Genomic DNA, 269,944 nt, shown 5'->3' on the forward strand with positions numbered 1-269,944 from the left:
ATGCAACAGGCTCAGTTAAAAGGAGCTGCAGGGCATGAGCAGTTCAGTTGCTGGCTGGGACCGGAAGAGTGACGAAGGAATAAGGGGCTGTGAAACTCCACAGGTAAAGAGATTGGGAGAAACCCTGCTCAAGCAGGGACAGGACTGTTACAAGCTCTGCAGGCAAAGAGGCCTGAGAGAAGACGCTGAGAAATCAGGACAGAGGCTAAGTAACTCTCCAGGCAAGGAGACCTGGAAGAGACCCTGACCAAACAGGGAACAGACAGAGAACCCAAGAAGAGGAAGGGGCTACGTGGGAAGTGGCCCAGGGAGTAGCTGCAGCACCTATTCCAGGAAGCAGCACGTGATGGTTTTTTATAGGTCCCTGGGTCAGGACCCAGAGTAGTGGGCAGGCCCAGGTCCCCCCACTGGCAGGGTGGCCAAAGCCCCAAGAAGGGGATAAGGCTTGTTTAGAGGCCCAAGTGGAGGCCAGGTCTTAAAGGGACACCAGAGAATGGCTAAAGGACTTAGAGTCTCCAGGGAAAAAGCCCTGGGGGCACTGCTCTATACCAGGGCAGACACGGACTTAGAGCTAGCCCAGAAGGGGCTGAGAACTGAGCCCAGAGACAGGGCTGCAGATGGTACCAAGGGCACAGGGACAGGCCCTGTTGGACTTTTTACCCAGGAAAGGGTTTGTTCGTTCATGCGTTTGGGTGTGTGACTTAGACAGAGGGCTGAAGACCGGCCTAACTAGGGTGACAGCTGACACCACAAGGAGAGAGAAAGAGAGTGCAGGTTCACACCCAACCAACAGGAGGTGCTCATGAGGGCTGTCCGTCACCGCAGGCAAGAACATTCTGTGAACTCCATTTTCACCCTTTTATCACGAGTCTTGTGATATTTGATGTTTTCTGAAAGCCCCGGATGCTGGAGTCAAGTGATTTCAATGAGAATCTCCACTTTCAGTTTCTAGCCCCAAGGGATCCAAAGAAAACCTTGAAAACCTGACCTCCAGTGCATCCTAAATGCTTCCAAGCCAGAAGGCAAATTAAAAGAACCCCCGGTTTATTTTTATTTTTGCAACTCACTGTTCTTGAATACTTCGGGTGGGCAATACTGAAACTGCAATACAAAATTACAAGGCTACCAGTCACAGCAGACGGCCCTGCAAGGATCAGAATGGGAACTCCTTCCAAAGCCCAGGCTTTTGCAGCAGGCCGGTGAGGACAGAGAAATCTGCACTGCCCACAGGCAGCAGCATCCTCTAATAACAGAGCCACTGCCTGTTAGAGAAAAAGACAGAAGGCCTGGGACAATCTGCTTTCACTTGCACTGCTGTTATGCCAGCGAAATTCCATTTAATCTCAGTGGAAATGCTCCTGATTTATACCCTTGTGGGATCAGAATCAGGCCTTGCTGCATTTGCCTCTTCTGCTTGGGGTTATGGTTCTGCACCCGTCAGCACAGCGGCAATGAGAGAATGCTGACAAGAGCAGACTCTCCCCAGGAGAAAGCAGGATTCCGTGTGCTATTGACTGCAGTTTCCTTAAGACTATGAATCCTCAATGGAGAGTCAAAGTCTGACATCCTGCTCGCACATCACAGCCACATAGCAGAAGGGCATAAACTCTTGGTTTTGATGAGGATAACAAGGGGGCGTGGAGCTTGGGATGGAGGCGATTTTCTTACACGTCACAAATTACTAACAGCCCCAATCAGGGGCCAGGAGGGAAACAGCTGTTTATTTTCAAAATGTGTGTGGGGGGGGGAGGTCTATTATTTGTCATCCAGATGCGCTTAGCGGCCCCAAACCAAGGTCAGGACCCCATTGTGCTCAGTGGTGTCCAAATGTGCTGGAAGAGGCAGACCCTAATTGCTCAAAGTCTAAATACCTTACCCTGATGAATTTTGTGATTTCAACAATATGAATTAAAGGTGTGGGGCGGGGGTCATACAGCGTCTGATACAAAGCCTGCTGAAGTCAATGGGAGTCACTTCATTGGTTTCAGTGCCTTTGGATCAGGCCCCTGGTGCATTTGAATCAGGGCCGGCTCCAGGGGTTTTGCCGCCCCAAGCTGCCCAAAAAAAAAAAAAAAGCGGCCATCGCGATCTGCGGCAATTCAGCGGGAGGTCCTTCGCTCCGAGCGGGAGTGAGGGACCCTCCGCCGAATTGCCGCCGAATCCCTTAAAGTGCCGCCCCACTCCCGAGTTGCCACCCCAAGCACCTGCTTGATAAGCTGGTGCCTGGAGCCGGCCCTGATTTGAATAGGTGAAGGCAATGGGTGGTGGTGGGGGGGGGTTTACTGGTGAAATTGACATGATAGTGACAGAAGTGTATCTGGAAAGGCCTGAAATGTGTTTGCATCCAGATCCCTGGGTGCCTTCATCTACCCTAGCAGTGACTAGAGCCAAAAGTACCCTCCGGGAAATGTGATAGCAAATTGCGATCCTAATAGTCAGCCTAAAAACAGTGTTTGCAAAGCAATATCATATCTTCTCAGAGGACACTGCTGCAAAGTGATCCCTGTGTGACAGCCCCTCGGCCCCAGATTTCATTATCTCCAGCGTTAGGAAATACCGTCTCTTAATTTCCTCTCTGATACATGTGTCGTCCCCCACAACACACAGACCATTAGAAACTAAAGGTGAAAAGTGCATCTCTCCAACCCTGCAGTGTTTTACTGAGCAACAGAGAAACAAGACCGATAATGATTATTTGTTGCCAGGCTTGTCAAGTCAATGTGATGTCAATTTAGAGGAAGTTCAACTAAAAATAGCCGCCATGACAAATTATACCAGTTCCAAACAGCAAATGAATATTTATAAATGCTTAGGCATCCCTGATTTTCACTGTGCACACTGGATAGTTTTGCCAGCCCAGATTAACATGTAAATATGCATATAATCAGGCAATTATATGCAAAAATGACTCTCATCATCGGGGAACAAGTAGTGTTTTTTCTTACTGCTACGCTTTGCTACTATATAGCTACTTTGCTATATAAGGGCTGATATATCGTACTAAGTTCCCTTTACACTGTTCTAGTAAAGGCCCCCTGCTAGGGTGGTGTAAAGGGACTTTAGCATAAACAAGACTCAGCCACAATAGCTGATTGCTAACATGGAATTAGCATTTCGTCTTCATTTTGGATGATTGTTACAAGGCACAGACAGAAGAAAGCAACTCAGAATGCCCTTGGTATTGATTTGTTGTAAGCGCAAGATATTAAAACCTTATGTTTTGATTATGGAAATAGACCAAATTTGTGTTGCAAAAAAAACCACCCTCTGAAGACACATGGATTAATATCTGAAATATAAATATCTTAAATACAGCTCTTACAGTCTCCAGTAACACTATTTTTTTTTCTAAAAAGAGCACATCTCTTGGATAAAGTGGTTTGTTTGTTTGTTTGTTTTGCATTCCACAATGTTTTTCTTTTTTAATCAGTTAATACAATTATGGTCCTCTTCGACATTGGTTTAGCTGATCTGGGAGAATTAGATCCACAAGGTATTCAAACAAGAAAAAAAAATCCATAATATGTTTCTATTGATACCACAAACAGGATTTTCATCTTAGTCTGAGTAGAATGTTCTGAAAATGCTCCTTAAATGTCTTGATTTTTCTCTCACTGCATGCATGTAATTCCCATTATTGTTAACGAGTTTAACCAAAGAAACAATATACCTTTTAGAAATATTGAAGAAAAATAAAATCTCCTCCTCTCTTAATAGCTTATTAAAGTGCATGATAATTCTTAAAGACAGAGAGTTTATTAAAACAAAGCAAGCTGTCCTCTGTTATTTCAGATAAAGGAAAATTAAGATGTTTTGAAATAATTTTTAAAAGTGCTTTTAATTGCCTTAGCAATATCTTTCTAAATGAATCCAATTGTTTAAATCAATAGAACATTTTAATACAGCTACTATACAGGACTCTCCTCTGTTCTCGGATAAGCAGCACATATTGCTATGCATTTAAACCAATAAATCATACCAAAAGTGCACTTGTGTCAACTTTTTCATGTCAGTTACCATGATCTCTAAGCTCTGGAGCTGAAATAAATCCTGTGGTCCAAGAGTCTATATGTGCGGAAGTTTAAAAGCCCTGAGAATGAAAAGTAACATGGAGTGGGAGATGAAAACTCATTTGTACAAGTCCTTTCTCTGCTCTGTGGCTATGGCAGAGGTCAGTATTTATTTATCTTTCCTTATGGACTTAAAGTAACATTTTACTTGTCATTGTTCCATCTATTATGTACATATATGCATCCATTTCCTTACTTTTGTTGCTGTTAATACCTTAGTTTGTTAAAACAAAGAATTTTAAAAATCTAATTTACGCTCATTTAACTTTTTCCATTTTGTTCAGTTACACAATGCAGATAGATTAGTCTGTTTGCAGTGGTCCTTTCTGACTCTAAAATCTCTGACCATATGAATCTTTTGCACAACCGGAGTGCTACAAAGGGGGTGGAATGAGAATCCTAGACCTGGCCCTATATATTTTCCCATACATAATTTTGGATTCAGAAGTACAAAGTTGTTGTATCAACCAGACAAGGTACTATCAAACTTCAACAGGATTTTATTTTTAAAGTGGAAACCTCTTTACCAAGCTGCTGCTGCACCCTCTGTAACTCTGACTCAGCCTCCTCAACTCCTCCCCCCTCCTTCCTGTTTCCTGTCCTTTCAGACTCCCAACAGCCAGTGCTCCCAGTTCTAATAATTTCAAGCAACATCTAAACACCATAAAAGTGCTTTGTGCTAAAGTCAGGGCCATATTAAGGGAATATAGAGCCATCAGGTCAGGAAATATAGGACCCTCTAACATGATGATATAGTGTCCAATGTTTGTGACACTGTTATATTAATAATACTCAGGATTGCCAGTGGTAGCCAGAATTTGACACACACACCCTTGTAGATTGTACATACAGAGTTTCTGTTCATGAAAGATGCTTTGGGTTTAAACACTAATAACTCAGTAAAACACAGTCTAAACCTCCTTGTGGTGAAATCATGAAACATTCTACATTTCATCATATAATTTCAACTTGATGAAACTATAAATTGTCCTGAGGTCACGCATCTCACTTCAATTTCCTTTAACCTGGACTGAGCTTCAAGTTTGTAACAAAACCTCAAATCAGGCAAGTTTTCATTCAAGTGTGACTATTTTGCATGACTAGCTCACAATAACTATAGCAGGCTGCTGGACAGAGAGGAGAAGATTCATATAAAAATCCATGTTGGAAAAAAGAAAAAACTCTACATATTGAAAGAGTCCCAAATCCAGATTCTTTCTAGAAGACTTTACCATGATACTAACACACTGTTCTAAAGATAGAATATACTGGGGAAGTGGAGAAGCTCCATTTGTCTACAAGTGGAAAGAAAGCAGAACAAAGCTAACATTTCTACATCTTGAAACAAAGCCCCAGACCTTTCCTGCGAAATGTAGCCATGAGTCTAGCAGTCTGCTTAAAAGACACAATTTCAAAATGAACTTCACTCTTTGAAACATGAAAAGGAAACAGCCTTTGTAGGAGAATCCTCAAGTGTCTCAGATTCCTGTAGCTGCCAATAGTAGATTGTCTTTTGTTAAAGGACTGAGATTCCCTTTCTTAGCAAGTAGAAAAAAAGGTTCAAACCCATAAAAAGTCTGACATTTACACCAATTTGTAGCTGAATTCATAGAATCATATAATATCAAGGTTGGAAGGGACCTCAGGAGGTCATCTAGTCCAACCCCCTGCTCAAAGCAGGACCAACACCAACTAAATCATCCCAGCCAGGGCTTTGTCAAGCCTGACCTTAAAAACCTCTAAGAAAGAAGATTCCACCACCTCCCTAGGTAACCCATTCCAGTGCTTCACTACTCTCCTAGTGAAATAGTGTTTCCTAATATCCAACCTAAACCTCCCCCACTGCAACTTGAGACCATTACTCCTTGCTCTGTCATCTGCTACCACTGAGAACAGTGGTCTCATATGGACAAATTGTTTCTTTCAATGGCTTGTCACCAGCAGCAGGTCTTGGTAGCACTGCATCTTTTTGCTCTAGCCTTTCCTCTTGGGAGATATTGGTTCAGGACTTAGGCTGTTCATACAGGTGAGTGTGGTGGTCTTATTTTAATCCTCCACACTGTGCAGCTGGAGGCCTCAACTAAAGAGAAAAGCAGGAGTGTGGAAATCCCGGGAGCAGAATGTAGCCAGAAGTTCTGTGTCAAAATGTGGCATTCCCTTTGTAACTCTTGATATCAGCATCAACTACAGGGCTGTCCTACAACTGTATACCTGCTCTGAGGCTCCTGCATATGAACTAGCCGAAATGACCTCTTATCCATAAAGAGCAGGCTGCCCTAGAAGGTTCTACCTCCTGCAAGGATTTGGAGTGTTGTGTTGCATCTTGCTGACAAGGGTCAAAGGAAGGGAATTCTTCTCTCCCTGACCTTCCTTTCTCTTGTCCCCTCAGGCCCACTAAATGCTGGTGTCTAAGCTAGATCCTCCCCACCTCCTGACTGAGATACTGTGATAACAGCATTAGCCACCAGCCTGAAAATCCTGAGGTGTTTTTGCAAGATTTCATGGGCTTTTAGAATCGGAATTCCCTTCCGCCAGACTCCATCCAGATGTAGAGAAGGTGAGGCGTTTTTCATTCCTTCCAACAAAGCGAGGCCCGGACATGGGAGGCAATGGGTGACACAAACTCAGAATAAGACCAAAAAAAAAAATTCATGCAAAAATGCTGTGGGGTTCCCTCTAATAGTATAAGTTAACTCTTTCTAGAGCCTCAGTTTTGTGATTCTTTATTTCTGAGGTAAATGATTTCTAGTGATACCAAATTTGTGAGAAATGGGTGTCACTGGGACTAAAATGAGAGACACTTGAGAGGTCCAGATGTATTTTGATTTGGTCCATTGTGTCTTCACCTCTTTGACCTGCAGCCTATAGGTATAAGTATTTGCTAGGTGAGGCCTGGGGGTAAGTTAAGGCGGGAATATAATGAGCCTACAAGGCCTGTAAGACAATAGTTTAGCTAAACTAGGCATAAGGCCCAAAACCATTAGCATAAGCAGCTAACCAGAGGTAAGCCTAAATCATAAGATATCACATCACAAGATATAATGCTGTAATAACTGCAGCTGACAGGTAACTACAGGATGCTAGTTTATATTAGCTTGAGATATTTTAAGTTAGGAAGATCAGCAGATACCTGGCCACAAGAGTACCATGGTAACTAATTGACATATAGGCTAATAAGGTAAGATAAAAGGCCTAGTAACCTTATATCCAAACCAGTGTTCCTTGGGAAGATACCTGAATGGTGACCACTGGTGATAATGGTGTGGATGACTAACAGTTCCAGTTCTTTTGGAAGGTATGATGTGAGTATATGGATCCTCAGACACACATTCCATACTGTCTCTTAACGTTGCTGGGTTGGAATGTTCTTAACTTTATTGTGTCAATAAAACTATTGCAAAGGCAGAAGGCTTTTCCTGAGTGTGAGTGTTTCAGTTATGCATATTGGGGTTCCCAACTGAACAGAAATTCTAATAAGACTGGGCATGATCTTGGAAAAAGAACCTATTAAACCTGAGAGTGTTGAATGGGAAGTCCTAAGTAATCAATACACAACCAACAGACCATGAAACAGCCCTCTCCAAAATGACAGCTATGTGGATTCAGGGTACTTGTTCTGAAAACTAGCTTATCCAAGCCCACCCAGTAATTCCCCATTCTCCCCCATGCCATGCCAAACCAAAGGCTGCCCTCCCCAGAGATCTATATATAGAGTCCCTAACTCAGCCCCTAATTGGCATGACCCTGCCTGTGGGTGGAGCTTCCTTTATAAAACTCCATCCTCCATTTTGAAGCTCTTCTGTATCTTTTAGTGGTGGCTGTATCTACAATCCCTAGGCTGGGCCTTCCTCCTGATTCTAGTCTCCCCTCCCTCTACTGATACCTTCCTCGTCTCTGATCCGTTTGCCTCCTTGTTTTCACTTCACTTGTCTCTCCTCTCACCTTTAGACCTTATCTCTTGCTTCATTTAACTTCATTTAATCAGGGGCACAGAACGGAGGGGGGAGCGTTCTCTTGCTGCAACTGGCGGTAAGGAGGGAAGAGTGAACTCCTGCTGGGACTGGAGTGGGAGGCACAGAACACTCCCTCCCCTCCCACATCACCCAAAAGGTATCAAAGTTAAATTTCTGCACACGCCCCAGCCTCTACTCTAAACAACCACCCTGGCTCCCCTCCAGCAGCTGTTTCAGAGAGGAAAGACAGCTTTGTGGGGGCCAGGAGTTGGCTTGGGACATGAGAGAGCTGGGTTCATTTCCTGCCTGTGACCTTGGGCTCCCCTGTGTGAAATAGGAGTGATAATGATTCCATTTCCCCACTTTTTGTATTGTCTATTTCACTTATGAACTCTGAAGGGGAGGGGTTGTCTTGCTGTGAATGTACAACACCTAGCACCTCTAGTTGCCACCTGTAGCAGGGTGCTTACCCTGCTCCTGCCCTGAAGGGCTTAAAACAGGCCTGGGGGAAGGTTGTGGCTGGGAGCTACTAAGCTGGGCTGATTGGGAAGTGGCTGCAGCTGGACCATGGCCCTGTCAGGCCACAGCTGGCCTGTATAAAGAGGCTGGGAGCCAGGAGCTCAGAGTCTCCCTCTGCCTGTAGAGGGAGAAGGGCCTGGCTGCAGGGAGCTAGACATAGGGTACCTGAGTGGAGCAGGGCTGGGGACAGGCTCAGGAGCTGGGGAGCTCCAGCCTGGAAAGCTCCAGGCTGCGGCCTAGCATTGGGCTAACAGGTACTGGGGGTTGCAGAGGGCAGCCCGGGGTAGGCCAAGGCAGCAGGTTCAAACCCTCCTTGCCAGTGATGAGTAGCTGACACTGCAGTCTGCCCCAGGGGACTAGACAATGACTGGCAGTAGCCATATACTGAGGCAAGGTGAGAATAGTGGGTGGGGGTTCTCGGGGAGGGGAGACCCTAAGACTGAGGGGTTACTGCCAGGGGGCAGCACCCCAGGTAACAGGGCACTGGGGTCCAGGGAGGGACACGGGGGCCAGAGGACAGGCGGATCACCAGCCTGCAGAGGGCGCTCCGGAGCTGAATCGAGCTAATTCCCAGAAGTCACCAGCAGGAGGCGCCACAGGGGGAGTCCGCACGTCTACACCACCATAACAGAAATAATAATGCTGACAGGGGCAGGTTTGGTGGAAGATGATGGGCTCTCAGCTGCTTTCCCCTCCCCCCCACACACATGCTGGAGCCCCACTGCTGGCACAAAGAACTTCCAGCAAGTTGAAAGAAGTGATGGTGGCTCAAATTTCCTCCCTTTGATAAAGCTTGGGTGAAAGGTACAGAGGTTTCCCTCTTCTTTTGGCCCCTTTGTAAGTAGATACATTGGAGGGGACTGTTTGGCCCTTTCTCTTTCAAGGCTTGCTGAGCCAGTGTGCCCCGAATCCCCTTCGTAGAGTAATTCAGGCGTTGCCTCTCACTCTTTCACACCTCAATGTTTTCCCAACTTACATTCCATTCTCGTTTCCTTAGTTACGACAGTGGCACCATGTGGAACAACGACTGGGCATGCTGAGTTTGGGAAGGATTTGTGAACCCGTGCACCAGTTGCAAGGCTTTAATGTTGCTGTGGCAAAGCACAAATACTGGTTCAGGGCAGTGTTGGATCACAATATCGCAAACACATCTTACTGCAGGCAGTCCTCAAGCATCTAGCTTAGGCTGAGTTTAGATCATTTAGTAGGTGTGAGGCAAAGTTTGACCCATCCTCTCCCTCCATCAGCCCTCTGACGTTTGTGCTAAGAGCACTAACTAGATCTATATTAGACCAATCTTCCTTTGTTTACATCTTTTTTATATCTTAAGAGCCTCACCTTCATTTAAAACCACTAACATAGCAAATCATGCTAGCTTTCTACCCCTTTTTCCAGAGTTTTCAAAAATGTTTTGTCAGGCAGTTGAGGATTCCCTGTTCACCCTCATGCTCTTAAAATGATGTGCACAGATAATGCAAGCTGTCTCTCTTCCCTGCTGCCATGGACTAGTTTTCATGTGTGCTACCTCTTGCCATATCTTGCTACTGCTTTTCTACAGAAATTCTCAGGGCTGATGGTTCTTTCCTTCCGAAAAATATTGCTACCCATTATACAAATGACAATCCCATGTGCATGCCTTTCAAAGGTATTATTTATCTGAATTCCAGTAGCACCTACAGTAGCTGTGGTGAGGCCCCTGTGTGCTAAGCTCTGTGCAAATATTATAAGAGACAGTGTCTGCCCCAGAGAGTCTACAAGCTAAAGCAAGACAGATTATGTGATGAGACAAAGTAGTGTTATCGCTATTTTTACCAATGGTGAAAGGCAGGGACAGGCAAAGTGATTATCAATGGTCACAGAGTCAGTAGCAAATCCAGGACCCTGAACGCAGAGTGCCATTCCAGTGCCTTATCCACAAGACCATCCTTCCTCTGTTATTTTTTTTGCCAAACTCCAGTTTAAAAAAAGCACAATGTAAATAAATGAAGTGTGTTCCTGTCTCCTGTAGCTGAGTGGATTATAGCGTTAGCCACAGTGAAGGGATGAGCAGTTCAGAGAGAATGAAATATCACGTTAATTCATATGAAAAGGGATGTCTCTTGTGTTATTTTTTTAGCAGCCGTCCATTGGTTAAGTAATTTCCCCCATGATAGATAATAAGTCTTCAATTCTGAGGCACTGCTGATCATCTGACCTCTAGATGAATTGGCAAATAGTTCAGCTTGTGAGCAGAATCTGAAGTTAAATCAAGCAGAGCTACTTACCAATACCTGAAGACATACAGCAGCTAGTTGCACCATGAAACCAAAGGCTTAGTTGTGAATGCAGCGGGGAAACTGTAGCTGATGTATGAGAAATAGAAGCATTGTCTCATAACAAAGTAATTGCGTACAGTTAAGGCAGCAGTGGCGGGGTGCCTACCATGCCTGTCAAGTTTTTTGAAACCTTACTTCTCCAAATCCATGATTTTTCCCTTTTGCAGTCCATTTTCTGTGCTGCCCTGTGCCACTTGAAAAGAAGCTAATTGCTGTATTTGAGAATTACTGAGGACAACAGAACTCAGCAACAACAGCCAAATTCTTTCTACCTGCCTATCTTAAATACTGCTCTGGCCTTCATTACTTATCCAAGTTATCTTCACAACAGGTAGGGAAATACCCACATTTTGCAGATGTGGAACTGAGGCATGAAGGCCCAAATCCTGAAAGCACTTAGGCTCCTAACTCCAGGAATAATGGATGTTAGGAGCCTAAACACCTTTGATGATCTGAGCCTTAGTAACTTGCTCAAGGTAATGCAGGAAATCTGTTGAGGAGCAAGGAATGAAATCGGGTTTCCCAAGTGCCAGGACTCAGGGTTGCATGAGTGTAACAGAGAGCTGAATGTTGACCACAGGTGTCTGCCCGTGTGAAGAGTGTAGATCAGCTTCCTATGCAATAACTCCTTGCTAGGTTCCGTGTGCTCTCCATGCTGCACTCCATAGAATAAGCAGCGGTTTGGAAAATAGTTTAACAAAAAGGCCTCCAAGCGATTTGTGACTCTTCTCACTCTGTTGCTACAACTGGAAGGTTTAAAAGTACCCTAGTCTGGATCTTGGCTTTGGATCTTGGATAGATCTTGGCTTTGAACCACAGACGGGAGGGGTGGCAGAGGCGGATTACCCTGGTCACAGCTTGGGACACCAGACATATCCTCTTGAGGTGCTATGGGGAGGGTGTGCAGTTTTATCTGCGTCTGATTCTTTGAACAAGTCCACAGCAGTGGCTGTTGCTCTGCCCTTTGATAGAGCTGGGAGCAAAGGGTGAGGCTATGGCGCTGCTCCAGTGTTAGTCAGTCCTACTCCCGAGGTTAAATTCAGCCCTGTGCAAAGGACCACCACCACCTAAACCCAAATCCCGTGAAGAGATCTGTTGATGACATATGAGTGCAGCTCGCACCATGCAGAACTCTCTGCAGGATCACAGCTTCAGTGCTAAAGTAATGCAAAGGCCTTATGCTGGCTTCCTGCTCAAGGCTGCGTTTTGTTTTCAGTGAGCAAGGACTGAGGGGAAATGCTTGGCCTCTGCATGACTGCAAGGGAAGCAAAGTTCTTTGCACTCTCCATCCTCTTGTTCATTTGCACAGGGCTAGGCACAATTCTTTGCTCCCTTGCATGCACAAGCAGATCTGCTGCTAGTCTGCTGCAACTCGTTTTCTTTCTTTAAAGAAAACATAGCATTTAAACTTTTGCTTTCACTAAGAGATTAAACAAAAAAAGTAGGTCACATTTGAGGCTACCAACCTTGACTGAGTCGCTTTGAGAATTCAGAGAAACATTCTGGAATGAAAGAGAATATGACTGTCTGTGTTACTGGAGTTTACGTTCATGGGTTGCTTGGCCAAACACACTGCTCTTGTTTTTTTGTATTCTGATATGAAAAACCTAACACAACTTAAATATGGCTGGTGGTCAATTATATTCTAGTGCCTTTAATGAAGGCATTTGATTAACAGTAATACATTGTGTTTGCGGCATCTGGCTTTACTAATTATACAGTGGTATTGATAATTATACAGTGGTATTGTGATTGCGTATTTTGAAATTTAGCCCAAAAAGAATTAATTTTTGCTCTGCAGTAGCAGAGGAATATTTCTTCAGCTAAATTAGCTGAAATTTACTAATTACAGAATGCTCTTGTTTAAAATACTGGAATAATATAATCTGGAAGCTAATATCTAAAAAGATGTGATTGATCTAGACAAGGGATTGGATTTTTAATAGGGAAGAGGAAATAGATTGAATTAAAAAAATAAAATTGACCTCAATCTTTGTCCAAAACTGAACTTCAAGGAAGCCTTCTTTGGATTTTGAAAAATGATTTATTGGGTCACTTTCCATTTAATTTCACCTGAACTGTATATTGAGTTACCAAAGAAAAAACGATATGGCTATTCTAGGTTTTCTTACGCAGCTGGAAGAAGAAAAAATCTTGAGATTTGTGACACTGGCAGGCCAAAGGCCAGCTCTTGCCCAGGCTGCAGGCATTAGCTAAGAACAGACACACTTCTAGTTGGAGACCAGACCAGTTCACCTGTATGTTAGTGTTGCTCAAAATAGGTATTAGTCTTATAAGAGTAAATTTAGGGTTTACACTCTATGAAATGCTGGTAAATTGCTGCATGCATTAATCTCACTTGCAATGTCTGTTTTCCATGCTATAAGGAAATATGTATGTTTTGTTTAACTTTTTTGAAAATGTTTGCTCTGAACTTGTGCACTCGGGTATGGTTCAAATGCTGATTTTTCTATTTATAATATTGTGGTGCCTAGAGCCCCAGTCATGGAGCAGCGCTGCTAGGTGCTGTATAAACACAGAACAAAAAGACAGTCCCTGCCCCAAAGAGCTTACAGTCAACTCCTTGTTAACCCAAATACCTTGGTGTCCCTAAGGCTAATAGCAAACAATGGCATCTGACTCCAATTTTACAAATGCTTTGGGTATCCTCTGAGACTCTTGTTACAAATGATGTTTGCCGGTAAACACATCATGAAACGGAATAAAGAGACATCATGTGAAATCTGCCTGCCTTGTAGTGTTACTTAAAAGAAGCTATACTGATTATAGTGATGAAAATTAAATGCTTTCGTTTCTGCCAGAGGTGCCAGAATGGCAAATGCCATACGCTAAAGATGACTTTTCCTTGTCTGCTGCAAAACAATTATCATTTAACCCATTTGAATTCTAACCACTGATTCATTAAATAACTGTTTGTCCTTTTTTCAAGATGTTTTACTCCAAAGCCAACATTTATCTCTGTATTCCAACTGTTTTTAGTTCTAAGTTGTAGCTGTTATGTTGCAATCCTTTGGGGTTTCTTACTTCACTGGACACCTTTCCACTTGAAGGCAGTTAGTGTCTCCACTTGACCCCATTTTATATGCATAAAGCATTTTATTGGAAAACAACACTTTACTGAGAATTATTTAAATTCAGAGATACGTGACTATGTCTGAGGAATGAACAATGGTTTGCCACCAGATCTGTATTGCTGGTGGTCTTTTGGCTTTGTTTTTTGGTTTGTTTTTGTTTTTGGTAGAGGTATGTTGGCAAATCTGCATCTTCCTAGTTCAGTATTTGCAGGATGTCTGTAGGTATTAGTAAATTTTGTATTGCAGATTGTCTCTGTGATAGTTAGACACCTTCTATTTTACACAGGTATTTGCTGTGTTACACATATTGAATAAAAATGAATAACTATTGACAGCTCCTCACATAATTTTCCAAAAAGTTACTTAGAATGACCAGGAGTTGTTGCCAAAAGCACATCCAATTTTGTAAAGGAGGGTCTTGTATTTGGCCTTAGCAATCATGGCATCAAGAGAAAACTCTCTGAAGCTGTTCTGGAGTCATTGTATTTCTACTGGAAGACGCTTTAAACAAATACTGGAGCAGCTATTCCTACTTCGTATGGTCATAGGTGTTAAGCCCAGGAGAGACATTATGGTCATTAAATCTGACCTGCCTAACACAGGTTAAAGACTCAGCCGGCAAGCCCAATAACTTCTGGTTGAGCTAGAGCGTATATTCATACTATGGGCAACTGTACCCTGTTACCTTTCCTCGCACAGCATTAAGAGGGTCATTCATGAAGAAAGGCTGCAGAGTAGAACCTCCACCCGCTATGAGTGCCACTTCCATGATATAACCAGCTCCCACCAGGACAAAGTCTCTTCAATGACTTTTTCTTGGATTGCAGTGAGAGGGCTAGAATCACCCAGGGTGGTGTGGAGGTGGCAGGAGACCACCAGAGCAGAGGCTACCGAAGTTTCTACTCAACCTCTTGTGCAGCATGCCAAGTGCTCTGTTTGGCTCCTGGAGATGGAATTCCTTTTGCCCCAAAAGCGAATGTTTGTGTGGGGCTGCAGGTAGCTTTGGGACTGGACTTGTCATTCAGACAAAACAAAGCCATAGAAACAATCCACAAAGACAGTGAGATGGGTGAGTGAGCTAACAGGCCTTTTCCTGGGAATTAGTTGGGGAAAGTTTTATGCCCTGTATCATACAGGGGGTCAGACTAGATCAGGGGTTCTCCAACTGGGGGTCAGGACCCCTCAGGGGGCTGCAAGGTTATTACATGGAGGGTTGTGAGCTGTCAGCCTCCACCCCAAATCCTGCTTTGCCTCCAGCATTTATAATGGTGTTAAATACATAAAAAAGTGTTTTTTAATGTATATGGGGGTCGTACACAGAGGCTTGCTATGTGAAAGGGGTCACCAGTACGAAAGTTTAAGAACCACTGGACTAGACAATTACAACGTTCCCTGCTGGCTTTGCAATCTATGAATCAGTCTCTAACTCCGGTGGCTCAAACAGGGTCCAAATGTATGTTTGTTGCTGGGGCATGAGATGAAAGATCGGACCCAGCTCTGAAAGACTTTAGCAGGCTTCTAATCAAGCTCCCACTAAATGCCGGCCAATTGGTTAACCCTCTCAGTGAAGGACCATTCTGTCTCAAGCCCCAACTAATCCTTGCAATACCATCACACACTGATAACTGCTTAGGTGGCCTGTCTGAGCTGCTTTCTGCTCTTCATTGCACCGGGGTCAAGAATTGGATGACCAGATCCCAAGAGTAAAATATTGGGACACATGGGGGGAGGGGGCCAGTCACAGGCTCACAGCCGCCACTGGAGCCGTGGATCGGGGATGCACGGCCTCAGCTCTGGCCCCACGCCATGGGTCGGGGGTGCAAGGCCCTGGCTCTGGCCCCTGCTGCAAGGGGGATGTCTCAGGGCTGCAGCAGGGGTTGGGGTGCAGGAGGCAGGTTGGGGTGCTGACTCTGGGAGGGAGTTTGTGTGGGAGGGGGATCAGGGTTGGGGTGGGAGGTTGGGGATGTGGGAGGGGGTGCGGGCTCTGGCAGCTCCCCAGAAGTGGCAACATCTCCCTCTGGGTCCGAGGCAGAGGCATGGCCAGGCAGCTCTGTGTGCGCTGCCTTGCCCACAGGCGCCACCCTACAGCTCCCATTGGCTATGGTTCCCGGCCAATGGGAGCTGCAGAGCCGGCACTCATGGCAGGGGCAGCACGCAGAGCTTCCTTGGCCTTCCCTGTGCCTAGGACCCAGAGGGAGATGTTGCCACTTCTGGGGAGTTGTGTGGAGCCAGATAGGGAGCCTGCCGGCCCCACGCCAACCGAATACCTAGCAACCCTACAATATCGAGACAAATGGCGTCTCGTGGTTCTTAAGTTGGTATGTTTAACTCTCAAACCTCTAATATTAGCAATTCTGACATTTTAATTTAGCCTTGATTTCTTAGTCAAAGAAAGAACAGAGATAAGAAAACAATAATGACCCGATTGTGATTTTTCACACCTAGGATAACTGCGAGCTGGCATTGACACTTTTCTTACTACCCTGTCCTGTGAAGGAGCAAACAAGTGTATTGGTTGGATGAGAAAGGTGGAGCAGGAGAATTTTTGTCCCTGTATTGTGAATGTAATCTCAGAGAAATGTGCTCCGTGGTGTTGATGACCCGGTGAAAGAGGTTTCAACCCTCTGAAACATTATTTTAACCTTTTTAGTCTCTCTAGCATTCATCACAAAGATTTATAATTGCACCTTTTCTGCATTTCTTTTGGGCAATGCTTACCAAGCACAGTCATACAGGTGTGAAGACACAGTGGAATATAATTTAGCACAAACCTAATTTTAGTCTCTAGATTCTTACTCTCCCCTTCAGAGTTTCCAATTGCAGACCTAGCACATTTGCTTGTTTGAACACAGGTTTGAGAATTTTTTTTATGTAGTATCAAAAGACTTGGGTCTTTGTTTCTTGAATTTCAGATGTCATTAGTAGAGTAAGATTTAGATTGGGAGCTTCAAAACCAGTGAGACATTTCTACTGCTAAGATTTTGTCTAAGGTTTTGTGTGCAAAGAGAGCAGCTGTGAAAGCCAAAAAAAGCATTTGTGTTTCAATATGACAGAACATGCCAACATCCGTCTGGAAGACTCAGTAAAGGAGAGAGCAGATACTGATCCAAAACCAAACTGGTCCATTGGTGCCATGTTCATCTGAGGATTTCCATTCAAAGAGAGATCTGACCATGAACAGGCTCCGTGTTGAAATAGCATCAAATGATCACGAACCACAAATGCCATTAGGTCATAAGGGAAGAAAATTAAAAAAAGAAAAAGACAAAGGCACTTGCATATGTAAATCAAAACGCAAGCATAAAAACTTAAAAAGCAGGAAGCAAAATAATCCTTTGTTTCTTCAAGATGGCCCAGCTTTTTTTTCAATGTGCCTTGTACAATCTCTGAAAACTGTAGCCAAGTGTACTGCTAATAATTTACAGGAGTGTCTGTTAAGGGTGGGATCTGCAAGAGGCTAAGGAAGGTAGGTGTCTGAATCCCATTGATGGTCAATTGGAGTTGGCCACTTAACTCCCTCCTTTGAAAATCCCAGCTTAAATAACCTAGGTCAAATTGTGATTGTGAGAAATCTTTCTGTATCCATCACAGGTTTATCCTGATTTTCAACCGTCTCTCTGTTAAACATTTCAGTATTATTTTTATCCTTCATTTTTGGAATTACATAAACCTATATCGATTCAACAAATCTCCAATTTAAAAACTACTCTCTATTAAAACTACTCTATTAAAGGAAAGGTACCATGAAAGCTACTCTAAAGACTAAGTAATTAGAATGGAAATCTAAGAACTAGCAGTCTGGCAGTCATTTATATTAGTGCAAACTAAGTACAAATCTTCAGATGACATCTGAGGTATTATCTAGGCTACGGTCCCGGGATGGAATTGGAAACCTCTGAAGGAAGAAGGACAACATGCTAGCTCTTTACATACAGTGGCCCGGCCCCTATTTCTTTGTAAGGTCTGTGGCAAGGCTCCTCATGTTAATCTGCCAAAGCACCTCCACACTGGCCTGGAGAGACAATGGCTAGGAGTCAGAGGATAACTTGCATCTCTTTGTGCATTCATTCCTTTGCAGCTATACTGAGACTACCAACAATGAATAATAAGGTAATAATTGGAGATATACCAATCTCCTAGAACTGGAAGGGACATTGAAAGGTCATTGAGTCCAGCCCCCCGCCTTCACTAGCAGGACCAATTTTTGCCCCAGATCCCTAAGTAGCCTCCTCAAAGATTGAACTCACAACCCTGGGTTTAGCAGGCCAATGCTCAAACCACTGAGCTATCCCTCCCCCCATAATATCATGTGGTGATGGTGTGTTTTGGCTTAAGACCACTAATTCATTTCACCTATGCCACCAAACAGCCCTCATATGATGTCTGATCACTAGAGCCAGTCAAAAATGCTATATATTTTTCATTAAAATTTTTGAATGGAAAAAAAATTCAGTGGATTTTTCAGTTTTGTTATTAAAAGAAAACTAAAATCTTTTTCAGTTTTTAACCTCTCACACTCATGCGCTCTATCCCCCTTTGTGTGTGTGTGTTTCTTTAAAAGTTTTATTTGGATAAAAGTTATTTTGCATTTGAAAAAAAAAGTTTTGGTGAATTAATTTTTCCACCTCTGTTGATCTGGATCAGATATAAATTGAAGACCTTTGGATGAAAGACTGTGTGTAAAATTACCATTAAGCTCTGACCAATTCAGTTCCCCCTAAACTGTTCTTGATTCGTAGACTTTCCAAAATCATATTTTAAATGCAGTTTCTGTATTTTCTTTTTACAGCTCTAGGCTGAAAAAGGCTAACCAAATTACTGATTTAAACTTTTGTATATGATTCGTTCCTTATGTGGAGTAACAGCTTCAGGTATTTAAAAAAATGAAAATGTTTGGAAATGTACTTAAGGCCCAGATGGAGCAAACACTGAATGTGCTTAACTCTACTATCATTTGTACTGGGACAATTTGTGGTAGTAAAATAAAGCATGTGCATAAATGTTCGCTGGATTGGGGCCTAAACCTGGAAATTCTAGCTGCAGAGCATGTGCAGTTGTTATGTAACAGGATGCTTCGCCCCCACCCCTGCCCCATCTTCTCTTTATCCTTCACTTCAGCAGGACATAATTCCATCACAAAGTTCCCATTGTGATGTTTTCATGTCAAAAGAAAATGAAACTCTGTCAGTGTGAGAGGATGATGTAAATGAGGAAAGACAAACGGGAAATGCTCTCAAGGCGAGGCTATGGCAATGATATAGTATTAAGAATATGTCAGGAAATGATGCCAAACCCATTGTTCTGCTGCCAAGGAAATGTTACAAAAATGCCAATATGGGGTCTCTGAAACTGGTAGGATGGCATAACAATTCTGTTGCCACCTACATTTATGTTTCATAGGGTCTAATGCAGAATGTGTTAAGGGGTGGGGAATTATCTTGTCTTACTTTTTAAATGTCAGATTGTGCGTTACGGGAGCGGGTTGGTTGCAGATTTTTAACACCGATGGATAGAAATAGTGGAACGATGCTAAGACCTGGAAACATTTTTTCTTGAAATTTTTCCACGCAAGGAAATAATTTTCAGACTTTCTGGCTAAACTCACGGAGAGTGGTTGTTTTCACTTTGCTTTTCCTCTCCTTTTCCCCTACCTCCCCCTCCTCCTTTTACTTTCCCCTTCCTTCACCTTTTCTCCTTTTGCAAGTAAAAATGCATGTCCAGTGATGGGGGGGGGGGGGGACTGAAGGAGGAGAAAAACAATTGAAGAAGCCCCCTCCTGCACCCAAACTCCCTCCCAGAGCCCACACCCCAACAACCTGCCCCAGCCCAAAGCCTGCACCCAAACTCCCTCCCAGAGCCTGCACTCCTTCTGCACCCAAACTTCCTCCTAGAGCCTTAGGCAGGTGTGTGTGTGTGGGGGGGGAGCATTGACCTGTTCTGGGCACCACCAAAAATTATACAAACCTGTCACCTGTGAATGGCAGCTGGTCCCCTGCACCCCATCCCTGTATGCCCCCATCGCTCATGCACCCCTTAGCCACTCTCAGCCCTGCGGGGGCCTTTCCCTCCACCCTGCAGCAGGCTATATAACCCAACACCTTCCCATCCCAAACTCTCATCCCCACCCTGGCTTCCTTGCTCCTCAGCTCATCTCCTTCACCCTCTGAGCCCCATGTCCACTGACACCCCACATCTCACGTCCTAGCTGCCCCTGCTCCTCCCAAGCTTCTTCACTCCTTGACCTCCTCATCTCAGCTCCCGGGTCCCCCTGCTCCCCCAATCTCTGCTCCTCACTCCCTGACCCCCCAATTCACCTCCTGGGTCCCCCTGCTTCTTACCCCCCCATCTCAGCTCCCGGGTCCCCCTGCTCCCCCAATCTCTGCTCCTCACTCCCTGACCCCCCAATTCACCTCCTGGGTCCCCCTGCTTCTTACCCCCCCATCTCAGCTCCCGGGTCCCCCTGCTTCCCCAATCTCTGCTCCTCACTCCCTGACCCCCCCATTTCACCTCCCGGGTCCCCCTGCTTCTTACCCCCCATCTCAGCTCCCGGGTCCCCCTGCTCCCCCAATCTCTGCTCCTCACTCCCTGACCCCCCCATCTCAGCTCCCGGGTCCCCCTGCTGCTCTCTGCTCCTCACCCCCCCACCGCAGCTCCTAGGTCCCCTCCCGTTCAGCGCCCCCCACCCCCCCAGCTGCTCGCCTCCCCCCCAGCTCCCCGCGCTGGCCCCGGGGCGCGCCAGGGCCTCTCCGGCGCTGTGCGCCCAGGGGCGCGGGCAGCGCGCACATGCCCGGGAAGGCGGGGCAGAGGCGCCCGGCCAGCCCCTCCCTTGCCTCCGCCCAGCGCTCTCGGCTGGCGTGTGCCACAGCCCGGCGTGTCTGTGCGGAGGGAGCGCAGCGCCCAGCTCCAGCCCCGGCTCCTGGGTGGCTTCTCCGGGCGCGCAGCGGCGCAGGCACCGCGTCTCCAAGCGGCCTCTGCGCGCAGCAGCGCCTGGGCGCTTTGACGCGCTAGCCGGGCAGGGCAGTGAACTTCGGGGGTCGGGGGCGGCGGCGGCGGAGCAGCGATGGAGGCGGTGAACCAGGTAGGGGGAGAGGGGGCTTGGGGCAGGGGCCCGGGCCGGGGCGGGTCTCGCTCTGCTCCATGACCCCGTCTCGTGTTTGCTTTCCCCCTAGCTCGCCTCCACGGGCACTTTCCGGGCGGTGAAGGAGCCGCTGGCTTTCCTGCGGGCGCTGGAATGGGTAAGTTGGAGGAGCCGGCCGGGGCTGGCTGCGCGGGGCTGGGGGCTGCCGCTGGCTCCCAAGTGCCCCGAGAGGTCTGGAGCGGGCCAGGCGTTTGCTGGAGAAGCCCCTGCCGCGGGCGCAGTCCCCGCGTTTCCCCGGGGCTTGGGGAGGGAGAGACGTGCCCTGCTGGTGGGCTGGGTGCTCATCAGCTCGCTGCGCTCCTGGCGCGCCGAGTGCTGCTGTGTTCTTCCAGTTCCCGGCGGGCTCCGGGCCATGTTGAAGGCGCCGTGGTCTGGCTGTGTGCGCCGAAGCCCTTCTGTCTCTGGGGGGCACAGCCTGGATCGCCTCCCCCCGCCACGCCGGAGTGGGAGGGTGGCGGCAGAGACTTCCCCAAAGTGTAAACACAGAACAGGCGGCTGCGGGCACATGGTCCCGCTCGCAGCAAGCTAAAGAAATGGGTAGCGATGGACCAGGGAAGATGGGAAGGAGACCTGGAAATGGGGGAGACAGCAAGGCGGGGGGAAGGAAATAGGGGCTGGGCTGGGGTAGCGCCCACCATCCCAGCCAACTTCCCCCTGCCACCCTAGCTGCAAAGTTCTTTGGATTTCTAGCTCCCTCCCGTTTGGTGGGCTCCCCTCTTTGGCTGGTTTCCCCCTCCCCCCAGATCCTTGCGCGCAGATAGGAGGGGAGGGAGAATTGTGTTGTTTTTTTCCATTCTCCGTTAAAAAAAATCCTTATTATGCATTTAGCAAATTTGTCTCTGGGCTGAGCTGCAGTGCAAAGGAGGCAAATCATGGGTTAGCGGCCACGGTTTCTCTGATCCTTATTCAGAGTGAAATCTGCAGGTCGAATGACACCCATTGCCAGTAGGTCTGAAGGAGGAGGAGAGACTGTCTGAAGGGAAAGTTCAGAGCATGTCATGTAGGATTAATCACATTCTCCTACAGCTGAGTGGCTGGTAAATGATGTCAGATACATATATGTTTGTGTGTTTATACGTGTGTGTGTAGATTAACACGTAGTGGGACATATTGATCTCATTTGATGAGGTATATTTTGCTGTTTCGTGCATTTTTATATTCAAATTGAAAATTCGATGTAGTGTTTCTGAGCCCAGCATTTGAATGTGCTGTAAGAATATGTATTCAGATTGCTCTGTGCTGCTTGGAGGCATTCTCTGCGACGATTCTCCAGAGGCACTGTGCTCTTGTATGTTTGTGTCTGTAACAGCCATGCTGGGCATTAGTGCTCCTGCAATTCTGGAGCACTTTGAACATCAGATTTTGTATGGCAGGGTCAGGGTCAGTTTGTTAGCAGGGTCTGGGCACCTGTGAAATTTTTAAGGCCAGGGTGTTTTCTCTTGCCGAATGGATATTAAATGTAATGGGTGGTTGTGTGTCCCTGTTATAATGTCACTCCTGGCCCCGTTTTTTATATGGATAATTTAGGCCAGCCAGGGGATAAACAATGGGAAGCTTTTGGTGCTTTCAACTATTACGGCCTATTTTAAAAGCTTATTGTAGTTGTGAACTGGAAACATTAGTAGCTAAGCTATTTGTCAAACTTATAGATTCCCTAGTGATATTGACCAAAATGTCCCTCCTCTGATGGCTCTAGGATGACCAGATAGCAACTGTGAAAAAACGGGATGGGGGTGGGGGGTAATGGGCGCCTAAAATGTCAGTCCCCAACAATGGGTCTGTCCCTTTAAAAATGGGACATCTGGTCACCCTACATGACTGTCTAGGGCCTGTGGGAAATGAGTTGGGGCTCTTAGTCCAGTTCCTTCTGGACAAGTGTCCACATCAGAAAACCTGCCCCCCTTTCTTGGCTGTCTCAGTAAAGATCCCAAGCAAGGACCAACGCGGCCTAGAAAATGGGCCTCCCAGCATGGCGAGGTGGTTCCTCAGTCCATGAGGTTCTTTGGACAGTGAGCGGTAGCCTGCCCTGCTGCTTTCAGTGCTGTACTTGTGCCGTGACTAAATAGTGGACTTCATTCTGTAGCGCAAACCAGCCAGCACTAACATATCACAGCAAGCTCCTGTGGTTGTGGGTGACATGCAGAACAAGGGTGTGGAGCTCTTTACCTCGTACCCTGTATACTTGCCAGCCTCTGAGTGTTCTAGAGAGACCTCTCTTGACCCCATTGAAGTACATTGGATTACAGGAGCTTTATGCTTTGAGAGAGAGTGGGCAAACTAACTATTTTGCTAGCATGTTAGAGGGGCTGGGAAATAACCGTTCCTTCTAAATAGATGTTTGTGAAACTAAAAGTGCTGTTCAGTACCTGATGTCTAAAAGAGTGTGGAAGATTTAAAAAACCTTTCAGATGACCCATTTTTCTGCTTTTCCCAGTTTGCCTTTTTTCTCCCCCAATCTTTTCCCTCCTCTCTTCATCTCCCCTTGCAGTCCTTTCTCCCTGCTCTCCTAGTACATCTGCATTCTCTTTTTTTCTCCCTCTTTTCTGAATGTTCATTTGTTCAGCACTTAAATTTTTAAAAAAACCAAGCACTCCTGCAGATTCTGTGGCAGCTCTCAAATTCCACAGCGGCTAAGCAGCCTTTGGTGCACTTGATCAGAACAGTCAAATTACAGCGCTAATTGCTGGATTTACAGCTGTTTCATTTTGGGTGTTAAATGGCGTGTGAGTGATTTTTGTTTTATGCAAAAAGTGCTGACCACAGAGGAATTCATCAAAGCGGCTCACGTTGGTAGTGATGAGTTTTTCCGATCTTTATAGTCAGAACCTGTAAGGAGGCCTATCCAGTGTTGTGTGTTGGAGATTTGATAGTAGGATTGTAAGGCAATAAATTGAACTTGAAAGTTTTTTTTTTTAAAGATTTCAAAAGAAAATTTAAAGAATTTTCTGGTGCCTTCTTTCTGCTCCTTTATGACGTATAAAGTAGGCCTAAACTTTTTCTCAGCAACCACAAAACGCAGTTTTTTCCTGATTGTGTGTTTTTTTTTTTTTTTTAACCTTAGCAATGTTAGGAAATGTTAAGTCTGTTCTTTCCTGGTTTTGCTAAATCAGATGTCTCAAAAGCATGTGCTGCGCTTTCTTACCATTGAACTGAACGGGCACTTGGAATCTTAGCCACAAACATCCTTTTCTCCCAAAATGTTGCTCAGACTAGCCAAGTAGGTGTGTTTTTATTTAAAGAAATATTCTGAAAATAGAATTTTAAGCAGTCTGACTGGCAAATCACTCCCCTTGTTATTTGTTCCTCTTTTGTGATGTCATCATCCCACTAGTTTTCTAGTCACAAGGAGTGTTCCAGGAGAGACAACGTGAAAAAGTAGTAGAAAAATACCGAGATGGGGAAAAGTTCTTTATACATCATAAAGAAGCAAAAAAACCAAACTCCCTTTCTCCCCCATTTCCTCCTAAATATGTCCCACTCGAGTCAGAAATTGCATTTGTGCATATGATTTTTCTTAGCAGAAATGGTGTTCTTCACTTCCTGCTCTGAGTGGTTGTGTGGTGTTACTGTGGAATATTAAGCAGCTGCCATGTTTCATCTCAGAAGCATCTGCATTCTGGGGAAAGGGTTGGATTATTACAGCAAAGATGATAAAGACATGAATAACATACTGAAAGAGGAAGTCAGTCCAGTCTATCTGTTCATAAAGAGCTTTGGGAATCCTTCAGCATGGACAGTGCTATAGGAACACCAGGTGTTATGTTTATTTACTGGGATGACTTTGTCTTGAGCTTACGGCAGGCAGAGGGAATTAAACACACTTGATGTTTAGAAACCAGCCTCTCTGTTTTACCATGTGAGGTATGGCAGTCAAAAGTTCAGATGAGCAAATTTTAAACATAGTGCAGTCTCACAGTTTGCAGTCACACATTTTCATATCTGTCAGTTAAGCCCCTAGATCAGGGATCTCAAACTCAAATCACCAGGAGGGCCACATGAGGACCAGTACATTGGCCCAAGGGCCGCATCACTGACGCCTTTTCATATAAAGGTACAAAAGCCCCCGCCCCTGGCTCCGCCCCCACTCCACCCCTTCCATGAGGACCCGCCCCTACCCCACCTCTTCCCACCTGTTCCCTGCCCCTATTCCAACCCCTTCCCCAAATCCCTGCCCCGCCTCTTCTCCGCCTCCTCCCCTGAGTGCGCGGCTCCCCACTCCTCCCCCTCCCTCCTGGGAAGCGCTAAGTGCTGCCAAACAGCTGTTTGGTGGCGGGAAGCGCCTGGAGGTAGGCAGAGGAGCGGGGATGCAGCACACTGGAGGGGGAGGGGAGCTTGGCGGCCGCAGGAAATAACTCCGGCCGCGTGTTTGATACCCCTGCCCTAGAGAGAATGGCTCATAGGCTAACTCATGATAATCAGTAACTGTGTTTATTATAAATACTGATTGCAACAGAGCTTTTGGAAGGGCTAGCAAGCCGACAGACCCATCGCCACTGGAGAAGTAAGCACAAATATTTGTAAATCTAGGTCATCAGTGGAATGGGTTTAGAGTCACAACCGTGAAACTATGTCCACATCAAAAAAACACCACACAGCTGGGCAAAATTTAGCTTACATGCCAGTCTTTTCTAAGGAGAGGACACAGTTCTTGAAAAGCAGGGCATTAGCAGACGGATGCAGGAGAAACGTACCCAAAGTGTACTGATGCATGGCTTCTCTCTGTTTTCCAGTATCATCTTTTGATCACCACCAAACAGGTAAAGAGATAATGCTGTAAAAGGAAGCATTTTAAAAAGGGCTTATTTCTCTGGGTAACCATGCAGGTCTGTGTGTAATATATTTTTATTTATGTTTCTCATGTGCATCATCAGTGCTGCTTTGTAATCTCATTTCAAGCAAAATTATGGATTCAAGAGATTTAGAGACTAAATTGATTTAAGTCCAATAAAACAAAGATGAGAAAAGAGGTTTGCAAGAGTCTTTAAGCAATGGAGGTGGCTATTACTGCAAATACAGAACACTAACATTATAACAGTTAACATTTACAGATCTATAATTCTTTGTGTAGTAAGATAATTAGAGTTTCACTGTCTGGATTTTATATATTTCTTTTTTTTTTGAGTCAGTGTCAAAATGTTGGAAAGACTTATCTAAAAGGAGTTCTGTCTGCTATTCTTTTTTCCCTTTGTTGTTAGAAACATTTGCATGAAAAGAGGATATTTGTTTCTTAAAGGATTCATCCGTTTCTGCTGCTTATTTCTCTCATTGCAAGCCTCAGCAGCCAGTTGTGATGTCAGAAACAGAGCATTGCAACTTCAGTTGAGAAATTGCTATCATACCTGTGTTTCTGCCAATAACAAACAAGTTAGGAGGCAAGGGAAAGCAGAATTCTCTCTAGATATAGATATAGACACACATTTGCTCACACCCCTATATATGGGGCATGTGTATATACACACAAATATATGGCATTATTGTAGACAGAATTATTTGTAAATACGAGGTTTTTTTTAAAGTGCTTCTTAATGTTAGCCAAGTCTTGATGGATTTCTGCTTTTGCACATGCAAAAGTTCACCCTCAAATGTGACGTAACTTCTTGACATTTTCATAGTTCTATCTATAAAAAAAAGTATGAATCGAAGTATCATTTTTAATATCTACACCCAAACAGTGAAATTGCTGCAGGTTTAGGAGCCCAGGGTGCTATGGTTGCCTTGGTCATCACGTGTATATTGTTTTTGTTGTTTTTAAAGCCTATGTAGTAAACTCAAGTCTGGAGAATCAAGTGTCATGGTGGTCTTGTCTACACTAGGCATATTTCTGAGTTTTCCCACCAGTTCAGTGTCCCCAGCAAGGCCTGGTCTATACCAGGGGGTGGGAGGGGATCAAGCTAAGATACGTCGACTTCAGCTACGCTATTCTCGTAGCTGAAGTTGCGTATCTTAGATCGGAATCACTTATTTTGCATCCTCGCGGCGCTGGATCGACAGCCGCCGCTCCCCCGTCGACTTTGCTTCCGCCTCTCGCACTGCTGGAGTTCAGCAGTCGACGGGAGAGTGATTGGGCATCGATTTATCACGTCCACACTACACGGATAAATTGATCCGTTGCTACCCGCCAATCTGGTGGGTAGTGTAGATGTACCCTAAGAGCCCTAGTGTAGAGAAGGTGCTAAGTACCTTCCTGATGTGAACAGGATATAGACAGCACCTGGCTACTTGGAGCCCATTCTGCACTCATATGGTGACAACGGTGGGGCCATTTTTGCACACACACACAAAAAAAAAGCCTAGTGTAGATACTCCCCTAGTGTAAGCAGCTGCTGTTTTTACCAGGGAGTGACTACGTCATTTACATAAATCATAAGGCCAGATTTTCAAAAGTGCTCAGCATGTAAGTCCACCTCCCAACATTGCCACTGATGGGGTTCCATCGGTGGTGAATTAATCGGTATTTTTACAGCATGTTAATTAGTGACAGAAACCCCTGCAATGTCAATCAGAATGGGTATGTATTTGTGACTTTAATCTGCCCGCACTGTAATGTTCTGAAAAATGATCACTAGGTGTTTTGGACGAGACAATGGGCATTTGGACATTAAAATGCTTAGTGAACCTAAAATAAAGTACAGGATTTATGAGTTCAGATAAACATTATATATGAGCATCTTTATTATATGTGGCTGAGATTTCCAAAGCTGCGAAGGGCAATTGGGCATCCAGTCTGCCCAATTTCTAGTGGGAATTGTGCATTCCACTTCCCAGGTCATCATCAGCACTCCCTAGGTCAGCTGACTGGTCAGCCTGCAGGGCCGGGGCAAGGCCGCTTCTATCAGTCTGTCACGAGTCACATTTGCCTTGACTTTGTAGTCTTTTGACTATGCCTTGCAAACATTACATAGATCTATGATACGAAGTCAAAGCTCTTGACGGACTGGTAGCAACAGCCTTGCTTTTGCCTCAGTGACAGGGCATAAATTCAGCTGGAGCTGTCCAGAGCGGAGTGCCAGTAAATATTTTCGACCCCCGTGGAGCTTTTATAGCATGCTGGGGGCAGGGGGATTGCGGGGGCCCCCGGGAAATACTCTGAGAATTTAAGCCCTGCTCAATGCTGTTCGTCAGTTGACCCATAGAGTGCTTTAGTCCAATTGTTTTGCTTGATATATGAAAGGACATCGGAGCTGAATGCTACCCAGTGTGTCCTGAAAAACCATCAGGAGAGATGGGCCTAGAAAAACATGTCAGCCTGGATACTTTGGGTCGTGATGGTGAAGGTTAGCATCTGCTTTAATTAAGATATTTCTGGATAGCAAGTTATTCTACAGACTGTATTACAGACCCATCATTTTTCAAGCAGCCTCAAGCCATCCTTTACATTTCCCTGTGCAAGTTTGATTTCTGCCCTCCAATAAGGCAGATATCCAACCACCTGATCTGTGCAAAAGGGGAACTTACAAATGGAGGGCCTGTAATGGAAACTGTGTCAGACGGCCCACAGCACAGCACTGTTGAGCTCAGCAGGGCTACACATGGATTTGCCAGGGTTGATCCAAGTGCAAGGTTGGGGCCAGGGCCGACCCTAGACCCAATGGCATCCCAAGCAAGGAGCATCGTCAGCACCCCCTGCTCCATATGTTAAACTTCTGAATACCTTATTTTTTTATTGCATTTGTAGCCCATTTCATGACTTTGCATGATTTAAATGCATGATTTATCCCTGTCATATAAGACCATACATTTGCATGCTAGGATCTGTTAATCTGTATTTATTCATGCCAAGAAGTAATGGTATTTCTTTTATAGTGTTCCATAGATAGGGGTTCTATAGATATCTGTGGTGTCTTATTAAATATGTCCTTTATTAGCAGCTACTCACACTCTTCAAGTCTTAAAACACAAGTACACTTTCACAATTACACAATAAAACAAGGTTCATAATATATCAGCTGGGCTCTCACGTCGCTTCGTTCTTGTATCTCACTGACTGTCTGGTGATGCCCTTTGCCTTATATACCCGGGAGGGCTTGGCTGACAACATCCTAGGAGGCTCAAGGAAAATGTAGTTTTCAAAGTCTGGAAGGTTTTACAAGATTCTTCAAAGCTCCAGAACATTCTAGGAGGTTGGTGACAAACGAATCCGCAAGTAACCGGAAACCTGTTACTTCCAACATTCCATTTTTCCTTTTGTCGCCAACAACAAAAATAGCAGTCGGAGCCCAGCACCCCTCAAGTCTGGCACCCAGGCAGTCGTCTGCCCCTAATTCTATCCCAGAAGAGGGATATTTGACCCTCATGCATTTAGAGCAGTGGTTTTAACGTAGCCTTGTTGTCTGCCTGGTGATACTTACGCTACGCTAGCAGCCAGATACTCCATTAGGAATTAGGCCCTGACTAAAGGTTGGGAAGCTGTGGCCCCTGCCCCACAGATCTGACACAGGCAGGATCAGGGAGAGAGATGGAATAAACATGTGTCAAGCTGTCCGTTAGTGGCTCAAAAGCAGGCGTACCAACCTCAGGGTAGACTGTTAAAAAGCAGGGCATAAACATTAAACTGGTGGTGAGTTCTACACTTAGATTTCACCAACCAATTATCAAGTGTAAATCCCTCACACACTATAATACACTATAAAGTGGTCACAGACAGTCGCCTGGGTACTCCGGTCTATTTTGCTACCCAGGTAAGCTTGTCTCTCTGAGAGCTGGTCCCTTTCACCAAAAGTCACAATACTATTCAGGGGCTTTTTATTCCTTCCCCCCTTCAGTTTCATGTTGCAAACTTAGCTGATGGGAAGAATTCACTTGCACCTCTCCTCTTCGTGGGGCTGGGGGCACCCAGCGGGGAGAGCAATCAACAATGCCTTTTGTCCTCTGATGTGCAGCAATGGGTCTTCTGTGTTGGGCAGGACCTAATGCCTTCTGTTGGAAGCCAGCATTTCACACTAATTCATGCCCCTTTCCGGTCTGGTGATTTACACAGCTACAGAGGCTTACAATGCAAATGCTCAGCTATTACCTTGTAACATGGGATACAGATGTCATAAGTGAGATTAATGCAGGCAGCAACTTACAAAGCATTCAATCGAGTCTAAACAATGAGCACGTTTTTATAATTCTAATACCTGTTTTAACAATACTTATATACGCGGGTGAGCCAGACTCTTTCCAGCTATGTGTTTGTCAGTATCCACGTGAGGCATGGGGACCTTGGCATAAGCTGGCACCTCGTTTGCCAGTGTTACAATGTGCAGTGTTAAAAGTGAATATGAAACCATGTACAGTATTTTAATAGACTTATGTAAGTGTCACATGAGTCGCTGTGACCTCTAAGCATCATTAACTGGTTGATTTCTTTTAGGCAGCATGGCATAATGTCATGTTGACTGTAAAGCATTAAGGGTTCTCTCATAGTGTGCTTAAATGACTTGACAAAGGTCACAGGGTGAGTCACAGAGAAATCAGCCCTTTTAAAATTCTAAAGTGAGCATGGACAAAATAGGTTTTATGGATTTCAAAGTAGTTTTTTTTTGATGATGATGATTTGAACATAAATTGGAGGCATGTGATTTCTGGTCTGAATGGTTGTCTTGTGTTTAGTGTTTAATTAAAAAAGTACGGTTGACAAGAGACAGTGGGATCAGTATTGATTTAATTCCTTCAGTAACTTTAAAATTAAAAATGTCTGGGTACAAATGCCTTTTCCCTTTAGTATTTGCTATATTATTTCATCTGTCTTGAGATGAGACCTTAAAGTGCTTTCACCAATAGAGAACATAGTTGTTTACTGTATGTCTCTCTGTCTTGAGATACAAAGTATTTGGAACTGTTTTTGATAGTGTTCATCAGACAGTCAACAGAAAAACGTATAATGAGAGGACCGAGACAAACAGTCTGCTAGATTTAGCTACATTCCTCTTTGCTTTTGTGGCTATAACCTGTAGGCAGCAACCATACCTAAGGAAATATTCAATCGAATAAAGACTAGGGAAGATCATTCTTTCCTGGTGTTATGCTCTGCATTTAAAAAGAAATGCATCGCAGCTGATAATAAGCATTTCTTTGAATAGCTAACTCCCTGCCTTGAATGACGGAACTAGCCAGACCATCTATAATAATGCCTCTTGTGACTCCTAATAACTTTATATAGAGAGCTGGTTGTGAATTTTTTGAGGGGGCATATCAGGTTTGATGACTCTTCCATTAGGAAGGTTTCTCAGGTCCAGGATGAAGTATATTTGGGGGCGAGGGGAAGAGGGTTAGAACGCTCATCTGAGTCTCCCACATCTCAGTAAGTGCCATAACCACAGAGCCAAGAAACATGGCAGCACAAAATAGGAAACTCTTTGGAGTTATGTGGTCCCTGTTTGTTTCAGTAGGAGTTTGTCAATGAAACTGGTGAGATCTGTTTTTGGTGAGGCTTCTTTTTGATGGAAGAAAAGCTGGTATTATCACCGTGTGTGTGAACGTTCTAAGCATTCAGAATAGGGGCTGAGGAGAGAGGCTGATTAATGCTAAATGTTTATTATATATGCAAGTCAAGAGTCTGTGAAGGGAAGAGCAAAAATTATTTGACTTTCAATGAAGAGGCATGGGGACGGAGAACTGTGTCATTAGACACGCAACGGTAATATGTATCAGAAGGATTCTTGCCAATTTGTATCAGGGAGATGCTTCAGCCATTTCTTTCCTATAAATTGACATCTGCATAATTTCAGCCACTGGGTAAAAAGCCTTGCAAATTGACATCTGTGGGTGCAGATCCTGCACAAAGGGCTGAGGACGGCTGGGAAGTAAGAGCAAGCTGCTACTGTTACGATTTGAAACCCGAGTTCTGGATCCCTGACTTGAAGGCCCTGGTAACTCTGGTTACGTTAACATGTTTTGTGCGGCGAGTCGCCTAGCAATCCAAGGAGAAGGCATTCGTTCCCCCAGCCTCCGTATGTACATCTGCCAGAGAGAAAGGAATCCTCCAGTCACTTTTTGCTGAAGCAATCACCTGGTAGTACAGAAAGCATGTGATACTGGCCCAGGTACAGTACTGTGGGAATCCTAACATTCAGTTCCACACACATGCAAATTCAGTCTTTCCCCTTTTGCATTAGAGGCAGTTAAATGTCGTAACAGGACAGTAAAGCAATACATAAAATAGTGCGCAGCCACCTTTCTATTTGGTCAGTCACATGACTTCTAAACAAGGGTGCATATAACTTGTATATTTTAATCTTCCGACAGCGTCTAAAATTACTGTAAAAAGTACCAAAGGTCCCACAACGTGCTGTGTGGATGTGCTGCTTCTAAAGTGTCTTGTTAAGAATGGCATATGTACCGCAAATGTGACATAGTTGCTAAGGTGACGGCATGTTTTTATTTGGCAGAAACAAGAGTACTGAACATAGGCAAACTGCTTCATTTAATCTGCATTATTTACTCTTATGGCCGTTGTGGGCACCATTTCATCAGCAGAAGCTTTTTCACATTCAGAAGATTTTATTTTCTTAATCAGAATGACCGGCACCTTCCCCGCTCACCCTCTTTAAGCAGGTGCTTATAGTGCGCATAATTATGGATTTTTCAGTGGCTCTAATTGTGATGCAAAATGTTGTATTGTAGTAAGTTTGGCAATAGGATACTTTCAACTAAGGAAGTTTTTCCAAAGAAGTATCACACAGTATAAAGAACTATAAGCTGTTTCTTCATTAGCAGACCATGGGTATCTGTGCATATTCAACTGAGCATCTGATTTGTGTGCATGTATAACTTTCCTAATCCTAGCTGGGTGTGTAATCTTTGGGTGGGCTAGAGTTCACTTCATTGCCCCCAAAACCCCAACTCCCATAGAAAAGTAGCTGGAGACTCAGAGTTCAGTCTCTAAGGATTTTCAGCAAGGATTGCATAGGGTCAACCTCCCCACATTCAAGTCCCAAAAGGAACTAAAGAAATGAATTCAATTAAATAACTTTATAAAATCTTATGATAAAGAAACAAATAATCTTATTTTCATAGCATAACATAGCTATTTTATAATCCACACACATTATCTTCACAGTTATACATAAACATAAAGAAAACAAAATTAAAATCTGAACAGTTCAGTACCCACAGAAACACAGTGAGAAGAAACTGAGAGTTCCCCAAAGCTTCGGTTTAGTTCATCTAAGTCTCAGTTAGCGTCTTTGATCACCAAATCTGTACAGTTTGCTGAGTCTAAAACAACATCTTCCCTCCACTTGCTTGTAGGAATCTTCAGCTGGAATCCATGCAGACTCGTCCTCTGCTGAAATCACTGCTAGCCAGTCACCTAACTGATTAACCAACCACTCAGCTAAGTGTATAGATTTAAAGAAAACCCTGCTGCAAAATGCTTCAGAGTTAGGGACACCCGCTGGCTTCCTGCTCCTGGGCTCAGCTTCTCCCAACTCACACAGGACACATGGTCCCCTGCAAAGCAGCTGCCCTGACTGCTCGCCCTCATGGAGTCTGACCCCAGCAGCAGGGAACCTATTGGAGCAGACCCAACACTACCACACCCAAATCCAGAAGCTTCGGGATTTGGAGTGCTTCATCTGCCTAACAACAGTAAAAAAAAAAAAACAAAAAAACCCCAATGACCTAGACACAACTCACTCCTCACAATGGGTCTCTTGAGATATCTCCCTATTAGGCACATGGGTTACAGGTGCCTGTGCAAAGCCCAGTTTGAGCATGCGCTTGGAGGTTCATGCACACTAATGCACATAGATTTCCAAGACAGAGTTAAATAGTTGCATGCTTACATTGCTCAGAGTCCGTGCGGTCCATATTAAACAAATGGAAGTATAGCAAGTCCTCCAGTGAGAAGGTGCTTATGGTATACAGGTGTAATGTCCAGTGTATGTGAAAGGGGAATCAGGCCCCGTATCTCTAGAATGACATGGTGTTTAACCTGGAGCATTAGACCAAGGTGTGGGAGCAGAAATCTGTGGAACACAAAGCTCTCACTAGGTTCACGCACAGTTTCAGAAGACAGGATGTGTACACATCCAGAACCAATGTTCGAAATAAATCGGATATGATTGCCTGGTGAAACCGCTGGCCTGTCAACTTGATCTTTATTCCATGAGAAATACCAGAAAGTGCTGCAGACATTCAAGTAGAATAGTCATTTAGAAATGCATGAAAGCACAGTATTGAGGGAGAAAATTCCCCCAAAATTCCACAAAGAGAGGAATCCTGTCTAAAATCCTTGATCTTTTATACCCAGTAGGAAGATCTACAGTGGCACTTCAGTGGAGTTTTGATTTAAAAAAAAAAAATTGGTTATATTGTACGGGCGTTTTAGCTTCCTTTTCTGCTAATGTTAATGCTTTGCCTTAATGTAAAATTCCTTGGCTGATGCAAATCCACCATTTCTGTGGTTTGAAATTATAAAATGCAGCTCAGAACTTATACTGCTGTGCAGCAGTTGGATATCTGAATGGGACCCAGTATTTGGCTGTATGTATTTGTTACATATTGATTGTTTCCATCATCTTTTTTTATTGCCATAAGGAGTTAAGCAAGCATGTGGTTCCTGAGTCACACCCTGGATGTAGGAGAGTTCATGGGAGCAGCATCTCTGAGCTGGGATGCAGCAGGAATTACCTTGTACTATGGAAAGCTAGTTGGGAAACATGCCATATCAGAAGATTTGCCAGACGTCTTCACCTTGTCTCTTCCTTTCTGGGCTCAGTCAGCTTTGTGCCAGGTATTAACAACTATATGTAAAAAACTGCTCACTGGGTGTTCTTGATGCCTTCTGCTGGCACCTTATCTATTGCCTAACTATTGACATCTATACAGGTATCTCTTTTTGTTGTGCACTCTCGTAATGCCTGGGGGGATAGAAGGGGTGAGTAACCTGGCTTGAGGTGGGCTTTGTGGAGTCTGCATCCTGACAGAATCAAGGCCCATAGAATGTAGCTTGCTGCAACTCAAAATAAATAGCATAGAAGTGTATTAAGCTTCCTTGCCAATCCACTAGTTAATTAGCTTGTGTTATGCCTCCTGAAAAACCAATCAGGCAATCTTCATCGCAGGTATTTTCTTGTGACTGTAGGTGGCTCATGGCTGACAGATGGCACCTATTATTGCCCCGCTAATGATGCTACTGTGCTCAGAGTCCGAGTTGTAATACTCCAGGAAACGTCTTGTGCTTGATGTTCCTATATGGCCAACAAACTTAGTGTTTCCAGGAACGCTGGACTCCAAGCACAGCCCCTCCCGGTCTGACATTTGTCCGTGGTAGTGAAACTGCATGTGGGGTGTGCAATAAGTCGGATGGTAAGAAGCAGCAGTTGTTCTAGCTGCAGGCACTAAATATTGTGCTTTTTTACCCTCCTGCATGAGACAGGTTTACAGCTCCTTGGCTGAAAGGTGAACAGCAAGTGAACATCTTTAGTATGCCCTTCTCTGCTCCTTTACAGTGCAGAAAGTTGGACTCAAAAGTTTTTTTCAAAAGTTTATTTCCCCCTTTTTTTTAACCTTAGAACTATCTGCAATATTAAGTCCCGATTTCCTTGTTTTCACTAAAGAAGAAAAGAAATGGAGTGGGATGGTTTTATCTATCTGGACTGAAACTGGAGGAGCCACTGCGCTCTCCGCCCCCAAAATGAGCCTGGGGGATTCTGAATCTTTCAGAGAGAGTTTTTCTCCCAACTGTTGGGGAATTGGAGGTGATGAGGTTTCTAATTAAAATACACATTCAAAACAATGGGCTCCAAACAGTCTGACTAAACAACTTCTCCATTCTCAGAGGAGGACTGGGATAGTTGGGGCTCAGGCTTCAGTCTGTGGTGTCATATTGTGGTGTTGCACTAACAGAATGTGGGTTTCTTTCTGTCTCCTCTATTGGCTAGTTCACATCAGAGGTCTATGCATGTGCTAGTGCTTCTACTGCAGGGAGTTTGTTCTTTAACTTAAGTGGTGGAGGCTCATACTTCTGGTTCTGAAGGTGCTGGGTTCAACCTCCCCTGTCAGTCTGGAGAAGTTACTTTATGTTGTCCTAGTCCCTCCTACCTGCCAAAGCATCCTCTTGCAAAAATAAAACACGGCAATCAAGCTTTGATGTTTTGAATATTAAAAAAATTGAGAAAGTAAAATTACAAAATAAAAAAGTTGAGGTTTGTATGTGACAGATGCCTTGTTTTCTGTGCCCAGGGATTGACCCAGGGCCCTCTGCAGCAACACACATCAACTTCTATAGCTAGAGTTTAAGAAGCAGCCTCTGTACATGGGAGTTATAACATGCACATCTGTGTGTTGGGCACTGAAAGGGTATGTGACTCACTTTGACTTGTTGGTTACAAGTGCTTTTATATTAGGGTGACCAGATTTTATAGGGACAGTTCCAATTTTTGGGGCTTCTTCTTATATAGGCTCCTATTACCCCCCACCCCATCCCGATTTTTCACACTTGCTGTCTGGTCACCCTATTTTATATGGTGCTTTATTCATCTTTAGGTTTTTAAAATGGTTCACAAAGGGCAGAAGGTATCATTATCCCATTATTGTCTGCAGTGCTGCGGGAGCCGTATTGGTCCCAGGATAATAGAGAGACAAAGGTGGGTGAGGTAATATCTTTTACTAGACCAACTTCTGTTGGTGAGAGGCACAAGCTTTCGAGCTTGTCTGAAGAAGAGCTGTTTGTAAGCTCGAAAACTTGTCTCATCAACAGAAGTTGGTCCAGTAAAAGAGATTACCTCCCCCACCTTATCTCTCTATTGTCCCCATTATACAGCTGGAGAAACTGAATGATAGAGACACAATTGACTAGCCCAAGATCAGACAGTAGGTCAGTGGCAGAGTAGGGAAGTGTCTAGTGGACTCTGCATCATAAATAAACACAAAAAGAGCACAAATCACTTTTTTTTTGCTTTGTAATTCATCTTCAGCCAGTTTTAGCCATTAGATGTAGTTTGCATCTGCCATAAATCCATGACTCTCCACCAACATTTCTCCTCTTCACCAGCAGCACAATGGTTACAGTTGATTCGTGCTGTTTGTTCTTTTGCCTTTGTCTTATTGTTCACTTTAATGAAACTCTGCACTGGACTTAGGGTGGTCTCTCGAACACAGACAACATTTTGGATAAGGCTCCGATGTGACAGTAAAGGCTGTGACGTGCCAGGGCTGTAATGTGTGAAAGTGGTTTTATCACAATTATTCAAACTGAAGAAATGAGTGAAGAAATGCTTCCTCAGGGCATTGCTTCCCTCACCGACAGCTGGCATAACACGCCCGGGGTGCAAGCAAGAGCAACTTGTGCAGGGAACCTTGACACACCATGACCCCTCCCCACGCTCTGTAAGCAAAAGCAACTTCCTTGACCGCACGCACGTCCCCAGTCTGTACTGGGGGCTTGTTCGTGGACGGCTCTGAGCACTTCTTTGAGTGCTGAGTGGGTGCCCACAATGGGGCTCACCCCAAAACCAGTGAGTCCTTTGATTCTTGTAGGATGGGGCCCTCGGTGATGAGGACACATCTTCTGAGTTGGGCAAAAGGTGAGAAATGACCCAGGCTCACTCCTGCCTTGAGGGATAACATTTCCTGCATTTAGCTGCGTGTTTAGGTAGAGATTAAAAGAAAAAAAAATCACTTGTTTACTCTGGCAGCGAACTAGTGTTGAATCTGAACAGGTATTCAACCTCCCCAGAGCAAGAGTGGTATGTGGTTAGAAGTTGGGACTGTACCGAAGCACCAGGGGAGGATGTTCATATCAAGGACAGATGGGGGTGGGGGCAATCCTGAGGGAACTACACCTGAGATTGTGGGGGAGTGTTAGATTCAGTGGGGTCACAGCCACATGTCTGAGACTCCAGATGCTCTGCAGCAGGGACTGCCTCTGTGTTTCTACAGCACCTTTCACAATGGGGCCTTGATCCTCTTTGGAGGCTTTGGCTGCTGCTACCATATAAATGTTTATTAATGAATGAAAAGTGTTGGAAAATTGGGCAGTTTCTACACTCATTATTTGAGGCCTGTAATTTGAATATCTCTCCAAAATCAAAGGCAAATGTGTGGTTTTTTTTAAATCCAGCTTCTGATCAATCCAGCAAAATCCTCATGATTATCATCTACAAGGAGGGCAAGAGCATATGAGTCGAATTTCGATCCCAGTTTCAAATAAGATGCCTGCCAACAGATTAAACAATATGTGCCTTCCTGCTTAATTTTAACATTTTAATTAAATTTTTTGCTGCTGTGTCTCTTTGATCTCAGCGAGTTGATAAATGCAGTGTCGCTTAGTGTGTTAGAACAGTATTTTATGCTAATCTTGCATAAAGAAGCAGGGATGCATTTGAGTGTGAATGGTTCTTAAGGTGTAGAAGATGCACTTTGCCAAGCATTGAATGTAGCACAAAATGACCTTTCAAACTGATGACTAGAGATGGGTGCATAAGGAGAAACTATTCATGAACATTTTGGAGATTTCTAAAGCTACATCTGCACCAGGGGTTGGCAACTTCTGGCACGCGGCTCGCCCGGGTAAGCATCTTGGTGGGCCGGGCCAGTTTGTTTACCTGCTCTGTCAGCAGGTTCGGCCGACCGCGGCTCCCGCTGGCCGCAATTCACCGTCCCAGGCCAATGGGGGCAGCGGGAAGCAGCGCGGACGAGGGATGTGCTGGCCTCCGCTTCCCACCTCAGCAATTGGCTTGGGACAGCGAACCGCGGCCAGTGGGAGCCGTGATCGGCCGAACCTGCTGACGCAGCAGGTAAAGAAACTGGCCCGGCCCACCGGGGTGCTTACACTGGTGAGCTGCATGCCAGAGGTGACCCCTAGTCTACACTATGGTCTTAAATCGACCTATGTTAGGTCGACTTACAGCCACCGCATTAATTACCGCAGTGGCCGATGCCCACACTACTCTCCTGTTGGTGGTGTGCGTCCTCACCAGGAGCGCTTCCACTGAATGAAGAGGGGCAGTGTGGGGGACTGAGAGTCCCCTCAGTTCAACGCAGTTCCCCACCAGGAGCCCAGCTGCCCCCCACCTCGGCTTCTGCCTTCCTGCTCCCAGCTGGCAGTTGTGGGGAGGGTTGTGGGGAAGCCGCCCAGGGCTTCTTGTTTCTGGCAGAGAGATCTGTGCCCAGAGTCTGGTCAGCTGCCATGCTCCCAGCCAGGAGTGGAGAGCCAGGACCCCAGGGGGCTGTATGGGTCCCGGGGGGGGGGCAGGGAGTCTGGGCACCAGCCCAAGCTGGGAACCTGGGTGTCAGCCCAGATTGGAGCGGAGACCCGGCAGCAGCCCAGCTGGGGAGCCGGGAGCCGGCTTTCTTGTCAATTTCATGGCTCCGCGTTTCAGTGTGTACACCTCCGCTGTTCTGTCGATGAAAGCTGACTTGTTGACAAAACTGTAGACAAGGCCTTAGTAGAAATTTGCTTTGACCACATTTGCTGCTCTTTTTATGAGCGTTGCTGAAAGGTAACGTTCTGCTTATACTATTATTTGTGAAAAGATTTCAGGCTCAGAGACGAGATTGGCTTATTTGTGAAACAGAATTCATTTCCTATAAATTCAGGTCCTCCAACTGGGGAACAGAAACAACACCACGTGACTTTGATGACCAGCTTGTCTATTGAATACTCTCAGTGGACAGTTTGAGGGTATTCCACAGTCTGGGATTTGTTCGCACAGAAAAATTAATCTGGCTACTTCAAATTGTGAGCCAATTAGTAAAAACCTCAATCTCTTTGGAGATGAAGTGTACATGGACAAAAAAGGGTTAAATTCACCAAGTGACGAGTTGGTACCCGGTGCTCTCAGCTCCATTGATGAGCAGGCTGTGCAAATAAAGGAAGAGAAATAAGCCATCCAATAATGTGTTAAACTTTAATAGCAAAGAACTGTATTCTAATGGGCTTCCCCGTTTCCATGCAGGTGGCTGGGGTTTGAGAGAGGCAGGGGAGTAGAGAATGTGGAAACTGAAAGAAAGTTCTTGGGAGTGGAGTAGGGTGGGGGGGGGTGATATAGCCCGTAACAAGCTCTTAGGGGAACAGACACAATTGCATGAAGGCTCCAGCTGGATTAAAATGAGATGTTGGTAAATGTTTTCTCTCTCCTGTCCCCCACAGGGAAAATTTTAAACAAACTGAAAAATAATTCATTTTCTGTCTAGATTTTCAATGGAAAACTTCAATTTTTTTGGCGTACCAAAATATTTCCACTGGAATAGAATGTTTCAGCCAAAACTGAAATATTTTACTTTGGGAATGTGGCTGTGGTGGGTCTCATAGTTTGAGTGTCATGCTCCCATTCTCTGTGGGCTGCCTGGTTGGACTACATCTCCCATGATGCACCATGGCTTCCTTCTTTTGGAGAAGGGAGGTGGTATATCAGGGGTAGGCAACCTATGGCACGGGTGCCGAAGGCGGCACGTGAGCTGATTTTCAGTGGCACTCACACTGCCTGGGTCCTGGCCACCAGTCCGGGGGGCTCTGCATTTTAATTTAATTTTAAATGAAACTTCTTAAACATTTTAAAAGCCTTATTTACTTTACATACAACAATAGTTTAGTTATATATTATAGATTTCTAGAAAGAGACCTAAAAACATTAAAATGTATTACTGGCATGTGAAACCTTAAATTAGAGTGAATAAATGAAGATTCGGCACACCACTTCCGAAAGGTTGCCGATCCCTGTGGTATATCCTGGGAATCCCTGGCCACGATGCATCATGGGAGATGTAGTCTGGTTAGGGACAGCTGCCTATAGGGGAGAATGAGGCTCCTGAATTGCATTCAGATGCTTTAGATCTTTGACTGTAATATGTGCCCAACCTTTACATGGTCAGAGCAGGTGTTTTTCAGAGCATTATGGATCCAGCATAATTCAAAGTCAATAGAAGGGAATCGCTTGTGTTATGCACTACTTGGCCTGCTACCTCAGTTCACTGGGTTTTCTACATTCCCACTGCTCCAGTGTTAGGCTCTCATTCACGGCAGTTCGCTCTACAATCAGAGCACCTGATCCAGCGCAGAATCTGTGTTTCCATATTGGTTTAGCCCTGAGAGACAATAGATGCTGGCTTCAGGGCCGGCCAACGTATGCAGGGAAGGCTCAGCTGGCCACATAACAAGAATCCTGCTGCTTCAGAGAGAGTCACAGAGCTTCCTATGGAGAGGAGATGTTATGTAAATGAGCCCCCTGTCTGCAGTCTGCTAGTGTCTGTTCTAAGGACAAGCATACTCCTCACGGGGGGGGGGAACTGCAGGGGATATTTGTTGATTTTTTTTTTAAACCATGCTACACTCAGTGGAGCTACAAAAAACAAGACAGTGGAATCTGGAGAATCCTCATATCCTACTGCTGCTCACACAATAGTCATAGATTACAAGGCCAGAAGACACCGTTGTGATCATGTAGAACATAGATCATAGAACTTCCCCAACATAATTCCTAGGGCAGATATTTTAGAAAAACATCCAGTCTTGATTTAAAAATTGTCAGTGATTGAGAATCCACCAGGGCCCTTGCTAAATTGTTCCGCTGGTTAATTTGTCTCATGTGGGTCTTTCTTGTGCGTGCTGTCTCCTGTGTCCCACAGCCCAGTTGTCACCAGCTTTACAAACGAGGGCACAAAGATGGAGGGGAAGTCCAGTGTGACCAACCCCAGTTGTTAAAAACCATGAGATTGGCTTTAAAATCTTGAGATTGAAAACAAAAAATCCATTTTACATTCTCTTTATTTGCCTTCGAATTTGACTCTTCTGAGTGTGTTTGGGTCCCGTTTCCAAGCTTTCTTTCTCAGCCGGGAGGGCTGGAAGAGCATGCATGTAAAAGAGAGCTAGAATTCTCACCTAATAATATGCCTCCAAGAGCTGGGGCGTTAAGAAACACACCAGCCATTGGGTGACTCATGATAGAATTGTGAGAGGTGGCAGCCTTGGAAGTCTGACGCTTTTGTTCCAAAGCTGCATGCCATAGTCAGTGCTTGTATATGTTAGAATTAAGATAAAAGTCAAATGCGTTTAGGGTGAAATTCACTCCTCTTACAGAGACTCAGGTGTTCTGGCTCTTTGTGGATGGAGAAGGGAGAGGCAGGGGCAGGGGCACTGAGGTTTTCTGCCCCCACAACCCACAGCTGTTGAACAGGATTTACACATTCCCCAGTTCCTACCATTTCTGTCAAACTACCGCCCATCTGCATGGGTGGGATCTGGTGTTGGAGCTATCAGGGATGGTCTAGACAGGCCACAGAATCTCACCCACCCACTCCTGTATCAAACCTGTGTCTGAGTCATTGAAGTCCTCAAATCGTGGTTTAAAGAGTTCAGGGTGCAGATAATCTTCCAGCAAATGACCCGTGCCCCACGCTGCAAAGGAAGGTGAAAATCTATTAATCGGATCTGTGTAGATGTGAATGTTGTGGCCTGTCCCTTGACTTCCTTCCATCTCAGGCTTCTTCCAGGATCTATCAGGGGCTGATAACTTTCTCCAATAAAATTTCCCTTTATTTTTTTAGTAGTTTACATTTAACACAGTACTGTACTGTATTTGCGTATTTATTTATTTATTTTGGTCTCTGCTGCTTCTTGATTGGGTCTTCTGGTTCCAAATGACGTGTGTGGTTGACAGTCAGTTTGTAACTCTGGTGTTCGGAACTCTGAGGCTCTGCCGTATGAGGGATGAAACTAAAGAGACAGCAACATATCCTAGTCCAGCAGGTGTGTAACTTCAATTGTCGTATTCTCCAGTGCGATAGCCCTTGCTAGTTTGTTGTAGGGCAGGAGGACCATATACCTTCACTGCCAACAGGTAGAGCAAAATACACGATATAACTCTGAATTGCATTTAATTTATTTTATGGCCACAGGTCAGTGACTCTATATATGCTCCTTACATGGTTTTAAATGATATTTTCTGTTAGCAGCAATAAAATATTGTATGGTATCCAATAACATGTTCATCTCATTTGGAAGCAGAACTACAGGCTGCAAGAGTCCATTGGTATGTTGCTTGACATAAAAGAATATTCTAATAGTCTCAAGGTAGCAACAAATCACAATGAGGTGTAATAGGATCTGGGAAGGAGTTAGATAAAGGTAAGTAAGTTATAGCTAGATACACAACAGAAGATGGCCTGTGACGGAACCTCCTCATCACTCCTACATCTGGCCATCAGAACTGACATGAAAATGGTCCTTGATGTGCCAGACCAGCTCTGCTTAGCAACATAGGGGTAGCCTGAGGGCTGCTCTAAGTTGCGCAGGCTGCAACAGCCTGCAAAGGGCCGTTCCACTAGCTTGGGATTGCTGGAGTGCAGAGCTCCTTCGGCCAGGCCTTCTAGAGCCAAGCCGGGATTGAGTGGGAGGGGGCACAGAGCCGCTACACTGGGTGTACAGCACCTAACACAGGGGCTCCTGGTCTGTTTCCTAAGATTGCTCATGTGCAAAACAGCTGATTCCATGGCAAGGCTGGAGTTGGACTCTCTTTAGGCACATAAACATAACTATGATCTTATTGTATATGTAGGCTTTGTTAATCAACACTTAGAGTTAAGCATCTAAGTTCAAGTGGTCAGGGAGTTTATGATCTTAAACAAGTTAAGGCTTAGAACATGCAAAAAAACCCTCTTGGTGGTTCCCCCAGTTGCTCTATCAGTTGGCACTGATGCCAAAATTAGATCAGTCACAGAAGGAATACTTCCATTTACACTTGCTTTACTTTTCTGGAAATTGCTGCCTTATAAGCTTAAGTGGGCTCTGTCCTAGAGAGCATTAAAGTCACCGAAAGCCACCACAGGCTTTACCAGCAAAAAGTATGATGAAATTAAAGCCAAGCAAAATAAATGTGGTTGTACCTACACATCATTCTCTAAGTAAACAACTGGAAAAAAACCCCAAACCACCTACTCTAAAGCATTGGTAATGCTTTGGGCATAAGAGCATTCTGCTTAGTTTGAAAGAGATTCTAGCGATTTTCACATCCCACCAAGCACTTTGGGATGTTTTCAACCTTCTCTGCTGAATAGTGCTCCAGATGAAGGAAATAAATTATCATAAATTAGAATAGATTACACTCTTCAGCATCATTACATCTGTCATTGTTTCCCTAACAGTGCCATTTATTTAACATTTATACACACTTTGCCAGCAGTTACTCGTGTGTATGTTATAAATATTGGCTGAATAGCAGATAGCAATCCAGTTCTAGGTAAACGTTAGATTCCATTTACTGTTACAAATTTATACGATGATGTGCGGCGGAGAAGTATTAAAGGCTTCACTTACAGTATTGCTCTGGTACTATATTTGCTAGACACTGGCATGCCGATATGTTACTTGGGAATGGTGTTTCTGAAAAGTACATATGGCCTCAAAGATAAAATGCCTGTTATCTCGTCAGTTCTTTAGTTCCCTTCCATTTTGAGACTGTTCCTGACTCTTTGTTACATTTACATCAACAGCTACCAAATAACTTTTTCTAGAATTTTAGCACAGCATATTCAATTGGTTGCATTTTCCCCCCAGAAAACAAGGTAGTGAAAGTTTGACCACAGCAGCAATGGTTGTGTGCAGGGTACATAACACCAGCAGAGAGTCAAGCAAGGGAGATATTTCCTGCAGCTCCTCCCTTAGAGACTAGACTAGAGTGTTGTCAGAAAGAGACAAGGGAGATTGGAGGATGGCTGTCTAAATTCACCCTACATTGACAGCTATTGCGAACTCCGAAACCAAGGGCTATTGAAACACACTGACAGCCTTTGATAGCTCTGTTTTTAGAGTGGGAGGGTGGATGCAAACCAGCTGCCAGATGTGTCTGTGGTTAACATTACTTGGGAGCGTTGCACAGCAAACTGGCTTAAGCCCACAGTGAAATCTCTGTTGAGCGATCACTTATAGGAATAACATCAAAGGATAACAGAGAGGGGAAATATGCTCTGTCCACGTTGAGATATGTTGGGGTGATGTGAGGGGGGAACATTCTCACAACAGTAGAGAACAGGCCAATGAGTTTTCATGGGTGCAGCCAGCACTAACAAGACATACCTGTAAGGATCACTCTGTCTGGAGAGAGGCGCTTAAAAAGGGAAAGCCTGAGTAGGGGAAGACTACTGGCTCCAGGGACAGCTCAGTGAAGAGAGAGAGACATTTGCAGACTCTGCTGCCCATGAGATTGTACGGACCAGGTATAAAGGAGGGGCTGGAGGCAGACCCTAACTCTGACACTAGAGCCTGCAGATAAGCCAACCCCTGAAGGGGTGACAAAAAGACTGCCCCTTTCTCTTTTTCTTTTACTCTGATTCTCCCTCTCCCAGGTAAGGGGGGGACGGTGGGACGTGTTTGGTTTTGTTTGGACAATCCCTTGTGGGAAGGACTGGGGAAGGACTCTGTAAGCTGCCCAATTTGGGGTTGGGTGGGGTGGGGTGAGGCTCCCTCCCTCCCACCCACCCACCCACTACAAGTGGTCTCAAGACAGAAGCGCTTTGTACAGATTTCACTGCACTTGTGTTTGTCAACTGCAGCCTCTTGGCTACTTGAGTCTGTCCAAGGCAGGACTCTCTCAGGTGCTGGTATTTCTCGGGCTTCCCAGCTGTGGGCTGGTGGTGCAGCACCACCTGCACTTGTCCCAGAGACCAGCCGTTGGGAGGGCAGCTGTTGAAGCAGAGTGCTTAGCCCATCTGAAGCCCCTAATTCAGCACTTTGGTGCCTTCCCTGAAGCAGCTTTTCCTACTGCTACAGCAGCATGCTTTCGGGTCTATGGATGCTTAATTTGCCACTGTATAATGCAACATAAAGTAACCTTAATGCCTGAGTCAAAGCCTGGCATGTGAAGGGGAGGTGCTCTTCAAACTGTAAATTGCTAATGGTCTCTATGATGCCAGTATATTGAAAGCTGGCAGGGCCAGTGCAAGGAAGCTTCGCGCCCTAGGCGAAACTTCCACCTTGCGCCCCCACCCTGCGGCAGCTCCGCCCTGAGGTGACCCCCCCATGGCAGCTTTTTGGTGCCCCCAAATCTTGGCGCCCTAGGCAACCACCTAGTTGGCCTAAATGGTAGCACCGGCCCTGAAAGCTGGGAAGAAATATCCTACAAGTGTAATTTCAAGACAACTCTCTTGAAAGCTGCTGAGGGGAAACAGATAGGAATATCCAAATGGAAACTGACTTACATTTTATATCTTGCATAGCTCTTGGTTATTGCAAGGAAAACAGCGTGCAGTGTGTGTTTTCTTTTTCTTTGGCGCTGGAGAGGTTTTGGTTAGGGCAAATTTGTTCTCATGCTATTTGCTGATGGGCCTCGTGTTGAAGTGCGGTGCTGAAGGAAATAAATACTGGACTATGGAAAGAGGCTTTCAAAGGACCTTTTTATTATGTAACTTGGCTGAATGGGAAGATGAACTAAAATAATCCAATTCAGCGCTGGCTAAGGGTGCTGCTGCAGTGCTCTCTGCCAATTTAGGTCAGCTCAGTCTGGAGGCTTCTGGGACTACAGGTCTGTCCTCTGTGCTTTCAAACCCAAGTCACTTTCATGGGCAATTCTAGGCACTCCATCCATCCAGCCCCCACTGACTTAAAAGGAGCTGGATCAGGACCTTATAATCTAGGGAGCTCATAACTGATCAATCACCCTTAATTTGCCTTTTGAAATCAAAGGCAGAAAATAATCAAAGAAACTCTCCCTTTTGTGTGTACAAGGCGGATCCAGAAGGACAGTAAGCCCATCCGTGCTCCTTCCCAGCACCCATCCCAGCAATGGCAAGACTGCTTCTCGTGCCAGGATGGTACCGGTCCAGTCCCCATCCTTGCCCAGCACTCATGCCCTGTCCATGCGGAGGGAGAGTCTACTACTGCCTAGTTTTTGCAGTATGTCTTAAGATATGGGAAGGGAGCATGCTGCTTAGTGACTGCTATCCCCCCCCTCCAGTGCTCAAGGCATCCCGGGCACCCTTTGTGTTACAGAGTGGCCGTGTTGAGTTCGAGGTATGGAGGGGTAGGAAGCAGGTAAGCTCTGAGGAAGTGTTACGTGCAGTTGTACAGAGGGGGGTAACTGCTGTCCCAATGCAATTTTGTTCCTTATCTACAACCATGGGAGAGTGCTACGGCCCATCAACAATAAATTGCCTGGACGTGTTTGGTAATTGATGAAAGAAGAGTGAATGTGGGTAGGTACCTGACTAACCCACTGGTTAGCAATCCACCGAGAATTACTTTGCCTGATCCACAGAGGATGTTGGAGACCAGCTACAGTGCCTGGCACTCTAGCTCAGGCCGTAGCAACCCGTACTTTTGGCACTGGGGGTCCTTCATTCAGTCCCTTCTGTGTTGGCCAGTTGTTGGCCATAACACATGTGCAGGCTTTTGTTTGTTAAGCTGACACACAGGCTTGCTAATAAACTTTGGAATGGTTTGGTTGCAAGAAGAAACACAAGGTTACAGTCCAGACAGTGGCTGCTGTCAAGATGGATTAAGTCTATGGCCCAACAACCTTGACAGGATCTTTTCGAATTGCTTGTTCTTGTTAAAATGCATAATCCTGTTAGGAGTTTTAAGTTGGTCCTGAATAGAGCTGTGCCAATAACTGACTCTGGTAGCTAGGTCAACTGAAACATTCAAGGAATTGGGGGTTGATCAAGAAGCTTTGTTCAATCCAATATGTTTAGTTTTTGTTTTAACCTTTTAAAAAATTGATCTAGAATTTGACACAAACTTATGAAATGAAATCTCAATTTTTTTTCCTGACCCCCCCCCCCAAGTAACAATTTGGCATATTTGCCACAAATTAGTAAATATTTACATCAACCTGAATTGGTATTTTTCAATGAAAAAAATCTGTCTGAAAATTTTGCCCAGTTCTAGTCCTACATTTCTGAAAAGATAGGATTTTAATTGTGATTACCATTTGTTTTTATAGGACAAATTCTCTAGTGTGTTGTTGCTTGAAACATATAATTTATTTTCCTGGGGAAGGTGTCTATATATTCTATTTGTGTAAACCTGCTAAATTTTCACTTTGCCACACTCCTGTAGCTATGTAATAAGGGGATATGGTAGGTGTTTATAAATCTTATTTCCTTTTATAAGTACCTAGAATTCCCCCTCCCTAACCCTCCACTTCTCTGAGTAAACTTTGAGGAATGGCGTTACCCATCTATCACTCCTTTAAAGTGCAGGGTGTGCTTTCTCTTTTCATATCAAAAGGCCATCGTATACTGTAGTCTTTTAGTAGGATGGGAGGCCCGCATGCTTTCTGGACTTAGATCAATGCTAACTCTCAGGATTTAAAAATATTGCAAGTGAAAAGTGTGTGTGTGACTCATACAAACCAACTCCATATCCCTTTCATTCTAAGGAGAATATGAAGATCACAGACATTCATTCCTCAGATGTCTGTTCCTCCCAAGAGGTAGACACATCTAAGGTTTCAGTTTGAAGTATTTAATCATAAATGTCAGGCCCTATTGTCAGATACACCATGAGATCTAACATATGGACTACTAAATGTCACTAGTTAATAGACTATGTAGAAATAAGTAAATGGTAATGGGCCAATTTTCCTCTGTAAAAGGAAAAAGAAATTCACAGAAGGCTAAAATTTAGTTGTGTGTGTCCAGGTGCTCCACCGATTGCAATCTGTAGCAAATGGTCCTCCTTTTAGAAAGGATATGCCTCATTTTAGACCTAAACACCCATATATTTCATGAATCTGGTGCTGTAAGTTGTTTCTCACAAATGCAGAATCATGGAACAATCGGCTAAAGAAATGGATTATATGTAGTGTTTATATTTTTTGCAATGTTTTCTTGCTCTTTGCTTTGGGTTCTTATCTCCTTTGCCCCTCAGCAGGTAGAAAATTATGCTTTTGGGTCAGTGAGGCTGGATGATGGAAACTTATATTCATCTTCTAATTCTTAAAGCAAGTGCACATGAAAATATCTGAGCATCACAGCTTCCCTGTGTTTATACAAGATTAATATTTTAAAAGGTACTTTTACTACATAAGTGCTAAAAATTATTTAAATCTGGCCTATGCTGCAGAGATTAGAGCCTTGTGATAAACTGGAGAGTTAATAAAATCCCATTAGGGGATGCTCTTCAATTTTAAATGACTAAAAGGTTTTTCTGTGGGATAATTTTGCCCACATTTTTCGTGTCTTCATTCACCCCTTTAAAACAATTAAATATTATACTTTAGCTTCTGAGAGATCTCCATATTGCTCATAATGCAGGGTAACCTATCGATTCTATGCATATGTAACCCCCCGGTGAGTGTGTGTTACAGGTCCTTCTCTGTGCCTGATCTCCAGAGGATATGGCTCTTTTGCTCAAGCTGCAGCAGCTCATGCTTTTAGCACTGGAGATCCCTGGTATGTCAGCCAACATGGCTACATTCAGGCCCTGATTCTGAAATCTGATCCATTTGGGCAGACCCCTGCACCTGTGAGGAGTCTCATTGACTTCAGTGGAACTCTGCTTGGGAGTACAGTCCTGCCTGGGCAGAGCCGGAGACAGGCCTGGGCCCTTCACGTACAATTTTACACTTCTATAGAAACCTTTGGTCGTCTTCCTATCTAAAAGGACACGCATCACGGTTGTCCTTTCACAATGCTCTAGAATAGAATTGAGTATTGTGTTGCTGCAGTATCATCCGTGAATTCTAAATGGGAGGCTCTTAAACAGAAATAACGCCTCATCTAACAAATATTTTTCATGCATGGCCTTTAGGATGCCTAAAAGCCTGTGCAACGTGACGTGAATTACAATTGTGCCTTAGTTGTTCTTAACTTTTAGAAGCATTCATCTCTCTCCACAATCGCCCTTTGAAGCACACCTGACATGAAAGCATAATAAAGGAATTAATATACCAGGCCCAGCAAATATTTCTCATGTATGTTGCTTTTAAAAATTGTGATTGGCAGAGGATGAAGTGGAAACAGTGCCAGCTTCTTACAGCCAGAAGTTCCTGTTTGATGAATTGCTTAGATAAATATGAAAAACGGTGAGAGTGTGTGTATGTGTTCGCAGCTTAAAACTGTATCTGGGTTTCAGCTGGAACATATTTGATGAAACAATGCAAAATTAGCTTTTTAAAAATATTTTGTTGAAGTTTTCTTAATTATTTCATTATAATGGTAAGGAACAAAGTGGAAGAATCGGTCTGCTCAATTATTACATCTAAATGCAGAGAAATTAGCCAGTCTCTCACTTCTCCGAGGAGGATTAATCTTCCTGTGCTCTATTTCCAATGTCTCCTAGAAAAAATGAAAGGCTTATCATCTAGCAAACATATGGTCTTAATCGCACAGGTCTGGCACGTTCATGGATTTATAGGCAGTGAGTGGACTCTTACTTAGCTGGTCTTTTGTCGCACAAAAATAGACTGTTTCATTTATTTTTAACCACTTCATCTTGGTTTTGTAGTTGGAAACCTTGAGCCACAAATGTTGAAGGCTACAGATGGCTCCAAAAACTGGCAATGAGTTTTGCTGACTTCTGGAAGCAGTTCCCTGCATGTAGGCTTGAAGGGCGTGGGTCTAGTGGACGTAGCACTGGACAGACACGCAGAAGATGGGTTCTATTTCTGGCTCTGCCACCAGTCTGTTGGGTGACCTTGGGCAAGTCACTTTGCCTCTTTGTGCCTCAGTTTCCCCTTCCATTGTTTATGTTTAGATTGTAAGCTCTCTGGGGCAGGTCTTTAGCTCAGTGTGACTCTGATAGCACTACTGCAATACCAATCATTCAAAAAGAGCAATAAATAGGCCAATCTGGGGAGACCTGCACTGCCATTGACCCCCACCTTCTGTGGATAACCAGAGGGCATGGCTCCTCCAAGGCTTTCACCTGTATAAGAGAGCTCAGAATCAGTTCTTTGTGGGTCTATTTGTATGGCACATAGAAAAACGTTAAATTATTTTTATATCATGGTAGTGTGATGTCCAGCCCTTCTCACTCGATCACCACTGAGTCCTGAAGGCATCAGTCCAGTGAGACGCTTAAATTGGTGTGCAACTTTAAGCATGTGGTGTGAGTGGAATCGATTTCTTACCGGTACGTCCCCCCCGGAGCCATATGACCTCCTCACTTGACCCTCCACAGGACTCCTCCCCACCCCCAGCCCAGGGCTCCCACCCTCTCCCCATCCCCTCCTATTGATTCCCCCACCCTTACCTGGGGAGGGAGGGGGGCTCTGTTTGTCCTCCTCCTGGCGCAGCTGCCCTTCCACCACCACAGCCCTTCCACGCAGGGTCTGTACTGCAGCCAGCTGCACCGGAGGAGAGGGCTGGGGGTGCTACAGCTGTCGGCATGGGGCCGCCTGGTGGCCCCACGTTCTGCTCCTTTCCCCGCGCAGTTCCCCGGAGAGCCCTGAACCTAAGTACCTTTCGGAAGCAGGGCCTTCTAGCAGCATTGACTTCAGAACCGTGGCTAATTGTTTTGGTGCAGCACCTGGAGGCGTAGGTCCGAGTCCCTTTGTAATATAGGGAGGCTCAGTACATGGGTGCCAGGAGCCCAGTGCCACTCGCACAATATTCTTGTTCATATAGGTTCATATACCTCACTCATCAGTGTAGTCTCTGAGCCCCTTTGTTTAGCACATTAAGCATGGTGACTAGACATCTGCCACGTGTTTGTTCACGCATCCTCTCCTCACAGGAAGAAGAACCAAGGAAACGGGGCGGGGTTTTCACGTCCCATATGACGCAGGTTGAGAATCACCATCTTTCTCTGATTCGGCACAAATCATTGCCCTTCCATTCAAAATTCTCATCCCACAAATAGTCTGTCATTTCTATAAACATTCCAGCTAGCCACACTTTTCTGTTAGAATATTGACAGAAGGGGATTTGTGGAAACACTGGGAAAAACTTGTGGCTTTTTCATTTTCAGGGTTCTCCCAGCCCAGTTAGATTAATTTCTTATATCACCAATTACCCTCTGTAATTCACTTGGGTTAGAGCTCAACTTTTTAAATATTATGCTCATTACTGGCTGATCATTAGTAAATATATTGCTGTATTGTATTGCTCCATATAAATTACATTCAGATATTCAAATTCGAACATCTGATTTAAGGAGCTGATCCAAATCCCACTGAAGTCTTTTTATTGATTTCAACTGGGTTTTGGATCCAGCCTTTAAGCTAACATTTTGGTCTTTCAACTGCCAAAATGTACAATTTAAGGCCAGCCGCTTAGTGACAGAATTCAAGGGAACATTTCAAAATGCCAGAGTTCCTTTGCAAGTCTGGTTTGTGTCTGGAATTTTTTTGTGCTCACAGATCACTGCATGAATACATGTCTACTTGAGCACTGGTGCAAAAATCCGATGCTGTCACCCCTTAACATTTGTATGTGTCATTCCCTAAAAATATCAGCACACTTTTGCAGATGCAGATTGCATCTACGAGCTGCAGAGTGGGGCCATGCCTTCACTGAAAGCGCCCCCCCTCGGTGTATAATAAACACACCAGGTAAAACATGAAGCCCAGATAAGGAAGGGCTCTTCTCTTGGGTAACAATGGGGAAATCAGCCTTGAGTTCTGCAAAACAGAGTGACAGCCAGCTAAGGGGTAGTGCTTGATTCCATCAATTATTTTGCATTATTCGGATTGCATTATTCACGGTAGTTTATTAATTAGTTGTTTTATACTTTATCTCAAAAATAAAACAACCTATAAAACTCATTCTGTATCATTCAGTTCCAAAAAAGCATTCCTCAAATTATGGTCCGTTCATGTCCCCTTTGGCTATCCATCTTCTTAACCATGGCAACCGTAACTGGAGGGCATGGGATGGGCTACTGATGAATCACCTGATTATGTGGCCAAAGAAGACCCTGAGGTAAAACCTCTGTTATCAGAATAAATTGGGATTTTCTGCCAACTAATGGTTGGTGAAGCCTGCAGTAATGTTAGTTTCTGCTAGATGATGCATTATGGAAGCCAATTAGCCTTTGCTGTGATAAAGTAAGCTTTGATTAAGCAGATTCAGGTGCTCTCATTGCCAGTAACATGTATTACTCATTGGATGTGCAAGCATATCTGTTGTGTGTAATTATAAAATATTTTGTAGGAGTGACCAATTTAAAACAGGATTTTTGTTCACCACTATTCCTCAGTTGCTCCAGCAAATGCAGTTGCAACGTCTAATTCAGCAAACGTAATTGACTGGCTTTAGGAGTTAAAATATCTCCTTAAATATTTTATGCTTCAGATGCTAAGTATAATGAAGCCCACTGTGGTGGGTATGGAAGCTATTTGAAAATGCGTTGTACTCTGCAGCAAGTCTTTGGGAGCAGTGGACTGGCAATACCATGATCCAAAGCTTGAATCAATTGGAGGGTGATCCTGATCTGATAACAAACCGTGCCAATGAGTTCTTTCTCTGTTGCCTGGGGCAGAGAACTCCTGTCCTGCTGAATGTGCAACTCATACCACTTGAAAGGAATTCGTTTATTGATCCAATTAGTGCCCATACTGTTTTCAATGTGATTGTGGATGGAACAATGTAATTAAAATTATGACTGTTTGTCAAGGCTTTAATCCCTTGACACTCCTGATTTGGATTTCATGGCATGCCTTGCACAATAATGGGTCATGATGATACCAAGAAGTTTTACCCTCTTTTAAGAAGACATTTTGATTATTGCTAAGTTGTCTTGCTTTCTCCAATATCTAGCTTATTGGAAGTTAGTTCAGATACAGTGTTTCCGAATAGCTAATCTATACTATACTAGTTCTGGTTACTTTACATCAACCTACAATGGGCTCGATGAAAGGACTTTGAAAAATGGTTAAGCAAAGAAAATTTGCTTACAAGTAGCAATTCCTAGATGTAACCAATACGTGGATCTGGCTGTAGGAGAACTTGTGTGATGCTTTTTGCACAGGTCAGCAGCTGAAGATACGGGGCAGACTTCCGGCTTACAGTCCCACGAGCGTGCTCTCCAGGGCCCAAGTTCAACGAAGCACTTAAGCATGTGTGTAACTTTAAGCATGCGATTAGGCAGGAGAGTGGGTCTCGCTGACTTCAGTGGTATTCAAGTGACTCACTTGCTTAAGGGCTGTGCTGATCAGGGCTTGAAGCCCTGAACTGGGCATGCTCTTGGTTAACTAACCTGGCCAAATCCACAGATCAGACTGGGAGGAGGCAGGCAGGTGGGTAGGGATATACCATGTTGTCCTGTTTGTATACCCCATTCCTCACTGCTTAGCTTGCAGGGCTGTGAGGTGAATAGGAGCCTTAACCCTACTTGGAAGCAGAAGAAAGTCTGTTACAGAAACAGATGCTGCAGCCAGGGCTGGGTCCGTTTCCTCCTAGACACACACACTCCTCCCCAAACATGCTCCCTTGTCGTGGTAGCATCTTGGGGATGCGTGGCGGAGAGGTAGCACACGAGGAGGCCATCCCCCTTTAATGACTGGTCCATTGGCAGGTGAATGAGTGTGCTGCAGCTGTGATCCAAGACCCATGGAAGTCAGTGGCAAAACTCCCTTTCCCTTCAATGGGCTTTGCATCAGGCCTGTAGTTCATGACCATAGCAAGAGAGGTCCTGGGTTCGATTTCTGCTGATGACTGCCATGGGGTCACGTGCAGGATGTGCCTGTTTGGGAGTTTTGCAACATCAGGCCCTGAGGTTGGAGTATGTGTGTGGTTTTTACTCCTTCAGTGCTAGGAGCAACTAACCTTTGAATGAGCAATTGGGTAACTCATTAATGAGACTTTAGGAGCCTAAACCTTTTCCTAGTCTAGGTGCCAGCATAGCATGTCTGCAGTGGAATAGTAGCCCCTGTGTAGCTTAATGCTCAGGAAGAGGCAGGTAGAAGCAGGACAGAAACGTCTCCATTGGGTGACAGAGAATTGTTGGTGTTGTATGGAATTGTGCAAGCAGGAGTTTCCTGCCGGTGACATTTTTTTTTAGCATCTGATGGACTGAGTGATTGTAGGGGTTTTCCAGGGCTTTCTTCCCAACCTCAGTCCCATGCAACCTTTCAGGTTAACCAGAAACTGATCCATCTTTCAGTGTCCTGTGCAGGACCCGTTCTAGGGCCAGGTAAGCAGGGCGGTTGCCCTGGCGCCAACTTCCAGGGTCATTGTACTGCTTAGCCAATTATTTTTTTCACCTGCTCTTGGAGGTGCCAAAAACATCTTTCTGCTCTGGCTGGCAAAATGCCTAGGGCTGCTCCTGATTCTGTCTTCTTGAATCTGCAGAGCAAGGGAGAGTTCATATCATGGGTGTGTACAGAGACTACAAGCCAGAACACAAACGTTTGATCAAGATATTTAACTTTGTATTGGGCAAAGAAAAAAGATAGATTAGGTTATAACAAGGCTGATTACCATCTTCTACATTCTATTATAGATCCATATGCAATCCTAAAAAAAATCATATAGGACCAACATTAAGGTACATAAAGAGCACAAATTCTCGCGTAATCATAGCAAATTAGTAGAAAAGGTGTAATTTTAAGCAAATTGTGACTTGTGACTCAAAAACTGATAAAGTATGTATATGAAAGCCAGTCACAAATTGCATTTTGAGTCTTGTAACACATTCACTTTCCTTGGTCAAATAAGGTTGATGCAGTTATTTATTCTGCATGTTTCTTAATGAGCAACTAGGGTACAAAAAACTTCACTATGCATCACATCTGGTATTTTGGCTGACGCTACTGTTCAGTGGGATGTGTATAGAAGTTAAGCTGATACTTATTTATTACGTTTTGAGATAAGTGAACTCCTTATTTTGGGCCAAATTCTGCAAAACTCCCCTTGACTCATTACTATAAATATCTACCATCCTAGCATTTGGGAGGTAAGGTTTTTAGCCAAACGACTAGGTGTTTGGTGACAAAACAAGAGCTGAAATCTTAATTACTTAGGTTTTGTCATGCACGCTTTGGGGCTCATAAGTTTGCATATTGGAAATTTTGCCTTTTATTTGAGACTAGGCTCACATTTTGACAAGTGCATGTGCCGATGTGTGCTCACTTCTGTCCACGTACTGCCTGATATGTGCATCCATCTTAGTCTACACCAGGGGTCGGCAACCTTTCAGAAGCAGTGTGCCGAGTCTTCATTTATTCACTCTAACTTAAGGTTTTGTGTGCCAGTAATACATTTTAACCTTTTTAGAAAGTCTCTTTCTAGAAGTCTATAATATATAACTAAACTATTGTTATTATGTAAAGTAAACAAGGTTTCAAAATGTTTAAGAGGCTTTATTTAAAATTAAATTTAAAATGCAGAGTCCCCCGGACCAGTGGCCAGGACCCAGGCAATGTGAGTGCCACTGAAAATCAAGTTTTGCTAAATATAACAGTGTCTTGTAGGTCACTGTCCATGATTTAAATGTAACACAACTTGAATCTTTGTGTTGGAGCGCAATTAAAGATTCTGGGAAACATTTCCTTATCAGAAGAGAGACTGTCCTTTTGGCTCCGGCCACAAGGCTGTGTGGTGTGCTGTAGTGAAACGGTAGCAGAGAAGTTTGTTCTTTGTAGTCTTTCTTTTACTTCCGCTGTAAATAGTGACCAGTGATTAGAGTAGTACAGTAACTATTTCTCTGGGCAATGTTTGACTGTTTTGGCTCTAAGGCTTAGCTTTTTCACCCACAAGTTTATAGGGGCTGGATGATTGGAAAAAATCTCTTCGCTTCAGTAGAATAAAAATGTTTTCTGCCATTCTTTTGGCTCAGAGTAGCTTGGATCAAAATCATTCATGTGCAGCTTTGGCATATAATGGTGGTGTGATCTATATGATGTTATGCACTGAACCGTGGAACATCCTAGTTCTTAGGCGGTTTGAAGATTTGGAAAAGGGCAGATGTTTTGAGAGCCAAGGGCCATTCATATAATGTAAGGATCAACTGGGTTACTTTTACTTGTAACACAGCATAAAACCTGATTAGCCCCTCGAGCCTTTAAAGTTTTTGTTGTTGTTCAGTGTTGTATATTTTTAATGGGTAGTTTTTGATCCTGAGTGGGTGGACTGCAGGAAAAAACGATGCATATCAAAAGGCATATCAAAGAATGCTTCAACTAGATTTTGCAGAATCTAGTACTGAACTGCAGATAGAATAAGCTCCCTATATAGGGCCTGTTTGTTGAATCATATCCTTAGTCTGCAATTAGTCCCGTGTCCTTCAGTGGGAATGAAGTATTAGTGTGACGGTGGCAGAATCTGTCCTCTCATTACTTTGGGGCAGAATTCTGTTTTTAAAGCATTTTCGGGGCTTACCACCTTTCATCCTCATTTGCCCTCATAGAATCCCAGAACTGGAAGGGACCTCAAGAGGTCATCTAGTCCTGTCCCATGCACTTGTGGCAGGACTAATTATCTCTCGACCATCCCTGACAGGTGTTTGTCCAACCTGCTCTTAAAAATCTCCAATGATGGAGATTCCACCACCTCCCTAGGCAATTTATTCCAGTGCTTAACCACCCTGATTGTTAGGAAGTTTTTCCTAATGTCCAACCTAAACTTTCCTTGCTGCAATTTAAGCCCATTGCTTCTTGTCCTATCCTCAGAAGTTAAGAATTTTTTTTTCTTCTTCCTCTTTGTAACAACCTTTTACATACTTGAAAACTGTTATCCTGTCCCCTCTCTGTCTTCTCTTTTCCAGACTAAACAAACCCAATTTTTTCAATCTTTCCTCATAGGTCATGTTTTCTAGACCTTTAATTATTTTTTTTTGCTCTTCTCTGGACTCTCTCCAGTTTGTCCACATCTTTCCTGAAATGTGGTGGCCAGAACTGGACACAATACTCCAGATGAGGCCTAATCAGCGCAGAGTAGAGCGGAAGAATTGCTTCTCATGTCTTGCTTACAGCACTCCTGCTAATACATCCTAGAATGATATTCGCCCTTTTTTTTTTTTTTCTTTTCTCCAATCGTGTTACACTGTTGACTTTCGGCAGTGCTCCTTCCTAGGCATATCAATTACACTCTCCCTCCTGTTCTCATTTTCAAGATGAGAACAATCTTGGTAAAATTCCTGCCTGGTTGTTGACTTGGGGATGTGTACGTCTGCTCATCTCTCTACATGGGGATTTCAGATGTTGTATTCAAAAGATGGATTCAAGTAGGCACATTTTATTCTCTAATTTGCTAATGAAAAAATAACGTTCTCCAGTCATCATTGGATGTTACAGGGATCAGGGGAAATTGGTATTCATTTAGAGATTGCAATTAAAATTGCATTGCTCCCTCATCTAAAAGGTCTTAAATGCAGCATGTTATACTTCTATGCATGTATATACATAATACAAAGCAGAAAAGAACTATATCATTTTGACGACACTGATTGTCCTAGAGCTGTTTTGTTAGTGGGTCTTTTAACCACATTTCTATACCATTTTGAATCTTTTAAAAAATCCACTCTGACCTATTTTGTGTTTTCTTCTATGCTAGATTAAATGCTGACCTGTCATCTAATTTTTTTGTGGCTCATAGCAAACACTTGGAAGTTAAATGATAAATTCATGGTAGCTTAGAAATGCAGGATTCTTTAAGCCTTTCTTGACGTTGTTGTGTACTGAAAATATTCTCGTCTTTCCATTAGGGAAAAATTACTGATCTGCACAGACAATACTTTACCTCCCTACAACTATATAATTAATAATTATAACATTTTATAATTTTATCATGCTTGATTTGGGGTTTTTTGCTTTCAGGAGTCAAATATGAGTCTTTTATGTTGTCAATGTAATTGGCTGATGTCCGTTTCAGCAGCACCCACTATATATAACACTTCCTGATTATTAGGTTTAAAATGCCAGATTCTTTTACTCAGTATGTGGATAGATGCATTTGGGAATTTTGTTGCATATAGCACTCTGAACAGCCTTAGAAAAGTAGTGCATCGCTTCAGCTGAAGAAGGTTCACGGTTAAATATTGGAAAAGGCCACATACAAAATGTGGATTAATTTAATACTCACTACTAGACATCAGGATCCTAGAGTAGGGCCTGAAGGGGTTGTCATTTTTTAAAAGTTAGCTTTTTATAGTATCTACTCTATAATGGTATCTTAGATTGCCACTGTTTTTTCTTCTTGTCTTAAAGACAGTCCTGTAGTAACGGTGTAGTAATGTTTGGTAAACGTTGACTTTTTAATGGCTGCCAGTGTGCCATAAAGTGAAGTTACATGCTTTAAATATTTGGAGATATACCTATCTCATAGAGCTAGAAGGGACCCTGAAAGGTCATTGAGTCCAGCCCCCTGCCTTCACTAGCAGGACCAAGTACTGATTTTGCCCCAGATCCCTAAGTGGCCCCCTCAAGGATTGAGCTCACAACACTGGGTTTAGTAGGCCAATGCTCAAACCACCGAGCTATCCCTCCACAATCTGTACAATTATAGTCCCTGATACTCGGATACCCCTGAGACTGAGTGGGCATTCTACAGTCCGTACAGGTAAGAAGACAATGCAGTCATATAGGTATGCTTGCTGATATTTGTGTTGCTCCTAGAGGTCCCAGTCAGGGATCGAGGCCCCATTATTCTAGGCACACAATACAGATAGAGATGGACACAGTCCCTGCCCTCAAAGAGGTTGCTCAAAGCAGATACACCCTATAAACATCTGGCAATTGGAAGAAGCATTTCTGGCTTCACTAATTATTCGTCGTTGGGGTTTTTTGGGGGGGAGGATTAAAAGTGACAACGTGAAATCTCATTAACTTGTACAAAAATCTAGAGCTGAAGGGAAAGAGAAGCCAGGAATTCTAAAAAGAGAGAGACCTCACTGAAAAATGCTGCCCAGGCAGCTGTTCCTGCCTCCTATTTAGTGTGAATGGAAAACAGAGCTTTGACTGCAGCTGCTACCTAGCATTTTGTAGCAGACTGCTCTGAGGATTACCAGATGGTTAGCTGTGATTAACTTGTCTCCATGGAGCATGGGGGGAGAGAGATGAAATATATTAAATGTGATGAACATGCTAGGTACACAGTTGTGGTTTTTTTATAATGAATGTGCCAGATTTGTTTACTTGCTTTTCAAATAAAATATGGCTGCTAGTTTGACTTAAAACAGACATCTTTACTAAATACTCTGTTGCAAAACCTTGCTCTTTTGACTGTAGGTGTGACTCATTGTTTCAAATGCTGTGATACATTATAAAATTGGTTGACAGAACGTTGATTCTGCAGTCCCGAAATGAATTGCACAGATGGGAGTCAGTATCGCCTTTCCTTAGGCTAACAGCATTGCCAAGGTTATGTAGAAGTTTATTGAACTTGGAATTCCTGTATTTCTTTAACTGCTATGAAGTAATAAAAATGGACACCTGGGGGAAAAAGAATATAGATTGAAACATGATGGCCATATGCTCCCTGTAGATTTGACAGCAAAAGGTACAGCCGCTTATTACAAATTCAAATGTCTGGGTTTTTTTGCAAAAACTCTCCTCCTTATTCCGCTAGCAAGTGGAGTCATGGTTCCCTGTAGATGTACTCTGAGGAAATGTAGGAAAACTTTGGGCAGAGCCAAAATACTATTGCACTGATGGTTTGGCACTGAGCTGGACTTTTGCCGGGAGGACCCAAGATTGGGGTGAGCAAAGGGAGGTTGAAATAGGGTCACCTGATGTCCGAGGGACGGTCCTGATATATTCAGAGCTTTGTCTTATATAGGCACCTATTACCCCCCAATTTTTCACACTTGTTATCTGGTCACCCTGGGTACAAAGATGTTTTAACCACACAGCTCAGGATCTGGGCCTATGTTTGTAACCCTGGGGAAGAGAACCAAGAACTTCCCTCTTACAGGAAAGAGATGGAGCCATTGAAAGACCCCTCTGAGACATACCAGGGTGCAATCCAGAGCAGTGAGTAGGTGTCACCCGGGCCCTGTAACTGGGGTGCTTTTTACAATGCCTTGCTGCTGTAGCCTCCAGCCGGGACTGCTCACAAACAGCCTCCGGAATGTAAGTCTCTCCCAGCTAGGTGTGTGCGTGCTGCAGCCAGCCAGCCGCACCTTGGCTCTTACCAGCCTGGGTTATGCTGCAGGGTGTCCCCAACACACTCCCAGTCCCAGTTCTTCCCCCAGAACAATGTCCCCTGTACGGCCGAGCCTCTGCTGGACAGTAGAAATGGGATAAGTCCCTTATTCCTTTAAAGGAATAATATGCACACAACTTGTTACCCCAAACGGAAGTACCCAGACACTTCAAACTGAACACACTGCATTAGATCAATCAGTAAAACAAGTATATTAACTACAGAGATTTTAAGCGAGTACAAGCAGTGAGGTATAAAAAGCAGAAATAGTTGCAAGAAAAAGAGAGATGAAAATGCTGATGGTTGCCTAACTTTACAAACTAGATTGGATTCAAAGCAAAGTTTTCTCACCATATGCTGTCAGCAGTCTGACCACTCCTTAGGTTAGGACCCCTTCCCCAGAGTCCAGCGGCTGCTTCAGGTGCAGTGAATGCAGTGGGTGGCAGTGGTGAGGAGTATGAGTGCCTTACGGTGTTTTCCCCTCCTTTTGATAACGTCAGTTCCCCTCTTGAAATACACTTCCAGCTGAGACCCAGGAGAGAGAGTCCATGTGGAAAGATATTCTCTGTTTGTTTTCACCTGTTTTGAACTTCCTTTATTTTCCTTTCCTGCATGATGACTCTGGTTACCATTTAAATGCAAAATAAGCAGAGCACATATTCCTTTGTCAACTTCTGTTTGGACTGGGCTGTAGGGTTTGGAACGTGTGGTGTTAACATCGCATACAAAGTTGCCACACATTTTACCAAGACAATACTGACCAGCAAATTGGGTTCTGAAATGATATCTTACAAGGCATATTCCATACAAAAATTATTACAATAGGGTGAACACACAGGTACATTCTGTCACACCCTCCCTGCAGAAAAGGTATCTCTGTGACTTCTGACCAGGGAGACAGCTGCCAGTTAAGGTACCTCTCAAAACTGGGAGCAATGTGATACCTAGAGTAGTATCTCACGGCTGCCTGTGGTCACCACCTTCCCTGGGGCAGTCTCTACAACTCTGATCAGCCCATCTACCTTGTGTGACAGGAGTAAAGCAAAAATATAAACTCTCCCAATCTGGGGGCAAGTTCTCATCTGGATTTAAAACTGCCTTCAGACCCTGGGTATTTTTATAAGGCTGGGTAGCTCTTCGTCTAACTTTTTCTGTTAGCTGTTTCCATCAGTTATTGGGTTACATTTTAATAAACTCTCAATGCCAGTGGAAGTGCTGAGCTAGTGTTGTGCTGTTCAAAGATTCCGCCAGATCATTCCACAGCATTCAATGAAAATACTTTTATGTTGGAAGAGGAATAAAATTTGAATAGCATCTGAGTCAGTGGGGTTGATGAGTTTTAAGACGTGATGAGGTTGCTACTGTAGCAATTTAACTACCAACCAACTCCTTATTTAACAGCTAAGGAGTTAAGGGGGAGGAACCTGAATGCTGGTAAATAGTTCAGAACTGGATATAATGTCCGGGAGGTTCAACCAGTGGCTAAGGTACAGGCAAATAGTGTGGACCACAAGAAGAATCTGTGGCAACCAGCTAGAGAGATTAAACACAGAGCGCTTCCTAATTAGGACCACGTTTTTTCTCAAAGAAATATAGCAGACCTACATTAATGTGTTGAGATGGCTTAGTGGGCTAATCACAGCATATGGGAAAATTTGACTTCCTAGAAACTGGTTCAGATCTCAGTAGCATCAGTTCATCCATTTCTCTTCCAAGACAGATAAATTGAAGACCATTCAGCTTTCTACGTAGGTGCTTTCAGCTGGAAAAGCAACCAAGGTTCCTGTCTGCTCTCTGGATATTCCCTACTCTGTGCCTTTTCTTAAAGGTAAACGTTTGCCCTCGTATGCTGGCCAGATTTTCAGTCCTGTCTACCTTGGGCCTTTGACCTATTTATAGACAAGCATGTCGGCTCTACTTAAATATGGTTCCAGACAGTTTTCTAACCTGGCTTTGTCAGCCAGTGTGGATGCAGCGAGGGCAGCGGGGAGGAGCCATTGCAATAATGTGTCGTACAAAGATCCCATCCCCACTGAGGGGAAGTAGATTACCTGTTTGTGATGCTTGAGAGAGAGCTCTGTACAAAGCCCTTCGTTTCACTTCTGCCAGCAAGCCTTGGTCAGGAGAATATTCACACACCCCATCAAGCTTTCTTCTGTACATATGGAAGTGAGTTGGTGGCATTGGCTAGGAGATAGGATATGAGACTGGAAACACAATACCCATCTCTGCTGTTGACCAGCTGGACAACCAAGGAAAGGTCACTTCAACTCTCTACCTCTGTTTCCCTTCCCTCCCTCTGTCTTGCCAACGTAGACATTCAGGACAGGGGCTGTCTCTTACCATATGTTTGTATTGTAGGCCTGAGACCTGATGAACTCCTCCCTGTCCCCTCCCCCCTTCCCCTGCATTAATCGGCTTTGGGTGAAACTCCGGGAGTTCACCCCTAAAATTGAAAAAATAATGTTCTGCTGCTGCTCATGCACCCCCACCTCAGGAATGTCCCTAATGAGAGTTGTAACCACCCCGGTGGTAAAGATATGGGGAAATCAGGGGGGATACAGAAAGAGACTCAACAAATGGTAAAATAAGCTTTGTCCAGTGTTTTGATGCTGACCATCTGCACAAATAGAGAAGGTCACAATTAAGTTACAGTTTGGGCATGAAAGATAAAATGTGAAGAACTTGGGCAGGAAGGAAGACACAGAGATGTCAGTGTGTAAGTGGTTCAGATTTTTGTCATTTAGGAGTGTGGGATAATGTGATCGGTTTAGTCAATTTGAAGGAGGGAGCTAGTTTTACCCATCTAATGTAAATGCAAAACAATGCTCGCCGGGAACCATTTCCGGACTGCAGTTCAGCATCAAGCTGCTGGAACTCTGACCCCTTTGAATGACCGTGATGTGCAGAGGCATTGCCGGGAACCTCCTGATGAATGGATCCTGACTGGCCAGTGGGTGAAATTTGTCTGTATATTGGGAGTGGTGAGCATAAGAGATTTGCTTGGTATCCGTATTCCATGTGTGTTGCTAATAAATAGATGTTTAGAGCCCAGCTGTGTAAGGCTCTTTCACTGGGAAAAGCTTCCGCAGACCCGTAGAGCCCTGAGGAAAAGGGCAGGGTACATAAGTTGACCGGGTTTCTTCCTGAGCCTCGTGGGTAAGGATGGGTGCCTCACACCCTGAGCCCTTGGAAGGGAAAGGGTGGGGGTGCCTAAATTGATGGGTCTCGCCTTGAGCCCTTGGTAAGGTATAGGTGGGGGGCCCTAAATTGAGTGGGTAACAGTATAGTGCCCAGCATAACGAGACCCCAGTCTCAGTATGGGCTTCTAGCTGCTCCTTTAATACAAATAATAAATAGTGCCTGTTGTCTACCTTGGCTTCCATTCCTCTCAGTAACGTACAAGAGGATCGGCGCTAGAAGACAACTGCAGGTAACTAAGAAAAGAAACTGCTAATTCTGAAAATAATACTGTGCTGGGGTTTCAGAAAAACTGTAGTAACCTTGAATAATTTAGAAACCTGAAGATAAATATTGTATTTGAGGCAATGTAATGCCTCCGGCTGGGGTTAGTGAGAGCAATTAACTGTGGTCTTTCTCCAAATTGAACATTTATTTTATAATGTCTGCATTTATTTGTGAATTACAAATATGTCAAAATGATTGAATTGTCAATAATGCTAACCCATCTCCATATATTTGATTATGAATCAAATTATATGGTACAGATTTATGGCCATACTTGCAGTTTCCTAGAAAACATTACTGTTGCATTGGAGAAGCTAACCTATGACATTCAGAGCTTTGGTTAATCTTATACAGTCACTATAAGAGTGCTGACGCAGGCTTGCAGCATTTGCAAGGAAATTATTTATTTTGCCTATTTATTTTTATTTTTAGTAGTCATGTACTGGGTACCATAGAACAGCCTGTGCAGTTGTTGTGCAGTTGTTGTACAGTTCTCAACATTCGAAAGGTACAGGTATCAAAACAGGCTGCAAATTCTTCATTTGTAAGTAAGATGCAGATGAGAACTCTGCAGTAAGGGTTAATATTAATATTTTGCAGTTCTTTTAGCACCTTCCATCCAACAGGTTTGAAACACTTTGCAAACGAAATAAGCTTCACAGCCCACCTATGTGATAGGTCCCTATAATTCCTATTTCACAGATGGGGAAATTGAGGCACAGAGATTTTGGCTTACACAGTTAATGTAGGAGAGAGCTGAGAATAAGGCCTGTCTTCTGACTCCAGCTAAGGTTCCTGATGTGAACTATGGTACTGACAAATGTTTGGTTATAGATTTTCTTGTGCTACTGTGATGGCAGTCCCCTAGAATTAAACAGAGGCTAGCAACATGTGTGTAAGTATTTCAGAGTAATTATGAAACCTATGCATCCGACGAAGTGGGTATTCACCCACGAAAGCTCATGCTCCAAAACGTCTGTTAGTCTATAAGGTGCCACAAGACTCTTTGCTGCTTTTACAGATCCAGACTAACACGGCTACCCCTTGTTATATATGAAACCTTAAAGTTCAAATATAAATGTAAGAGGAAGAGTCTGAGTTTGTGCTGCACTGGTGGGAATGCAGGCGGCTGTTTGAATGCTTACTCCGCCTCAGAACTCTGGGGGCTGCGGTGCATTTCAAGTTTGAGCCGGGCTAGTTGGAATAGAGAATGTAAAAGCAAGTTGGATGGTATTTTCCTTGTCCCTGGCTGTCTGAACTTTCTTTCCCCCTATGATCAGGAGGAGCAACTAAGCTTTACCTAGTAGAGTCGAATGAGAGGCATCATTGTAATTGTGCTCCCTGTGGATGGAAAAATCAATGGTGGAAATCTGTTTTCTATTCGCCCATGAGCCTGCCTCGTGGTCGAATAGCAAGGGTTTTTAGAAGAAGAATCCATTGTTCCTTCTTTAAAGGGGAGGGAACCCAGACCACTTTTTCCATCTTCTTTAAACTTTACAATATTTACATAAACTTAACATTCATTTGAAAGTTGATGACATTAGGGCTCTAGTTTCATGTGTCTTGCGCTATCCACGCTGCTTTCAGTACAGCACAGCACAGCACGATCACTGTAAAGAAATCAACAAAACACCCTTTAGCCCTCAACATACTTCTCCAGATAGATTTACACTTGCAGATCCACTACTAGATTGAGTTTGAAGACCAGGTGAAGCAATAGCTGAAAAATTGAAGGAACAACTAAAAGAAGATAAGAAATGACCTGAATGTGGCCAGAGGCATCCATATTACAAAATATGAAGTGTAACTGAATGCTATTGGCGAGGTGTGTGAAAAGAGTCTCAGAATATTGCAGACAACGTGTGGTGATGCTGTCCAAGATTAGAGACTGTAAAGAAAAAAAAATGTCTGCCATGTCCTCAGACAAAAAAATAAACAATGGACGATGAGAACTTCTCAGGTGCAGTAATTCTAAGTGTCCTAGGTATGGCTGTTCAGCACTATTTAAACAATATTGAGAAAGAAATTGCCTAATACAGCCCTACGGCCTATTGTGAAAGTTTAAAAAAAAAATTAAAATTCTTGCAGAGCCAGCCATCAATCAGCCTCTTATTTGGTTGATTGAAGGAGGATTTGAGGGCCTAGCATTGCGGTAACACTTAGTAGAATTCTCAGGAAATTGTCTCTCCACATCTGCATCCAATTAGCATAAGAATGTTTAAATTTGCCCTAAGCATGAGGGGGACTGATCAAAACATAGCATGTGTCTTACACAAAAAGGGACTGCAGAGAGGCACTAAATTTACAGAAGCAACTTGAAGGAATTGACAGATTATGGGCTGATGACACTATTGTCACAATTATATGGCTTGATCTGCTTAACAGCAAAGAACTATGGAACCACGTAAGGACAAAATCAAAAAACGGTTCAGAGAATCTATGTGTGATGGGTTCCCCCCAGGGTGCCACTTGGAACTGGGGTACCACTGAGCTCGCCTGACCCACCAGCCTGGGTTCCTCCCACTCTGTGCTGCTGTGACAGGCTCTCAAGCCCCTTCCAGCACACACGTAGGCAGGGACACACCCAGCTGCAATTTCACACAGATGCTGAGATCAGCTCTGCATGGGAAAGCCCAGCTAAGGAACTGCCCAGCACTCAAATGCCCACCCCCTCTGGAGTGCAAACCCAAAATTGTATCATCTTGCACTGCACAGAGAACTGCAGAAAGTAAGCGCCTAAAATTTGCTCCCTCCCTCAATGTGGAGGAATAGGCAACAAATTTAAAACAAACAAAAGGAAGTATTTTTTTTCACACAATGCACAGTCAGCCTGTAGAACTCCTTGCCAGAGGATGTTGTGAAGGCCAAGACTATAACAGGGTTCAAAAAAGAACTTGATAAGTTCATGGAGGGATGGGTCCATCAATGGCAATTGGCCAGGATGGACAGGGATGGTGTCCCTAGCCTCTGCTTGCCAGAAGCTGGGAATGGGCGACAGGGGATGGATCACTTGATGATTACCTGTTCTGTTCATTCCCTCTGGGGCACTGTCGGTAGACAGGATACTGGGCTAGATGGACCTTTGGTCTGACCCAGTATGGCCGTTCTTATGATGGATATGCACAGGAATTCCACAAACTGGTTTTAGAGAAAACAAAAGCCAGTTTATTAACTACCAAAAATAGATTTTAAGTGATTATAAGGGTTAGCAAACAGATCAAAGCAGATTACTCAGCAAATAAAACAAAAACGCAATATAATCTTAAAATACTACAGAAACTGGTTACAAGTAGTAATTTCTCACCCGAAATGATGCTTTAGGCAGATTGCAGAGGTTCTTGAAGGCAAGCATCTCTTGCTTGCAGCTTAAAACTCCAGGTATTTCTTTCACAGACACCTTCCCAGCCTGGGCTCAGTCCGTTGGTCTTAGGCCTGGTCTACACTACGGGGGGGGGGAGGTCGAACTAATGTACGCGACTTCAGCTACGCAAATAGCGTAGCTGAAGTCGAACTACCTTAGTTCGACTGACTTACCCGTCCTGACGCCGCGGGATCGAAGTCCACGGCTCCAAGGTCGACTCCACCACCGCCGTTCGCGGTGGTAGAGTTCCGGAGTCGACCGGAGCGCGTGGGGAGTTCGAACTATCGCGTCTTGATTAGACGCGATAGTTCGAACTCCGAGAAGTTGAACTCTCCGCGTCGACCCGCGCGGTAAGTATAGACCTACCCTTGGTTTCTTAGATGTTCACAGCAGTCATCCTGGGCAGGGATTCAGTGAACGACCTCTGATTATGTCCCTCCCCTGCCTTAAATAGGTTTTACGGACGTCGGGAACCCTTTGTTTTCCAGGGTGGTTCCCCACGGACCCTCGGTGGAAAAATATGTGGGACTGGACTCCATGATAGAATACCACATGACCCTGCATTGTCAAAGTATCCGTGAGTCAGAGGTTGTTTGAAGCATCCCAGGAATATGGGAGATTAGCACCTTCAAAGACCGATTATTCCCCCTAATGGTCCATTGACTTGTTCCAAGATCGCCAGCCAGACTGGTTGCATTCTGTCTAGTGGGCGTTCCCTGGGTGCAAACACTTTTGTAGTACAGATGTACGGTCAATATTTCTAACTTTAGATAAAAAAATGATAGATGCCTACAAATGGGATAATCCTGTTCAGTAACTCATAACCTTTCCAATGATACCTCACATGACCTATCTTGCATAAAGTATGCTATGATTATGACACAATCATATTATATTTCATGGATTGTACCCTCAGCAAGTTTGCAGATGACACTAACCTGGGAGGAGTGGTAGATACGCTGGAGGGTAGGGATAGGATACAGAGGGACCTAGACAAATTAGAGGATTGGGCCAAAAGAAACCTGATGAGGTTCAACAAGGACAAGTGCAGAGTCCTGCACTTAGGATGGAAGAATCCCATGCACTGCTACAGACTAGGGACCGAGTGGCTAGGCAGCAGTTCTGCAGAAAAGGACCTAGGAGTTACGGTGGACGAGAAGCTGGATATGAGTCGACAGTGTGCCCTTGTTGCCAAGAAGGCTAATGGCATTTTGGGCTGTATAAGTAGGGGCATTGCCAGCAGATTGAGGGATGTGATCATTCCCCTCTTTTTGGCGTCGGTGAGGCCTCATCTGGAGAATTGTGTCCAGTTTTGGCCCCACACTACAAGAAGGATGTGGAAAAATTGGAAAGAGTCCAGCGGAGGGCAACAAAAATGATTAGGGGGCTAGAGCACATGACTTATGAGGAGAGGCTGAGGGAACTGGAATTATTTAGTCTGCAGAAGAGAAGAATGAAGGGGAATTTGATAGCAGCTTTCAACTACCTGAAAGGGGGTTCCAAAGAGGATGGATCTAGACTGTTCTCAGTGGTACCAGATGACAGAACAAGGACTAATGGTCTCAAGTTGCAGTGGAGGTCGTTTAGGTTGGATATTAGGAAAAACTTTTTCACTAGGAGGGTGGTGAAGCACTGGAATGGGTTACCTAGAGAGGTGATGGAATCTCCTTCCTTAAAGGTTTTTAAGGTCAGGCTTGACAAAGCCCTGGCTGGGATGATTTAGTTGGGGATTGGTCCTGCTTTGAGTAGGGGGTTGGACTAGATGACCTTCTGAGGTTCCTTCCAACCCTGATATTCTATTACTCTAATATTACTATGAAAAATATGGGAAGCAGTGTCCCACTATGGAACCTTTCCTTTCCTTAGCCTGCATGACTGTTCCCAAATATAAAGGGTCGAAAGTTGAGCCCAGAATAAGGAGAGGTTGAAACATGTCTGGGCTGATTTTTAATTTCAGTCTCTCATGCTAACACTGCTTTTAATTTAGCACAAAATGAGTGCTGGGGAAATCGGGTTAACTGGATCCTGAATCTTTTGTAACTTCAGGGCCTGACACCACCCTTGTGATCATGTTCTGAACACACATGGATTTGCGAACAGTTCTCGGAAGGGTTGGCAGTGCTTCAGGGTGTGACTTCGCAAAAGCGCTTAGCATTTAGCTTTTCCCTGTTTCAATCAAAGGGAGTTTCGGTATTGGCTTCAGTACTCCTTTGTATAGCATGTAGCACAAAGGAGCCTTATTCTTGGTTGTTCCTTAGATACTAGTGTAATAGACATGATTAATAATAATGGAAGCAGAGTTAGGTCGACACTTTTTAAAATCCCGCTTTAGGTAGTGAATATTCCCAGCTCATAAATAGCACCTCAGGTTTCCCACTGTCTTTCATAGTAAACCACCCATATATAGCACTACTATAGTATTAGTTTTGTAATTGAATTTTCATAAATCAGGTGGTATGAATAGCAATTAGTAGAGCTACAATTTTGTCACAGGTAATTTTCACTCCATGCATCTGAAGAAGTGAGATATTTTTTACCCACGAAAGCTTATGCCCAAATTAATCTGTTAGTCTTTAAGGTGCCACCGGACTCCTTGTTTTTTTTGTGGATACAGACTAACACAGCTACCCCCCGATACTTACCTCTGTCACAGTGGTCACAGAAATCATGAATTAGAATAAAATCAGGGGAATCTTGGAAATGGCTGTAAAAAGCCACATTTGATTAGGCCCCCAAACTGAGGGGCATTGCAACTTGGTGCATGGGTCCACAGCGCCACTCAGGTTTGGTGCGTCTACACCTCTTCTGTGACCCTGTGCTCCAGATTGCTACTCCTGCAGCAGGGAGCCGGGCATGACCCTGTGGGACAGGACCCCTCAGTGCAGGGGAGCGGGGAATGTGTGGCAGGCTCGCTTTTCAACCTCCTCCCTCCCCCAGGTGACTCTTCCATGCCTTTTATTTCCCCACACCCCTGTCAGGAAATGTACTAAAAGTTTCTGTGCCAAAATCATACTTTAGCCCTTAGAGGACACTGTCTTAAGCTGTCAGAATCCATGTAAACATGGATAGGTTGCTGTACTGTATCAGCACAGCTGTTACTTATGTGTCTCAAGTTTGGTTTTAAATCATACAGCAAATCCATGTTAATAAAATGCCACTGAATCTGCTCTTGAAGGTAAGTTTCTGTGAGCATGGTTTTCATGTCATTTGCTATTGACCATTGTAAATACCAGCAGAAATGAAGAGATTTATGGCTTGTTTCTTCTGTGCTTTACTCCATCAGCTCTAATGTTAAGATGGGCTTGTACAGTGCTGGAGATTTAATTTCTCTTTAACATAACATGCTGTATAAATTTCAAATACTGATCTATATATTACTGAAAGCTTCACAAAAAAAATTAGCTTGGTCTACATAGAAAGCAGATAAATGTGACTTTTTATTTACTGAGCTGCATCCTTTGAAAAGACACCAGCATCCAACATTTTTATAATATTTTTTATTTAACTTTGTTACTAGCAGCATTAAACATCCATCAGCTCCATGTCATTTCATCACGGACAGTTCATTGCATGACATTTTGCTTGCAATGTTTCTGAGCAGAGGTTTTGTTCCCCCGGCACCATCAGCAGCGTGGAAATGGATTTTACGCTTTCTTAGCTCAAGGCCCAGTGCAGTATTGAGGATAACAGTTCACCATAAATAGCAGCTGTATGGCAAAATGTCATGTGACTAGGGTGTTCAGAATTCTGAACCCCTACATGGTCTCCAAAAGCATGCGATGAATTAAAATATTCCAGCAAACACTGATAAATGGCTATTTCTTAGTAGCAGGGTGTCTTATCAGTAGCAAAACATGTAACTAGTCAGAAAATGGAAATCCAAACTACCACCGGTTTATTCATCCTGGCTGAATGAAGGTTTGGCTTAAGAACAGGGCCGGCTCCAGACCCCAGCGCGCCAAGCGCGTGCTTGGGGCGGCGTGCCGCGGGAGGGCGTCAGGCGGCTCCGGTGGACCTCCCGCAGGCATGCCTGCGGAGGGTCCGCTGGTCCCGCAGCTTCGGTGGAGCATCCGCAGGCACGTCTGCAGGAGGTCCACCGGAGCCATGGGACCGGCGACCGCCAGAGCGCCCCCCGTGGCGTGCCGCCCTGCTTGGGGCGGTGCAATTCCTAGAGCAGCCCCTGCTTAAGAAAATAACAGCAGGCTTTGTTCATATTCAGAGCTACACCAGTTGAATTCAAAATTTGCTTAAAAGGTTAACGTCGTCTGGTGCAAAAAGTGTGGACATTCTTAGTTTGATTTACCTCATCTCTTTCAACTTGAACGCTCTCAAGTGACTTGGAATCAAAAAGTGCTTTTGACAATTCCGCCCTGTGTTTCTAAGTAGTGAACACTGATCTCATGGTCCTTCCCTGGCATTTTTCGATGTGAAAATTTAAGCAGAACAAATCAGAAGCTTTGCAGAAAGCAATCAGCTTGTGTGGTGGCAGGCTGTTGTCCTAACGTTAGTAATAATGGTGATGGGATCAATTGAAATTCAATTTTCTTGATCTGTACTGTAAAGGTGGGCCAGAATGGGGGTGTCAGTGGGAACACCCCTTGTTGTTGGTTTTTAAACTAGGCAGACGTAGCACAATTCCCGAAGGTCTAGTGTTTCAACAGAAAATCCTGTTGGAGTTGCGGTTGGTAAATAACTTCCAGAGCTGCCTTTTGCAGCAAATTCTTCAGCATTTTGATCTGTAATGCTCAAAAACATTAATATGTTCTGGCATCTCTGCCCTTTATAGTGAAGCTTTGTGAATAGCCCATGCGCTACTAAGATGCATCATTTCAGGCCATAGTTATAATGCTTTTCCCAACCAATACAGTTTAGGTGCTGACTTCGGATGCCTAGACCATTGGAAAACTTAGAGCAGCTTTTTGGCATTGATATGAATTGCTTTGGGGAAGGGATCCAGATCACGTTGCTTAACCAGTTTGCTCAAGCAACGGCATTGACGCCAAAAGGACCTATGAATTCAAACTGTTGCCAAGATATCTAAATTAGCAGCCTAAGTAAGAAGGGAAAGGTGTGTTAGATGGAATATGGCAAACCCCAAGGGAGGGATTTTCAAAAACATCTCTGGGAGTTTGGTGCCCAGCTCTCCCTGAAAGCCTGGGGGAGTTAGGCCCTTAACTCCTTTAGCTGACTTTGAAACTTGCATTGCAGAGTCTCTGCTGTGGGCCATCTGGTATTGGAGACCTCACCCCTAATCGTAGGCCTGTGTTTTTTCCCCAGTTACAGAGGTGTGGGATGGAAGCTGATCCAGCCTGTTCTGAGCTTGGACCACACGTTCTTCTTCCAAGCTCTGGAGTCCTTCCTGCATGCAATATTCCCACTGATGTACAGCTTGGTTTTTTACCTGCCCCAGCCCTTTATGTCAAATATCTTCTGCAGTTTTACAATAATGCTCCTGTTTCACATTGCAAACCATGGTATTGTTCAGTGTAGTTGCAGACCGGGGTGCATACACCGTATTTAAGCACATCCGTAAAAGCGGACTGACTGACTCTGAGAGACGCTGAGTGCCTACTGGCTTTTTACATGGCTTCAGATGCCCAGGCATAGGCACCCACACTTAAACATTTCTGCTTTGAGTTTCAAAGCCTGTATGGAATTGCCCCCTGGAGAGCCATTGCTCCACTGTGTATTTGTTGTAGCGCTGCCAGGCTAACTTTGATAGAGTGTGAACAACTTGGACTTTGCTGACTACTGGCTACATTCAGTCCCAGCTCCGTTCAGTAACAAGATAAAAGATTCTTTGTTTTCCCATGTGTGTTCTATCCTTAAGGGTAAGCCTACAGCTTCCAGCTGGAAGAAACATTGTGGAGACTGGAGATAAAGAGAAACTATAATCACTCAGTTCAAAGACCTCAGTATTAGGACAACCCTGTGTTTTGAGCTGATTTTTAAGCTTTGTTAGGAGATGTGCATGTTTAAGTCGTGCCATACAGCACTCTCTTGATGTGGGGTACACAAGGCCAGATGTTCAAAATCACAGGGCAAGGCAGGCACCGGATAATGGGCAAGAGGTGTTATTCGTCCAGCTGGAAGCATGCACTTTTGCAAACATCCCCAACGGCAGCCTTCTGTGCAGTCTGACATGTATTTTGCAGATGTCATTTGGGTGCATGGTTTAAAAATGTTCCTCACTGTGTTAAACCATTTAAGAATTGCCGGCGTTTTCACACGTGGAAAAGTGCTTCGGGACCCTGCCGCACAGATGCAGCTTCTCTTCTTGTGGCGTCCCCCATATTAATACAGCGTGAAAAATCTCATCATACAGGATTAGAGGGTTTAGTTTGCATTGTATAGTCAGGCTGGGTAAGCTGTGCTCAATTTATCCACAAGCCTGAGTATTTGAAAGGGTTCGTGAGTCCCTAGCCTGGAGTGTGGGATGTTCCACTCACTAGCTATGGATCAAATTAAAAAAAAAATCTGAAGTAATGGAGCTGAGCAATTGATCTGGATTAATCGGAATCAACACTATTAGTCTAATACAACATTAATCTGATTCCAAATTGTTAACATATTAAAGCTGCTTTATTGTCGTACGTTAGATTGACCCAATAACATTGTAATGCTGTTTGATTTAGGGGCATATTATCATGGTGCTTGGCTTGACATGACACAGCACCAATAAAACAACTAAACACAATATGATTTAGGAGTTGATAGGAATGGGTTACCTAGGGAGGTGGTGGAATCTCCATCTTTAGAGGTTTTTAAGGCCCAGCTTGACAAACCCCTGGCTGGGATGATTTAGTTGGGGTTGGTCCTGCGTTGAGCAAGGGGTTGGACTAGATGACCTCCTGAGGTCTCTTACAACCCTAATCTTCTATGATCTATATTTGTATTCCAGTAGGATTGAGAGGCCCCAGTTGAGATGAAACCCCTATTTCCTTGTTTTATGCATGTAGAACACGCTGAGGTGTGAATCTGGAGAAGAAATTTGCTCTGAGCAGATTGTTTAATAATTTATATGCTTGGTGTGTACCAAGGCCCCAATCCTGTAATTGTTTGCACACAGGCCCAGCAGTGCTCCCACACACAAACCGTTCCAGGACTGGGGCAGAATCTGGGAGATTCTCGCATCATCCACACATGTTGACACAGCCAAAGTCAGGTGCTAGCTAGTCCCTGACACCAGGGGAGTGGTGGTTGCTGTGGAATCCTCATCTTGCTGCAGACTTGGTGCAGCAGAGTCTCACGTTTCATTACAATAAATGTTTCTAGCCCTTTGTGGGTTTGAGAGAATCTTCCAAGTGCAAAAGTAGCCGAAGTACATTCCCGAGTCGGCAGGTTGACTGAAACAAGTGTAACTGCACGGTTTTGTCTGACCGCACACTCTAACACTAACGATAGATTAACCGAAACCGTTGATATCTGGATCACTACACTGATATCCATACCACTGCTACCATTCAACTAACACGCTTCTCCTACAATCACACACCACCGTCTATGGCTTTCTGGCTGTCGGAAGCTCTGGCATTCAGGAACCCGAGCCTCCAGTACCCCGCTCCCACCCAACGTTTTCTACAATGCAGCTTCAATGTTTGTATTGCAAATGCTGATAGCATGATTCACGTTTTGAGCCTGCATAACATCTTCACAATGAATACGTCACAAGCTTTTATTGCTTGAAGAGATTGAATTACTCATTTCCATTTTTAATTGAACAAAAATCTCCAGAAGTTTTTATATGTACATGCAGCTATTGCAGAAATTTTCAAGGCACTTGGTGTAGAACAAAGTTTAAGCTTGTCGCAGAGGGCTTGGGAATGCTGGTCAAGTTTCCCTCCCAAAAGGGAAGCATTTCTGTAGGCAGTGACCCATAGTTCGGTCATTTGTGGTTTCGTATCTGGTTCAGTAATTCACCATCTCTGTGTGAGGTCTGCAAAAATGTCCAGTGTCCGTGGGTGTGTCTTCTAAAGCGGTGTGGGCAGAACTGCTCCCGACCTTTGTGCTTTGCGTAAACAATAGCAAAGAATATGGCTTGGCTTGGCAGAGTTTGATTTTTATTTTATAATTTTCATGGATTATGTGCGTGAAGCTGCTTTTTTTTAAAATTTTTATAAATGTAAATGTCACAGTGGTGCAAAATTGATGGTGGGGTTTAAAACGAAGGGGAGGTGAGACAATGATTTAACGACAGCAGATGCTGAGATTCAAAAAGTTAAAGTTCTTATAACTTAATATACAAATTGTCAACATCACATGTCAAAATTATACAAGATCAATATCCATAAATCAAACTCCAGTGAGTTCAAGCAGCATTTTTCTTTTGCCTATCAGTAAATTTCTATGGGTGGAAATATTTTGTCTGTTTGTCTACAGTGAAATTGAGTTTTACTGACCTTTACTGATAAAAATCTAATCCTTCTAAGCCTAAATGTGGCAGTATTCGCCACAGCAAGAAGTTTACTCTCACTCAAGAGATGAGTAACAAGCCTATTTTCTTTGGGGCTGACAGGATTTCTATTCAAAGGAAAAAAACCTGCTTCTGGGAGGAAAACATTAGCATATTCCAGTGTCTCAGGTTTGTCCTAGCACAAACTGTTCTGCAAGATTTCACTCCCTTCAGCAAGGGAACGTAGGGATTATTGACCAGGAAAGAAGTTACGGTCCCAGATAAACTTTTTTTATGCATGGCAGTTCGGATCGGAACTTAACAAACAAATAGTTCTGAGCCCATACAGGGAGCATCTTTCATCTGACAAGACAAGAGTCAGGATACTGCAAAAATGTTTCCTTGCTGATCGTCTTCAAAATAATCTCCGTGTGGCTGTCTCTTTAGGCATCTAGTGCTATGGCAGCATGCCCAGAGTTAGTGCCATGGTGCCTCTTTCATGTACGACACCTTCGTCTTTTCTCCCCGTGCTAGGACAGACTGGAAAATTTTACCGCCTGCCACTGCCTTCTTTGCAGGTTACCCATGAGGCCAATAATCCCTCCTCCTCAGTTGATGTTGTGGCTTGGTTTTTAGCAAGGTCACATGTGGACTGATATAGAAGAATATCCCAAAGATACTTTCTCTTTTCCTGTTGTTGCTTTTCCTGGTATTCAGCGATCCCATCTGTTGCTGTCTTGGCTCTTCGGGTTTGAAGCTTGGTTTGCACTGGAAGGAGCAATGACCGCACACACAGTGTAGATTTGAGGACAGTTGGTCACTTAACACCAATTTTTTTTCTGAAGTGCCCCTTAACTGTGTGGGTGAGGGTGTTATGCCTGGCTTTAGACCCAGCTTTCACAACTGGGGCTGTAGGTGTTCCGCACCTCTGAAAAATCTTCTAAAAGTGGGCACCCAAAATGAGGCCCTTTGGAAATCTGAACCGTAACCTCTCTGCCTCAGTTTCTCCCATAAAGCAGGGTTAATAATTCTTGCCAATCTCACAGGAGGGTTTTGAGGCAAGCCAGATAAAAAGTATGGTTGAATAAAGAGGTTAGAGTGTTCACATCTTGGGGGGGAGGGCATGCCTTGACGACAAGAACAAAAATAGTTTGAAATAGGCAATGAGTGCCTGGGGAAACTTTGGGGACACTGACTCCGGTCAGAACCATGGAACCGGGGCTCTGTTTTCCATTACGCTCACTTAGAACCTGTGACATAGTGCGTTCCAACAGTTAGCTGAGCTTCCTCCGGCCCCGGGAGGTAACTAAAACAAACACATTGGTTCTTTTATTCTTTTTATAAACGGTGAAAAATCAGAGTAATGGGGCATGAACAAAATAAACAGCCAATAAAGTAACTTTCTGGACACTCAAATAATGAAAACTATTTAAAAGAAACCCCAACAATTCTTAAATTAGACAAGGTTTTCTTTTTTTGCTTGCTATTTGTATGTGTGGCAAATAAGAACCTGACATCCTGGCTCCTGTAAAGACACACTAGAAAACTTGATCTATATTATTCAAGAATTTGGTGACACCTGGTGGAAGATTATATAATGCCCTGTAATAGTTATCTTTCAGAAAAACATGCATACTTTTTGGTTGTCCCAGTTTTGCTAATGGATCCCTTTGCATTCACTTCCACAAAATGTATTATTGTTTACTGGTGAGGATCAAATGAAGTAAATGATATTTCTGTCTAGGGTTTTGCAGAAGCAAAACCTGGTGTGTTTTGAGAGCTAGGTAATGGTAGGTAGCAGTAACAGAATATTGACTTCTGCATGATTATTTATAATGTGTGCATAGGAAAGATGATGTATCTGAGATTGCCCATGCATGTTCCTAGTTGTTTGAATTCAGATGAGCACTCCAGTTGCTCATTGAGTGTCTTTCCTGTAAAAGGAAGAATTACACAGAGCTGAGTCTAACCTCAGATATGTTAACACCAGAGGTATACTGGCATAGATAAATCACATTTATAATTATCTCAGTGGTGAATTATGAATTCTACTGGGGGAGATATTGGGGTGTTAGCTATCTTAAAAATAATAGCATGCTCATCCCCTAAGATCGGCTACACTTGTCAGTTCTAACCTCTCAGGGAGCGTCCTTGTGCTGGAATACAAAGGCTCTGTAGCTATGGGCAGGTCTACACTACGGGGGAAAATCGATATAAGATACGCAACTTCAGCTACGTGAATAACGTAGCTGAAGTTGAAGTATCTTATATCGAATTACCTACCGTCCTCACGGCGCGGGATCGATGTCCGAGGCTCTCCATGTCGACTCCGCTACCGCCGTTCGGGTTGGTGGAGTTACGGAGTCGACAGGAGCGCGTTCGGGGATCGATATATCGCGTCTAGATGAGACGCGATATATCGATCCCCGAGAAATCGATTGCTACCCGTCGATACGGCGGGTAGTGAAGACGTACCTTATGTCTCTGCAAACTGATACCAAAAGCAGTGACAGGGCCCTGAAGTCTAATATCTCAGTATGAAGACACTAATGTCAGATCTTGAAAAAAACTATGGCTCGAATATATGGGAGACTCCCCGTCCTCCGCCCGGCTATGCTTATGTACATAGGGTGACCAGATGTCCCGACCTTAGGGGTTTTTTCTTAGAGACACAACTATCTCCCTTCCCCCAAAAAATGTCCTGATTTTTCACACTTGGTCACCCTAAATAGACACAAGAGGGAGGGGTTTAATAACGAGGCTATAAAAACACAACCTATGCAGAGATTAGAGCTGAGTGCATAATCTGAAACAAATTACTTACTGGGAGAATGTTTCCAATGTCTCCCATTTTCCCTCAGACCCTCACATACCCTGTTCATGTGGGGCTGTCACAAACTCATACACACATAATGGACCCACCCACCCACCAATGAATGGAGAATACTGGGTTGAAGTACTTAGTGGCAGAACATTAACATTCTGTATTAATCTGTGTGTGTTTGATTGTGGATGTACAGACGCTCATATTGGTAAAATTCAGTTGCTCGTATTTTTATGGGGAGTACACACAAAGAACTGAAAAAAAAATCTCAATTTGTGCTATTCACACCCTTGTATAAGGCCTGCTGAGGTGTCTAGACACCTCAAAACTATTGACAGACGATTGGATTCCCCCTACAATCAAGTCTGTTTTCAAGGCGCATATAACCATTAGCATTCAGCATGCATGCACTGTGATGAAATTCAGCCCTGTGTAGATGGGGCCCCATCCTGTCCCACTTAGGTCCACAGGTCTTCCAGTAGGACTTAAGTGGGATTTAAATGGTCTATAGGCCTTGTGGTAGTCCACTGCCCAGAGGTGAAATTCACCCTATCAGAATCTTATATGTAAAGTGGATTGATGTGTATTGCATGTGCACAGCAGAGTTGGATTATGCTAATGAGACTAGCACTCAGTCGTTAAGAATATTCAATGTGAAAATCCTGTCTACAAACATTTTGTATTTATGTAAAAAACATGCAAAAGCAAATGTTTCTATAATGAATATTTATTGCCTTATGTAACCTTTTTAAGATGCTTACATTTTTTCCAGCCACAAAAGAAAGAAAATTGGGAAGGGAGTGGGGAGTCTATGGATGTTTGTAGCTGCCTGGAGGTGAAAAGAGACAGTCAAGAAGAGTAGGCCTTGAATTTGACTTGTCTTAGTATTCATACTCCGATAGAGTGTCCTGGGGATTTTTATGCTGTCAGTAATCAAACCCATCCTGCTTGTACAGAATCTTTTTTTTTTAAAGCCAAATATAATTGCCACAATTCTTGCCTATATGTAGAATATTTTTGCTCTCCTAATGCACAGCTAGATGAGGACAGTTTTTTAGGACTTTTGAACAGGCCTGTGGAAAAACAAGTTGCCCGATCAACCATTCACCCCAGTATAAACAATTCCTGTCCATCCACTATCCCAGAGCAGCCCTTAGAGCTTGGGGGAAGGTTAGTGAGATGATTCTTTGGGACAACCCCCAAGTTTAACGGACTCAGTTGATGCTAAAAGTGTTGGTTTGAGGGGAGGACTTATTTTGTTCATGGTTTCTTACGTATGAAGGGTATATTTCCACACTGCATACTTCAAGGGCATTACGGTGCGGAATCCAGGTAGTGCATTTTTTCTTTAAATACACGAGGGTTGTTGTTAAAAATTCTGACCATGTGCCTTGTTTCAATCTGAACTGGTTTTTAATGGAATGCAGCTGGAAATGGCAACAGGACATTTGTTACTTTGGAGATGGGCTGACGTTCCCATTCCCCTTGCTTAAAGTGCCTGTAACTTTATGAGTAAAAGTGGCTCTTTGTTGTCAATGTCCCGCTAATCTCCTATAAGGGTAATGTCCATGAAACGCGTGGTCAATGTAAGTGACAATAGAATGTAGTCTTAATTGGATTAGATTGTAACTTGTCAGCACAAGTCGCTTCCTGCGCTTGTACAGCACCTAGCGTAAGGAGGGCCTGATCCTGATAGGTGCCAGGAAGCCTGGCCACAATTCAAATAATAATAATGACCAATAATGCCCATTTGTAGGGCCCCCTGCTCCCCTCTTGTACATGGTGGGGAGAGACCCAATGTGTGGCAGACACTGCCATGAACAAGTGGAAGGGAGGAAGCAATGTTCTCCTCATGACTCCAAATCCTTTGATTTTTGGGGCTCTGTGGCTCTGGGGAAGCATAGGGCCAGAACTGGGGAGCCACAGTTCTTGGTGGCAGGCTTTTCTTGGTAATGGGTTATTTCTTCTCGGAAATCTGCTGCTTGGGGAGCAAGCTGGGGGCAGGCATACACTAGCAGCTAATCGCTGCTCAACTCCTAAGGGACCAGGCATCTGCTGCACATACTAGCGATCCTGAGTTTAAAACTTGCTATCTACACTATTCACTGAATATTCACTGTTTCCACCATTGCGCCTGCTGGTAAAGTGATTAATTGAGATATGCACCCAAAGTGAATATGCAAAGGGTGTTGGGTATTTTCCTGCCAAGTTCTGGTGGAGGGGAGGACCGCTTGCAGCATGCTTTGAACATGCAGCTTGGCTAGGGTGTGGCTGCTCTCTGACACGGCGAGTGTGTTTTGCGTTTTTTATTCAGTTGCCCCCCTCCGTTCCCCTATAGCCACAGGTTCCGATCCCAGCCCTGCAGAGGGCAGATACATTTACAGTGAATGATGGATTCTGTTTATCCACTCATAAACTGAGTTATTAGCCACATTAAAAAGTATCTGCATTCCCTAGGCTGGGCTACGCAGGCCAACAGATTGCCGTATATTACCTGAAAATACCTGAGCTATCATTATTATCTGTGCAACATTGCTTTAAAGCATCTGCTAACCTGCGATATAAACATCCATCATGCAAAGCCTACTGTTGTCCATAGAAAATATTACAAATCTGAGGCCTGAATCAATCTCCAAGGACCAGAATTTCAAATATTTGGCACCCAGAAAACAGAGCCAGATTTTTAAAGAGTCCAGTTTCCATTGTGACAATGTGCTGGAGGTTTTTTTTTTTTTAAAATCTATCCATTTTTGGGGGGAGGAAGGGCTCAGTGGTAGCTGAGATATTTTAAAAATCTGGTCCCATATATCTCCGCAAACTCACCCATCCAGTTCCCTTAGGACTGCTATCGCTGCTTGGATGCGGAGTTTGGATATGTAATATTTATTCTGTAGTGTTTTTTGAAGTAATAGTGAGATTTGTTTAGACAGAGGACATTATTCTCAGTGCTTGGGGATAACAAATGCACAGTTTAATACGTTACAGATGTCTGTAATGGTGAATCAGGACTTTGGAAAGCTTCCAAAGAAAGAAACCTTTGCTTCTGAAAACCATGTGCTGTAGGCTGGTGCTGAAATCAACTAAGTCATAATTGCATACTTTGTCGTGATGTAAATGGATCCAAACTCAAAGTCTTAATTTGAGGGGTGTTTCACAGATGTCGGCCATTAGGAGGTTTATCTGTTTCTCTGACACTCTGTTTGCTCTTGCTTCATTTGCAATCACTTTAAACAGTGAAGGAACATATGAATAATGTAAGTCTCTCAGTTTGGAATATGTGGTTTGGTTTTTTTTCCTAAATAATTTTGATGTCATCAGTGAGATGAATTGACTGCATTGTGAATGTGAGCCTCTCATCATAAAAGAGCTGACCAAGTATGTAACTAAAGCAGTATTTGTTTGCATTAATCAGTATATAAACACCCACTTACAGTGAACTTGAATATGGGGAAACGCAATGTGGTGTGAAGTGTAATGCCCCCCGTTACAAAATCAGATTGCCGTCCTCTGCGCTTACCACACAGCAGCATCTGAGAAGCTCAGGTTTTCCTTGTACGCAGGCTAAGAGATACTCCTGCAGACTGAAGTAATGTTGATGTTTTAAGGGCTTTTAATACAGTACAAAAAGACCCCACTTTCTTTCAGTGCATTGCAAGATGCATGTTCCAAGTGATGCTTATAGTGAAGATGCAGCAAAGAATCCTGTGGCACCTTATAGACTAACAGACGTTTTGCAGCATGAGCTTTCGTGGGTGAAGATGTCTCTGAAAAATGGGCTTTGCTACTGGACAAATCTCATTCTGTGTAGCAACGCCATAGCCCATTGGGTACATTGAAGGTGTGAAGAAGGGAGGAAACCCCCACATCTGCTGCATTTTCCTATTGCGGCACCCATCAGAGAGCCATCAATTCTTTCCCCCCTCCTCTCACTCATCTATTCCCCAAGCTCCCCACCAAGCTGCATTGAAGGAACAGACCAGGAAGAAAAAAACTAAAACAAAGTGCTTGTAAAGGAACACACATTTCTTTTGAAGAGCAGTGGAGCTAACTTTCCCTGTAACTCTTCCCAAAAGTTTCTCCGTGCTGGTAAATTAGCGTGGCCAAAATGGATAAGCCATTCTGAGCAGTTTCCTGTTGCATCACTAAGTGTTGATAACAAATACATTTCCTACCTGAGATGTAACCCTTTCAGTACTGGGATTTTCTCTGGGCAGCGCCCAGCACAATGGGACTCCAATCTTGTTGGAAGCCAATGGGTGCGAACATAATACTAATACACCATGAGAGATGAGGCCTAACTGCACACCAGGAGGGTATGTGAGACATTTGAGGAACCTCAGCAACTCAGACAGAATGTAATGAGGCTCAACATGAAAGTCTCAAGGAATAAAAGGAAGAGAGCCTGACCTACTCTGTCAGAAGACAATTGGTCCAGGTAACTTTAAAGAACCCCCCCCCCCCCCGCCAAACTGTGCTGAGGTGATAACCTACCGCAATATTCCACAAAGAGGACTGTGTGTCATATGTTTGGAGTGTTACCACAGAAGGTTAAGTCTTAATTTTGTGCTTTTAGAAAACAAATTAGGGAAGAGAAATTGTACTGGAGACCTTGTGTCCAACCAAAGTAGCCCAGATTTGGAATATTATATGTCCTCAACATAATGCTCATGAACAGGTTACAGGCCAAGTATAACTTGCTGGACTCATCATTCTGCCAGTAATTTAGAACAGTCACAATCCTGTTTGTGAACAGAAAGACTTGAAATTTGTTGGTCAAATTGATTGTTTACCCAAATCAGTCACTGGACATATAGAATAATTCATGATAGACAATAAAGGGTTGATCTGTTATGACAATGTGATGAGCGCATTGCCCTGCCACGTAGTGGCATGTGGGAGGGGACATTCTGTGGATGGAGGATTGGTGAATAACCTTGTTTTATATGTCAGAGAAGAACTATATGGAGGTAAGAAACTTCCCAATAGCTTTGCTCTCTATCTTTTTGCTCTGCTTACAGTCAGCTCTGCTGAAGGTGTCTGTCCCTGCCAAAACCCTCCTGGTCCTAAGACATGACTGGATGGAGGTGCTTTAAGCAGGGCTCCTTAAATTCCCTCTCTGATGTTTATAGCCATCGCTGCATCATGCCACACACGCTGCCAGACTGCTCGGAGGTCATCAGATGTCTCTATTTTCTATACTCTGGCAGCAAGGTGCTTATCAGCCGATCCCAGACGCTGAAGTTCGAATTTTCAGAAGGACTCTGTGGCCCCTACTTGCTCTTTCAAAAGAATTCAGCTCTCAGCAGCTTCCGAAATTGGGCTGCCTTTTAGGTGCCTAAATGGCAGCTGAGTTCTTCTGAAAATCAGGCCCTAGTTGGAGGTGAAAATCTAATCCTGAGCATGTGATGTCTGCAATCCCCTCTCCCTCATGTCAACCATATGTATTAGAGCTTGAAGTTCCCTTTCAGGATGGCTATCCCAAACAGCAGGGAACACATGACAACATCAGCTAGGTCACTAAGCCAAGCTGGAGGTTATTATTTCATTATGAAGTGCAAGAATTAAGTGAAGACTAATATATAACATAAAAAGAATATGAAAGCATGGACTGATCTGCGGTTCTCATTGACATTCTAAGTACACTCCAGATTCACTTAGGAGTCTCACTTCTGCTATAGCAGAATATCCTTTCTGTTGGAGGGCAAGTCTCTTTGCTCTCTGACTCCTTAAACCACCCCGTATTCCCAAGGTTGTATTATAACTACATCTCTTAGCTGTAATGCAGAGCCGACTTCCCAAGGTGCTGATGATGAAATCAGGGTGGCACATCTGGCTGGCAAGCCACCTTTGAATTGTTTTCACTGTTTTGGAATATACCAAGTTTTATGTAGGAGTACACACACACACTCACACTCACACTCACACTCTCTCTCTCTCTCTCTCTCTCTCCTGTAAAAACCCTTTGCTCATTAGCCACAGCAGCCAACAATGACCCACCGTTTTTAAGATCTCCCACCAGAGCCTTCCCGTTCCCTCACAGTAAAGACAGCAAATGGGCCTCGTAGGGTGCCATGAAGGGAAATAAATCAAGGCCATTTTGGACTAAGGAGGGAGTGAGCTGAAGGGTGCTGGGATCTTGCAGAACCAGCTGCCCTCGATTTTATAGAAGTGGGGCTCTAGTATACGCAGCTGTGGAGTATGACACAGGGCGTGAGCTGGGCTTTCGGCTAACCACGTACAAGCCATTCGGTCGATTTGTGTTAAATAAACGCAGGCCTCCTCTTAGATCTGCCCCCTCTAGGCAGTGAGAAAGGAGGCTGGTGTCAGGACCCCAGTATTGAGCTCAGGCCTGCTAAATCGGCAGGTGCTGCACCAGATTGCTGCCCTTAACCAACAGCCTTTGTGCTAACGGCCTCTGGGCCCACAGCAGCCACGCCCCAGGCCCCTGACTGGATGGACAGTGCTCTCACTGCGTGCCTCGCCGATATAAAGACTGCAGCAGGAAGAGGAAGCTGTCTGAGCACCATACCAGTGCTTGCTGCCTCGACCGCCTGCTGCATCACCTGACCCTGTCTTGTCACCTCGCCTCCCCAGCCCGCTGAACCTGGCCCCTTGGAATAGATCTTCCAGCTACTGACCCCTGCGCGAAATCCAACCGTTGCCCTGGGCTGCCTCTGGTAAGGGTTAACCAGCTGGCTACCCGACCACCTGCACACAGCTGACCACTGCTCGGGGCTGCCCCCTGGCCTGCCTCGGCCCCTGGGCTCTACAGAAGTACACGGTGTGGAACTGATGGGTGCTGTGTGACCAGGTGTAAAGGTACTGCTTGCGTCCCAGTGTGTAAGGGGTTACCAGGAAAATCCAGGTTCCCTTCTAGCACATGGCTGATCTGGGATGCAGCTACACAAACAAAGGAGAAGCTGCTGCAGTGACGTCCACTTTAGCACTTGGGCTCATCACTCCCACAGTTTGCTGAAAGCCGGAAGGGTCTCTAGCATAGGTGCTGACTCAGTGGGTGCTCCAGGGCTGGAACACCCATGGAAAAAATGGTGGGTGCTCAGCACCCACGGCAGCCCCACAGTTCAGCACCTGCCTCTCCACCCTAGCGCCTCCCACCCACTGGCGGGCCCCGCTGATCAGCTCCTCCCCCTCCCTCCCAGTGTCTCCCACCTGTCATTATCAGCTGTTCCACAATGTGCAGGAGGTGCTGGGGGAGGGGGTGGGAAGATGCAGGGTGGGGGGTTGGGGGAAGGGGTGGAGTGGGGGTGGGAAGAGGCAGGGTGGGGGGTTGGGGGAAGGAGCGGAGTGGGGGTAGGGGTGGGGCCTGGGGCAGAGTTGGGATCGAGCATCCCCTGGGAACAGATGAAGTCAGTGCCTGTGGTCTTTAGTGTTGTCTGTTACCAAGTGCTCTGAGTTACTTTGTTCTTATGCTGGATTCCCAGTGGGTTAAAGCCAGCGCTAAAGAAAGGGTCTCAAACTGAACTGTAGCTTGGGGTACAGCTGTCTTTAAAATGTGGATTTCTTATTCAAATAAGCAATGCTTTTGGCCAAAATCCGAAATATTTTGATTCTGAAGTGCTGCTGCAGTGCATCCTGGGAGTAGTACCTGGGATGTCTCCAGCTGTCATTCTCTATGGACCTCGTAGAGAGAGGGAGTGGCACAATGCAGGAGATATGGTCTAGCCAAGGCGCTCTCTCTCCCCTTGAGGAAAACGGAAGCATGAGGCACCGCAGCCAAACTAGTTTGGGTTTTGCCCAAACCATTTTGTTTTGAGCATTTTCAATTTTTTGTGTTTAAAAAAAATTCTGCAGAAAGTTCATTCCAGCAAAATCTCAAATCGATGCTTCTATAAAAGGACATTTGATGGAAAACTCTCATCCAGCCCTACCTAAATTTATTTTAACTTCTCTGGCTGGAATGTCATTCTTGTCCCTTACACCTAAGCACATCACATGTTGAATGTAATGTGAATTTTGTTTGTTGATGTTTAGTTTGGCTCCTTTGCTGTGAAGCCTACAAAAGAACTCCAGGAGCGTTACATTGCTGGTGTGCAGCGTCCACTGCCTACCATTCTCATTCCTTGTTTCCTTGTACTCCCCCATCTGTCTGTATCCATCTTTTGTCTCATACTTAAATTGTAAGCTCTTCGGGACCTTTTTGTTATTTGTTTGTGCAGTGCCTAGCACAATAGGATCCTGGTCCATGACTGGGCTCCTTCACACTATAATAACACAAATGATAATCTACCTTCACTTCATTGCGCTCTGGCACTGTAACTATTTGAAAAAACCTAGACGGAATGACTTTCAAAAGTAACTGCTGTGTGTTTTAATTGGTTGTGGTGAAATATTTTTTTCATTTTAAAGTTGCAGTTTTCCCACATTCCAGCAGAGGTCATAGATGCCTTTCAGATGCAGTACATGCAGGTGTCTCAACATTTTCTTAATCAAAAATGTTGTGTGCCATATGGGCAGCTATTAACTCCTGACTTAACATAAAATGGTTTTAGAGGCTACGAAAATTGTGTTTTGAGTGTTTTTCTGATAAGAGACACATCAAATGTGTTTTGTTGTACTAACAGCGTTTGACTGGTGGGTTATCAAAGTGGCACCTTGGGGAGTTCTACCCCGAAATCCAGCTGACATTAACAGGACACTTGCAATTTCCCACTTGATGCTTGGAAAATTCACTTATGAATATTCAAGTGACAACTGAGCTTCAGAGAATTATAAACTACAATAATGTTGCCACTTAGTTTCTGGCATTTTACGATGTATGTACACATGTGGTCTTGTTAGCTATTGTAGGTACTCTTGTCAAAAGCGGGTAGTTTTAATTTTGATTTTTTTAAAATCCAATGTACGTGATGTATTTCCTTACAACCTGACTTATAATTAATGAAAGATTTCTGGTTTCTGTGTTATTTTCTTGACCTTCATTTGGAGAAGTATAAGGCCAACCAAGGAGTTGCTTGATTCTGTCCATCAGATCCTCAGTAGCTTTCTCTGCTTTCTTGTGAGTCATGAGGTTTGCTTGTAGGCCAAGACTGAGAACATTTGTTTCCATTTAGTTTATTTTAATATCATTATAAAGCATGTAGGATTTTCACTTAAAATAGAGGTCTGCTTGGCCTATTTATTAGACCTGACCCACCCAGATCCAAGCTTGAGAGGATCCAGTTGTTTTCCAACCCAGCCCCGACCAGAGTCAGCAATGCCACCTCCTGCCCATGTGGTTGGCATTGCAGTGGCTGCATACCCTGTTCCTGTATCAGAGGGGTAGCCGTGTTAGTCTGGATCTGTAAAAGCAACAAAGAATCCTGTGGCACCTTATAGACTAACAGACGTTTTGCAGCATGAGCTTTCGTGGGTGAATACCCACTTCTTCAGATGCAAGTGGTGGAAATTTCCAGGGGCAGGTTTATATATGCAAGCAAGAAGCAAGCTAGAGATAACGAGGTTAGATCAATCAGGGAGGATGGGGCCCTGTTCTAGCAGTTGAGGTGTGAAAACCAAGGGAGGAGAAACTGGTTCTGTAATTGGCAAGCCATTCACAGTCTTTGTTTAATCCTGAGCTGATGGTGTCGAATTTGCAGATGAACTGGAGCTCAGCAGTTTCTCTTTGAAGTCTGGTCCTGAAGTTTTTTTGCTGCAGGATGGCCACCTTAAGATCTGCTATTGTGTGGCCAGGGAGGTTGAAGTGTTCTCCTACAGGTTTTTGTATATTGCCATTCCTAATATCTGATTTGTGTCCATTTATCCTTTTCCTTAGAGACTGTCCAGTTTGGCCGATGTACATAGCAGAGGGGCACTGCTGGCATATGATGGCATATATTACATTGGTGGACGTGCAGGTGAATGAACCAGTGATGGTGTGGCTGATCTGGTTAGGTCCTGTGATGGTGTTGCTGGTGTAGATATGTGGGCAGAGTTGGCATCGAGGTTTGTTGCATGGGTTGGTTCCTGAGCTAGAGTGCGGTGTGCAGTTACTGGTGAGAATATGCTTCAGGTTGGCAGGTTGTCTGTGGGCGAGGACTGGCCTGCCACCCAAGGCCTGTGAAAGTGTGGGATCATTTACCCTGTTCCTGCTATCTGCCGCCCCCTGCTGTGCGGTGTGTGCTACAAAGTACAGGTGCTGCAACTCACCTCAGTGTGTGTGCATGCAGCACAGAGGTGGCAGCAGCTGGCAGGAGCAGGGCATACAGTCTTAGTGCCAGCCCCAAAGACAGGAGGAGAGATGATCCAAACCTGAGTGGATCTGGTTGTTTTCCTATCCTACCATACCCCAGACCTGACACTTCAACACAACCCTGATGGGACCAGATTAGAAGTTCTCGACATATAGAAGGTTTGAAACATTTCTGCATAGTGTGCACAGATGTCATTAGGCTTGGAAAGATTAGATCAGTAAATGTTTGATTTCACTGTACACAAACAAATCAACATAAATATTTCCACTGATAATCAAAATTTACTAGTAGGAAAAGTAAGAAAAATGCTGTTTGAACGTATTGGAGTTTGATGTAAAGACATTTACTTTGTGTATTTTGACATGTGATGCTGACAATTTGTGTTAACGGTTATAAAGTTTTAACTTCTTGAATCTCAGCATCTACTGTCATTACAAGATTGTCTGCCCCCTATTGTCTAAGTGCCCCACCATGACTTTGGTCAGCTGGGAAAATTTAAATTAATAAAAATAGGAAAAAATGCTTAAAAATAAACTGATATCCATTGAAATTATATTTTAAAAAAATGAAATTCTGCCAAGCCTGGACATAATTAACAATACATCATGTGCATGTATAGTACATTTTAACTTTCAGTTAAAACCATAACTACTTAACAACACAACTGCAACAGTTACTATAGTTCTTTGGTATAGGAGTTTGCAGATGATACAGAAAAGGAACGCTCAGCTTTCATAGCACAAATGTGAGACATTGCTGTAACTTGATCTGTAATAGCAGTGCTGCCAATTTTTCTGTAATCCTTGAATGCAAAAAATGTATTTGTTGTTCAAAGGAGTTTGCTGAAAAGTTCCCAAACCGTCATTCTGGTTTTCCATTCAGGGAGACTGTATGAAATTGCCATTTGGTATTGTAGTTTGCACAAAGCTACTGAGAAGTTGAAGTCCATACCACTCTTCACACCTCTGCAGACCTTGAAAGGAGGTGATGTTTGTTTATCTGTATTAAAATGAAATATGCATGGCAACAAATCTGGCAAGATTCACATCAACATGCATTAGTGGATACCACAAATATTTGAAAGCAGTTTTAAAACTTGCTGGGTTTAATTTTCTCCTCAGAATCCCTTTGCTGGAGCTGTTATCGTTCTGTGGCTCCCTGTCTTGAGAGGAAGGATGGTTTTGCAGTGAAGGTACTGAGCTTGCACTCAGGACATCTGGGTACAATTCTTGCACAAGTAACTACTTCTCTCCTTGCCTCAGTTCCCCATCTGTAAAACGGAGGGTGATAAATCCTCCTCCTCTTCTTCTACCCTTTGTCTTGTCTATTTAGATTGTAAGCTCTTTAGGGCAGCGACTTTCTCTACAGTTGTGAGGAAATACACTCCTGTGTTCACATCCTGCAGGCTATTGTAATGATCTTTGAACAATGTACACCTTGAGACTACAGGTAAGTGATAATATCTTTTATTGGTCAGAAGTTGGTCCAATATTTCCTCACTCACCAGGTCTCTGTAATATCCTGGGACCGATATGGCAATGACTACACTGCAGAAGATGCCGTGTATCATTTGAAAACTCATCATTTGCTTTTTTCAGTATTGTCCTGGTAATGTGTGGCAACATTGTATGTGAAGTGATAAGATTTCCCTCTATGACGTGTTTAACACATGTTCCAAACCCCACTGCCCTGCTCAGGCAGAAGTCAGGTGTGTCCTAAATGAAGGACGGAATGTGTGCTTGCCTTAATTTGCATTTAAGCAATAAATAAAGTCATCAAGCAGGGAGGAAAACAAAGTAAGTTCAAACAGGTGAGGAGAAAAAAACCCCAGCAGGGAATATCCTTCTACAGAGACTGTCTCCTGAGTCTCAGACAGAAATGTTTTTCAAAAGAGGGACAAACCAAGCGGTCCCCCCTCCTATAAGGCTGTTTGAGAGCGGCCCAGGTGGGAGCTGCTCCAGCAAGGCAATATGATTGTCACAACAGTACCTAGCACAATGGAGCCCTGATCTTGGTTTAGGACCCCCGGCGTTGCCAGGATATAAATAATTAGCAGTAATGAATATATTTCTATGTATTGAATAAGTCTGATATAGCTCTGAAAAGTTTATCTATGTATTTTTATTGTCAAACATTATCCCCCACCATATCTCAAAATCCTGTGTCGAACCGGGCAAGAAGTAACAAACACACACTGCGACATTTCAGTGAGTCTGCTTCTGTGAGCCTTTCAAATCCGAGTAAGGTGAAGGGAGGCTCTATTGCAAGTGCCACATATTGTACTCGCAATGCCTTTGTTTGTTTGAGTAGCAACCCTGGTCATTTAAAATAATACTGAAGGCTGTGCTGAGTTCATAAATATTTTCATAACATAATTACATCAACAAAAGAGCTGGAAGGCTGAGTCATGACGAATCCATTTGGTTTTCTGTGGAAGCAGAAACCTTTTAATTGGCCTTACCTCTAGTGCTCCTTAACCTGTATACAGTCAATGCTTGCATGTTGAGTTCAAGGAAAAACCAAATCCTGAAAAATATTGAGAAAAAGAGCTTGCAAAAATGCCTACTTCTTGTGACAGATTTTTCTCAAGACAGACTATTTTGGCTTTTTACTGAAAGAGAGCCTTCCTCTTCTTTGATGCATTAACTCGGCTCAGCCAGCATCTTTATAAGAATTGGGTCTTAACATGCAAACTGACATAGGGTACTGAGCTGAGACTCCATTTTGTTTGAAGGATTAGTTAATTGCACACAAAAAAAAGATATAATAATCTTATTTTATTACCTTCTGCATGCTCTGCTGACTGAGTGCACGCTCACTCTCCCATTGAGTCAATGGCAAAGCTCCCATTGGAAATCGGTCCAGACCAGCAGGTGTCCTGCTGCCAGTGTTTCTGGCCCCCCTTCCTGCATTGGCCAGAGCAGAGTGTAACTCCTATTACCGCCCTATTTAACTGGCTTACGACTCCTTTATCTCTGTTCTAGTCACAGGATTTCTTTCACCAAAAACAGCCCAAGGACTAGGCATCACTTGAGGTCTATTTCACCCTTCCAGTAACATTATCAAAAAACACCTACTTCCCATGATTCAAAGTGATGTGGCAGGTAGGAGCCTAACTCCCATTGACTTTCATGAGCTCCTATGCCCTTTGGTCACTTTTGAAAATAAGGCTTAAGTTCCTAGGTCACTTAGGCACTTTGGAAAATTCTAGCTGTAATGTTAATTTTAAAACTGTTTAACCCCTGAAATAGAGCGAGTGAGGTGGTTAAGGATGAGGCTGCAGGGTGGGCCAGGTCTTTGGAGAAGATCCTGCTTTGTTCTGTGTTTATAATACCAAGTGAAGAAATGATGATAAAATACTGTAACAGAAACTGCTGGAGAGGCCTAAATATTAAGCCTAAGGTGAGTGAGGCAGACCTAAAAAAAATCCACTGATCAAAGAACTCGGGCCAGGCTGAAAGCACCATTTTGTTCCTTCTGTGGCCACAGCGTGCCCCATCCCTAACACTAGACCTAGCTGATTATTAGAGAAATGGTTGAAATCCCTCCCTGATAAAATAGGTTGCACGCAATTTAATTGTTCAAGCTCTGAGCTAAAGTTTGCAGTGTTGCCGGGGAGAGCTAACATAATGGCATGTCAAGAAGATGCCCTGAGCAACGTGTGATGCGGCTGGTGAAACAAGTTAGAACTTACAGGTTACAGCATAACAGGGAGTGTGGAAGAGTCGTTAGAGGTAAAAGGTATTCCAGTCTTAAAAGGAGGGTTGAAATGTTTGAAAGCCTCTGAGGGACTGTGCTAGATGACCTGTCGAGGTCCCTTCCAATCCTACATTTCTATGATTTTGTGCTGTTGGAATGTGAGATTCTAGTTGAAGCTCGCTAGATAAAGAGGACTCTGCCATTCTGTTTATGGAAGAAATAGTAGTGCAAGTGTTAGAATTACCTCTTCCTTTGGCTGGGTTTAGAGAGCCTTCCTGGCAGAAGTGAAGATTCCTGACCTATGACCGACAGAAAATGTATCCAAAACAGAATTCTAGAGGGGAACCTCGAATACAAGAGTTTTAAAGCTATTTTCCTTTCTGAGCTTTGAGAGACATACCTGAAAATGAAAGAACAGAATCTTATTTTTTAAAGTCTTTGCTGAACTTGCTGAAGCATCACTACGCTAGTCCGAACTCGGATTGGTTACAACAACTGAACTTTGCCCTTTCAGGATAACAGCTCTCCAAAGAAAATCAAAACAGGAACTGGAAGAAGTGAGTCCGAGAATTCCGAAAGGCTAACTGACTAAAGAATTACAAAGGGTGTTATATTGCCTGTGGATGGAATCTGAATTCTTCATTTAACAGGCTTTTATGTGAACTGGTATTTTGTGCTCCAGTTTTCCCCATCCTGTGCAGTGTTAATGTGTGAACTTGCTGTGCAATATTAAATAGCCTTAAGCTCTTATACATGTGTTGAAAATGTTACTCACTGAATATCCTTTTTGTTTCCATTTTATGTTTAAGTAGAAAAACTTCTGCATCTAATTTTATAGTATCGTGTGTATTGCTAATTGGTCAGTTCTTACCATATGTCTCGTAATTGCTGGTATATTCTCCCTCATTGCCCAAGACTTGCTGTATGTCGTAATGAAGACATAATATGACACTTGGTTTTTATGGTCAGTACTTTTGAATTTCACCCTTTATGTGCAGAAGGCAGAAAAGGCCTTTGCACCCCTTGTTGTTTAGCAAGATTCATTTAAGTCACTAGGGCTTAAGTGGTGTGTAGGCCTTGTTTTAGTTCTCTGCATCTGAGTCAATTTGACCTACTATTTGGAATGCAACTATTAATGCTAGAGATGGCTGAAAACAAACTAGAATCAAACTCCCCTGAACTGGGAAGGGGATGACCTTTGGAATCTGGAACTGTATCAGAATTTCACTACCAGCTGTTAGTTATATAATGGAGTGGGAGGGTGGTGGTGGGAGGGAATCTACTACAGGAGACAAAATATGGATCCAGTTTTTTTTTCCACTTGGGCCCATCTCTTGTGAGCACATCTAGAACTGCTGCTTGATAACTGTGACAGGGAGGGACTCACCACTGCAGCGCCTCCTGCTAGCTGTACTGGGGATTAGCGCTGCTAGCCAGTGCGCCCTCTTCTGGTGGTATCTCACTGCTGTCACTTCTGCATCCCAGGACCGTGGCCTCATCTTCAGGACACAGCCCTCCGTCTGTGTCATGCTCAGTTCTCCCTGCATTTTGGGGGACCCACAGTCCGCTGTCCAGTCACTTCCCTCAGTGGCAACTGCAGCCCATTGTCTGGCCACTTCCTTAGTGGCGGGGACGGGGGTGGGGACCTGGGCCCATCCACTACTCCAAGTCCGAGCATAGGGACCCTGTAGATGGCTGCCATTTGCTGTGTCCCCTCTGACTCCTCAGTTCATTTCCCTGGGCCACTTCCCCATGGCCCTCAGCACCGTCTTCATCCTTACCTCAGGGCTTCAGCCTGCCAGTTTTAGCAGCTAGCCAGGAGCTCTCTCTGCTGGCAGCACTGCTCTGTCCAGGGTGCTGGCACTCCTTCCTACTGCTAGGAGCCTAGGCTTCCCTCCTCCAGCTCCAGGCAGCTACTCCAGCTGCTTTGCTCTGCAGCTATTCTTATATGGGCCTGCTGGGCCCTGACTGGCTGCTCCTCTCAGCCCTTCTCTGATTGGCTGCCTCTTGTGCACACTCACTAGAGGCTTCTCTTAACCCCTTAGAGCCCAGTGTGGGGCAGACGCTCCATCACAATAGCCTCCTACCATTATAATATATTATCAAACTTTGTGGTGTTATAAATTTCTTGTGTAATTGAGTTATGTTCTGAGCCAGTGATTTGAACTTAAAAGCAATAATAAGAGCATTTAAAGAAAAGACCAAATGAATGTGAACTACATGACTCAATGAAATGTTAAGTATTGCCAAGATTTTTCTATTGTCCTTTTTGCTAAGAACTTTTTTGTACAGATATACACAATAGTTCAGAGTAGTTGATACTGAAAGTGTCATCTATTCCAAGTGCAATGGTTGATTCCAAACATACCTCAAAATCCCTTGAATTGTCTGATGCACAACACTAAGATGATGCAACTAAGTTTTATGCTGGAAAGTCATTTCTGGTTCTTACCTGAAAGTCCTTCTTACAACTGTAATTATCAACTGTTAGTGAAACTGACAGCCTAGAAACTTAAAGTTCTTTCCTACAGTAAAATATCTTCAGGCAACGGTAGAACTTTGGAGAGCTATGCAAAACCTATCCTCTCCAATTGAAATCACTTCCTTTGATCTAATGCCTCATTTTAGCTTTCTCTGAAATCAAATAAAAAATGAAAATAGGGAAAAAGATATAAATGAGAACATGACAAGGCAGTTGCAGGGTATTGTGTAACAGCAGAAGCCTAAGAAGTTGGAAATGTTAAAGGTCTTTACTAGACCATGTTTAAAGTCCATTGTCTGGCAAAAACCAACCAACAAGCCTTTCTAGCTGTTATAAAAGATGTTTGAGGTGTGACTTTACCTTTATTTATTAGTTGGAAAACTCAATGTTTGGGGTTACTAAATAACTTCTCATTCTCTATGGAAATGGGACATTTCATTTGCAGAACATAAAGCGATATATATTGGAAGATCAGGAAGTGCAGGAATGAGAACAGGACTCTGAAAATGGCACCTTCTTATGTCCTAGACCTGCACCTTATGCATACTCAGTTATTATTTTTTATTTTTTTACTACTCCACATTCTTTCTAGTCTTAACTTCACCCACCAGCACCCTTGTTATGCCTGGAGACTTCATAGGCATTCAGGTGGTCGGTGATTTTAAAGTTGCATTACATGCCACCTTGCAACATGCTTCAGCACTTGGGCCGACAGGGTAGTTTTAAGAATGAAGTGTCCATCTCAATTTTAAAATGCAAATGTTCAGCTGAAGTTTCTAAACTCTGTGCTCAAAAGTTTCCCCGTACAAATCTTGCATTTGTGATTCCTAATGGGAATTTGCATGTGCAAAGTCAGTATTTAGGCACATGGCTGCCTGATGTGTTCATCCAAGTACGCAAGAGCAGAGTTTGCCTGTTCTTCTGGGTTGTTGTGAATTCAGATATGGAGGGCAGTTTGGGACCAGCTGAAAACTTGGTATTTAATGCTGCTGTTTTCATTGGTTTGTTACATTCTTTGCTGTTTAGGCTTTATTTTTGTTAAATTGTTACACACGGAATACTAGCATTATGATTTCTCCTTTGGTGATAACATATTTGGATAATTTTTTAGGTAATAATTGGAGATATAACAATCTCCTAGAACTGGAAGGGACCTTGAAAGGTCATCAAGTCCAGCCCCCTGCCTTCACTAGCAGGACCAATTTTTGCCCCAGATCCCTAAGTGGCCCCCTCAAGGATTGAACTCACAACCCTGGGTTTAGCAGGCCAATGCTCAAACCACTGAGCTATCCCTCCCCATTTACATTTATTACTTACCCACACACCCCTCCATCATCTGAGACTCATTGTTTTCTTAGAACTGATTTTTTTTTTTGAGAGTGACAGAGATTTACCAGCTCCAGTGATTAAATGAGTTCTCTTCTAAATGATCAGATGACTTTGCTGGCTTCATGTAACTTTTTATGAATTTTCTCCATTGGCCTGTTACCATGGCCCAACCCCAAGTGACATGTAACCTCGACAGCTGCTACAGCAGTCAGAGTAATCTACCAGCTGGTAAAATACATGAATCTAATCTCAGTGCAGTAGCTGATTCTCTCCAAAGAAAATTAGTTTGGAACTAAATGCGACATCAGACTTAAAGTTCCGCCAACCAGCGTGGAAGGGTGGGCCCTTGTGCCACACTTTATAAAAATTTCACTCGTTTATTTACAATTTTAGTTGCAAACCTAAAACTTGCACGAGATTTGTTTGCAAAAAAGTTGACTCAGCTTTTATCCAGCATGGAAAATTCACTGCTCAAACATTCTAGCACAAACCACTAATGTGCTGTGCCCTGAGTTAGGCTTTGGAGTCATCTTCTTTTCTCTTTTCAGAAGGGATCATCTCAAAGAACCATCAGACCAAGCTATGTGGGGCCAAATGTTTATTGCACAGTGCAGTGTGCTGTTTCTGAAAGAGTTTGATAGATTCTGGGACAGTTACTTTTCTACATAAGTTGTCTTTCCTCTACTTCTCATCGTTAGCCAGACTTACACAATAAACTAATGATAAGATAAAGCACACTGTTTGCACTGGGAAGACAATAAGGGAGTTTTGAATGTTAGGAGTAGGATTTGAAACTGGGGAGGAGGCCAGATTAGCACAGCTCTGTTAGCTGCAGATCTGACCCCCAACTGCTGAATGATGCTGAACAAGAAGCACGTTACGAAGTTGCAATAAAAATGTTACACTCCCTCTAGCAGCGGGAGCCCGGCTTTTGTACATGATGACAGATGAGGAACTAAACAGCAGAAGCAGAAACCTGCAAGGTTTGTAAACTGCAGTCAGTCCAAGTCATTTAAGGGTTCCATTATCCCATCAGATCTGCCCATGTGACTTCCATTGTAGCTAATGGGAGTTCCATGGACTCCCCGGGAGGGGAGCCCCCCGTGGTGCTGAGTGTCTGTTTAGAAGTGAAGAAATCTACATGGCACATTTGTCCATTTGGAAATGAACTTTTGCAGCTGGTGAGATGTTTAGCTACAAGAGCAGGCAGTGGAGTGCCAGCTCGGTTAGCCATCTCAAGCCTCCACGTTCAGCACACCCTCCTGCTTCGCCTCTGGCTAGCTGAATTGCACAAATGTGGACAACTTCTTAAAGGGCGTAATGGAAGGTAAAGGGCTTCCTATTGTATGTATGTATGTAGCCGAGCGAGGCAGTTTGTGTTAATTCCTTATATTTCAGTAGTACCTAGAAGCACTAACTGAGATGGGGTCCTGCTCCGTGACTGGAGCTCTTACGTGCTGTGGTGTTACAAATGAATAATAACGGTGGCTCTGTTGTGCTACGTGTATAGACACCAGGAAAAACAGTGTCAGCCCTGAACAGCTTGCAAGTTAGGTAGACAGGACAGACAAAGGGTGACCGAAAGGAAGGGTTCTTAACCACACGAGCCTCCTTTGTAATCTGACCCAGCAAATGTTTTTACTCCTAAAACTAGTGCTATCTTTAGAATACCATCAGGGTTTCTGTCTAGCTATTTCTCTTGCGCCGTAATCCTTTCTGGTAACAGAATCTTTTAAATGCACCCTGGTCCATCCCCAGCACCCTGAGTATTTGGAGTCTTGCGGGTCCAAGCAGCAACTGCTGGCCTTGAGTTCTTTGACTCTCCTGTTTACAAGCTCCCAAACTCGGGCAGCGCCCGGGAAGCACAGGGAGCTTGGGCTCCACTTGAAATTGTGATTTTTACCGTAGATTAATTACAACTAATTCTCTTTAAAGAAAAAAGCACTGCATTGTATTGTTACCTCATGTAAAGCCTGCCACAGTAGTGATAAAACACGGTGCAACCCTGTTAAAACACAGCACAACAAATGTGCATTCCACTCGTCATCGCAACTTGCCTACTCAAAGTGTCTAGTCAAAGAAAGTTGGATTAGTCAGAAGCCTTGGAGCATGACCTGCAGCTTACTGGATTCTGGCTCTAACAGAAGGAGGAAATGCTGGAACCTGCAATTTTTTTAGATGGCCCTTCAGCTGACCCAGAAAAGCTGGGCTCCAACTTCTGATGACCAACATATCCCATCAGGTAATGAGGATGGAGACGGGACAGAAGGGAAAAGAGGCCCTGGACTGTGAAGATTGCTCTTAGCACCTTGAACAGAACGTCAAATCAAGTGTGTAGCCAGAGCCAGCAGGTGGCATGCAACAGAAGGGTCTGGGATTCACGTTGTCCCACCCTGCTCAGGAGGCAAGCCTCTATGTTCTGTCTTACGATGAGGGCTGCCCCGAGCTTTTACGAATAAAGAGAGAGGCTTGATGTTGAAGAAAAGCATCTTCATCTCATATGCTGTCCTAATCGTTCAATCTGCCCCATGTGCAAAGATTGGGCGGAGTTGTCAGCTCGACTTATTGCTTGTATGAGTGATGCTTGTGCAGAGTGAAGCTGCCAGACTATCAAAAACAACCAGGTTTAGTATCCCAGATGCTGTGTAACTGTGTCAATTCCTTCCCCCTTTGTTCTTGTACACTCACAATATTGATAACCAATCGTGTAAAGTATTAACATACTGACAATGTGTGTGGCATCAACCTCTAATGGCTGGTCAGCCCTGTGGTCATTAGTGCCACTAGCTAATGAAGCTAACTCAAAACTCAGGTCTATGCTGAAGGGTCCAGATTCAGCAACTGCTGCGGAGCTGTTCCAGGGGTCTTTACAATTGCTTTTGTCATCCAATTACCTTAAAGCTCATTACCTGTCAACCATTCTGCACCGTGCACCCCTTTTACGTTTGAGGAAACTGAGGCACAGAGGGAGGTTAGATGATTTACTCAAGATCTCGCTGAGAGTTTGAGGCAGGACTGGGACTAGAATCCAAGAGTCCTGATATCCAGTCTCTTGCCCCGATGACTAGAGCAGGGGGCCAGTGTACTGACCTGTTGTAAATGGTCCTGGTCTTTAGTGGAAATATCCCAGTAGAAGCATCCCAATTTCGTACTGGGTAGCCAGAAAAGTCTGGTATATTTGTTGGAATGAACAGACCAGCCAGTGAAAGCTGTTTTAACCTTGGAGATCCCTGAGTACAGTCCTTTCCTTTTACTCCAGTAACCATTCTAGGGGTGTGCACAAGTTCTAGTATTTGTTGGTTTTTCTAAGATTTTTTTAATGCCTCAGGGAGTCATTTATGAGGCGAAAATAATGAGCAATCTACATCAGCCTTTCAGTTACTGTGCTAGTTCATCCCCATAAATAATTCTTCATGGTGTGAATAAGAGCTTGTGGAAGAACATGAACAAACGCCATGAGACTTGTGACCCGAATGCACTGTCCTAAACCAGTGAATAAAATAGTAGCTACCACTGTTTGGAGCTGGAAAGTCAGAGCGGTAAGGTTCCAAGTTAATGGGAGTGAGACAGACTAAGAAGTAGTGAGTTTCCATATCCAACTGAGTGCTAACTGATGTAGGAAGTGGCTTTGCAGTTGTATTGCTACCTGCTTGGCTCTTGGAGAGAGTGACTTCATTATTTGTTGTGTTGTCTGTGAGTCCTGTTGTCCTTAAGCATCAGCCAGAACCATTTAGTTTGGACTCTGCAACAGCTCTCCTCTCCCTGCACCCCCATGACGTGCACTCTGGATCCAGGCAGGGGCTTTGTTGGGAGGATGTTCTGCAGCAGAGCACACAAGGGCATTCCAAGTGCAGACGGCAAGGAGATGTGGTGACGGGTCTTCTGCCTTTTCCATTCAAAGAAGCGCGTCAGCTCGTGGCAATCAGTGGCATTATGGGGGTTGGACCTGGGAGTGGGAAGGAAGACTTGGTTTCTTGTGCTTGATGGCAGTTAAAAATAGGCAAGTGGAGTAGGACAGATCTTTAGTTGGTAGATGTTGGCATAGCCTCGTCAATGTCAATGGAGCCCTGCATCTCGCCCAGCATGAGTAGATCCCACATGCAGAGCTGCCGCATTCTCGCCGGAGGCTGGAAAGGGAATTGAGTTTTGTTTCTCCCACTTTGCTCCTATGTGTCTCCCCAGTTTGTCACCTCTTCCTACCTCCCTTTCCACCAGCTGGATGATCCACATAAGCACAGTAATGCCTGTTCTCTGACCCCAGTTAAAGATTGTGCGACTTATCAGAGTAGTTGGGACCCTTGAAATACTACCAAATCATGTTGCAGGCCTCTAACCTCCAACCGGGTTTATTAATGCAGTCAAAACAGGCAGGACCCAACAGTTCCCTGATGGGGTGGATCCTTTGAGCTATCTTTTCCACTAGTAAAAGGGATATACCTTGTAAGCTGAAAACAAATGAATGTTTGCTGGTCCATTTTACATACGGGTACCAGCCAGGCACAGTCTATGTCCTTGTTCATGTCTCCATCTTTGCAGGTCAGTATGCACCAATGTCCCAAAGACCGAAATCCTCATCCTCTAAACAAAGCCTGTGTTCAAAAGGCCTTGCCCATAAGAGCTACATGTGGTTGGAAGAAAAAGACCTCAGACCCAGGCAGCTCACCAGCCCGTTGCTGCTACAGTCCAGGGGAGGGGTTGTGGACATGCTACTGACCATACAAGTGCTTTGGGCATCGTTATTATTCGGTGAAAGAGAACTTCCAGCTTGCTCTAAAAATGAGGCAGCCATTAGTGGAGTCCCTCTGCCTCCAGGAGCCCATTGATTTAGGGGAGTTCTCAGTATAATGAAAACGAAGGCAGGGGCCAGACCTGGCTCAGTCTGTATCTTTTCTTAGGGTGCGTCTACGCTGCAGTTAAAAAATCCTGCAGCTGGCCTGTGCCAGCTGACCCAGGCTCCCGGGGCTCGGGCTAAGGGGCTGTGTAATTGCGGTGTAGACGTTCAGGCTCAGACTGGAGCCCAGGCTCTAGGACCCTGCGAGATAGGAGGGTCCCAGAGCTCAGGCGAGCATCTACACTGCAATTAAACAGCCCCTGCGAGCCAGACTCAGCTGGCACGAGCCAGCCGTGGGTGTCTAATTGCAGTGTAGCCGTACCCTTAGAGCGACGCGCGGGGGAGTTATTCCAGCATTTGGGCCATAGGAATTCCTGCCCAGCTGCAATCGTGCCGTGCGAACTGAGTGTGTTTAGAATGTGAAGCGGTTATACAAATTTACGTTCTGATCTCCCTCTATGTGCAGCATTGCAACTCCCAGTACAATGCTCTTCTGTTCGCGCCCACCCCGTCCTTCCCCCCCGTTGTCTTCCAGCCTGACTGACCTTTTCTCCTGGACTCAGCACTCTCTGCAGCCCAGAAAGCCGTATTTTGCAGTCTGCTGAATCAAGCCGTGAATATTGAAGAAGGCAGTGGGCAATTCAGTGTAAGCACATCTGTTTACTTTTTCAGAGGCATGGTCAAGGGAACTAATCTAACAAGCAGCTGTATAATTAGTGGAAATTGGAATCAGTGCTCACATTTGTTGTATAATCCGTTTCTTTCGGAAATCTTCTAGCACGTAAGGGGGGGGTCGACTCATTCCGCATCATTGTCTTTAACAATAATAGACCTAAAAGTGGCAATTCTTCAACAAAACAGACTCTAGTGTGAAGCTGCAGAACTGGATACCATCAGATTAGGCCTGAATAAAGATGGGAGTGGTTTTTCCCCAATACTAATTTCTCCCTACTGTTACTCACACCTTCTTGCCAACTGTCTGTAATGGGCCACTCTCTTACCACTTCAGAAGTTATTTTTCCTCCCTTGGTATCCTGCTGTTAATTGATTTATCTCGTTAGACTGACCTCACACTTGGTAAGGCAACCCCCATCCTTTCTTGTATTTCTACCTGCTCCTGTATTTTCACTTCATGCATCTGATGAAGTGGGTTCTAGCCCACAAAAGCTTATGCTCAAATAAATCTGTTAGTCTCTAAGGTGCAACAAGTACTCCTCATTGTTTTTGCTGAGACAGACTAACACGGCTCCCCCTCTGAAACCTATCAGTGTCTTTGTCGCTTGCCAAGTTAAAACTTTTATGCTAAGTTGGACACAGGTGGGCTGCTAAGTGTGGCGAGAAATAATAGAGACTATTAGTTTTAGCCTGAAATAAATGGGTTGTCCAGCTGTAGTTGCTGTAGAGAGGAAGTTGAATTTTAATTAGATGCCAGCAGTAATTGTAGTGATTATGTACTTTTTGAATAGCTGTTGGGAATAGCTCGATTTACATCCAAAGAGTAATGTGAACGACATGCTAAGTGCTTTAAGGGGAAAAGGAAGGTCTCTGGTTTACTAAAGAAATTGTAGTGAAACAAAGCTACAGTGGGCTAAAAAGAGCTGCAAAAGTGGCTCAATGTAATTATTGAGTAGCTGCAAGAATAGCTGCATATTGGAGAAAGTAGGGGAAAATGCTTTGGTGTTGGTGCAATATTTTCTGCTTTACTGTATTCCTTAGTTATCATCCGATGTCTCATGGAAGGGTGTCCATTTCTGCACGGTTTTTCGATAATATGAGATGGGTTCAGCTTTGATAAGCATTGGAGGATCCATTGGAGGATCCATGACCATTGTGTCTTCATGACTTCCAGATCTCACACGCATGGTTAACAAGTGAAAAGCAACCTTCCAATATCCAGCCCTGCGAACTTTCAGCCGGGGATCCGAAAGAGCCCAGCTTCAGTCTTTCTGTCTCATGCACAACATCATTAAAGATTCTGCACTTGGTACTTGATTAACTGTTCTGTGCATAGCACACAAAGCAGAAAAGGATCCAGGCTGGTCTCTCTTCTATAGTCCTGGTGGGAGTAAAACTTTAATTTTAGGGCCTAATTCTGAAAACTTGTACATGACTGACTTTACTCAGGTGACCAGTTGCACTGACTTCAACAGTACTACTTGCCCAAGTAAAGTCATTCACGTACCTAAGTGTTTGTAAGATTGGGCCCTTAGTAAAGTAACTCCACTGACTCTGAAGATGCCTAGGGAACAGTCTACTGAGTAAAAGGATGGCAGTTTACATTGTCAATCTTCAGAGCAGGTCAGTACTTTAAAACCAGACATCGTGTGGAAACGAACACTTCATTTTCCAAGTCTTACAGAATCCAGCAGAGCCCTCCTGGAGCTAACACTCAAGATACACTTCTCCAACTAAATATTCAATTCAAACAAGCATTAACAGACCCAGAATTTTCTTTCTAGTTCTGGATATTTTGTCAATGGCAACTTTATCAGTTGAGTTAATAACATTAATAAGACAGTTCTTTAAAAAATTAAAACCAAACACTTTGTCCATCCTGTTTGCAGTGATAATATGTACCTGAGTAAGATGCAGGAGACTTCATTAGGGGAGTTCTCTGGACCAGTGGATAACAGACATGGAGAGGACGCCTTTGATGACCTCAACAGTCCTCCACTATGAGTAGATGCCTCTAGGTCAAGCCACCCGGCAGTATAAATAGCAGTCTCTGAACAAACCACATATTCTGCTCTAGCCTGAGGAGAAGTACTGGGCTGCTCTTCCGACAGCAGAAGGGAAGAGAGGACAAAGATATGCTCTTTAGTGCTGTATGTACAAACCCTTTTGTTTGGGAGAAAAGCAAACCATAGCCTTTAACGTGAACCACACAAAATCTTGTCAACGTTTATACAGCCTAAAAAATAACCTGTGCGGATTCTGTGTATCTTGAGGAGCTGAGCGAAACTGTTTGCAGACATTCAATTAAAAGAACATTATTGGCCATATTCCAGTAGCACTACGAGACCCCTACCAAAATCAAGGGCCCATCATGCTGGACATTGCACAGACACACAGTAGGAGACAGTCCCAGCCTCAAAATATAGACTGGCAAAAGTTGGTGAGAATAAGGATTGTTATCCCTAGTTTACCAGAGGGAAAGTGAGGCACAGATAGATGTGGTGCATGCAAGCCTGTCCTTCCTTTCAAAACCACTTTGAATTTGCTTTGTTTGTTTTCAGGTGCATTTGGTGTTGCTTTTCACATTCATTGCCAGAAATTTTTATGGAAACAGAATTTTGCGTGAGTCTGAGATAATATGAGCAGAAAGGGAATTTTATATTTCACACCCTAAACCAGACTCCGAGGCCATGCTATGCTGGCACAGTTACAGCACTACCGTTAGATGCTTCCTACGTTGACAGAAGGGGTTTTTCCATTTCTCCGAGAGATGGTAGCTAGCTTAGCAGAAAAATTCTTCCATCGACCTAGCCACGTCTACACTGAGGATTGGGTTGACTTAACTATGACACTCAAGGTGTGAAATCTTTCACAACCCTGAGTGATGTAGCTAGGTCAATCTAATTTTTAAGTGTAGACCAGGACTAACAGTTACGCTTATACAGTCAGTGAATAGAATCAAGACCGTACAACCTGGGTGTCTAATCAAACATAGTTGAAATGTACGAGGTGTTGGTTATCGTATAATCTGAGTAAACAACTCCCAAGTAATCTCTAGGCCAAGAATTATTTGCAATATAGTTTTGCATAAGAAATCACAAAAATCACTGGCAAGTCACATGCAGAAAAGAACAATGTGATTACGTTATTGTACTGTAAATGATTTGCTCAGATCTAATATATTGTATGTCCTTTCACAGTATAAAATCATTCCTCAGGGATTTTTGGAATGTGGTGGTCCCTATAATCCCAGTGCTGTACTGTGAATTTTCTCAGGGTCCCTATCTTCATAAAATAATAGGAAACTCTTGAATATTCTACCTACCAACATCTAACACAAGTCTAACACCAATGAAATGATTTCCATAGAAAATCTACGATGGTTGAACTTGGACAAACTCACTGCTTTGTAGGAAAAAGACGCTCCAGGAAATGTTCTCCCTTAAGAACTTGTACCACCGCTAACTCTCAAACCTAAAAAAAACGTCATTTCCCTTCAGTCACAGGGGACATACAGGTCTCCTGCATCTGATCCTACTGTTAATACTACTTGAGAAGCTTATGCTGTTGGTGACCAGGTATATCCTTTCTTTTCTTTTGACCAGGTCACATTGTTCTGTCTTCAGGAGATCGTTGGGTTTCTCATATGTCAGCACTGTACAGGATTCCGCCCTATGAGATTACCGCACACCCTTGCATTTCATGATAATAAAATATATAGGGCAGTGATGTCATGCATAGCATTGAAATAGACATCTAACTCATTGCTGTGTCCGGGTCCTGCATCCACCTCAGGTCTTTCCTGGCTTTTCAATGCCACTCTCCCATCTTTCTGCTTCCTAGAAAGATCGAGCCTTTTGCTGGATGCCCTAGCCATTACCTCGCTCCTACTTCCCTTCCTCCTTCAGGCAAGAACCCACTTTCTCTAGAGTGCTCAATGGCAAAGGTTTCCTGCCCAGCTTCAAATACAATTCCTAATTCCTTCCATCCAGGAAAGACAGTCTCCTAGATCAGTCAGTGAAAATGCAATCCAAATTGACAGTCTGGTGGAAGTTCATTATGGAATACTAGGGCCACTGCTTGTTCAGGGAAAGCCCCTGGCAGGCCAGGCTGGTTTGTTTACCTGCTGCATCCGCAGGTTCGGCTGATCGCGGCTCCCACTGGCCATGGTTTGCCGCTCCAGGCCAATGGGGGCTGCAGGAAGGGCGGCCAGCACGTCCCTCGGCCCACGCCACTTCCCGCAGCCTCCATTGGCCTGGAGCAGCGAACCGCAGTCAGTGGGAGCCACGATCGGCTGAACCTGCAGACGTGGTAGGTAAACAAACCGGCCTGGCCCACCAGGGGCTTTCCCTGAACAAGCGGCGGACCGGCTTTGAGAACCACTGTCTTAGATGGCTTCTTTTATTGCTTCTGAAAGGTTGAATGAAAAGCATGTGGCAAGATAAATGGTTTGCTTTCATGTTCATACTCCCTGCTCGAACCAGATTTAATCTTAACGTGAACTGCTTTTCGTTTAACATGTCAACTGAAACAGTATCTTACACTGTTGCATGCCGTGTTGTTATAGCCATGTCGGTCCCAGGACATTAGAGAGATGAGGTGGGGGAAGTATTATCTTTTATTGGACTAATTTCTGTTGGGGAGACGAGCTTTTCTGTCTCTCTCACTGACAGAAGCTGGTCCAATAAAAGATATTACCTCCCCCACCTCGTCTCAATAGGCCTCTACATTTTCACCATTTCCTTTGCAAGACTTAATTCTTGACATAGGTAAAGTCAGAGCAACCCAAACTTTCATACAGGCTCAAGCCCTTACAAAGAAGTTTGAAGGATTAAGGATCAGAGGTGCCGACTTTCTAATTTCCCCGGGGGTGCTCACCCCTCCCCCCCGCCCCCGGCCTGCCCCATTCCACCCCTTCCCCCAAGATACCCCCTCGCCTCTTCCCTCCCCCCCCCCAGTGCCTCCTGCACGCCGCTGAACAGCCGATCACTAGCAGGTGGGAGGCGCTGGGGAGGAGCGGGCGGAGCTGATTTCTTTTTCTGTTGGTGCTTCAGCCCCGGAGCACCCACGGAGTTGACGCTTGTGGTTAGAGTGACTCTGATTTATTCTGGTGGTTACAGATACTGTTTTTTCCCTTTTCAGGCTCCTCTGAAAGGATCTGCTGCTGAATGCCAGGGAGTTCCTGAAACACACGATGCCACAACAGGAAGAGCACCAAGGGGTAGCCGGGGACTTTTATTTCTTACCTAGATAGCAGACAAGCACCCTAGGTACTCCACAGAAGAACATGAAGATGAGTTTGCCACCTGCATGGACACAATGGCCTGTGGGAGGTGGGAGGAATCAGGAACTGTCACTTCCAGCCCCAGGGCGTATGCAGTTCATACCTTCAGGCCAGCGTTTTCCAAAGTGGCCACAGACATGGTTGTGTGTCCAGCTTGAGGGTTAGCTTGGGCAAAAACAGAGCATGCAGCATCAGCGACCCCTTTAGAAAAGGCTGGTCCAAATCATCAAGCATTATGTGGGTTTTGTTGCCTAGTGTTTACAGCCCAGCCACTCCCATTCATCCTCTTGTTGCCGTCCAGGTACCCTGGCTGCTCCAGTTTTCCCTTTCCTCCCCAACAATCCTCCTTTTCCCCCCACCCGACACTCTCACCTGGGCGAGAATCAAAGGATCTCAACAAACGTCCAAAGAACGTCCCTATGTCTCACAGCCAGTGATTGCTGCTTGTCTCAGTGGCAACCCTCCTTCCTCCTCCCCCCTCGTGGTGTCAGTGTGCCGAGGGCAGGTGGTATGGCCGTGCCTGCCCCTGACCGCTCAATGGCTGAGTTGTTTGGAAAGGTAAGTGTGAGGCTTGGAACTCCTGGTGAGCAGGATCAATGGGCACATCCGATAATGTTCATTTTGTTAGTTACATGATGAAGCGCTGAAGTTTAAATACCCCCAAACTTACCTTTACAGAAAACCCATACAGGCAGAGAAGCATGCGGTGCTCTTCCTGCAGACTTGCTGGGTGTTTCGGCTCCATCCTGACGCTCAGCAGCCAGTCCTTCCTGAGGGACCTGTAAGTAACCATCTCTGAGGTTGGTGCTTGAAATGCTGCAGGTGTCTGGAAATAGGGAGTGGGGAGGGAACAAGGATCCTGATCCTAACGCAGCCTGCAAGGGTTTTCTTGGGGTGGAGTTTGAAAACGCCTGTCCTGGTAGGGATCTTTGTCAGTTGCGTAAGGACATATTTAGGCCTTAACTTGTGGGTTAGTTAACCTGCACCGTTAGGGTCTGTGATAAAATCCTAGCTGCTGAAAGCTTTGGGCCGGGCCCACGAGTGACGTTCTGTTAGACCAGAGATTGCAGCTTCCTACCCTGCTGTCCTGAGCAGGGGGGAGGCAGGAGGTATCACTCCCTTCCTCAGAGACAGGTGGTGGGCGGGCTCGCTGTCTCTAGGCGAGATATAGCCCCAGCTGAGACAAGACTGCAGGCCCTGTCGGCGCAATCAGAGGGCTCCTCTTGTTTGGTTCAGCTGGTGGAGCATCTGTCCAGGGGCTGCCATGTCACAGGTTAGGGCAACTGCATTGGTATTCCTCCTCTGTGGTCCCTCGAGGGCACCCACGCCAGGCTTCTCAGCTGTCACCTCTGCTGGGCTGAGATCTGTGTCTCTCTCCCTCCACACCGGGGTCTTTCCCGGCTGCGCAGTTCCCTGTCCACACTCTGTTATTCCCCAGCAGGCCGAACTGCCTGTACTTTGCTTTCTCGCTGAAGGCTGTGAACAGCTGTGAGTCCCAGCAGCCACAAGCTACCATGCAGCCCTTCTGAAGCAAGCACATTTATTCTTAAGGTAAAAGCGTTACCGAGAAAACACATAAAATAACACACAAGAAACTACACATGTGCTAATAACCTTGCCAGAGATCACCCCCAGCTTCACCAGGGCTCTGCTAGGAGGCAGTCCTTGAAATCCCACAGAATGTTTTTGCTGTGGTGACCAGTTCACAACAGTCTTAGGTCAGAACTGGCAGCCCATGAATATTCAGTCTTTCCTTTATACAATTCGGTCTTTGATCGTCAGACTCCAGGAATAGGTAATCGATGGCCAGTGACCCTCTCCTCAGAGCGTAGCTTCCAAAGCTGGGTTTTTGCGTAACCAGAGGTGGGTAATTTGCATTCACCTCCCCCTAAAGATTCCCCAAGCAAACTACGTGACACTGTTTGTCCCAAAACTCCATTCTTGTCTGGCCCATTGTTCAGTACAGTCCTTTGATGTGGTTAACGCTTCCCAGGGTTCACATCCCATCCTCCCCCGGAGAAGTGACATGCAATCCAGGCCCCCAGTATACAGAACCTTTGTGTTTAATACAATGGACCCCAAAGAGATTTAAATTTAATTCACTACGTGTTTCAAGGATCTAGCAGGAAATTGCCATACCTGTCACATGCCTCATTTCAGTGACATGCATGTGCACGGGGCGCTTAGCCGCTGGAGGGAAGGCTTTGCTGACTGTACGTGTCCATGGTATTGAGGCTAATTTCACCTGTGCAGTCCCAGTTGTAGCCATTGTGAATTGCCTGGGTGTACCTGAGGGCAGCCCTTTGCCTGTCCCCCTGACGTCGGGTGGACATGGAGAGCGGAATTCTTTTAGCAAAGGATAAAATAAGACGTTGTGGGGACTGGGAAGGGGAAGAAATAACTCAGTGAAAGAAAAAGAGCTGGAAAGAGCGTGTGTGCAATATGGGAGTGAAGCTAAGAGCGAGTAGGGCTCCAAGCCCGCAGAGGCTTGTGCGTGTGCAAACAAGTGCGTGTTTGACTTTATACACCGAGAGTCATCCTGTTGGCTGCACTGAGGCAACTCACAGTGCACACAGTTAAGTGTGTGGAAAACGCTTTGCGTGATGGGAGCCTAACCCAGCGTCCTGTAGAATAGCGCCGTCTCACTCATGAATCAGTTGCTCCTTTAATGCTGCCAAGGCCTGTACCCCGTTGTGGTGCAGCCGTTCAAGAGCTGGTCACTCAGCACAAGGGGCTTTGGCTTAAACTTTTTAACAAGCTGGCTGAAGTTTTTTCTAAATGTTGCCCCTGCAAATTGATGCAAGATGCCTCATTTCTTTGCGGGGATGGGCTCTTGTCACTCCTGCCCCACTCAGAGTAAGCCAAGTCAAAGTGGCTTAACCTCTATTCCGGTTCCATGCGTCATTCAAAGCTGTTCATTTGACAGCATAGCGCTGCCATCTTCCAGATGGAGGATCTCTGCAGGGCAGTTGCTCCAGTGCACCGGCCACTAGGGGGCTCCAAAACAGCAGCAGCCAGGCTCCAGGCCGGGTGACCGTTTTTCATTCAACCATCCATCGCCCACGCAAAGAACAAGGGCTCCTTTTAACGGGGATGGGCCGGGGGGGGGAAGTTCCTGCCCGTGCTCCCAGTTCCTTTTTTCCTGGCCGGCCAGTGGAAGAGTGCAGATCTCCTTTCTTTGAACCTCCGCTGTGGGTCGGGGGATATGCCTCTCCTCTCCCCACGTTGGAGGTCAGGGATGCATGGGGCTCATTATTCGTACTTGCCCCATCTGAGGGGTGTTGGCTCGACACGGTGAACGACTGTTTTCCAGCTCGTCCTGATCTCACGCAAGGGTTGATAAACTGGTCCCCTCACCTGGGACCCTGACTGGATAAATGCCTGGTGGCCCGGGCCAGGTCTGCCCTTTGTCTTTGCCACAGATAAATCAGACACTCATCATGTCCCAGTTCTCCCTCTGTTGCTATGAGCCTTCCAGATTCATGAAGCAATATGTGCACTGGCCACGCCAGTGTCTCTCTCAAGCTCAGGCCTTTGACCTTCTGCCCTGCTCGGTGACTCGATGTGCTTTCATAGCAGGTGACACCGATCTGCCGGAGATTCTGCCTTCTCTTCCTCCTTCGTGATTTGTTAGTAATTTCCTTCTGTGCCACCAGAGAGCAACACCAGTACAGGGTTGTTGTCTTAATCGAAGCAGTGTGCAGGCAGTTGGAACGCTGACTGTCAGGTTACCTGATGGCATAGCTGAGAGGCAGAGCAGATAAAAGCAGCATCGTATGGAAGATGTAGATTTGGTTATAAGACAAGATTCTGACCCTCTGTGTTCTCCTATCACCCCAGCGAAGGGAGAGGATTCTTATTTTCCAATGAGTAATGACTCCAAAAACAGCCTCCTGCACATGGGGGGCACTCAGGTAGAATGCTGTTGTTTCTCTCTGGAGAGCCACAGCCCAGCCCAATATGTCACACCTGTTTTGCAGTGAGTTTTGGGCATGCAAGAAATGAAGGGTCAGGGTCGGGGTGAAGGAGATATAATATTGTCCACTGGGAGGTAAGACTTCCTGGTTTACAGCAGCCAAACCTCCTCCTGCTGGACGAGAGCTGTAGGCCTGAGATTTAGCAGTGGGGGAGAGGCTGGCTTAAAAGGTAAGAAGCAGGCATGACTCTAAACAAGGGCCACAACTTTCAGACTGGGACGTGTAAAGAGCTAATGCACCACAAAGGCACCTAATAAGTGGCCTGTTTTCCAGTGATGCTGAGCGCACACAGTTCCCATTGATTTCAGGCCCGTTATTTGGATTCAGATGCCTAAGCATGGTTTTGTAAGTGAGATACTATTCTAATCGGGGGGGGGGGGGGGGAATAACACCCTCCTTTTTTTTTCCCCCCGTGAGCCCTGATTCAGCAAAGCCCATGCTTAAAATGAAGTCCAGTTGGAGTCCGTAGGACTTCAGCACAGTCGTAAGTACATTGCTGAGCTGGGGTGCTAGTGGCTGTATAAAAGGCAAGACTGAGCCCCAATAGCATGGGGGATCAGAGACACAGAGGGGAGAAGAGACACAGCTTCTAGCTAGTTTTTTTTTTTTTCTGTCATCTGGTGGAATCTGATTGACAGGCCCTGTTATGAAGCCAATACTCTGAGATTTTAGCTGTGAGTAAAATAATGCTGCTCATGTGGGAAGCAGAGTACAAGAGGCAATTATCCAGTAGTTTTAATAACAGCTTTCTGCTGGCTACATCACTGAAAACTTAAAGTACAGTTGACAGTAATTAGATTTTTAACTTTTAAATACCTTCAGGAAAATACAATAGAAATGGATCTGATTAATTTTTATTCCACATGGTTTTCATCCGCCCTCTGCATGTTTGGGCTCCAGGTTGTTTTTTAAAATGCCAAATGTTTAAGACTTAAAGGGACTTAATTATGGGAACGGGCCGGGCAAAATTTTGGAGCAAAACAATAATAATGAGGTGTCAGTGGCACTGCTTTGAACTTCAGAAATACAGTGGATGTTCAGATTGACATGGATAGGTTTTCAAATCTACTGACACTGATTACCTGCTAGGTTTGATGGGTATGTGCCACAAAAATAATTCCAAATCCATTAAAGTAAATGGAGAATTTAGCCATGCTCCTAAATGTTATTTTCTGGAACTCTTTAAAAATCCTCCTAAATACACTTTTTTTTTTTTTTTTGGCCAGGAGTTAGCACACAAGTCCCCCTACAGTCTGTCATAGAATCATAGAATCTCAGGGTTGGAAGGGACCTCAGGAGGTATCTAGTCCAACCCCCTGCTCAAAGCAGGACCAAACCCAACTAAATCATCCCACCCAGGGCTTTGTCAAGCATGACCTTAAAAACCTCTAAGGAAGGAGATTCCACCACTTCCCTACGTAACCTGTTCCAGTGCTTCACCACCCTCCTAGTGAAAAAGTTTTTCCTAATATCCAACCTAAACCTCCCCCTCTGCAACTTGAGACCATTACTCCTTGTTCTGTTATCTGGTACCACTGAGAACAGTCTAGATCCATCCTCTTTGGAACCCCCTTTCAGGTAGTTGAAAGCAGCTATCCAATCCCCCTCACTCTTCTCTTCTGCAGACTAAACAATCCCAGTTCCCCCAGCCTCTCCTCATAAGTCATGTGCTCCAGCCCCCTAATCATTTTTGTTGCCCTCCGCTGGACTCTCTCCCATTTATCCACATCCTTCTTGTAGTGTGGGGCCCAAAACTGGACAGAGTACTCCAGATGAGGCCTCACCAAAGTCAAATAGAGGGGAATGATCACATCCCTCGATCTGCTGGCAATGCCCCTACTTATACAGCCCAAAATGCCGTTAGCCTTCTTGGCAACAAGGGCACACTGTTGACTCATATTCAGCTTCTTGTCCACTGTAACCCCTAGGTCCTTTTCTACAGAACTGCTGCCCAGCCATTCGGTCCCTAGTCTGTAGCAGTGCAGGGGATTCTTCTGTCCTAAGTGCGGGACTCTGCACTTGTCCTTGTTGAACTTCATCATATTTCTTTTGGCCCAATCCTCTAATTTGTCTGGGTCCCTCTGTATCCTATCCCTACCCTCCAGCGTATCTACCACTCCTCCCAGTTTAGTGTCATCTGCAAACTTGCTGAGGGTGCAGTCCACGCCATCCTCCAGGTCATTAATGAACATATTGAACAAAACTGGCCCCAGGACCGACCCTTGGGGCACTCCACTTGATACCGGCTGCCAACTAGACATGGAGCCATTGATCACTACCCGTTGAGCCTGACGATCTAGCCAGCTTTCTATCCACCTTATAGTCCATTCATCCAGCCCATACTTCTTTAACTTGCCAGCAAGAATACTGTATCAAAAGCTTTGCTAAAATCAAGGAATAACACATCCACTGCTTTCCCCATATCTGCAGAGCCAGTTATCTCATTATAGAAGGCAATTAGGTTAGTCAGGCATGACTGTCCTCTGTTCAAGAATTTGTAGGCTGCAAGTTAGCTCCCTTCCTTGCAAATATCCCATGTCAATTAAATTCAGTGCACTAATGGAACTGGATGATTTTTTTCCTGTTTAGAGGGGCAGTGAATTTAGTGCTGTTGAAAGGTACCTGATTGATGGCTCAGGAGACTGCAGTCTACACAGAACAGCATGAGCAGATGCAGGCAGCACAGGTGTCGTTGAACTTGACCATAAATGAGCCTCTCTCTGATCCTGGCGGCGCTCCCTGTAAGCGGAGGTCCAGTCTCCATCTACTTTAACCACAGATGAAGATGTTCTCCGCACACCATCCAAGCAGGTGTGGGAGAAGTTGGGGAATGTACCTCCCCTCAGCAAGGGAAAGGAATGGGAGCTCTTCCTTTGCTTGTAGGAGACAAGAAAAGTGCCACGCTCCACACCATTGCCTCGTACCTTATGTCCAGACAAGTCTCAATGCCAGGTCATTCCTTGACCCTGAAATATCTGCAATAGGTCCAGGGCTGCTGTTTTGCCTTTATAACCCCACCCAAACAACTGCTGCTTTCTTGCAGAGACTGAATTTTGTGGTGTTTGCATTGAAGAGTATGCAGTCTATGTAGGCATCTCCTCTTCCTGTGATTTTTCTGTCCCAAGTGACACCTGTACTTTGGCTGCTCTCCTTGTTACTTAAGGATTCTCTCTTAATATTTTGTGTCTCGACATTAAATTCTCTCTTGTACCAGTAGCAGTATTAAAACTATGAATTATTTTAACAGGTGCGTAGTTTGGAACTTAGAGCAGAACTTGATGAGCCAGCAAATGTGTGCCATTTCAACGGCTTATAACTTGAAAGCACTAAGCAGCATAAAGGGAAGGGACTGGAAGAAGGCTTGCTATCAAGATTTAAAGCTCGTGATAAGATGGCTGGCTTGAGACTGAAAGTATTTTCCCCCTCTTTGCTGAATAACACAAAAGAACCAGGTGTGATGAATGAGTTTTTGGTACTTGACATTGCAATAGGATACTTGCGAGTTCAACAGCCAGGTCTCATTTTGCGTGGTTCCTGACAGGATCTTTGACACATGCAGCCAATATTCTGATCAAGATGCACTCTCCCAATTTCAATGGTATCCATGAGTGTGACAATGTAGCACAAGTTATTTATATTCTTTTCCATTTCCTAAGCTTCAGGTTTCAATTTTAAATCAGTGTTTTAATCCGAAATCTGCAAGTCACTCTGGAGTCGCTTTGAATCAGAGGTATGGGGAAGGGTACATGCAGGTACACATTTCACCTACTTTTTTATATTGGTTGGCAGGAATATACCATTTTTTGGCCACAGTAAATGGTTTGGATGGTGCAAATGAGAGATTTGATTTTAACCCCTTTTGCTTCCATTAAATCCAGTTCAACTCAAGTAGGTCCTTTTCGATGCACTTTGATTTTAATTCACTTTCCTGCCCCTAGCTCTGGATCAAGGGGCAAATCTCAAAATAAATGTCCCCCCACCCGGGTCCTCTTTGTAACCACAATGAACTGCTGCATTCACATTCCCTCAGAGCAATTCATTCTACCACCAAGTCCTTTTGGCAGGATTTTTGGTGGCAGACTCTAAGGGGATGTCTAGGCTGGTTTAAAAAAAAAATCCAACAAAACCAAACCTGTGGCAACAAGTCTCGGCGCTTGAGTCTGCAGACTTGAGCTTGTGGGGGCTCGCGCTACCCTGCTAAAAATAGCCTTGCTGATGTTTCAGCTCGGGCTCTGACACCCACCCCCCTACACTGGGCTTCAGAGCTTGAGCTGGAACATCTGCCTGGCTATCTTTAGCACCATAGCTCAAGCCCAGAGCTGTAGATCCAGGCTCTGTGGCTCGCTGCTGAGGTTTAGTTTGGATTTGGGTTTTTTTGCAGTATTGAAGTACCCTAAAGGGTTCTGTAAAACTGTATGTGATCCACTAGATTGGGGTCGGCAACCTGCGGCACACGTGCCAAAGGCGGCATGCGAGCTGATTTTTAGTGGCACTCTGCTGCCAGCCAGGGTCCCAGCCACCAGCCCCGCTCAGCCCGCTGCCTGCCTGGATGAATGGAACCCCAGGCCGGCAGCGCTGCTGGTCTGGGGTTCCACTGCGAGCCTCTGTAAAATGAATTACTGGCACGCAAAACCTTAAATTAATGAAGACTTGGCACACCACTTCTCAAAGGTTGCCGACTCCTGCTCTAGATTGTCACCAAAAACTTCTCCAAGCACCATCTGTAACGAAAGTATGGCCACTTCTCAGATTGCGCCTGCACTGCTGTTTTGAATCTAGGGCTTGACTCTTCTCTTTCACTTGTATAAATCAGGAGTAACTCCACTCAAGTCAACTGAATCGGTCCCCCTAATGCTCACGCAACATGCTCATTTACAAATGCTTTTAAAGTGGATGTGGGAGGGTGTGTGTGTTTACATCTGGCATGCCAAGAATCTCCACCGCAGACTCCAGCTTACATACTATGTCGAAATTGGTTCTCTCATTAGCACTGCAAACTTCTGAAACAAGCCAGCGATTGATCAACTCTCTGTGATATTTGCATATAGAAATGAATGGGGGAGTGTTCCTTAAGAAAGATCCCATTTCCAACAGAAAGGCAAATGATTTCCAGTTGTATCTCAGACGTGATTAATTTTAACGTCTTTGCAAAATTTAAATAAAAATCAAAATGGAAATATAGAAATGCATCCCACCATGATGAGAATCTGCTTTAATATTCTGTAGGCTCACAAGTTATTTGCACCAGCGAGTCTCAGTAAACTAATTCTTTCATCCCATTATTTTAGTGGCTGAGGCTGAGACATCAGCCCATTCTCTTAGCAGACTGCAACCTCCTTTAACCCTATGAGGAAAATATCTCAGTGTTTGTATATATTTGAGTCATGGTATCTCAGACTTTCACACAGTGGATCCAGAATTCAAGGAGATCGTGTAATATTTTGAAGTAATAGCCGAGCACCTACAGTGTGCTAGGTACTGCACAGGCCAGGAACAAGGCAAGGGGTGTTATCTCCAGTGACAAAGCTCCCAGTGAGTTTAAGAGGAGCATTTTTAGGTTTATGGTAACTGACCCAAGGAACCTACCATCCAAGGCTCCCCATCCTGAAGTGGGAGTTTCAGTGAGACTCTGCTTGGGTGCTGGGGTTCATGCTAGCAGATTCCCTGGAAGGATTGTGGCCTAAATAAGGAGCTTACAGCCCAAATAAACTTTCTGCCCCAAGAATTTCCCTGTGCTAATACTGATCTGTATCTTGTGAAACAACCTAGAGCAGGGGAACCTGTCAGCCCAGGGGAAACTGATGCTGAGTTGGGATCATGTTATAAGAATGGGTTTGAGCTTTTTCAGGCTTGAAGTTTCAAATGTAATGGAGTTTCATGGGTTCCCCCCACCCCCGTCCAGTTTAACTTAAAATTGGGGAAGAGGAAGCCATTGAAAAATGCCTCCTTAACAGTATGTGTGTGTTTGTGTGTGTGTGTTTTCTGGGGCATCTGTCCTGAACATAATGTTATTTGGAGACAGGTTCGTACCGGGGGGGGTGCGGGGCCTGGGGCAAATCAGCCTCTATGGGTCCCCCCCTTAACATTTTTTATACAGGTAAAATCTGGTTACGGTTAACTTCAAGGGCAGCTCCTGGCCGCAGGTGAAATATTGATAGTGCCCAGCTGTATCATTATAATGTTGTATTGTATTGTATTGTAGTTCTTTTTTATAGTTATAATGAAGTTCAGACAATTAAAAAAAAAACTCACCAATCACGATTAGTGTCGCGTCGCTTACATTCTGAAATCCACCTTCCTGGACTTCCTTGCAGCAAACTCACTTCCCAGATGCATATGGTCTTGCTACCCTCAGTGGATTTTTAAAAAATATAATTACACATTTGCAACACCGAGAGCCCATGTCTCAGGAACTGGGTGGCTCTTGGAGGGCTTATATGTGCCCTAGTGCTGGGGGACCCCAGGACCCTCCAGCATGGAGGAGGGGCTCTAAGATCTGTTTTCTCAGGGGGCTGGGGGGGGAGGAGAAGGTGGAAAAGCAGATGATGAAGGACTCCAGTCCTGGTGGGTGGTGGAGAGAGCAGAGTTGTGGTACCCCAGGTCCTGGTACTGCGGGGAGGGGGACCCCAAGGCTAGAGAGCTGCAAGGCAAGGAGGATCCTGAGGCAGGGGGGTGATAAGGGCTGGCTCTGGCCTGGAGGTGGCATTGGAGGACCCCACCCCATGCTGGGAGAGGGGAGAAGGGGCAGGTGTGGGGCACTGAGGGGACACCAGTGATGGGTGAGGGACAATGGAGACTGCTGGCTGGCACTCACCTGTGCTAGGAGCAAGGGGGCCCCCTGTGCTGGTGGAGAGTCCTGCCGGAAAAGGGAAGGGTTCATTTGAGGCGGAAGGGGAGGGGCAGGGTCGGCCTGTCCTGGCACTAGTGAGTGGGGCGGGGGGCGCGCTAAGACCCTGTAACACCAGGAGCCAGCAGAGCAGGAGCGGGCTAGGGCCGGGTCGCTCACTGCTGCTGCCACAGAGACTGAGCCCGAGCCCGGTGGGCTGCAGGCAAGAAAAGAAATAAACGCCCGGGTCAGTGAGTGCGGGGCACAGGCCTGACCCCTGCTGCCGGCACCAGGCCCCCGGCTAGCCCCCTGGGTCACCCTGGCCTCCCCCCGGCATTCCCCCAAAGCACGGGACCCGGGGCAGTTGCCCCGGTCCCTCCCGGCTCTGTCTGGAGAAGTCATGTAAAGAGGAGCATTCTCACACTATTTCCAGCTGAGGTTGTCTTCGGTGGGCTATTGAGAAGGAATACAATGCCAGCCACTAACTGGCAGGGGCTGGAAGGCCTTTCTCTAGAAACAGCTCATTCCATAACTGTCCATTATGAGGTTTCTTACGCCTTTCCATGAAGCAACAGGAGTCAAGCTATAATATGCAGCAAAGCATTTTAAAATGCAACCAGGTTTCACACTAGCGAGAGAACTGAGTTGTTCATGATCTTGGTGGAAAAGAACATGTACACAAGCAAGAGATCTCAGCTGGGAGCTCAATGAACCCAAGAGACTGGGTAGCCTCCAAAAGCCTTGAACAGCTGTGTATGAGGCGGAGTGGTGGAGAGAGCCTGACAAATAGCACTGGAAGGACATGGATTAGTCCCCGTTCAGTTACAGTGGGGATTTTGGATGGTAAGTTCTGTGTGTTCCTGGGTCAACTTTTCACATCGTATTGAATATCCCTGTGTTGTACTTTTGTTACTGTGCTGTTCATATCGCAGGGAAGGTGCTTCATTTTCAGTCCATCTCGAATGCCGTACGATGCCATTTATGTATTGTCCAGTGTGCGTTTGTTAGTTGATACAGTGCATTGGCACTACGCCTCCATGCGGTTACGTTCATATAAAATGGGTCATATATAATTTCTCCTTCCCGCTCTCTTTTCCCCCTTGCCGTCTCTGAAACACAGAGAAGTGATAAAGCCCCAAACTCCTGTGGGTGGAAGGGAAAGGAAAGAACTGTTCCCCAACACCCACTATTCTCATGTCCTAAAATGATCACTTGTCTAGTTAAGTAAGAACGCACTTTCTGTGTTTGCACGTTTAGGTCCTTGTCAGAAACTGTATTCGCTCAGTATGTAATGCGTTGCTCCAGATTAGAAAGCTGTTCAGTGTGCTGATTGAAGATGCAGTGGAATTTGAGTGCTCCAAAGTGCTGCAGATCACAGGAGTTGAGATTGCTGTTTAATCTGGATGCCTGGGACACCAATTGCCACCCTACATTGCATTGGTCAAATACTTCACTTACCTTTTAAATACACCAAGCACTGGAGCTGCATGGTAAAGTCTCTTGCAAGAGAACTCTCTGCACACGATATTTCCCATAAAAATAATGTAATTGGCCAACCTGGAAGCCAATTATGCTATTCCCCCTGGAAGCGCTTCATGGGCCAGGCTTGCCGAAAGGGCAACATCACAGAGTGCAGCATCACTCACATTTACATGGAAGAGTGTGGTAGGCAAAATACCTACCTTACAACAAACGTTTGGGTATCCACTGTGTTTGGAGTTTACTTAAGAGCAGGCCTGTGAGAGAGTGTGTGGCTGGAGCATCTTAAATCTAATCATCCAGCTAGGGCAACCTCCTTCATTTTTGTCCTCTAGAATGTCCCGATAAAGAGAAGGCCCACTTCTCTTCTCATTCCTACCAGTGTAAATCCAAACCCACCCTGAGAAGTTAGTGGGGTTATATTGATGTAAAATCAACGGCCAAAGTACGGTAGCTCAGATTCTGCTCTCAGTGTCTTCAGTAGTCGAGTTGCACTGGTGGAACACAACAGAATCTGGCCCAGTGCCTCCCCTGTGCTGGAACTTTCGCCTGTCCAGCTTTTGAAAGCAAATGGGTTTCAATCTAGCTTTGCAGGCTTGTTGTCACACATTGACATTTCTGTGTGAAATATAACAGCACATCTCTTGTCCTCAGATAAAACTGTCTGTTTTCTTGTATTTCTGTAAAGTCACAGGCGCGTGTGTCAGCATATGTTCATTGCAGTGAAGACTTCAGGTACGAAGTGATAGGCCCATGTGCGAGATGGGAGAGAAGCACACACAAAAAGGGCCGTTCACTATTGGAGTTGGTGCAAAATGCCACTGTTGTGATCTGCGAGCGCTTTATACCCACTATGCACAAGGTGAAGGGTTGAAGAATCACCCCCACAGACTAAGCAATGAGCCAAGACCTTTGCCCAAAAAGACAAGATACAGGGGTGCTTTATACTTAGCCTGTCCAAGGTTAACCAGCAAGGGACAAAATAAAATGCTCAGTGTAGGAAAGTTCAGCTGATATGGGCTGATTTTCTTTTTGCCACTTGTTTAACTGGAGAGGGAACAAATGTGAGGAATTGATGTTTAGGTCAAAGAATGGGAAGCTATGGAGGGACCGAGCCCTGTGCTGCAAGGCATGGGGAACTATGGGTACGTCTACATTGCAATAAAAAACCTGTGGCACCAGGTCTCAGAGCCCGGGTCAGTTGACTCAGGTTCACGGCTCAGGCTGCAGGGCTAAAAATAGCAGTGTAGACGTTCGGGCGTGGCTGGAGCCTGGGCTGTCAGACCTACCCTCATTGCAGGGTTTTGGAGCCTGGGCTTCTGCCCAAGCCCAAATGTCTAGACTGCAATTTTTAGCTCCACAGCCCGAGCTCGAGTCAGCTGACCTGGGCCAGCTGCAGTTCTGTCATAGGTATTTTATTGCAGTGTAGATGTACATCGTGTTCCTCTTTCCAAGAGAATTCCACGGAAGTGCTATAAAAATCCCATGTATCCAACCTGTGAGCTGGTCTCTGTGTTTGTCAGATGTAATTAATATACAATCTTGCTATCTTTCCCCCTTTATCTGGTTGGCGCAGGTACAGGATTGATATTTCAGGTTTGGGATAATGAATTGACTAGAACTTTTTCCTACTTTTCTTATACCAAGGAAAAGCCACCAAGAAAAAATAAGGTCTATCAATCCTATAACGTACTGAACAACCTCAAGGCCCATTAAAGCCCAGGGGGATTGGAGGCGCTCAGCACTTTTACAGCTGGGCTCCTCTATGAATTTAATGTACACGAAAATCCATGCAGATCAACAGAATACAGATCTGTCTCCATACAGTAAATACCCAAAGATGAGTGTTGCCCCATTAACAGCATCTTGACTCCTACCAAGTGCTCTTTTTAAAATGTCATTGATCTGAATCAATCTTTAGGCTTAGCACAAACCCAGTAGAGAGAGAAGAGAGAAGGCTTCTTTCCTATAGCGTGTTCATAAAAAAAAAAAAGCAATCCTGCATTTACTATGTTGAGTAATGAGCTACATTTTATAGCACATCATAGTGGTAACTACACCACAACAAAGCATTCTTCTTCTCACCAAGGGGAAAGTATTCGATTTCTTTACTTAGCCTGTGCGTAGTCATTGTCTAATAATATGACCATTTTGCCATCCCTCTGCAAATAAGGTTGAGGCTGCTGCCTGATTGGTATATCCTCTCACTTTCTCTCAGCATTGATTTTCTTGCTCTCCTTATTTGCTTCATAAAAAGAGAGACAAGGAGCTGGTGCTCTCTCTGCTGAGAAGCTTTTTGGGAGCCTTTATTTTTAGTATGAGACAACCTTTGCTTTATTTCAGGAGAGGGAAGTTGGATTATAAATCCTTTTGTAAATGTGTATGGTGATATTTGCTCCGGTAAGTTATATAAATGTGTGTGTGTAACTGTACTGTTTTGGGGGGTGGTTAGATGATTTTGAAATCTCCAGTTATATCAGGTGTGCTTTCTTTTCATTCACATTCTGACCCCCACTGAGCTGTGTTTCTCTTGAAATTCATGTACATGAAGATATTTCCATTTTATATTTTGCTTCTCATAGTAGGGAAAACTATGTTGGAAAACTTATTCTGCACTTCATTATAATGTGGAGGGAGTGAGGTTGTAATAGGGAAGAGATTGTGATTGATCATTTTACTTTTGGCATTTCAAATCAGAGAGTCTTTAAAAAATAGTGCAGCTGTGGTTGAGGTGTTTTTTTTTTAAACCATTAGAAACTGTTTAATACTGATTGAACTGAAGCATGTGAATACCAGACTGGACTTTTATGAAGATGTAAGAAAAATATTGTTGATTAGCAAGGAGGTGTTGCTGGTTTTACAAAGGTATTAATGAAAACTGAGGTAATCTTTAAAGGAAATAGCCAGACAGCCGCCTTCTTGCAGAGTGTAAGGTCATTACACAAGTTGGTATACTGTTGCTTTCCCTGCTCCAGCTTGCTTGTGTAGAGCAATGATCACCTCATTCCTTGGCTTTCTGTCTTATTCATATACCTCTTTGTTCACCTGTAAATAAGACATTGTCTTTTTATTTGTCTGTAAAGTGCCATGCACTTGGATGGTGCAGTATAAACAGTGATGATACCCATTTACCTAAGCAAGGCAAAAAAATGTTCACCATTATTGGATTGATGAGGTTGCATGGTAAACTTCTGAATTTGTAGCATTAAGTTATTTCATACATTGGTCCCATGACTCTTTCATATTAGAATTAGCTAAATATGAGTCATTCTTCATTTGATGCTTAGTGTCTCAGAAGTCTTAAAAAGTCCTGATAATTGTTATACAGCTACAGACTGATTGCTGTCATAAGAACATGTATGAAGAAATACATGCTTTTAATATCAAAATATTAGTTCTGGTATAAGCTCATTACTATCACGATATCAGTCATGGGTGGGATTCTGGGAATGGAAATGAAAGCACAGTTTGTTGGGATGTCAGAAAAACATAGGTGAGGTTATGTACTTCTAGTGAAAGTTTGATACTGTGTCTATTAGTCTTAGGTGAGCTCTGTTAGAAAGGAAATTCAATTAGGCAATAAATGCTTTGCAGTCTCAAAATCTGTTTTTGAAGCTATTTAAATGTTTTTCAGGATGAATTAGTTACTCATCCCTTCTTCCCCTGAATATGCAGAAATCAATATTCATTTCTTAAGGTTGCCACTGTGCCACTTGTACTCAGAGCTGTAGGGTTTGCTTATTGATTGGTGTAACATTGATTTGGAATAAAGCAGCTGTAAGGACACATTACTTTACATTTAACAAGAGAAATGATGTAGTGTGTAGGACACTGAAAAATACAAGCAAAAGCTGGGCAGATCCAATCAGATTTGATTCCTTTTGAAAATGGTCCAATAAATACCATTCTTAGTAACTTTTGAATATTTAGCCTGTTATAAATCCTGTGTACGTTAATACCTGCTGCCCATTTTCCCATAACTGTACTCGTTCTGTACAAGAAGACTCGTTTCTTAACGTTGTAGAAGATGGTGTATATCAAAATAAATAGCCAGTCACTTTTTTCAGAATCATTGTTTCTTCTGCTAGGGAAGGGTCAGTAGCACAAATCAAGCACAAGCTGCAGAAAGCCAGGTGAACCAAAAAGGCAATAGTCAAAGAGGACATTTGGTGGCAATTGGGGGGGAAAAGTCTTGGTGATGTGAAACATCAGACATGGTCGGCACTTTGAATGCCCTCAGAAGCAAGGCTATCTAGAGCTTAGGATCAAATGTCTAATATCTAGTCACAGGGGGGTTCTCAGCTTATCCTTTACTTTGAACATAAGGCTCATGAAACACACCCGATTGAGAGCCCTGGACTCTGAGGATCTCTGTACATCGAACAGCAGTAGTGGGGGCTGGCTACTAAGCCACCTGGCTTTCCAAGGGCAGGGGTTCAAAAGAAGTGGTCCAACGCAGTGTTTTTGAAGTCTGTGAAGCTGTGCTAAGCGATGTTTCTATAAGATATGTGCCATATCCTGGATAATGGAGTGGAGTCCGATAGAGGTATTATTGGCCCGCTTTCGGACGGCTTGCACAGCTCGTTCATGGCTTGGTCAGTCACCACATTCTTTACCATCCCAAATTCATCCTTTAAAACCTGTACAGCGCTTCACGCCATCATGTACTCGCTCACACACGCTCTGGTGATCTGTAGAATTATAGAGAGCGAGATGGCGATATAGACATACATGTATAATGATGGGTGTGCCTACCTCACCATATGTGTGTGTATCCATTCTTCCAGCACAGTGCCTGATTTTAATGAGATTTGTGTAGTTTTGCTAACGGCTCAGCCGCTTTGCTCTTCCCTTCCTTCAGCGCTCTTGGATACATAATATCCAGTTCTAGTGACCTGTTGCTCAGCCTTTAATTTATCTGTGTGGCCCAGCACATTTCATTCTTGCCACTGTAATCTCTGACAGTGCTTCATCTTTATCTACTGGCAAACAGTTGGGGGGCTGGGTCTGCTTCCCGCTAATCTATCCCCGCTGTGAATGCTTCTCGTTTTTCAAGCTTCTGAGTGGTTTTTAGCAGCTGCCAGGAAAAATATTACTTTCTTTCCCCCAAAATTCCCCTGGGCTGAAGTGCAGATCAGGATTCAGTCCTAGATCAGGGCCAGCTTAACAGCTCAATACTTCAGTCCATCCAGGATAGAAATGTGAATTTTATGCCATTGGGATTGTAAGAGTCACACTTTCTCTCTCGCGCTGATAGGTGAAGAGGTACCATTGCATGGGGGAGGAGGGGAAGTATTTGGGCAATTTGTAGAGGTTTCTAAAGTTTAGTTAGGTTTTTCTGTTCCTCCCATCCCTGTCCAGCCGGCTGTGTGGTAACTAAAGGAGCCTGGAGAGATGCAAACAATACCAATAGCAAAACATTCAAGTCTAAAATGCCTCAGATGATTGTTGCCTAGAGTACGAGGCATACGCAGCAGACAGGGCCTTATCCTGGAAACATTTAGGTAGGTGAGTGATGTGACTCTTGTGCATTAGTCCCATTGAAATTGGTAGTACTGCTGTAGTGGGCAAGTTATTTATGTGCTTAAGTGTTTGGAGGATTGGGCCCAGAAGCCCCGATCCTGCATGGATTCCACATGAAGGGATCCTGCACCCACATGGAGTTCTCATTACAGGATCAAGGCCTTGGTTTGGGACCTCAGGTTGGGAACTGTCTCTCACTGTGTGTTTGTTCGGCACCCAACACAACAGAGCCCTCGATCTCTGGCTGGGCCCTCTAATTGCTTCCACAACACAAATAAGAAACGTTGTGTGCAATTAAGGTTTCATGGGTCCCTATATGGGAGTAGGAACATAATTCACTCCTGGCTCCATTACTCCTGAGTAATGAGGCTGTCACGGATGCATGCAGATAAAACGTTTATTTGGCAACACCCCATCACGTGCATTCTCACCCCGGCCATACACGACACACGCTATAGACAGCCTGGGGAAGACGGTGGCAAATATCTCCTGCCCCATATGTTGGTGTGAGGTGGAGTAGCATTGGCCCTGCAGGAGCTCCCCTGTGTTGTGTGTATGATATACACACACCTACCTAGACTAGTAGAATTGGTCAGTACTTGCTTATTTTTGTGCGGGTTTTTTCATGTTTTGTTTTGATTTTGTTTCTAACACCCACTTGAGCTTCATTTGCAAAGGTGGACAGCGCGCGTCCCATGGGGTGTAATTCAGTCCTTAAGTCCCTCCTGAACTCCTCCTGACATCAATAAGTGGGAGTGTAGGCAGAGACCACCGGGTGCTACAAAAGTCCTCTCCCTTCCGCGTTCCCCTTTCATTGTGTTCAACTTCCCAGTTTTGCAAAAGAGCCATGGGACAAACTGCACTTTGCAAAAACAAGATGGAGGGGAGGGGTGGTTGCGGATTGTGCACATACCCTCCTCCACAGTTTGCTTTCTCTGTGGTGCGTTTTGCCAAGCTCTGTCCTTTCTCCCCAGCCTTTTGACAGCATCGAAGGCCTGAGACATTGTTTAAGGGTTTCTGTTGGAAGCTTGGTATATTTATCAGGTGAGTTAATTTTAAAATGAACACAAATGTCAATAACCTTCCCAAGCACTTTGGCATAAACAAAGCTGATGCGCTGCAATAGACTCAAGCCTTTAACATCTGGGCACCAACAACTCATTAACTGACTGATTTCGTCTGAGGGAGTTGGAAGATTAGGGTAAAATGTATTTTAATTAAAAAGGAGATGACACTTGTGTAGAGTCGGTGCGTAGGAAAGATCCTTGTTGGCATCAGCAGGAGTTTCTCCTGAGTGTTGAATGGTGCTGTTAGTATATACATTTTGTGCACAGATCCTGGGGTTCTGGCTTTTATGTACCCAGTCCAGCTAGGTGGCTTTAACCCTCTCTCTGTGCTTCCTGACTCTGGGACCATCAGGCTAGCTACTCCGCATTAGATAGATAACTCAGCCCTCTGTTGTGGCATTAACAAACCAGGAACTGATGGAGGAAAAACCACGTATTTGCACATTTCACTTAACGGGTCCATTTCATAGTAATATCTTTTAGTACGTACAGTGCCTAGAACAATGGGTCCCTGATCAGGGCCTCTAGATGGTACCATAAGGCAAATAATAAGTGCTAATAAGTGTCTCACTGGCTATCATCATCTCTTCTTGAGAACCACTGTAATTAGCTCTTATCTCTTTCTGAATTTACAGCATGCTCAATTGCAGACAAGCCCACATTGATGCATTATTGGTTTTAAACAAGTTCTTGCTCTTTCCTGTATCTGGCAAGAGTTGAAGCCTATCGGGCAGCAGCAAAGAAAATGCACGACCGTTAACAGTAAGAATAATTTGAGATTGCAAATATTTCAAAACAAAGTAAAAATTATAATAGAATTAGGGAGAATTCAGGTAAGGGTGGGAGGTTTGCCGTATTTCCCATGTTCACAAGCTACAGTAGCTGCAGAATTTTTCTTCCTCCCCCGACTTTAAATATTAAACCTGAATAAAAATCTGTGGAAAGAGAAAGAGACCAAGAAGATGAGTTAGGAGAAAAGTCATGAGGATGAAGCCGTGGAGGATATAGGAGTGATGTAAGCAGGCAGTATATAATCCCTCAAAAGCAGGGGATAAAAGGAACTTTTCCAATTTTTAAGAACCCCATTATTCTTAGTATCATTCTGCTTAAAAATTAGGCCAGTTTTGAGCTTTACAAGGCAATATTAAGAGTGAAAAGAATGAAGATCTCTTTGGGGAGTAGATGAAGGAGGGGCTGAGATATACAAGAGGGAAAAAGTTTTAATTTTGCAAAATGTTCTTTGCTTGAAACATATTCTCTGATTCCCAAAGCTTACAAAGAGCTATTTTTTATTTTGGAAGCCATCATTTTTTGAATGCTTTGTATAAGCCAAGCTATTTCATTTTTTTATTTATACCAGAAAATGTTGTTTTGAATTTGTGCGCCAAGACTAAGCATGAAGTAAATTCTTATAGCCGTGTTATAAATAGAGCTGACTGAATCCTTCCAGGTTCAATTCTAAACAGGGTCTGGAATTGTCCATGACAGTGGGTTTTGGGCAGATTCACAGGCCCTTGCATTGGAGCTTCCCATTCGAAGGGAGAGTCGTCATCTTAGCGTATGCACAATGTGCCTCAGGTGGCTCATGACCAGGATTCATCACCGAATTTGGTCCTCAGGTTGGATCATTAGCTTCCCTGGACCAGGCCAGGTACCGACAAAGAGTGCACTGTGAACGCTGATCCATGCCCCTCGAAGGGGCCGCGATAAAAGTATACAGAATGATGAATGGTTTAAAGGAAGTAGCTCAAGACTCTTTCTCTTCACCCAAGAACAAGGGGACAGTCAATGAAATTGAAAGGTGGCAAAATCAAAACAAAACAGACAAATGTAAATTTGAAATAAGGCACAAATTTTTAACAGTGAGGGTTACTAACCATCATAACAAACTACCAAGGGAATTGGTGGATTCTTTGAATCAAGAGCAGATGCCTTCCTGGAAGATGTGCTTTAGCCAAAACTCAAGTTATTGGGCGCAATATTGGAGTAAATGAGTGAAATTCAATGGCCTGTGATTATATAAACTATACAACAAACTATTGTTGTATGTAAAGTAAATAAGGTTTTTAAAATGTTTAGGAGGCTTCATTTAAAATTAAATTAAAATGAAGAGCCCCCCAGACCGGTGGCCAGGACCCAGGCAGTCCGAGTGCCACTGAAAATCAGCTCACATGCCGTCTTTGGCATGTGTGCCATAGGTTGCCTACTCCTGTGCTAGACACCTCTGCGTCATGACCGATGTGCAGCAGATGGAATACAGGGGTGTTCCAAGCATACTCATCCTGTGCCCTCTACCCACCCCTGAAGACAGCTGTCTTGGGGCTAGTCACTCTCTCTGTGTTGGAGCAGCAGGACTCTCACCAGGACTGTGCCACCTGCTCTTGGTTTTGGTCCTGTGTGCTGCAGAGAGTGGGGGAATTTGATGCCCACTTTGGGCAAACTCTTGAGGAAGGTTTTAAAAGACTTGGTCCCAGATTGTCACTTTGCACGGCTCAGGTCATTGCTGGCCCTCAGGGAGTTCCCGTGGCATAGGAGGTTGTTCTGTGCTAAGCACAGTGTGGATACAGAGGAGAATCATAGAATATCAGGGTTGGAAGGGACCTCAGGAGGTCATCTAGTCCAACCCCCTGCTCAAAGCAGGACCAATTCCCAACTAAATCATCCCAGCCAGGGCTTTGTCAAGCCTGACCTTAAAAACCTCTAAGGAAGGAGATTCCACCACCTCCCTAAGTAGCCCATTCCAGTGCTTCACCACTCTGAGTGAAAAAGTTTTTCCTAATATCCATCCTAAACCTCCCCCACTGCAACTTGAGACCATTACTCGTTGTTCTATCATCGGGTACCACTGAGAACAGTCTAGATCCATCCTCTTTGGAACCCCCTTTCAGGTAGTTGAAAGCAGCTATCAAATCTCCCCTCATTCTTCTCTTCTGCAGACTAAACAATCCCAGTTCCCTCAGCCTCTCCTCATAAGTCATGTGCTCCAGCCCCCTAATAATTTTTGTTGCCCTCTGCTTGACTCTTTCCAATTTTTCCAAATCCTTCTTGTAGTGTGGGGCCCAAAACTGGACAGAGTACTCCAGATGAGGCCTCACCAATGTCGAATAGAGGGGAATGATCACATCCAAGCCTTTCTGGAACAGCCTACCGAGGGAAACAGTGGGGGCGAAGGACCTCCATGACTTTAAGATTAAGCTGGATAAGTTTATGGAGGGGATGGTATGATAGGATAATGGGTTTAGTCAATAGGTCAATAACATGCCACAATGGTAATTAGTACAAAGGGTCAATGATAGGATATTGTTAGCCTTTTTCCAGAGGGTCTGGCTGGAGAGTCTTGCCCGCATGCTCGGGGTTCAGCTGATCGCCATATTTGGGGTCGGGAAGGAATTTTCCTCCAGAGTAGATTGGCAGTGGCCCTGGAGGTTTTTCGCCTTCCTCCGAAGCATGGGGCAGGGGGTCGCTTGCTGGTGGATTATCTGCTACTAGAAGTCTTTAAATCATGATTTGGAGCATTCAACAGCAGAGTCAAGGGAGAGAATTATTTCAGGAGTGGGTGGATCGGCTTATGTGGCCTGCATCTTGCAGGAGGTCAGACTAGATGATCATAATGGTCCCTTCTGATCTTGCCAAGCTCTCTGCTGCTGAGTGTCTATGCATGGCCTGTGCCCTGCAAAATTGTTTCCGTTTTGAGTGAGCTGGTTGTGGAGATTTTGCCAGAGGCAAAAAACAAAAGAGCACTTCACTCTTTGCCCTTTCCCTCTCTCTCTCTCCGTCCTTCACCAGCACACACGGCCATTCTGGTCTGTGTGATGATTTACCCATTCTGTCTTAACCTGTTCACTTCCTTATTTTCGATTGGATCAGAGAGATCAGCTAAACCCAGCCTTTCTGTGACAGAGACTGTCACATGGCTTCCAGTGAGCCCCCAGAGCACCTGGGGCCAGGCTCAGCTCTCCAGAGTTAAGGGAAATGGTCATATCTCAGTCAACTCTCTGGACTCTGCCACGTCGCTGCCCATGAGCAGCCAGCCTCAGAACATTTGCAGACAGAACAAAGACGTATGCAGCTTTGCTGAGACGCTCCCAGGCCTGGCGCACTGCTGAGCTGAGGTCTCACTTGGAATCAAGCTGATCTTGAGTGAATGCAAGGTTCATGTTGGATGTTTTGCACCCCTCTAGATTTAATGGGCATGGTGGCGATAATCTTACAGTGAGCGCCTTTCAAACCAACCACACGGGGAGATCCATTCAGGAGGGTGCTCTGCGCAGTAGGCATGTTTTCAATTTCGGATTCGAGAAGAACACTTTGTCCTGAGAGGTGTTCTTCTGTAGAGAGCTCAAGGAACGTCAGGGAGTGATGAGACCCTTCTCACAAAGATCTAGGGTGCTGGAAAAGGAGTCAGTGAGTTAGACCCATTGTGTTCACTGTGTGGGGGAGCACTTGGGCCTGCCGTTTGAAATCCTTAACCCTTATTTGAAAATAGAAGTCCTCAAAATAATGGTGGCATCTGCTTATTTGGCTTTGTACTTGGGGTTTGCTTCAGGGTGTTTATGCATTTACAATCATATCCTTTTTCCGCACATATAACATCTGTTGACATCAATGGGATATCCATTGATGGCAGCACATTGTCCTTGAGGAGCAATGAACTTGGCTATCAGTTTGAGCAAGAAGAGTATTCTGTTACTCCCTCACTGCCCTTGGACACTTGAAATAACTTCATTGACTGTTTCCAGTCTGGTTTCAGACAGTCAGGGCAGTTTCGTGCATCTCATGTTATTCAGTCTTAGGGTGAAATTCAGCTGATCATAATCATCTGCTAGAGAACTGCTCTAATTATAGTGGTGTGGGAGTGCTTCTATAGTTAAGGTTGCATCACGACATCTGTTTACGGTCAACCTTTATAAGTCCTCTAATAAAATCAACATTCTTAGTTGGAGTTCTTTGAAATTTGATGTTCCTCCGGAGGGCTCAGGGTAGGGCTAGTGACCCAAATTTGGAGTCATTTGACTGAAGGGTTCTGGAAATATAACCATTTTTTAAAAAGTTTCTAGTTGTCTTCCCCTCCCCCATTGAGCTAGAGATCAAACTACTGATGAACTGTGGGACAAGCTGGTCTGAGTTTTACCCAAGGGAGTGCATGGCACTCACTAAATCTTTGGGGGACCCAAACTGAAAACTACATTTAATAAAATGTACCTTTTTACACTGTGTATTCGCCAATACAGAAAAATGGCGAGTTTCCATTCCCGCCATTTTATATGCTTTAAACTAAAGCTTGACTCTTCAAGTGCTCTAAAATCTGAACGGTTAATGAGATTGCTTTGAAATTTGGAGTATGTCATGGAGGTGTGGGGTAGTGTTTGTGATCCAAAGATGGGTCATTTCACTCAGGGTTTTCTGAGTTAGAGTCCCCCACCCCACCAAGTTTACTTTTGCTGCCTGAACCTGTCTACCCTAAAAGGCTGCAACCTGTTCCATTGTAGCATGTCAATGTAGATGCTCACTGCAAGCAATGAGAAGGGTTCTCCCATCGCTGTCGTTAATCCACCTCCCCAAGAGGGTATAGCTAGGTTGACAGAAGAATTATTTTGGTAAACTAGTGCTGTCTCACTGGCAGGAGTTAGATCTGTATTGCTGTGTCTCTCAGGGGTGTGGATTTTTCACACCCCTGAGCAGCATAGCTGGGTTGATCTAATTTTCTAGTGTAGACCAGCTGTTATACTGTTAAAAGAGAGGTACAAATGACTGGATGAATCACAGACTTCTTGATTGTTGTAAACTCACCTTCCCATTAACATCTAAGGGCTGTTCTTTGCTGGAAACATCCATCAGCATAGCTACACCCAAAATCCACACCCTTTAGTGACATAGTTGTGCCAGCCTAATCCCTGGTGTAGACAGCACTAGACTGATGGAAGAATTCTTCTGTTGATCTAGCCGCCGCCTCTTGGGGAGGGGGATTAACTTTGGCAACGGGAGAACCCCTCCTGTCCCTGTAGCGAGGCTACACTCAAGTGCTGTGCTGCTGTAACACCTTAAGTGTAGACCTATGGGCAAATTAGTCATAAATCCCACCTGACAAGACAAAAGGTGTTTTGAACTGAGTTAACTTGAGGTTGCTACAATTCATGAGTTATGGGTGGCAGTTTTAGTTTCTTTGGGTGGGAGAATATAATCAAAGTATTTTTGGGGGGGAGACTAGTCATCTGAATGCTTCCTGGGAAGAGAGGAGTAATACGGGGTGGGGGAACATAGGGAGAGGGATGTGGGCTGTATGAGGGGTGCACAAGGCCCAGAGACCTCCTACTGGAGGCTTCAGGGTCCTGCCAGACCCATGCCAGGAAAGGAGCAGTGAAGCTAAGTCCTCGAAGTGCCCCAGATAGACTGCGCAGGAAGCAGCCAATCTGGGGGTTTGGGGAGGCTGCAAGGGGCTAACCAATCAGAGGGTTGCAGGTTAATATAAAAGGAATCATAGAATATCAGGGTGGGAAGGGACCTCAGGAGGTATCTTGTCCAACCCCCTGCTCAAAGCAGGACCAATCCCCAACTAAATCATCCCAGCCAGGGGCTTGTCAAGCCGGGCCTTAAAAAAGGGAGCTGCAGTGCAGACCAGACTCGGTACCTTGCTGAAGCCAAAGGAGTGCAGTTGGTGCTCCTGGCTGGCCAAAGGGAACTGCAGCACCATGGACAGCTCAGTGCTGGCAAGTTCCAGGGTGTGGGAGAGAGCTCCTGGCGAGCTTCTGGGCCGAAACACAGAAGAGCCCTGCGGTAATGGTGAGGCACTGGTGAAGGCTGGGGCCCAGGGAACCGAAAGCACGTTAGTTAAAGGGACACGGCAGCATGTACTGCTATTGTTAGGGGTCCCTGGGCTGGGACCCAGAGTCGTGGGCAGGCCTGGGTATCCCCATAAGCCACTGGGGAAGTGACCTACAATTGGACAGCGATAAACCTACAGAAGGGAATCTGAAATGTTAAGAGGCCCAGCTGGAGCCAGAAGAGACCAGAGTTGGCAAAGAGTTTCTAGGGAGGAAGCCCTGGGGGCACGGCCCCTTACCACATGGCCACCTACCAGGGCAAGGAGCACTTAGACATTGTTGGACTAATACCCTGAAAGGGATCTGTTTTGAATTACATTCAAATTCAGTACAGACTGTGAGTGACTCGGCGGGAAGGCTGAGTCCCTAGAAACTGCTAGAATGGGTCACAATAAACTGAGAGAAGTGCAGACACACCCGACCAGAAGGGGACACTCACGAGAGGTGGGTGCCACACCATTACAGACTACGGTGAGGTGAGGAAGGTAGTTGGGATGGGTGATAGGGGAGAGATTGAGTGCTCAGATGAGAGAGGTGCAGAGTATCCCACAACCCCAATTCCCCTGCACCCTCCTGAAGTCCTTGGGGGAGGGGGAATTAGACATGTGAATGCTTCCTGGGAGGGGAGGGATAATTAGGGGGTGGCAAGATGGCAAAACACTCCATGAATGCAGGGTTAAGATTGCTTTGGTGGTATGTCATCCTCCTGTAGAATAAAACTCAAACTTCTGAAAACCAGGAAATGAAAGTTAAGATTGCACAGGCAGCCTTAACTCTGCCCTCTTTCAGCAATGTCCCAGCACACCCTGTTAATACACATCCCTTTACTCAGGCATCCCTGCAGCTATCGTAAGACTCATGAAAACATTGCCAGAGTTGGCAACTGAGCTGTCACTAGAGGGTGAGTGTCACTTGGCAAATTCTGACTGGTAACACAGTGTAAATTTCTAACCATGGCAGTCATTAACTGTAGGAACAATTGACCAAAGATCGGGGTGGATTTTCCATCACTGACCATCACTGGTTTTAAATCGAGGCTGGATGCTTTTCTATAAGTTCTAGGAATTTGGGGACGTTTCTGGCCTGTGTGATACAGGGGGTCACACTAGATGGTCACAACAGTTCCTTCTTACCTTGAAATCTATGAATCTTGGCAGGTATGTCAGGGCTGTTTGGAAGCCTAATTGTTGTAAAGATTGTAGAGCATTTTGAGATCCTCAGATGAAAGGGGCTGTACCCACAGTACCATTTTATTAACATAAAGCTATTTACACTGAGGTCATCTACTGCATTTTAATCTAGTTCTAGATTCCTTGACCCCATATGTGTAATTTACATACATTGTCGTAAGCTTCCTTGATAAATGGAAAAAATGTCAAATGATAAATTTCTCGATAAATGGGGAAAAAATGGAAAAAAAGCAAACAACACCAAGCCACTAAGCTGTCTGGCTCAGTAATGCTAACAGCTAAAAGGAAGATATTAGTGGCTTCTCATATGCACTGCCATGGTGGTCTGACAGGACAATATTGAGGTTAATTTCCTCTCTCTCATCCAGAAACATCTTTGCTGAAGTATAATTTAAGGTTGCCAATAAGCAATAATTAGATCATAAATAATGCACTGTGATTGAAGGACAGTGGCCTTTCCTGGAATCATAATTTTTTAGTCCATTGGGACTCTGGGAGTGTTTTTCTTTCTTTCACCCATGCGATGTCTTATAGTCATCAGAGATTAGTAGTGTTGCATTTTCTAGTTAATGTAACACTGCCCATCATTTCTGCTCTGTACATTTGCTGGTATAAAATTTTAACAAAACTACAAGATAATGCTGGGCAAGATGAAAAGAAGCTAATGGAGAGAACAAAGAAAAACAGATAATGAAGTGATTCCAGCACCCATTAGGTTTCATTCCCTGGGGACATTATCTCGCTGGAAATGCCTACCAGACTTTCCAAAAGCGCAGCTGTATAACACTAAAGAAACCTACACCGTTGCTGTATTCCCAAAGCTTGGTAGAGCGGCTGCGCCCTCAACCCCCCATTTCTGCCACACAGATCAGATGCCCAAATTGGGAACTACCTGCATAACTCCCTATCTTCAAGTGCAGATGCCAGTTTGTGCACAAAAATGTAGGGTTTGGTGGATGGAACTGGCATGCACCTGCAGGTGCAACTGCTGCAACCATGTTTTGGAAACATGGCTCTAGATATGGGAAAAAGCTGATAGGGCATGTAGTGAGTCTAACTCCACTCTGCACTATTTAGGACTCTCCTTCCTGGAGATTAACAAGTGCCTTAGTTAGCCTATTTTTGCTGTTCCCAGTAATGGAGCTTCCAGAATTGTTCTTGGTAGATGTCGTCACATTCTTAAGATAATAACAAGAAAATATTTTATTCCATTCTACATTGCCAGATAAGGTTTGTGAGCAATTTGATACCATTACTCCTCATCTTTCTCGTGGCTTCCTGACCAGTGCTTTATGCCTCTCCAGCGTTTACAACTTTCAGATATTTCCAAACTGCTGTCACATCCAGCTGCCATGCAAGGGGTTTGGATTTATGCAAGAAAGGACATGGATATATTTGGTTTTCATTCAGCCCTTAGCATTGTGCTAGCCATCCACAATAATCATCCTTTACCCTTCTATCGTACTTTTCATTCCAAAGCACTCATGGAGTTTCACAATTCTGCCATAATGTGAGATCCCTACGAATACCCCACAAGGAGAAAACACTACGCACTAGAAGTAACTTGGATTACATGCAGCATGGGACTGTATCTCGTTGTACGTTGCGATCTTTAGATAAAAAGCAGTCCTGCAAATGGACAAATATTGCTACTTGGGGGTTGCACTAAAACACCACCCCCAAAATAGCCCCATTGCAGCAGGTTTGATGTGATAGAAGGTGCAATATTTTAGACTTAGCTCTAACACAGATTTTTCTTTTGGGTCACTGGTCTAGAACTAGCGCTTGGAAAAGTTTTCAGTTTACAGAATAATTTTACTGCTCCACCAGAGCATTCCTACTCCTGGTGTGCATCAAGACCTCAGGTATTCAGCAGCTAACTGTGCAAATCGCCAACGTTTAACCCTTGCTTTCATCTTTTTTAAAAGAACAGTACACGAGGATGTGCTTGTAATGATTGCATGGGAAGAGCTGTAACTTCTACCGTGCTTCATGTCCTGGGGGAAAAAAAACTTCATTCTTTGAACACTTCAATTCCAACACATTGTGGAATATCCCAGCATAGTTACCAAATGGAATCACTGTATATATGGTAGTTATCTCATGTACTCATAAATGTATCTACAGTGGGTGTCAATAGATTTGGGTTTTTTGGAAGACTGTGTCTTGGTGTCTGGGTAGAAAGCCACTAATGCAGGAAAGGGAAGGAAATGGAGCACAGAAAATCTTGTAGCTTGTACAAGTCTTCAGGTAACCTGAGCATTTTATGTATGTTATGGAGAGGACTGAAACAGCTTATCGTTTTATACATGTTGTGTAATTTAACTAGGTTTGTTTTATGACAACTTTTAATTTCACTAAGACCAAGAAACTGTTCTTAGGATATCTTCTAAGTGTGCCTTTATTGTCTGCATATTAACTCTTCTGTGTATACTGCCACCTTAGCATTAGCATTCAATTTTATGGCTGGCCCATCAAATACAGAATGATGAAATATATCTCATTAGCTTATATTACATTTTGAACTTAATAGGAAAAGCAGTACAGAGAGTTCTGTCTGGCCATCTGAAGGAACAATATTCTTTACCTCAAAGACTGCGTATCTAATCTTCTAGTGTACAGCTGGGTTTTATTCTATTAAAATGTAATGAGACAGGACTAGTATATCATTCTGTGGGGGAGCTAAATGGTTTTTTTAGAATAATCAATGAAAGATGATTAGGAAAGATGATTTTCTTCAAAGGAAAAGAGAAAATTCTCTCCTTGGGATTAAAGTATAGTAAAGCTAAATTATTGTAACATCTTTCCTCACTTAGACCATCCCCAACTTCAGTCCCATAATCCTTCCATTAAGAACTGAATTAAATATTTTTTTCATTTTAAAATGTGCAGTAAGGGGCAGCACATCGTTAGCTCAGAGATAGTATTGTAGTTCCATGCACTGGGGGTACATTAAGATCACAAAATGGTCCCTCGCCTCAATGGGGATGTAATCTGCACCAGTCCTAAGACATCTGTGCTGACTTAGTAGTGCTGGCCTGTGTGTTGACGGAGGGAGGGGTTAAGGCTTTACTATATGGGAGGGAGAGAAATAGCCCTGCAGAAATTATACTATCCCCTATACTGCCGCCTGCAATATAGGTAGCCTGCATGGATGAATAAGTAGGCACTTTTCTCTCCTTTTTGGGCATGAAAACATGACTCACTGTTTAGACATAAGGGGCCTTTGACAATGACCATCAGCAGGGTTTGCATCTGGCAAGTTCTCCCAGCCTTGTGGGGTACCTAGAAGGAAGGGCCTCTGCCCTGTTGCACAGCTCCACTGCCCCCTAGAGGCCATGGCTTCTTTAGATAGGTCCCCCAGCTAGGGAGAGGACCAAGGACATGGGCTTCATGTTCACTTGAAGCTAGGGTGTGAGTCCCAGCCCATGTAGACATACTTGTGCTAGCTCGCTAAAAATAGTATAGCCACAGTAGTAGAGACAGCAACGAGCCATGGCACGAGCTAGCCACTCCGAGTATGTATCCATGGGATCCAGGCAGGCTTCTACCTGCCATGGCTAGTCTTGGCGAGCTACCGCAGCTGCACTCCTCTATTTAGTGCGAGTATGGCCATGCGAGCAGGGAATCCCACCCCTAGCCCCAAGGGTAGATGTAACCTAGTTAGTACAGCACCAAGCTGTGTTGAATTCAGTAGGCTGGCAGGGTTTTGCTGCCCTGCTCAGATCCTTGTTGTCCACAGAGCTGCCCCCTCACAGGTGGGGAACCTCGGTTGGGCCCCAGGCAGAGAGGGAAGAACGTGCAATGGAGTCGGCTCTTGGAGCACAAAAGGAGTTGAGTTGGGGAGATGTTCCCCTAGAGTAGCGCCCACACCAAGCTAACAGATATAGGAGACAATCCAGCCCAGTATGGAACTTTTTGAAGTTCTTGAGCATCTCCTTTGAGATTCTGAGCGCACTCACTTCCCAATGACCTGGGACTGGGATCTTATGGGAGCTGAGGACACTCAGCACTCAGGATCTGGCCCCATATCCTTATCTTGGAATTATGTACTCGAGTCTCATTTTTCCTAAGGCCACTTTAACATGCCCTGGCAGTGTAGAGGGCCTCAGCATGTGTGAATTGTAACTTGTTAGTGTGAGAATTGGAATCTGTTTAAATGTACCCCGATGAAACATGATCTTGCTTATCCCACCCTGGGTTAGTATGTGAGAACGACTTACTGAGAGTCCTAGGTCTACAGGAGACTGGGTTACTCTATAGAAAGCGCTTCTGTTCTAAAGCTATTGGCCAAGATTCTCAAAAATGACTGATTTCTCGTGCCTCCATTTCTGGATGCTTGGTTTTTTCATGCATGGGTGTCTCACTTTTGGAAAGTCTTAGCCTTTTATTTTAAACCTAACCTAACACATGTTCTAGAGTGGTTTACTATAGTGGTTTTAATGCAGTTCCCGCAATAGAATGATCATAGAAATATAAGAATTGCTAGATGGGATGAGCTAACTGGACAATCTAGTCCAGTATTCTCTCTCTAACAATGGGCAGCGACAGCATTTTCAGAGGAGGGTCCTTGTAACTCTGAAATGGATCATTATGAAATAATGAAATAAAACAATTGTTTTAGATTTGTGAAGCCCCTGAGATTGAAAATTCCCATTAATTGAGAGTTACTCAGACCAATGCTATCACCAAAACAATTTTTGTCCATAATGTTGCTGTTTGTTTAAAGATGGCATGCTAAATCCAGGCGTTTAGTCGACAGTTGCTGTAACTCTTTATTTCCCACTAGGATAAAAATTATCTCAGCAATCTATGTGGATAACGGGGAGGAAGAAAATTCTTACCAATCATCCCCTTTCCAGCACTGAACAAATGTGATCATGTTAGCTAGCTCTAATTTATCAACCAGTCAAGTTTATATAATTAGGAATCCCAAAGTCAATAATCTGATCATCTGCCCTGCTTGTGGGATAAGTGATTCCAGGAAGCGCACATCTCAGATTGGCATGGGAAAAGTGCCAGCGTTTAAAAAAAGGAACAGGCAGAGATTTAGATCAGAAGGCGCTCCTTCATCTATCAACAGGGACGTTTTGGGATGTCAGTTCTGCTTTAAATGTTTCACCATATATTTGTTCAGTGCTTTTGAATCTTCACATTACTATCTTCAGTTGAATTGTCTTTATATTTACTTTAAACAAATCATAACATAATCAAGATACACTGTATTATTCTGTGTCCTCTGAAAGCCGTACGGTAGAGCTAAGTGTTTCCAATGTACAAAGGGCAACTTTTTGAGCCATATACTCTTCTGCCTTATTCTCATGTAGCTCTATTGGAAGGTGTTAGGCAGTATAAAATTTGCCAAACATTTTGCAATCTCTTTATTATAGAGAATTGGGGAAAGGAAATATTTGATCATCATGCTAGAAAGTGTGTTTGTTGTAAAACACTTTAAATCGATAAAAATCGCTAATTAAAAAGTGCAAATATTTAATATGTTGCTATTAAAAATTGCCTGTGGCCCCTCTTGCTTTTCAGTTTTAAGAAAGGGGAATCGCGTTGGAAGGTGTTTCGTTCAATTTTTGCTCCTTTAGCACAAAGTCAAAGTTTTAAAGGCCAGTCTTGTTATGGTGAAAATGGTGCCAAAGCCGTACCAGCGTGATCAGAGCGTGTGTGTGTGGGGGGGGACAGCACTTGATGGTTCTCATGACTGTTACTGTGTTGCTTGTAATCTCTGTTTTTCATTTAATTTCAAACTCTAAAGAAGTAAGTACCTCTTGGCATAGCTGGATGTGGACCTCATCCAGTTCAGATTAGAGTTCTCAGGCAGTGGTCTATGACCCCCTGATGTTAGCATAGTAGGAATCCACAGCCTGAAACATTTTGAGAGGCAGGCTGTGATCGACTGACTCGTTGGGAAAGAAGGGTGGCCTAGGAACATGCTGTCTAATGAAGAAGGCACTGAATGAAGATGCCAGGGAGCCATTCCTCTAGTCTAGATGAAGCTAAACAACCTTAAGGTCAAATATGAGAGTTTTAGCTTTCCTGGAATAGCAGGAAGGCAAGATTAGCAGATAAAGCTGGAATCTTACCTTTCCACTTGGGAGGAATTTGGGTTTATACAGAGGCCTGCTTTCCTCTTCACATTTAATGTGGGCAGGGCTCCATCACTAGATGTTGTACCTCACACAACTGATAAGACCAGTCAAAGTTAGAGCTATCACATGGACTCTTGCATAACATAAACATATGTGTGCAAAAAGCCAGTGGTTTATATAAATGTTTCATCAATTTTTAAATGGCAGTTAGCTTCATAATAGGATGTTTTAGCTGCCACGTGCTCTACATAAGCCTTTTAACTTGAGACACATCAGACATTTTTACATCTTCTAATGGCCAATGGAAAAAAAGCCCATATAATTCAGCAGACCTCAAAGAAAATTGTTTTGAAGCAGGGTAATATATTTCCCCACCCCCTTTTTTTTTTTAAACATGGAATGGCAGAATGAGTGAAGGTTGGGGAGGGGGGGGGCGGTTCATGTGATAGAGAAGTGCTAACTTTCTTACATACTCCTAGGACGTCAGACCTAAATTTTCAATATCTGCCCTCTCTTGCTGTGAACCAAATATTTGAAATTCTGAACTTTCAGAAAGTTTAACTGATTTGCAACTACAAATGTTTGTGTCCCTGAATCAGACTGATCGCCATCTGATATCTGTCATTGCACTGGCAAATAATATTTCTGAGTATTATGTAAACCTGAGTGCAGTGGATTGCAGGAGCAAAATTAGACTGGATTGTCCTCCTATTGAAGATATGGTCTGATCTCAAAATAGAAGAAAACTCTAAGTGCTTCCAGTTGATCCAAGTAAATCAGCTGTTGAACCCCGGCATCTCCTATGCTTGGCCTAATACGACTGTGAGAAGTCAATGGTCTGTTGTGTGGCTTTTCCCCCACAGCAATTAGTAACAAATGGATCTTTAAAAGATGGAGTAAAATGACTTCTGGAAGTGTATTGTGCATTACAGACTATTCACTGGGCACCAGATATTTATTCCTTTTACGTAGTGTCATAACACTTTCCAGGGATAACATAAGATAGTCACTGCCTGGAGATTTTTACAATGAGGTTTACACAGGTGACGGCCTCAGATTGTGGAGGGAGTGAGGGGGTGACAAAACAAAGGAAAGGGGAGGCTCATAAAAGCATGTTCTAACCACCACCTTGCTGAGCGTCAAAGATGTGCTGCCTTTGCAAAGGGAAACTTAAGGCAACGACCTCCCGACCGGTGTGGCCATGGGCCAGGCCCTGTGTGGTGCAGCATTCTAGCGGCTCCTTCACACACAGCAATTGGGGAGGAGGTGGGGAGCTGCCAAAAATGGGTGGAGCCTCATCTCTGCTTCATCTCTCCCATGCATCAACCACTGGACAGAGTGGGCACAAACTGAGCAGTAAGCCACCCCCTTTGTACTCAGCGATTGCCTGGTATGTGACCCTCCGAGTCACAGTTCTTCCTGGAGCAGTACTGCTCTCCCATCGCGTCTTGCTCAGGGCTGGGCCTAAGGACACAGTCTAGTCCATAGTGGCTCAGGGCAGCTATGTGGTCGGAAGAAGATTTATTTAATTTTAAAAGGAAATATGGTGTGGATTGATGGCACAGATGGGGATATCGGTAAGTGTGGATTTATAGGTAGGAAGTAAATAGGAGCATAACGAAACATGACTTTTGCCAATAAACTTTTCAATTTCAGAGGGACCAGGTTCAATCAAATTATTTTCCAGATGGAGTTTTTATTAAATCTGGCCCATCAAGTTCCCATTGCGGGGTTTCCAGCTGCAATTTACACAAATCTACCTACAATAAAATACAGTATCCCTGCAAAATTACAGCACAGGCAAAACCTGATGCGTAAATCTTGGTTTAATACATTATATACTCCACTGACAGCATAAAGCAGTGAAAGCAAAAAGGGCGCCTGGCCAAAGAAGCATTGCTTGAACAAAAAGAAAACAATGCTTACAAGTTTGCCATGAAACCCAGGGGGAAATATCCATTGTTGACAGCCTCTGTTCTTCCCCTCTCCCATGTCACATGTAGAGCTTCTCCCAAAAGGTGCTGTTTGTGTATTTCCTGCTGCGGCCACCAGACCAGCTGTGCTTTTGTTAGCTTCTATCTGTTCAGTGTTAGCTACCGATGACCCTCCCACAGCAAGAGACAAAGCAATAGGCAGAGCCAGGGCAAGCCCCAGCTTTTGCGGAACCTTCTGTAAAGTCAGATGTGCAGAGCCCTTTCCAGCCGTCTTTTCACCTCTAGCCAGGAGCCCACATCCATATCCTTCCCCAGGCTTCTGAGAAAGCCCAGAAGGCTGCTGGGTGTGACAAACAGGCATGGGAACGGGCATGTAGTGTTGTTACGCTGTGGCATTGGACCGTGGCTGGATGAGGAATTTAAAGAGGCTGCACAAATTCAGGGATAGCCTAGACTGACTCGCCCACTGAAGAGAAGATGTCAAAACAGGAGAGGAGAGAGCGTGGAGGAAAAGGAAAGTTACTGCTCCCTCCTGAGTCCTAATAACTGTGGCTGTGGCAAATTCTTTATGAAGAGATGGATAGTTTCATAGATCCCAAGGCCAGAAGGAACCACTGTGATCATCTAGTCTGACCTCCTGTAGAACACAGGCTATAGAACTTCCTCAAAATGATTTCTAGAGCAGATCCTTTAGAAAAATATCCAACTGTGATTTTAAAAGGGTCAGCGACCTTGGTAAAGTGTTCCAATGGTTAATTACTCTCCCTATTAGAAACGTACACCTTATTTCCAGTCTGAATATGTCTAGCTTGAACTTCCAGCCATTGGATTGTGTTAGACCTTTTGTCTGTTAGACTGAAGAGCCCATTATTGCTCCCCCTGTAGATACTTATAGGCTGTCATCAAGTCACCCCTGGATTAAAAGGGGCTCCTTGAGTTTCAATGGCCTAGGTGTATACTGTCTTAGAAAGCTTTAGCAAAACAGAAGTACCGTCAATGTGTACATTTCTTTGAACACCGTGCCCCAAATACAGAGCAGCCCAGCTGCCAGGGAAATGGAGGAGATGCTACTGTGTATTTATAGCAGGGCTATCTCTTCCTGCACGCCTTTAGCTTTTAGGCGGGGGAGGGATAGTTCAGTGGTTTGAGCATTGGCCTGCTAAACCCAGGGTTGTGAGCTCAATCCTTGAGGGGGGCCACTTAGGGATCTGGGGCAAAAATTGGTCCTGCTAGTGAAGGCAGGGGGCTGGACTCAATGACCTTTCAAGGTCCCTTCCAGTTCTAGGAGATTGGTATATCTCCTATTATTATTATTAGCTCCCTCTTTATTTGTTATGGCCTATTCATCTTTGTGGCCCCCTGCATATCTGCAAAATAGTTGCATTTGCAACTCCATTAATTAGGCCAGAAAGCTGCTCAGCTCCAGTATTTCCCATTCTCCTTAAATAGATTGTTTTCTGACTTTGCCTTTACAAATTAAAACAGAATGATTAATACCAATTTTCATTGTGATTCTGTATGGAATTCAATTAGTTCCAAGTGCAGAATAACTCCTATTTACAAAGGAAATGTTTGAGCCTCAAGGCCTATTATTCGAGTTACGGTAGCAACATTTATAGTTTCGGGATAAATATTTAACAAGCTAATACACAGCAAATCTCAGCTTTTACCTGCTTAGGTTTTTAGCCAGCCTGACATTGAACAAATGTTGTATTACTCCTTTCTGTTACTGTTGTTCATTATTCAGAACACAGTGGCAGCTGGAGGCCAGTATCAGGGCTCCATTAGACTAGGTGCTTTACAGGTAGGGTGACCAGACAGCAAGTGTGAAAAATCGGGACGGGGTGGGGGGTAATAGGAACCTATATAAGAAAAAGACCCCCAAATTGGGACTGTCCCTATAAAATCGGGACATCTGGTCACCCTATTTACAGGACTTTAACAAAAAAACCTGTTCCTGCCCCAAAACATTTATAATATTGCATCAAGAGATAAGAGGGGGGTAAGAGAACTGCAGGGGCATGGCAAGGTAATGGCAGCATATGCTAATGTTGTACAGTAAACAGTAGTTGTTCATCACTAGCCTATCTGCAGTCAGCTGGCAGGGTTCTGTAGGCATCACAGCAGGGGTAAATTTCTACAGACTCTGCCCATGAGGAAGTGAATTAATAATATTGTTTTAAAATTATCTTCTTATCTATGGCATTTATATGGTCTCATTAGCTTAGTGTCTGAACGTCCCATAATCTTTCTAATGTATTTATCTTCACATCAGCCCTGTAAGGCAGGGTAATGCCATTATCCCCCTTTTACAGATGGGGAGCTAAGACAGAGGAGCCAAGGGCCAGATTTTTAAATTCCGGCGCCTGAAGATGTAGGTAGATGTTTAGTGGGATTTTCAAAAGTGCCTAGGCATGTAACTCCCACTGATTTCAAGCTTTCTGAGTAGGGCCTGTCTGTCCTTTGTGTCTTGTACCGGCAGGGCCAAGGACACTGCTGGCACTTAACAAGTACTTGATAACGCTGTGTGGAAAGGGAAGAACATAGTGTATGCTAGCACTGGGATACCTGTGAATGAGTGTTACGGGTTCCCCTCTGTGCACAGCCCATCAAAGATAGGAGCCTGCTACAAGCCCAGATAGGGAGCCCACGCTCTTTAGCTCAGACTAGTGCAGCTTGTGGTTTTAGTTCTGGAGGCCCCTTGTTCAGTCCCTGTTGTGGTGGCCAAGATGGCGGCCATCACACTGGCATGAAGAGAATGTCTCATCCCCCTTCACTATTGGGATTCCATTCTAACAGTGGTCATTGCAAATTTACTGGAAGGCCACCTGCTATAGCTGGGGAGTTTTATGTTTTGATTTGGCTTTAAACTCTTTCTCTGGATTTTAATTATCATTGCCCCTTATAGATTTTCCTTTCAGCTAGGGACACCCAGAGCATAGGGTTGTGTCCCTGACCATCTTGGCTAATAGCCATTGATGGACCTGTCCTCCATGAAAACATACTCCAATTATATAAATAACAAACTCAAATGGCCACAATTTGGCCAGAATTTTTTTTCTCATGGGATGGGCTTGTGGCCTTCTGGCTAGCTGCCCTCTTTGGACCGGGCCCTGATAGTGTACCCATTCCTCCCCCGCTTCTACGTGGAGCCTGCAGTCAGGCAGTCTTCTGCTTTGTTCCTCTCCACTTGCTGCTCCTCTCGTGTTGAGTGCTTCCTTCCCATACAATCTCAAGTGCCCGTACAAACGCTGTGGCCTGGCTTTGTTCTGGGTCACCCCCAGCAAATCATCTTGTGCCAGCAAAAAGCTTTTTCCGTTCCAAATGCTCAGGGACAGGCCAGGTAACCTGGCAACAGCTGGCAAAAATATACATGTATATTAAGGAAAGCTGAAGACAGAGGAGGATAATGCATCTCCCAGTTTGGCTGTGATTGTGCCATGAAGTGGAGTGGTTGGTGGGGTGACGGTGTACAGCTGTTATTGACAGCACTTATTAGGGTCTTGTGCCTTGGCTGGGGTTACAGTATGCTCTAGTTTTCTGTTTCCTCCGTCTTTAATGCAGCAATTGTTCTTTCATTCTGCCTCAAATTTACTTTTCCGGTTGCTGCTCACATCTGTCCCTTCAGTGCTTCAGGACAGGCTCTTCTTTACTTGAAGTGTGTGCTATGCTTGTATTCCTCCTCCCTCACTGACCCATCGTTTATTTCATTGTTAATATGAACATGACATAATCTAGACAGCGAAATTCCACTTTCATTGACACTAGTGTAGCTCTGAAGTAATTCCATTAAAATGAGTGGAATTGCTCCAGATTTATACTGGTGCGAGTCAGAGCAAAATTTGGCCCAGTGTGTGATTTATTTTTTTTATAGAAGTTACAAAAATAGAATCAAGTGCCTGACCCATGTCCATGTCAAATTTTGTTTTTGCAAAGCATCTTAAATTGACAATTGCAAAACCAATGCCAGCTTTGTCTTTCTGTGTTTAAAACAGAGTTAGAGCAAAAAAGAAAAACAATAGCACTACCACCTCCACTATACAATATGCACGCGTCTTTGGGAATTAAGATGAAGCTGAACCTGGATTTGAACCACCTTTATTTTTGCCCATGCCTAGTTGGATGGTTGAATTTATTCTGTAACTTGCTTTGCTTTCCTTTGACTTTAGCATTGATTTATTGCATCTGCTCATCTGTCTAAGATTACAATAATGATTCCAAAAACTAATGAACAGTGTTAGTCTTTTATTCAAAGTCATATGTGGCCTCATTAAAATCTAATGAAGGATAATGTGATAACATATTTTGCATGTTGTGTCAATATATCTACATGAACCATGTGTCTGCCTTTGTGTCACTCCTTCGAAATCCCTATACTGGCTCCTTATAACATTTTGCAGTGATTTTACTTACATTTAAAGATTTCAAATGGTCCATTGTACTTGGTCAATCTTCATTCTTTCTCCATATGTTCCTAGTCTAAACTAAGGTCTAAATTGCCTGGTTGTCATTTTTGGCACTGAGCGCAAGAGAAGCTTATAATTATGCCTCTTAATTATGGAATTCACGTCCTATTACTATTCAGAGTAACCAGTCTGTTTGTATTAAAACCCAGCTCGAAGTAGTAACTGTTCTTGACCACTCTGCATTATTGATCATCTGAGGGAGTTACTTGGGCAGCGACCTCTGACTCAGTCAAGAAAACTGCTGTATAGATACATTTGTTCTTGTCACTGACATAAAATTAAAATGTCATTTGTTTTTGACAGCTTTTTGCAATCTTTGCATTTGCAACATGCGGTGGTTATTCTGGAGGCCTGCGGCTCAGCGTGGACTGTGCAAACAAGACGGAGAGCGACCTCAGCATTGACATAGCCTTTGCCTATCCTTTCAGGTAATCCATTTTGGTTCTTGACCATTCATATTCAGGGATACAGCTCACCTGGGGCCTGATCTGAATCCCACTGTCGACAGTGGGAAGACTCTCATTGAGACTTTTAAGTTGCAGTGGGGGAGGTCGAGGTTGGATGTTAGGAAACACTATTTCACTAGGAGGGTGGTGAAGCACTGGAATGGGTTACCTAGGGCGGTGGTGGAATCTCCTTCCTTAGAGGTTTTTAAGGCCCGGCTTGACAAAGCCTTGACTGGGATGATTTAGTTGGTGTTGGTCCTGCTTTGAGCAGGGGGTTGGACTAGATGACCTCCTGAGGTCTTTTCCAACCCTAATCTTCTATGTTTCTATTATTACAATGGGCTTTGGATCGGGCACCTCTTTCAGAAAGTTTTGGACAATAAGGGTAGCATTTTCAGAAGCACTTAAGTGACATAGAAGCCTAAGTCCCATTTTCAAAAGCGACTTAAGAGCCCAAGACTCACTGAAAAATCAGTGGGGCTTAAGCTCCAAAGGGCCAGATTTTCAAAGGTATTTAGGTGTCTAAATGCAATTTTCAAAAGCACTTGAACAGGATATTCTCATGGAAGTTAGGTGCTTGGGTACTTCTGACAACCCCATTAGGCATCTTTAGGCACCTAAAATCTGGCCCTAAATCCCTTTAGAAAATATAATTTAGGTTCCCTAATCACTTGGATATTTTTAAAAATCTTGCCCTAAATATAAGAGGAAGAAGGTGGGTGAGATAATCTTTTTATTGGACCAGAAGAGACAGAGACAAGGTTTTGAGCTCCACTGAGCTGCAGAAGAGCTTTGTGTAGCTTGAAAGTTTGTCTCTGCCTTTGCCACCAACAGAAATTGGTCCAATAAAATATCTCACCCATATTCTTTCTCTTATATCCTGGGACCAACACAGCTACAATAACACTGCAAACTCTAAGCAGAAGAAAGACATAGTGGGGCAAAAAAAGGTTTAAAATTGAAAAAATGCATTTGCTGCTAAGGATTCTAATTCCATACAAGTTTGAGTGAAAATGACACCCTCAACATCACTTTTAAAATATGAATGAGGTCCACTCTAGGAACCTGTACTGCATTTCTGTACAACTATACTCTTCAAGAAATCTTCAGATGACAAAAGAACAATGAAGAATGTGTAGCCCAGTCTCAAATGAAGTACACCATGACCCTATCTGAAATTGTTATATTGCTTATAGAAATAATTTGCTGTTTTGCTTATGATTTCATTATGCATAGACCAGAAAGAATGTGTTCGCCTTTACAGCACTAACTGAAATATAACATCTTCCAAACTATGCACACTGCTGGTGATTTCTTGAATTGCTGTTAGTTTATGGTATATTTATATTACTCTAAAGAATCATATTTCCTTTATATAAACGTTTTTTTTATTTTACTATTCTGCACAGCCTTTAACGTCTCTTTAGTATGCATGAGATGGGCTTTGCAAATTGAGTTATGTGAATTTATAATGTGATTTGCTTTCAAATAGGTCATTTCACCAGCATTTATTATAGAAGTATCTGTAGTAAAGAGCTTTTAATTTAAATTATTATAAAACATTATTTTATTTTAAAAGTTGTTAACACTAAATGGTAATTAAGTATCGATTGCCACTGTACGAGGAACGTAGAGTATTGCTTTGGGAAGAAAACAACCAGGTATACTGTATTATTGTTCATTAGGAAATGGCAACAAATTTGCAAATAACTACTGCGTAATTGTACATTTCTAACAAATATGAAGGACAACAAGGGGGGAGGGATAGCTCAGTGGCTTGAGCATTGGCCTGCTAAACCCAGGGTTGTGAGTTCAATCCTTGAGGGGGCCACTTAGGGATCTGGGACATAAATACTTGGTCCTGCTAGTGAAGGCAGGGGGCTGGACTCAATGACCTTTCAAGGTCCTTTCCAGCTCTAGGAGATTGGTATATCTCCAATTATTAAAACTTGTCAATGCGATGCCACTGTAGCAAGGAAATCTAACAGAATTACTTAAATTATAGGACTTAGAAGTGTATAGTTCCACATCAGAAGGGAGATATTATCAAAGGAGAATCTTAGGACAGATACTGAAGATACTCAAAGTGTTTTTGCAAATAAGACACTTGTGTGCAAAGATCAAGTATTTGCATGCATAAATTAGGTACTCAGAAACATACACACACAGTCTCATCTATTAATTTTGAAAATCTGTCCCCGTGCTTCTACTGGAAGTCAGTTATGTTTCACTTAATTAGTCTTTCCTATTATGCCTGTTATTCACAAGTGTTTCCTTTCTCCTTTCTCTTTAATGCTCATGTCAAGCGATGAGATAAGGTGTCTTTGTACAGGCTGGCTAATGCAACTCTTGAAACAATGGCAAGCAATCTGCTTTCTGAGCTCTCACTTATTTTCAAGGCTCTTTCTTCCATTCTCTGGCAAACCTGATTCTACGGTTTGATCTACATAGGCAGAACTCTGACCACTAACCAAGGCCGGCTCCAGACCGCAGCGTGCCAAGCGCGCGCTTGGGGCGGCATTTTAACGGGAGGACGGCAGGCGGGTCCGGCGGACCTTCTGCAGTCATGCCTGCGGGAGGTCCAATGGAGCCGCGGGACGACCGGACCTCCCGCAAGCATGACTGCGGCAGGTGCGCTGGTCCCGCGGCTCGTGTGGACCTCCCGCAGGCATGCCTGCGGAAGCTCCACCGTAAGCGCGGGACCAGTGGCACGTCTGCGGGAGGTCCTGCGGAGGCGCGGGACCGGCGCCCGGCAGCGCGAGCAGCACGGCGCGCCACCCTGCTTGGGGCAGTGGAATTCGTAGAGCCGCCCCTGCCACTAACTTCTGTGGGACTCAGTAGGTGTCCACCCATTCAGATCTTACTTTGGGATCCCTAACCTACACCCAGAGAATGTGGCCTTTTTGCAAACAGAGTGAATTTCCCACTGTTCATAAGTCTATAGTCACACAGCAGTTTTATCAAGCTGACTTCTGATTTCTGATCATTGGCTGAAAACTGAAGGAGGTGTGGGTGAAAATCAGAAATCAGAGGAGCCACACAGATTCTGGCTATGCTTGTAGCTGTCATGGCTGTCAACTGGAGCACTGGAGCATTTGAATAGGGGAGAGCTGTCTTTTTAAAAATCTGCCTTGCAACTTAACTCGAAGCGATAGAAACACGCAGAGGACTCAGCAGATGCTTTCCTTCCTATTGCTATGGGCACTGCAGGATTTCTCACTCTTTTTCTCGGAAGTTACAGCAACCAGGCTTAGACCGTTGAGTTTTTAATGGATAAATGTGAACAGCTTTAAACAAACAAAAATTGAGACTCCTTGCCCAAGAAAGGCAAGCAGGATTTGGCTTTGCAAGCGTCTGCTGGCCAGCTTCTCATTCGAAAAGAGGAGATTTCAAAGTAAGCAGCATAACAAGTTTTGTAAATGTACTGAAGTGGTTTCGAAATGTTATCCTCTTATCAACTTCAAAATGCCCAATTGATTTAGGAGCCTGTCTGATTTTCAGAAGTGATTTAGGCACTAAGGGTGGTGTGCTCAGCATGATGACACCTAGCTGACTTAGGAGCCTAAATCTCATTTTCTTCAGGGATTTAGGCACATAGGAGCCAAATCCCATTGTCAATTTATGGCATTTAGAATAAGTGCCTAAATCACTTTTGAAAATGAGACTGTCTCCTAAATCAGCTGGTGTTTCAATGTTTAGTGCAGCAAGGGCTAAATACCCTTAAAAATCTGTGCCTTTGCTGCCTAAATATGCAGATAGACACCTAGTGGGATGTTCAAAACCACCTATGAGGTGCCTAGCTACATCCTTAGAGGCCAAAATACCTTTTTAAAGTCTGGCCCTTAGGCCCTTTGGATGAGATTTTGGCTCTTAAGCCACTTAGATGCTTTTGAAAATTTTTCCCAACATGTTCAGAAGATTTTCAGAGAAGCAAAAGAGAGTTGGGTACCCAAATGCACCAGAAGTTATGCATATAACTCCCCTTTCTGCCTCTGAACCACTCCCCTCCAGTGAATAAGAAGTTTAGAAGTAAGTATGGAACCCAGGCAGAACTACTGCAAACCCAGGGCTTGTCATCTGGGGATTAGCTCCATTCAGGTCTGACGCTCCCCTTCTGATGGTTGATCATGCCATGTTCCTCCTGGCTCTCCAGGACTCGCAGTGCTTCCTCTTCATGACTCAACCCTCCAGCCAGGTCATTATAGTCCTCCCCTTCCATGGTTTCAAAGTCCTACTGGCTCAGCTGTCTGCATGCCAATCCAGACAGTCTTCTTTCTCACTTTCCCAGCAGCTGGTAGGGGAACCCAGGCCAACCCGCTACTCTGGGTGCCAGCCCAGGGACCCGATGTCCAGCAACTACAGTCTGCTTGTTCCCAGACCTTGTCACTATTTCCCTAGACTCTTTCCAACTCCTTCTCTATCTTTTGCCCCCAGTTCACTGGCCAAACTCCCTCCTCCCATGGAGTAACTGAAGACTACTTCTCTTGGACTCCTTGCCAGATGCTGTAGCTGTTAAGAGCCATGTAATGAATTGATCCTATCCACACACAGTTGATTTCTGTTCACCATGTTACGTATTACAATAAACTAATAACTAACACTACATACACTTTTCAGCACAGATTCTTATCATTCTGACATCCCTACCAGGACCTCTTCCCTGGTATTTACAAACCACCTACTCAGAATTATTTCTACTAGTCTAAGCAGCTGATTATCATTCCAGTTTTGATTTATCTAATTATCCTGGTGCCTGGAAACACTAGTTCTCTGCAGCTCAGAACCTGCCAAGGTTGCCATTTTGTAATGCATTTTGCTATTCATCAGTGTCACTTTGAAATCTGGTATATGAATAAAAAGCCCTGAGAGGCAGATATTTACTGCTGATGTTCCTGGTTTTAGAGTGCATTTGATCGATGTACAGATGAAGCCCCTTCAAAGTTGCTACACCAATTGTCACCCACATAACGTATTTCTGAATTGCTGCCTTTGTGCTGAACACAGTTACTTCATAACTGTCCACATAAAATGTAATTAACGTGTTTTTCTTGTAAGTGGCAAAGTCGCATTGAAATGATCAGGCTTTCTCAGCTGTTGATTTCAATAAAACTTTTCTCATAGCAAAAATGCTATGCAATAATGTGTATTGCACTAAAATGGCATTATCTCAGCCAATCAGAGTACAGGGATGCTAGGAGTTAATAACCCACAAAAGTATTATCATCTCTCAGTTATTCAAATTCCAGAACTGTGGCTGATGGGGAACTGACCTGAATCATGACTGTGGTTATATCTCAATAAATATATAATATGCAAATCTCTGTGCTCTGGCTAGCTAAGGGTCATTAGCCAATCAGAGTGCAGAATTGTGCATAATAACTGCACAGCTGTTCCATGCAAAATGATTGGCTATTGAACCAAAACTCCACATTCCGGTGTGCACAACAAATAGGGCTGCTTCTCCTTCCTACCTCCCTGTTATGACACCCACCTCTGCTCCTCTCAGGAGCCCACCCTCACCCCATCTGCCGCTCTTCTGAGGAAGCTGCTGCTCTGTGGGCTAAATCTTTTTTAATTTCAATCCTGTTTATTTGAAAAGCTCTCTCCAGCCCCCAGTATTAACTGCTCTGATAGAGGAAGAGTCTTTTGCCCTTCCCTAGTCAGTGTTTAAAATAAAACTTTGAAACAGGAAAAAAACACTCTGTATCAGAAGGCACAAAGGAAAAGCAGGAGAGAAGTATAATGTGTTATGCAATGAAACGTATTGCAACTCATCATTGTGAGAGTGGGGGTGCTCCTTCCTAAGGAGGAGGGAGGATATGTTTCAATACGATAACTTAAAGGTACTGCCTGTTAACCCTTGAGTCAGATTCTGGACCTATAAACCTTTTTGTTTTCCGCTGTAGGATTGCAGTAGCCCAACCCTTGTAATCCAGAGACACCCTCGAGTTAAATAGTGTATAGAAATTTATTTTAGCACCTGCTGGTTGCAATATGGATTCGATCCTGCAAGGTGTTGAAAAGCAGAGCACGTGCTTAAATTTCAACACGAGTCGTCGCCTTAGCATATGCACAACATACCTCACATGGCACGTGATCAGGATTCATCACCGGCTTTAGTCTGCTGATTGGATCGTTTGCTTCCCTGGGCTGGACCAGGTACTGATGGGGAGTGCGAAGTGAACGCTGATCCATGTAGCCCACTGAAGTCAAGGTTAAAGCATAAGCATACTTACTAGAGCGATGGAGATGTTGATTGTCACCTGACTGTTGTGGAAGGCCCAGGAAGTTGATGAAAGGGGAAATATGATGTTTTTTCCATTACTGTTTCTGCGCATCACCACAGTGAACAAAACAAGCATTAATGTTTGTCCTCACCACTTCAATATCTTTTCAGTGAAATATTCAATGCCTCTCCAAATAATCCTGTGTCAGTTTATGAAGTCAAAGAACAGAAAGCTCTGTCTGACTGGACTTTTTCATTCATTCTCTCTGAGTCTCTCATTTGAATAAAAAATTCCCTGATGAGCAGCCTTTAAAGTTTGCTTGTTTGCTTGCTTAAAGTTAAAGCTTGTCGGCACACAAAGCCTGGACTAGTATTTCTATTGAACCCAGGCCTGATTGCCAGATCAGAAGCCACAGATTATCATTAGGGAAACCATAGCTAAACCAATGCATTTTTAAACAATCTTCTGTTCAAAAACCCTGTTTCTGTCCCAAAATGAACCTTTTTTTTAAGGTTTCTCTTCTTTCAAATCAAATCCCTTTTATAAAAGTTTTTTTCTTACCTTTTCAGAATTTATTTTCAGTATTCACCAGAAAGCATTGTTTTGTCCCAACTCTGGCATTTTTATTGATGCTTTTGAATTTGACAGATTGTTAGGGGATCATTTGTCCTGCTAATCTGTGGGCATCTAGAAGACCTGCATAAAGGCCTTGATACATTTAACCTACTAAATTATTATTTTTAAAATTAAGAGGTGTCTCTCTTTGCAGAGAATTATTTCTGAGTGTATGATCATGGCCACCGAGAGAACAGTTGCGGAAATGTCACTTCAGAAGCATGTTTGCAGTGTTGTTGTACCCGTGTTGGTCCCAGGATATGAGAAAAACAAGGAGGATGAGGTAATATATTTTATTGGAGCAACTTCTGCTGGTCTCTTTGAAGAGCTCTGCGAAGCTCAAAAGTGTGTCTCTCTCACCAACAGAAATTGGTCCAGTAAAAGATATTACCTCACCCACCTTGTCCGTCTCAATTTAGAACCATGACAAATGAATGAAACAAGTGCAAAACCTTTATACAGATACTGTGGGGCTGTCAGGTCACACCTGATAACTCACAGCTCTGTGAGAAAAATCTAGGAAGGACCTGCAGAACAGTATTTATTATTTGTATTATTGAAGCCTCTAGGAGTCATAATCATGGACCAGGACCTCATTGTGCTAGAGAAACTGTCTGTGCTCCCAAAGAGCTTACAACCCATGTGGTAGCTTGCACATTCTGTTAATTAAGATGTTATGTCTTTAAAGGAGTGGCGTTATCCAGTGAACAGAAGTAGCCTGGGTGGGAGGATATGAAGGAATAAATTGTTCTCATTATTTCAGCTTGCTGCCTAGGACCTGCTCATTACACTCAGCATCTTCCAATCATGGTTCGCTTTTGAGGGCGCATGGAACGAGACAGGAGAGCAGCACTCTTGTGTGGTATAGCAAATAGCGAGGGCACATGGTACACTAAACATATCAGACTATCCCTAATTTCAACTGGGGATGGTTCTGGGCCAAATTTCAGAGCAACCAATGTCTGATTTTATCTTCAGTCTGCTTTTTTTTCCCCCCTTCTTCTTCACATTCCAGCCCCAATTATATTCCAGGATGAGAGTCAGACAGTACAATGCCAGTCTAGGAAGCCAGTTGGAGATCTTGGGCATTTCTGTCAGTTTGCCGGTCAACCAGGTGTAATGCGAATGGTACGTTAGTGGTAGAACAGATACCGTCAGTGTCACGCTCTCTGGAACCTTTCCTTTGAATGACAGTGAATTTACACTTTGAGCTCCCAGGTTTGTTTTCTGCCCCTTTAACAAGATCTTGCAAGGTATTTCATTGTGGGAAGCTGGCCAACCCTGTAACTACAGTATCTAACTAGCTGTTGACTAAACAATTCGCTCTTATTCTATATAGCATGTTTCACACAAAGGGTGCCCCCAAATGTCCTCTAGAATTAAGTGCAAAGTGGTGAGGGCTGCATGGTATAAATGACAGAAGACAATGGTATTAACGCACTGGGACCAGTCCTGGGGTCTGGCCCAGCTCTGCTCAGCATGTTCCCAGAGCAGATGTGCAAATGTGGCTGTCTCTCACCTTTTCACTCCCCCACTTCTAGGACTGACTGGGATTTGGTGTCCAAATAAGAACAGCCTCAGGGTTAATTAATAGTGTTTGAAGATGTTCCTCTTGCTGATGAGAAGCAGTTCTGCCTTTGAGGCATTTAGCTGAAGGTATCTCAGATGAAGCCACAGGTTTGGTTGTCCAGGATGAGCAGTTTGGGTGAATGTGGACGGTTATTGAAGAGGTTAAAGTATATCCTGACGTACAGCTGAGCCTCCTCAACATTAAAGTGGTAGTTAGGGCTGAGGGTAGAAATAAGATGACTCAGATGAAAAGGCTGAGGAAACCAAACGCTGCACCCACCATGACTCCAAAGGGGGAGTGGTTTGTAGTGGTAACTGGAGCGGCAAGAAATGGCTGTTTCTTCAACCCCTTTGCTGAGCAGTGAAGATTTGGGGATTAGGGTTGGGGGCAGGGAGAAGGGAAGGGATGGATAGTGGCAGGGTTTAGAGAACGGGGCAGTGTAAAGGAGCTGTTAGCCATAATGGTAATGTCATGGGTAGAGATGAGGGAGATGGCACTTAATACATAGAGTTGGGTGGAAATTTTTGGCAAATAGTCAATTCATCAAAAAACCCATTTTGAGGGGCACACTGAAACGATTTGTGCATTTGGGCTGAATTTGGCAAATAATTTCAGCAGGAAAAAGAATTTGGAAATGTCTAGACATTTCATTCTGATATTTTGAAAACAAACTATTGCAGTGTTTCACTTTGAATTTTTTTTTAACAAAATGGGTTTGGTTTTTTTTTTTTTAAATTCAATTATTTGCTTAGATTTATTAATAAGCAAAAGAGGAAGCTGATTTTTAAGTGACTAAATTGTACCAGCAAGAAGCATGCAGAATAATGGTGAAAGAAGAAGAGGGGTTAGGGTAATATTTCTCCCTACAGCTCTATAAAATAGATCTTCCATTTATTAGTCAAATACTTTAGAATCATAGAATCATAGAATATCAGGGTTGGAAGGGACCTCAGGAGACCATCTAGTCCAACCCCCTGCTCAAAGCAGGACCAATTCCCAACTAAATCATTCCTCCCAGGGCTTTGTCAAGCCTGAGTTTAAAACTTCCTAAGGAAGGAGATTCCACCACCTCCCTAAGTAACCCATTCCAGTGCTTCACCACTCTGAGTGAAAAAGTTTTCCCTAATATCCAACCTAAACATCCCCCTCTGCAACTTGAGACCATTACGCCTTGTTCTGTCATCTGCTACCACTGAGAACAATCTAGATCCATCCTCTTTGGAACCCCCTTTCAGGTAGTTGAAAGCAACTATCAAATCCCCCCTCATTCTTCTCTTCTGCAGACTAAACAATCCCAGTTCCCTCAGCCTCTCCTCATAAGTCATGTGCTCTGGCCTTCTAATCATTTGTGTTGCCCTCCACTGGACTCTCTCCAATTTTTCCACATCCTTCTTGTAGTGTGGGGCCCAAAACTGGACACAGTACTCCAGATGAGGCCTCACCAATGTCAAATAGAGGGAATGATCATGTCCCTCGATCTGCTGGCAATGCCCCTACTTATACAGCTCCAAATGCCATTAGCCTTCTTGGCAACAAGGGCACACTGTCGACTCTTTTCCAGCTTCTCGTCCACCGTAACCCCTAGGTCCTTTTCTGCAGAACTGCTGCCTAGCCACTCGGTCCCTAGTCTGTAGCAGTGCATGGGATTCTTCTGTCCTAAGTGCGGGACTCTGCACTTGTCCTTGATGAACCTCATCAGGTTTCTTTTGGCCCAATCCTCTAATTTGTCTGGGTCCCTCTGTATCCTATCCCTACCCTCCAGCATATCTACCACTCCTCCCAGTTTAGTGTCATCTGCAAACTTGCTGAGGGTGCAATCCACGCCATCCTCCAGATCATGAATGAAGATATTGAACAAAACCAGCCCCAGGACCGACCCTGGGGGCACTCTGCTTGATACCAGCTGCCAAGTAGACATGAAGCCATTGATCACTACCCGTTGAGCCCGACAATCTAGCCAGCTTTCTATCCACCTTATAGTCCATTCATACAGCCCATACGTCTTTAACTTGCTTGTATGATCCATATGGGATTAGATTTAGCCACTGTACTGGGATTTAATAGACCACATTTCTGTTAAGGTGATATCCGCCTCTGCTTGTAAAATGTATTTTTCTGTCTGTTGGCAAACTTAAAGGCTGCAGTAACTCTACCTCCTTTGGACATAATCAACGTTGCTTTTTGTATCACGATGGCACCCCCTTCTGTAAGTAATGATATAAGCAGGTATTCTAGTGAGTACAGTGTCAATTAGTAATGGTGAAAGACAGAATGTGTAAGTTACATGTCTAATTAGTGTAATTTACAGGATGAAGGACCATAAGCGAGAGTTGTAGCAGTAGAAAAACTAGCAGTGTACATTCAAGTAGGCCACCCACTGCTTTGACTCACACTCTTCCTGCTACCTTCGGGTTTCATTCTCATTTGCCCGGTACTTTGTGGCAGGCATTATACCAAATCAGAATGGTGACGTTTGTCACTCACTTTGCACAGGTTGAAGTGATTGTTCAAGGCAGGGGAGAATCGAGCCTTTTGTGCTAAGGCCCAGTGTTTGAGGGGTGGTGGGGGTAGGGGGATGAGAGGGGGTTGCACTGGGAGAGCAGTGCCAGTGTACGGTGGGGCTTCCATCGGTGTGGCTTACCCCAGTAGTTGACCGGCGCAGTGGGTCTATGGTAGGTGTCGTGTTACACCAGTGCACATGTCCTAGTCTAGACAAGCCTCAAGACACATTCAGACTAGAAATACATTTTTTTAACAGGGAGGGTAATTAACCATTAGAGCAACTTACCAATGGACGTAGTAAATGCTCTGTCACTTGAAGTCTTTAAATGAATGTGGGATCTCTTTCTAAAAGATATGCTGTAGCAGAAGCACAAGTTATTGGGCTAGGTGTAGGAACTTCTTGGGGTGAAGCTCTCTGGCCTGCACTATGCTGGAGGTCAGACTAGATGATCATAATGGTTCCTTCTAGCCTCTATCAATCTGTAAAAGTCTCCTTTAAACCTGCTTAGCAAGGTGTGACCTCCTTACCTATCGCTTCTGAACTATGCCCATTGACAGGGTTAATTTCCAATCCTTTAAGGCTTTGTGTTCAATAATAGATCAGTAAAGCTGGAGATCTTGAGCTCTATTGAGTAATTAGATACAGTTAGTATAGGCACTTAGGAATAGGTCACTGCTTTTATTATCTTCATCCACCATGCTGCTTCGTATCCTGCTCTCAGCAATGCCTTTTATCCTAATTTTGGCCCTCTGTGGACAGATTTGCCTAACCAGGCCCTTTTTTTAATAGCTGTAGTACAAACTGAAAGTGAAGTGAACGAAGACCATAATGTGGCATCCCACTGTGCCAAGTTCAGGAGGAGAATCCTTCTGGGTGCATGCTGCTCTAATTGTGACATTTTAACAATTCCCTTTTCGTTTTAATGTGGCCTAATAATACAAAGCTAACTTGAGTCTTCAGCATCTTGGTTTCACACATAAGTATTAGTTTATGCTTCTTTTCATTTAACTCTGATTCACGTACTTTGGTTTTGTATGGTGTTATTGGAAAGAGGGAAAGGTTTTATTTTTTTAAATAGGGCATTTAAAAGTGCTGACATGTTTTTCCATGTGTGGCTACAGCCAAACAACAACCTGGGGGTCAGATTCACAACTCATGTAAATCAACATAGCTCTCTTGAAGTCAATGTGAACATTCATCAACTTCAATGATGCTACACTGATTTCCACCAGCTGAGAAACTAGCCCTTTGTTTTTGACTATGATGATTTGGGGAATCTGTCTATATACAAAGTATAAATTCTGTTGGATGTGCAGTTGCTGTATCATTGAATGCCTCAGTGTGTATGGAAACCACCATTTGCTGTCAAGTCTGGAGAGTATCTTCCAGACCAGGGGAAATGGAGCGTCATTAAACCTTGATGGCTCAGGTGGAAGCAGCTCAGGAGAATGGATGGCTGAAGCCTAGAAAAACCAGTCGGACCAAGTAGCTGGAAGGGGAAGGGGTTTAGAGCAAAGAGGGTCTGAGGGACTCGCAGACACAGGAAGCTTGGCCAGGAAGGAGGAAGAGAGAGGCATACTGTCATAGCAGAAGCGTCCTTTTGAACTGCAGGACCAGGTGCAGAGGGAGAAGACTGGCTGCCCAGGAGAGGGGGAGTCTCCATGATTCGGAGGAGAAGCCATGCGCAGAAGAGGACTCTGACTTCAGCCCAAAGAACGCTCCAGAGCATGAGGAAACTGAGGCAGGCAAATATATATGGCTGGCTAATTGTTCGGTCTAGATCTGCATATTTCTCATGCTATGTAAAGTACAGAGTGATTGGTTTTGGGGAACCCTTACTAAGCTCATGTGTCTCTTTGCTTTCACGGTCAAGTTTCCCTGAAGAGGACAGCCATAAACAAGGTTGGAGCTTTAGGAAAGAGGATGTTTAAACTACTGGAGGCTAAGGGGTACTTGAACATCAGGGTAGTTTCAAGCTAAGCATGTGGGTTGAGTGCTTTGCTGAACTGGAGCCTTAGCACAGGGCTGTCTATGCTTTACAGAGCTCTAAGGCTCATCAGTAACTGTCTTGCTACTAAATTTGAAGAGCAGCCTAATGAAGGGTATCACTTGATTTACATATGTAACACTGACAGACCCCAGTCATTGGCGGGTGGGATCGAACCTGGGACCTCTGGCACTTAATACATGATCCTCTACTTGTTAACTAAGGCTGTAGAGCAAACTCATTAAACTACTACTCTGAAACCTGTCATTAATCTCTCTCTCTCTAAGTGGTCTCGGTGCTGCTAGATGGGACAGAACACCACACCCAGGAGGTGTGTGGGTTACATACTTCCCCTAGCTGAAGAAGCATGTCCCAAGATTCAGAGACTTCCCAGTTGAAATCCCAGATGAGTCCCCACATGTAACCTGGATGGGCCACCAGCCATATGGCTTTTAGCTCCTGCAGTAGAGGTTCATGTACTAAGCTCCAGAGGTCCCAGGTTCGATCCCTGCTGGCAACAACTGGAGTCTGTTGGTGTTACACATATATGCTCAGGAGAGTCCATTGACACATAACTGGCTCTGAAGTGAATGGGAAGGAAAGTGGTAGCAACATGCTACAGGTAGTGTTTTGTTGCAAAGGAAGGAACATTTGGATTCTTAAATCAGCACTAAATTGTAGGCTCCTCTATTGTGGCATCCACAGCAATTGCATTTTTGATGAATTGGGACACTGTTGTTCCACACTGGCTTCTTTCTCTTAATAGACGTGGTATTTTATGCTTCTTTACCTTGTTTTGGAGCCAGAAGAATCTTCACTAATGCTTTACACGTACTTGATTCTTAAAGTGCAAGTAATCCTTGGATTTATTAATGTATTCAGCTCTTTCCCCATTTCTATTTTAATATATATTCATGCAGGGTCTCTGTGGCATTCTGCATGTCGTGGTGTTTTTATCTAAGCCTGTCATGAAGACTTTTTTCTGAAAGCAAGACTTTTTTTCAAAGTTACTTCTCTTGCAGATTTTTTTTTACACTTTGTAATGCTACTCTTTTCTAGAATATTTTTGAAAATTTCAAGCCCTGACTTCAATGCCAGAACATACGCAGCCAATGCAAAAAACACTCCTACCTACTTTACTTTGGTTGCTATTTGACTGAATTCCCACTGAGGTTATGTAGTGTCAATGTAGTGAGTAATTGAACAAATTCTCCCCTTTTTCCATCTTCCTTCAAAATACTTGTTCACAGTGCTTCTCCAGAATACCAGTTCCAAATCTAGACGAGTCTACGGACCCATTTGTAAAGCTTTCACAAGATTTTTTTGGTCTGTTCTGCTGTTACCCATGGCTCAGGCTTGAACTGATTTGCCTGTGGTTTAGTGAAATATATCGATATTGCTATTCACAGTTAACAGATTACTGGGAGTGTATGTGTGATCTTTGCTAATATGGCCACATTCTTTTATGGAATCTAGCACTGCTCCTGGAGTCCTAGGTAACTGTTGTGGCACTTCGGGCCAGACCCTTTGTCAAGATTCCTTCCCCACTCTGAACTCTAGGGTACAGATGTGGGGACCCGCATGAAAGCCCCCTAAGATTATTTCTACCAGCTTAGGTTAAATCCTGGTACTCTGCCACCACCAAGTGATTTAACAAGAAACAGGGAAAGGACCACTTGGAGTTCCTCTTCCCCCCAAAATATCGCCCCAAGCCCTTACTCCCCCTTTCCTGGGTAGGCTTGAGAAATGTCCTAACCAATTTGTTACAAAGTGATCAGAGACCCAAACCCCTGGAACTTTGGACAATGGAAAAATCAGTCAGGTTCTTAAAAGAAGGATTTTATAAAAAAGATAAAAAGCATCTCTGTAAAATCAGGATGGAAATAACTTGACAGGGTAATCAGATTCAAAGAGCCCAGAGAAACCCCCTCTAGCCTTAGTTTCAAAGTTACAGCAAAACAGGGATAAACCTCCCTCTAGCAAAGGAACATTTACAAGTTGAGAAAACAAAGATAAAACTAACACGCCTTGCCTGGCTGTTATTTCAAACTTGTAAGTATGAGAGACTTGTGCAGAAAGATTTGGAGAACATGGATTGATGTCCGGTCCCTCTTAGTCCCAAGAGCAAACAACCCCCAAAACAAAGAGCACAAACAAAAGCCTTACCAGCCCCCTGGCCGCCAAGATTTGCAAGTATCTTGTCCCCTTATTGGTCCTTTGGGTCAGGTGTCAGCCAGGTTACCTGAGCTTCTTAACCCTTTACAGGTAAAAGGATTTTGGTGTCTCTGTCCAGGAGGGATTTTATAGTATTGTACACAGGAGAGTTGTTACCCTTCCCTTTATAGTTATGACATGTCATAAACAGCAGTCCCAGCCTGCCCACTGCTTAATCGTTGACTTTATACAGAAATAAGCAGTTTATCTCACAGCAGCATATACAGCGCAGAACATGTGAACAACAGATTGTCTCATTAAAACTTCAACAAAAATTCCTCCTAATGAGTCAGGAAACTGAAAACATGTGAGAGAGGAAAATATTTTCCAGTATTCTGACTGGAAACAACCCACCACAGAATACACTTTTAGTAAAGCTTTTCCAGATAAATTGCTAGTGGCATATTACATTTTTTTATATAATGTCTGCCGTGGAATTACACCCTCAGGTGCGTTCTGACAGCATTCTAGAGAAGTGGAACCCTTTTAAATCCCTGAAGCCCAGCTGTAAGAAGAATGAGATTTTTAGGATCGATGTTAGGGCCTGGCCCTACAAACATTTCAGCAGGGGTGTGATGCATATGTGCATGTAGTGAAGCTGATGTCTGAAGCAGGGCTGCTTGTGGCGACCTTAGTGGAAGTTATGAACGGATTTTAGAAGTGAACATCTCTTGAACAGCGATCAGTTTAAAAAAATACAAGGGGCCAAATCTGTAGCAAACGACACTTGATTTTTTGTGTGTATCTAGATCTTAAGTGACATTTGGATTATTATTATTTTTTTGTCCTGTATTCACAAGAGGGCATTGGGCCAGTTTTAGCAGTGATGTGTACATGGCATAAGTTAGATAAGGGTTGCCAACTTTCTACTCACACAAAGCCAAACACCCTTGCCCCACCCCTTGCCCGCCCCTCCTCTGAGGCCCCAACCCTTCTACGAGGCCCTGCCCCCGCTCACTTCATCGCTCGCTCTCCCCACCCTCACTCACTTGCTCATTTTCACCGGGCTGGAGCTGGGGGTTGGGGTATGGGAAGGAGTGCGGGCTCTGGTGTGGGGCTGAGGATGAGGGATTTGGGATGCGGGAGGGGGATCAGGGCTGGGGTCAGGGGTTGGGGTGCTGGAGGTTGTGGGGAGGGCTCTGTCTGGGGGTGTGGGCTCTGAGGTGGGGCTGGGAATGAGGGGTTTGGGGTACAGGAGGGTGCTCCAGGCTGGGAGTGGGAGGGTTGGAGGCTGGAGGGGGTTGGGGCATGGGGAGGGTGACACTCTGGCTGCGGGTGCAGGCTCTGGGGTGGGGCTGGGGATGAGAGGTTTGGGGAGCAGGAGGGTGCTCCAGGCTGGAATCTAGGGATTCAGAGGGTGGGAGGGGGAACAGGGCTGGGATAGGGGGCTGGGGTGTGGGGAGAACCAAAGGCATTGGGCGCTGCTTACCTAAAGAAGCTCCCGGAAGCAGCAGCATGTTTTCCCTCCGGCTCCTATGCGGACGCGCGGCCAGGCAGCTCTGCACACTGCCCCATCCTCAGGCACCACCCCCACAGCTCCCATTGGCCGTGCTTCCCGGCCAATGGGAGCTGCAGAGCCAGCGCTTGGGGCGAGAGCTGCAAGAGCCACAGGAGGCACCATGCCTTAGCTCCACTGCGCCGCAGACTCCACTTTTGACCCTTTCGACCTTTTTGAAAACCAGACACCTGGCCACCCTAAGATAGATTCCCTTACACTCAGTTAGACTCCCTTAGACTAACGTACAGGAGAGCCTCTGTTGGATTGTACCTGCGGTGGAGACGGCAGAAGGGGTAAGTCAAAGAAAGGAGCTGAGTGCTGGGCATCTCTGAAAATCAGGCCTAATGTCTCAAGATGAGTCCCCTACAACACAGCTCCCCAGAATTTCTTGGACACTTGTGAAAGCGTAAAAATTGTAGATGTTTGACCCTGAAAGGGCAAAGAGAACTTTAACTCTGAAAGACTTTGAGAAGATCACATGCAGTATTAAGATATCATCTTTCTTTGAAAATAGATCCTACCCGACAACTTCTTGATCCTGAGAAGTAAGTGGTGTGAGTGGAAGTCACTGGATAAAGGTTAGAATTGGTGGGAAGTGGACATCGAATGGTAGGAACAATGGAATATTCCACACTTTGTAGTAAAGCTCCATTTGCAAGTGCCCACACTATTTAAGAGTACCTTCTGGAAGCTCTTAATACTGCTTCAGTTCTGCAATTAAAGATTTCCCCCATTGTAAGGAATCCCTTTTCAAAGGCTAAACTTTAGAACGGGAGTGAGGTGTATGCTAGGGATTCCAGTCATAGCAAACAAAAGCTTTCAGCTTCGGTGTTCAAATGTTACTCTTCCACAAAAGAGGAACCCTGAGCGTAATATGGCTAATTGTAGGAACCAACAGGGTAAATAAAAACTCCAGATAATAATCGCAATAAATACAGCACAGACAAAGAAGTCACAGTGCTGATGGACCTGACCTCTTATCAGTGGCTACTAGCCAGCTCCATCTGCTCTCCTGATTGCTATAAAGAACCTGTTTCTTGGGTTGCTGTTACTGGATAGCCTTTCAGATGTTAAGGATTTAATCATTAAATAAGCAGAGACGCTGAGCACCGGAGGAACACACTTTCCTGCTTGGTTAAGAACTACTCCCCTTTGGAGAACCATGCTGTGGGAAATGTTGGTGCTTCAGAAGATGTTGGCTATGGAAAAGAATAAATTCTTGGGGATTTCAGAAGAGTGGAGACCATTCCTTCCCAGACAGATCTGCCCTTCTAGCTAAGGATCCTGGAACACTTTTAAAATATTTTTCCTTCATCAAAGTAGTATATATAAGACACTGCTTCTGGGAACATGATTTAGTCCATTAGAGGAATGGATAACAGATGTAAAGTCAGCATGTGCCCACACCTGTAAATGTTCTCCAAATGGAGTTGATGAAAGATTTAATATTCAGCACCTTTGTAAGATGCACTGCTCCTCTATATGCACAATTTCCCAGAGAAAGAATGGCTGAAGTCCATTGTCTGCAGAACAAATCAGCATGCTCAGGAGGAACTGCTGGGAACTTAATTATTTCCTAATGTATCTAAAAGAAGTTTCCTTACTTTGTTCCTTTGTTCACTGGAAAAAACACAGACCATTAAAAATGTGTTGTGGTTTTTTTGGTCTCTTATCTCACCAGGCACTGGGAGCTGTATGGATTCTATTCATTTCAGGAGATGACTTTTGTATTTCAGAACAGTACCTCCCCTTTTTAGAGATTACCAGCCCTAAAGGAAACATTTCACCACAGGTTCCTACAAGAATTGCTACTGCCATAATGAGTTTCCAGGACACACTCTCTTTTTCTGGTGGTGGTTCTGGTCGCATTGCTGTTAATACTTGCGTTTGTTTAAAATGGCAAAGAAAATTGACAATGGGTGTAGCAGATGGAAACAAAAAATGGGGGGAAAGCACAAATGCAAGGAAGAAAATTTAATATTGTTTTTCCCTGGGGATTTTTGGAGCCAGAGCAAGAACAATGTGTGGGTGTGTGATGGGGTAGTCTGCCCCTTAAGAGCAGTACAGTCTACTGGTCAGTCCTGCACATGGCATGGTCTTCAGGAGTTTGGGTGGTCTGATACACACAGCCTGAGGAAATATGGGGAGAGAGGAAAGGTTTCCGGGAAGACCTGGCATCCAGAAGGAATCACCAGGGCCGGGGCCCAGGAGCCTTGCAGCAGGGCTGGTGCTGGGCTCTCGTCTCACTCAGCTAATAAGGAATGAGCTAGGAAGAGGATCCGATATAAATGCTGCCTCCTCCTTCATAGCAGGGCCGATGCCTGCAGACACTGACAGGAGTAAGAAGGCTCCTGTAGCACCTGTGTTAGCAGGGAGCAGACACCAGCAGCGGAAGGCAGCAACCCTTTCTGAGCCTGAGCACTAAGTGGGGCTAGCAGAGGCCGCCCAGCTCCGGGAGGAGAGCGTGGGCTTCTGCGTGAGGAGAGATTTAAAGGCAGAGAAAAGGGACTGGGAACAGAGCCTAGAGAGCTGGCGTGGGAGGATCCCTGAAAGCCAGAAGTACCTTTTGTTATTTGGGACTCTTCGTTATGACCTTTTTTTTGTAGGCGGTTTTGTAATAAACAAGGAGGATATTATTGAATCCAGCATCCGGGGTACCTCAGCTGGAATTATTGGCTTCCTGGGAAGGGACACTGAGGCAGGAAGTATGTGCAGCACCACACTGACTCACCGGGAGGCGCTACAGAGCAGGCACTCCCTTTGACAGGGTGTCACATTGTGTGTGTGGATGTCACGTGTCCTGTGTTCACCAGTTTGTGCGCTGTTGTTTTAATAAAATAGGACAACTTACCAAAGTATATAGTGGCATCAAGATGTTTGTATTGAAGTGTCTGCTTTTCTGCTCATTTCCAGTAATTAAATGGAGAAATACCCCTCCTTCAGAATTTCCCATGCAGAAAAAGGTTCACATTTTTCTTTTTACCAGGAACAGATCATTGCCCTGACTCAGGAAAGCACTTAAGATTCTTCTGTATTCAGCAAAAAACCCTAAACACATGCTTAACATTAAGCACATGCTGCAGTGCCTTCAACATCAAAGTTAAGCCCATGGTTAGATGCTTAGCTGAACAGCTCCCATGTGTGTATCAGTTATAAGAGGAGATCAGTAACAGTGAATGCCAAAGAGATGCTCATTCATGAGCAGGGGACAACTCACCTTAACACAGCCTGCAATTAGATAAGGAATGGGGTCCCTTTGATGCTGCCACTTTCCCCACTGAAGGTGTCTTGAAACCTCACAATGCAAAGGCAGCTTGAAAGGAGGTATTCAAATGGAAAGATCTTCCCACAAACTATGTGCAGCAGTGCTAACCCTTATTCTGTGCTCCTACCTCCAAACTCTTGTTTCCTAGGGACATACAGTGAGTGTCTGAAAAGACAGCAGTGCTTTAGTATTGCAGCACAAGGCAGAATTCAAAAAACCCAAGGGGCCCTTTTATGATATTGTCAAGCTTGACAATATAGCTGTCTTGTCATCACATTTCTCATGACAACTTAGTTTGCAAAGCTGTAGGGGAAAAAAGGATATAAAACGTAGGATCTGAGTGTCTGATCTCACACAAGTTTTAAACCAGTGTACCTGTATTGCTGTCAGTGGGCTGACAAACTCACTAAGCAGTGCAGCATACCTGATTTTATTCAGTGCTGACTTTAATGAAAGAGCAAGACACTGCGAAGAATAGTTATCGGGGCCGTGAATACTTTCAAATTGCAGTCTCCTCCTGTCCCTCCTGTGCTGGAGAGCTCTCTGTGTGAAAGGGAGAGAACGAGACCATGTGCACGCACGAGAGATGAACCTCAAATTGTCATGAAGTTTCAAACGAAATAAAAGATGGACTGTGGCGCTGAACAGTGACAGAGTGATTAAACAGTGAAAGAGCCAGGTCAGTGTGGTGTCAGGATCAACAGGCTGAAATTTGTCATTGCTTCATCATAGGCAGGCTTTGAACCTGGGTTTTTCTGGTTCTCTTACTCCACATGGAACACTTAAGGGCCTGATCCTCTGGGCAAAACTATTGAAGACAGCTGGAGATTTTCCTGCCTAGGGACTGCAGGGGAGGACACTTAGCATCCGCTGGAAAGAAAGAAGGGTCCAAGCCTCAAAGTTTCTGGAGTGGTTGGAGCTGGGCTTTCAGGTCAGCACATTCAGAAATGAAGCCTGGATGCTAAGTCCAGGTACGAATCAGAACTTCACCAATATTTAGGGGCGTTTGGACCCGGGGATTCAGTTCAGACCCATCCTCTGCCTAAAAACAATTGCTCACGTGAATTTGCAACATTGGGTGGAAGGAATTTATTGGGAGGTTGCTGGGACTTTGCAAGACAGAACTGGGGATGTGTCTTTTATCAGCATCTCTACTTTTATTAAGTTTGATGTATGTGGAGTGTTGGTATTTCATTGGACTTTGCTAGCAGTGCCGGAGCAGAAAGAAAAAATGAATTACAGAAATTAAGGACTCAGAGGATAGAAAGAGAAGAGGAGAAATGTTGCTGTGCCATTCTTTTTCCCTACAGACTCCCTCAGCCATCTCTTTTTCCCATCCAGTGTTATTCTATAGGTGTATGAGCGACAATTCATGTGCAGAGAAGTTTTCCCTGTTGGACATCTATTTACCAGCAGTCAACAAACACAAATATGTCATAGAAAAATAGAGGGCTGTTCACAGCTGCTTATACTAATGTCTGCAAGTAAAATTCATGCCAGGTTGAACTTGACTTTGTGGCCTTGGCTCATTGACTTACTAGGACAGGTAGCACTGAACGTTGCCGGTGCTGCTAGCGAGCTGCTCCTTGTACTTAGGAGGTGAGTTACAAGAGAGGGTAAGGTGCAAGAGATTGCTGTAAAAAGCAGAAAGGGGCAGTTGAGTGGAGGAAGAACTGAGGGAGAAGACCAATGAAAAGAGGGAGAGGTGGGCTGGGTAGGGAGACCGGAGATCAGAAGCAATGGGGGATGAATAGAAAACAGAAGGGGTGGCAGAGATGCAGCAAAAGCGAAAGGAAGAGATGGAGAAAATGTCTTTGTGAGTCACTGACAAGCAATGTTATCCCCAGAAAAGCAGAATCAGGCATCCAGCAGTGGTAGGACATTAGAGAAGAGTTTGGAGCTCCCAGCCTAACACAAGAAAATGTCATTAAAGGTGATCCTAATTGATAATCCCAATTCTTCATTTTTCACCTGGGACCTGTCCCAATTTAACAAACATAGAATTATAGAATCATAGAACTGGAAGGGACCTCAAGAGGTCATTTAGTCCAGTGTCCTGCACTCATGGGAGGATTAATTATCTAGACCGTTCCCGACAGGTGTTTGTCCAACCTGCTCTTAAAAATCTCCAATGATGGAGATTCCACAACCTCCCTAGGCAATTTATTCCCAGTTCTTAATCACTCTAACAGTTAGGAAGTTTTTCCTAATGTTCAACCCAAACCTCCCTTGCTGCGATTTAAGCCCATTGCTTCTTGTCCTATCTTCAGAGTTTAAGAAAAACATTTTTTCTTCCTCCTCTTTGTAACCATCTTTGACATACCTGAAAACTGTCCCCTCTCAGTCTTCTCTTTTCCAGATTAAATAAACCCAATTTTTTCAATCTCCCCTCATAGGTCATGTTTTCTAGACCTTTAATCATCTTTGTTGCTCTTCTTTGGACTCTCTCGAATTTGTCCACATTATTCCTGAAATGTGGTGCCCAGAACTCGACACAATACTCCAGTTGAGGCCTAATCAGACTGGAATAGAGCAGAAGAATTACTTGCCGTGCCTTCCTTACAACACTCCTGCTAATACGTCCCAGAATGATGTTCGCTTTTTTTGCAACAGCGTTACATTGTTGACTCATATTTAGTTAGTGGTCCACTATGACCCCCAGGTCCCTTTCTGCAGTACTCCTTCCTAGGCCGTCATTTCCCATTTTGTATGTGTGCAACTGATTGTTCTGTCCTAAGTGGAGTTCTTTGCATTTGTCCTTATTGAATTTCATCCTATTTACTTCAGACCATTTCTCCAGTTTGTCCAGATCATTTTGAATTTTAATCCTATCCTCCAAAGCACTTGCAACCACTTTCAGCTTGGAGAGGTTGCAAGTGCTTTGCAAATTTTATAAGTGTACTCTATATGCCATTATCTAAATCATTTATGAAGATATTGAACAGAACTGGACTCAGAACTGATCCCTGCAGGATCCCACTCATTATACCCTTCCAGCATGACTGTGAACCACTGATAACTACTCTCTGGGAACGGTTTTCCAGCCAATTATGCACCCACCTTATGGTAGCTCCATCTAGGTTGCATTTCCCTAGTTTATTTATGAGAAGGTCATGTGGGACAATATCAAAAGCTTTACTAAAATCAAGATATACCACGTCTACCACTTCCCCCCATCCACAAGGCTTGTTATCCTGTCAAAGAAAGCTATCAGGTTGGTTTGACACAATTTGTTTTTGACAAATCCATGCTGACTGTTACTTATCACTTTATTATCTTCTAGATCTTTGCAAATTGATTGCTTAATTATTTGCTCCGTTATCTTTCTGGGAACAGAAGTTAAGCTGACTGGTCTGTAATTCCCTGGGTTGTCCTTATTTCTCTTTTTATAGATTGACACTATATTTGCCCTTTTCCAGTCTTCTGGAATCTCTCCTGTCTTCCATGACTTTTCAAAGATAATCACTAATGGCTCAGATATCTCCTCAGTCAGCTCCTTCAGAACTTTAGGATGCATTTCATCAGGCCCTGGTGACTTGAAGACATCTAACTTGTCCAAGTAATTTTTAACTTGTTCTTTCCCTATTTTAGCCTCTTCTGATCCTACCTCATTTTCACTGGCATTCACTACATTAGACTCCATTCACTACCAACCTTCTTGGTGAAAACCGAAACAAAGACGTCATTAAGCACCTCTGCCATTTCTACATTTTCTGTTATTAGTTCCCCCCCCCCCCCGATTGAGTAATGGGCCTTCCCTGTCCTTGGTCTTCCTCTTGCTTCCAATGTATTTGTAGAATGTTTTCTTGTTACCCTTTAGGTCTTTACCTAGTTTAATCTCGTTTTGTGCCTTGGCCTTTCTAATTTTGTCCCTACATACTCGTGTTAATTGTTTATATTCATACTTTGTAATTTGACCTACTTTCCATTTTTCGTAGGACTCTTTTTTGATTTTGAACGTCTAGAACAAATCCTGCAATGAGGATCATCTATCTTCCTCCTGCTAGGGCTGAGTCATGGCCTATTTTTGAGCCCTTCTGCACAGCTGATCTATAGATTGTTTGGGCTGAGGTGAGGTGGCCACAAGTGGCACCAATTACTGCAGCCTCCCTTAAGGGCTGGAAAAATCTAAACATAGACGCTCATGAGTAAAAATAATGTAATAAAAGAAGGCTGGTGTAATCACAGTGTATCCAGTATCCCTGTAAGACACTTGGCCAGGAAGGTACTGCCAGAGAGATCCAGGGGTTAGAAATTTAAAACCAAAACTTCAGGCCTATCATGGGTCAGAGCAAAGGACACAGTAAGGGTGAATGGAGGGTAGAAAAGAGAAACTATATCAATTAGTTTTGAAATATCCCATCAGGCTTGCAAAAACCATTTTGAGAGACTCAGAGCCAGATCGTCAGACTTCAATGACGTGAAGTCAGTTTGCACCAGCTGAGGATCAGGCACCCAGCTTGAGATGCATTGGAGAAAACTTTGCAGACTGCCCCTTAAGTGTGATGAGAATCATGTCCTTTAGTTACTTTACCTTTGGTCAGCTGTTTGCTACTCACATTAATTGCCTCAAAATGTTATTTCAGGACTGCAAGAGGAAAAGAAAGGGCTAGAAACAGATTTTAAAATGATAAAATGTGGGCAGGCTCCTAATATTACCTCTTTATTCTTTCTTTTTCTACCTCGTTGCTTTTATGGTTTAACTAAGCACAGTTCCATCATTCTTCAAAAGCTAATGCTGGGCCTGAAGTGAAATTTACAAGTCATGGTCTTGTGTCTTTGCAAGTCTGTTTAACAGGTGTTAGCATAAAAATTGCCCAGATGGCTCTGATCCTCAGAGCAAAGCCAGTCTCTTAATAACTTCATTCTTCCCCATTAGAGGACAAAGCCTTCGCTCTGCCCAGCTGGTAAATGTATGCATCAAACTCCCACGGTGGTTGCCATTAAAACATCACCACAGTTGCGTCAGAGTCATATTTGAGATATAACAATATTTCCTGCAGTATTTCAGACCCATAAATTCCTAGAGAAGCATTCAGGAAACTGAGCTTAGATAAATAACTGACAACTTTGCTGTCAGGTTCAGAGGGGCTGAGGACCAAATGGGCATTGGAGAGTGAACTAGTCCTAGTGGTGGTTCCCCCCGGATAGATCAGAATTAAGATACATTGGCAAAATACCATCAAGGAAGCTTGGAGAGCAGCTAACTGTGCTGTCCCTGTTCCATGGATAAATAAAGGATTTCCCCTCTAAGAATGTCAGCCTAGCACTTTTAACAAATGTAATTAACCTGCTTGTGGAATCAGAGGATGGTCATGCTTAATAACTCATCCAGAGCCCACTGAGATCAATGCAAAGTTTCCTGTTGATTCGAATGGGCTTTGAATCAAGTCCTTATTTCTGTATAGGTACGGTACGGTACATAAGCAAAGGAGATATTTTCTTTTTCCATGGTAAGACAATAAGCCTTGATGAAAAATGTATGCATAATAGAGACAGGAAGCTTTAAAACCAAGTCAGATAACTGTCTGAATATATGTTCAGTATCTCTCTCATATGTTCAGTTTTAATCAGACTTTGTTGGCTGATGGGAGACAAGAGCGTCTGTTACTGTACATCTCCAGAATGCTGAAATCTAAGGAGACAAATGAATTATTTTAGCCATACCAAGGATATAGCAGCAGGAGCTCATTGAAGAATATGTCTGCAGCAAATAAATATCTTTATGCATCGGCCAATGAGAGAGTTCCTTCTGTGCATTTAGTTAGGTTCTGTTTGGCTTAGAAGAAGAAAAAGCATGCAATCCACCAATGTCCATTACTCTACCTTGTGAGATTTATACTGTGGATATCTTGTTTTCCTCTAAGGGCCTAATTCTCTTTAGTTAGAAATATATTCATGACTGCTGTTACCTTTGGCACTCATATCCACACATTAATTACCCTCTGTGCTAAGGAATGTCTCCCATAAGGCTCAGCCCTTTCTTAGCTTCAGATCATAACCGCTTTTGGAAATCGCTGCTACCTCTCCAATAGCTCTGTCACCTCCACCTTCCCTAGTCCCTCAGCATTGTAACTGCACCTCTGTCATGCCCTCCTTAATCTGCTCCTCGATTGTGTTCATTAGATTTGCTTTTCTAACTGCCCAATATCTATCACCCCAGAACCCCCTTTGTTCTTGATATTTATAAATGTAAAAGACTAGAGCCTACAGACATGGTTGTGCCCGCTCATCGTGCAGCACCACTTCTGCCTGGTGCTCTGTTCCTGCATTCTAATGCTGTTTGATTTCCAAGTTACTATCAAACACTGAGTTAACGGGATTAGGTCTCTGTCTAGACTAAGGGTCGGCAACCTTTGGCACGCGGCTCACCAGGGTAAGCCCCCTGGTGGGCCGGGCCGGTTTGTTTACCTGCCTTGTCCACAGGTTCGGCCGATCGCAGCTCCCACTGGCCACAGTTCGCCACTCCAGGCCAATGGAGGCATCGATGCTTGGATTTTCTGCTTAATGAAATCTCTTCAGATACTTGGTATCCGAGTCCTTGCCACAGGGCGGTGATGCTTCAGCTACATAAGTATTCGGAGTTGAGTGCCAGTTGACACTTTTCAGCGTTCCGGATCAGCTATGACACAGATGATATTGGAGCAGAATGGCGAGGAGAGATTGATTGGCTGCCCAAACCATTGGGCGATCTTTTAACTGGCATTTGTTGGGAAGTTTTAATATTAAAAATAACGCCCCCACACACAGTCCCGATCTTAACCTCGGTTCATGCTAGTGGTGGCTAACAGAACCCAATGGATCAAACCTGGGGGGGGCGGGTGTTGGCTCACAATGTGTTTCTTCCTGGGCTTGCAAACATCTTTCCATAGCATGATTCAGGGAAGTTGGTGTTGGTTGAACAGAGGGGACAACCTCTGCATGGGAAACGCTGTTGCAATTTAGAGCTGAGTCAGCAGTGACTGGTTCGTGCACTCTCTCTCACACACACACGGATTTTCTGCTGCAACCACATTTCGAAAGCCTTTTATGTTAAAGTGCCACATACCACACAGTCATGAGTTAAAGATCTACTGGAAGCCAGGCACTATGCAATTTACGCAAGACCTGAGCTTGCTTTAATGATTTATTAAACCAGCAAATTGCACGGTCTTTGTCTGTCATTCTGGATTAGATTGCAAGCAATTTTGTGCTGAATTAATTGTTCTCAAGAAATCAAGAGTCACCCGGTTTTGTAATGTTTCCTCTCCTTAATTATTGTAAAAGTGAAAAATCTGAAGTTTTTTGCTTAGATGAACAAGAGTAATTTTTACTTTTCCCTACAGGACTTCACCGTTATCTCAGATGTTTGTGCAAAAATGTTGAAATGGTCTTACTTAAAGCTAATATTTGTTTATGATGCAGTTGATTTAAAGGCTTTAATTTAGGTTATTACATTCCCAATCCTGCAAACACTTGCACATATGAGTAACCTTAAGCATGTGACAAGCTCCACTGAACTCAGTCAATGGAACTGCTTACACACACAAGGGTTTATAGGATTGAGACCTACATATGTCAGCATTTAAAGCAATGAGAACACAGCTCAGATGTAACCATATCACTAGTAGGTAACAAATCCCTAGGCCTTTTCAACTCACCTCTCCTGTCTTGGATTTTTTAGGTTGCATCAGGTGAATTTTGATGCTCCCACCTGCGAAGGCAAACGACGAGAAACGCTCTCGCTAATAGGGGACTTCTCTTCTTCTGCGGAATTCTTCGTCACTATCGCGGTCTTTGCCTTCCTCTATTCCTTGGCAGCCACCGTTGTTTACATTTTCTTCCAGAACAAATATCGTGAAAACAACAGGGGGCCTTTAATTGTAAGTGGGAATTTTCAGTGTCTTTTGTGTCTTTTTCCTATTGGATTTTTGGTGCTTGTGTTTGTTGTCTTGTTGGAGAATTGATGAGTGTCCCACTTCCTTGTGCAGCTCTTGACTCTGATACTTCCATGCTTAATGTTGATTTAATCAGTTAGGACCATGAGAAGAGGGATGATGGAAACCACATGGCCCGTATAAATATAATTTGGTCTCAATCCTGTGAGTACGTGTGGTACATTATGCCCATTGACTTCAATGAGACTTTTCAATTGTGTTGTAAGTGTTTTCAGGATTGGGTCCTTACTGGTGAAGCTACTGGTGGAATGTGGGAAAGTGGTGAATGGATGGTCTGGGAAGGAGAGATTGCTGAGGCCGGGAAGAAGTAGGCAGGTGGAAAAGCAGGGGGAGAAGAGAAATCTCTAGGCGCAATACAGATCTTAGAGTGACCCTAACAGGCCACTAAAATGATGCCTTGGAGCCCAAACTTAACCCTAAAGACAGCTTGTTTGTTGATTTAGCAGCTACATCCACATCTAAATTTTAGACCATTATCTGCTGTAGATTTGTTGAGAATGCCACAGGGGCCTATGCTACTGTGTAGTCAGCTAGGAATATTTTGCTCCCTGAGATGGGGTTTTGTCACATTATTTGTGGAATGTTTCTGGGGCTGGTTCTGCAGCATCACACTGTCCTCTGTGCTGAGTTCCCCGTGGGTTCACAGTTCCACACTGGGTATTAATTTATCCCACTATTTGAGGTAACAGCATTGTGCAGCTCCTGCTTCAGTGCACTGTAGCTGTGGTTGTTTCTCTACAAAGATTGATTCTTGCAAGGTCAGAATAAAAATCAATGGCTATTAAATAGCCACTTTATTATAAATCAGTCTTTTAGGGTCCTTTTCTTCCTGGGTTCCATTCCCACTTGAATGCATCATGAATCGTGAGATGCCCTGTGGTCTGTTTATTCAGATAATCTCGGCATGTTTGAGTCTCATGTTACACTTGGATTTAATTGGTTCTCTGAATGTGCACGTGTTTACAGGAACCCACTTATGTCTTGTCTCCTTATTCACATATTGAATTCTTCCTTCCAAAGATTGTAGAGGAGAAAAAGGATACACTGGGGTGAGTTGCGAAACATACGGCTGTGGAGAACAATTCAATTAGAGAAGGGCTTAAGGGGAAAAAAAATTCAGCTCTGGATTTCAAATACCCCAAAGTTCATTAGGGGGGAGGGAAAGGGGGGCGATCCAGTCTATTTGGTTCAGAACTGTCTCTACAATGACTTGTAGTTTTACATGCATAATAAAAACACAAGGTAAATAAAAGCAAAATACTATAAATTGCCAATATAGAAGGGATGTACCTATTGAAGGAAATGTCTAGAGTAAAAGGGAAGGTTGCAGAAATATCTTTTTAGTGCTGGGTGAAAAGTTTTTCTTTAAAAAATGTCTGTTTTGAGCTATTCAACTTTTTTGCAACATTCAGAATTTCCAACATGACAAATTGATTTAAAATAAAAAAAAATAGGTTCAGTTCCCATCTAATGAAATAAAAATGAAAATGTTTTGGGTTTGGGGTTTTTGTCTCCTTTTTTCCCTTTTCACACTGGAGGGAAAAACATTTACTGGAAAAGGTGAGGGAGAAAGAGGGGAAATCCCTAAAAAAAGTGAAATACACAATTTTTTTGCTTTGATTCCATTTGATTTAATTTGAATGAAATAAATTTTTATTTCAAGTTGCTTAATCAGAAAATCTGAATATTCCACAGGAAAAAAGCTGAACAAAATGAAAAATTTTGGTTTCAATTGTTTTGTGGAAAATAATTCAGTGTTGTTGTTTTTTGGACCAACTGCAATCACTACAGAAAATAACTTACAATAAGGAGAGTGGAAAAATGATACTAAAATCTCAGAATACCATGTAGTTTGTTATTACATGATATTTTACTGTTAAGAATATTACTGCCATATTGCTTCCAAAATTCATTCAAAATCCACGGTGCAGTCATCACAGGTAACAGCGTAGTATTAATTCACTGTGTTCTCTTTAACCAATTGTAATGGAGTCCCGGGGTTACATTTAATAGGCTTCTGTGGCTAATGTTGTTGTTCTCAGTTTTTCCGTCTGTAAAACAAGGATCATTTACATTACTCATAAGGGTGTTCTAAATATTAAGCCGTCTATTTGCACAGTGTTTTAAAGATGTAACCAGCTGTTGGTGCTGACTATGGTTATGAAGTTTCACTGTAGCATGACATCTTGCTGGGTGTCTTAGTAATGAAAACCCATGTAAATTTCAGAAAATTTCTAGTAACTTGCTGAGATTTTTTTCTGTTGAAATATCATTCAGTGCGACTTTTAACTGGCCTATCCATTTACACAGCATGGTTGGGAGCATAGTGACCATTACAATTTATTCTGACAATTATTATCTCATTGAGTACTTGTACTCCCGTGTCTGTCTGTATCCATCTGTCCAGCTCCTTGGGGCACAGACCATCTTTATGTTCTGTGTTTGTGCTGCGCCTAGCACAGTGGGCACTGGTCCAAGACTAGGGCTCCTAGGCACTGCCATAATATAAATAAATAATAAAATTAATAATTTGTACATGCAGTGAGATTCATTGGGAGCATTTAGGTGCTGGCAATAGAGAGTTCTTGAAGCGGTTTCTTCAAAGAAAACAAACTTAATCTTCTCTTCAGGTTGGAGAGACCAATCTCTATTACAGAGATAACATGGGTGGCACAAATCGACACCGAGTAGCCCTGCCCCTCCGATTTCAGCCAGAAACACGTCTCCTTGTCAATTGTGGAGAATCTACCACTTCTCCAAGTGAGAGGGAGAAAATGAGAGTAATGCCTCAGTCACTAAGCCCAGTGGAAAAGAGAAGTGATTATGAGACCCAGTAATTTAAAATGTCTCTACCTGAAAGAGTTAGTGTAGCGGTGAGGCACAAAGAAGCAGAAAACATCGGCAATCAAGTGGCCTGTCAGTCTCCGTTCTTTTCACCTTCAGGCCTTCACCCCATCTACAAAGGAAGAAAAAGAAGGTGCAGCCAGACCTCATTCAAGGGCCCATATCATCTGAGTTTACTTCCCAATCTGAAAATTAAAAGTGCAAACCAGCATCCTGTATGGCACAAGCCCATGTAGCCCATATAACGGTGAAATATTGGCAGTGAAAAGCCTGAAACACACCTATCTTTGATCCCTGAGATGCTGATCCTCCCGAAGAAAGTTATTCTACAACTCTAGAATGTTCTGGGCAGCGCTGAAGCAATCTAAGAGGCCTCCTCTTCACAGCAGAGATACATAAACCAATTGTCAGTTATTTCCTCTAATCACTGGGGATGGGCACTCCTAATGCCATTTCTATAGTGCATTTTTGCCTGCTCCTCAGTGAATCATTAGGTAGAAGATGATCACAATTTCAGTCTTCACTTTGTTCTTGTCCTTGATCCCAAGCTAACCTTGAACAAAAAAAACCCCACCCCTTTTAAACTTCACTCTCACTCTTGTATTAACATTTGTTCATTCTGTGATTACTCCCGCCTTTAAACTTCACACTTCAGGATTTTTAAAATAAATTCTATAGGAAAAATGGGGGGAAAGCTGTGTCACTTGAACTTTAAAAAAGGACAGAAACCCTGAAATAGACAATAGGAGCACTGCCAATGAATCAAATCGCATTGAGCCTAATTTAATGTGAAGTATAGTATCATTAGAACAAATTCAACATTTTAATTCCTTGCAGGGACAAGAAAACCATATAACATACATTTTGGTAATTAAAGGTTTTAAATAGTATGAAAAAGCAATATTTATTACTGTGACAACCCAGAAATCATTAGATAGTATAAATTATTTGTACAAATATACACATTTGTGTGTTAAGGTTTTCAATAAACAACACTTTAATTGAAGCTTATATTTTCTTGAGAAGGAGAGAACAGTAAGAAATCAAACATTATTGTGATTAAATATTTCCAATAACGAAAGATTTCAGTTCCCTCTGCCGCCAGTCTGATGATAATGCTAAAGACAGTGCAGGTAGTGATGCCTATCAGTAAAGTTTCCATTATAAGACCCTGTTTTCAGTTACTTATTACTCTACCAAATTGTAACCATTCAGGCTGAAATTTTCCATCTGCCTAAGGTTGAACTTTTTTGGAAAGTGTCAGCGCTAATGGTTCAATTGCTTCTGAAAACGATGTTATGGAAAAATACATTGTTTTTCCATGTTAAAAAAATCCATATCGCCATTTTATTGAGATATTCTAGCACTGCCTGAGGTCAGGGTTGTGCTTTTGTCACGCCTTTGAAAATATGCCCACATTGGACCAAGTTATAAACCTCTGAAAAATCTCTGTTTGCACCTACTCAGTAGAGACTTGTTAGCGCTTGACAGCTAAATTGTCTGAAGGCTAGTATCTGAAAACCTGGGCTGTCACACACAGGTGTGGCAGAGCCACAAAGTAATCCACCATCTGTGCAGTTTCCTTCATACAGCCAATGAAATTGTTGCTTGCATATTAGCTGTAGATTAAGGGTGTGATTGGCTGAGTTATCTCTGAGTGGTCTAAGACTCGTGGCATAGAATAGATACATACCTTACTGTAGCTGTACCATGTACACGTGTAATTTGTAAAGGCAAAATGTCTGATAACTTAAAATGGGAGAGTAACAGACTGCAAGTCCCGGGGATGATAACCCGGGTGATATCCTGGACAAAATTGTTCTCGGCCAAGCTTGCAGTGCTTTTCATCTCTTCACACTGACTCAACAGGCATTCTGGGCTTCAGAGCGACACCCAATGACAGTCCTGGAATCTTAGGCTACGTCTACGGCGGGTAGCGATCGATTTTTCAGGGATCGATATATCGCGTCTCATCTAGACGCGATATATCGATCCCCGAACGCGCTCCTATCGATTCCGGAACTCCACCACCACGAACGGCGGTGGCGGAGTCGACATGGAGAGCCCCGGACATCGATCCCGCGCCGTGAGGACGGGTAAGTGATCGATATAAGATACTTCGACTTCAGCTACGTTATTCACGTAGCTGAAGTTGCGTATCTTATATCGATTTTCCCCCTTAGTGTAGACCAGCCCTTATATAGATTCCTTCTGCACTAAGTATGCTCCATCCCCCGTCTGCTCCTGCATACTGACCACCCGGTGCTTGGGCTTATCCTCACAGAGCCATTGAGCAGGCTCGAGACTTTCCTTGTAATTGTTCCCTCTGACTGCTGGCCTCTGTGGTAGCCGTCACAGGAACTGAGAGCAGGGAGCCTGTCTCTCCTTTCTCTCACTGCAGGCCCCCACCCAGGCAGTGTGGCAGAGAAGGCGGGAGCTACCTGGCTCAAATGCAGATGGGAGAAAAAGAGGAAGGGGAGAGAGAGCTGATTGTAGCAGGGAGTGGGGATTGGAAGGAGAGCCAGGACTTGGGGACAGGAGCAGAGGGAGCAGAAGATGGGGAAGCGGGGACAAGAGCAATCTTAATTTTGGCATTTCCTGACTTTTGGGTGCTTCCCTCTGCAACCATAATGTTCTTTTAACATAGTTGGGTTTTTTTTATGTAATATGTATGTACAGTATGTACTGAGCTGTCTGTTAATAATAATTCTAAGCATCAGTCACATTTGACTCTGCAGCTGAACTTTGTTTTATTTCAAAATCCTAAACAACATGCACATTCTAAATATAAATCTGGGTCCATCTCGAGGAATGAAAAAGTAGGGGAACAAATGTAAATGAAAAACTATTCTAGTAATGGATTAGTATTCAACAGACAGGAATATTTTTAAAGGAATTAATTACACGGGTGACCTAGACTCTAATGGGCATAGAGTCTAATTCTGAGGTTTACCAAAAAAAAAGTCATTTTCTGAGACATCCATTACTCAGGGCAGGTATCTAATCTGAGGCCGATGGCCCTGTTTCTGAGCACATTACAGTGGAGTGACTCCATTATCTCCCGGGGAGTCGCTCCTGATTTACACTGGTCTGAGATCAGAATCAGACTGGATAACCTTAATGCATTCCAGCCTCATCTATTTCAATAACGTACTGAAAAGCTATATAGTCTCCGTCATTGGCAAGCAGATAGTAACCAATCCAATTAAGCCATACAAAGCTTTTGGGAATGTGGGGCAGGCAATGGGATATTTCCATCATGTTCTGAATGGGAAACTGTTTGGGAGAACATTCATAATCTGCGTCAGTCAGTACATATCATCCATCGTCTTGTTTTTCTTTACAAGCTTCTCCATGTGTACCCCACTTAGAATATGTTATGTGACAGCTATAATACATTGTGCCTTCATCTGCTTTTACTGTTTTCTGGGGGAGATTTATAGGTCATCTTGAAAAATCACATACATTTAATTACTATTGAATGTAACTTTAATATTCAAATCAGTTCAATAACGGCACAAATTAATAAGAGCATTAGAAAACTGATACTGATGACTACAAAATTGAAGAGAGACTTCTCACTTGCAAAGTGATCAGTGGATACATCTCATTGAAAATACGCATGTAAAAGGATGAAGTCTTTCCTTAGCATCTGGAATTCAGTGAATAATTAAAACAAACAGGAGGTTATTTGGTATTCTACATATAGTATGTAATAATTACAAATATGTACATTTAAAACAATCGTGTCTATTTTTCTCTTCTTCACAAGATATCCTTTGCTGCATATTTTTAAATTTTGTCCTCCTTTTGTATTTTAGAAAATAAGAATTTTCATAAAAATCCAGAGAACAAATACACAGAACAATGACTGCCTCTTTACAATTAAAAGAAAAATGAAAGCTACCAATAATCTTAAGCATTCTGTGCATTTCAAAGTGACATTTTCAATCCACATTTGTCAGAATCTCCTTCCTTAGAGGTTTTTAAGGTCAGGCTTGACAAAGCCCTGGCTGGGATGAATTAGTTAGGGATTGCTCCTGCGCTGAGCAGGGTGTTGGACTAGATGACCTCCTGAGGTCCCTTCCAGCCCTGATGTTCTATGATTTCTTTTTTAAAACACAAGACTGTTTTACTTCATGCTTTATTAGAATAGAATGTGCATTGTCTCTTTGAACCAAGAAGGTTCCAACTGTATCTGTCACATTCTTAATGTTCCAGACTAACCTGATTTATCATCATAAAGCTAAACCATCACACCTGAAGGATTACCGGTATTTTATTTTACTATTCAAAGATGCTACATTCTTGTCCAAGCTTCAGTTAGCCAGGGGCAAGAGAAAGAACAGAAAAATGCCCATCTTGCGTGCAAAAGGCAGAGTCTGGAAATTCTTCATTTTCCTCTTAGCTGATCCCTCAGCACTTTGTCAGTTTCCATACCTGAATATGGCAGCCTGCTAGCAAGCTCCTTCAGTGAAAAGTCAATAAGGATACAGCCAGCTCCCTGGACTTCTTTTCCTTTAACTTTATATTCTGGTTCAGGGGCTTCCTCATCCCTAGAATTTGCTGATAAACAGACAGGCATCAATTTGGACTGGCGGGGGGAATCATTTTTCAGACTCTGTCAAATCCGCTCCAAGCCTTTGCTTATCACTAGGCATATAAATCTTGGCATATAAATCTATCTATCTTGGCATATATCTATATATCTTGGCATATATCTATATATCTATATATATATATATCTATATATATAAATCTATATATCTTGGCATATAAATCTATCTATATGCCTAGATATACTTATATATCTAGGCATATAAATCTAGGCATATAAATCTTGTACAAAACCTTATGCCAGATCTAGAAGTGATGTCTCTCCAGCATGGTCAGATTTATGTGGGGGGAATTCATCAATCCAGGAAGTATTTTCAGAACAGTATTATACGACAGGAGGCAAAACAGGTAGCCAATGTACTACCTGAAATTAAAAAAAAAAAATAGGCTTACCTCTTTCTCTTAAAGGTTAACAAAAGGGAAGGTGAAGACACGTATAGCTGTGACTTTTGGCATTGAGGAATGTGATCACATGCATTAGGGGGCTGTACATTTCTTTTCTGCATGGTTTGTTAACATTTTTCAAAAAGTAGTCTGAAAAATTGGTCGAGTTACGTAGCACATTGCAAACCTTTCAGCAGAGGCTGAAATTGTGCTTCCTTATAGAATCTAAGAACAATGAGAGAGAATGTGGAACGTTCATTCTAATTGTTTAGCTATAATTTAGAGCTGAGTGAAATCTTTTGTAAAGAGGAGCATCTCAAAGGGAAATGCTGGTAGGCATTATTATTTTTCATTCATTTGAATTACAGTGGTGCCCAGAGGGCCTCAACCATGATACCAATATCAGGGCCCCTTTGTGCTACGTGCTACACTTTTATTTCATAAGGAATTGCCTGTGCCTTGAAGAATTTAGTCTAAATACACAAGACATAGGCTGGGAGAAGGCTAATACTATATCCCCATTGTACCGAAGGAGAACTTTTACACCCCAAACTGGAACATGCTAATATAGAGATTACTTTGTCTTCAGACAAGGAGCATTTTGTATGGCTGAAGGAAAGTGCATATTCTGGAAATGATTGGCTGTTCTTTTGAAGGAGACAGAGCAAACATTTAATGTCTTTGTTCAATCAGTCACCTGGGAGATGTTACAAAGAAATGGGGAATTGATGGTTTGTGGCTCATTAACGTTAATTTGGTACATAATTAAAAATTCACAATTATATATCCATGAAAACTGTAGCATTTTTTAATCTAAAATGTTCTGATGGGTCCCTTCAAATACTGGGAGGATTGGATTGGAAAAACAGCCACATATCTGGACCTGAACCTTCTCCAAATGTAGAGTTGTCCATACCCAGTCACACTGCTGGGTTACAAAAATTAGGAACTTGCCTCCAGCGGTAGCAAATACCTTATAGAAATACCAGAGGAATCTCTATAATCTTGTTGCCATTTTTTAATGCAGCTGAAGGGGAAGAGATTGTTTCCTGAGCCCTGCTGTGCTCTGCCAAAGGATGTTGTGAAGGCCAAGACTATAACATGGTTCAAAAAAGAACTAGATAAGTTCATGAAGGATAGGTACATTGATGGTTATTAGCTGGGATGGGCAGGGATGGTGTCCCTAGCCTCTGTTTGCCAAAAGCTGGGAATGTGCAAGGACGGATGGATCACTTGATGATTACCTCTTCTGTTCATTCCCTCTGGGGCACTTTGTATTGGCCTCTGTCAGTAGACAGGATACTGGGCTAGATGGACCTTTGGTCTGACCCAGTATGGCCGTTCTTATGCATATGTTCTAAAGTCTGCCATGTGATTGTGCCTATCTTAACATACATAGGTACAAATTTTGCTACTGTTCATCAAAGTATCCCTCGATGCCATCTGACTTAGTGACCTCCCACAACACTGAAGTGTGGAAGGTGGCAACACTCATCACAACAACAAGTGCAGCTTGAAATTTGAAAAACAGTAATGCGGCACGAGTTTGACACCAACAAAATGTTTCTCAGTCATAATAGAAAAGAAAAATCATGTAAAATTTCATTGGAAAAAAAATAAAATGTCATAAAAGTGCTCTACTGAGGAATTTTTTTGCCAAACTCAAAAAACAGACAACAAACTATTTTGCTATGAATATTAAATACAATTCTTAACATTACCCTCTTGGATCTGCACAGTATATTTCAAATCTAGATTTGTGCTTTCCCTGAACGTGCAGCCCTTGCCTCTTTTCCAATGGCACCTCTAGGAAAAGAGCAGAGTGTGTGAGCTGAGATTTGAGAGAGAAACTTCGCAGTGAGAAGTGAGCAGTAACCATGCAACAATACACGGAAGTGATCCGTAGACATTGTTGAGGGATAGCTACTAAAAATGCTGATTTTGTTCGAAAGAAAAAAATTGCTCAGGGGATATTAAACATTCAAAATGTAAGATTTGTTTTAGAATACAGAAACTCAGGCTTTCACTACCAAGGAGAAATCCTCATGCTAAGAATTAAACCCCAGAATAACTTAGCTTGAAATTCTCTTTTATTTTCAGCACGTTGTTATCTTGTAGCTCTGCTCCTCCCAGAGCTGTGGGAACATTCAGCCAGAAGCCCAAACCCACTTGAAATCAAAGCGGGTTCAAATTCTAGCCAAAGCCACACAGGTCAGCCCAGACTGACAAACCTTTGGTAGACATAAGCTTGTTCTACTCACACAGTTGTTCCCTTCTACCCAGCTAGTCATGGCTTCAAAATCTTGGGACCTTGCATCCTGGTCTCCAGGGACGCTGGGACCTGCCTCTCTTCTGTGGCCTGCTAAAGGTGCCAATTAAAACACATATTGTATTACCCTCTTTTGGCCTGCAATGTGGACTACTGTTTGGCTTCTGGCATGATCCACCTTCTCTGGTATTTAGAATGGGGCAAGGGTTTTGACTCAGTATCCTGGTTCCCAGAGGCCCACCTTCTGACATTTCCCTTCTGGCTGGACACACGTGTTGTGCCTGCTCTCCTGTACGTTTTCTCCCCATGCTCTGTGCCCCAGTTTGGAGTGGCATTTTTCTGTATCCCTCTCCCTAGATCGGGGTCTCATTTTACAACCTTGGACTGCCTTGCCATTTGTACCCCTGCTCTAGAGTGACGTTTGACCAAACCACGCTTAGCCTGCACCAGCTTGAAACCTGTTGGTGTTAATACATTCCCATCCCAACTGTAAACAGGGCCAAAGCATCAGGGCAGCTGCAGAACAATCACACAGGATTCGACAAACTGAAGCCCAGGAATCCAGCACATTTCAGCTGACTGCGTTGTCCGCTCTTTTTCCAAATGACACTAGAGAAAGGAAAGAGATTAGCCAACACACCTGATGCATAGTGAACACTACATTAGCTCTGAAAAGTCTCCGGCTGGAGGCACCTGCATGAAGTGCTTTGCCAGTTGTTAAGCTTTCCTTTCTTAGCAAGCTTAATCTTCATTATCAAGTTAGTTTCACTCAATTTGCTTCTACCCACCTCAAATTTCTACCCAGTGTTATTAAAAAAAAAAAGCCTTGACTTCCTCAGCTTGATTTAATTTCCAAGGTATTAAAATTCTGGCAGAATTAAGAAAAACAAATTATGCTTAATAAAAAAGGCTTGGATTGGAACCCATGTGACATTTGATGTGCAGTGGTGATGTGCAATTAGATTACATGCCAGGCCCTGTAAGAGTGGACCTCAGTAAATAAAATGTGAATTGTGCTAAATGTCAATGTAGCAATTATCTCAGCAGTTTCAGCCCCAGGTATGATTTTTCAGGAAGATATTTGCCGTTAAACCATACCCGTAGGAGCTAGGATTTGGAGTTTTTTTACTGCTAAGGCTTCAAAGAATAACATCTTTTCATTGGAGGTGTCCTTGAGACTAAATGAATTGCACTCAGGCCTAGCATTTTTACCCACCATGAAGCCCTTGGGTGTTGATATATTTGTCATCAATTCCGTAACACAAGCTTCAAGAGAATCCCTCTAGGTAGCAAGAAGCGAGGTCAGTGTAAATCAAAGCATCGTAGCATGGCCATTTAGCTGCTGCAGACCTGTGTGTCAGGGAGGTTTGCCATTAAAGAGAGTCGCGAGCTTTTGGCATTCTATTGAGGTGCAGTAAATTTAATCCTGTTTGTGAGGGTGAAGAAATCGCTTCTTCATTATTTCTTGTAAGGGTGGCTTATGGATTTAAGTGGCTTCCAGCATCAAAAGGAGGGGGGGAGACTGAGGCGATGACCCTCCTCTAAATTTAAAATATCACTTATGCTTTGCATGTCAACCCACCATACTGCACTTTGTACTGCATTCTTTCACTTCCAGTCATACCTCCCTTATATGTTAAAGTGTGTGTGACGGGGGTGAGGGCAAGAGAGGGAAAGCAGCCTGCATGGGAGATGGTGGGATACCAAGACACAATCATGTAGTGAGTGGCGCGTTAGACTTGCAACACGTCAACCATCTGCTGCAGACTGACAGATGGGATGAAGAGTGACAGTAGAATGGCTCCTTAGTTTTAGCAGGACATAAAAAGCTTGAAAAATATAACACTTTTTTTCCTCCCAAGACCCACACAGTAGCAATAGAGTTTGGTCACTTGTTCCTGTAAAAAGTGAGAGGTGTGTGTAGGCATGTCTGTAACAGAGAATGGGCAACGCACTTTCGGTTGTTCATTAGACACATAAAGCCCTGAAGTTCGTTCTCTCGGGGCTTCACATTGGTAGGAAGTAGTAGGTAATGGTGTGTGGTACCTTGCAGAACCAAGCCCTTGGAATGTTTTTGGTTGGTTGGTTTCTGCTGGTGGTAGTGAAGGCCTAGTCAGTTTCAGATGGCGCTCAGCTGAAATATTGATGCGCAGTGACAGCATTTTGCAAAGGAGCTGCTGAGCACACAGCAAATGGTAACTGAGCTAAAATGAAGCATGTGTGGAACTGCTGGCATGGCCAGACAGTCAAGAGTTCAGCTCCTACCTAGACATCTAAATACGGGCCAGATTTACAAATTCACTCACCTCCCAGCAGCCTGCTTTGTGACACTGAGGGACAGATTTTTCAAGACAGTTCAGCATCCAGCAGGCTGGATGGACTCTTCTGAAAATCTGGCCACTTACTTAGAAACTTAAATCAGATCTGTGCTCATTTGAAAGTCTCTACCTAACGGGGGGCACTGAGCACTTTTGAAAATTCTGGCTGTGGCTTAAGACCATCAGATTATTGCCAGGCAATACAAAGCTCTCTTTCTGTCCTATAGTCTGAAGTTTGATTTTTTGATACATTTCCTCTGATGCTTCGCTGCCCAGTAGACACATCTATCTAATGCTTTTGTCTCATCTGGTTTTACAGGACTTCATCGTGACAGTGGTCTTCTCCTTCTTGTGGCTGGTGGGTTCGTCTGCTTGGGCAAAGGGACTGTCTGATGTAAAGATTGCTACTGATCCAGACGAAGTGCTATTACTGATGTCGGCTTGCAAACAGCAGTCTAACAAATGCATGCCTGTGCGCAGCCCCGTTATGTCAAGCTTAAACACTTCGGTTGTAAGTAGATCTGTTAATTTTTTTTTCTGTAAGGCAATGAAAGTGTGTGCACCTATTTTCAGCTCTCTGAACATGCCGATTGCGCCACATCCTCAGCTGCTGTAAATCAATGTAGGTCCACTAACTTCTCTGGAAGTTCCTAAAACGTTGCCAATGATTTGACTGAAATTGCTGCCCCACTGAGATAGTTACCATGGAGAGAAATTATAGACTGACTCACGGGTAGTTTCATTCAACAGTCAGTTCACTTTCAAAGTGAACATTGAGGACACACCTATAAAACAAGTGTGATTTTACGAATGTATCTCCCATAGGTATGGTTCTCTAATGTGCGGAATATTTATGCCTTTGCCTTTGGTCCCTGCACCAACGATCTTACAGACCAAGGTTCCAATGCTTAGCTAAACTTTGAGCTGCCAACAAGCCATTTCCCTTCCTTTGACACTCCACCTTTGCTTATCTTTCCATCTGGATGCTCATCCCCATCCATGCAGGATCTAAGCCAGACTGCCCATAAGAGCACCCTCCCATACACCCCACCTATAATTCGGTATTCTACTTGTATATCGCCGTCTCCTCCAAATGTATTTTCTTCAGCGGCAATGAGCTCTGCAGGTGGAACACCACAGCCCAACAAAGGTGGTCGCAGCGGCAGCATCAGAATGAGACACACAAAAACCAGAATTAGTATTGTGCACGCTCGCACTGCGCTTCCTGGGTGCAGCAAAGGTTATGTTTGCTTTCAGCTTGAATCTACCATCACGTGTTGAAAAATAAACACTCTGTGTTTGTCTTAAGTAGAGCTGGGAGGAAAACAGTCTTCCTGACCTGACAAAAAATGTTCAAGATTTCGACATTTTCTTCTCACTCCACATCGAGCTGAAAAGTTGAAATCTCAAGGTTCATGAACAGATAATCCAAACATATTCAGGTTGGGTCAACTGAAATTTTGTTTCAATTTTGACTTAATTTTTACTCTGAATTTCTAAGCCAAGGAATTTCAAAGCGAGAAGCAGAACTGTTCATTTAGAAAATGGTGGGGGGGGGGACATTTTGACAAATTAAAAAAGAATTGAAAGTTGTCAAACTGGCCTGTTCCCATGAAAAGTTTAAGTTTCAGCAAATCATGAGTGCCTCTAACACTAATTAATGTTACAAAGACAACAGCAAAACCTTCAACCGCCAACACAACAAAATAGTCAAGGCTTTCTCTGGCAACTCCCGTCCCCTATAAACAACCATCTTCAAACCCCAACTGGTTTAGCTACTTGGGCAAAAAGATGGGCTTTGCAGCCTCTGTCCCTGACTATTTTGGGCTAGGGACGAACCCTTGTTTCACAGCTGAGCATGTAGCTTCCTGAGCCTTTTGGGAAGGGTTGTCTTTAAATAGCCTAGGCTCATTTAATTAAAAGAAGTGTATTGGATAAAGCTGAACATACATATATATATTAGGCCACAAAAATCAGGCCTTTGTACTGATGAATTGCTTTGGTTCTTGTTTAGGTCTTTGGATTCTTGAACTTTATTCTCTGGGCAGGAAATATTTGGTTTGTTTTTAAGGAGACTGGGTGGCATTCCTCGGGCCAGAGGCACCCTCCAGACACCATGGAGAAACAATCAAGCAGCTATAACCAAGGTGGTTATAATCAAGACAACTATGGCCCAACTGGAGGATATAACCAACCTGCAGGCTTTGGCCAACAAGCTAACTATGGCCAGGTGGGTGAATATGGCCAGCAACAGAGCTATAGTCAGAGTGGGCCCACCTCATTTGCCAATCAAATTTAGCATTCACAGAGTTTGCATTCTTATATCCCTTATATGTAAACAGTGTAACAACACTAGATTTCAGTGGCACCAGATTTGTAAAGAAAGTTTAAATAAAGTAATACTCCATGAGAGTATGTCATGTAAATCAAAGATCTAATGATACTTATTGAAGCAGATGGTGGTGGCTAGTTTGTTATTTTTGTCACTAGACAACTGATGATGATGTATTCATCACAGGTGGTGAACTGGAGTAAGTATTGTTGTATGTATTGTATAGATAACTTTATGGTAGTTTGTATGTGTACTAAAATGGTAGAAGCATTTTGTAGCCTCAAGTCTGTAGTATGTAATATGCATAACATAATGAAGTAGAATGGAATTTTTCTTCTGCATTTTGGTGAAAAACAGAAGTGTTTTATTCTGATTTCTAAAGATTAGTCAGTATATTACGATGCATGTAACATTGTTCCCAAATTTTCAAGACTGCCTGTTTGTGACGCTTTAGAGCATTTGTTTTTAGTATATTTTTTCCAGAGGATTTTTTAAATTATTATTTTGATTAACCAATTCCCGTGTGACTTAGTGCATGAATAAGCAGTTTCACACCAACAGAATGTTTTGGACCCTGTATATGGAATTTTTCAATTTCTGCCACTACTTTTTTTTGTTAAATGTATGTTTAAGAAAATGTATGTATATTTTCTATATTTTGCAGAGTTGGGTATATGGCTTACCCAAGTTCTGAATGCTTTGTAACTAAAATGTTTTTCCTTGAAAGAGCATTCAGTAGCATAAACGGTACCTGACCAATCTTTATTCTCGTTAACTAAGCTAAGTATTCATTCTATAAATCACTATTTCTATTGATGTTTTGTGAAACTTTTAATGTGAGCTGTGAAAACTAAGGACCAAGTAACTGTGTTATATGTTTACAAAGGTATTTATTTAATTAGGATAACAGAGGTGCAGATATCAGTAACCAAAACCATGTGAAAAATATGCCACGTGTAGCATGCGTAATTTTAATAAAACATGGCAACGACATAGACCGTTGTTAGTCAACATTATAAAATATAATTATTCCTTTATTCCAGATGGAAATATTTCCATCTATGCTATTTGAAAATCATTAAATGACAGTTCTGTTCCATCATTATGGTGAATGCTGGTTTTGAATAACGGTTTTGGTACTATCAGTAAATGTTAGGAAGATGGCAAAATCTAAAAAAACTCATCTTAAAATATATAAAGGCCAGATTCCTAGCGGGTGTAAATTGGCATCGCTTCACTGAGGATTTGGACTTTGCTTCTTACCGTACATGGGATTCTGTGTAGCCAAAAGGGTCACCTTAAACTCTCTTTTCTTACTCAGTTTGAAGCCTGAAACACAGCATCATAATTGAAACTGATCATCTGCATTTCTAAATAAAAGTGTATCCGTCTATAATATTGTATGAGCTGTAATGTTAAAAGCATCTTAGCATAAAACAGCATAGTCTTATATGATTGTTGTAACCAATTTATGGCTACTCAGTGGATGGATCTATATTGTGATATCTATTTGACCCTAATAAAGTTATTGCATACAATGTACATTTGAAGAGTATGGTGATATTATAACAGTGTAAAATAAGCCTGCGCTAAACCAAAAAGTTGATAATATTTTAACAACTATGTTTTGACCTTATAATCCTCATTTTGAGTATTTTCCAAGATTTTTACAAGGATTGTACAGACATATATTTGGAGACGTGATTCATTTCTGGTAGGTAAGTCAGTGTCACAAGATAAAAACACCCAGTTTTAATGTATACAGTCCAATTTCTGTGTGTTTGTCTCTCTCTCTCTCCAAGCATTAATACATAAATACTGTGTTGTTTAATTGTCCAGAACAAAACAAAGAACTGCAGTGGGCAGGGGATCCTTATCTTCCAGCTTTGCCCCTTTCGTTTGGTGCCTCCCGGTTTCTTGAACTGGGGGAGAGACTTTCTCTAGGGACTTGTGACTTTCTGTCCTGACCTGCCTTAAATTTAAAGCATTGTTCTTTTACATGGCCATTTTTTTTTCTCCACAGTACCAGGTCCCAACCCAGCATCCCGGAACCTTGCAGCCTGTGAACCACAATGGGACTCCACCAGGATGCCAGCTCCAAGCATTCAAAAATCATGGCTCAGGATCCCAAAATCATGAGATTGGCTTAAAATATATATAGAGAGAGAGAGAGAGAGAGGTTATTTCTATTTGCCTTCTCTTTTCTGAGCCTTTCGGGGGCACTCATCATGTTTTCAAGCTTTTCTCCAAAACCATGAGGGTTAGAAACTTACTTTTCTAAATACAAGCTGAGTTTCTCCCATAAGCACAGCACACCAGAAGCTGGGGCTTTTATGACTCATGATAAAATTGCAGGTTGACAGCACTGTCAGGGTCTGCATTCGCAAATCCCAGTGTAGAATTTGGGTCTAAATGAATAACATAATCAACTTGTGTTTTGGACTAACTGTACTTAGATTTTCAGAAATCCTTTGAGAAGGTCACTCACCAAAGGCTCTTAAGCAAAGTAATCTGTCACGGGATAAGAGGGAAGGTCCTCTTCTGGATCAGTAACTGGTTAAAAGACAGGAAACAAATGGTCAGTTTTCAGAATGAAGAGAGGTAAGTAGTGGTGTCCTCCAGGGGTCTGTACTGGACCCAGTCCTATTCAACATATTCATAAATGATCTGGAAAAAAGGGGTAAACAGTGAGGTGGCAAAATTTGCAGATGATACAAAATTGCTCAAGATAGTTAAGTCCCAGGCAGACTGCGAAGAGCTACAAAAGGATCTCACAAAACTGGGTGACTGGGCAACAAAATGGCAGATGACATTCAATGTTGATAAATGCAAAGTAGTGCACATTGGAAAACATCATCCCAACTATATTGTAAAATGATGGGATCTAAATTGTCCGTTACCACTCAAGAAAGATCTTGGAGTCATTATGGAGAGTTCTCTGAAAACATCCACTCAATGTGCAACCAGTCAAAAAAGTGAACTGAACGTTAGGAATCATTAAGAAAGGGATAGATAAGAAGACAGAAAATACCATATTGACTCTATATAAATCCATGGTTCGCCCAAACCTTGAATACTGCGTGCAGATGTGGTTGCCTCATCTCAAAAAAGATATATTGGAATTGGAAAAGGCTCAGAAAATGGCAACAAAAATGATATAGGGTATGGAACGGCTTCTGTATGAGGAGAGATTAATAAAACTAGGACTTTTCAGCTTGGAAAAGAGACAACTAAGGAAGGGGATATGATAGAGATCTATAAAATCATGACTAGTGTGGAGAAAGTAAATAAGGAAGTGTTATTTACTCCTTCTCATAACACAAGAACTAGGGGTCACCAAATGAAATTAATAGGCAGCAGGTTTAAAACAAATAAAAGGAAGTATTTTTTCACACAATGCACAGTCAACCTGTGGAACTCCTTGCCAGAGGATGTTGTGAAGGCCAAGACTATAACCGGTTCAAAAAAGAACTAGATAAGTTCATGGAGGATAGGTCCATCAATGGCTATTAGCCAGGATGGGCAGGGATGGTGTCCCTAGCCTCTGTTTGCCAGAAGCTGGGAATGGGCAAGGGCGGGATGGATCACTTGATGATTACCTGTTCTGTTCATTCCCTCTGGGGCACCTGGCATTGGCCACTGTCGGTAAACAGGATACTGGGCTAGATGGACCTTTGGTCTGACCCAGTATGGCCGTTATGTTCTTATTTGCCTACACAAATGGAAGGCAGCATTGCCTAGTGGCTAGAGCACTGACCTGGGACTCAAGAGATCTGGGTTCTGTTCCCAGCTCTGTGCCTAGTCTGAGAGGTGGCCTTGAGAAAGGCATGTCCCCTCTTTGTGCCTCAGTTTCCCCATCTGTAAAATAGGGATAATACTGACCTCAGTAACATGCTTTGAGATCTGTGGATGAAAGTGCCATGTAAGGGCTAGGTATCATTATTAAGTTTCAAGTTTAAGCAAACATTTTCATCTGAAGAACAGAACTGAGGGAATGACTTAGTAATAGAACCAAGCAACATATCCATTCTCAAAAAAGAACTTATACAGTAATCAGGGCCGGTGCAAGGATGTTTCGCGCCCTAGGCGAAACTTCCACCCTGCGCCCTCCTGCGTCCCCGATTCCTAGCCCGGAGGCACACCCCCCCGCAGCAGCTCCCCGCTCCACCCTGAGGCACCCCCCGTCCCAGCTCACCCCTGCTCTGCCTCCACCCCGAGCACGCCATCGCTGCTTCACTTCTCCCGCCTCCCAGGCTTGCGGCACCAATCAGCCTAGGCGCCGCAAGCCTGGGAGGCAGGAGAAGTGAAGCAGACACGGCGTGCTCGGGGAGGAGGTGGGGCAGGGGTGAGCTGGGGCAGGGAGTCCCCCTACGTGCGCCCCCCCTTACTTGCAGCAGGTGGCCCTCCCCGCGCTCTCCTGCCCCAGCTCCCTCCGCCTAAATGCCGGTGGCGACTGGGGCGGCCAAAGATCCGGCCGCCGCGGTCGCTGCCGAAGAAAATGCCGCCCCCCAAATCCTAGCGCCCTAGGCAAGCGCCTAGGTCGCCTAAACGGTTGCACCGGCCCTGACAGTAATAGATTCAAGGAAGGAGTAGGATATACAGGCTCTTTAGTAGTGTTTAGCCGTAATGAGCTGATTGGTGTCTGATACATCCTCTGCCTGGGGACTGTAGTTTCACGGACAGGCATGAAGATAACATAGCAAAAATGCAAACAAAAATCCATGCATGCGTTTGTATGTGTAACAGCTGGAGAACATGCCGGAATGTTCCCTTTGTGTTAAAGTCACGGTACAGGGCCGATTACATCACAGGGGAGCACCAGGAGAAAAAATACTGAGTTTGGTGTTTCCTGACGTAAGGCAAACAATGCCTCTGTAAACTGCAGCTTCCCCTCCGCAGTCCTGTGTGCATGCTGCTGGCAGACGGCTTTCTTCCCCACTGCGCTATTAGTGGGTGTATCCGCTAGTTAGTTAAATAACTAGGTCAGCCTTGAAGCATATATGTCCCTTGATGTTCAGGACAGTCCTTCCTGCTCATTTATAATCCTTCCCGGGTGTTTCTCGTTGTAGCCCGTTTCTCCTCTCTCCTAGCGGTTAGACATGTTGGTATTACTAGATATACAATCTGTGGAGGCTTCTATCCCCTTCCCTCCCCACGCACTCCTTTTCCCCCCAGGTAGCTGGCAGTGATTGTGTCCTGAAGCCTCATGTGCTCCTCAAGCCCAAAGATACGTGTGTGCCTCGATACTTGCCCCAGCGCCCCCTGCGGCCGTGCCCAGCTCCCTGCCTTCCAGAGCGTCTCGCTTCCCCCCACCACACGTCCGCTTAAACAGCAGCTTATCCCAGCAAAAGGAGAGCTGCAGAGAGTAACCCCTGGGTGCGTTAGCCCTCCAGCTGGGGAGCGATGGGCATCTCCCCTGCCTCACCCTGGGCTGGCCCTATTTCCAGCCCTCATAGACAGCGGGAGCTGTGGGGCCTGGAGCATGGGGAGCAGACCCAGAGATTGCGGATTCCTGGGGCTCTGTCTATGCCAGGATTTCAGCGCAGACTTCGAGGGCAGGCCTGATTTACGGCTGGAGCAGCAGGACATGCGGCGCAGGAGTTGTAAGGAGATAACATATAGACTGTCATCAAGTCGCCCCTCGTAAGTATCTACATGGGAAACGGATATTTACTAATGGGCTCTTCAATCTAGCAGTGAGAGTCTCATGCAGTCCAGTGGCTGGAAGGTAAAGCTAGGTTATTCAGACTGGAAATAAGGCAGTGAGAGTAATTAACAACTGGAACAGCTTCCCCAGGGTCCTGGTGGCTTCTCCATCACTGACCGTTTTTAAATCAAGATGGGATGTTTTTTCTAAACGATCTGCTCTAGGAATGACTTTGGGGCAGTTCCTGGCCTGCCTTATATAGGAGCCCAGGCTAGATGATCACCATGGTCCTTTCTGGCCTTGGAATCTATGTCTAAGGCCTGATTTTTGCTCTTCATTGTGATGGGTGTAAATCCACAGTAACTCCACTGAATCCGGGTGGCTAAAATCCCTGTCTGGACAAGGCCCGTCTTCCCCATGCGAATTCTCCAATATTTATATTGTCCAGCAGCTGTAAAGCTAAGCAAAGAGAGAACAAGGCTCCGGTGGCCTTTTGCTGCCCTTTAGGGACACGTTCTGTGGGCGGGTACATTGTACCACTGCTTCTGGCCTGCCAGGGGCAGCAGGTTATGCAAAACTGCTACATTCCCCTCCCTAGTACTGTTGGTCTGGAGGGAGGAGGGAGCAGAGCCTTGGCTCCACCCCCCTCCCATAGTATATTGAGAACTGGCAGAGACATGGAATTTACTTCCCGGAGCAGTGAAAAAACCAGGAGGGCAACTGTGCCTGTTGCATTCGCAGGGCAGCCCATAAGCCTGGTTGGATATTTTCTTTCTTCCCATAAGTCTCTGCAGATCAGTGTGTCTCCTGCTTGGCACAGAGTTGGCCTGTGATAAATCATAAAGGTTTGGGAACAAGCAATACGCAAGGAGATGCTGAGGTTCTGTGGCATGCATTCATCTTGTGAGCGTTTGACCCAAGTAGCCTAATTATTTCCAATTTGCATATCCTATGAATTAAAAAGAGTTGTTTAAAGCTGAGATCTATTTATGCCTGGCAAAGTCTCTGATGGATTGATGAAAGCAGCTGTTGCATGCAACATTCATCACCTCTCTCTTCATTCTGCCACATGCAGTATCTCCAGAGCACCACAGTTAATATTAGAGATTTAGAAAAACACTCCAAATAATATCAGCAAAGAATCCTGTGGCACCTTATAGACTAACAGACGTTTTGCAGCATGAGCTTTCGTGGGTGAATACCCACTTCTTCGGATGCAAGCAGTGGAAATAATAACTCCAAATAATAGTAGGCATGAAACAGACTCAGATGTATTTCCCTTTCATTGTATACCTATCTAGTGGTTCTATAGTCCACTGTGTCATGAGCCTTTAAGTCCTTCAGTCTACTTCTTTTAAACCATATTGATTCAAAACTCTCTCTCTGGAACCGATGTGCTCCTTAATTTACACGTTCCCCTAACATATATTTTATTCCTTCCTTCGAGGAAACACTGATCCAACATCAGGAATAAGCTACATTTCAATATTAATATCGACAGCAGCTTGACACATCGTTCCTTATCTGAACTAGACATCTCATGTAATGTTTTCAGTGCATCGACATTCAGTGTTAGTGGTATGGGGAATACGTGTCATTGCCGTTAGCTGCCATTTTCTTTATTTACATTTTCACCCTTGTGTGTCTTTTTCTTTAACAGGAATTCACTCTTCTGATGGCTATTGGCACATGCCTAAGAACCACTTCGGTGATGTATTTCCAGTAAAGAGGTTTTTTCCCCCAAAATTTCCTTTAATAAAATGCTTTGGGGGTGGGATTTTAACAGGTGAATTATGTAGCTGAATAATTGTACCCAAGAGTGGTGTGTGCATTTACACCTTACACCTGATATTTTCAAATGAGTCTAAGGGAGTTTGGTGCCTGAATTCATTAGGATTCTACACCAGCTCCATAGGTCAGAGCCCTCCACAACCACGGGTTATGGAGCAGAATTTGGTCCAAAGTGATGTGCCATATTCTGAAAGGTGTCTGGACTTGAAATGAGAAATGACTTTTCCCCGCAGACAGAGACTGATTCTAATAGCTTTTCAAAATGACATTTCACCTGCTTTGTCTTCTGCAGTGGGATTCATTAATATTTGAATCATTAATGACCACAGAGCTAAATTGCACTCTCAGAACTGTGCATACATATTTCTGAAGAGCGAATTCAGGGAGGATTGTGTGGGGCAAAGGTGCTCAACTGATACTGTGTGATTCTCCCCTAATCCCAAACAGGCCTGATTCCTAATGCACAGCCCCAGGTGCTGCAATCATTTGTATTGCCCTTTGGTGAAGTGGTCCCCCGCACAAAGGCCACCAGAATACTTTCAGAAAAGGTAAATACTGGAGCCCCGTTATGCTTGGGAAGTGAGAACAAGCTTGAAAGTTCTGTTTCTGGAACGTGGAACAAATGTGGAAGACCTGGAGTTAACCAGATTATAGAAGAGAACCAAAGAGCATCAGAAGAGTATTTCAGCCCACAGCAGACTTTGTCACTTCTAAAAGAGACGCATGCTCACCATGACTCCATTCTACCAGGATTTGACTGCCAAGTTTGAGTTGCATGATTTCAGGAGGGGTGTGTTTCAATCAGAAGGGAAGATGGTTTATGCAGAAGAGTGATCATTGCAATGGAGATATATAATGTGTCTGTTCATGATGGATGGAAGAAAATGGCAAACCTTTCAACAATGCATTTGCTATTACCAAAATCAACTCAGAAACCGCTTCCTTAGGCCACTACACACAACTACATTAATACAGTCATGAGACTTCAATCATTATTATCTAGGCTGTGGTAGCTAAGGTGAATGAGTGAATTCAGTAGGACCACTCACGTGCAAAGTTATGTATGTATGTGTTTGCAGGATCTGGTTATTAAAAGGGTGTCCGTTTTCCTGCTGAATAGCTTTCATTGATGTCAGTGAGAATTTCCCACATGCGTAGATTCCCTTTGAAATTAACTAGCATGTGCTGATCGAACGCACGTTAAAAATCCAGAACAGATTCAGCTTCCAGCCAAGAACGGATCCCCATAGCCAGGGCTCAGACTTTACCTGATCAAAGCTCTGACTCCAGTTGTTCTGTGCTTGATTCCAGGGGAAACCAGCAAGGCAGTGGACACAGACTTTAGTGAATTGCTGCCACTGGGAGTGTAACAAGCTGGGACTATGTACATATAGGTGCAATGGTCATCAGCTAAATTACATGTATGCAGACTGGGGACAGGCCTCTGGATTGTTTGGTCTAGTAACATAGGGCTCAACCACATGGGCGAAAGGCAAATCACCATTAGTGCTCGCAGAATTGGGTCCTGCGTCCTCCTTTTAGGCCAGCAAGCAGAACATGAGAAAATTCACAAATAATTTAGCAGGTCTGATTCCATTCACCAAAGGGGAGGGGTAGATGTACACACTGGTGAAGGGATTAAAGACATATACTGGGGCATTGGGATAAGTGGAGCAGTTTTTATATAATGGGTGCACTTAAAGATCTACTGCTAATGGTTTTCCAATTTTAAGGCTATGTAACGTATTTCAAAGTGTAGAGTTGTAGAACCATTAAGTGTAGCTGCTCTGGTCAATATCACTTTCAGCTTCACATGCTTTGGCTGCAATACTTGGGTCGCAAACCATGCAGGAGAATTTTGTTTTATCGAAACGGTTTCCACCAGAATTTTTTTTTTAATTCCATTTTAAAAAATCTGTTGATCAAATGTTTGGTAAATGTATAAAAAGAATGCTCTAGAAAGAGGGTTGCCAACTTTCTAATCACACAAAACCGAACACCTTTGCCTCGCCCCCTGCCCCACACCTTCCCCGAGGCCCTGCCCCTGCTCCGCCCCTTCTCTGAGGCCTGCCCCCACTCACTGCATCCCACTTCCCTCTGTCGCTTGCTCTCCCCCACCCTCACTCACTTGCTCATTTTCACCAGGCTGGGGCAGAGAGTTGGGGTGCGGGAGGGAGTGAGGGCTCTGGCTGGGGGTGCGGACTCCGGGGTGGGGCCAGACATGAGGGGTTCAGAGTGTGGGAGGGGGCTCTGGGCTGGAGCAGGGGGATGGCATGTGGAGGGGAGTTCCCACCCAATGAGAGCTGCGGAGCTAACACTCAGGGTGGGGGCTGCACGGGGGGGACCCCTGGCAATGCCTCTGCCTAGGGGACACAGAGACGTGTCGCCGTTTCCAGGGAGCTGCACAGAGCCAGGTAGGGAGCCTGCCAGCCCAATGCCAACTGGACTTTTAATGGCCCGGTCAGCAGTGATGACTTGAGCCTCCAGGGTCCCTTTTCAAACTGGTGTTTCGGTCGAAAACCGGACACCTGGACACCTATCTAGAAAACTACACAAACTTCAGGAAGACTTGGATCTACATAAGAGACATCAACTTTGGCACCTGTAAATAAGTATTTGTAAGCGTCAACCCAAGAGATGACCTAAGCAAAATAATGTTAGATCCTTGTATTTATTTTAGTAGTGAAAGGAAGGAAGAGTATTTTAAATAGCCACAACAATTATTATTAAAATCAAACTACTCGTTACAATGATTCATTTTTAATCATTCATACTAATAGAATTCATTTGTTCATATGAGAATGAATGAGAAATTCCCCTTACCAAAACACCTAATATATTTATTACCTTCTTGGGTGCAATTTAGCAGCATTTCTGCTCCCATAACACTACACAACCATGGTTTAATTGAAGAGATGTCAGGGCTGGAAAGCCTGAAGGCATTAGGGAAAGAGTAACTCTGCCAAATCCATTATGCTTGTTTGGGCTTTACATTATAGTGGTAGCTGTAATGGTATCTACTAAGCTGTTAGTCTTTACTCCTAACATACTTCCTCTCAAACCTGGGCTTGCCCATGCATGTTTATGGGTACTGTTGAGTTCATCGCCATAGAACCCAGTAATCTCATGACACGGGACATATTGTATTAGAAATGTAAACCAACGTGAAGCTTCGGAATGCTTTAGTGTATAAAAAAGGAAACACCTTTGGGAGAATGCCAAGAAGAAACTTCATAGCCTGGTCTTTTGCAGCTGCAATTAATTTAACTGATTGCATGAATAATTTATGCAATCACATGTTTGTGCGTGCATTATTGTGGGCATGTGAAATCTGCTAAAACTTGTCCAGTCAATAATAATGAATGATTTGCACATTCTAGCTAGAAATCGAGAGAGATGTAAAACAGAATGATGTGTATATGTACACAAATCTATTCTTACTTGCCGTATGGGTGTGTGTATATATATCTGGGTTTAAAGCCTGAACAAAATTCTACACCAACAGAAAATTGCGTAATAGTGTGAAATCTGATCATTTAAAAAAGATTTGTGTTTTCTCTTCAATATTTAAGTTTTCATATATATAAGGATATATATATCCTTAACACAGAATCACAGACATGATAGATGTTAGTTCATGCCCGGGTCACAGAGACACCCTGTTTCAGTTGTTTATCTGTGTGTTTCAACAATGTGTTTACAAAATGTCACCTACTTCTGGCTGAATTTTAAATAGAGGTGGAAAGTGCCATGAGCCCTAACAACATTTGCAGCTACTCGATGCAAACTAAGAGTAATTAAATCTCATGCTGCAGAATATGAATTGATTGCTTGCGCCATGCAGGGATGGATTTTTCACCCAAATACAACATGGCACAGTTGCTGCATTATAGAGATTTTTCATCTGACCAGTGTTGGCTACCTCTAGAGACAGCATGGTAGAAGAGATGGACCAAATACGCGGGAAAGGTGAGCTCAGAGGTTGGTGGCACACCATCCATTGGCAGATTGATACAGAGCCAATTTGGTCACGTGCAAGCCAGTGCGGTGTTGACTGGCCTGTGTCAGGTGGTGGAGAAGCCCTCCCAGGCCAAATGAGGCAGCAGCTGTGGGTGGGTGCACACCCCTCCCTCCTACACTTTACCTGAATTTGAGAGGGGCTGTGATTATGGGGGAAAACAGAGTTCAGTGGGTGAATCAGTCTCGGGTTTGGGGTCCAGTGGAAGTAGAAAGCAGCGTTTTGACACTGCACACTTGAGCTCTGCTTGCTCTGAGACAGAGGAAGGTGAGTAATCAGGAGAAGTAGAGGGAGAATCACAGGAGTTATTACATTCATTTCTTTTTTCTTTTTTTTTTGGTTTGCATGTGGCATGGTTTGCTCTGGGTACATTGGGAGCATATGTCAATGCATGATCAGCCTATGGGAACAGCCCATTCACAAATATGACAAGTAGACATCATGAAAAAACCTGTCATGAAGCCATGCAGGTCAGGGAATGAGTAGCAAGAAGTGGTGCATATTGGAGTTGTGTTCTGGGGGTCTGTTGTTGCATATCTGGGGTGAAATTCACCTCCAGACAGGGGCTAGCCCTTTATATCCCACTTCAACTAGGACTGCCCGTTTTGATTGGACATATTCCTAGCGGTTTCGTCACATGACATAATCTTCAATTAAAGATTCATTTTTAATTCCTGAAGACTCCAGGACAATCCTAACTTCAACACTGTTTTGAGGTGTTGCATAGGAGGCCTTGTGCACAGGGGCCCTTTGTGTTACTCTGTCAGTTACACCCTAAGACTCCTGTTCAAAAGGTGCACATGCTTATTGATACCTTCTACCCAGATAACGTATCCCATGTCTGTTTCAACTCATTTCTCACCCAACAAGGAAGTCACTGCTGGAGTTGAGATCATCCTGAGGATTGGAGAGCCGAGGTAATACACAGGAGGGTGCTCGAGGTACGTATAGTCAAAGCTACACATTACAAAAAGCGGCATGCAGGGGGCTGCCTTTGCTCTCCAGACCTCTCAATGCTTGTTGCAGCCGAGATCCGCGCTTCAGGTTTCCCTTTTCCATCCACATTTTTGCCCTGGGCTCTAAGACCAAATGTTCTTTACTTCTTGCACATTAACTAAGTTGTAAAACATTTGATGCTTTGCTTTATGGTCCTGGAGATGAAAAAGCGAATTATCGCTTCACCATGAGGAAGATTTTTTTGTTTTTTTGTTGTTTTTTTTAATTGATGGCCGATTACTAAACCCTAACTCTTGTTTAATTTTAGTGTGTTAATTGATGGGATAATGAGCATTGATTATATGTGTTTTGGCTGCGTCACTGCAATTACGGCTCTGTTTTATTCATGAGCCAATCCCGAAGAATGCACTGGAGAGCTCAGACAGCTTAAACCTTTCAAAAGAGGCTCGGAGTAATGACACTCTTAGATGGAAAATTAGGGGTTCTCTTTTCCCAGGCTTTTTAAGATAATTAAAATCCAAGAACAGTAAGGTGGTGAACATCCTTAGTCATTAGCCTTCAGTAATTTAGCTTCTACTAAATGAGGAAAGCATTTTAATTCTCTAGGCCATCTGTTGCAGTCTCCTTTGAGTGTCCTGTTCCATAAAGTCTCACTCTGGGTAGTTTTGTCATTGGTATTGTATCCGTTATCAGGAAAAGTGAGTTGAAAATTGTTGAAGCCATCCTATTCACTGTCCAGCCTTAGGGGGGAAAAGAACCAACAGGACTTCCAGGTATAAGCCTATAGGCTCATAGGTAAAGCAGACAGACCCATGCGAAAAGCAATTTTTAGAGAACTTTGAGAAGAAATATGTAATGTGTGCCAGTATAGTTTCAAATATCAGCAGTCCTGCGGAGACACAACCGAGTTCAGAGGCGTTCTCAGAGTGGGGATTGATCTGTCCTGTGGCTCTGTGATTTCTTGGAAGCAGAGACCGTCCGCCACAGTTGAAATGATTACTCTTGGATGCTATTTTGCTGGAAGCCTAAGAAAAGACAGAACACCTCCTCCTACTACAGGGTGGAAAAAATTATTAGAAAGGCCGCATGCTCTAAGGGACCATCACTGGCCTAGGAAGTGGTCTAATCCCGTGTATGACAATGATTCGCTGTGTGCCCTTGGACAAGTTACTTAACCTCCCCAGCCTTGTCCACACTAGGAAAATTATCCAGGGTCCACAAAAGGTGCAGCTGACCAGTGCGATGGCTTGGTTTCCTTGTTTGGGAAATGGAGGTAATGAAAGAGGTTCTCGGACCTATTCTGTCTCCTGTACACAAAGGGACAGAGTCCAGCCCTAGTTCCTCTGCTGGAGGTGCCCTCAGTGTGGGGGGAGACCCTAGTGGGCACAGATGGAGAATTAACAGCATCTACTCCACTTGTCTCACAGTCCCTACCACAGGGGGCGTGTCAGGAAATGGGGAGGAAGTGTGGCTGGAACGTCCTGCCCTCCAGCTGTGTTCAGGGGGCACACGGCCCCTTAGATACTGTTGTCAGCTGGCACAAGTTAGAGCAGCCCCCAGGATGCTCTCACCTGCGCTGGGCCAGAGAATCCAGACGTCAGAACTGGTGCCATGTTGGTCATCCTGCTGTGTGCTGTGTTCAGGGTCTGCTGCAGGCAGTAGAGAATCACGCCCATGGTTCCTGCTTACTTGCCTCGCAGGTGCTGTTAGCATTGACCAGTTAATGTTTGCCCAGCACCTTGAGAACACAAAGGACTGCATTCACATGAATACTGTTACTTTAAAAGGCTAAACCAGTCTGGTGCCAATTTATTCTGGAGAACAAGAGGACTTCAGGAACAAGTTTCAGTGGCACGTGTGTGAGAAGGAAACACTTTGTGGTAAATCGATGCTATCAAACCTCACTCAGGATGTCAGGAGGAGCGTTGAGTAGATGGCAGGTGTGCTGACAACTGCCAAGTTCATTCCTTTTCATGCTAGCACAGTAACCATTGACATGGTGTCTGTCATGCAGGATAGCTCCAGAGAGCTTGTTGGTCAGTTAGTTTCAGGTCACCTGGAAACTTTTTCCCAAGGAAGGAGGAGAGCTAAGAGCCTGATCATCCCTGGAGAGTGTGTGCGCTGACTCGCATGACTAGTCCATGGCATGACAAGCATCTACACACAATTTGCTACACACAAATTTCTAAAGGCACCTGTACATTAGACCTTCTGCTGAAAAGTCTGTGGCCTTGTCTTGGCTAGGATTTAAAAGTGTGTTGTTACAAGGTGTTAGCTGACACCGGGTTAATCTCTAGTGTAGACAAAGCAGTATAGGTTAACTCATGCTAAGCTGGTCTAATTGAAGCCTGGCATTTAACACTTACAGCTTGTCTACACAGTGCTGCGGACTGATCTACGGGGGTTGTTAATTGCAGAGCGCGCTAACTCCCCCAGATACAGCCTGCTGGCACAAACAAAAAGGCATCTAGTTCATACTGATGTAGTCAGTACTAAAAGAATGAATCAAAGGCCTTTAAAGTCCATGGGACGATTCCCATGGTTCAGGCCCCAGTTGAATCAGTTCACTTCCTCTTAGTCTTGCATAAAATAAACAGCAACTTCTACCTTCCGATACCTCTCCATCATCTCAACCAGGCTGCTCCAGACGGATTGATTTAGCTATCTCCATGCTCACCAAGTGGCATTTACATTATTGATAGGGCGTGCTGAAGCCAGGCTCTGCTCTCTTCCCCTTTCACAGCAGGGAGTTTGAATTCATCTGTTTGCAATTACTTGAGTTGCTTAGAGATCATAAACAACAAGGCTATTGTGAAGGATGTGTGGCTGCACTGCTAGCACTCAGAACTCAAAACTATATTCCGTGAATCAACCTGGTGCTGCTTCGACCCAAAAAACAACTTCAGCTGCTGCAAACATGCCCAAACGGTAAGTGAAAGTTCTGTTCTTTACTCTTTAATAATCTGACATTTGTCTTAAAATTCATTATGCGGACAGATTTGTCTATATCCATCACAAGAGATGGATTCCACAGCATGATGGCTCATCTATAATTAGTTTCCAGCACTTTAGCAAAAGTAATCACGCTTTAAATTTTAATAGAAAGTAGGAAGAGCCCTTCTCACCAAAATGACTTCTGGTAAAAATAAAAACCACATATGCTGCACTCCAGAAGTGGGAATGGTAGAGAGTGGAAAATGCATAGACCTGCTGCATTTCTCCAGGGTGCACTCAAAACCAAGTTTGAACACTTACAATTCCTGTAGTACTTTCATACTTTGAAAATGTCATTAAACAAATGATATTAAATGAGCATCCATTGGTTCTCAAGCAGGGGTATGTGCTCCCTTGGGGGTACACAGAGGTTTTCCAGGGGATACATCCAGGGCTGGCTCCAGGCACCAGCCCAGCAAGCAGGTGCTTGGGGTGGGCAACGGGGAGGGGCAGCTCGTCCGGCTCTTTGGCGGCAATTCAGCAGTGGGTCCCTCAGTCCCTGTCGGAGGGAAGGACCAGCCGCCGAATTGCTGCTGAAGACCGAAGCGGCAGCAGTAGAGCTGATCGCGATTGCGGCTTTTTTTTTTTTTTTGGCTTCTTGGGGCGGCAAAAACCCTGGAGCCGGCCCTGGATACACCCACTCATCTATATATTTACCTAGTTTTACAACAGGCTACCTAAAAAGCACTAGCGAAGTCAGTACAAACTAAAATTTCATACAGATAATGACCTCTTTATACTGTTCTAAATACTATCCCCTGAAATATAAGTACAATATTTATATTCCAACTGATGTATTTTATAATTACATGGTAAATAGGAGCATAAGCAATTTTTCAGTAGCAGTGAGCTGTGACACTTGTATTTTTATGTCTGATTTTGTAAGCAAGTCGTTTTTAAGTCAGGTGAAAGGGGTACAGTAGTCTGGAAAGGTTGAGAGCTGCTGTGTTACAGTTTGGTTCCACTTCTTTGATATTTCATACAATCTGTGGGCTGCAAGCTGAGCCTGAGGAGCAGAATAAGTCCATTGTTGTTGGATTATTTTGTGACAGTAGCTTGTAAAGAATATTGATTTTTCCGCTGTGGAGGAAACTCATTCCTCTTTGAGGAGCCCTGTGGAATATTTCTGTGGAATGGAATAAAATGAATACAAATGAGTCAATTCGTTTATGAAGGAACTGGACACATAAGGCTCACCAGTATAACTGCGTTTCTTCCCTCTTGTTACTAGCACACCTATATCCAAGCAGCTGGCTTCTGTGAAAGGTAAGGAGACCTACTCCACATGGTTTCTTAATCCTTTTGGGTTCTGATTTTCAAGGCAAAAACATCAACAGCAGGAAATAATGGAAATTTAGTGGGGACCCCCCCAAATCCCACTGCTCAGGCCACAGCCAATGGCAACCAGAATGGGAAGGGCTGTAAGTGAGTCCTTTGCTCTTCGCTGCCAGGGCTTCTGCAGACAGCAGCTTTCCCCGGGGACGTCCCTTTTAGAGGGATTAACGTTTAAGGCTACTGCATTTTTGAACTAACAGACCCAGTGAGCTAGACCCACAGCATTGGTTATACCTGGCTCACTTTATGTTGGTGCTTTTCTTTTGTATTTATTCAGAGCATGAAATCTTAGCGGTAGGGTGCACCGACTTATTGGCAGGGCCCAGCATATAGTGCATGTTGGTACCTCGCTTGTACTAAATTCTGGGCCAGATCCTCAGAGGTTTATTAACTGTAATGGAGCTACACTGATTTACACCAGCGGAGGCTCCGGACACCAAGTCAGAGCGGAGTCAGGCCTGCAGCTGAGAACCAGGAACCAGGGCCAAGGGTCAGAACCATAGTCAGAGTCCAGATACCGGAGCCCAGGGTTGAGACAGAGTTGGAGCCAGGAGTCAGGGTCAGAACCAGACTACCTGGTGTCAGGGAAGGCGGGAGCAGTGCTGGGACAGGAGTGGAACCCGGCTGGGGCAGGGCAGGAGCAGAGCTTGGAGCAAGGCAAACACAGGACGGCAAAGACTCTACAGAGGTATGCACTGAGCAGCCACTGGGCGTAAGAGCAAGCCACCTGACTGCCTTAGCCAATCAGGTCACCCAGCTGAGGCTCAGCAGCACTTGTGATTGGGCAGGCACCGCTGCAGGCCTCATTCCTGACACTGGGGCTGTTTCTAGTGCAATGTCCATAATATTGCAAACCTTTGTATGCAACGTTTTCTTCCCATAGCTCTGGGGAAAGGCTCAGACCTGGAGAAAGCATTTGCTACCGCGGCCTTGGTTTACAACAACTCCGCTGACCCCGAGGGCAAACTCAGCAAAGCTGAAACCAAAACCCTGCTGCAAACCCAGTTTATGAATTTCATACAGGTAAGAGCACGTAGAGCGGGTGTCCAGAGCCAAGCCTTGTGCTAGTTCACCTCTAGGATGGGCCAGCACCTTTTGTCATTGCCGCCCAAGACGTTTTCATTGTGCACTGTTCATGCAGTCGCAGCAGACTTTCTTGCATACTTGGAGGTCTGAAACATGCATTGCACAGACTGAACTATCCAATTCCCAAACTCCTTTCAGTGCAAACCCTTTGCCCCATGTCTGCCTTTCACCCAGTGACCAACCAAATTATTCCTCAGCCTGGGAAGGCATTTTGGAGGCTGCAGATACAACATACATATTGTCGCCTTGCAAATCCCCAGTGAGATTTTAATGACTATGTAAATAAATTCTTGATGGATTCCTTGCCTGTATTCCTAGCCACCTCCGTATGCAACACAGGGCAAGAAATTGAGAAACCACTCTTCATGTATCTGCATTTCCACAATTACAAGGGCTCATACAAAGACTGGATCCTGTGTATTTGTGGTAGGAAGAAATGCACACGCGTTTAATGCTGAATCTGCCATTACATCATAAACACCTGACATGAGAATAAGACTTAGACCCCCAAGGCAGCTGAAGCCAGATAAATTGCAGAGGCATAAATGATGTCTCTAGCAGCCAGAGAGCTGAAAGCACCATGTTATCAGCACCTCTTTGTGAGAGCGTTAGTGACGGCTCCACAGGGGATCTTGTCATCCCAACCTTCCTAGCTCTGTCTAGAATATAAACACAGTATGAGCGAAGGACAGGAACTCATTGGAGTTTGAAATAAGAGAAGAATATATTATTTCATATGGGTTCTAAATACGTAGGGCCAGATTCCGTGATGAACACAGCTTCTATTGAGTGCAGAAGAGAAGGGAGGCTGTTGGAGAGCCAGATACAGCTTCTGGATTCTCCATTTGGTGCTAGTATTGAGCACTGTTTAGAGCAGCCAATAGGCTGCTCTAACATGCACTACTTGGGAATTATCCATGCTTAGGAAACAAAGATTGGATTTTCCCTAGCACTCCTGGCCAGCAAAGTTAAGGACAAAAAAAGGAATATTTTAAATATATTAGGAACAAAAGAATCCTAACAATGGTGCTGGCAAATCACTAGATAGAAATAGTAGAACTGTCAATAATAATGCAGAAGAGGCAGAAGTGTTCAATAAATATTTCTATCCTGTATTTAGGAATAGGCAGGCTGATGTATTCATATCTGATGATGATGATGAAATATTTTCAATTCTAACAATAACTCAGGAATACGTTAAACAGCAGCTACTAAAGTCAGAAATGTTTACATGAGCAGATTCAGTTAATTTGCATCCCAGAGTTTTAAAAGAGCTGGCCACAGAGCTCTTTGGACTGTTAATGTGAATTTTTCAATGGACAATGGGAGTGTTCTAGAGGAGCAGAAGAAAGCGAATGTGCCAATAGTTAAAAAGGGTAAAACAGCTTGTCAGTCTGACATCAGTCCTGGCCAAAATGATGAAAAGGCTGATACAGGACTTGATTAATAAAGAATTAAAGGAGAATAATATAATGAATGCCAATCAACACAGTTTATGAAAAATAGATCGTATCAAACTAACTTGATATATTTTTTGGGTGAGATTACAAGTTTGGTTGATAAAAGTAATAGCTTGGATGTAATACACAGTAAAAGCTTTGGTATGTGGCATGTTGGGAGAATGGGGGGTGCCGGTAAGTAAAAAATTCTGGTTAACTAAGAGGGAGGGAGTTTGAATGCAGGAAGGGGCTCAGGGCTTGGGGTTGGTGCGTGGGAGGGAGTGTGGGGCATGAGCTCTGGGTGTGGGAGGGGGCTCGGGGCAGGGGGTTGGGGCATGGAAAGGGGAGCAGGGCTCGGGGCAGAGGGTTGGGGTGCAGGAGGGGTTTCAGGGTGCTAGACCCAGGTGGCGCTCACCTCAGGTAGCTCCCCACAAAAGGCTACATGTCTCTGCTGATCGTAGGTGGAGGCGCAGCAGGCAGCTGTGTGCACTGTCTCCTCCCAGAGGCACCGTCCCTGGCCAATGGGAGCTGCGGAGCTGGCACTGGGGGGCAGGGGCAGCACGCAGAGCCACCTAGCCGTGCCTCCACCCAGGAGCAGCAGGGACATGTCGACACTTGGGGGGAACCACCTGAGGTGAGCACCCCCCAGATCTGGCACTCTGAAACCCCTCCTGCACCCCAACCCCCTGCCCCAAGCCCCACCCCACACACACCCAAACTCCCTCCCAGAGCCCGTGCCCCACACCTCACCCCAAACCCCTCATGGCCATTCCTCTGCCTAGGAGCAGCAGGGACATGTCGCCACTTCCGGGGAGCCACGCGGAGCCAGGTGGGGAGCCTGCCGGCCTCGCACCAACCAGACTATAAACCAAAATTTCAATGAAGATCAGAAATGCCAGTTATAGAGCTTTCCAGTTGGTAAAGTGCCGGATAACACAGCTTTCCCTGTGCTTAGTTTTCTGTAAGGCATTTGAGTTGGTACCACACAACATTTTGATTAATAAATTAGAATAATACAAAATCAACCTGAGACACATTAAATGTGTTGAAAACTGGCTAACTGATATTTCAATATTTCAAGTAGGGTCCCACGGAGATCAGGAAAGACTGATGGAGCTCCATCTATTTAGCTTATCAGAGAAAAAGGTGTGACTTGATCGCAGTTTATAAGTACCTTTACGGAGAACAGAAATTTGACAATACAAGTCTGTCCGTCTGGCAGACAAAGGTATAAGAAGTTCCAGTGGTTGGTTGTTGAAGCTAGAAAAATTTAGACTAGAAATAAGGTGCAAATTATTAACGAGGGTAAATAACCCCTGGACAACTTCCCAAGTTTTGTAGTGGATTCTGCATCAGTGGAAATTTTAAAATCAAGATTGGATGTCTTTCTAAAAGACCTGCTGTAGTGTGTACAGGAATTAATTAAGGAAAGTTCTGTGGCCTGTGTTACCCTGGAGGTCAGACTAGATGTTCACAATGGTCCCTTCTGGCCTTATAATGTATTAATTTCCTGTGAGACAATCAGAAATTTCAGTGACAGGCATAGTTATAAGAACCTGGAGGGATGGATGAACCCCAGATAGCCTGACTCTCCATGGTGTGCTCCATCTCATCTCAGTTATTATGTGCTCATGAATTATAACCAAGTTTAAACCAGTTGCTTTATGATCTGAAAGTGACCATGCTAACAACTGCCCAAGAAGTGGATGGGGGAGGCCTTCTTTAAAAGGTTGTCTATTGAAACTGACACGAACCACACAACCCTGTGCTTAATTAGGGCCAGATCCTCAACATAAGGATGTTTCTATGCTGAGTCATACCAGCAGGAAAATGTATCAACATTTACATCACAAGTATTTTGCTATTTTCAAGAAGATGCTGGAAAAAAGGAATTTTGTGTTAAAACTTTATTAAAATTCTCCACAGGGCCAAGAAAGCAAACCAAAATACCAGGAAATCATTTCTGCCCTTGACGAGGATAAAGATAACAAAATTGATTTTGAAGATTTCATGATCTTGCTCCTCAGCCTCGCTCTGATGTCAGACCTCCTGCAGGAGATCAGAAATCTCAGAACCACGAAATGAGCCGTCCTCCCCGCAGAGACTGAAAGGAAGAGCTGGGTACATAAGGGAAGGAGCAGCCGGAAGTGGGAAAACAGGAATAAATGGCAAATATTTGGATGCACTAATACCTAAAATGATTTTTTCAGATTTTTTTTGTTTAAAAAATGGCAAATTTCCTTGAGAATTTCCCCCAACATCTTTTAATTACTTAAAAAAAAATTCACAGAAAACATAATTTTCCAACTATCTCTACAACTTACACATGGTAGAACCTTCCACTCCTAAAAGCCTAGAAGGAATTTCCATTTGATCATTTATGTAATAATAACAATGACTAAATCTTAGCACTTATACATAGCACCTTCCATCAAAGGGCTTGGAATTAATGGACCTGCACTATCCACGCAAGAAAGAGATCTTAGTGTCACTGTGGATAGTTCCCTGAAAACATCCACTCGCTGTGCAGCGACAGTCAACAAAGCAAACAATGTTAAGAACCATTAGGAAAGGGGTAGATAATAAAACAGAAAATCTCATGAAGTCACTGTGTAAATCCATGGTATCCCTGGACCTTGAATACTGTGTACAGTTCTGGTTGCCCCATCTCAAATATATATATATTAGAAAGGAAAAGGTACAGAGGGCAACAGAAATGATATGGGGTATGGAACAGCTTCCACGTAAGGAGAGATTGAAAAGACAGGGACTATTCGGCTTAGAAAAGAAGCTAATGGGGGGGATATGATAAAGGTCTATAAAATCACGAATGGTGTGGAGCTGTGGTCCCCAACCTTTTTCGTCTGGCAGGCGCCAGAAGACGAGCCATGGAGGACTGTGGTGGCAGACGAGCATCCGCTGAAATGTCGCCGACAAGCGACAATGTCAATAGGTGTTGCCGCCGAAATACTGCCAACAAGCAGCGTCATCCAGAGGCGTTGCAGCCGAAAATCAGCGGCGATGCCTCTGGATGATGCAGCTTGTTGGCAGCATTTCAGCAGATGCTCATCCGCCGGCCACTACGCGGGCGCACTTAGACGCCATGGCAGGCACTGGGGCACCCACGGGCACTGCATTGGGGACCCCTGGTGTGGAGAAAGAGAATTAGGAAGTTGTTTACCTCTTCACATAACACAACCACCAGGGGTCACCCAATGCCATTAACAGACAGTAGATTTAAAACAAACATCCGGAAGTACTTTTCCCCACAACACACAGTCGACCCAGTGGAATTTGTTGCCAGGGGATGTTGTGAAGGCCAACAACCAAGTTCAGAAAAGAACTAGATAAGTTCATGGAGGACAGGTCCGTCAATGGCTATTAGCCAAGATAGTCAGGGATGCAACCCTATGCTCTGGGTGTCTCTCAACCATCCAGGACGACAGGGGATGGATCATTTGATAACTGCCCTGCTCTGTTCATTCCCTCTGAAGCATCCTGCACTGACCTGCTGGCAGACAGGACACAGGGCTAGATGTAGCATTGGTGTGAGCCAGTATGGCCATTCTTATGTTCTTCCCTTCAGTGGGGAAAAATAGCCCATGGAGAGGTCAGGTGACCTATTCCATTGTGCACCGTGAAACAGGGATAATGTCCTAAATGGACCCCAGATAGCCTGACTTTTCACGGTGTGCTCCGTCTCATCTCAGTTGTTATGTGCTCACGAATGACAACTGAGTTTAAACCAGTTGCTTTATGATCTGAAAATGACCATGCTAACAACTGCCCGAGAAGTGGGTGGCGGAGGCCTTCTTTAAAGGGTTGTCTATGGAAACTGACACCAACCATCCACCTCTGTGCTTAATTAGGGCCAGATCCTCAACATAAGGATGTTTCTGTGCTGAGTCATACCAGCTCAGGCTCTAGTTCACGCTCAATATATAGCCTATTAAAACACCCACACACCATAGAAAATCCACAGCTTTTTAAACAGTCTGGTAGGGTACAGAAAACACATCCAAATTCCAGTTCCACAGCCAATTTTTACATGGGGAAAGTTTCTAAAGGAGGAATTGGAAACAAAAGAGATTTCTCTACACGATCTTGACATACCCTTAAAAGAGCACTCCGGTAACAAAGCCAACAAATCCTCTTTCTTTCCAGGTCTGGAAGAGACAAGAGATAACGATTTAGCCTTGCCCGGTTCTTACTTTCTTTAGGCAGAAAGAGAGCAAGAACTGGCACAGTCATTGTTGACCTTTGGTTCTAACAGAGGGGAAAAAAATATGATCTTAGGAACTAGGTTTAGGTCACTGAGAGAACAGGATTTTTCACAGCTGATATTCCTGCAGATGAAAGATGCCTGCCGGGGGTAGGGGGGAATGATCAGTTATTTCAGGAGGGGTGGGGCTGTGTCCTGATATGACATGAGTATGGGCTCTTGCAATGTGGGGCAGAGCTGAAAGAGACAATGCAAATGAGAGTGTTGAATTTTGAAACGAAGCTCAGCAGGTAAGACTAGAACTGGGAATAAACCCAGTTCAGTGGTTTATCCGCTGGCCTGTCAGGATGGATTCAGGGCATGAGGGGAAAGCTTGTGGAGCTGATAATTTATAAAAGCCTTTCTACTGAAGAGAATGGGACTTATCATGTGATTGACTGGCTCTATGCCTGTGCATCCTACACTGAAGTCCTGCCTGATGCCCTTTCCCACAATACAACCAGGGATCACCTAATGAAATTAATAGGCAGAGGGTTTAATATAAACTAGAGGAAGTACTTCTTCACACAACATACAATTAACCTGTGGAACTCATTGCCAGGGGATGTTGTGCAGGCCAAAAGTATAACTGGGTTCAAAAAAGAAGTAGGTAAGTTAATGGCAGATAGGTCCATCACTGGCTATTAGTTAAGGTTGTCAGAGATGCGATCCTATGCTCAGAGTGACCTTGAACTTCTGACTGCCAGAAAGTAGAAGGGAAAGATAGGGGTGGATCTCTCCAACTGCCCTGTTTGATACATGTCCCCTGAAGTTCTGGTACCAGCTGCTGTTGGAGACAGGATACTAGGCTAGATGGACCATTGGTCTGATCCACTATATCCATTCGTATGTGATGCCCACCGATCATAAGAGCTAACACTCCCAGTACAATTAGGGCCATGGGCATATATGCAGCTTTGCTACAAAGGATGTGCTTGTGTGAAATTGGACTTTTTGTGGTTGCCCAGAGCGCTCCAGTCTGACAGCTTAGATGCCTGACCTGACGCACACAGTGCATGAAGTTGGATCCTCGGGAGACTGCTTAAAAGCTTATCTTGCTTAAAAGGCTCCTGTCATGTTTCATTTAAGATCTGGTCTTGATCCTATTGAAGACAATAGGAGTCTTGCCATTGATTTCACATGGCAGAGGATTAGAGCCATACATTTATTCTAAACTAAGTAAACCCGAGTGCGTGCTAGGGAATCTAGAGAGGGTCTAAGTGGATGTAATTTACAGCTTCTTCTGCTTTGTCAATATCACATCAATATAGAATCCCTCCAGACCTACTAGGGTAAAAGGAGGCTTATGCAGCATTCAGAGCAGATGTTTAAAACTTGACCTGGTTTTTTTTTTGCAACTGCACTTTGCTGATGTTAATAACTGCAGCCACAATTTAGGACATTGGAAGGTTAAAGGGGTCGATCCAGTTCCCAAGGAAGCCAACGGGAGTCTTTGCACTGACGTCAGTAGGAGTTGGAGCTGATTCCAAGTACTGCCCCGAGAAGTCTAAATTATACCTGCAATTATTTGCACTTTCAAAGTAAAGGTTAGGTTAGGACTAGGCTAAAAATTCCACCCCCGTGCCCCAAATCTTCATCTTCCACTTACTAATATTTGATCAATGGAACAACATCCATTCTCACCCTCCCCATTACCTAGCTGGTTTCTGAGCTGTTGTAAATTGCTAAATCTGTAACAGCTGCAGATGCTAATCCCTGTGACAGTACAGACTTCAGGCTGCCAGGAAAATAGAATTTCTATTTTCTCCACCGAACTCAGCCAGACAAATGCAGGCACTAGTGAGCAGCGAGCTGTGCATTATTTAGCATGCACTTCTTGTCTGACATCTTTCTCCTACAAACATTGCTTCTTAATAGTTTTCTGGTCACATTTCATATGCCAAAGGACGCAGGGTCTCGGTCAGTAAGTGTAGCTAAAAAAATGCCCAGGTGTTTCAGTGGCCACAAGGGAAAACTCAACTTATTTTTAGCATATCTCAGGGTGGTTACCTGAGACGCTTTTTCCTGAGTTTAATTCTTCAGCTGGAGAATCTTATTGTAACACAGTCAACTGCATTCCTTAGGCAGTACACCCAGGCCTGGATAGACAGACTGAAGCTAGTGTGCTAAAATATAGCAGTGGGGATGCTGCATCACAAGTCTATAGGGTTGGGTGGGCTCAGAGCCTGACCCACACCATCCATACTGCTATTTTCAACACACTAGCCTGAGTCTGTCTACCCAGGCCAGGCAGCTCCCTCCCAGGGTAGACAAACTCTCTTGGGACCAAGGGAGTATCTTTTAATCCTCATTATGGTGTGTATTGCAGTCATGTCTTGCGCTCCCACAGGAGACAGGACCCCATTGTGTTTGGTGTGTGTATAGGGAGAGACAGTCTATGCCCCCAAAGAGTTTGCAATCTAAATAGGCAAGGTAGGATTGTCATCCCCATAGTATAGCTGGTATAGCCAAGGTCACACCCGGGGATTCTATAGCCAAGCTGAGAACAGAAGGCAGCTCTCCATCGGCCTAGTGCAGTGTCTTCCCCGCAAGCCCATGGCTATCCTCTGGCTACTGTGACAGAGCAAAGCCAGAGGGCTAGAGGAAAGAAACAGGTATGTTAGCCCCAAACTAAACAAATCCCTGTTACCATGGTAACCAAATGGCAGTTGCTTCAGGTTAATCAAGTCACCTGGAGCTAATTAAGAACCTTCTAGAAAGCAGGGGGGACAGCTAGGTTGATTGGGACACCTGAAGCCAATCAAGGGCTGTCTGGAACTAGTTAAAAGCCTCCCCGTTAGTCAGTTGGGCGTGTGTGTCAGGAGCTGAGGGAGGAAGCCGTGCTGCTGGAGAAACTGGGCAGGACAAATGCTACCAGGCACAAGGAAGGAGGTCCTGAGGTAAGGGTGACGTTGATGTTGATGAAGCGGGGCCTGCTGCGGGGAAGTGGCTCAGGGAATTGTACTTGTCCTGTTTCAAAAAGTCAGTTACCAATAGCTGCTACTATTAGGGTCCCTGGGCTGGAGCCCAGAGTAGAGGTTGGGCGTGGACTCCCCCTCACCTCCATTCTCCCCGAATAATCACAGAGACTGTGAAACAACTGAGCGAGGGAGGGTTGCTTCTTCCCACCTCCCTTGCTGGCTTATGATAAAAATGGCTCAGTAGGCTGTGAGAGAGAGAGAAGGGCTACATGGAGGGTCACCGTGAGCCTATGAGGCTAGTGAAATTTGCCAGGAAACGTGGGACCCACTGAGACAAAGTTGGAGCTTTGCCACACTACTTAGCCCCCCTGTAAGTCCAAACCACATGGTAGCCAGGATTGCAGCTGGCAGAGCTGCGAGGGTGAGCAGCCCATCAGGGAAGTAGTCCTGGCATCCTTCTCCCCAGGAAGAATGGGCTCCTCAGCACACACAGTGTGAGAGAGACTCAGAGGAAACAAACGGGAGAGCCTGGCTGTGGCTTGCCCTTTCCCCTGGCTGTAAGTGCAGGAGACAGGCAGCTGCTCGCTGTCCTGGTGTGTTCAGAGGGAGAGGAGTGCAGAGGTGGGCCCAGCCCTGTTTTCAGCTATGAGAGCTTGTAATGGGGTATACTGGCCCTTTAAGAGTAGAGGGGACAGAAGTCCTCATCCCAGGGAGCTGGAATGCACAAAAGCCCAGGAAATGGCCTGATAGTGGAAGAGAGGAAGTGGTCCTGAGGAAATAGGAGATGGATGGGGGGGAACCCCAGGACACTGATCCTTTAAGGGTCTGGGATCAGGAGCCCTGTAGTGTAGGGGAGGGCCGGGATCCCCTCTCTTCCAGCCAATCAGGAGGTGCCCTCCAGAGGAGGGCAGTATATAGACGGCCTTCTCCCTGGGACAGGACCAAGGAAGGGAGAGAAGGGCGCTAGATAGCCGAACTCCAGGGACGGAGAGCTCTGAGACGTGACCCTGTGGAGAGCCCGCTGTGGCTGGGGAGGAGCTCCATGTGAATAGTAGAGGAGCCAGAGGTAAGGATCAACCTTTGGATTGCAGTGATGGGCTTTATTGGGGGAGGGAGGATGGTTTGTGGGCACTAAACCCACCCCAGGCGGAGGGTGGTAGGACTTCCAAGAAAGGCTGAGGGGAATCTGTAAGGGGCAGAAGAGAGGGAGGCTGCTCCTGAGGAAACTCTCCCCACAAGGGGACACTCAGGAAGCAACGTTCCAGTTCCAGAGATACACAGGAAAGGCCCCAACTGTCTCTCTTAAGAAGGATTAACTGGGGGGGGGAACAATGGTGAGAGAGAGTTTGTTCCTTTGGCATCCCCACTCATTGCACCCCCGGATCTGCCGCGGGTCCTCACTGGAGGGCAGCATCTGTTAAATGTTCATGGTGCTGCTCATAGCAACGGAAGTCGGATGTTCTGCCCCTGTGTGTTTCTTGGTGCTTTCCTGCGCGCTGGGCGGTCACGTGGCCATTGTGTTCTCTGAGCTCTATGGCAATGCACATGCTCTCCTAGGGATTTCACGCCCATCCTGTCTCCATTTTATTGTTCTCTTCATACTCCTCGCTGCGAGCAGCCGCTTGTCTGGAGGAGCATAAGGGCCTGGTCTGGTGGTGGTTCTACTTGCAGAAATCAATGGGCGTTCAGGAGCCTTCAGACTAGAGGCAAGTAAGTCTTTTCCGGTATATTTGCTTTTAACCCCTCCCCCAAATCAGAGTGGGCAAACCCCCGTTGATGATAGTGGGGCTCCTGGTGGGTACAGAAGTCTGCTTGTGCAGAGCAACTTTCAGGATCAGAGCCCAAACTTGTGCTTAAATATACAAACTCAAACCGTGCTGCACTCTGCCATCCTAGCTAGCCCGCTGACAACACGCAGGGGCCAGCTGGCCTCCTGCCACAGGAGTGGTCAGATCAATAGAGAATAAGTGTCACGGTAAATGACCCTCATTGCAAAACGTGCCTTCCTGTATATTTTCTGTATGGCTTGTCTGGGGATTAAAAGCTGCAGGCCTGCGAAAGACACTGTCTGCCATGGAGTACCTGCCAGAGCTGGGACAGCTCTGCCCTGGTAAGATGCTAAAGCCCATGTGGCTACACCAGCTTGGGAAACAAAATGGCAGAAATGCACCAAGTGCCAGCGATTCACTGTGGGTGCTGATGGCTGGGCCACCCATCTGCAGGCCACCCCTGGAAAAAAAAGAGAAAAAGGCTAAGGAGGAGAGGCTGACACACTTACTGGAATTCATGCATCTCAGCAGCAGCATGGCTATTGCAGACGTCCCCAAACTGCGGGGTGTGACCCTAGGGGGCCACGGAGGAACATCCAGGGGGCATGTCGGGGTCCAGGACAACCCCCACAAGGTGCAGGGAGGGAGCACCACCCAGCCCCTCCCCGCCCCGAGCTCTGCTCAGGTCCTGCCCCCAGCCACGTCCCCGGCTCTTGCGTCCCCAGCTGGCCACGGTTCTGTTCCCGGCCCAGGTCTGAGGCTGGGGGTGGGGCCAGGAGTTGAGCCTGCCGGGCCCAGCTTCCAGCCCTCACCGCAGCCTGGCTGCGGCTCTGCTCCCACCCCAGACTTAGCCCCTGGCTGCAGCCCTGCTCCTGGCCCCAGACCCACCCCCCAGCTGTGGCCCCGGTTCAGAGAGGTGGTTGCAGACAGGGATAAGGGGGGGGGGCACAACCGTGAAAAGTTTGGGGACTGCTGTGCTATTGCATGGCACAATTAAACATTCCAAGGATTAGCAGTATCCGAAGAGGAGGAAATTGACAAAAGGAGAGAAGCTGGAGGGCGGGGGGAGAAATCCTCATTCCACCACTGAAAACATCAGGCTGGTTTGGTTTGGGATTTTTGGTTTTTGGTTTTTTTCAATAAGCAGAAGAGTTAGGGCTGGGACTCTGGGGCTGACCCGGAACACACAGGCTGTCACATTCTGCATGGACAGATACATTTTCCAAACCCAGTAGATCATTTGCTTGACCCCAGAGTCAATTGAATTAGTATGTACCTGCTACATTAAGGGCTGGATTCTGTAGTCCTGCCTCATGAAAGATGTAACATGATCCAATGGCTGGAAGCTGAAGTTAGACAAATTTAGAATGGAAATAAGGCATAAATTTTTAACAGTGAGAGTAATGAACAATTGGAGTGGCTTACCAAACGTCGTGATGGGTTCTCCATCGCTGGCAGTTTTAAAATCAAGATTGGCTGTTTTTCTAAAAGATCTGTTCTAGGCATTATTCTGGGGAAGTTCTCTGGCCTCAGGAGGCTAGACTAGATTATCACAATGATCCTTTCTGGCCTGGGAATCTATGAATGAAAATGTGAGGACTCTCATCGGGACTACACATTAATGCAGATTGCAGAAGCAGTGCCTGTATAACGTGGTTTAACGCTGTGTGCAGCTGGAAATGTTAGTTTGCATTCAAGGTATGTAACCTGGTCTGGGAGCAGATCTTTGGCGGGAACTGATTCCTTAGGCCGGTTGAAGATGAGACTATTTACCCTGGCTAAGGATCTGTCCTCTGCAGTAAGAATTTCATGGACTTTAGTCTAATTAAAGAAAGAAATAGTAATGAATAGAAAAAGAAATGGTTAGTTTAGTTCTACAAGAAATTTCCTACATATTCAACTAATCTCATGCTAGAAGAAACAGTCTGATTCTTTCACTGACAGACTTTATTAGGCAGCAAGAACAAACTGTAATAAGGAACTCAAATTAAAAACAGATCATGGTGTTCAACAAATTAATTTATAATATTAATACCTCATTCTATATACAACTGAATTATATGGATGAGATCATCAATTTCCCTCTGGCAAAAAATAGCATATTCCTTAAGGAATAACAGTTTCTATATAAAACTTGACATTAATAAGCAGATCATGTAGTATTTAGCATTAGTCTAGTATCAACAAGGGCACTCTAAGTTTATCATCCGATGTGTTCTCCCATGCCTGGACTGTCCCAGTGAATTTACCTTTACTTATTTCTCTGAATGTTCCTTTTTGGAATGTGTGGCACAATGCAGCACTAGTGAATTCCTTGGAGGAAAAAACTTTGAGTTGTACCTATATTGGCCAATCTCCTGATTGCATTCTGGGGGGCGGGGGGAGGTTGTTTTTGTTTTTTTTGACTCTTTAGCATTTGGGGTGGGCTAAGCTGAATACAGAATCCAAAGTGAGATGCAATTTGCATACATAATTGTGAGCAGCAAGGCCAAACAAACTACAAATTTTAACAAGCACCCTAAACTAATGTTCAATGTACACTGAATGTTGCTGGACCCAGGTCTTACGGCCATGCTTTTGCATCCATAACTGCACTGTGCAGAACTTCGGATTTGGGTCTGCAACTAGAGCTGTGTCCACACTACAAAATGACGGAGCTTAGATCCGAGTCACAGCAGAAGTTGGAAGGATTCACCTTCCTCCCTCTCCAGCAGGGACCTAGGACCTGGGCCTTGACTGCTTACTGGTCCAAGTCAAACTGATTTGAGGGCGATGGAAGGGGGGCTTAGGTTTGAGCCCAAGTCAGATCCTGGGCTTAGTGTGCAATGTAGACATAAGCTAAGTATCTATAATGGAAACAATTTGAATCCAAACCAATACACTGTGTTGTACCTCAAATAGGAAGCCAGGTCAGGCAGTGGAACACCCTCATGAATTAGAAGGGTGGCCTAGAGGATAGGGCACTTAGCCCTCAAAGACCTAGTTCAGTTCCCATCTCAGTCACAGACTTCATCTGTGTCCTTGGGCAAGCCACTTAATCTGCCCTGTGCCTCTCTCTGTTCCCCATCTGTATAATGGGTATAATACTTCTCTGCTTCACACAGGTGCTATGGAGATAATGGCCAATGGTAGCTGAGTGCCTTCCATGTAAAATCAATAGCAAAGTTCCAAGTGGATTTAAAGGTGTCTCGGGCGTTTCTTCTTTCTAGAACTCTGCTTGGAATAGGTTGTTTGGGGGCTGAGAATAAAGCAGTGTTTGAATTGTGTGGGTCACTTCTGGTGGAAAGGCTCTCTCGAAGAGGAAGGCTTTGTAATGTTTCCTAAAGATGGTCAGACTGGATTCATCTGATCTCCTCTGGAAGGTTGTTCCATTGCCAGAACCCATCCGTTGAGACTCTTTTGTTTCCCAGCTCTCAGAGGCTACATCCTGGGCGTCATGATCTGCATGGCCCCAGAGGAGTCCAGCTGTCATGGTAGTTGCACAGATCAAAATCTGGGGCTTGACCTGTTTGTTGCTTTGAATTATTGATGCTGTGGTGAGGAGGGCCATGTGAGTGACCTACACAGAGACAATTGTACTACCACTAGGGCCAAGTTCTGCTCTCAGTGACATTGGTGTGGAAGATAATGGAACCAGGTTGGTGGGATCGAGGAAGTGATGGGAGGGGAAGGCGTGGGTGTGATTATCAGCCCATTTAGTTAGGGGAGGCTTTTTTTTTTGGTACCATTCTCAGATTATTTAAAATTTGGTATATGGGTTATTTTAAACCAAAGTGCTTTTATCCATCTATGCTTCCTGCTGCATTCAGTGGCTCTACTCCTGGCTTACATTGGTAAAAATGAGAGTGAAATTGGACCAGTGATGAGGAGACCAGCCACACTAAGAGGGGCCCATTAAGGCTGCTTTGCCCTGTTTGCCCCTAGAATATCTGGCATAAATCTTCCAAAATTCTATACGCTATGAGGGCAAGTTCAGCCCATAATGTCTGGCACTGGATCCTTAGCTTCCTTCCTTCATTGTTCACCTGTCATGGGTCACCCACCTTGGGTGAAATCCTGGCCTCAGTGAAAACAATCAGAGGGGTAGCCGTGTTAGTCTGGATTTGTAAAAAAGCGACAGAGTCCTGTGGCACCTTATAGACTAACAGACTGTTAGTCTATAAGGTGCCACAGGACTCTTTGTCGCTTTTTAGTGAAAACAATGGGAGTTTGGAAGTCAACGGAACCAGGATTTCACTGCTTAGGAGTAGTGTGTGTATGTTTAAGAGCTATTGTATTGACAGTTCTGGACAGAATAAAAAGGTGAACCAATAAAATGGATGGTCTGCCTAACAGGACCAAAGGTCGGCCTTGCTGACCTCAAACCAAAGGAGATAACATGGTTATCATGTTCAGTGTCATCCCTATTTTCCATGCCCAGGACAGGACCCAGACTGTGCCCAACTTTACCTGTTGAGCCAGAAACTACCCGGTTCTTGGGCTAACTTGAAGAGTCATTGACTGCAGGAACATTGAAGTCTCCAAGGACTTTCAGCCTGGACACAAGGGGGACACTGCTCCCCAGGGACTACAAGATGGAGAGGAACTCCATCGGCACCACCAATGTGTTTGAGGCACATGAGGCTAGTCTGTACGTCAGTATTGCTGTGTCTTCCATAGGCAGTGTGCAAAAGGATGCACTCAGAATAATTAGACTCTTGAAAAATTGTAGCCTAAAGAAATAGGAGTCAGTGCTTTTAAAAAAAACATGCTGATGTCCTTTTGGTACATTTTTAGCATTTCTGAAGTGATTTGATATGTCTGAAGTGGTGCAGCATTTTGGATTCAAGTCTAGTTTTCTTTCACTTAGAATTAGCAAACTGAAGTCACAGCAAAACTTTAAAATAATCTCTGCTGTATCATGTGGGCTAATGTTACTGCTTTACAGCAATGTGTGATGGCCTTCCCTTCGTACGTTCCAGTGGAAAATGAAAGGCAGGCGTTCGGCTCCCAAGCGTTCCAATTAGTGAAATCTGGATATGTAGAAGAGTTGATGGTTGTCTTGCAACTGGGGTTTGAGAAGGATGTGGGAAGTTTGTCGAACATGTTTTCATCACAACAAAAGGAACCAAGTGCATCATTTAATGATGATACAAAGTAGGTGAAGGCGCAGCAATGCAGAACTATTGGAACATGATGGAACACAGGATTCAACACACTGCTGCTCCGTTCCATGTTTACAGTCGCATGAAACTAGTGTAATGCAATGGAGAATCTGACCCACAGTGCTTAAAAAAAAATAAATGAAGGGCCAGTTCCTCAGCTGGTGCAAATCAGCACAGCTTCACTGACATTAATTTACACCAGCTGAGGAGCTGTGCCCATCTGAACTGTTTTGCATAAGGAAAACACACGTCCAAGCCAATGTCTTGTGTTCTCCTCACTTGCCTTCCAGTATGCAATGAGAGTTTAAAATTAAAAGGCAGGACTCTGTGCTGAAAGGATGCTGGAGAGAGTAAAAATGCCCCTGTTCTGCTGAATGAACAGGGAATACGTTTCTGCGGGAGGGGGGAGGGAGAGAGAGTGTGTGTGTGTGTGTGTGTGTGCTACATTGAAACATGAGATTCCTGCCAAGTTTTGAATGAGTACTTTCACGCGAATTAAAATATTTAATCTGCTGGTTTAAATAATAAAACAGGGTTCGTATCAGTGGGCTAAACATTTAAATAAGATGAGCTGGTTTTATTTTTCAAATGTCTGTGGCATCCATCACCATAAGCCATAACATCTGGGTTCTTTATGCTAACTTAAAAGCAACACACACATGCTCACCATATGGGTAGATCAATGAACTGTTGTAGCTAAGGGAGCGTTATTGTCTGTCTCCATGACTCATTGCATGGCTATGACGAAATTTGTCTAACAAAGTTTGACTGCACACAGTGCCCTGAAGGCCAACAGACAGCTACCTTTGGGTTCTGTGTGCAGCAGCTGGTGAGTAGACTAGGTATCATGAGTCCTTTTGAACAATGGAAGTAGCCCATTTACTTACAGGAATGGCTTAATAGTCTGTCTAATGTCACACAAGTCCTCCTACAGTCCATAGGTTCTGTTTTGTTGCTTAATGTCATCTTCTCAGTGGTGGCAGATGATGGAACAAGAAGCAGTGGTCTCAAGTTGCAGTGGGGAAGGTCTAGGTTGGATATTAGGAAACACTATTTCACTAGGAGGGTGGTGAAGCACTGGAATGGGTTACCTAGGGAGGTGGTGGAATCTCCATCCTTAGAGGTTTTTAAGGTCAGGCTTGACAAAGCCTTGACTGGGATGATTTAGTTGGTATTGGTCCTGCTTTGAGCAGGGGGTTGGACTAGATGACCTCCTGAGGTCTCTTCCAACCCTAATCTTCTATGATCTTATCCAAACTTCTTTGTTCTCTAGCTCTAGCCTGAAAATCTTTGAAGAATTGCTTCTCTCATGAGACTTCTAGCACTAGATGTTGGTCCAGCTGGAAATGCCATAAGATCAGCTTTGCTCAGATATTAGTATTTCTGTATACCCTCAGCTGGTACCAGAAAGTTGAAAAACAAACTTCACTAAAAAATCGGAGTTTCCAACCCACGCAGGTGCCTTTTGAATGATTTCTCCATCCTATCCGGCACTCACAATATCTCCTAGTTTAATATAATGAGTTTATTATAAGAGAAAGATGTTTGTTTTCTCTATAAAAACAGCAGTGTTCCTTTTTGGAAATTAGTTTTGCTGTTTTGCCATTTTGTCTGTAATAAGCAGGTGAATTTTAACTGCATCAAGAGAAGGATTATTACTGCAGAAAAATGATCCAGTTCTTCCCAAGAGACAACCTGAAACAGGTGTACACCGTGAGAGCCAAATATTTGCTAGCAACCCCATATGACACATGCTAAAGTGAGCTGAAAGCTGCATCTCCAAAACAAGATCTGTTAGCCTTTAGCTAATGATTCTTCAGGGAGGGGTCTGGGATTAGTATAATTACCTGGAAAGATATAAAAAGAACCAAAAATGAGTGCTTTCGATTCTTACGCTAGTAAGAGTATGGTAGACTGCCTGGTCTGGGGAGGCGTCTTTGCTCTGGTCAAAGGAAGGGTTCAGATGGTAGCTTGACATCCCCATGCGAGAATGTTTTCTCATCAGAGCCTTCTCATTGGGTCCCAGCCTCAACAGTCTTGTCCACCATCACAAGGTGACGGACTTGAGTGGAATAGTCAAGTGAACAGGTGGCTGAAAATTTTCAGTCAATGAGTTTTCATGCCAATAAATGGAGTTTCATTGATCAGGAAACTTTTATTGGGAAAAATGTCACTTCTCGATTTTTTTTCAATGGGAATTTTTGAATTGAAATTCAAACTTCAGTTTTTAATTTGTTTGTTATTTGGTTTTCAATCTTTGGGATTTCCCCCCTCCCCTCCTTTTCCACCCCTCTGAATGAGCGATGGGCAGGTTCCAGATTTGCAGAACCACAACGTTTTGTTTTCCTCTTGCTGCTCTGTAACTGTATCAGAGCTGGAGAAGTTCAAGAGGGTGGGAAAAGTGAAGAACCTGCCTTACCTTGGACTTAATTCATTTTATTGAACTTGGGGCCAAAAGTAGAGGGAGGGAAAAATCCAGTAACTAAAACTCAAGCCCCAAAATAGGTTATTTTTCAAAAATCAAAATGTAAATTTTAAATGAAAAACATTGCAATACAATTCTTCCTTCTCTTTGTTCCCAGTGGAAAATAACGGGTTTTGTGATAGCTCTAGACAAGGGGGTAGGGGAGGCTAAAGAGAGGTCCCAGGGCACTGAGCCAGGAAGGGAGAGTTAGTGAATCACCGGTGAGGTGCACCCTAGGAGGGATCAGCTTTGACATCCAGGGTTGCCATGCAATGGGAAAGCACGTGGCTGCGCTTGGTTTACAGGACGGTTAGAGCTTGTTTTTAAAGGGGAACATGGGGGGAAGTGGTTCAGGGAAGAATGTCAGCCTTAACTGCAATGCCTCTTGCTCTTCTTGTGCTTCGTAGCTGTGAAACATTGCTGGGTATCCTCCTTTAAGATCCAGTGAATCGCGCAGTAAGACTGGTCCTCTTCTTCTGAGTCCGTTCTCTCACCATCTCACAGCTCTTGTGGTGAGAGCCGTCCCCACTCCAGATCCTGCTCCAATTTGTAGGGGGAACACTAGCACTGCAAAAGTGACTTTTTTTTCTCTCGCTTGGTATCCTACTGTTAATTGAATTGTCTTATTAGACTGACCTCCCACTTGGTAAGGCAACTCCCATCTTTTCATGTGCTGTGTATTTATACCTGCTACTGTATTTTCCACTGCATGCATCTGATGAAGTGGGTTCTAGCCCACGAAAGCTTATGCCCAAATACATTTGTTAGTCTCTAAGGTGCCACAAAGACTCCTTGTTGTTTTTGCTGATACAGACTAACACGGCTCCCCCTCTGAAACCTGTATTAGCAGTTCTGGAATAGCTTAAAGCTGTACAAATATTTCCCGGCACCTGCTCTTTAGAGTAGCCTTTCTCTGTCGCTCCTCTATGGATCATCAACCCTCTATCCCTTCACAAAGCCCTTCTTCAAGCGCAGAAGTTACCACTGAACTTTCCTCTCCCTCAATGGGCCAGGTCCTCAGCTGCTGTATGCAGTGCCCTTCCTTACTGCGATGCAGCCTGCTGGTTTACTGGCCCAATGTATTCGGAGTACAATGTCTTTGTGCCACTCTCTGCGCTGTCTTGTCTGACAGTCGTGTAAACCTATTCAAAAGAAAGTCACGCTGTATAGCTAATGGTGTCTTGCAACCAGATGTGTTTGAGCCTTACTGGGGACCACTTTCATTTATGGACTGATGTAATAAATGGCAATTCAGCAGCTAAGGCACATGCAGGAACACTTTAGTTTGCTGATCACTGACAATGTAGATCTTACAGGCATTTTCCCATCACTGAATCTCTGCAGGCTAGCGCTGACTAGTCAAGATACTCATGAAACTGAAAATGCTCAGCAGTTATTAGCCATGGACTGAATTGCAGCTCTGAGGATGCCAATTGCCTTTTGCTGCCCCTCACCCATCTGTGCCAGGGCCAAGTACAATCACTGTCTCTGAGCATAGGGACTGTTCACTCCCAATACTCTATGGGTCCATACCACGCTGAAGGGAGGAGGTTAGAAGAAGGATGGGGCCCCCAAGCCCCTCCACACCACATTGCCAAGCTGGCTGGCTGTAGGAGGAGACATGACTACACCATTCTACATGCTAGTGCAGTGTGCAAGCAGCCTGGGGCAAGGGTCTGTGCCACTCCAGTGCAGGTTTGCACTTTCCTGGTGCATGATGAATATCTGGCATCTAAAAATGAGAATATCTTTTTTCATCTGTGCTGGACACAATGCAGCCATTACACTATTATTAAGAATAAACAAAAAATAGTGTCCTGCGAGTTCTGGGTTGTCACTATGTTGCACATCACTTCAGAAGAGACAATGCAGATCACACTGTTCTGGAAGTACAGGTCTGTTGCTTGAATGAAAGGAGATTGACTTGGTGTTAACTTAAGGGGTGTGACACACAGTAGAGCAGTTCTGAGTCCATCCGGTAGAAGGCAGCAGTAGACGTGCACTAATCAGTACTTTACACTTGCAAAACCAATGTTAAAAATAAAGCCGGCTTCTCCCTGTGTGGCTGAATGCTCTGTCTCCGGAATGCTGCGGGAAAGTCATGTGCTCTGTGGTTTGGTTGAATGGGAGTCACATTTCCATGTTAACAGGGGAATCCACTGTCTTTTGCCTATCAGTTGTGTTTCCAGAATTTGTCTGGAGTGAGGACACCAAGGAGTGCAGTGGAGAGGTACCTGGCAGAACATCCCAGCGAAACATCAAAAGAAAAGACTTCAGTCACCTGCGGTCAAAAGAGGTATAACATGAGCAACTGCTGAATCCAGAGAATACTAAATACCCCTGTGTGACTGCTGTACCTTAACCAGACCTAATGAGCTGTTTATGCAACAGTCAATGGGTATGGGGCTTATTAGGTAGCAAGCATATCTTTCTCTCTCTCTCTCTCCCCAAGTTCTCTAATGCTAATCATCTGCCAGTAGTACAATTCGGGCAACCCTATGCTCTGGGTGTCCCTAGCCTCTGACTGCCAGAATCTGGGAGTGGATAACAGGGGATGGATCACTCAGTGTTTGCCTGTTCTGTTCATTCCCCTGAAGCCCCTGGCATTGGCCACTGTCAGAAGACTGGATGTTGTTCTCTACTCTTCTCTTGAATGAAATGTGACCCATTGTGGACAGCTAATCATACTCAATGCTATGTTGGTTTGGCCAAACTGAGTGCTCGCAGGCGACCTGAATAGACTGTGTGCTGCCTAAAGTAGCTTGGTGTTACTTTCTGATTGTATTTTCAGTCATGCAAATGCTGTGATGACAGAGGAGGCACTATTATAACTCGTGTGGCAAGGATGGTGGCCTTGAAGAAGGCTGTAGATTCAGGATGGGTGTGAGGGGCTGCAGTCAGCAACCTGAAGCTATGGGGAAATAAAACTAAAGCTCCACCTACAGGAAAAACGAGAAACTTTTGGTGCGGGCTCATCAGAACTTCCTGAACTGTTTCTCTTTCTCCACGAAGAGTGAACTGTTGGGGGTTCTGTGGACAGTGCAGGAATGAATTCAAAAATTGTGAGAAACTGGCTTTGCTGTCTAATCAAGCAAGTATCTGGGGTCATAATTGTGGTTAATTAGGTTAATGTGAGCTGCTGTAATGGGGCTTTAATAAGCTAACAGCTTCCAGGCCCCGGGCCAGCTGATGATGGGCCTGTCAGGGAAACGATACCTTTGAGATGCTAGGGAGCCAGGGGCAGTGTCGGTCTGAGACAATCCTGAGTGGCTAGTTTTGAACTTCAACTCTTAAATGTAACAGAGGACGTGAAGCACAGACCAATGTATTTGTTTTTAACTCCTGGCTTTATCTTTATCAGATTCAGCTTGTCCATCTCCCTGGAAAGGACACTATTTAAAGGGGCCTATGTGCTATTGTCACTGCACGATGGACTGTACAGCTGCATCACTCCACTAGTACCATCCACCCATTCTGCCCGTCTGTCTCTGGCCTCCATTACATGGCTTTCTTATGCCCATACTTCATCTCACTCTCTAGTACCACATTTTGTCTGTCACCATTTGTCACCTGTGTGTTGTCAGTGGGCTCCACAATGCAGAGCAAATGACTGAAATTTGAAAAATGCTCAGTGTGATAAAAGCCCAGTCGTTTGATTAAAGGCTGGTGCCCTGCCTTTTAAATCATACTTTGCTAACATAGCATGAAGGTTAACGTTAAGGAGGACATGTGCTCTGACTTTGAACAGCCTGGCATTGGTCAGTTTGTGTCAGAACGTTAAGCCAGTTCTTTGTATTTAAAATAAAGAGAGAACTTTCACAGGAAATGAAATGCTAATTATTCTGAAACAGTCTCTCCCTTCATGGCTCATAGCAAAGCACTCAGAAGCTGTTATAGCCCTTCATGTATATTGATGTCTGAGAGAGAGCTGGGAAAACTCTGCAATACTTATTTGGGCATAAGCTTTTGTGGGCTAAAACCCACTTCATCAGATGCATGGAGTGAAAAATACAGTAGGCAGGTATATATATTACAGCACATGAAAAGATGGGAGTTACCTTACCAAGTGGGGGGTCAGTGCTAATGAGGCCAATTCAAACAGGTTGGATGTAGCCTACTCCCAACTGTTGACAAGAAGGGATGAATATCAACAAAGGGGAAATTACTTTTTGTAGTGCTAACGAGGGTGGATGTGGCCCATTTCCAACAGTTGACAAGAAGATGTGAGTATCAACAGAGGGGAAAAAACAGTAGGAGAGTACTTCAGTCTCCCTGGACACTCAATAACAGACTTAAAAGTGACCATTCTTCAACAAAAAAGCTTCAAAACCAGAAATGGCAGATCTGGAATTAATTGTCAAACTTGACACCATCAAATTAGGCCTGAATAAAGACTGGGAGTGGCTGGGTCACTACAAAAAGTAAATTTCCCTATGTTAAAAGCAACAGAGTCCTGTGGCACCTAATAGACTAACAAATACATTGGAGCATAAGCTTTCGTGGATGAATACCCACGTCATCAGATGCATGTTCCCTCTGTTGATACTCACCCCTTCTTGTCAACTGTTGGGAGTAGGCTACCTCCACCCTGTTTGAATTGGCCTCGTTAGCACTGACCCCCCAACTTGACAAGATGGGAGTTGCCTTACCATGTGCTGTAATATATAATATACACCTGTGGAAGAGGAAGATGGCTCTGCACAGGGACTGTTTTCCACCACCACCACTTTGCGTAGGTGGGTAAAAAGGGCGGAGCCTCAGCTCTACCCTCCCCAACATGCTGGGCAGCCCAGCTGTGCCAGCACATCAGTCATGTGCTGAGCCAGGCAGAAACCCACTCCTCAGAGCAGCAGGAAGATTGTAACAGCAAGTCCGTCTCCTTCCCAGGCTGCTCCAGAGGCAGCATGAATAGTTAACTCAGGATCCAGCCTAACACTGTTTGACTGATGTTACATCAGAGAAGATTTCTTAGTAGATTGTGTGACCTGCAACATACCCTAAAATCAAGTCCTATGTTGTTTAAAAAAATCTTTGCTTGGATCAAGCCTGTAGTCCTTGGGTCTAAAACTAAATATGGCTTTGAGCTAGAATCTCCTCTTGTGACTTGCTTGCCCTGAGAGCCCAGTATTCCCTTGAGGAAATCTCAGGTTGGCAAATTTAAAGTACTAGACCTAGAGCTGAGTAAAATGCTGAGTTCCTCTTATTTGGATGCTGAGTTAATTTGCAGACCATCTACCATCTCATTTCCTGCACTCAGTGTAAACGGAGTGTTGTCTTTGGACTAGTGGTCAGTGTTGAATGAACGTGAAATGTGTTCGTTTTTATTTACTGCGTATCAAGAAATGAGGTCTCTTTTGGTTACTACATGGGACAGCTTCCTGAGGTACCTCTGGGAATGTGTATCAGTGGTGATGATGATGATCTATTAAGAACGCAATGAAAATGTCAATTTTGTCTATTTAAACTATTTATCAGAATGTTCTTAAATAGTGCAAACTGAGATTCAGTCATCCAAAGACAATTGCATTTCTAGAAAAATTTGCTTCGACAGCACAATATTGCTGTGTTCCTATTATTTGAAAATAATATACTGTCAGCAAATGCCTGGCTGTCCACATAATGAATTTAGCATTTAAAGATAAATCTAAATGCATAGTGGGTAAAGGTGTATAACGTTTTTGTGGTGAATAAAAAGATGTTACAAATTGAGAATTCTGAACAGCCAGTTACTACTTGGAGGTGATGCTCAGTGACTAGACTCTTCAATGTCCAGTCAAAATCTCCCTGCTCAGTTTGAGCAGGTTTCTAATGTAAACAGTGTAGTGCAACATATCCAACCATAGTAAATAATCGTACCTAGAGAAATCATCCATAGAAATCTTTTTTATAGACATGACAGACTTCACCCCACAACACCCGGACTTGCTTTCAGATCTTCATTTTTGATCTGATCACGTTGCCAGTTCACGAAGGGTGAATAATCCAGACTTTGAAGTAAATCTTTGCCATGAGGCTACTTCAATGTGCCGGCAGCCATGTCACCTTGGGCTGTATGCCCTTCAGAGCCCCCATCAGCTAACTTGACTCAGGCCTGATCGGTTCTTGCGATAGACCTCCAAGGAGAGACTGCAATACATGGCTTTGGTGTTTCAGCAGGTGCCACTTTCCCCTCCGCGTTATTACTGACCCAGTGCCCCGGTATGGTGTTAAATGTAATGTGTACAGGAGTGATCGATACATGAGAGGGGTGTGGGGGGGGGGGGGGAGGGAACCCCCTAGCATTACTTAACTTTTTATGTAAATAGTTAATAGAGGGCTGTGACAAGTCCTTTGCCCGCCCCTCTTCCCGGGGCCCCCTGGCTGCCCCAATAAAGCTCAGAGGTTTCTAGTTCTGCAGCACCCGTGGCTTTATTTACACAAAGTTCTCCCACCACCGGGCGGTGTTACACTATATACAGAGCTTGCAGGCCTGATAATCTCCTCTCCTAAACAGAGTCTGCCCTCAGCCTGGAGACTGACCTTCCTCTGGCCATTTCCCCCTTCTTCTGGCTGCCAGCCACCCTTCATAGCCCTTGAACCCTCAGGCCCGCAGGTGCAGCCAATTCCAAAGGCCAGGCACCAGGCTTCTTCCCAGCCCCTATCTATTTGCCCTGATTGGGGCTGGCTGAGCAGGGGCTAATTAGGTGCCTTTGCACCAGCACCCTGCTACAGGGGCACTCAAGAACAGGTCGCAGTCCTACCCCCTTACTGCTGTTTCCCTGGGCTTTTCCTACCTAAGCCTCTCAGGCTTCCTTTCCCCACAACTCCTCTGGGGTTGACCCTTCTTCCAGGGCTAATTTCCTTTTAGGCTGACACCTCCCCTTCTCTCTGCTCCCACAGACTAACTGTAGACGGTCTCCCTGGAGCTCCTTTCTGCTGCAAACGTCCTGGTTTTATAATCCAGCCTACTCCTGCTCAGCTGGGCTGCTTGTTCTTTAGGCTTGGCCCTCCCTCCAGGTGCAGTCCAGTACCCTAACGGGCCCCTCAGGCCCCGTGTGCGGGTGTGATGAGGTTAATGGAGGCCAGATGGGCCAATTAACCTGATAGATTCTAGGCTGAGGAGAAAGCCCCAGTTAGAGGAACAGGCTCACCTGTACAGAAACAGGTGGGGCCTGTATAAAGCCAGATAGCTGGCAACAGATGGGCTGCTGGGAGAGGCTGCAGGAAGGCAGGCAGCAGTCAGTTCCTGGGAAGAGGGAGGGAGGAAGGAAGGTTTGAGCTGGTACGCCCCATGACAGGAGAGGAACCAGAAGTGTAAGAAGCAGTCCAGGGAAGGAGCAGTGAGGGCTAGGAGAAGAAACCCCAGAACTGTTGGGTTGAGGGTCCCTGGACTGGAACTCAGGGGAGAGATTGGGGCATGGCATAGAACTGAGGCAGTGAACGGGAGGACTGCCTAGGACTAGTGATGGACTGTACCCCAGGAGGGGGAACACACCTAGCTGGAGGGCTAAGTCACGAAGGAGACGTTGAGGGTCCTGGAGCAAGAGAAGCTGCAGACCAGAGTTGGAGTCACGGCGTGCAAACTGCGGACGGGGGGTCGGCCTTGAGAGCTAATCCCCAGAGTGATCAGGAGGAGGCGCCAGCCCAGCGGTGAGTGGAGCACCCTGTACATACCTCATCACAACCGCTCACTGTGGTACCTGGGGCATCCAACATCCAGAGCAGCAAAGAAGTTTGGTGCATGAAATGCACCCCCTGTGCCAATTAATTTCAAGGTCTGTGCACCCCCAAAGACCCACATACGCCCCTCATATGTCTAGGCCTTGTGCTGATGCACTACACACTACACTGCTGTCTGTGATCCCTAGTATCTTCAGCAAAGACTTTCTTGTACCTAGACTGTAAGCTCCTCTAGGCAAGGTGTGTGTGTGGGCACAATGGATCTGAGGCCACTCTGCAATACCAGAATACAAATAATTATGTTTAACATATGCAGTCTTTTTAAATGTGACTCCATCTCTCTTCCGTAGTCATCATTGAATGGCCCTTTGCTATGGAACTTGTTGTGCTCCATGATGTAGGCTGTCTGATAACTCGGGACTAAAGGGCTTGTCTACACAGACCAACGATGCACACTCCAGGGGTGTGATTTGTAAGTGCTCTACCATGTTGGGCACAAATTGGTCTGTGTAGACTTTGTTGGTGTTCGCTAAAACTTTCCTAGTGCTCTTCGATGTAGCACTGTTTGAAACTGAGCTCTGGTAAAGTGCCCCAGCTGGGCCCACAGGGATCAATTTAGTGTGCTTAAAAATCACACCTTTGCGATTGCAGGGCCGTGTAGACATGCCCTAAGAATACTTAGTATCAGAGGGGTAACTGTGTTAGTCTGGATCTGTAAGAGCAGCAAAGAGTCCTGTGGCACCTTATAGACTAACAGACGTATTGGAGCATGAGCTTTCGTGGGTGAATACCCACTTCGTCGGATGCATCCACAAAAGCTCATGCTCCAATACGTCTGTTAGTCTATAAGGTGCCACAGGACTCTTTGCTGCTTTCAAGAATATTTAGCCCATCAAACAATTTGCCCCTTGGTAATGTCACTTTTATTTCAAATCCTTCAGAAGCCCAGTGTTGCTATTGTACTACAATGAAGTGTCACCAGCTCTTATTTCAAAACTCGTTCTTGGCAGAGGCAGTGTAGTAGTTCTAATCACGTCTGTCCATAACGACAGTCCCTGTCATGGGCTGGACAGCTGTCATGTTGTACAGGTTGTCATCAACAATATTAACCACAAGGCAATAGCACTGCTAGAATTCAGCCTTGGCTCCACAGTTAAGTGTTTTTCCTAATTAGCTGAGGTGTGTTGGAACCCTGAGCGGGGACAAATGCAAAATGATCGTTCCTGTTGCCTAAAAGGGAGAAAATTAATCTCTTTAGAACTTTAATTTTCTTCAGCATATTGTGACGTATTTTATGTCTTCTGCAGCCTGAAGTCCATAATACACTATATCCTGTAAGTCTAAAACTTTCTGTTTAGTCCCTAAATCTGAAAATTCATTTGGTGAATATCCAGTATAGAAACACACTTTTAAAGATTGTTAAGTAACGAGAGAGTCTGATTCTCCATTGCTCTGCACCTTGCGCTGGCACTTAAGCCACTGTGCAGTGGATGGCCGGTGCTACCGTTCTACCGCCATAGCATTTTACATCCCCTTTGCATGGGTGTCAATGACAATAAAAGGTGTGAGTGAAGCCAACGTCCAACATACAGGATGGAGTCGATAAAATAATCATTGGTAGGTTTAACATGCGTTTCCTTTGCCTGTTTTCTGTCTCTCCTTGAAGCTTGTGGATGAAGCAGAAGCATTTGTGTGTTGCATCCAGAACTCTGGAATTTTTCAAGAAAAGTGCATGGAAAGACTCCTTGACATCACTTGAAATCCATAAATGAATAGGGGATCCTGCAGAGACTGTACCTCCAGCTATGTGAGGGAAGGCGTCTGGGAAGGGTTTTCCTACCTGTTACTGAGATGGGGCCCTCCAGGAATGTGTTTGGGTTGTGGGATGTGTGTTTAATACTTTAGACTTGATACTTGGCAACACATGTTGCCATTAGACTGTAGCACGCCTTTTCTTTTACAATGAACGTTGGCTTGGGGAAGATATCATGATTGCCACAAGGTGCCCTCTCTAATATCTCCAAATGCTGCCTGTTGAAGGCTTTCTGTTGGGAACTGATTACCGTTAACTATGTGTATAAACGATGCACAAGTCCTCAGATGCTTGGCAAAGGGAACATGATCAATAAATACAGATAATGTAGAGGAAATGAATTAGCACTATTACTATGGAGTAATCGTCAGTGCTTTAATTTTCTGAAAGGCAACATAACATTACCATTTGAAATAGAAAAGGTATAATTGCTTCCTTTAGAAGCAATCAGTAGCTGAGTCACAAGTTGCAGCAAATGCGAAAGCCTTTACCAGATACTATCCCAAACCGTATTGCAGGGTCACTTGAGTCTGTGTCATGGCAACTAAGCCAAAAAGTGTTGCTGTTTGTCCCAAAAGTAACATTTTTGTCAACTACAGTTGCCTTATCCATAAGTGACTTGCAGGGCCGGCTCCAGGATTTTTGCCGCCCCCAGCAGCAAAAAGAAGGAAAAAAAAAAAGCCGCAATCGCGATCTGTGGCACTACCGCCACCGGTTCAGTCTTCGGCGGCAATTCATCGGCTGGTCCTTGGCTCCCAGAAGGAGTGAGGGACCCGCCACCGAAGAGCCAGACGTGCCGTCCCAAGCACCTGCTTGCTGGGCTGGTGCCTGGAGCCGGCCCTGGTGACTTGCATGCTGGTGGTTCATCATTCTTTTCTTCAGTGTTCATTGTAATCTGTTCAAGGATTGAAGAAAAATGAATGAACCCATAGATCATATACTGTAGTTATAGTTTATGATTTGCCTTTGTGCACCATGCATATTCTGTAGACAACATGAAGCTTCATGGTAGATTCACGGACTGCAAAAAGTTGTAATTCACAGGCCTTGCACGGCTAAAAGCTTAACTCCCCAGTGTGACTGACTACTACTTAGTTGGATACCTGTGAATGATGCTTTTGATGCTACAAGCTGACACGTCTCTTTTCTCTTGACCCTGCAGATGCCAGTTTCAATGCTGCACTGCCCATGGCCAGGCCATTCGGAGCTTTCACTTCTTCTTGTATAACATGAAATCGAGTGCATTAAAGGTTTTGCTTTAAAAAGTTGTTTGAATTTCTGAACTATGGGGTGGGGGTTTTTTAGCTTGAGGCCAGGCCACATACGAGCTTTGTAAAGCAAGTTATTGTAGGCATTGCAGTTTTGCTATAGCCCAGCTGCACTGTGTGTCTCCCCTGCCCAGCATGGAAAGGCAGGAATGACCCACCATGTGCTACCATTCCTCCTGCCTACATGTCCCTCTGTCTTAAGTACTTATCTAGCTCTCATTACCTGAGCACTTCACAATGCTCTCCCCTGTGAATTAGGGCAGTGTTGTTGTGCCCATTTTATAGATGGGGAACTGAGGCAGAGAGAGACTAAATGACATGCTCAAGGTCACACAGATTGTGAAGGGGCAGGGACCAGACCATCCTTCCGCTCATGGAGGCCTTCCAGGTCAGGCTCCACATGAGGCAGGGGCATATGGGAGCCTCGGTTAGTGGGGAACCCATTGCCTCAACGCTTGTTCATTACGGGCCGTAAAGGTGACGCTGTGGAGTTGGGTATGAGGCCTCTGATTTGGAGACACTGAAATCACCAGATCCTGTTTAATGGGGTTTAGCCAACAAAACTGTCTCCAGCCCTGACAGCCACGTTATCACGGGTATTAATGGAGCATAAAGGTTGAAACATCTGCTGTCAAAAGTTAGTACAGACAAGTGCTCAGCCACCCTACACTCTTTATGGCCAACCAACAATCGTACATTAGAGTTTACATTTAGGGGAAAAACAGGCTACAAATATAGATATAGACTCTATCTTGTTATATTGACACCAACTTTTATGGCTTTGGGGAGTTTATAAACTCCACAGATTTTATATATATATAATTTCCCCCAACTGCGATCCCTCAGCAATACTTGCAAATTCCTACAACTGGGCTTATTCAGGCAGGTTCCCCCCGGATGATTGTTAATTCCTCCATTTTGTTTCCAATGATAAAGTCTCTCCAATCTGGTTGTTCTTTCCCTGAGGGAGTTTACCAGCTCCCTGCCCTATTAGCTGAAGTGGACAATGCTGTGATGTAGAGGTCTCAACTATCAAGCCTGTACAAATACCAACAACATTTGTCCTTAGTTACCCAAAGGCCAAAAAATCTGTTGTGCATAATGTCATCCTGGTACCAAAGACATTTACAATAATTTCTACAGCAGGTAACACTTTTTTTGAGAAATGGGAGTGGTAGATTCCACAGTGACTATGTGCTTAATCGCTAGGGGTAAACCAGATGAGGGGGACGCCACTGAACCACATCAGAATCTAAAGGCTCTGAAACGAGGCTGATGGCAAATGAATTTCTGATTGTTCTTGCTGTGAACTTTTTAGCTGTGCTTAATGACAGGAGGTCAGTGGAGTCTATACTGTATCTTTCTCTGGCTCAGGGCCCTTTCCACGATATGTAAGCTGCAACACTGTGTGCTGACAGGAGGAACAGGATTGATTTGAAATGTATGATGGCCATCATTAGTGGCTTGTCGCAGTTTTCTTAATTAGAATATCACCAAACGGGGAGAATAGTGTGCTAATGCACAGTGAAAAGTCGAAAGTATCAATGATTCTAAAATGTCAGTGACTGAATGCCAGACTGAAGTATAAAGGTTATCTGCCTCCTAGATGAGTAATGGCGCTTCACCTGCGACATTCACTGGGGTCCCCTGTTGTGCTTGTCTCCTGTAAGAACACCCTGGAGAGATGATTTAACTTTCCTCAACTTTTTATTAACTCAGCCAAATTACAGGAGCCTTTATTCAGCACTCAGGCAGCTGTCCAAAAGCACAATTCCCAAGCTCAGTCTCTGTCTCTGCTAGGAGCCTTGCAGTGCTGATAGCTTTCAGAGAGGAAGCTTATTTTCAACAGGCAGTAAGTAGTTGATCTTATAAGATACATTTGCCAGCTGTTTCCAGAAGGGGAGGATCTAAGGCAGGGGTAGGCAACCTATGGCACGGGTGCCGAAAGCAGCGCACGAGCTGATTTGCAGTGGCACTCACACTGCCCGGGTCCTGGCCACCAGTCTGGGGGGCTCTGCATTTTAATTTAGTTTTAAATGAAGCTTCTTAAACATTTTAAAAACCTTATTTACTTTACATACAACAATAGTTTAGTTATATATTATAGACTTATAGAAAGAGACCTTCTAAAAATGTTACAATGTATTACTGGCACGCGAAACCTTAAATTAGAGTGAATAAATGAAGACTCGGCACACCACTTCCGAAAGGTTGCCAACCCCTGATCTAAGCTATGTCTACATTACAGCTTATGTTGCTTAGGGGTGTGAATAAACCATACGCACTGTGTCGGTGGGAGAGCTTCTCCCTCTGACATAGCTACCGGCACTCGTGGAAGTGGTTTTGTTATGCCAATGGGGAGCTCTCTCCCGTCGGCATAGAGCGTCTTCCCCAGACACGCTACAGTGGCGCAGTGCTTCTAGTGTAGGCAAGCCCTAAGATAGCACAGCTGTTTCCTATCCCAAGGTCTGCAAATCTTGGCAGCATCGCTGCGTCAGTCAGAAGTGTGGGAAAACCCACACTCCCTAGCTGACAGAGCTGTGCTAGCAAAACCCTCAGTGCTTCTGTCAGCTTAGTTATCATCATTCGGGGAGGTGGTGTTCTGACACCATCAGAAAATCTCCTGTCGGCATATGCTGCCTCTACACTGTGGGGTCTGCCAATATGGCTGCGTCGGCAGAGCCTGGGTTGTGCAGACTAGCATGAGTTGTCTCCTTGTCATTGGAGAAGAGTCAAACTACCTCCTAAAATCATTGAGCCTTTAGTTGAGCCGGTCTGTCTGTACTTGTCTAGTTCCCCGGCATCTATTCTGGATCAAATCCTTGCCTGTCCACACTGAAGCAGTAATCTGTTCTGAAAAGAATGCGATTTCTGTCGATAAATTACAGCTCTCATTTGGCTGTTGTCATGTCACTGAAAGTAACTTGTCTGCTGTTGATTTTCTTTGTCCCCGTAGGACTGCATGAGGCAGTGCGATTAATACTAGAAAGAGAAGCATTTTTAGATTGAATTTCGGCTCTCAAACTAGACAGCAAGTACTTCTATGCGCATTACAGGATGAATTATTTTTGCACTAACATGGGGTAAATTTATGCAGCAGTTTTCACCAGATAGCAAAGCCGGATCAATTCTTCATGAAAATAACAATGTTCAGACTTCACTTTTATGGATGCGTGACAAAAAGAGCGGCAGCAGTTTGAACATGACATGTTAACATAATCCCAGCAAAGTTTGAAATGAAAAGTGTGGCAGCCCCAATGGTACAGTGTCTGTATTTGAGGAAAGAGGTTGTTAATTTTTGAATGAGGAGAAGGATTTGGGTAATTTGGAGCCGAAACATTTCTGTTGGGCTGCCCAGTGCTTCGGGAAGACTTCTTGTGCTCAAGAATCACAAAACGCTGTAGACGGAATGGGCCTTGTTCTGACCTCACACATGGTTCCACATTAGTGCAATCCCACCAATAGCAGTACAAGCTCACAAGTGTGTTCAAACTGTTCTTTTATAGCATAAGCACAGACTATTTCCAACGTAACTTGAAAATAGTACCAGCCACATGGGGAGTTTTTTGCCAATCCCCAAAGAAACAACATCCATAACTCACCCCTAGCAGTGCAGGCACATGGCATAGAATGCCCCCTCCCCCTCCCTTGTGATACGGTGATCCTTCATTGTATGTGTAAACACCTCCTCCTTCCTGTCCCCAGACCTCCCTGGCTCCCATCCTAACTCATCTGACTATTAGTTTTACCAGTAAGCAAAATAAAGCCAATCAAATCATCCCTCTGCTACCAGCCACTCCAAGGCAAGCCAGCGTCCTCCTCCAGTGAAACCACGGAGGCTGTTGTTGAATTCAGTGGCTGGCTGTTCACCTCTTGCTAGTTGGCTACTCAGTGATTTGCTTCATCTAACCAGCTGCTGCTACTTTCCCTTTCCCCATCCATGTCTGCCATCTTAGCCCACCTTGCTCTTGGCATTTGCTTCTTCTCGTTTCACTTCCACACGAGTCCCTGGTTCTTTACCATTATGGTTTTTTACCGAGTTGCCCGCCCCTTCTCTCTTTCCCCCACACCTCTGCCACTTAGCTCTCTGCTCTTCATCTCTCCTTCGTTTCTAAACCTTTCACTTTCCTGGCTCATTTTCAGCCACCCAGTCTCTTCTCTGCCATCGTCAATTTTAATACAGCGAATTCTTTTTCTTTACTTCTTTATTTGTCTCATGGTTCTTTTTATGGTGCAATGAATCTCTCTGTGGTTCTGTCTGACTTCAAATTCTTCCATTTCATTGCATCTTCTAGCCATTTAGGTGACAAAACCAAACAGCATCCTGGAAAGATGGATAGACTGTGTGAAGGAACTTTTTGATTATCCTGAAAAATTGAAAGAGAAGGAAAATCACTACATATTACACTTTGGGAACTAGTAAGAGTTCTAAAAAGTACGAAGTGAGGTAAAGCAGCTGGGCAGGATGGTATTGTGGCTGAAATGCAACAATCCCTGAATGAAGATCAAACTTAAATGCACTTTTATGCTCAAGATTTGGCTCTGATCAGGCATTTGGAGAAGCTAGAAGCATTCCATGTCTGCTTGTAAGAAGGTCCAGCTTTCTGACCCATATAGCAATACAGGTAGTACACAGGTTTGATAAATCCCAAACTCTGTCTCAGCACAAAATGTTTTTAAGTCCATAAGTGAGACATGGACTTTATGCAGAAGGCAACAAGAACTATTCATTGGAGGCCTTCCAGTTTGCTGCAACTGTTTGAACTCTGCTTGCAGACTAGCTAGATGAACTCGTCAACGCTCTTGCTCTCCACTAGTATTTGACCTTACCTGCACCAGGGGTTCCAGTGGCTGTGATGGGGTGTGCTCCCCACACTGGCCCTGAAAGAGCTAAGTAGGCTGCAAACAGGGGAGCTTTAGCTGAAGGCACCTGATTAGAGAGAAGCTCACCTGTGAGGGACAGACAGGTCTTCTACAAAAGCCAGGAAATTGGAAGCAGAGGAGGTGGCATGGAGAAGTCTGCAGTCACTCCCAGGGAGAAGGGAGGAGTGTTTGTGGGGGCGGTACAGAGATGAGTTGCCTAAAGTAACTCCCTGGAGGAGTCCACTACTTGCATCCGAAGAAGTGGGTATTCACCCACGAAAGCTCATGCTGCAAAACGTCTGTTAGTCTATAAGGTGCCACAGGATTCTTTGCTGCTTCCCTGGAGGAGGAATTAAGAGACTGGAAAACCCAGAGGACTGCCTGAGATGGCTGAAAAGCAGGAACCTTAATGCACTCTCCCCTGGAAGAGGAAACCACAGTAGTGACTGGCCGGAGGGCTGAGTCACGAAGAGGATACTGGTTCCTGGAATCAGAGAGGAGCTGCAGAGGAGAAACTGATGGGGGCAACCATGGGGAAGGGCGTTGACCTGCCGAGCTATTTGCCAGAATGGTCAGGAGGACGTGCCAAACCTTCGGTGAGTGGACTCCATCACAGTGGCCCAGCTCTGAGGTTCTGGACCATAGTCTTCTGCCTGGAGATGTTCAACTCAATAGTCCAGGAAGGCAGGGATGAAATTCTCTTGCTTCCCCAGAAGCAAGTAAGCGTTGTCTTGATTGGTGAACATGTCTTGACAAATCTTGATTCCAACATGTGGAGCAGCAAGTCCTTATACTCCGTCGATAACCCGAAAGAACAGTGCTGTGGCAAGACTGCATCTTTGCCACGCACCCGAGGTTGTGTAGACACATGAAGAAAGCTATGCACCGACACACACTCTCACTTTGACATGGGTTGGAAAATCCTGCCTCAGACGTAGCAGAACATCCGGAACAACAACTCCTTCCATTAATTCTTATGGAAGTGCTGGCTTCACAGGTTTGATAACAGAAATCCACATGACAGGGATTGCATGGGACAAGGGCACCCTTGGACATTTTTCACATGGCATGCACGACTGAGCCACTTTCACTTAGCACGGTACCACCCAGGTTTGCCCTGGCTGCGACACAGGGGCCACCTGACCGAATTTCACTGACTGGCCTTGTGACCCAGCACACAGGGTTACAGTGCCACTCAGTTTGGGAGCTCTGTCAGATGGGAGCCTGCCCCTTTTCCGTCCCTTCCCCGCCCCTCCGGACAGCCCTGCTCCTGCCAATGGCAAGTACCACATGTAATATGTATGGCAGGCGCTGAACAGCAGCAGATTAAAAACTCCACATCTCACCAATGTGCCTAGATCGGACCTGGAGAGAAAACCACTTGGGATGAATCCACTGAACCCCTATCCATTCTGATACCACACACTGCCAAAGGAGGTGAACCCCCAAATGATTGCCAGCTAGTACTGGTATTTTGGAAAATCGCTCATGCCTACTCTGTTCTAATTTGGATTCACATTCCCTCTTTGTACCACTTGGGTTCGCATGAGCATCACTTCGTATTGTGGACTTTTCATTGGCCTGTTACTAAGACCCACAACTCTGCACTGTCAGTGCTGTAATTATCATGCACTGACACCATCTTGCAGTTCCCATCAAGGAATAATATTAAACTGTACAGGAACAGTCTCTCATTGCAAAATATGAGCAACAAGCTTTGTTGCCAATAATGATAAGAAGTACTGCCTACTCTTCCTCAGTTCTGCTACAGAAGTCTAAAAAGCAACGAGGGTTAAAAATGCAACAAACGTTGCACAGAGACTGTGTAATTTTCACATTTAACACCCCGTTAAATCAAATGGAAAGCAGAAATTTTTCTGTAGGTGTGAAATTAACCTTTCAATAAAACGAAAAGCTATCTTGAGTATCTTCAAGATGAAGTCTAAAATAGAGCAATTATGAAACTTGCTGAAAGACTGCCAAGTTTTCTAGCTGAAAACTATTGTAAATGAATTATGCTTCCCTTGTGATTTACAGCACAATGTGAAGGAACTTTAGTTTGTGTTTTAAATTTGCTCTTCTGAAAAATTATTTGCAATTTAAAGAATTCTTTTTCTCTCAAAAGCTTCTGCCAACTCTGGATCCACAGTGCTGTCAAATTCCATCAGAGAAAATTACTTTCAATATTTGAGATAATTATAAATTGTTTAAAATTATATAGTTATCTAGACACAATACAAGGCAATTGTGTATTCTTTCTTTAAAAAACTAAAATCTTTTTGGAAATTTTCTGTTTCTTAGAGTATTTTGAGAGCTTGAAATACAGTTTTGTTCCAGTTTAGAATGAAACCCAAAAATTTCAAAATTCTCAATGACAGAAAATTTCAAACAATTTCATTTCAGATCAACTGGTTTTTTTATTTTGACAATAACAATGATGAAAATCAGAACAACTCCTTTCAATTGAGCTTTTTTTATTTTATTATAATACAAACTTTAAAAAAACACCTAAACAAAACCCATTTTGAAAGAAAAAATTAGACCCTGAGGCTCTGAAAACTTTGCAATGGGGCTGTGACGTTGCACTATATATGATTTTATGAAAATATGCTAATGAGTTTAAATATACTGTAACTGGAATATGCTTCATGCAAAAGGTCTCTTGTAAGGTATCATTACAAAGCCTATAATTTACTGAGTGTGGTCATCCTATTTGTATAAATGTATCACTCTTGTATCTGAAACTAGAAATATGAAATATAACTCTGAGGGCCTATTGTAATTAAGCAAAGTGTGGGCCATTAATTGTGGTTTGGAATCTTGATGACTCCCATCAACCAGAAAATTGTCTGCAGATGGCTCTGTTTTACTTGTAAGTCTCCCTGTCTACGTGTGTGCTGGCAAGTAGGTAATGAAGTCTTACAGTGACATGTGATCATGTCACCTGAACTGGAATCCATCTTTAACCTGGTGCTTTTCCATTGAGAAGGGGAGGGGAACCCAGAGAGGGACAAAGGATTCGCACCTTATGCAAAAGATATAGAAATGGGCGGAACAGAACAAAGTGGGCAGCCATCATGAGGAATCCCCTAGCTACCACCTGAGCTGGAACAAGGGCTGTACCAGGGGAAAGGATTGTGTCCAGACTAGGAAGGCGTCCAGTCTGTAGAAGAAACTTATTGAAACATCTCTGAGGGTGAGATTTTATCTGTACTCAGTTGTATTACTGTATTAGGCTTAGATTGGCGTGTTTTATTTTATTTTGCTTGGTAATTCACTTTGTTCTGTCTGTTACTACTTGGAACCACTTAAATCCTACTTTCTGTATTTAATAAAATCACTTTTTACTTATTAATTAACCCAGAGTAGGTATTAATACTGGGTGTGTGTGGGTGGGTGCAAACAGCTGTGCTTATCTCTCTATCAGTGTTATAGAGGGCGAACAATTTATGAGTTTACCCTGTATAAGCTTTATATAGGGTAAAATGGATTTATTTGGGGTTTAGACCCCGTTGGGAGTTGGGCATCTGAGTGTTAAAGACAGGAACACACTTCTGTAAATTGCTTTCAGTTAAGCCTACAGCTGTTAGGGGACGTGGTTCAGACCCTGGGTCGGGGTTTGCAGCAGGCTAGGGTGTCTGGCTCAAACCAGGCAGGCTGCTGAAGTCCTAAGCTGCCGGGGCAGGAAGGCAGGGGCAGAAGTAGTCTTGGCACATCAGTTGGCAGTTCCCAAGGGGTTTCTGTGATCCAGCCCGTCACGGGGGCGTTTCAACTTTTTCACCCTTTTTGTTTCTAAAACAAAATTTCAGTGAAATTAACATGATTTTGTGAAGCACTTCCATTTTGATGGAACTGCATTTTACAAAAGAAAACTGTTCTATCAATGTTTTTCCAACTGACTCCAGTTAGCCAGAGCTTGTTTCAGCTGATGAGTAAAGATGATGTGAACTCATTCAGTTAAAACAAACCACAAAAAAGTATCTTGAGCTGCTGTGAGTCCAGAGTCAGGTGTTAGGGATGGCAGAACTCCCCCCGCCGGGAGCTAGCCTCACGTGACTGGGCCATGCAACTCCCTGTAGTCTTTCTCTTGTTCCTTCTACTCCTTTCATTAAAATGCAGTCCTAGTGCCAAATTTCATTCCCATAATGTCTGAGAGGTACCATCCCATTCACCCAGACCTGTCTGAGCTGTAGTTCTGTCTCCTTTGGGGGATGGCTACCAGCTGTGTCCTTATGTGACTGGGGGAGGCCCATTGAAGTTTAGACTTGGGCTGAGGGGCGCAGAGCCAGGGTATAGCAGCTGGCAGTCACATCCAGGGACTGGAGGTATAGCTTGGCTGGGTGGAAGATTCCTTTGCTGCACACCTTTTGCGTCGTCATGTTTGAAGGACTCCTTTAGCTGGGCAGGGGCTGGATGTATTGAGGTCACCTGGCCAGAGGGCTAGGCTGACATTTATGGCCGGATAGGGGCAGGGACCGAGGCAGAGCATTCACAGGTGCTGCACGGGGGCGCACTTGAGGGTTGTGCCCCATCACAACTTACTTCATGTCTCTTGCATTGCTCATAAAACTACTCACCCAACTGGAATTTTCAGCCCCTGGGACCCGTTCAAAGAGTTTCCCAGCACCAACTGGCCCACTGTTGGGTGCATAGTGAAGCACATCTGGGGAGATGTCCTGGTTGTGACATTTCAGCTCAGCAACAACTGAACTATTTGCAGTAACCTCAGTGCCCATCTATCTAATTAAAGAGAAGCCATTAAAATGTCAAAGAAATGGGTATTCTAGCAATAGCTGTAATTATCCTCCGTTAATGCCCATCAGCTATGTAAATGCTAATATGTTGCCATCCCTTCGAACCGATATGGGGCCATATCCCCAACCGAAGTAAACTGATGTGTTTCTGCTGACATCAGTGGAGCTCTGGTGACTTACAGCAGCTCAGAATCTGGCTTGTTGAATTTGATACCTAGTAGGTATTGGCAAAGCTCAACTGAGATCGTTTCATGGTTCTACAAAACCACAGTAAAGCAAGTGATGAGTCAGGTTATGAAAGACTCATTTTGATCTCATTGACACCAGTTTTAGGGGTTTGGGTTCAACTCTGAGCCCACTGAAGCTAGCGTTAAAATGCCCATTGGTATAGCACAGACGTGGGCAAACTACGGCCCACGGGCCACATCCGGCCTGTGGGACCATCCTGCCCGGCCCCAAAGCTCCCACCAGGGAGCCTAGTCCCCGGCCCCTCTCCCGCAATCCCCCCTGCCACACTGTCACATGGGCCATGCTCTGGCCCGTCACTCCCATGGGGCAGCGTGGGGAGCACATCTGGCCCTGGCCGGGTGTCGCGGCTGCGAGCTCCTGCTGCTGTGAAGGGGTCGGGGGGGTTGGGTAAGGGAGCAGGGAGGCCTGGGGGGCAGTCATGGAGGAGGGGGCAGTTGGATGGGGTGGAGGTTCTGGGGGGTGGTCAGGGGATGGGGAACAGGGAGGGTTGGGAGTTGGAGTCCCGGGGGGCCCGTCGGAGGAGGGAGTGTGGATAGGGGTGGGGAGGGTAGTCAGGACAGGGAGAAGGGGGTGTTGGACAAGAGGGTGGGATCCCGGGGGGCAGTTAGGGGGTGGGGTGTCCCAGGAGGGCATGGTCAGGGGATGAGGAACAGAGGGCAGTTGGATGGGGGTGGGAGTCCCAGGGGGGCTGTCAGGGGGTGAGGATGTATTTAGGGGTCGGGGCTGTCAGGGGACAGGGAGCAGCAGGGTTGGATAGGGGATAGGGGATGGGGGCCCTGGGATGGCCGGGGATGAGGAGCAGAGGGCAGTGGGAGGGGGGGTGGGAGTCCTGGGGGGCTGTCAGGGGGCAGGGGTGTGGATAGGGGTCGGGGCAATCAGGGGACGGGGGGGGTTGGATAGGGGACAAGGGACAAGGAGTGGGGGGGGGTTGGATGGGTTGGGGGTTGGGAGGGGAGCAGTCCGGGGATGGGAAGTGGGAGGGGGCGGATGGAGGTGGGGGCCAGGCTGTTTGGGGAGGCACAGCCTTCCCTACCCAGCCCTCCATACAGTTACGCAACCCCAATGTGGCCCTTGGGCCAAAAAGTTTGCCCACCCCTTGTATAGCATCTAGCCCTGATGTCCCAGTTCAGCGCAGCCCCTACCTGCACACCCCCTGTGCAGTGTTAGGACCTTGCACCAGTGTGCCTAGGGGAGAACCAGGTTCATTGTCTGCAGTATTTGGTGTGGAGCAAATGTCCAACACGGGTTCTGAGGATGTAAAATAACCCAGTCTTTCCAAGAGCAGCAAAAGGGTAGATTTTTGGCCAAATCTTATCAAACGCTATTCAGTGGAAAATAGTAACATTCCTAATTTGATATCAAAAATAAAATGCCAAACAACGTTTACCTAATGAGCTCATTAGTGTTCCTACCCACTTGACCAGCAACACAGGAAGCTCAACACATGTGAGCCCTCCAGGTTTCATAGTCAGCACAGTAGGTTAGTGTGACACCCCTCTTAGGAGAGCTGCTGTTCTATTTTGAGTGTAGTTATTAACATACGTGAATTTATTGTTGCCCAAAACAATACCGCGGCTCCGGTGCTGGAGCGAGTACCAACTCCCTTAGGATCGCTCTTAGATGGATATTGTGCTCCTTCTTCGTCCTAGGTTTGAAGGACTTGCAGATATGGCACTTGTCACTTATGTGCCCCTCGCCTAAGCACCATAGGCAGCTGGTATGTGGATCATAGGCCATTTGCAGTGATCGCAAGGCTTAAAGCCTGGGGACCGAGGCATGCCCTACCCCCGGCTGGGTCCCGTTCGGGACTAACGAAAAGTTTGAGAATTACTGCTAAGGGTAACTTAAGAAAACTACTAACTATGTATAACTATTTTTACAAGATTTCAAAGTTGGCAAGAACAGAGAGGGAATCAATGCTAGCCAAAGCACCGTCACTGGAGGCAAGAAGGAACTGAGGCTTATACCACATCATGCGGGCACCACGCCAGGGCGCCAGAGCTGGTCCCCTGCTGAGGGAAAAACTTCCAGCGCCAGTGCATGTGGTGAGCACACACACACCTAACATGGAATGGACATGAGCCACACATCTCGAAGAACACCAGTTACGGAAAAGGTAACTGTCTTATCATTGGAATGGATACTTTCGTTAGGTATGCGTAAACTGAGTATAGAAATATTTCAGGCACTGGGAAGAATTTTGTCTGAGTATTTTAATCTCTACTAAGTTTGAGATCCAAACTCTACCAAAATAGAGGCAGGATTGCTGCCATCCACTATGGCCGTTTTGTTCTGCCAAGCCACTATAGCTGGGTGGGAAATGGATTTCCCATCACACACATATTTTTGAGTTTGAAAACTTTGACTGTCCCAATTTGAGATGAAGAGCTGACATTTTTTGCAAAATCTTTCATGGAGAGATTTAATCTCTTTAATATCTTTAGTATCCACCTAGAGTGAAGCAGAATGAAAGTCCTGAATCATTTCATGCATTGCAATGTGCAAATTACCCGTCTGGTTATAGAGATTCTCCACTTAACGTGAAGCCCTTCTGTGACGTGGAGGGGAATTGTTTCCCAAAAAGAAGATTCCAGTGCAGCGCAGCTTAAATAAATTCCAGATCGTAGCTGGGAAGACAGAACAATGTCTCTTAGTCTTGTTAGATGAGGACTACACTTTAAAACTTGCTGCAAAAAAGCCTTGAGTTTTAATGTGGTGGTTCATCACTAGAAGGTGACATAGAGGTAGGGCAAAGATGATCCTATTTCTAAAGGTCTGGCCCTATCCATGCGTAACATAAAAATGGGGGAAGGGTGTTTATAGGTATTGTATTATATGTATGTTGGGCCATCTCTGTGTTGGAGTGATCCCTTTGGCCCTAAATCAGGGGCGGCTCCAGGCACCAATGCAGCAAGCATGTGCCTGGGGTGGCAAGCCACGGGGGGCGGCCTGCTGATCGCTGTGAGGGCAACAGGCCAGGCGGCTTTCAGCGGCACACCTGCGGGAGGTCCACCGATCCCGCGGCTTCAGCGGCAATTCAGCGGCGGGGATGCCAATGGCGCAGCACTGGCAGACCTCCCGCAGGCAAGCCGCTGAATTCGCGCGACCAGCGGACCTCCCGCAGGCGCGCCACCGAAAGCCACTTGCCTGCCGTGCTTGGGGCGGCAAAAACCATAGAGCTGCCCCTGCCCTGAATGAACTGGCTGGGCAGTTGACTGACCCCTGGTGTGGGGCAGAAAAGCTCTGGGCCTGAGCCATAGATGGGCTGTATGAAGCAGCTTTGTGGGAGGCATCCTGCCAAATGATTTCTCTGCTACTGTCTGCCCTACACTGGGCCCACTTGTGTGAGAATGTCTGACTGTTAGTGTGTCCTTCCAAGTCTCAGTGGTACCAGTACCACACTGTGTCTCCAAAAAGGCGTTTTAGAAAAGATGATAAACACACAGACCCAAATCCTGAGGCTTTCATTCAGAGGACATTTTCCTGCATGAGAGAGAAGCTGGAAAAAAAGGCTTTGGCCAGCAATATTGTACCTAGCGTAGTTCCACTTACCTTTTTCTCTTTCTTCAATCCAGATCAAAAGGTGCCTCAGTGTCCTCAATAGTAAACTCTTGGCCCATTGGTAAAATCTCTGGTGTAGTACTAGACAATTAGGGGAGAAACAGGCATTACAAACACTCCTTAATGTCCAAAAAATATTTTTTTTTCGAAGTTAATACTGCATGCCAGACAGTTAAATAGCATGATATATTATTTAATAAAATGTACCCTTTAAAAGCATGTATCTTGTTATCAGGGTCACTGGCCCTGTTTCTAAGCTGCAAGCAAATTCTTCACTAAAAACAGTAGAAGTTCTAATATGAAAAACTAAACTTGGTGGCAAATGCTGTAGCAATTTGGTGCTGTGAAATGATTGGTGTAAAATTCCTTGGCTGTGCACGGTAATAAGAAATGAGTGGTTCACTCTGACTCATACAGGAGAAGATTGTTCAATCCTTCCTTACCTGTGCTTTGTTGCACAAACAATCCTACTACCTTCAGTGCAACTACTCATGGAGCAAGACGCTACTCATTGTGCATAAGGGGATCAGATTCAGTGCATAAGGGGGTCACATCAGGTGATCTAAGTAGAAATAGGAAGTTCCGTTTTCCTTGGGTATTAATAATTAGTTCTTCTCAGTACATCTCAAAATACTTTACATAGGAGGTCAGTATTGTTATACCCATTCCTTACAGCTGGGGCAATGGAGGAGCGGGGACAGGAGTGACATTGCCCAAGGTCTGTGGCTAAGCCAGGAATACAACCCAGTCCAGTGCTCCAGACAATGAGGAATGATATTAGTGGTTATTGCGTCCAGTTTGTTAAACTGGATAGCGGCTGATTGTCTTAATACCAGGATGCACTGTATAAATACCCACATGGGTCGGAGGGAAAACCTTTAGACCCAGTTCTGTGCTCCTGTACGGTGCCTTCTGAGCTCCCACTGCGAGTATGCCGCATCTACCAGTGCTGGGTTCTGCTATGGGTGCCAGTGCCCCTGCTAACCTCCCCAGGGGACACCCATATAAGCAAGACCAAAATGAGTGCCCTTACGGTGGACCTGTCTTAATATTTAGTCCATGAGTGGCTGGTTCTGTTAAACCAATTTACTGACAGATCTCCCCCACCCACCCCAAGTAACTTAACTGGAAATGGAGTGAAATACTTCCAGATGCCTGGGTTAGAGTGGTGAAATTCTGCCTTCCCAGAAAATTCCTTGGGGGAAAGGAATAGGCTTGGGATGGGTTGGGGAAATTGCAGGGACCAGTCAAAATGTCACCGTCCCATAGTGAGAGCTTTGTTTTTAGTTGCTATGGGCTGGATTCTGCCACCTTGCTGCTCAATTGACTCGTTCAATTCCATGTTCTGTAGCGGGGCTACTCCGAGTGGGTATAAATCAGTGTAGTTCTAATGATTCCAATGGGGACATGCCAGTTTGCACTAGCTGAGGTTCTGGTCTAATGTCCATTCTCCTACCCTTTACTGACCTCTTCATATGGACTAGGATTATGTCTATTTAAGAGGAGACTTGGCAGAAATGTCGCTTAGAACATTCTAGGGAGCAAACAGAATTTAAGAATGTCTAGATTTTAATGGCAGGTATCCTCACAAAAACACCGTAAATACCAATAAAATTCGGCATGTACAATCCATGTTTTATACATGCCTGTATAGAATTATTGTTACAATTAATCATGTCAGAATTAATATCAGGGTACTCATTCAGTAATGAGCACTGTAACACAGCCCTCTGTCAAACATTTGTATATTCTAGTGCAAGAAACCCCAGCTGATATTCTGAAGTTCGGTAAAGACATAGGCATCATATCATAGAAGTGAATAAAGCGACTCCTAAATCTTAAAATGAGGGCCAGACTGCGATATCCTCACACATCTTGAAGAGTACCTTTATACCAGCAGTACTCCTACTGAAATCATTGGGCCAGCCCATGAATGAAGGTCCTATTTGTGTGAGGAAGGGTATTGCAAATTGGCCCATTGCTTTATTTTTAAAGCATTATTTATTTGTATCATCATAGCACTTAAGAGCTGCAGTCACTGACCAGGATCCTGTTGTGCTAAGCACCATTCAAATGTAGAAAAAAAGCCAGTCCCTGCACTCTGGAACTTTCATATACACAGTGATTACTATGGCCAGATGTTCAAAGGTGCTTAGGCACCTAAAAGATGCAGATAGGCACCTCGTGGGATTTTCAAAAGTGCCTAAGCAGGGATTTAGGTGCCTAATCTGCTTCCATATGAGGAGAGATTAAAAAGACTGGGACTGGTCATCTTAGAAAAGAGACGACTAAGAGGGATACGACAGAAGTCTATAAAATCATGAGTGGTGAGGAGACTGTGAATATGGAAGTGTTATTTACCCCTTCATGTAACACAAGAAGCAGGGGTCATCCAATGAAATTTGTAGATGGCAGTTTAAAACACACACAAGGAAGCATTTCTTTACACAACGCACAATCAACCAGTGGAACTTGTTGCAGGGGATGTTGTGAAGCCCAAAGAACTGGATAAACTCATGGAGGATAGGGCTCTCTATGGCTATTAGCCAAGATGGTCAGGGATACAACCCCATGCTCTGGGTGTCCCTAAACCTCTGACTGCCAGGAGCTGGGGCTGGATGACAGGACATGACTCACACGCTAATTACCCTGTTCTGTTCATTTCTGGGGAAGTGGCATGAGATGGGAATTCCATGAATGGAGGAAGGCACTGAGGCAGGAGTGAGAGAAGCAGACAAAGGGGGAATCTAGGCTGGTGTCGTTAGAGGAATGGAAGTGACTTGGTGGAGTAGAAGACTAGATGGGAAATACAGGCTGAGTCAGTCCTGTAAAGCTTTAAGGGTGAGGACAAGATATTGGAACCTATGGCAGTAGCGAAAGCTAGCGCTGGGTGAATAATTGGGTTTTGACAAAGGTTTTCTTTGGCCGCCAAACAAACAAAATAAAAGACCCACTAAAACTGAAGGCCTTGGTCCTGTAATCATCTCTGCATGGGGAATCCCTTGTTTTAAGCAGGGGGTCCCGTTTAAGTCGACATAGCTCCATATTGGAGCAAGTTTACCTGTGCAGCTCTGTTAGCAGATACACTTGGGTACCTATCCTGCAATCAGTCTGTACACCTTTAAAACTCCAGACACTGTTTCTATAAAATGAGGTGGGAACTTGAGTTTATAGCCACAGCTTTTTCCTTATTTTTTATCTTCTTATACAAATAATTTTGCTGGTAGTTACGTTCTGACATCTGCAGTGTGGCTGGCATGGTTGCTAGGCAATGTACAGGCTGGAAGGCAGCTAAATTGCTGAAGAAGCTACCCGAATGAATGATCACAAGATTAACAAGTGATCTTAAGTGGCTTGCAATCACTGCTGAACTGGCCAACCACCCTGTGATCGCCAAGTGTGAATGTCAACAATGCCTGGAAGGGGGGTTCCCAGCAATCAGGAACTCGTCTCATAGAATATCAGGGTTGGAAGGGACCTCAGGAGGTCATCTAGTCCAACCCCCTGCTCAAAGCAGGACCAATCCCCAGACAGATTTTTATCCCAGTTCCCTAAATAGCCCCCTCAAGGATTAAACTCACAACCCTGGGTTTAGCAGGCCAATGCTCAAACCACTGAGCTATCCCTCCTAGAGGCTGCTCCCAGACTATACTCTCCCTGAACTCCACAGTGGGATTGCCCACGTGAGGACTGAAAAATGCCACCTCAGGTAACAGTCAGTGATTCCCCCCAGTATATTGTTCAGGAATCAGTACACTCAACGCTGAAGATCTGTTTTCCCACAGGCCAGATTCAGGGTAATAAGACTGTAAACCCATTTCTAGTTCAGGCCTTCAGACCATGTGACCTTTTTGGCCTCTATGCTCTTGTTCAGCAGGAAGAATAGTCTGTATAGATGTTAAACTCCTTGGGGCAGTAAACATGTCTTCCTTTGTGTCTTATGCAGCAGGCTGCTGACAGTAACAATAGATCCTTCCATGTCTGTTCCTTGATCCCATTGCAGAAATAATATCACTTATTTGGGGGAAAGTATTGGGTATATGCGCAATGGTAGATACGAAGACCAGCGTATTATCACCTAAGAGCTGAGAGTGAGATTTTTTTCAAAGGCATCTAGTGTATTTGGAAGCCTATTCCCCAATAATTTCTAATGGGAATTTAGCATCCCTTTCCCTGCCCTTACTTAGCTTCCATGGAACAAAAGCTTTGAGACAAGCCTTTGTCCTGTCTAGAATTCTCCCCACATGTGGAGGGAGAGGAGTCCCTGACCAATGCACAAACCCAGAGATCGGTGGGTGAAGCCAGCTAGTCCTGGGAACTCCTATTTAACTCTGAGCAGCATTAAATACCTAATATGGTAAAGTCCAATGGGATCTCTCCTTGCTTTAAATGTGTCTTGCTGGATTGAAACTAGAGCTTGTAAGGAAACCATGTTAATTTTGCAGTCTCTTGTGGTTTACAATGCAAATGATCTTCCTGTAGCCTTCAATGCAAATGAATAGCCGGTTGTCCCAGTCTCTGGTCACACCTGGCTTGATTTGCAACTGAGCTAAAGAGGTGTTGGCCTCTCCTTTCATACAGGGCCTCAACCAATTTTTGTTTCTTTTTAACCTAGACTTAAGCTAAGGAGGCTTGAGGTGTCCTCTTAAAGGGACAGAACTACCTATGCAGTGTTGACCCCACTGGTTCTCAACCTATTTGCCATTGTGGGCTGCATATATGGCCCACAATGTGTTATGTGGGTCGCAACTAATACTACCTGTATGGCCCTGAGGATGTCACATGGGCTGCAGCTCTGTGCTGATTGGGCCACAAGCAGCCCGTGGGCCACAGGTTGAGAACCACTGGTCACTGCTGGAAATGAGGCGAGAATAAAACCTTGCTTTGAGAGTAAGTAATGTCCTCTGTAACTGACTATACAGGCAGGTCAGTTCTTTCTGCTTAGCTGTTGCTCCTTGCATACTTTTTAGTAGCATTGACAGAGTATGCCTAGAGGATGTAAATATTTAGGCAAACAAATATTCCGAAGTGATTTAATCTCTGCAGAGATGCATTTTAAAAAACCAGTATTCTTTCTGTGCTTACTCTTGTCATTCAACGGTTTGATTCTGCAAATATTCAGATTTAAAAGTTATCCGATACTAGTCATTTGTGAACAAGCTTTATGGATTTTGTGCTAGAAAGTGAATAATTGAATTAGCAAAAGTTTTTACTGTTTTAGTTTTTAAACAACATTACAACTTTGAATATATTCCATCTGTTCAGATCTCAACGTAGTAACCAACTACATGAAATCTCCACTGTTACTTGTGACATGTATGGGACTCGAGTGGGCTAAATATTACCTGAATTAAGTTTGCTCAGTGCTTTGTAGATGTAACATGCTAGAGAAGCACTAAGTATTCATGATTACCATTTGAGGCTCTAGAGCAGGGGTGGGCAAACTTTTTGCCCCAAGGGCCACACTGGGGTTGTGAAACGGTTTGGAGGGCGGGGTAGGGAAGGCTGTGCCTCCCCAAGCAGCCTGGCCCCCGCCCCCTGACTGCCCCCCTCAGAATCCCCCACCCATCCAACCCCCCCTGCTCCTTGTCCCCTCACCACCCCCTCTTAGGACTCCCCCCAACCGCCTCCCCTGGGATCTCACCCCCTAGCCAACCCCTCTGCTCCTTGTCCCCTGACTGCCCCCTCCTGGGACCCCATCCCCTATTCAATGCCCCCTGCTCACTGTCTCCTCACCTCCCCCCTGAACCTCCGCCCCATCCAACCACTCCCTGTCCCCTGACTGCCCCCAGGACCTCCTGCCCCTTACCCAACCCCTCCCCCCCCCCACTCCCTGCCCCCATACCATGCCGCTCAAAGCAGCAGGACAGGTTTATTGGAAAGACTGGGAGGTGGGCGGGTGCAAGCCGCGTGGCTGCTGGGGCGGGGGGAAAGCAGAGGAGGGACCGGGGTAGCCTCCCCGGCCAGGAGCTCAGGGGCCAGGCAGGACGGTCCCGTAGTTTGCCCACCTCTGTCCTATAGAGAACTAAGGACAGCGATTGATGATGAATGTATGCCGTGAACTTGAACGCCATCTTGTGGATGAGATACCTAGTGCTTTTATATTACAGGACTTGTCATTGGCCTAGGGGCCCAGTCCTGCAACCCTGGACGGTGCAGAATTCCCTTCGGGCTACTCACCTGAGTAAAAGACGGCAGAATGTGGCCCTGTGTTCGGATCCGTTCAGAAGGAAACCTAGCCACCTGCAATCGAGAGGGAAGGCCATAGCATTGGTATGGATTTTCTGCTCTAGGAGATCATCCCTTTTATTTGTTTACTTTCTCCTGCGTTACTGCCATAAATGAAGGCTGTAGGGTCAGATTTTGTGCTGCCTGGTGCCCACAGTCAGAGCAAAATTCATCCCATAAAGTGAGGGCCGACTTTCAGTCTTAGCTGAATTTCTTGCTGTTTTGGGGTTTACACCAGCGGTCCCTGACTTTTTACGTTGTGCCCCCCCCCTCACCTCTGTCCAGGCCCCCCACAGGAGCCGGGTGAGGAGACAGGGGCAGGAACAGAGCCACAGCTGGGAGTAGGGCCGGGGAAGAGCTGGGGGCAGAGTGGGGCTCCCTTTCTGCCCGCAATGGGGGCTGGCCCGGACCCTGCCATGCCCCCCCCGCACATTCCTCCATGTCCCCCTAATGGGGTGCACCCCACAGTTGGGGGGACCACAGGTTTACACTAAGGTAATTTTCAGACACTTGTATTTGGCATCAGCTCTGAGTCGCACTGGCACCAATTCTCCTCTCACCTGCACCGTTATAACGGAGAGCGGAATTGGACTCACCTTCTTTTCAAGGGAGTCATGCAAACTTAAACAGACACTGTTCTGAATCATCACTCCTCAGACTAATGTTCTGTCCAAACGCTTACTGGGGAGGTTAGTTTAAATTTCTCCAAAGTTTATACAAAAGCCAGGCACAAGCCACAAGCATGCGCATAAACACAAAATGGCTTAAATTGTCGTAAGGGAGATTTAGGTCAGACCTTAGGAAAAACTTCCTAACTGTAGACAAGCACTGGAACACATTACCTGGGGAGGCTGTGGAATCTCCATCACTGGAGGTTTTAAAGAACAAGTTAGTCAAACACCTGTCAGGGAAGGCCTAGAATAATACTTAACCTGCCTCAGAGCAGGGGACTGAACTAGACAACCCCTTGAGGTCCCTTCCCTACATTTCTCTGATTCTATGAAAAATTAAACTTTAATGATTCCATAGTTCAGAAACTGCCAAACTTGTTTTAATGTTTGTTTTATAGCTGAATTATCAACATCTGACAATAGCCGTTAATAATTAAAATGCAAACACTTCCTTAATTATAGGCAATGCTACAGTACCATTCACTACTATATCACTGTTTAGCCTTCTGATGAAGAACATGACTAATTGTTTTGTTTGGAGATCCTAGAGAAAAATATTCTCAATGAGGCTTTGATCTTTTAATTCCCCGTCAGTCTACCTGCCAGAGAAATACACAGTGCTTAAAACAATGCACGGTTAAGCAATTAATCAATGGGTTCTGGTCAAATACGACATCTCTCTCAGTAGGAAAGAAACTGCACGCTCAGATACCCCTCTTGTTCAAATTGGCATAGCTCCACTGAAGTCAGTTGAGGCCAGTCAAGGATCTGACCCCAGAAACGTTACGGATCAACTTCTCCTCTCTCCCCACTGGCAATGAGGGTAGCTCTATGGACACCGGTGGAGTTAAGCTGGCATAAGTGCTGGGTTTCTCTTTTTCATTCGACATTCTATTCATCTTCCATTATCCTGTGGGGAAATTGCAAAACTGCTAGAAAGATTTTCTTTAATCTCTCTATCGTTTTGTCTAAATTAAGGGGAGGGTAGAATCCTAAATGTGTTGGGTTAAATCCTACAGTCCTTGCCCCTAGTCTCACAGGGGATGAGGAGGTGGTTGATGGCAAGATTTGGCCCCTATTACTTGGATGCTTTGGAGGCTGTGTGTCCTAGTGGTCAGAGCACTAGACTAGGACTCTGAACACCTTGCACCTTGCTCAGTTCTTCCTGATCGGATGGATGACCTTGAATAAGTCACGTTTCCCCTCTCTGAGCCTCAGTTTCCACGTCTGTAAAGCAAGGGTGATGATAATGGCCTCCTCTGTATCGTGCATTGGAATCTACTGATAAGTGCTTTATAAGAGGTAGGCATTGATGATCCATATTTTTAAAATATCAGCAGTAGTAGGACATTATCCGCCACAAGTCTATTTCTTAACAAATATTTCACTGCAGGATCAAACTTTTGTAAGTACAAACACATTAATGCAGGGGTTCTCAAACTGAGGGTCAGGACCCCTCAGGGGGTCATGAGGTTATTATGTGGGGTGTCACGAGCAGTCAGCCTCACCCCAAACCCCTCTTTACCTCCAGCATTTCTAATGGTGTTAAATATATAAAAAAGTGTTTTTAATTTATGGGGGGGGTTGCACTCAGAGGGTTGTTACGTGAAAGGGGTCACCCGTGCAAAAGTTTGAGAATCACTGCATTAAAGTAACATCACTTTCAGTGTATTTTAATTTCTCATTCAAAATAGTTCCTGTAAATTATCTTTAAAACAGCTGCTTCTGGCTCCAGGGTGGTGATTGTAGAAATGACTACTGACAAGGAGACCCTCTGCAATACCACCTTCAGCAACTGCAGTAAAAAATGACGTGGGCCCAGTTGACGATTCAGTGTCACATTCTCTCTGAATTCCTGGACTGCTTCAGTGTGATTCTTTCTAGCTGAGAAAGGCCTCCAGGAGGAAAGTCAGGGCCCACTGTATGTCATTTGCAGACAGGGAGGCATGGGAAGAGAAGATACATCAACCATGCACCATTGTGCAATCATACTGCAGGACCATCTGTGGATTCCCTTGCCAGGCCTAGGCAGCAGTGCTTGAAATCCTTGCCTGCGTGCCCAGTTGCAATTCCTGCTCAGGACTACGGGAGCACTGAGGGTGGATTGATGGCAGGATCAGGCACTTAGTGTATATTTAAAAACAGAGTAGATGAAAATGCTATAAGCTATGAATATGATCTATTTTTAATAAGGTGCACTTACTGCACAAACAGACAATACTTTCTCTATAGATCTAGCAGCGTTGCTTCATAAAAACTAGTCCATGACTAAGATTCATGTAGTATACCTCTGCGTGGGCCAGCAGGGAGCTACGTGGGGGGAAAAGTGCTGGGTGGAGGTGGTCGTGGTTTGGGGAGGGTTGAGAGAGTAGAGAGGATCTTTGGTCTGTGGCTTCTCTGAGGAGTAGTGTCAAGAAGCCAGGGAAGAGCTGCCAGAATGGAGCGTGTGATCCTACACTGGTAACGTAGGTGCAGAACGGACTGGCCAGGTCAGCAGTGGACAGTAGAAAGCATGTGTTTCAGCAAAGAGATTTAGAGTTGCCTGATTGAAATCAGTGTGATAGGGTCCAGCGAATGAGCTAAATTAAATGAGATGGACAGGGCTAGAGTCAATAGCATCTTTCAGTGCCTCTTGTCAGATAGCATATCCGATTGCAGTACCAGCCCGGAGTTCCTAGACTTGTATGGCAACTGGGTTTACTTTGAAAATAAATGAACTACATTCTCAGCTGGTGCAACCCGTCGTAGCCTCGCTGAACCAGCTGTACCAATTGCCATCAGCTGAGGAGGGTTAGCATGGTAATTGGGCACAGGGCCCCCGCAATCTGGGTAACAGGTGGGTCCATCTGTGGCCTAGGACCCTGCCAGCATTTCCTTCTAGCACTCAGAGCTGTGCCTCCACCTGGCTCGCCCACTGCAGGGCTTTGTTTCAGAGCTGGAGCTGTTCTCAAGGCCCGAAGGAGAAGAGATAAGGCCCACTGGCAAAACCAGCAAAATAGAATCATAGAATATCAGGGTTGGAAGGGACCTCAGGAGGTATCTAGTCCCACCCCCTGCTCAAAGCAGGACCAATCCCAGCTAAATCTGCCAGCATCTGCCAGCATTTTCTGCCCATCTTGATGCCAAAAATCCATTGGGCTTCTCTGGCCAGGCACTTGGTGTGAAGTAAAACCAGCATCCAAGTGACACCACAGTAAGCATGTGATGGGCTCCCAGCCCCTTCTAGCTGTCCAGCCCGACAACTCCTGCTGGGCACAGGCCTTGGTAGAGGCTCACAGGGAAAGGAGTTTGCATCAAGATCTCCTCCCAGGCAAGCAGTTGCATGGTCACTGCTATCCCATCTCCTGTACCGGCACCTCTCTCCTGTTTCCCCTCGCTCCCTGCTCATTTCCTTGCATACAGAACTTTCATGGAACACTCCCATGGAAAGATTACTCTCCACTGGAGAAAGCCACTTGCCCCTCTGTTCTTCCCAGAAGCTGGCCATGGCCCCTAGAGAAGGACCAGGGGTTTCTCCAGCTCCTTGGAGGTAGAGGGAGACTGTGTTAAAACTGATTTGGATTTTGAAGAGACCATCAGGGATTGATGAGAATGACGTGATTAGCCTCAAGACTATGGGGCGTGCTCCCTGGGACTGGCCAGGAGCCACATCTTCTAAAGGACAATATGCCTTAGATGCATGAGTGCAATGTGGAGCCAATTGTTCAAGGAGTCGTCAGCTTGTGTTGAATCACATGGCATATAGCTCTGCAACAGCCAGAATTGCACTGCCCTAGGTGTTTGGCTTGCCAAGGACATGCAAGGGAATATGCCCGAAGAGTCACAGAGAGAATATTTCTCAGACCCTATGGGTGATGCCTGGTTTTGTTTGATGCAAGAAACCAGAGCGAATGCAGCATCTTGTCCCCTGAGTAATAACCTTGCACGTTGCAAGACATTGACTGCAAACAAAATAAAACTGACTTCCAGACCAAGCCATGACATGTTGCTACTCTCGTCAGTGGAGGGAGGAAGAGAGAGAGGGACTCTACAGGAGTGCCCTAGTTAAAGCCATCAGGAACAAAAGAAGTTCCCTAGTGGTGTAGTGAAACCGCTACTCTTCTTAGTCTTCATTCTAGTACTGGGGCCAATGCACGGTCTCTTGTCAGCTCCAGCATTCATTCGAGAGTCTGCATAGACCCAAATGTAAACTGTGGAGCCAGGAGATAACAGCAAGCATCTAAACAACTAAGCATCTGAATCATCCCCCACACACACCCCCGTACACACTTTCCTTATGGGGAAAGCACCTCCAACTTTACCCTCTAAAGGATAGGGAAGTATGATCAATGCTATGCTGATGCTGGGTGCCAAAACTTCAGAAGGACTGACTGGATGAATAACCTGGATCAAAGGTAAGCAGTGGAGCAGCCCAACGTTCCTGACTGGGGGAGTCCTTTGCAGAACACCAGCTTTCAGGTAAGGAACAAACTTGCCCTGTGTTTGCTTATTCCAAACAAATTATTGCTGGACTCTGAGAGCCAGTGAACATCGTTGATTTGTGATATCAGAATCAAGCTCATTGCAACCACATTATGCACACCTATTGAATGTTACATGTAAGTTCTTCATACTTCGGTCAGGTCGACATTGACAATCTGAACAAAGATTGTCCAAGAAGCTGAACTTCCCTGAGTAGTCACTTCTAGTGCTGGTGAAAGATAAAGGACAATTGTTTCAAAATCCAGTTAGGGTGATTAACTGGCCAAGAGAGCAGAGGTATAATATAAGAACACTGAAATCAAGTAATGTATTTTTCACTATGAGTACATCTTTAAAATCTTGACCTCCTGCGTTTCTACCTAACCTTACAGGAAAGACAGGGAAATATATTTTGAAATTCTGTATACAGAAAACTAAGAGCTTTCCTTCATCTTTTATTTGGCTTGAGTCCACGGCCAGTGTGGTCTACAGTACTAGAGCGAACGCAAAGGACCTGCTCCTTTTTAAGTCAATGAAAGTTTTGCCATTGAAATTAATAGGAACAGGATTGGATCCAAAATGGGCTTCTTCAGTTCATTTTCTCGTTCTGTATTTTCAGTACAACGTACGTGGCTAATCGCAGTCAGAGCAACAGACAGGTAGCAATTTGAAGATTATATAACTGGACTGTTTCTTGTCTCATTTACATTGATGTATCTATATAATCAGTTCATTTCAGTCCATTACTGTTGTTTCTCTGTGAAATTGCTATTCTCTTGCTTGACTGGCTGCCCAATTCCCCCTCCTCAGTTGGATGAGTAATTGTAAAGCAAACAAGCAAAGGAAGGAAACTTAACAATGGATAATGATAGGATAACACAAAAATAGGAAGGTAAATTAACTTTCTAACACATCTTGAAATGTCAAGATAAATAGTTACAGGGGTTATTTGCTCACTTTCTTTAGCTCTATTTTCTTTGTGGAATTGATTTATATAAAATCTACTCAGTTTCTCCCAACAGCGTATATTTAATGACCATTTGGTGCGTTCATGTATCATCACTGATGTCACAGGGTGTTAGTGGCTACCGGGATGATAAAGGAAACATGACAGCAGAAGATGCATGTTTTTGTATTCATTCCGATGAGTGCTCCTTTGATTGCAGGTTTGGAACCTGGTGACCCTAAAATACTTTATTTTGCTTCCTTGGCCATTTAAATCGTGCGTCAGGGTTGACCTGAACTTACGGTACGAGTAGAGCTTGGTGAATCATTGCTCTGTGTGTTTGGTAATCAAACCAAAAAATCCAGGAAAAAAATCATTTTGGGTTAAGCTGAAATGAACTTTTTAAACTTTTTTTTTCTCATTGAAACAAAAGCTGACTCTTCTTTTTGTGTGTTTTTTATTGCTTTTTTGTTAAATTGAGCTAAATTTTCAAATAAAACATCATTTTGAAACAAGTCAAAATAGTTCACTTTTTGAAAATGTCAATACAAATGTGTTTGACTTTTTTCTGAAAGTTTCTGCCAAAAGGGGGTGAAATCTGCTGAATTCAGCCCACGTTTGCAAACAGTTTTGGTTGACCTCAAAGAGCAACTTCCAGCAAATAAACCATTGGCCAAACAAAAAAAAAATTCTCCAGCTCTAAGTGCAACATAGTTATTGAGCTATTTTTGAAGCAAGAGAGACATGACATAGTACACAGATATTCATGTCACACGCATACATGCTTCCCATTGATTTGTAGCTTTGGGAATTCCAATAAATGGATATACTACTGGGTTAGCATTAACAACGAGCATCTCTCCAGCTAAACAATTGTGGTGTTAACTCCTGTATGCTCTGGTGCATTTTCTGCCAGAGGCCGAGGATTTGCTCTAGTTAAATTAAGCAATGCTAGAAAACCTACAGCCGCCAAATACAACTATTTAGCAATTTTATGGGGACAAATTGCAGCAAACTAGGGCATGAGTTTAACGCTGGCTTTCCTGAAGTGAAAGTGCACTTTAAACATTGGGCCAAGATCTTTAAAAAGGGAGCCTAAAGTTAGGATCAGGTTTCAGAGTAGCAGCCGTGTTAGTCTGTATCCGCAAAAAGAACAGGAGTACTGGTGGCATCTTAGAGACTAACACATTTATTTCAGCATAAGCTTTCGTGGGCTACAGCCCACTTCATCGGATGCATGCAGTGGAAAATACAGTAGGAAGATACATATATACACTCGGAGAACATGAAACACACGCTAACGAGAGTGATCAGTTAAGGTGAGCTATTACCAGCAGGAGAGAAAAACTGTTTGTAGTGGTAATCAAAATGGTCCATTTGCAGCAGTTGACAAGAAGTTGTGAGGAACAGTGTGTGTGTGTGTGTGTGTGTGAGGGGGGAATCCTTTTGAGCACCTAGCCCATAAGGAACCTAAATAACTTTTCAAAAGTGCTGAAAACCAGTGTCCACTGAGAGCTATGATGTGCTCATTACTTGGGCAAATTATGTAGGTACCTCTAACTTTAGGTTTCCTTTTCTTAATCTTGGCCAACATTTCCATCCATAAGTCATTGCACGGGATGAATCAGTTCAGACAGTAAATATCCTTCTTCTTTGTCTCCTTTCACTTAGTTTTTCCAGAACTGAAAAAAGCTCATTTGAAAAATGTTTGACTTTTGCCCCTGCCCTCTCCACTCCAAAAGCACCTTATTCTCCAGCCCATTGCTCTGTGCAAATGACATGGTCAGACCATTGCCAGTACATACTGCCTGGGAGCATGGCATTAGCCAACTCCTGCACCAGAACCACATCTCACACAGATACACACGGTGACGCAGCTCTAACGCTAGCTCAGAAGCCGCCAGCAGGATCCAGGAGAGGTCCCAACAGATCCTCCCCGCCTCATCAATTACCACTGTCCCTTCCCCTTGGCCATTATGCACTTGAGAAATATTGTGCTACTTTTTACCTGCTGCACTGTTGAGCTCAGAAGTCATGTAATGGTCCCTTCTGTCTTTACAGTCTTCGAAAACTGTGTTCCTGCCACACCATTCCTTTTTCTGTCCGTCGGGGTGTGGAGCTGGTTGGGTTTTTATACTGGGTTGTGTTCTGTAATCTTTTCACTCTTCCTTCCAGTGGTGGATTTAGAGTGGGGCCCTGTGCACAGCTTCATTTTTGGGGGCCCTCTCAGGACCCAGCCAAGAAAAAGAACAGTCTCTCTTAGCTCTCCCCCGTTTTTCATTCTTTTTTTCTTCATCCTCCTCCTATATTATAAGTAATGGGAAGTAAATGAAAATAAAGTGAGGTACCTTGACTGGGGCAGGGGGTTGGGGTGCAGGAGGGAGTGCGGGGATCAGGCTCTGAGAGGGAGTTTGGGTGCTGGGTGCAGGCTCTGGGTCTTGGGGTGTGGGAGGGAGTCGGGGGCGCGACTCCCAAAGCGACCGGCACACGTACCCGTCTGACAGTGGCTCCTAGGCAGGGTGCTAGGGGGGTCTCCAAAGGCACCATCCCCACAGCTCCCATTGGCCACAGTTCCTATCCAATGGGAACTGCGGAGTTGGCACTCGGGCCGGGGGCAGCGTGCGGGGAGACACACACGCCCAGGGGCCACAGGGACATGCTGGCTGCTTCTGGGATGGAGGGAGGCAGAGTGGGCAGGGAGCCGCCTTAGCCCGGCTGCTGGCACGTCTCTGCGCACCCCTTGGTGGGAAGGGGGCAGCGGGTCTCCGTGCACTGCCCAGGGCGGGGGCAGCATGCAGAGCCGCCTTCCCCACCCCTCCGCCAGGGGCACACAGAGACGTGTCAGCAGCCAGCCGCTTCCGGAAGCGGTGTGGGGCCACCAGCCAGATTATGTAGGCAGCCTGTGTGCCTGAGTCCTGCTGTGCCACCAGCCAGGACTTGGGGGCAGCTTGTCAGATGAGATTTGTCCTGCATTGTGGGGGCCCCCTCTCACTGGGGGCCCTGTGCCACCACATGGTTTGTTTCATGGTAAATCCGCTCCTGCTTCCTTCTTCATTAGCTGTTTATGCAACCCCCATACATCAGCGGTACCCTTTACTACTAGGTTCAGCCTCAATTACTAGTTTTGTCTTCTGTTTAATTCAATCCATCAGTTCTCACTGAAGACACCTCTGACAAGATGTTTATTGCATGCCATTCACCGTGATTATCGTATACGCAGTAAATTCGTTTCGGATTCACGCAAAAGGCTGGTTTCTGAGGTACAGAGGAGTCTTAAAATAGAATAGGTGAATAGAATTTTAAAACATTGTTAACCTTCCTTGCTTGCAGCCTTGAGTCAGGTCTGCATACAGTTTTTGTACTGAAATAACAATTTCAGTTAGGGATGTGATTTTTTACTAGTACAGGTAGACAATAGAACTCCGAGTGTGGGCACAGTTTTACTAATAAAAAGATGCTGTGCTCCTTCCATTCCACGAATAGCTATAAAACAATAGAGCAATATAGTTAGAGGTACTAGTTTCTAGTGTAGACGTGGTCATAGGAAATGGACAGAGCACAGGGAAGTGGTGTGAGGTAAAAACTGGTTCTTAGTCACATGCCTTCATTGCTAGAGGGCCCTTAATCATGTGATAATTGTAGACTGATTTCCTTGAAGATCAAACTGAGACTATTTCCCAGGGTTTTGCAGAAGGAAGTAGTACTTCTGGGAATTAATCACTGACTGCGGCCTGGTCTACACTACACGGTTTGGTCAGCCTCGCTATGGAAGTGTCTTCACTTACATTTGGCTCCCGCCAACATAAGCTTCTCTCTACGCTGACCTAATAACACCGCCTCCCCGAGCAGCTTAGAGTCACAGGTCAATGCAGTATCCGTGTAGACACGGCATTGTTTGCTTTGACTGTAACCGGCTTTCAGGAGCTGTCGCACAAGGCCCCACTACTGACACTACAATCAGTACAAGCGCTCCTGGTGAGGACTCGCACCGCCAACACAAGGAGCCAAGTGTGCACAGACACAAGCGATTTAATAACTCTGGTGGCTGAATGCCAATGTAAGTTTGGTGCACGTAATTTTGTAGTATAGACGTGGCCTGAGAGGAGCTGGTAATCCTACGCTAGCTCATTAATTGATTCATTAGTTGGCCATTTGTCCCTGTGGATTGGCCTGGGCTGAGGTCATTATTGCTGTTCTAAAAGTAACATTAAAGAACACAACAAACCCTGAAGGTGTGGATTATGTAATGGGTGATATGGTACCACTTGGCATGGACTGGGACTTCTTTTAGGGAATTCATGCCCTATACATTAGTACATACATTGGATTTTTCAAGCCAGTTCTTGCACTTCAGAACTGCTGGCTGCTTTCTAAAGTCCTGCGAATTTCTGTGTGTACCTTCTTGCATCTGGAGTTTGGGTCGTGGGGTCTGGCTCTCCTCTTGTTTACACTGACTGTTTATTCTATTGAAGCCAGTGGAATTACATGGGCTTTTCCTGTCTTGCCCTGATGTAAGTGAGCATCCTTTGTTATTGTTTTGTAAGCCCTTTGTCATTGTTTTGTAAGCCCTTTGTCATTGTTTTGTGCTTATGAAAACAAGCAGATAAAATTTGCTGACTCGGGAGGTGGAGGGGAAAATCAGCACAAAGAACTTATGCGTGATTTAAATTCATAACCCTGCCTACTTAGCCAAATAATGCTGTAGCTGTCTTTAACAGCGTCTCCTCAAATCTTAATTACTTAAAGGTCCAAAAAATAAAATCCCCAAACCCACAGATCTGTTGTAACAAATACACTGTACACAACTGCTCTGTATTACAGGTTTTTTTTGTCATTAGTAGCTCTGCTAAGACCAGGTTTTTCTAACACACTCTCCATGTACAAGTGTATAGGATCACAAACAGGCCCCTTGCTTCTCTTTTGTTGCCATCCTTCTTTGCAAAGTGGCAGGACTTAAGCCACACTTTCAGCCACTAATCAAAGTGGACTGTACCAAGACATAAATTTGTGTTCTATGAAATCAGTCATGACGCATTTTATTTGATTTGGCTTTTGTTTGGTTTTTCCATAGTTTCATGAAATGTGGTGTTCACGCTGGCCCAGATGCTGATGTTTGTGTTGAATAGCACATCACTCTACTTTAGGATGTTAATCCTGGAGACCTTCCTTACTTAGTCCCATAGTTGGGGAATTTGCTCGAGTGAGGTCTGCTGCAAAGAGCCATAGTTTGAGAATTAAGAAACTGAACAAACACTCAAGTATTTCTCTTAATTCCAGAGACTTCAGCCTATCTGTAACCTACAAAAATAAAGAAAAGAATTAGCTCTCTTGAGAGGATTGTCTACTCAACATTCCTGAAATCTAGAAGTATCTTATTCTTGTAGCCAATTTATCCCTGACATGGATATTCATGCTAGCAAAGGTTTTGTGCTTTCAATGTTTTTAATAGCAAAAATTTACCAAAGTAACTTTTCATTAATTAACATTCTCAGATCAATTCTATTTCACATTAAATTGGTTTAATCCGATTCATAGCACATGAATCAAAACATCCGGATACTGACCTGAAGGGGTGTCCAACCGCAGACGAAGATGCATGTGAAACACAATTCTAAATGTTTCCCACTGATTGGGCTGATTATACCTGTATTTCAATGACTTCCACTTACCGTATGGAAAGTCAATCAAAAGTGAACATAACATTTCCTACTAATATTGTGGAAGTGTTATTCTGGACAACATTGTTCCCAGGTGCTCTGTGTACAATTGTTAACTACACTTGCTACATAAATAAAGTAGTTAGTGATTAAAAGTTTACGCTGCTTTGTTTGTGTCAGGGTGGGGGGAGGGATTGTTTTTGTGAGGGTTTTTGTGAAATACAATATTAAAGGAAAATATTTGACTTGGAATACTTGCTGACACAAAATTCTACACAGTAGTTTAAACTCAACAGATTAATTTCACTTGACTTAGTGTAAAATGAGATTTAAGTTGAATAGCACATTTTATGTAAGAGACATTGAAAAGTCATTATCAGCTAGCAGGCCAGGTTGTTCGTTAACTTATATACTATGTCTTGTGCCAAAAAAGTATGCTAATGATGCTAATTTGTTACAACAAGTTCAGTGTATTATTTCCACTATGTACCTCTGATGTAACACTATATTGTTAAACAACTGATATTTTATTTTTTAAGGCCTGATCCTTTTCCCACAGAGATAAGTTTTACGTTATCCTGATTACAAATTGGCAAGGCATAAATATTTTTCCTAAATACAAAAACAATTTTGAAATGTTTATCCTTGCTGTCTATGTATCATTTCTATTAAAAATATTGCAGAGCTCTCACTCAGTGAAACTAGTTCACTATCTCTCAGCCAGGTGTCGTTAACATTGCTGTCAAGGTTCCTCCCCACTCTGAATTTTAGGGTACAGATGTGGGGACCCGCATGAAAGACCCTCTAAACTTATTTACCAGCTTAGGTTAACAGTAAGCTGCCACCACCAAGTGTGTTCCAAATCTTAGGGGAGAGCCACTTGGAACTCTGCCTTCCCCCAAATATTTCCCAAGTCCCTAACCCCCCCTTTCCTGGGCAGATTTGAGACTAATTCCTCCCCCCACCCCAAGTCCTCACACCCCTTTTCCTGGGTAGGCTTGAGAGTATACCCTCACCAATTAGTGCTGGTGAACACAGATCCAAAACCCTCGGATCTCAAAACAATGAAAAATCAATCAGGCTCTTAAAAGAAGAATTTTAATTAAAGAAAAAGGTGGAAGGAATACCTCTGCAAGATTAGAATGCAAGATAATCTCACAGACAAACAGATTCAAAACACAGAGGGTTTCCCTCTGGGCAAAACTTTAAAGTTACACAAAGAACCCAATTTTATCCTCCCTCTATTTTGCAAAAGAAATCACAAATAGAAAATAAAAGTAATCAAATGCATTCCTTCTCTAAATACTCACTGCCCTACAGGAGTGGGATGGCTCCTCCTTTCTCTGTGTCCAGCAAAAAACACACAGCACAGACAAAAGACTTTTCCCCTTCCAGATTTTAAAGTATCTTGTCCCCTTATTGGTCCTTCTGGTCAGGTGTCAGCCAGGTTATGGGAGCTTCTTAACCCTTTACAGGTAAAAGAGGAATTCACCCTTAGCTGTATGTTTATGACAATTGCATTGCAAAGCCGGTATTGGAGTGGCACCAAACTGAAAGGATGCCAGCCACTAATGGCAGAGTTTTTATTCCACGCCCTCTCCCACATGGGACAGCGCGTGAGCAAAGTTATGCATGTGCTTTAGTGCTGGCAAAATTAGGCCCTTAGCAAGTCCAAACTCCGTCTACATCATGTACTTTACCTTCTGGTCTTAAACTGTCTTCTTGGAAATAGCTATGCCTGCCAGGAAGGTGAATCAGCCCTTTCCATATAGCTATGGGGGCTAGTCTTACTTAACATTTATGTTATGCTCACGGCATGCTAGCGGCTCTACAGACTAACAAAGGTCTTATCCATCGAAACACACGTCAATTCCACAGTTTTCTGTGGGTGGAGCTTTCAGAGGAGACTCTGAAAACCAAGGTCCTGTCTGCTCTGGGTGGAGGTTAAAGAACTTGTAGTATTTTCATAACTCTAAATATTTACCTTAGGGCAAACAGGACAATATCT

At 44.4% G+C, this 269,944-nt stretch overlaps 2 protein-coding genes and 3 long non-coding RNA genes across 5 annotated transcripts; 4 read left to right on the forward strand and 1 right to left on the reverse strand.

The window, feature by feature from the left end:
* The first annotated feature begins 20,831 nt into the window (after positions 1–20,831).
* Positions 20,832–191,522, forward strand: SYNPR (synaptoporin). Its single transcript, XM_045025506.1, has 7 exons — positions 20,832–21,030; positions 21,122–21,187; positions 25,821–25,847; positions 147,258–147,382; positions 174,943–175,141; positions 187,968–188,159; positions 189,663–191,522. The coding sequence occupies exons 1-7, from the start codon at positions 21,013–21,015 to the stop codon at positions 189,945–189,947; spliced, it is 912 nt and encodes a 303-aa protein (XP_044881441.1). The 5' UTR covers positions 20,832–21,012; the 3' UTR covers positions 189,948–191,522.
* LOC123374998 lies at positions 31,949–38,271 on the forward strand. Its single transcript, XR_006581277.1, has 5 exons — positions 31,949–32,117; positions 32,463–32,628; positions 34,615–34,810; positions 36,262–36,378; positions 38,141–38,271. It is a non-coding gene; the product is annotated as an uncharacterized LOC123374998 (long non-coding RNA).
* On the reverse strand, positions 177,036–183,250 carry LOC123374999. The gene is made up of 3 exons (XR_006581278.1): positions 183,071–183,250; positions 178,070–178,172; positions 177,036–177,267 (listed from the first exon to the last, which is right to left on the reverse strand). It is a non-coding gene; the product is annotated as an uncharacterized LOC123374999 (long non-coding RNA).
* A 13,689-nt stretch (positions 191,523–205,211) lies between the features above and the next one.
* Positions 205,212–211,333, forward strand: SNTN (sentan, cilia apical structure protein). The gene is made up of 4 exons (XM_045022965.1): positions 205,212–205,321; positions 206,619–206,653; positions 207,606–207,745; positions 211,174–211,333. The coding sequence occupies exons 1-4, from the start codon at positions 205,212–205,214 to the stop codon at positions 211,330–211,332; spliced, it is 444 nt and encodes a 147-aa protein (XP_044878900.1). The 3' UTR covers position 211,333.
* A 6,719-nt stretch (positions 211,334–218,052) lies between these two features.
* LOC123373915 lies at positions 218,053–229,587 on the forward strand. The gene is made up of 3 exons (XR_006580937.1): positions 218,053–218,139; positions 227,984–228,102; positions 229,168–229,587. It is a non-coding gene; the product is annotated as an uncharacterized LOC123373915 (long non-coding RNA).
* The last annotated feature ends 40,357 nt before the right edge of the window (positions 229,588–269,944 follow it).

This window comes from Mauremys mutica, chromosome 7 (genome assembly GCF_020497125.1).
Source record: "Mauremys mutica isolate MM-2020 ecotype Southern chromosome 7, ASM2049712v1, whole genome shotgun sequence".
NCBI lineage: Eukaryota > Metazoa > Chordata > Testudines > Geoemydidae > Mauremys > Mauremys mutica.

Excerpts from the sequence above, each read along its gene's own strand:
- SNTN (XM_045022965.1), top strand. The coding sequence starts at position 205,212 with ATGTGTGGCTGCACTGCTAGCACTCAGAACTCAAAACTATATTCCGTG. Across the intron at positions 205,322-206,618 it reads GCTGCAAACATGCCCAAACG|CACACCTATATCCAAGCAGC; the intron begins GTAAGTGAAAGT and ends TCTTGTTACTAG. Across the intron at positions 206,654-207,605 it reads GCAGCTGGCTTCTGTGAAAG|CTCTGGGGAAAGGCTCAGAC; the intron begins GTAAGGAGACCT and ends TTCTTCCCATAG.
- SYNPR (XM_045025506.1), top strand. Across the intron at positions 25,848-147,257 it reads TTTTGATCACCACCAAACAG|CTTTTTGCAATCTTTGCATT; the intron begins GTAAAGAGATAA and ends TGTTTTTGACAG. Across the intron at positions 147,383-174,942 it reads GCCTTTGCCTATCCTTTCAG|GTTGCATCAGGTGAATTTTG; the intron begins GTAATCCATTTT and ends TGGATTTTTTAG.